Genomic DNA, 288,358 nt, shown 5'->3' with positions numbered 1-288,358 from the left:
ATTCCACGTCTCCCCTGGGAGGCTCAGGAGGCAGTTTCTCTTCGCCTTCCAGCTTCTCAGGAGCTTTGAGGCTTCCTTCCTCACCCCTCAAGATCCATCTGCAGACTATAAACCTGCTTAGCTGTCATCGGGAATCGGCTCCTCAGCTACAGGGCAGCTCACAACGCCTGTTGGAGTCCACCTTTGGTTTTGGCACCATCCTCTCTTGTGTGATGCATTCGGTCCACGAAGAGCTGGCACTTTGGCACAGAGATAACTGTTCATATTCTTCAAGTCTCATTGTCCATGGTGAGAAAAGTCATGGGGATCAGGGCCTCTGGTACAAGAGATGGCTTATAAATCAAATATTTGGAAACACATCTTTTTGTGACATGTTTACTTTTATAAAGTCCTTAAAAACCCTATGGAAAGATAAAAATGATATTCACAAATCAGTTCCATAATAATACAAAAGGGAATATCATCTTGTACAGAGTCTTTTTTTTTTCTTTTTCTGGATAAGGTAAGTACTGTCATCTTCATCTTTTACTAGTATGTTGGTGGCGAGCAACAACTTACATTGATACACTCCCTCTCTTGGTTCCGAAACACACGCCTGGATCTTTTCACTTCGTTTAGCTTTTGTGCTTTTATTCCTCAGTGCAAATTCCTATCAGGAATGTGACCACACTTAATCAGCTTATCTATGTTTCTCAGGGCTTCCTTTTGGTCCAGCTGGATTAGAGGAAACCTACAAGGTGTATGCACCCGTTGCTATGAAGGACTCCTTAGACATTCTCCTGAAATTGGCCGGGGCGGGGGTGTAGGATGGGGGTGTCACAGCGCAGGGCCACAGCCTTGGGAAGCACCTGCCGGGTCACCTTCCACGCTGAGCCAATGGCCTGTCTTCTGAGAAGTGACATTCTCCAACTTCTTTCTGCATGAACTCTTGACCACCAAGCAGATTGTCTGGGACCCCTATTGTTTTTAGTAAGAATGTTTCCTTCCCTTTATTGTTAGACAATATTCCTTAACCTCTGTTCAACGGCTGCTTTGTGTTCCTAAGAGCTTTTCTGACTTTTCAGCCAACACTCACCTAATTCTGCCACTCCAGTCTTTGGTGCTCTGGCAGTAGTGCCAATTGCCTCTAAGAGTTCCCTCAGGGGCTGCAATCAACGTTCACTCCCTGTCTCTCTTGCTGTCTCTCTGTCTCTCTCTTTCTCTCACACGCACACATGACCATCTCAGACCCCACTTTAGGAAACACTCTTAGAAATATTGTTAGTATCTGGTATAATTTAAGCAGAACAAGATAGGAAACCAGACAGTGTTCCTGGAAACAGAAGATCCTATTATTGCCAACAGTTTGAAATATTCAAGTGCTCACATTTTTCAAACCACTTTGCCAAACAGCTATAAATGATGCAAGTCTGCATTATTTCAAGTCATATTTTCAATGTTCTTTATGAGAGGGGTTACCTCTGGCTCATGTCCAAATGGATGGGAAAACACCAACAAAATGTGGTAGAAAATATCTGTAGAGCTTAGATATTGAAGGGGAGACCAGGTTAATTAATTTCAGGTATACATCATCCATACTAGCAATTTTATCTCTCCTTGCCTAGAACAACACTGCCTTAAACTTCTCTGGGATTAATTTAGAACGTGAGTTATCTACATTCTTCATTATTCAGTAGATTAGAGCTGTGATGAGAAGAGCTGCTGTTTTTCTATGAGGTGAGTTATGTTGGCGTTTGGTGCTGTGTTAATATGTATAATTACAGAATGGAGACTGAGGGGAAAGGCAGTTCTAAAATAAATACCTTTCTAAAAAAGAAAGCCTCAAAGGAACTTTTAGTTTGGATTCTTTGCTCTTGCTCCATCTTCTCAAGAAATATAATTGTTTATCTTTTAGTTTTCCACTCACTAATGATTCAAGCCTAAAGCAATGACTTCTGTTTCCATTTGGTTGACCTTGCTGGAAGTTATGCTCACAGGATCAGCCATGGGAGTAAGGAACAGGGCATTCCATGGGTCCTTTTGAGAGAAGACAGCTGGTTTGGAAATCTGACAGCGAGGGCCTGAGGAAGGGTGGATTTGAGTAGGAGAGGTTTGGTCCATTTACCCCTCCAATGCCTGACATGACCTACACCCCACCAAATTAGAGGAAGGAACATACACTGGGCTGACCTGAGAAATAAAGTGTCCCCAACCTCCCTCTAGTCATTCACCATCTCTGCACTCCTGGCATCAAAGACTCTAAGCAATTTTCCCATCTCCTTATTCAAAACAGATATTCTGTTCATTCATTCATACAACCACAGGGGCCTAGGTGTACAGGGGGATGTGCAATACTGCAGATAGCAAAGCCCTAAAATAAGGAGGGAAGCAGTGTAAAGATGACTCTTATACTCTCAACCTTCTGAATCTTAGTAACCAAGTCACTAAAAGAAATTTCCAAAGGCCCTTACTTTGATCCCATGATCTCACTTTGAGGCATGGGTTAACATAGGGAACTTGCCTAAGAACTATCTTAGATTGGTCTTGTGAAGAACAATAGTTCCTTGTTACAAAAGGAGGGAACTGGATCAGGTAATTGTTAACTTTTCTGACTCTGCCACGTTCTGATTCTCCATCTCAGTCAAGCCTTCAGATAATGGCAGCCCTGGTCAATATCTTGACTGCAACCTCATGAGAGATCCTGAGCCAAAACCACCAGCTAAGCTGCTTCTAATCCACAAAAACTGTGTGAAATAATAAATGTGTGCTATTATTTTAAGCTGCTAAATGTAGGGGACCATTCGATATGCAGCAATAGATAACTAATATACCAGACATATAACTAAATACAAAATCACTGGTGACCACAGCTCAGAAATGTGGAGAAAACTGTAGACACACAGACATGCCCTGAAAACCTGACTGTGTCATTGCCTCCCACCGAATCCAGGAGTTATTTTACCTTCTCAGGATTTAACTATGCTAAAGATTTGAGTGTTAGGGGAGAATAACAGCACCATCTACATTACAGAGTGCAGGCAGGTAGGGACAAATATTGGGTAAATAGAGGGTCTGGTTTAGCAGGTGAAGAAAGGGTGGTCCATTCAATCTTTTTTCCATTTACCGATGTCATGGGTAAATCTTCTCAACCAGTTTTCTAAATAACATCTTAGGAACTGGAAGAGGAGCTGAACTTTTCCAAAGTAAGTCATTTTGAGCCCCATCCCCATGGCACCCCTTGGCTGTATCAGGCAATCAGCCTAACAAAAAAAAAATTTACAAAAGTTATCTATCCAAAACTGTTATCACTCAGTGTGACCCCTAACATCTCCTGAAATGGTGTTGATAAAAGATTTTAAAATAATAACTTATTTCACCTCTTTAGCCCATGCTATTTTGAAAATTTTAAAGAGTATTTACAAATGTCCATGCTAGTATAATCAAAAGCATGTTGATTTTATCTGTACAGTATTGAGTTAATTTACTCACTGGGATCAATCTAATTTCCAAAGATTCCCTGGGCCTGTCCAGAGGCACTGAATGTAGCTGACACTTGTGCAAACAGCAGCAGAAAGGCTATGACTGTGTTTAGTTTGGTGTTGTCTGGATTTCAAAGTCACCCAGAGTTTTGGCATCAGCCCCAAAAGTAATTTTCCCAAACACAGATCAAGGAATTTCCCCCAAAAGAACTGAACTCCAAATGGAAAAATAAATATTGAATATAAGCGGGGGCGGGGGGGAATATAGTCCCCACCCCCAAAGAGGATTTTAAAAAATTAATGCCAAATATTTTATGAAAGCCCAGAAAACCAAAATGTTACGAAAAGGTATAGAAGAATGTTATAAGTCTTGTTGAAAGAATAAAGATTCTGAGAAGGTTTTTTTTGCACTACTTTGTAAAAGATTTTTGCAGATTTTATTAGTCTTCATTTAAAACTCATGAAAATTAGGAGTAACATGTAGGTCTAAATTGTTTTGCTCAAACTTCCAGTTCTTTGGCGCCTGGTGGTGATCTGACAGATGGCAATGGGCAGTGCTCAGAGCAAGCTGAAGTCCCCAAGAGATACCCGACAGCTGACAAGCCCCCACGGACATCTTGGTTGACCAGCAGTCCACAACACTCACTAACTGGATCATCTAACACTAACAGCACCTTGTGTTCCTAGAAAGTTGGGGCTCCCTTAGAAACATGGTGATAACGAACAATCAAAAAATGAGGTATGCTTTCTTGAAACTAGATAAAAATGAATGAAGCTGCAAAAAGAGGTTGTGCTAACAAAGTGAGGGGCTAACAACGAATTATTTGCAAGCACAGATGTATTATTTTTCTGATTATAGTTTAGCTGCCCATCAACTGGTGCTCCATCTTTGTGATCTGGATAAACAGGGATAATGTGGGTTCATGTTATTACAGGTGGATACCCTGTGGTGTGGGGAGGAGAATACAGAAATGACTCATAACTCTCTGAGGGTAAACTATTTTTGAGTTAAAACGGATCTAGTCCAAATTGGACCACTGATTCAACTGTTCTCTTTGATTTTTTTAGCTGTAGGAACCCAGCAGTTTGCCTCTGGGCAAAGCTCAAGTTAGAATCCTAATCACTTTTACATACTTAGAATTGTCTAGTCTTTTGAAAGTCAGTTTACTTGCTAGGCTGCCCTGACTATATTTCACTACTTCTCCTCTGTGGTACCTAGACTTCAAACAAACTTGACAGTGATCTGCAGTAGTGAATTACCCCTGTGTTCTTCTTCCTGAAGCACACCATGCAGTTGGACCTAACAACTGACAAAAGATCGTGGGGACACCAGCAACCCTGCAAAAATGTCCAGTGATATCTCCAGCAACTTTAGATATAAAATTTACTCACAGGGAAGAAATGATGTCAACCCCTTTTCTAAATACTGGTGCAGATGGAAGTATAAGAAATGGAGGGATGAATGAGTAGAAAGTTCTCTCTAGATGTCTAAAGGATAAAGAGGAGGGCCCCAGAGAGGCTCATAGCATATAGAAAGGCGTGAGTTAAGAGCAGGCCAGACAAATTTTATGTTGCTTCACAATTTTGCCAAGGGCAAAATTGAATCTGAAAGCAGCAGCCTCCAGAGGACATGGCGATGTGTAGCCTACGTTCAAGGCTCCTTTGCGCTGTCTCTTCTGGTTGGGGGAATGACATCATTGACAAGTCATCTTCAATTATGTCAGGAGTTTCAGGGACATGGAGAGATACCAACAGAATTCAGAAGAGACTAAAAGGTAATGCTCCTTGGGATCCATTCCCAGTTCTATCACTGACTCACAGGGTGACTTTATTATTCCCATTGTTATTAGGGCTATTTTATTGAAGATTGATACTTAGATTTAGAGGTCAATCCAGGACCTCTCCTTGCTTTAGTATCTAAATTAAAGGTAGAACTTTCTTTGGAATACAATTAAGGAGAAAGGCAGATGTGAAGGCTATAAAATCTAAGAGAAGTAGAGTTTGAAATGTTGATGAATAATGCTCTTTTAAAAAAAATTTAATTTATGGAGGTGAAATTCATGTAACAAAATTTACCATTTTAAAGTTAACAATACAGTGACGTTTAGAACATTTTCAATGCTGTACAGCCATAACCTCTATCTAGTTCCAAAACATTTCCAACCCTTCAAAGTAAATCCCCACACCCAGGAAACCGTCACTCTCCTATCTCCTCTCCCTCCAGTCTCTGGCAACCACCAAGCTTTATTCTGTCTCGATGGATGTATTTATTCTGGATTTTTCATGTAAGTGGCATAATAAAATATGTGACTTTTGTGTCTGGCTTCTTTCACTTAGCAAAGGTTTTTGAGTTCGTCCATGTGGAGGTATGTATCAGTACTTCATTCTTTTTAGGGCTGAGTAATAGTCCACTGTGTGTTTATGTATTCCAGTATTTGTTTATCCATCCATCTGGTGGTGGACATTTGGGTTATTTCCACTTTGGGGTTATTATGCTCCTTCCCTTCTTAAGTTCTATCCCCCACTCCCCATCCACCTCCCCACACACCCAAACTTTCTCCTTTCCTTACTGTATATCTCTCCTTTGGGAAGACACGCATTATTGTTAGCTTATCTCCAGGGGCTTTCTGGAGGGCTAAGAACAGAAGAGAGGGCTGTGGGTAAGAAAATAAGAAAGGAGAAGAGTTTGGGAAAGAAGAACAAAGATAGAAGGGATGGATAGAAGAACACTTAGCAGGCACTCCTTTGTGGAGCTGGAAGCACAGGAAACAGATTGAGAAGAGGGAGTTTTGGTAAGTGGTCCATCTTTGTCCAGAGGGCTCTACAGAAATTTCCTCAAAGAGATTTAGAAGGCTGGTTGAAAGGTCACTTATGCTTTTTCTTCTGCTGCCCTCAGGAGAACTTATCCAAAAGTCCAGTGTTTTAAGCAGATATCAGGATTTTCTTCCTTCCAGGTTTCTCTAAGTATTGTTAGTCTAGATATTTTCATAAAAGAATACCAGGCTAATTCCATTTGAATCCTAATATAGTCTTTTAGAAGGAGAGTTAAACATCAGAAAAAGATTTCAATAATAACTAATTGAAGAAAATATTGGTATCTCTTTTGTGTTTCCCCATTAAAGGAATTGTTCAGTGGCTATTCCTGCCACTGACATGATGACTCTAATTCACCGTTCTAAAAAAAGGAAAAGGAAAAAACTGACTTTAAAATAATGCAAACCTTAGAATAAGAACATCCATTTGATGGAGCAAAGTCCTAAATAAGTCAGAAATAAAACCAGACAAGAGAATCAGTTAATTACAATTTAATGCCCTGGACCCCTATTCCAGCCCTGAGCAGTGTTTTTCTTTTCCATTGTCAGTGTTTGTGTGTGTGTGTGTGTGTGTGTGTGTGTGTATGCATGCGTGTGCATAATAATTTCTATATTTAATTTAAAAATTACCTTTGGCACATGTCCAAAGGAGAAGCCCAAATTCTCTACTGCGGATCAGAAAACAGATAAAGTAGCAATCTTCTACACTAAAAAAGGTACAGTAGCAATCTTTGCTTCAAAAGATACAGTAGCAATCTTTGATGCTAAAAAGACACAGTGGCAATCTTTGATGCTAAAAAAGATACAGTGGCAATCTTTGAGGCTTTTGTTGGTAACTCTGTATCTCAACAACCTGACATCAAAATCCTATGAGCTCAACTCTCAAGGTCCAGGGAGAAGGAGGCAAGTGATGGATGGATTCCATATGGACAGTATTATATCTTTTCACAGGACAGAACATGGGTTGCAAACAGCAGGATCTACCAGTTCTTAACCCTAAAACCAGCATTTAAATTCCAAGGAGATGAAATAAAAGAGGTCATTTTTTAAAAGGACATCTAAACCACAAAGTGGCTGACAGCCAGCAAAATCTGAAACAGTGATTTTCAAAGTGTGGTCCCCAAACCAGCCACACCAGCAGAAGCAACACCTGGGAACTTGCTACAAATGCAAATTCCCTGCCCCCACCCCAAACGGACTGAATCAGAAACGCTGTGCGTGGGACCTAGTGGAGACTGGGTTTTGGCAAGGCCTCCAGGTGACATTGATGTCTGCTAAAGTTGAGAACTGCTGATGTAAAAATGAATAGATTGCTCTTGATGTGATGCCTAGGTTCTTAAAGTAATAATTTGTGTATTTACTCAACTGAAGGATGCTCTTTTCGTCAGGAGTATTTGAACATTAAAAGCAGGCCTATAGAATCTGCCAAAATGATCAGTTGTGTTGACCTTTTTTGTTATCCAGGACTGAGAGTGTTTTCATAAGGATTTTTGGAAGCACAAAAGTAATCTACACATTGTGAGAAGGAAAGGAGCCAAACAATTTAATGGGGCCAGAAAGGGCTTTTCTGCTGGGAAAGCTGCCACTGGAGGGGGGACCTGTGGCATTTGCATATTAAATATGGCCATTTTTTTCTCTGGCCCAGCAGTTGTGGGAAAAGAGAAGTTCAGAGGGAAATATACTGGGCCAGGGAAAGGGGCTTGTCCCTAGTGGGGAAGTTTTTATAGCAGTACTTGGTTTTATTGATTGTGTGTTTTTTTCTTTTAATGCGTTGACTCTTTTTTTTTTTTTTTTAATTTATTTATTTATTTTTGGCTGTGTTGGGTCTTCATTGCCGCGTTCGGGCTTTCTCTAGTTGCAGCGAGTGGAGGCTGCTCTTCGTTGCGGTGCACGGGCTTCTCATCGTGGTGGCTTCTCTTGTTGTGGAGCACTGGCTCTAGGTTCGTGGGCTTCAGTAGTTGTGGCACACAGGCTCAGTAGTTGTGGCTCGTGGGCTTTAGAGCACAGGCTCTGTAGTTGTGGCACACAGGCTTATTTGCTTAGTGGCATGTGGGATCTTCCCGGACCAGGGCTCGAACCTGTGTCCCCTGCATTGGCAGGCGGATCCTTAACCACTGTGCCATCAGGGAAGCCCTAATGTATTGATTCTTAAATATATTTTTATAAGTAACATTTTGGAGAAATTTAGGAGACCCTTAAGAGTAAAACAAAGCAAATAATTTTTCATAATCTCACTACCCATATATAATAACTGCTCAAATTTTTATGAGTTTTTTTACATTCTTCTTCCTTTGTACTTTACAAAAATTTAGAACACACTTTTTCCAGCTTTACTGAGATATTTTGACATATAACATTGTGTAGGTAAGGTGTACAATGTGATCATTTGATACACATATATATGACAAAGTTATTATCACAATAAGGTTAGTTAATATACTCATCACTCGCAGAGTGACCAGTGTGTGTGTGTGTGTGTGTGTGTGTGTGTGTGTTGAGGACTTTCAAGATCCACTCTTCCAGTAACTTTCAAGTATACAGTGCAATATCGTTAACTATAGACATCATACCATACATCAGATGTCCAGAACTTATTTATCTTATATCTGGAAGTTTGTACCCTTTGATCACCTTCATCCATTTCTCCCACCTGCTACCTCTGGCAACCAGAAATCTACTCTCTGTTTCTGTGAGTTTGTTTGTTTGTTTTAGATTCCACATATAAGTGAGATGCAGTATTTGTCTTTCTCTGTCTGACTTATTTCACATAGTATAATGTCCTCAAGTTTCATCTGTGTTGTTACAAATGGCAGGATTTCACTCCTTTTTGTGGCTGAGTAATTTTCCATTGTGTGTGTGTGTGTGTGTGCGTATATATATATATATATGTGCCACATTTCTTTATCCATTCATTAATAGACACTTAGCTTGTTTCCATGTCTTGGCTATTATTGTAAATAATATAGCAGTACTTTGGCTACAAGCAATCGCTTTCTAAAACAATACAGGCAGAATAAATAGCCCCTTCCAGCTATGGTAAACGGAAGAGTAGACACAACGAGAGAAAATAAAGTTAGAAAAGAATTGAGAAATATGTTCCTAAAGGTGAGCAGAAAAAACAAAAACAAAACAAACAAAAACCAGAGAGTAACTGTGATAAAGCTTCAGAATTTGTGATCGAGGGGACAAGGTCAAACCCCTTAGGAAACCATAAGGGACTTACCCTTAGAGAACAGAGGGATGAATTAAAGGGAAAGTCTTAAGAATAGTACAAAACAGAACCTCAGTTTAGCCCAGTACAGTGGAAAGTGAAATAAAGGGAAACTGAGGTACAGTGTGAGGTGAATTAAAAAAAAATCATTTCTCTAATTGGACAATGCACAGAGATGCTAGGGCAAAAACAAGTGAAAAAGAACAGCAGAAACAACGTCAGTTAAAGTAGTGGTTCGCAACAGGGGTGGGGAGGAAATTTTGTGCCCACGCTCCAGAGACATTTGGCAATGTTTGGAGACATTTTTGGTTGTTACAACACAAGAGGAAGGTGCTACTGGCATCTAGTGGGTAGAGGCCAGGGATGCTGCTAACCACTGTACGATGCATGGAACAGTCCCCCCTCAACAAAGAAGTATTGGACCCTCAATGGTAACAGTGCCACGGTTGAGAAACCCTAAGTGAAAGTATTGGGAATAGCTTTCCATATGCAAATATGGCAAAACAACAATAACAACAAAAAACGTGGACCCCCTTTTGCTCATTCTTCAAGAACCCATTCAGTTATTCCAAACTCTGGGGGACCTTCGGCAGCTCCCAGAGCACCTGGCTGTCATTGTTTTTCCAGCAGTCATTGTCTTGTACTGCAATGATTTGTGTGTTCTTTTCTTTCCCACTCACAGGACTATGAGTGCCCCAAATTAGGAACCTTGTTCAAGTCTTCTCTGTATTCTTTATCATGTTGTAAATATTTGGTAACTGTGGGTTGAATGGGTGAGTGAATGAACGGATGGGAATGAGTCACTGGATAGAGACCTGTATCCTGGAGAAATGCATCACCTTTAACATTCACTTGTGACCAGCATCTTAACCCAGACTGTGTTTAGCTTGTAAGGCACACCCAGCCAAAGCAGCAAAACCATAATCAGATGGTCCAGTTCAGTGCAGGAGTTCCCACAGTAACCACACCTAAATGAGATTCTAAGTCTTAACTCAAAGCTTCAGAATTAAAGGCATTTACTGAAAAAGACCAAAAGAACATTACAGGTAACGTTCTATATTTGCTCATAATGTTATACATGCAGACATTGTCTATAATTTCAACATGTTTTACATCCATGAATTCTTATTTAATTACAAAATATCTCTTCATGCTGAGTTGACAGAAATCTCTAACCACCAGGGTGGACAGCTGTCTTGAACCTCGTGGTGGTTCTGAATGTATTTATCTTGGGTCACTGTTTCCTTGAATTTTGTGTTGACAGGACCTCCCTCTTCTCCAGCGGGTGGCTGCTCTTTTCTGGCCATAATATTGATAAAATTGTGCCTCTGCAGGGGACCCATCTGCATTCATGGATCTCCAGGCTCATATCTTTACAAGTGATGTTACTGTGAACACTCTAGTCCTTGTGTCCCTGGGCCCAAATCTGAGAGTTCCTTAGAAGTGAATCATGAGCTGTAATCATCTTCCACTTTACTGGTTATTCCCAAATTACTCTCAAAGTAGTTGTAACAATTCACACTCCTACCAGTAATACACGAGCTTTCCTATCGCTTCACACTCTCACTATACGTGGCACTGTCAGACTTTTTAAATTTTTCCCTTTCTGATGTGAGTGAAATGATGTCACAGTGTTACTTTCATTTTCATTTTCCTGGTAGCAGATTGGGGAAAGCATCTTTTCATGTTTATCAGCCATTTTGATTTCCTTTTTTCTGTTGTTGTCAGTTTTTGTAGCATCTTTCTTTTCTTCATCTTCAGCAAGTTGGAAGTTAAAAATTATGCTTCAACTTTTTAATTTTTGAAAATGTATATATTTAACCATAAAATTTCCTAAGATAGCCAAAAGTTATTCAAAATTTCCACCATCCTCCCAATAACCACAATAACCTTAATATACCTCAACATTGAACACCCTCTTTCATCATGTAATTGCTTTCTAGTCTTACAGTTTTACCTGTTTTTAAAAAATGTTTTAAGTAGCTTTTAATCAACAGTTAAATTTTCAGACACATTTTAACAATTTCTGGATTCCCCATTATTTCATTCATCCCCTGCTTTCCCTGGGGTGTCTCTTTTGTTCTTGCTGAATACTTATTTTAATAGTTATTTTATTGAGGAATTAATGTCAGAAAATGTCTTTCTTTGACCTTCAATCTTGGACGATAATTTAGCTGGCATAAAATTCCAGGTCGAAGTATTTGTTCTAACACTTTGCTTCTGGGATCCATTGTAGTAGATGAGAAGTCGGCTGTCAGTCCTTTCCTCCTGGGTACTCTGTCTTTCCTCACTGAGCGCTTTTAATAGTTACCCTTACCCTTGATCCTTTGCAGTTTCATTAGGTGAGAGTTTATCATCATCCTTCTGGTTTTGTGCTTAGAGTACACTTTGAGTTGTCCTTATTTTCACTGAGTCCTAATAATTACTTGCTCCTTGTTCCCCTAGAAAAAAGGATTCTGCAAACTTTTTCTGTAAATAGCTAGATAGTTAATATTTCAGGCTTTTCATGCCACCTATGGTTTCTGTCACTTCTTCTTCTGTTTTTTAAAGAATTTTTCAAAAGTGTAAAACTCACTTTTAGCTCAGAAGTTACACAAAAAGTTTCCCAGCTCCCACCCTAAAATCCCAGTCAGAACTTCCCATGCCACCTGCACACACTGTTCCTACTCTTCATCTCCTTCCCCAATCACCACAGCTTCTTATGCAAGAGCTATACACACACAAACGCATACACACACACACCCTACACGTGTGCACACATGTTTCCACACTGCTATAAACCATGTCCTGCTTAACAGGAGTTGGTTCGAATCACCTGAAACCCAAGGTTTCTGCAGGTATGGAATCCTGACATCCAGAACTGTGATTCTGAACATGTCCTACAGGGAGACATTTTACTTGGTGGCAACAGGCTTGGCCTACTGCAGTGTTTCTCATACAATAAGAAATACATTTGCATTGTTACCCAGGATATACATAGACACACATATCTGAAACAGAAATTCCATGAAATAGTACCTCCCCTTACCTCATGCAATGCATTCTGGTACTTTTCTCATCCATTCTATTCTATTTCATTATTTTTATAAAGGCTGTCACCACTCACTAAATTGCTTTTATGACCCACTAGTTAGTTCTGGCTTTCAATTTGAAAAACAGTGGTCTAGAATACTCTTTTTGGAACATTGGGAGTTAAACAGAGTTTTGTGTGCTGACCTGGGACTCTAACCATCATTTATAACATTGTTTCACTGCAAAAATGTATTCTTATTTCCTAAAAACTGGATTAGAATCCAATTTGGGGAACTCAATTCATCTGTAAACTGGGAATTGCCAAGGTCTAAATCAGGAACATTTTTATATAAGGAGTTCATTTAGACCAAAACAAGGAAGAGCTGACAACCTTCCTAAAGTAATTCCAGTACACTTGTCTGCTTGGGAATAGAGCTTATCAGGAAGTAGTCAACCTTAGCATTTATGCAACTTTTTTTCCCTTCGAAAAAGGACTAAATTTGAATTTCCAAAGACGGCACAGAGGAGATTCATTTTCGCTAAAACATGTGGACTGGAAGTTACTTTAATGTGTTTGCTACAAAATGTAATTCTGCAGTTGCCTGCAGGGTTTTCTTTAATCCACTGGTTTGTGTTCCTACAGTTCCATCTGTGTCTTAGGTAAGATCTTTTCCATCCTAACTGGTCTTGACAGAAAAAAAAGTCAGACAGTTTTGGGAAATATTTCCCCATGCACCAAAACTTCATCAAAGCTACAATTACGACCTTTCAGAATATCATTAGGAATGATAGAACTTTGCCTTATTTTCCAAGTCTTTTGGCCTTGGGTTTCCAAGCCTTTTTACTTTATTTTATGTAAATTTGAACAATAGTCTAATCCAATGAACTCTGAACCAGGTGTGTATCAGTAGTTATCTTCCGGCTTCTTTTAGAGATCCATAAATTAAGCACTTTATGCAGTTGCTCTCTTAACAACTTCCATATAACATATGACAATGTTAATTATATTTATCATGTTGTACATTACATCCCTAGCACTTACTTATCTTTTAACTGGGAGTCTGTACCTTTTGAATGCCTTTGTTGGGGCTTCCAGGTCAAGCTGGAACACTTAGCACTAGTATTTGCTTTCTGTCATTCACGCTGCCCCTTTCTGCCACACCTTCTACTACACTTAAGATCCCAATCAAATGGCAATAAAAGGATAAATCCATAACAGCAGAGAGAATGGGAGCGGGACAACCACTGGACACTTTGGTGGAGAAAAGACCAGCTCTGACTGACCACAACATCACCAGACTCCAGGATCAGAAAGGGAAATAAGGGAAATCGGGCATAAAGAAAAGAGTTGGCTAGGAACAGTCTCCTCTGATTGGCAAAAGAGTCATGACTTTGGACCTGTGAAAAGGGACAATAAACCTAGCACACAGGGTAAAAACAGATGATTGGTTTTCAGACTAAGCATTCACTCATGGAAGATGTCAATGTAATTACAGCACAAAATGTAATATTATCAGTCTTGACTGGAGGTTGTAGAGTACATTAAGAGTGGGGGTTTTGGAGCCAGACTATCTGGATTTAAACCCCAGCTCTGTCTCACTGATGTGATGATTAAGTAAAGACTAGAGGAGATGGGACATGTGCATATATGGAGGAAATGAATTCCAGGCAGTGGGATCCACAAATGCAACAAATCCAGGCAGGAGGAAACCTGTGTGTTTGGGGAGCAGGATGAGTCAGAGAGTGTGCAAATGCAGCCATTAGAAAAAATAAAATAATATCAAAATTCAAGAAGGATAAATGAATAAACAATTTTTGAGAAGTCAGGAAGTACCTACCAGATTTTTAAAAGACGTCCAGGGATTTTCCTGGTGGCGCAGTGGATAAGAATCCGCCTGCCAGTACGGGGACATGGGTTCAATCCCTGGTCCAGGAAGATCCCACATGCCGCGGAGCAACTAAGCCTGTGCACCACAACTACTGAGCCTGCGCTCTACAGCCCGTGCTCTGCAACAAGAGAAGCCACCGCAATGAGAAGCCCATGTACCGCAACGAAGAGTAGTCTCCACTCGCCACAGCTAGAGAAAGCCCCCAAGCAGCAACAAAGACCCAACACAGCCCCCAAAATAGTTAATTAATTAATTAAAAAATTAAAAAAAAAATAGATGTCCCCGTAGCCACCAGAAGAACTAGAAATGAAAACTGTTCAAAGTGGTTGACTCTAGGAAATCATATTGGGGGTGGGAGAGGAGGTAATAACGCACATTTTAATTAAATCTTCTGCACAACAACAAAAAAAACCATGTGCATATAATCTTACTTTGATAAAAGGGAAATGGAATTTAAAACTCTCCAAGTGGAAAAAAATGTATTTGTCTGCACTGAAAGTGATCGTAACAGCATTTGCATGATCTATATGCCCCTGAAGTAATTCTACAGCAAATATGTCCCAAGTGGACGCTTTACCTTTGAGATTTTGTGTATCCCTGGAAAAGCCTTTCCACACTTCTGCTATTTTCCTGGGAAACATTATGCAAATCACTTTACACGCTTCTGCTAGTACAGCTCTATAGTTGCCACATTTTCTGGCCTGAAACACTTAGTCTGTCTACCCTTCCAGAAGCCCCAGATTCAAGTTTGAGTATAGATGACCCAGACACCCAAGGGGAAGCAGATAAAATGATGCAACTTAAGAGCAGAAGAATGAGAAGAAAGGGTTTTGAAAGTTCCCTGAGCTCGCAATGCCTGTATAAGACCAGAAGAAGGAAACAACTACATCTGGTTACCCGTGAAGCATGATCACAAAGTCAGCAGCTCTCAGGAAATGGCTATTGCTTCCAGAGGCTGCTCATCATACCGGTGTCATTGTCACTCCTTTACAGAATATACAAAAAGCAGGGAGTTCCTATGTTAACAATTAACCAGAAAATTGCTTTGGAGTTAACTAGGAGCCCCACTAGATTTCCCCCTTTTAATTCAAATATGAAGATCTAGTTACCTAATAAGCAAGGGGGTGATAAATACAAAATTCAGAATTGTGATTAAAGAAGATCAGATAGAGATCTTCTAGATGGAAAGGGGAAGAAGATAGATGCAATGATAGTGTCAATCTTCCAGCTCTTAAGTTAGGTGGTGGATTCATAGGAGGTTGTACTCTTATTATTAGGTTTCATTATTTACATATAGAACATATATATTCTTTTGCATGTGTCAAGATATTCATAATACGTTTTTAAGGGAAAAAATACAAGTTGCCTGAAAAAGAGACATCTTTTGCATTACCCTACAATATCATTCGATTTCTTAATAGCATTAAGTTATATCTTCCTTTTTTACCCATCTTTTAAGTTCTTCTACAACATTTCAGTGCTTCGAAAAAATACTGTGCAGGTTGTAGTGGATGAACAGGGATTTAGAATCAAAGCAACTCAAGTTCAATACCTGTGGCCTCTAAAACTCTCACGCTAAGTTTCAGCTGTTGATTTTTATTATTGTAGCTACTTCTTCCCTCATTTCACTCGTTCCTGTGCATTGCCTTGTGTCAACATTTACTGTCTTTCACCGAAAGACACCATCGTCCTTAAACTCTAGTTGGGAAAGTGGTATGTCCTATGGTCAGAACTGATCTCACAGAAGCAATCATTTCTGCCACAGAAATGCCACGACATCTTTCCCATGGGCAACTGCACTTACTCCCATGCTGAATCTGAGATCCTGGAACCTCACCTCAGGCTGCCTCCAACCTCTGCTCGCCTGGCTGGGAGAGCCCCACATGGGGGCTGAGGCTGGCTGACGTTCAAGGACACGGCTTGTAAATTCAGATGATCACCAGAGAAAGAAGCCTTGTTGAACCTATGTAACGACTTGCATGAAGACGTCTACAGTGTAATAAAACACCCATTCACATTCAGGTAGCCACGGTCCTTGATGTAGACTGACTCTAATATTGACACCAACAATCCCTCCCAACCCTGTGTGCCAATCACTCCTCCATCAGCAGGTGGAGTCTATTTCCTTCCCCCTGAATCTGAGCTGGCCCTGGAATTGGCCTTAATCAATAGAATATGGCAGAAGTAAACTAACGATAGCTCTGGCCTAACCTATAAGGTGTCTGGCAGCTTTCACTTTCATTCTCTTAGAACCTTGAGCTTCCACATAAAGAGGCCCAGATCCTCTGGCAGAGAGACCCCCATGGAGGGTGAGAGGCAGAGATGGGGGACCTGGTCAGGCTCCAGCTGTCCCAGCCGTCCTAGTTAGGGCAACAGACAGGAGAGTGAATCTCTCCTAGTTTCCTTCAGCTTTTGTAGGTAACAAAGTACAACAAATTGGATGGGTTAAGGCAATAGAAAATTTGTTTTTTCATAGTTCCAGAGGCTGTAAGTCCAAAATCAACGTGTATCATCAGGGTTGACTCCTTCTGAAGGTTCTGAACGGGAATCTATTCCTTGCCTCTTCCAGCTTCTGCTAGTTGCCAGCAATCCTTGGTGGTTGTTGGCTTCAGCTACATCACTCTAGTCTTGGTCTCCACTGTCACATGGCCTTCCCCCTGTGTCTGTCTACGTGTCCTCTTCTCTTCTTATAACTGGATGTGAGCCCACCCTCATTCAGCATGACCTCATCTTAACAAATTACACCTGCAAAGATCCTTTTTCTAAAAAAGTCATATTCTGAGGTTCTGGGTAAATGGGAATTTGGGGAAGACACTATTCAACTTAATACAGAAACAATCTTGAGCATTCCTATCCCAGTCAAACCTCCGGACCACTACAGCTACCTGAGAAACTCCAGAAGAGATGAGTAGAACTACCCAAATTACATTTTCTTTTGCCTGACCAAATTGCAACATCGTAAGCAAATGAATAGTTGTTGTTTTAAACCACTACATTTGGAGATGGTTTGTTACACAGCAGAGATAACCAAAACAGTCCTTTTGAAGCATCTGAGAGGTGATTTGACCAATTGTCGCCTTGAATTACTGATAATGTGCTGTTACCATGTCAATAAAATTACTAGTAAAAGGATGAGAACAGTGAGATTTTTGCAAAACGCTATTGTAACTTTCATGAAATATCCTACATACGATTTCATAATTGCTTTTCTTTACCCAAGGGTTTCTGAGAGGTGATTTCCTGTTTAAAATGAGAAGAAAAAAAAAGATGTGGGGGAAGGGGGGTCTATGTCTCAAAATGACTGTTAAATGCTGAGTCATATGGAAGGAATGTGCAATGCTCTGAACCAGGGAAGGGAGGTTTGTTTTTTGTGAAGGACAGGAGATTTTATTATATTTGATAGCCCTGGGAAAGAAGAAGTAAGGGAATTGATTGTGTTACAGCTGAGGTCCTCGTCTGTAAAGATTATAAGGTGAATAGACTTAAGGTGTGAAAAACATTGAGCTCTGACCTTGACCAGGTGTTCAATAATTCAACCCTCATCTCGTCCAGGCAGATGAGACATTCAAGTCTCTCTCTTCTGAAAGCCTTGTGTCAAACTGTATGAAGGAAATGATAGGCTGCCAATTTTCCATAACAACCTCCAAAAACGATGCAGGATGAGAAATGGCAAATGTTCGTCTCTTGTGACCCTAGAAGCAACAGAGCCTGCTATAAAACTGTTAAGTAAGAAAATATAACATGGGGTGGGAGGAAGTCTTCCAAAAGGGAATGGATCGTGACTATCATAGTCTACTGGGAAAATAATCACGAATTTTCATAGAGGGACAAGGACATAGTAGACTCAAATTGAAGTCAAAAGGTAGGGGTTCTTTCCACTTACCAAGCATGAGCATTAGGAAAGTTCCCTGTGCCATTTGGCATTTCATACTCCTCGTTTGGAAAAGGGGGATAATAATGCCCTACTTTCCTCAAAAGGTCATTGTGAAAAACATGAAATTATAAATATGAAAGCACTGTGAACACTTGCATGACCAAGATCAGGTTTTATTATTCAACATATATTTAAGCACATTCACAGGACAAATATTTTCTGCAGTGCTGATTTCAGATATGGCTGATTAAAAGGAATCACTAGGGACTTCCCTGGCAGTCCAGTGGTTAAGACTCCGTACTTCCACTGCAGGGGGCGTGAGTTCAAGCCCTGGTAGGGGAACTAAGATCCCACATGCCACACGGTGCGGCCAAAATATTTTTTAAAAAAATAAAAAATTAAAAATAAAAGGAATCAGTAAAGAAACCTGTAGACACTACTACATATAAAATAGATAATCAACAAGGACCTACTGTATAGCACAGGGAACTCTAATCAATATTCCGTAGTAACCTATATAGGAAAAGAAACTGAAAAAGAATGGATATATGTATAACCGAGTCACTTTGCTGTACATCTGAAAGTAACACAACATTGTAAATCAACTATACTCCAATATAAAATAAAATTTAAAGAAAGAAAGAAAAAAAGAAACCTGTGGAACAGTGGTGGTGATCGCAACCACAATCTCATTAACAGAATGTTGAACTTCTGGACTTCTGACTCCCCATTTTCCACCCTGTCCAGGAATTCTAGGACTTTCTTCTGCAAGATGCTTCCTCCAACCTCTACTCTCATGTATTTACAACAATTATAATTATTTGCAAAATGTGAGCTTCCCGTTAAAGTCCTCCAGGAAAACCATCCTCCTGGAATCCCCACACCAGATTCAGCCATCACTTCCTATTTAGTCAAGTCAAAGACATACCACTGCCAAGGCAAAGCTGGTGTCTGGAGCATATGTTTTCTCCTTAGGGTCTTGATTACCAGCCAGTTTGGCATCTTATGTGATAATGAGAAGAGAGAAGACTGAATTTATTGTTCTATACCACCACAAATCTCTTGACTTTTGGATTTCCAAGCCAATCTAAAAGAAACTAGTATTAATTCCTGTTAATTATGCACCAGACAACTTAGAAAAAATCTGTCATCCTTACAAATATCTTCTAATGTTTATAATATTATTTTCGCCATTGATAAATAAGAAAATCAAAGGTCAAAGATCTTTAGTAACATGCATAAGGCCACAGAACTAAAATGTAGTAGAGCCAGAACATGAATCTAGGTCTGACTCAGGAATTCAAGCTCTTGCTATTACTTAATACCTTGCTTGGAACCCTCATGTAAGAAACGCAGAATGAATGATGAAGCTTACACATTCCTTCCAAACTTGGCTTGTTGGCAGCTACTCCACTGTAGATGAGCATACAAGCTGTGGCATGTCTGTGTTCTTCTGGTGGAAATTTAGTCACCCAGGTTTTGCTTCTTTTGCCTATGATATATATGAGTTCTTCTTTTTTTCGTTTTTGGTAACCTAATTCTACTATTAGTCCTTCTATATTAAATCTTATGATTTCTTCAGTGATGGTTCAATGAAAGTCTAAATTCCTAAGTATGACATTCAAGACTCTCCGTGAGCTGGTCCTCTCATAATTCCTGTCTTGTCTCCCCTCATATTTCCTCATTTGCCCAAAGCACTAGGCAAACCATATTAAGGGTCACAACCTGTAGGGCCCATGTCTCATATTTTCTTATGATGTATTTTCATGTAGAATGATGCTCCCATCTAGGATTAATTCTTGCCAATATTTCAAAAATCTTAACAGAAATTAAAGAGTTACCTGAAATAATAACTTCATAGGCTAACTAAATTAATAAGTGTTTTGGCTTTTGGTCAAAAAAAAATGCTCACTCAGTATGGGAATACTGATTATCTTCTCTGATTAGAAACTTTGATTACCAATAATGCATGGCTTTTGCTATCAAATCCAGAAGTAAAGTACCTCTTGATAAATGCAAATTTTATAATGACAAAATCTTTTTGAAAACAACATGGGTTGGGGGGGATGGGTGATAAAAGTATGCCTTGGTGATAAAAAACTTAGGAACCAATTGACCCACAGTGGTCTCACTTAGTCTTACTAAAATCCTACATATTTTTGGCATCTTAATATAAATGCTTCTTTCTCCATGAAATCTTCCCCTATATTGTCAGAGAGAAGTAATCCCCTTGCTTTTTGATCCTATGACATGGTGTATATGCTGCTCTTACTTCTGTATTTTCTTGGCTCTAAGCTGCTATCACTTATAATCTGCATCATTATTCTATATACCACAAAGAAAGAAAAACACTAACAACTAAACTATGGAACACCATCTTGACTTCAACATGTGAAAAAGCACAAAAAAATTTGTGTTACAGAACTGATGAGATACAGTATCATGAGTAGTTTGCATTTCTTTTCCCTTACCAGATCATTAAGAGAGAGCTACTATGTCTTGTTCATTTCTATTTTCTCAGGACATTATACTATGCCTTACATGTGGTATGTATTCAATATGTATGTGCTATATTCAATTCTTAACTTAGAATTGTCCAAGGCTCTTAGTGAAATTTCATAGGCTGTTTCTGTCTTTTGCATATACTTATAGATATGAAAAATCTAGTCTATAAATTAAGCAATAATGAATGCATGTGATCCTAATAGATTCCTCACCTTCATAGCAGCTGGAACTAAACATTTTCACTAAAACATTATTTGTTAGATTTCTATTGAGCCTTTTATTCAGATAACTTGGGGTGCTGTACAGAAAATTTCATATTTACTTTTGAAAATTGGGTCAAGGGAGGACAAGCATAAAGGAGCATAGGGAGAGAAGGAAATGTCCATTCAGAACTGAAACCTCTTGTCTTTGTACTGGAAGATACCATAGTCTTAGTGAACCAATGGATGCTTAATTAGCTGGATAGGTGTATGGTTGATGAATGATATATCAGTCATCCATTACTACAATAATTCTGCATAACAAACTACAGCAAAACCTCTGTGCCACCTAACAATACACATTTATTTACTTCACATGGTTTGTCTGGGTGCTCTGCTGACCTGGGCTGAACTTACCCACGTATCTGTAAGTCAGCTGGGGGTCAGCTGGTCTAGGCTGGGCTCAGCTAAGGCAGCTGGACTGGAGTGGCTCTGCTCTGCGTGTCCCCCATCCTCTGTCTGGGACCAGAGACGTGTTCTTCTCATAGCAATTGGCAGAGCACACAAGAGCAAGCAGAAACATACCAGCTTCTTAAGACCTAAGTTCAGAACTGCCGGCTGTCACTCTTGCCTCATTCTATTGGCCAAAGCAAGTAATATATTTGCACAATAGTCAAGAGGCAAGGAAATACACCCTCCCTCTTTAGGACTTGCTAAGTCACATGGCAAAGGGAATAGTTACAGGAAGGGGTGAGGAATTGGGGTCAATGATGCAATTCTACCACGTATAATAATGGCATCCTACATATAAATATTGATCTAGAGTTTACAAAGTGTACTTACAAATATTTTCTCAGTTAATTTCACAACGAAACCACAGTGGCAGAGCAGATATAATTATTCCTACTCTACTGAAGCAAAAAGGGAAACTTGAAGAACTTAAGTAACTTGTCCGAGATATATACCAAGTGATTGGGATGGAATTCAATCAGAATTATCAAGTATATTAAACAGATGTATAGGGTTAAGTGATTCAGATAGAATCCAAACCCCTACTACAAAAGCTCTTTGTGGATTATCCCATGTAGTTCCATGGTAGGCACAGGGCTAGTCCTAGTAAAGGACTAGGTCAATTCAGAAGAAAAACAATACTGAGTCTTATCTTCAGGAACAACCAACCACACCCAGAGTTTCTGAAAAGTACTTTCTGGCTGGTTTCTAGGCTACATACATAAACAGGAATTGCTGCTTGTTTTCACACAAACACATTAATTTGTGAAGAGGTTGGGCTAAGAGTCCAAAGAACGATGAAATTCCAAATTGGTGACAGCACTGAAATGCAAACAGCATCACACACTGATAAACTGCTTATGGATTTTCTATCTTCAACTGATTGGAAAAAAAAATAGTTTGAGGTGATGAACTGTGACATGTTAGAAGTAATTGGTTTAGTAAGACAAAAGATGTAATTTAGAAATATCAATACTACTACCCTCCTGGTGGATTATGTAGAGACAGAACAAAATCAGAGCTGCCCAGTGATCTGATAGTTTATTGTTTCATGTACTACCATGTATGTCTCACAGACATGGTGCTCAGAATAAGTGGGCTTTTGTGTTTCTGCCAGAAACACTGGTGCCCAGCTACCCACTCACTGAAACTTATATTCAGAGGGAGAAAGTATGAAAGTCAAGGTCACCTAATGAAAGAGGGATTGGGGGTAGAAAATAAAAGATTAATTGAAAGTCCCAGTAGCTTTCCAATAAGTCTACCACTAAATACAATCGGCCCTCCATATTCACGGGTTCCACATTCTCAGATTCAACCAACCACAGATCAGAAATATTCAGAAAAAAATTCCAGAAAGTTCCAAAAAGCAAACTTGAAGTTACCACACACCAGCAACAATTTACATAGCATTTACATTGTATTAGGTATTATAAGTGATCTAGAGATGATTTAAAGTATGTGGGAGGATGTGCATAGTATATGCAGATACTAAGCCTGATGGATTTTGGTGTCTCTGGGGAGTCCTGGAACCAATCCCCAGAGGATACCAACAGATGGACATCTGTATTTAGAGGAAACGTTCCCTGAGGTTCCCCTACCACTTCCACCCAAGACTAGGACCCCTGCTATTTGATCTCAAAGCATCTTATGCTATTCTTTTGTTGCATTATGTCAGCTTCAATTTACTATTTATTCACACGACTGTCTTTGTAATGCATGTTGCATCCTAGACTTTAAGCCTTTTGAAGAGAGATCAGTACGTTTCTGGTTCATCTTTTGTATCCTAGAACCTAAAACAGTGCTTGCCACACAGTGTCACTCATAACATTTGTCAAATGAAGGATTGATCCAGCATAACCAGCTTTTATCACTTCTACTTCCTACAGCACATTCTCTGTAAGCCAGTACCGCAGAGAGCACTGGGGACATGCTCTTGATTAACTGCCCTGACCCCCTTTCCAATGGCTTCTCCTTAAGAGTAAGACCAAAATCCTTAACGTAATCTATAAGGCACAGGGTGGTCATGCCCCTTCCTACCTCTTTTTCCTGTCTCTTGACTTCTCACCATTAAGCTCCAGATGCATTGCTTCTTCATAGCACTTTTGGTTCCTTGAATGCACTGCAACCCTGCTGGCTCAGGGCCCACTGCACAGATTGCCCCTTCTGCCCTGAACACCGTCTGTGCGCCACATTTTCCTCTCTTTTAAAAGACTCATCTCCCAGCTGCAAATCAATCATCACCTTGGGGAAGCCTTTCCTGACCCCCCAGACTAGGTCAGGCGTCCCATCACTGTCTCTCACAGAATCTATGCTATTGCTCTCCTTGAGAGCACAAACTACAGTTGTTACTTTCCATTTGTCTGTGTGACCATTTGATTACTAGCTATATTTCCCCTGGACTGTAAAGTTCCATGAAGGCAGGAACTGTGATGATTTCTGCTTACCATCTAATACTCGGGATTATTGGTCACAAGTATCCAGGGCTTGAGCACTGTGCATGGCTTTGGTCAGAACTCAATAAATATGTATTAAATGAATCAATCAATAAAAGGAACACACATACACACACACACACACACACACACACACACACACACACACCCCTCTTCCGTCTCTTTCCTCTCTTCCTTTAGGATGAGCATCTAGAAGCAATAGATCTGGTTCTAAAAATAACTTTTGTTGGTACACCAATAAGTTTGAATTCAGGTGACCTAGGTTTTAGCCAAGAAACAAGTTCCAACCAGTTGTCCTTAGTCGCCGGTAAGAATTGTTTTACTCATCACATACTACCCCTTAGCAATCTTTTGATTAAAAAAAAATAGACATAGAATTATCTTGTCTCTGTAGAGAGAAACTCCATTCAAGGTAACCCTTCTTACTAACAAACCAATCATTAGTGAGCTTTCTCTTTATAACTCAGACTTTATCACAGTTTATCACTTCTGTGTTAAAAACTCCTTCTAGGCCCACCCTACCACATATGGCCACAGCTTGTTTGCAAAGAATGCTGATCGTGCTTTCAAATAAAACCATTCCCATAGGCTTCTGATTCATTTCCCCCTTCCTGCCTGTGCTTCATTTGTTTTAGAACTGGAGTTTAATTTTGAAACGGTTGCTATGACAGGAAGTGGCTGCCGGGGGAAGAATTAGGAGAGAGAGATACGGAGCTGGGGGGATGAGTGAGATGGACACTGCTTATTCAACACACAGCCAGGATCAAAGACTGTTGGATGGGAAAAGCCCTGTAAAGCATACCAAGTTCCCACTTGATCCCTTCCTTCGGTTTAATGTTGGGGAATGGGGAAAACACAGAAATGGAGAGGCAGCTTCCTTTCCTGCAATGCATGATAGTCCCATTATTTACATTACAACTGAACCCAAGATGTGGCTCAGTTGCTGACCAGAGTGACATTTGGAAAAGTGGAAGCATACTCTCTCCAGAGAATATTAATGAAACCAAGGAAGGAGTGGGGTGACTGCTGCTTACAACTCAATGCATGACCTTTTAATGGAGTAAAATGGTTGTAATATAAAACTAACTTGGCACTCCTGGACAATTTATCCCTTCAACAAATATTATTCAGCATTCTTTATGTGTCATAGCCCTTGCTAGGCACTGGGCATACAACAGTGGAAAAAAACCCCAGATATCCCTGCCTTCACAGAGCTTACATTTTAATGAGGGAGGGTAGACAATTAAACAACTAAGCTAGAATATGTATGTCAGAATTTACTTGGTACTGTTGAGAAAGTAAGAAGGGAAAATGATTGCAACACACAAGTGAGTGACGTTGTAGGGCTGGTATTTTGAAAAGAGTAGTCAGAGAAGGTCTCATCTCTCAGGTAAAGAAGTAAGCCAGGGCTTCCCTGGTGGTGCAGTGGTTGAGAGTCCGCCTGCCGATGCAGGGGACACGGGTTTGTGCCCCGGTCCGGGAAGATCCCACGTGCCGCGGAGCGGCTAGGCCCGTGAGCCATGGCCACTGAGCCTGCGTGTCCGGAGCCTGTGCTCCGCAATGGGAGAGGCCACAACAGTGAGAGGCCCGTGTACTGCAAAAAAAACCAGAAGTAAGCCATGTGGCTATGGTGGGGGTGGGTGGGGGTGGGGGTGGGGGGGGTGGGGGAGGTCAATCCAAGCAGATGGAAGGGCAAGTGCAAAGGTCCTGAGGCAGAGACATATGTGGTGTGCCTGAGGAACACCAAGGAAGCTAATGTAATGAAAGTGGAGTGTAGGAGACAAAGTCAGGCAGGTAAAAACGGGCCAAATTAAACAGAGCTCTGTTGTCTAGTATGAGAATTGTGTATTTTACTCCACAGGAGATGGGACTCAACTGAAGGGTTTTGTAAAAGGAGTGACAGGACCTGACTTATTTTTGAAGGCTCACTCTGGCTGCTGTGCTGAGAGTGGGGCAAGGACAGAAGTAGGGAGATCAACTAGACAGGAAGCTACTGTAATAATCCAGGCAAGAGATGGCGGTGCTGGGAAACAGGGTTGTCCTAGAGGAAACTGCCAAAAGTTGTATTGGTTTCCGGTGGCTACTATAATGAATTACCACAAACTTCGTGCTTAAGACAACAGGAATGTATTGCCTCTCAGTTCTGGAGGCCAGAAGTCCAAAATCAGTCCCACTGGGCTAAAATCTAGGTGTCAGCAAGGCTGTGCATCCTCCAGACTCCATTTTCACCTCTTACAGCTTCTGGTGGCTGCCCTACTTTTTGACATGTGGCCACATCATTACAATCTTTAAGGCCAGCATCTTCCAATCTCTCTCTGCTCCATCTTCATGTCGTCTTCTCTGTGGGTGATCCCAAATCTCCTCTGCCTCCCCATTATAAGGATACACGTGTATTTCAGTCTCACCTGGATAGTCCAGATAACCTTCCCATCCCAAGGTCCTTAACTTAATCACATATACAAAGACTCCTCTTTCCTCTTTTTAATCATATCAGGTAATATTCATAGAGCCTAGGGATTAAGATATGAATCTTTTGAGGGAGCAATTTTTCAGCCTACTACAAAAGTAGCAGATCAGGGATATTTTTCGAAGCCATGGCCAGTGGATTTTCTGATAGATTAGTTGTTGGTTGGGAGAGAGAAGAACAAAGAATAATCCTAAGATTTTTGGCAGGAGCACCTAGACTCTTCTGCAGAGAAAGATTCTGGAAAGAACAGGTTCGGGGAGAAGACAAGTAGCTCAGTTTTGGGATATAAGTTTGAAAAGCCTATTAATTATCCAAATGGTGATTTAAATAGCAAGTTAGACATAAATCTGATTTCAAAAAGGCCAGACAGAGGTTATAAATTTTTGAGTCATCAAAACACAGGTGGAAGTTAAAGCCACGAGACAAAGTGAGATTACCTAGCAGGTGGTTTTGAATTGCGTTCACTTGGCTAAAATGAAATTATGTACTCCAGAATCTCTTCCCTTATATGGTTCCAGATGAGTGTTGACCAAAAAGGAAATATGAATGAAACTGGAAGGTGGAGGGGTGTTTGGTTAGATGCTGAAAGAGGCAGACACTGAGATGCTGGTGGATTCCAGCTGGACCCTCTCTCCCCACTCTGCATCCAGCTCCTCTTCCCAGCCGTTGGCCCTGTTGGCAAGAGCAGCCCCAGGTCCACCACCAGACTCAGTGGCAACAGCTTCCATAGGCTCTCCGTCTCTCTGTGGCTGTCCCACTGGAGCAGCAGGATGTGCCTTTGGAAGCTGCAACTCTGTGCTTCAGGAGGGCTGGTTAGAAACTCTACTCTGATCTCTTCAATCCCTCTTTCAGAACCTTCCTTCCCCAGCTTCTTCCACAATCATAGAAGGTCTTATTCCAACAATAAATCTCATTCTGTAATACTCATTGTGGTCCTGTTTCCCTAGTTAAACTCTGACTACCTGTACCCAGGGAGTGAATTCAGACAAGGAAGAGTCTAAGAACTGAGCTCTGGGGCACTCCAAAGTTTGGAAATCAGAGAGGAAAAGAGGAATCAGTGAAGGAAACTAAGCATGGCTGGCCACTGTTGCAGCTGAAGCTTAGACAATTGGTGGGAGGGGGGTGATTTTAAAAAAAAGAATATGAAATTACAGTTCAAAAATAAATATAAAAATGAATATACATTTAGAATGTGAAAAGGGATCATCTCAAGTTACAATTATTAAAAGCTGGCAAATACCATGAAAAACATAGTATCTTGAATTATTTAACTGCCTGATACATCCCTATAATACTTTCATCCCTACATTTTTTGGCTGCATACTTTTTCATCAACTCTTCATATTACAGTTATCTTCTATTATTATTTTCTTCAGAGAAAATGGAAAAATAAACAGTCTTCCTTCTAGCATGATTGATCCCAGTTTTTAAATTATTTTTCACTTATATGCAAAAAATGCATAAAATCGGTGTCTTCACACACAGACTCCCTTGCTGTTTATAGTCCTGGTAGAAATTTGAACTCCACAAACAAAAGAATCTGCTAAATCTGATTTCAAACAATTCTTTTTTTTAAAATTTAAAATATACAGTACATGTATTATTGCATCTCTTATATTCTTGATAAGAGAGAACTTCTATATTGATAAGGTATCAAAGAATCGAATTTCACAAAAAGAGCATATTATTTTATACATTTGATGATAAGAAGAATTTTCCACAGACTGCTTTTCAAATTTTGTTTTTCTTTCACTCTCACACACTTCTGATGCTGTATACCAGAGGACAGATTCATTGATACCGTGATTCAATTTCTAAGCAGCACCTTTTGTCTTGATGCCAGTTACATTAGCACACTAGGCAGTAGAAGTATTCCTCAAAGCCATTCCTACTCCAGAGAAATAGAAATAACTCAACTGTCCACAGAATAAACTACAACAAAACACATAAATATATCCCACAAAACCCAAACTAAAGGTATCTCCAACTCAACCCATTCTTGCCTCCATCTGTAAAACACTTATAGTCATCAAAATGCTTATAGCCATTCTAACATTCCAATGTCATCTGACAAAAGGGGAAAATTTTAAACTTTGTAATATGGAAAAATTCAAACATGTACAAAAGTAGACAAACTAGTATAATAAATTCCCATGAACCCATCCTCCAGTTTCAATAATTATTGATTCATGGTCAACCTTGTTTCAGCAATATTTTTCCTGCTTTCCTCCTTCCTGGACTGAGTTGAAGAAATTCTATATAGCACAATACATCATCTATAAAATTTCAAATTGTATTTCTAAAATATAAGGATTATTTAAAAATATCATACTTCAAAAAATTAATAATTATTCCCTTGTATCAGATATTCAGTTCAAATGTCTATCTCATGAGATGCTGTATATTTATTTTTATTTTTAAATAAGTTGTGATTAATTGATATGTTTCTTAAAGTTTTTTTAGCATATAGATTTCCTATCTCTTTTTTCTTGCAAATTATTTATTTAGGGAATCAGGTTATTTGCCCTGTAGCATTTCCCTCAGTCTGCATTTTTCCAACCACATCCCTATGGTGTCATGTGTTTATCATGTCTTCCTGTCTTCTGTGTTTCCTCTTCATTGATATTTGGATCTAGAAGCTGGATAAGATTCTTGTTTGACATTTTTTGGCAAGAATACTTCAACTGGTGGTGTTAGAGGCACTTACCATCTAGTTGTTTCTTGTTTTTTGATTTTTGCAGCTGTTGATGATCAATGTAGCCTTAGGATGGAGTTCCCAAAATAGACCCGAAGATAGGGATTACTGTAAAAAGTACCTTGGGAAACCAGCACAGCACCTTGGGAAAGCACTGCATTTAGTGCCTTGGGAGACAGTAAGGTTGTGCAGGGGGCAGAATAGGAAGGGGAGGAAAGCAAACAATAGTGTGATCTCAGGCAAAATCCCACAGAGGGCAGTTTCTCCCTGATCCCATAGGGAAACTGGGCAGTATAGGTAACACTTCAGAAGCGCTCTGACTCACGGCAAGGGATTCAGGTTTTCCTACACCTCTACCTTTCAGTGATTGGTCAAGAGCTGCTTGACCATGAGAGTGAGTGGCTGAAGGAGGATCTCTGGAGAAGAGAAGAAACTGAAAGGCTATGCACGGTATTGGATAATCTCTGTGGCTATTGCAAACCTAAAGTCTTCGACATCCTGTGGCCTATTACTGAGGAAGGTCAATCCTATAGTATCCTTCTCTCTCCCAACTGGACAACCATAATAAGGGCCATTGTTTCAAAGAAGACCTTCTAGGATGTCCTGTGAACAAGTTCCCTCCATCAACTGAAATAGCATAATATGGCAGGATGCTGGAGGTCCAACACCAGTCAGCTTTTGTTCTTTACATTACCCATTTTAGAAATGAACGCCTGACTCTGAAAGTGGGAAAACACTCTGATGCTTTAAATCAAGCCATATAAATATGAGTTTTGTTATTTACTCCTAAAATATTACCACCTGTAATATTGAGAAATTTCACTTTGTGTGTGCGTGTATAAGAAATTCATCCATCTGTATGAAAAGTTCAGCAGAGGACTTTTCAGAAGGCCAAACCCCCTGTCATCTCCCAGCATTTGGCCCATGGACCATATTTCCTCCCTGTAACTATGAATGAACCCTGTGTGCTCCTAAGGTCAAAACACAGTAAGAAGCAAAACCACTGATGACAATATGGAGCTACCAAGGGTCCCAGCTATTCATCTCCTAATAGGAAAACCTCCAGATCATTTTAACTCATCTGACTCTCACCAGGTCCTGGCTTTTGCCAAATTCTGACAGTTTTCCCTTCACATTTCTCAACTCGGCCGTATCCCTCTCACTGTCTTTTTTCAAAGTCAGAGTTGTTCCAAGGAAATGTAAAATGTGATTAAAACTAATAGCTAGACAGACTTAGAGAAGAATAAGCAAAGTCTCAGAACAATCAGAGCCTAGAGAGGGAGGAGAGGGGGAGGAAAGGAAGACAGTGTGAGCCTTGCCTTGGACTGTGGTAGCAGCAGGTGTTAAGGATGGGAGAATTGAGCTTGTGGATTAATGGACGTAATATTTGTTTGTTTGTTTGACCAGGATCATCTCATGGCCAACATCGCACTGGCAGGGGAAGGGAAAGTTTCAGGGACTCAAGATTCCCTGTTCGGCCTATAACCACAGTTCACCTCATGACCCACTGCAGCTTTCTTCCTTCTGGTGTCCTCAACTCCAAACCAGTTGCAACCGAGTCCATTTAAAATGCTGCAGCTGTGACCCTCCTGATGGTCCAGTGGCTAAGACTCGGCACTCCCAATGCAGGGGGCCTGGGTTCGATCCCTGGTCAGGGAACTAGATCCCACATGCCAGCAGCTAAGAACTCGCATGCCACACCCAGCCTGCCACAACTAAAAAGATCCCACACATGGCAACGAAGACCCCACGTGCCGCAACTAAGACCCTGCGCAACCAAATAAATAAATAATTAAAATAAAATAAAATGCTGCAGCCAAGAGTCTCTTTACCACTTCCCTGCCAGACTCTGCCTTCGTGGGGGTTTCTTTGGTACAGGACCAGGAGCCTTACCACTTCTAGGTCCTTGGTGGAGCATGCTGGATGACCTCACTGCCCTTGAGTCCATCCAGAAACCTAGTACCCCAGCATCATTCCCCCACCTCAGGACATTTCTCCAAAGCTTACTTCTTGACAAGAGCTGAGCCCCAATGCCACCCTGATTCCCCACATGTCTCCTGGCATCAGTCATTAATCCCAAATCCACACAGATAGTCTTTTGCTCCTTGACCTAACAATGACATTGACTCCCTAGTGCCTGTGTCTCTGACATTCTCACGAGCTGCCCAAGGAAAGTGCTTTCCCCCACCCTTGTGTGACCTTCTTCACATTGGCCTTTGATGCCCCCAAAGGGCAACACAGAGAAGTGGTTTTGCTGTTTCACACCCCAGAAGATGGAGGATCAGATCTAAGAAGTCTTTCCCCACTAGGAGGCTAAATGCAGAGATGACCCTGACAACCAGAAACAGAATTTTCACCCCAAAACTCGGCTTTGCAGGACAGCTGAGCCACTGAATGGGTCACAAGGACTCAGCAGGACTGAAGACAGCTGTCATTTGTACAGTTTTCAATCAGCATTTGGAGATTGTGTCAGTATACAATTTTTCTCTAATATTTTTTTCTTATAACAGGAACAATACTGTAATTAAATTATTATGGAAAAATTGAAAAATATGAAAATGTTATAAAAGAAAATCAAACCATCTCTAATCCCACTAAATGGAAATAACTGCTATTATTATTGGTATTTTGGGGTATTGCTTGCCTGTGTTTTTCTACTTACAGGCAATACATTATTGTAGTTAATTTATATACATAGAGTATGAATTGCTTATTAATATAAACAATTTCAATTATTTTTTGTGAATGAACTCTGCATCCCTGAGAATCCTAAAGAACAGTGTTACATTTCACAACATAAATTCTTTTTTTTTTTTTGGTGAGTTAATTGAGATCTGACTACTCCTATAGAAAGATTATGGCAGATTTTGAGATCAACAGAGTTAAGTACTGGTCTACTTTGTACCACTTAACAGCTCTATGACCTGAGCAAGTTTCTTAAATCTTCTGTGCCTCAGTTTCCTCTCATTTAAAATGGGGATTAATATCAACTTTAAAGATTTGATGTGATGATGAAAGGAGAAGAAGGTGCTTAGACCAGAGTCTGGCATGCAGTAAGTATTAAATAAAGATTAGTTATCATTATTATATCCACCATCTTTGTTTTACTCCATATGTATTAATGTCATACACATAGAATTGTAGTTTCCTTAAGTGCTAATAAAGAAATTTTATTTTGCAGTAACTAGAATTTCACTTTGACGTGCCAGAAGCCACCTTTATCTCAAATGATTTTCTTTATAAATTAACATTGTGTTTTTCTGCCAAATTCAACTCATCACCTTCTGCAGGAATCCCCTTAGACATCCCTGAGTAATGACTTTCCGGCCTTTGCTTAAATACCACCTATTATGCTGGAGAGTTTATCACTTCTCCAATGGACAGAAACAAATATTTATTTCAGTTTCACACTTAAGGTAGTATCACTTAGGTTTGTACTATATTGAAAATAACAGGAAAACCAACTAAACAGTGGCTTAAATAAAGCAGGGCTTTGCATATATTGAGTCCACCCTACTTCCAGCTGCCTGCTCTTTCGTTCTAGGACTGTGTCTGGCCTGCAACCCCGTGTTTGTAAGAAGTCTCCTACACCTCCAGGCAGCGCATCTGCATTTCAGGAAAGGAGAACGGAAAATGCAAATCATGACCTACTGAGTCAGCCCCTTTATAAAGAATGTTCCCCAAAGCCTCACCAGAAAATGTGCTCTTACATTTCATAGGCCAGACTATTTCACCTGCCCACATCTGACCGCAGAGGTTGAAGTCAAGGTTTTAGAGGGCTTTCCAGAACAAAACTGAGGTTTAGTTAGTAAAAAGTCTAATTGTTGTTGGGTCAGCCAACAGCAGTATCTGCCCCAAGAATTTAGCCTATTTCCCCATTTTATTCCTTCCCACTTTGAAAGATGAGTAGTCAGAGCCTCTGGGAATAGCTCAAAGCTCAAGGGACCGACTCTGACCCATCTGGGAAGTAAAGGACTTAGGGGATGAAGTCAAGAACAGAGGAACCACTGAGAGCAAACAGAGAAAGCAGAGCCAACTCCTGCTTCCCTTGGGAAAGGATGCTTCATAAAGGCACCCGGAGGACCTCCAGCTGGTCTGGTAGAGTGGGGGGGCTGGAAGTGGGAGAGATCAAGTTGAAGACTGAAATAGAAACAGCTGGTGGCTGTGTTTGCTGGCCGGTAGGGGATCGTTTGTGCACATTCAGTGGAAAAGTTCAATTTGATCCATGCACATGCAGAAATCATTGCCTCCTTCACTTTTTAAGCACTTGGAATTATTCTTTTCCCATTTAAGATTTACATTCACTAGGGCTACACATGGCTGTCAGCCTGAACTTGTAGAACTACCACACTCGGTCCACAAGCATACGGTGCTTACTTACCACCCATCACTCTAGGAGTTTCATTTTTTGTGGGTTATCACAGACTTCTTCCTGGTAACCATGGGCTGAGCACATTGCTGGTTATATTATTGTCTTCATAACGACCTTCACATGCATCCCCTGGCTTCAACTATCACCTGTAAGCTTATCCAATGTGGCCTAGGACCTGACTATGTGCCAGACCCTGGCTGAGCACTGGAAATGTCACAATGAATAAGACACAGTCTCCATTCTGAAAGATGATACGGGAAACCTCACCCACCCTAGTGGGTACAGGTGGGAGAAACCTTCCCTGAGGAAGAAACATTGATCTGAGTCTAGGATGGCTGAGTAGAAAAAAGATTGAGAATGGGTGCTAATAAAATTGCACAAGATTTCTATGCAAAACTAGTATCTCTCTATCGAAGGGCATAAAAATGGCATGAATAAATGGAGGGACACATCATGTCCATGGGTGAGAAGATTCAACATTATAAAGTTGTCAGTTCTTCTACTTATATATGTATTTACTACATATGTATGGTACATGATACATAAAAATGGTATCATACTGCACATATACAGTTTAACTTGGTTATTTTCGGTCAATATTAGGTTTTTGTGATGTATTCATGTTGATAAATGTAGATCTAGTCCATTAGTTTTAACTATTGAATTGGGTTCCACTATATAAGTAAGCCAGTATATTGATTATTTCCCTACTGAGAGACAGTTATTTTGTTTCCTTTTGTTTGTTTTGTTTTGCTTTGCTTCTTTCCATTTCCAGAAAAACAGTGTTTCAGGCACAGTGAAGGGTATATGTAAAGACCAGAGCAAGAAAGGGGTCAGCTGCATGTAGTTGAGTAGGCCTGGAAAAACATAGTGAGAGATGAGTAACAAGAGGTAAAACTGGAAACATAGTTGGGGACTAGTTCACAAAAGGTCTTATGTGTCCTGAACTCCCATATGTACCTGTATTTGGCCCAGGACTTGTCTCTAAGACTTGATTAGGCAAGCTTCCAAGGGACAGTCCCCCAGGATTGCATTTGGGTATCTCACGTTGAACAGATCTGGAAGAAAATTCATCATCTTGCCCTTAAATGCCCTCCTCCTCCAGTTTTTCTTTTTCTTTTTTTTTTTAACTAAGCCAAGGTACCCACATCCACTGAACATCCAAGCAGAAATATCTACCATCTGTGTGTGACCACTCCATCCCACAGTCCCTACACCCAGTCAATTGAACAAGCCTGAAAAAGGTTTCAAATATAATTCCTGCCACTGTCCTTGTTGAATTCAAGTTGTTAGTCTTTTACCTAGATTACTGCTATCCATGCATCTTAAACCCTTCCAAGTTAATGATAATTGTCCCAACAAGGCCTACTTCAAAATTATATCTGTGGGACTTCCCTGATGGCACAGTGGTTAAGAATCCTCCTGCCAATGCAGAGGACACGGGTTCAAGCCCTGGTCGGGGAAGATCCCACATGCCACAGAGCAACTAAGCCCCTGCATCACAACTACTGAGGCTGCGCTCTAGAGCCCACAAGCCACAACTACTGAGCCTGCGTGCCACAACTACTGAAGCCCGCGTGCCTAGAGCCTGTGCACTGCAACAAGAGAAGCCACCGCAATGAGAAGCCCACGCACCACAACGAAGAGTAGCCCCCGCTGACTGCAACTAGAGAAAGTCCATGAGTAGCAACGAAGACCCAATGCAGCCAAAAATAAATTACATTAAATTAAATTAAAAAAAAAAAAAAAGAATTACACAGAGGGGCAAGGGTTCAATCCCTGGCCGGGCAGCTAAGATCCCACATGCCATGTGGCACAGCCATGAAAACAAAACAAAACAAAACAAGAATTACACAGAATACTTAGAAATAAGGAAGAGTATTCTAGGTTTCAGAAATGTGAATATTGAGAAATAAATCACAAGAGAAGGTTAATGCTATTATATCCTTTTTCAATAGATAATTTAAAAGTAGGCAGAAAAAAAAGTCTGAGTAGATATTTGAACAAGACTCAGGATTATTAAATCTAAAGAATGGTACACACCTAAACAATCTTAGCCCTTTCTGAATTTCAAAAGCAAGTGAAAAGTTTCATTCTGTGTCTGATTACTACCAACTCTATGGCCCCAAGAACTAACCAAGGACCAATTATACCAATAGGGGCGCAAAGGCAAAGATAAATAGCAGCCTACAGGCCCCTCTTAAAAAGCCAGACCTTTCAAGTTGGAGAATAATCTACTTTAAAAATGTCTTGAGTTAACAGTTATATCAAATTTGATGTCTGTTGTTACTTCAAAGTGTACCCAGTATGCTTTCCTCATACAGAGAATCCCAAGGGCCTTCATGGCTCTGGGTCTGCTACTGTGACTCTTGTCAGAAGACGTACGAGCCACAGTGAATATGCTTTGGAGACTAGACAGACACATCAGAAGTTGCCAGAGAAGTAGGAAGGAGGTGACACTGCTGTCCTCACAGAACCATGTGGAACCATAACTACTGCGAGTGTGCAAATCAGTATGCCCTGAGAAATGGTCCCCTGAGGCACAAGCTTTAAAAAAACAATAAGATGATAAATACTTACTGCTATTTAAATGTACCTTTTTTCCAATGGCATCTGTTATATTCCAATACTGTCACTGAAACTGTGCTCTCCGGCAGCCTGGCTGTTGCTGCTACTGTAACAGGGGTGGGGCGGGCAGGCAGCCGTTAGCGTGGGGCCGTTAGCTCGGGGTCGTCAGCGCAGGGTCGTCAGCGCGGGGTCGTTAGCGTGGGGACGTTAGCGTGTGACCGTCAGCGTGTGACCGTCAGCGCCGGGCCGGGAGCGCGGGGCCGTTAGCGTGAGGCCGTTAGCGCGGGGTCGTTAGCGTGAGGCCGTTAGCGCGGGGCCGTTAGCGTGGGGTCGTCAGCGCGGGGTCGTTAGCGTGGGGCCGTTAGCGTGTGACCGTCAGCGCCGGGCCGGGAGCGCAGGGCCGTGAGGGCGGGGCTGTTGGAGGTCCTGCTCTGCCAGTGGTCAGCGTCGCGGCAGTCCGGCAGCGGCAGACACCCTGGGTTGCAGTCCGCAGGACCCGGCCCCATTTGGGTGGCCTGAGGAGCCTGAGGGCCGGCCGGATCCCGGGCACCTGGCTCCCTCAATGATGATGGCTGAGCGGGGTCTGGGGGCCTGGCCCGGAGGGCACCGCGCGCTGAGAGCTGCCTCCTCAGCAGAGACCGGGCGCTGGCGGGAGGACCCAGACCCGGGGCTGGACGAGCCCTCCCGGGCAGGTGACCGGCCCCGCAGAGACCCCGTCCTCTTAGACGGGGTCTGGACCTCGGAGGGCGGAAGTCAATCTTTGAGACCTTGAACAAGTAAAATGAGGGGTAATGAAGTTGCTTTGCTTACGGGATTTGTTAGTGAAAAGCTGCAAGGAGGCTTGGAGACAGAATTTAATGCCTCCCCTTCCCTCTCTTGTCAGAACAGAGAATAACATTTGTTTTGATGGAGGTTTATAGGGACATTGTGACCTGACCTACGTGGACAGTTGCAAGAACAAAGGATCCGACACTAGTTTGTAACAACCACTCCTCTCCGTCACCTTTCCTGTGAAAGGACTTTGCTGAAAGCCTTCGAGGAGCTCAGGGTTTTTGAAGTATGAGCCGCCCGTCTCCTTGCTTAGCCCAGCAACAAACCTTTCTCTGCTGCAAACTCCGATGTTTCGGTATTGTTTGGTCTCACTGTGCATTGGGCACACGGACTTGCATTCGGTAACAGTACCACATTCTACAATTCACAGAGAGATCCCACGGAATGGCTGTCAGATTCACTTCCAGCTCCTTCCCCTCGCTCTCAATAATGACAACCATGGCTACGATAAGCATGCCCGACAGTGCTAAGGTGCTGCACGCCCTTATACACCTGGTTCTCCTGGGGAGTCTCTCTTTGCCAGTGGTGACAGCAGAGACTCAAAGCATCATCAATATAGCAGAGGGATTCCACTGACTTTGTTCTCCTGAGCTGTTTATCCTTCTAAGTTGTCAGCAACTCTGAAAGAATACATCAAACCATGTTGGGACAGGCTTAGGCCATTTAGACCATCTGCTGTAAAAAAAAAAAAAAAAAGAAATTAAAAAGCTTTACAGATATTTTAGTTGAAGGAAATGACATTATTTCGATAGTAGCAGGCAAAATAGTCTTCTTGGGAAAACTTCATAAATTTTCTTCTTAAAATTTTTAGAAGCAAGTTTCTACTCTTTCTTTTCCGTATTGTGATTCTAATTATTCAAACTGAAAAGCATTGTGTAATAAAGGATAACAATTCTGAACAAAATGCCACTTTGATCAACATTTTTATGAAGATTAACGTTGCTGGAATTTCCCAGGTAAGAGAGGTCCCTTTTATAGCAACTGCCTGATTCTGTTTTCTTAGCTCCTTAAAACGTGGAACTAACAAGGCCAAGGTTTTGGGTTCGCTTCCCAAGCAAGTAAGTTACCATCAGAGGAAGAAAGGGAGAGTCTTCATTGGTGGCAACACTGTCCTGATTCCCAAAAAGCAGTTCGACATGCTTGTCTCTGGATCAGTAGACGAGTGCCATCATCTCTCCACGTGGAAAGTGACACAGACCACAGAGGTCCCGGCACCTCACAGACAGGGACAAGCTGCTGATGGGTCAACACAGAGGCTGCGGCAGCTTTGAGAGTCATTTTCAGGGGCATTAATGTCTTTGTCCTCCAAGAACACAATTTGTGACCGAGACAGGCAGGGAACAGCAAGAAGCACTGCAGGGAGCAGAAAATCTACTCCATTCTTCTGACAGCTTTATGCCACTTTTCATTTTTTCTGCCCCTTTTGAGTAAACTGATCCAGAGAACCCTTTGGATCTCAGCTACTTTCTTCTTTTTTTCCTCCTACTCCCACTAATTTTTCTGTCCACCTACAAAGCCTGAGGAGAACGTGATTGCAAGTCAGTATAGGGTCTCTAGCCATTTCAGGTCCCCTAAACCAACCTCCTAGTCGGCGCACAAGAGCCCAGGTAAAGCCTTTTAAAGGGAGAGACAGAGAGAGCGGGATGGGAGGACGATGGGGTAGATGGATGAATGCAGGAAAGAGAAATTCCGTTTCTATCTTGAAGGAAAACGCATTTGCTCTGTTTGCAGCCAGTAGAACTGGCTCAGTCAGCAAAGTTAAATTTGATGAGGGAGGGAATGGGGTGTTTAGTACTGGTGACAACTGCACCCCAGGATATATTCAAGAGCAGGGTTGTAACTTCAAATTGCCAGTCAGAAAAGCAACAGTAAAAACTGGGGGACTTCCCTGGTGGCGCAGTGGTTAAGAGTCTGCCTGCCAATGCAGAGGACAGATGTTCGAGCCCTAGTCCGGGAAGATCCCACATGCTGTGGAGCAACTAAGCCCATGCACCACAGCTACTGAAGCCTGCGCACCTAGAGCCCGTGCTCCGCAACAAGAGAAGCCACCGCAGTGAGAAGCCCGCGCACCGCAATGAAGAGTAGCCCCCGCTTGCCACAACTAGAGAAAGCCCAAGTGCAGCAACGAAGACCCAATGCAGCCAAAAAAACAAACACAAAAACAAAAAAACAAAAAACCTGGGGAGTGGGGAAGGTGACTAGGAATGGACGAGAGAGCAGAACAGAGTCCTTTGCAGGAGAAGGTACTGACCGGCCTATTATTAAAGGCCACCTATGCACTGACGGGAGTCACGTGCGTCTGCAGCTCACATCAAAGCGTTCACTGTACTGGGTCAAACTCATCAAGCTGGATCCAGGCCCCGCCAGCTTTGTCCGATGTCAGCAGCCTCCTGGAGGAGCAGGTCCACCAGACAAAATAAGGGAACCTGTGAACCTCGTGCCACACACGCTCTCAAGTGCAGAGACCCAGGGTATGGCTCACAGGCCCTTACCTCATTATTCATCCCTCTCAGGCTTCCAACACCCCAGAAGCAGTAAAAACAGCAGCCATCAGACTGACACGAGGTAAGATCTTATAAACCAGAATGTCAGTTAACATTACAGAGGACTCATGGCTTAACAAAGGAAATGCCACTGGAAGGCTTCCCTCTCAGGTTCAGGGAATGTTTCTGCGATGGTGCCCTGTCACGGGGCCTGTGGTGGCAGGCCCTGATGTATGCCAAATCTGGATCAAGGCTGAGAGGACTTGTGTGCAGGGCTCCTGTGGGAAAATTCCCTCTCACATTCTGGATTAGGTCATGGATGCCACAGAGTTAGGGAGGGTGAGGCCATTCCCAAGAATGCTCCTGAGGCCACGCTTTAAAGGACAACCAGACTTAGGACAAGCTTTCAACTTTCTGCTTTTAACAGAATCCAGACACATAAATACCAAAACTATTGAAGGGAAAATGAAAGTCTCAGGATCTCTTCACTAGTTCCAGAAAAATATGGCAGGAATGTTCCAGAAAAGCCAAGTCATCCGCAATCTTGACATTAAAGGGTAATTAACTCCACCTTCAGGTTTGTGCTGATATTTTAATATTCACATTTTGTGGTACTCAAACTTGTGACCCAGTAAACTGTATGACTTTCAGATAGAGCAGAGCAGTTCACTTTATTTAGATGGGCAGAAAACAAGAAAATAATCAGCTCCTGAATCACCCATAGGTTTAGCAAACTCCTCAGCTTTGGGTGGAGCAGAGAAGTGTGTTTTGTGAAATGGTTGGGAGGCTTTTCTCCGAAGGTGTTTGCAACTCTACCAGTATTCTAAGTATTTCCTATAGTTTCTCATGTCCTATGCCATTTTCTTTCTGGTTCTACTTGAGTCATTTGCTGGTTTTGATATAGATCAGGAAGTAATGAAATAGATTCCATCACTGAGAGATCATCTCTAACAATCACTTTTGATTGTACATAATATTTAAACTAACTTGAGAGTATCCTTTTGGTTTGGGGGTAAGTGGTCATTGGATTTCATCTAAGAATGATTTCACTGATAGCTGGATTCCTGTTAGTAATAGAACATAGCACTTTAAACTCCTTGCTCTATGTGTCCATTTTAATGAGCCACTCCCTTGAGGCTGTCCCAGAATATGGTTACTGAATAGGAAAGGTTATTGGTTACTGAAAAGGAAAGGTACGGAAGGCAATATTGCACCAATGTAGAAATTGACTCAGCAATGTCAAGTCTTCCTAACCTGTGGCTAGACTGCTGATCTCCCCCGCCAAAATTATACATAGGACTTGGGCTCTGTGTATGTTAGAATATATATGTTTGAGGTGGTCACTTGGCCTATTGTGTCTCTAAGATCTTTTCATATTACTATTTAAGAGGTCCAAATAGCTTACCGTTTGTGCCTATCACCATAGATCTCTGATGTAGTTGCTTCTCTACTGGAAAGCAGCCTTTATCACGTTCTCTGCTGTATGCCCTAAACTATGTGTGCCTTTTAATCAAGCATTTAAAAAAAATTTTTGCTAGTTATGAAAACAAAGAAACAGGGACTTCCCTGGTGGCCTAGTGGTTAGGAGTCCGCCTGCCAATGCAGGGGACACAGGTTCAAGCCCTGCTCGGGGAAAATCCCACAAGCCACAGAGCAACTAAGCCCGTGCACCACAACTACTGAGCCTGTGCCCTAAAGTGCATGAGCCACAACTACTGACCACGTGTGCCACAACTACTGAAGGCCGCACAGTAGAGCCAGCGCACCACCAAGAAGAGTAGCCCCTGCTCACCGCAACTAGAGAAAGCCTGTGCTCAGCAATGAAGACCCAACACAGCAAAAAATAACTAACTAAATAAATTTATTAAAAGATATATGAAAAAAAAACAAAACAACTATGACTTAGCCATGCAAGTGCTGTGGTTCCATCAAAAAGGTGGCTGATGGCACTTCCCTGGTGGTGCAGTGGTTTAGAATCTGCCTGCTAATGCAGGGGACACGGGTTCAAGCCCTGGTCTGGGAGGATCCCACATGCCGCGGAGCAACTAGGCCCGTGAGCCACAACTACTGAGCCTGCGCGTCTGGAGACTGTGCTCCACAACAAGAGAGGCCACGATAGTGAGAGGCCCGCGCACTGTGATGAAGAGTGGCCCCCGCTTGCCACAAGTAGAGAAAGCCCTCACACAGAAACGAAGACCCAACACAGCAAAAATCAATAAATAAATTAACAAACTCCTACCCCCAACATCTTCTTAAAAAAAAAAAAAGGGGCTGATGAGTCTATAAAATTCACCTCTCCAAATGTGTTAGCTTTCTAGGGCTGCCATAACAAATTAGCATAAACTGGGTGATTTAAAACAATGGAAATTTATTCTCTCATAGTTCTGGAGGCCAGAAGGCCCAAATCAATGTTTTCGCTCCTTCCTTGCCTCTTCCAGCTTGCAGTGACCCCAGACATTCCTTGGCTTGTGGCAGCATCACTTCAGTCTCTGCCTCCATCTTTACAAGGCCTTCTTCTCCTTCTTTCTCCTTTCCTGTCTCTTATAAGGACTCTTGCCATTGGATTTATGGTGCACCTCGATAATCCAGAATGATCTCTTCTCAAGATCCTTGACTTAATTATATCCGCAAAGACCCTTTTTAAGGTCCCATTCACAGGTCCCTGGGGTTAGGATGTGGCCATATCTTTTGGAAGATCCACAATTCAACCCATTACACTAAGTGTCCTCTGGACTTCCAGGTCTTGACAAAACTTCAAGTGCTTGAAAATAGCCAATATTGCCTTCCTTCCTTTAATGCTGATAAAAAGAAGAGGGAGGAAACTCTTCCTCCTTTTGCTTCATATACCATTTGGAAGACAGCTGACATACGCCTCAAAGGTGAACATTAAGAATCTGGTGCAAGTGTGCCCTACACCACCATTTGCACAGATGTAGGCAACTTCAAAAGCATGTATACCTATTTATGGTGTTTATACTTGATTAGACATGCACAACCAAAAAAGTCTAGTTTTTACATCACTTGCTTAGGTACAGTGACTGTGTTTTCAGAAGCAAAAATCTACAAATGCTCTTATGCAGATTTCAGGATAGAATGTTTTTGGGGAAAACTATCCTTTTAAAATGTTAAAAAAAAAAACAGGTATCATACTAGTTGTGGGATCTTGCGTTAGTTATTTATAATCATCCTGTGTTTCAGTTTTCCCATCTGTAAAATAGTATAATAATAATAGTACCCCCTTCATAGGGTTGTTATGAGTATCAAATAGGTTAGTATTTGTAAAGCCTTTTTTTTTTATTTTTGCGCTATGCGGGCCTCTCACTGTTGTGGCCTCTCCCGTTGCGGAGCACAGGCTCCGGACGCGCAGGCTCAGCGGCCATGGCTCACGGGCGCAGCCGCTCCGCGGCATGTGGGATCTTCCCGGACCGGGGCAAGAACCCGTGTCCACTGCATTGGCAGGGGGACTCTCAACCACTGCGCCACCAGGGAAGCGCTTGTAAAGCATTTAAAACAATGCTTGGCACACTGTAAGGGCTATATGTTTTTTTGTTTGTTTTTTTAAAAAATAAATTTATTTATTTAATTTATTTGGCTGCGTTGGGTCTTCATTGCTGTGCGCAGGCTTTCTCTAGTTGCGGTGTGCAGGCTTCTCATTGAGGTGGCTTCTCTTGTTGTGGAGCATGGGCTCTAGGCATGCAGGCTCAGTAGTTGTGGCTCACGGGCTTAGTTGCTCCACAGCATGTGGGATCTTCGCAGACCAGGGCTCGAACCTGCAATGGCAGGCAGATTCTTAATCACTGCGCCACCAGGGAAGCCCGGCTATATAAGTTTCGTCACAATTTTGTAAAAAACAGTAATTAGAAACCACACTAAACATTGACGAGATACAGTTACAAACACCTTCAAAGCATGCGTATCAAAGTTCTTGGTTGCAAGTAACAGATGCAGACAAAAATTTTAAGAAAATGAATGGCTTGTAGAATAACTAGGAAGGGTTAAAAAAAATGGTTGGAACCAAGGGAAGCTGGGCAGCAGAGGACGCAGCCAAAGGGACCTGCAAGGACATCGTTGAACCATTCTGTCCCATCAATCCCAATTTACAAAGCATAAATATACAAGATATACATTTTAAGTGGAACTTTGGACTTGTCATTATTTAGTGTGTTCTTAGGAATACAGTAAAATTAATCCCTCTTTTTATTGGTTAAGTATGTTGTGGAAGGTTACTTATTGGAAGGTTACTGGAGGATCTCACTTAATTTTCTTTTCACTTAATTAAACTTAGCCATCAATGTGACTCCTGAATTTTACATCTTAGAAATTTTCTCTCTGTTCTAGCTTGCAAATCTTGCAAAGAACTCAGATTGGCCTGGCTTGGGCCAAATGTGCACCCCTAAAGTAGTCAGCTGGGTGAGGGAGGAGTCATAAAAGCCACGTGACTCGTGCCAGAGACACACGGTAAGCGATGGAGGCAGTTACTGCCGAAAAGAGAGCACCACGCAGATGGCCCAGCTGAGCGCCACACACTCACAGCGCATACTGAATGTAAGAACTCATGGAGACTAACTCATGAAGAAAAACACACTCATATACACACTGGGTTCTAACATAGCTAAGAGAGAGGAGTGACGTGAGAAGAGACAAATAAGTAAAATAGAAAAACCAGGGAATGCACAAAAATGTAACTAGTAATCACCTTCACTAGTGGCAAATCACAGGAAAACAAGCCAGTATTTGTCGTGAATTTATTTTTCTGGTAAAGGATGTGGTATATGGACTTAGCTAAATTCTGACTGACTGGATGCCCATGCCCTAGTACTGAAGATTCCTGTCAAAGATTACTTGACTTATGCAGAGGCAGGTAGAATGGCTAGTACATTTTAAAGTTTTCCCACTATAAAAGTTAAAATGAAAATGGTTTTCAAGCTCTCAGAAAAACAAAACATTCAGTTATGTATAAGACACCCTTTTTTTTGTTGTTACACTGAACTATGCCCTATGATTTTATTGCATTCTTTTTTTTATTTAACATCTTTATTGGAGTGTAATTGCTTTACAATGGTGTGTTAGTTTCTGCTTTATAACAAAGTGAATCAGCTATACATATACATATATCCCCATATCCTCTCCCTCTTGTGTCTCCCTCCCACCCTCCGTATCTCACCCCTCTAGGTGGTCACAAAGCACTGAGCTGATTTCCCTGTGCGGCTGCTTCCCACTAGCTATCGATTTTACGTTTGGTAGTGTATATATGTCCATGCCACTCTCTCACTTCGTCCCAGCTTACCCTTCCTACTCCCTGTGTTCTCAAGTCCATTCTCTACGTCTGCGTCTTTATTCCTGTCCTGCTCCTAGGTTCTTCAGAACCTTTTTTTTTTTTTTGTAGACTCCATACATATGTGTTAGTATACGGTATTTTTTTTCTCTTTCTGACTTACTTCACTCTTTATGCAGTCTCTAGGTCCATCCACCTCACTACAAATAACTCAGTATCTTTTTTTTCTATGGCTTATATTCCATTGCATATATGTGCCACATCTTCTTTATCCATTCATCTGTTGATGGACACTTAGGTTGCTTCCATGTCCTGGCTATTGTAAATAGAGCTGCAGTGAACATTGTGGTGGTACATGACTCTTTTTGAATTATGGTTTTCTCAGGGTATATGCCCAGTAGTGGCATTGCTGGGTTGAATGGTAGTTCTATTTTTAGTTTTTTAAGGAAGCTCCATACTGTTCTCCATAGTGGCTATACCAGTTTACATTCCCACCAATAGTGCAAGAGGGTGCCCTTTTCTCCACACCCTCTCCAGCACTTATTGTTTCTAGATTTTTTGATGATGGCCATTCTGAACGGTGTGAGATGATATCTCATTGTAGTTTTGATTTGCATTTCTCTAATGATTAATGATGTTGAGCATTCTTTCATGTGTTTGTTGGCAATCTGTATATCTTCTTTGCAGAAATGTCTGTTTAGATCTTCTGCCCATTTTTGGATTGGGTTGTTTGTTTTTTTGATATTGAGCTGCATGAGCTGTTTGTAAATTTTGGAGATTAATCCTTTGTCAGTTGCTTCATTTGCAAATATTTTCTCCCATTCTGAGGGTTGTCTTTTCGTCTTGTTTATGGTTTCCTTTTCTGTGCAAAAGCTTTGAAGTTTCATTAGGTCCCATTTGTTTATTTTTGTTTTTATTTACATTTCTCTAGGAGCTGGGTCAGAAAGGATCTTTCTGTGATTTATGTCATAGAGTGTCCTGCCTATGTTTTCCTCTAAGAGTTTTATCATGTCTGGACTTACATTTAAGTCTCTAATCGATTTTGAGTTTATTTTTGTGTATGGTATTAGGGAGTGTTCTAATTTCATTCTTAAACATGTACCTGTCCAGTTTTCCCAGCACCACTTATTGAAGATGCTGTCTATTCTCCACTGTATATTCTTGCCTCCTTTATCAAAAATAAGGTGACCATATGTGCGTGGGCTTATCTCTGGGCTTTCTATCCTGCTCCATTGATCTATATTTCTGTTTTTGTGCCAGTACCATACTGTCTTGATTACTGTAGCTTTGTGGTATAGTCTGAAGTCCAGGAGCCTGATTCCTCCAGCTCAATTTTTCTTTCTCAAGATTGTTTTGGCTATTCAGGGTCTTTTGTGTTTCCATACATACTGTGAAATTTTTCTTTATAGTTCTGTGAAAAATGTCACTGGTAGTTTGATAGGGATTGCATTGAATCTGTAGATTGCTTTGGGTAGTATAGTCATTTTCACAGTATTGATTCTTCCAATCCAAGAAGATGGTATATCTCTCCATCTTTTTGTATCATCTTTACTTTCTTTCATCTGTGTCATAGTTTTCTGCATACAGGTCTTTTGTCTTCTTATGTAGGTTTATTCCTAGGTATTTTATTCTTTTTGCTGCAGTGGTAAATGGGAGTGTTTCCTTAATTTCTCTTTCAGATATTTTGTCATTAGTGTATAGGAATGCAAGAGATTTCTGTGCATTAATTTTGTACCCTGCTACTTTACCAAATTCATTGATTAGCTCTAGTAGTTGTCTGGTAGCATCTTTAGGATTCTCTATGTATAGTATCATGTCATCTGCAAACAGTGACAGTTTTACTTCTTCTTTTCCAATTTGGATTCCTTTTATTTCTTTTTCTTCTCTGACTGCTGTGGCTAAAACTTCCAAAACTATGCTGAATAACAGTGGTGAGAGTGGGCAACCTTGTCTTGTCCCTGACCTTAGAGGAAATGGTTTCTGTTTTTCACCATTGAGAATGATGTTGGCTGTAGGGTTTTCATATATGGCCTTTATTATGTTGAGGTAAGTTCCCTCTATGCCTACTTTCTGGAGGGTTTTTATCACAAATGGGTGTTGAATTTTGTCAAAAGCTTTCTCTGCATCTATTGAGATGATCATATGGTTTTTCTCCTTCAATTTGTAATATGGTGTATTACATTGATTGATTTGAGTATATTGAAGAATTCTTGCATTCCTGGGATTAAATCCTGCTTGATCATGGTGTATGATCCTTTTTTGTGCTATTGAATTGTGTTTGTTAATATTTTGTTGAGAATTTTCGCATCTACGTTCATCAGTGATATTGGCCTGTAGTTTTCTTTCTTTCGGACATTTTTGTCTGGTTTTGGTATCAGGGTGCTGGTGGCCTCATAGAATGAGTTTGCAAGTGTTCCTCCCTCTGCTATATTTTGGAAGAATTTGAGAAGGATAAGTGTTAGTTCTTCTCTAAATGTTTGATACAATTCACCTGTGAAGCCATCTGGTCCTGGGTTTTTGTTTGTTGGAAGATTTTTAATCACAGTTTCAATTTCAGTGCTTGTGATTGGTCTGTTCATATTTTCTATTTCTTCCTGGTTCAGTCTCAGCAGATTGTGCATTTCTAAGAATTTGTCCTTTTCTTCCAGGTTGTCCATTTTATTGGCATATAGTTGCCTGTAGTAATCTCTCATGTTCCTTTGTATTTCTGCAGTGTCAGTTGTTACTTCTGCTTTTTCATTTCTAATTCTATTGATTTGATTCTTCTCCCTTTTTGAGTCTGGTTAATAGTTTATCAATTTTGTGTATCTTCTCAAAAAACCTGCTTTTAGTTTTATTGATCTTTGCTACTGTTTCCTTCATTTCTTTTTCATTTATTTCTGATCTGATCTTTATGATTTCTTTCCTTCTGCTAACTTTGGGGGTTTTTTGTTCTTCTTTCTCTAATTGCTTTAGATATAAGGTTAGGTGTTTATTTGAGATGTTTCTTGTTGCTTGAGGTAGGATTGTGTTGCAATAAAATTCCCTCTTAGAACTGCTGTTGCTGCATCCCATAGGTTTTGGGTCATCGTGTTTTCATTGTCATCTGTTTCCAGGTATTTTTTGATTTCCTCTTTGATTTCTTCAGTGATCTCTTGGTTACTTAGTAGTGTATTGTCTAGCCTCCATATGTTTGTAATTTTTACAGATTTTTTCATGTAATTTATATCTAGTCTCATAGCCTTGTGCTCAGAAAAGTTACATGATATGATTTCAATTTTCTTAAATTTACCAAGGCTTGATTTGTGAGCCAAGATATGATCTATCCTGGAGAATGAGCACTTGAAAAGAGAGAGTATTCTGTTGTTTTTGGAGGGAATGTCCTATAAATATCAATTAAGTCCATCTTGATTAATGTATCATTTAAAGCTTGTGTTTCCTTATTTATTTTCATTTTGGATGATCTGTCCATTGGGGAAGGTGGGGTGTTAAAGTCCCCTACTATGATTGTGTTACTGTCGATTTATGGCTGTTAGCATTTGCCTTATGTATTGAGGTGCTCCTATGTTGGGTGCATAAATATTTACAGTTGTTATATCTTCTTCTTGGATTGATCCTTTGATCATTATGTAGCGTCCTTCTTTGTCTCTTGTGATAGTCTTTAAAGTCTATTTTGTCTGATATGAGAATTGCTACTCCAGCTTTCTTTTGATTTCCATTAGCATGCAATATCTTTTTCCATCCCCTCACTTTCAGTCTGTATGTGTCCCTAGATCTGAAGTGGGTCTCTTGTAGACAGCATATATATGGGTCTTGTTTTTTTATCCATTCAGCCAGTCTATGTCTTTTCATTGGAGCAGTTAATCCATTTACATTTAAGGTAGTTATCGATATGTGTGTTCCTAATACCATTTTCTTAATTGTTTTGGGTTTGTTATTGTAGGTCTTTTCCTTTGCTTGTGTTTCTTTCCTAGAGAAGTTCCTTTAGCATTTGTTGTAAAGCTGGTTTGGTGGTGCTGAATTCTCTTAGCTTTTGCTTGTCTTTAAAGGTTTTAATTTCTCCATCAAATCTGAATGAGATCCCTGCTGGGTAGAGTAATCTTGGTTGTAGGTTTTTCCCTTTCATCACTATAAATATGTCCTGCCACTCCCTTCTGCTTGCAGAGTTTCTGCTGAAACATCAGCTGTTAACCATATGGGGATTCCCTTGTATGTTATTTGTTGTTTTCCCCTTGCTGCTTTTAATATTTTTTCTTTGTGTTTAGTTTTTGATAGTTTGATTAATATGTGTCTTTGTGTGTTTCTCCTTGGGTTTATTTTGTATGGGACTCTCTGTACTTCCTGGATTTGATCGACTATTTCCTTTCCCATATTAGGGAAGTGTTCCACTATAATCTCTTCAAATATTTTCTCAGTCCCTTTCTTTTTCTCTTCTTCTTCTGGGACCCCTATAATTCGAATGTTGGTGCATTTAATATTGTCCCAGAGATCTCTGAGACTGTCCTCCATTCTTTTCATTCTTTTTCCTTTATTCTGCTCTGTGGTAGTTATTTCCACTATTTTATCTTCCAGGTCACTTACCTGTTCTTCTGCCTCAGTTATTCTGCTATTGATTCCTTCTGGAGAATTTTTAATTTCATTTATTTTGTTGTTTATCACTGTTTGTTTGCTCTTTAGTTCTTCTAGGTCCTTGTTAAAAGTTTCTTGTATTTTCTGCATTCTATTTCCAAGATTTTGGATCATCTTTACTATCATTACTCTGAATTCTTTTTCAGGTAGACTGCCTATTTCCTCTTCACTTGTTAGGTCTGGTGGGTTTTTACCTTGCTCCTTCATCTGCTGTGTATTTCTCTGTCTTCTCATTTTGCTTCACTTACTGTGTTTGGGGTCTCCTTTTCGCAGGCTGTAGTTTCATAGTTCCCATTGTTTTTGGTGCCTGCCCCCAGTGGCTAAGGTTGGTTCAGTGGGTTGTGTAGGCTTCCTGGTGGAGGGGACTGGTGCCTGTGTTCTGGTGGATGAGGCTGGATCTTGTCTTTCCAGTAGGCAGGACCATGTCTGGTGGTATGTTTTGGGGTTTCTGTGACCTTATTATGATATTAGGCAGCCTCTCTGCTAATGGGTGATGTTGTGTTCCTGTCTTGCTAGTTGTTTGGCAGAGGGTGTCCTGCACTGTAGCTTGCTGGTCGTTGAGTGGAGCTGGGTCTTAGCATTGAGATGGAGATTTCTGGGAGAGCTTTTGCCGTTTTATATTACATGGAGCCAGGAGGTCTCTGGTGGGCCAATGTCCTGAAGTCTGCTCTTCCACCTCAGAGGCACAGGCCTGACACCCGGCCAGAGCACAAAGACTGTCAGCCACATGGCTCAGAAGAAAAGGGAGAAAAAGGAAAGAAAGAAAGAAAGAGAGAGAGAGAGAGAGAGAGAGAGAGAGAGAGGGAGGGAGGGAGGGAGGAAGAGAAAGTTATTTTAAAAAATTATTTTAAAAAATTTAAGAGTAATAAGAAAAGAAAGAAAGAAGAGAGCAACCAAACCGACTAAGAAATCCACCAATGATAACAAGCACTAAAAACTGTACAAAACAAAACAAAACTGGACAGACAGAACCCTAGGACAAATGGTAAAAGCAAAGCTATACCGACAAAAATCACACAAAGAAGCATACACATACACACTCACAAAAAGAGAAAAAAATATATATCTATATATATTAAAAAAAGGAAGAGAGCAACCAAATCAATAAACAAATCTACCAATGATAATAAACTCTAAATACTAAAGTAATATAAACATAAAACTAGAAACAAATTAGATGCAGGAAGCAAACCCCAAGTCTACAGTTGCTCCCAAAGTCCACCGCTTCAATTTTGGGATGATTTGTTGTCTATTCAGGTATTCCACAGACGCAGGGTACATCAAGTTGACTGTGGAGATTTAATCCACTGTTCCTGAGGCTGCTGAGAGAGAGTTCCCTTTCTCTTCTTTTTTTTTTTTTTGCGGTAAGTGGGCCTCTCACTCTTGTGGCCTCTCCCGCTGCGGAGCACAGGCTCCGGACGCGCAGGCTCAGCGGCCATGGCTCACGGGCCCAGCCACTCCGCGGCATGTGGGATCCTCCCAGACTGGGGCACGAACCCGCGTCCCCTGCATCGGCAGGTGGACTCTCAACCACTGCGCCACCAGAGAAGCCCCCCCTTTCTCTTCTTTGTTTGCACAGCTCCTGGGGTTCAACTTTGGATTTGGCCCTGCCTCTGCATGTAGGTCGCCTGAGGGCGTCTGTTCCCCACCCAGACAGGACAGGGTTAAACTAGCCGCTGATTCGCGGGCTCTGGCTCACTCAGGCTGGGGGGAAGGGCGGGGCATGACGCGCCTGTGGCAGCGCCTGTGGCAGCAGAGGGCGGTGTGACGTTGCACCAGCCTGAGGCACACCGTGCGTTCTCCAGGGGAAGTTGTCCCTGGATCACGGGACCCTGGCAGTGGCGGGCTTCACAGGCTCCTGGGAGGGAGGTGTGGATAGTGACCTGTGCTTGCACACAGGCTTCTTGGTGGCGGCAGCAGCAGCCTTAGCGTCTCATGCCCGTCTCAGGGGTCCGTGCTGATAGCTGCGGCCCGCCCCCATATCTAGAGCTCATTCACGTGGCTCTCCTAATCCCTTCTCCTCGCCCACCACGAAACAGGGAGGCAAGAAAAAGTCTCTTGCCTCTTTGGCAGCTCCAGACCTTTTCCCGGACTCCCTCCCGGCTAGCTGTGGCTCACTAGCCCGCTTCAGGCTGTGTTCAACCCCAGTCCTCTCCCTGGGATCCGACCTCCGAAGCCGGAACCTCAGCTCCTAGCCTTACTGGTCCCGGCGGGTGAGCAGACAAGCCTCTCGGGCTGGTAAGTGCTGATCAGCACCGATCCTCTGTGCGGGAATCTCTCCGCTTTGCCCTCCGCACCCCTGTTGCTGTGCTCTCCTCCATGGCTCCAAAGCTTCCCCCCTCTGCCACCCTCGTCTCCAGCCACGAAGGGGCTTCCTAGTGTGTGGAAACCTTTCCTCCTTCACAGCTCCCTCCCAGTGGTGCAGGTCCCGACCCTATTCTTTTGTTTCTGCTTCTTTTTTCTTTTGCCCAACCCACGTACGTGGGGAGTTTCTTGCCTTTTGGGAGGTCTGAGGTCTTCTGCCAGCGTTCAGTAGGTGTTCTGTAGGCGTTGTTCCACATGTAGATGTATTTCTGATGTATTTGTGGGGAGGAAGGTGATCTCCATATCTTACTCCTTCATCATCCTGAAGGTCTCCCCCCGACACCCTTTTTTGAAACAGTATGATAAGCTGAGGTTTTTAAGTGCAAAAGTATGTGGGGACACTTCTGAAGTATGTGTGCCAGGTGGAAGGGAGACTTGAAGGTCGGGTCTGTGGCCAAGCAAGTGGAAATTTGGGGCATATTGCTATCTTCTCCCTTCACAATGCACATGCCAAATTAAATTCCCAGTACTACAAGAAATACACCTATTTAGCTTTGACTAGGTGTTTTTCAAATATATTTGATCAGGGAACCTTTTTTATTATGACATCTATTTGTATCCTAAGAAACCCATGTTCCAAGGGACATACTTTGAGAAATGCTGCTATGTGGCAAATACTGCAGTACTCAGGGTGGTGAGTTAACAACTGTGATCTGTGTTAGTGTCTCTAAGGAAATCAATAAGTGATACATTACTTCTAAAATGTTATTATTATTATTTTTTTTTGCAGTGCGCGGGCCTCTCACTGTTGTGGCCTCTCCCGCTGCGGAGCTGCGGAGCACAGGCTCTGGACGCGCAGGCCCAGCGGCCACGGCTCACGGGCCCAGCCACTCCGCGGCACGCAGGATCCTCCCGGACCAGGGCACAAACCCGTGTCCCCTGCATCAGCAGGTGGACTCCCAACCACTACGCCACCAGGGAAGCCCTAAAATGTTCTTTTTGTAGAATGAGTATTAAGAGCAGAAATCCCACCCAACTCTTTTACAAACCACACTGATGCAGAAATGGGAAAATGCTACAAGATATTACTACAGTGCTGAAAGCACATACCCTAACAATCCCACTCTCAAGCATTTTACAGATAGAATGTCAGTATAAAAAGAACAACTCTGAAAAGGTGAGACATTACCAAGTTATCTCAGATCTCTTAAAGTAGTCCTCAGAACTGCTTGAAGGGGATCCTCCCTAAATGATTTGAGTTGGTTTAGCTCATTCTCTGCGGGTGTGGGGGGGCTCCCCTGGCTCCCCTCCGCGACCAGAGGGCATCTAGAGACAATCTAGAGACAATCCCCATGCAATGCCCCGACCCCATGCCCTCTGGGCCTGCTCCATCAGAAATTACATATTTGATGGCACAGTTACGTATCAAAAGGTGAAGGCCAAAGGAGTCCCCAGTCCACTACAAGTGTGTAAGGGTGGGGCTGGAGGTGGGGGACATATATGCTCCTAATATCTGAGTTGACTAAAATTCGGAATGAGTTTTTCATGAGAAACAGTATCATAAGTGAGGAGTAAGTAGTTTTCTAGGTAAGTAGTTCAGCTCTATCATTGTTAAATCGTTTGAGGGGATTATTGTGAGAATATACTACCGCTTATAACATTATTTCCCGAAAAAATAAAAACGCATTTTGTGTTCTAAATACAGCACATTAAAAAAAATAGTAGAGAGAATTAAAGCATTCATAAATTACAGACAGGCTGCAGATACTATCCTAAATCCTTAGGGTTTCCTCCAAGATTTATTCATGGTCCATGTGACATAGCATGGTTTTTTTGTTGTTCAATATTTTCTCAACCTGATATGCCCACTTTAATTCTTACAGCAATTCTTAATTTAAACAAATGTTAATCAGCAAATGTCTTAAGTCTTGACTTGAAAACCTGGTATTTATAGTTACAATGAAAAAGTAAATGCCTTAAACAGAAATATATTTTACTTAAATCTTATTTATATTTTCTGTTTTTCAATATAAAAATATGCATTTCAAAACACTTCAAGATATTCTGATAAGCTGTGCAATAGAAAAGGCCCATCCAGTGCACTGTTCCCAGGTGAGTCTGAGGGGTCCTGTCACAGTAGAGCAAGGCTGGCCTGTGGCTGTAGGGGCAATTCATGTTTTGTAAATTCACACTGGCTTGAAACAATATTAAAAAGATGTGCTTCGAAAAGCAAAATAAAGATAAAGCACAGAGCACCTTTTACCATGTTGTAATAAAATATTCATTAATTCCTCTGTGTGAAAATCTGGAGAAAGAAGAAAGGCAAAACTAGATATAAAAGGAAAAATAATAAGTGTTTATAAAGTCAGTTTTCTCTGACTTGTGAAAAGACTGATCAAAAATCCTTTGAGGCAATGTGAAAGTTCATGGGTTCTCCACCTGCCAATACCGTTTCAGCAGCTTCTTAGCTGTCCACCTAGATTTCATATTACAGACTGCATGAGGTCTTACATTGACATCAATACGTCTCTTGTTTTTTTGTACTATAATGCTTTCGCTGGTATACCATGAAGTACTATCACAAGTCAATTATAACTATACTTCATCATAAATAGGAATTAAGAAAGTACATTTTGCCAAACTGATTTTCGAATCTCCTAAATTGTATCTGTTCACTCACCTGCCAATTTGAAAAATCTGCTAATTTGTAGAGGGCTTCCTCATCATTAATAATGAACTAGTGATGCTATAACTTAATTCAAAATCAATTACTTTTTAAAAATGGGACTCAGACCAAGAAAGCTTAGCATCAGCCAAACTCTCCCGGCTCACCATGGGCAAAAGGCCAACTCCACAGTGACATCTAAAGGTCACTTTATGAAGAATCCAAATAAAAATTACTCTCAAAATATTTTGTCCATTAAAATTAGTTTATGAATAGAAATTAAACTTTAACGAGAGAACTTTGGGCCTTTGAGCTAGAATCTCACAACCAGAAAGAAAAGCAATTTTAACACTGACTTATGATATTTTCAGAAAGTTTAACCATTGATTTAAAGAATTCTGTTGGAATAATACATGATAAAAGCTTTGGAAGTAACAGTTATTGAATCTACAATTAAAAACTAATCATTTAGGGGCTTCCCTGGTGGTGCAGCGGTTAAGAATCCGCCTGCCAATGCAGAGGACATGGGTTTGAGCCCTGGTCTGGGAAGATCCCACATGCTGCGGAGCAACTAAGCCCATGCACCACAACTACTGAGCCTGCGCTCTAGAGCCTGTGAGCCACAATTACTGAGCCTGTGAGCCACAACTACTGAGCCTGTGTGCCACAACTACTGAGCCTGCGCTCTAGAGCCCGTGCTCTGCAACAAGAGAAAGCCTGCGCACAGCAACGAAGACCCAATGCAGCCAAAAATAAATAAATAAAATAAAATTTTTAAAACCCCCAAAAAACTAATCATTTAAATCTTTTTCCCCATGGACAAGACACAAATAACAAGCTTTTTCTGCTTTTCTATCTCCAGAAATTCCATGAGAATCCAGAAATGGAAAAAAAAAAAAAAGTGAAGGTAAAACCTGCATCTAGCTGATTGACTATGAAAACTAAAAAAGCACTAAAAAGCATAAAATAGTATTGCTGAATACAGAAGAAAAATGAAAAACACCTGCAAACATTTTCCTACACATCCTGACTGTCTTTCTAATGTTGTTTAGTAGTTAGAACTACTTGCAAAACAAGTGCTGAGAGTTGATAAATATTTATGGTGCCACCTGGTGATTTACTTCATGTTCAGCCAGTGCATTGATTTTGGACGTGATCAGTACTGCCCCCTCAGGAGCACATTCTCCTCTGCATATAATACAGGAAGCTGTACAGCTGGGGACCAGAGACTGTTACAGGTGCTCTGAAACATCGGTGAGAGGAGTTGCCAACTAAAGGAAAAAATGAAAATGCAGAATGCTTTACTCTGCTTTTCCACAGATGTAACCATGACTTCATGCAAAACCTAAAGAAAATGGAAGCTCCTTTATTCCAGATAACCCATAAATTCAGAATTCCACATATAATTTCCTTTAGATGAGCAGAGTATGTTATACATTAATATCCATCTCATTTATGAATCCTTGAAAAGATTTTAGTTGACAAGGAGAATGAGAACCAGGATCTGGATGCTGAATGATGGCTTTGGCAACATCATGTGAGGTGGCTTTTGGGTCTGCCACACAGTTTGAGTTTCTTTGTTGTGAGCATCTGTGCCAGGCCATTGAGAAACACCAGAAAGATGGTCATGGACATGACAATCACGTAGTGGCTGATGCTACAGAAGGAGAAAAAGAAACACGTTACAGGCAGAGAGAACATATAAGAGGAAAAGCATAAGATTCCTCTAACTAATGTTTCTAAATGTACAGTTGATCCTTGAACAACTCAGGGATTAGGGGTGATGACCCTCTGAGAAGTCGAAAATCAGCTTATAACTTTATAGTTGGCCCTCAGCATCCAAGGTTCCTAAGTATCTATGGTTTGGCATCCTCGCATTCAACCAACCACGGATCTTGTAGTACTACAGCATTTACTATTGAAAAGAATCCACATATAAGTGGATCCATGCAGTTCAAACCCATGTTGTTCAAGGGTCAACTGTGTATATAAAATACACAGAATTACAGAGGATACCAATGATTTTGAAATAGATATCAATATGTTAAAAAGAACAAATTTGTTGTAGAAGTAGTGATGAACATAATATTTTGAGATAGCTCCAACAACTATAATGATATGAAAATGTCTGATTGATATTAGTAGTGCCTGTGTCTTTGTCACCGTTAGAAACTGAATTTTAAAATTTAGCTTTTAGAAAAATAAAGATAATTTCCCCCCCTCTAATTCTTATATACTCTGAATAATATCCACAGACTCCCCATGATGTCCCCAAGTTAAGTATTCTGATGTTTTAGACCGTGCCATCCCATGTTTTGACATAAGTTAGAAGTACTTTGACAAAAGTACCAGCCACAAAGAAAGAAAAATGTTACCCAAACTCAAATTCAGCGAAGTGAAAGTTTTAGTCAAAGAATCTAAACAAAAGAAAAGGGACACATCTCTCTATTAATCTCAGAGTCAAAGCTACTATCCCCAAGACTTCTGGAAGAAGATAGAATACGCTTAAAATTACTCAATCCCAGTTCCCATCTATCAGCAATATTAAATGTTCAGTTTTTCTTTTTAAACACAGTACATAGTACATGGCTTGATGATAAATTTGGAAATATGGAAAGAAATTTAGGACACAGATCTGACAAATGTGCAACAAAGCAGAGGCTTCCTATAATGATACTAGTACAGTATTGCCCAAGCTAAGCTTCAGTGCAGATTGGCAAGTTTATTCACAATGCCTATCAGAGTTGTGTTTAACTGTCTAACTTCATAATAGATTCACACATTTTACATCCTTCAACAAAGGTGAAGGGAAGGTTCCGCAGGCCTGTAACCAAGCTGGCTTGATGAAGGGAGGTCATATTTTCTCCCCTTTCCTCTCCTCTACCCCCAGCAAACAGAAGTCCTGGTGTGGGTTAAAGAAGCCCCTTCCCAAGAATGGCCCCCAGGGCAAGCCCCAGGGAACTTGTCTTAGGGCATCTGGGAAGGTGCCTTTTGGGTGCATGTAAAACAGGCCGATCACAGAGAGGGACATGGAGACTAAGGGGAAAGGGAACAGCGGCCTGCAGGCCTCCCTCCCACCTTCTCAATAACTCCAGTCCAGTAGGTGGGCAGCCCCCCAAAATGTCAAACTGCTGGCCCTAGGCCAACCTAGGCAAAGCTTCACTGTGCTGTCAGGTAACTGCCCCATAGGCAAGGCCCCTCAAGGCCAGGAAAGAAGGGCCTCTACTCTATGCAGCTTTTATTTATTTATTTATTTTTGGTATTGTTATAAGCTTTTAAGCAAGAACCTCCAATTGTAAAGCTTTATGGTTTGATAGGATTTCCTTTGGAAAGGCACTGATTCCTATTTAGAATCTTTCTCTAGGTTCACTGGTTCATCTTGTAAAGTAAATTTGATATAGAAGAGTTGGCTAATTAAAAAATAAGAATGAGAACTAGTTATGTTAGAAATCTGGTTCTGGACTAGGGTAGGCTCCTGACCTAAAAAGAAAACAATAAAATTAGATCTTTAACTGCTAGCCAAATATTAACATTAAGTTAAGAGTTTTGAAATGTTTGTTTATTTTCACTGTAAAAATAATGTAATAGAATATTGGACCTGGAATTTTCTTCTACTTAAATTTATGTGTGTATGTGTTTGTGTGTATGTGTGTTTGTATATATTTTTTTAACCCTGAATGAATATGATATAGCTCTTATCTACCACTTAATTATGTAGATTTTACAAAGCTACTTCCCAACTTCAGTAGCTACAGAGGAAATAAATCACTGATAATTATTTATTTAAAAATGAAAACAATGATAAGACATTTTTATCATTCTACAAAGCCCTTCTGGGAATAAAACTATCTAGATATTTATTTTAACAGAGTGCTCTTGAACAACTCATGCCAAAATAGACAAGATTATGTTACCAAAATTATGTGAGTTATGCTGAAATTTTATCACACTTAAGTTGGTAACTGGTTGACTGATCTTACTTTAAACATCTTCCAAAGTGGGGCAATTCAAGTTTATCACAGCACAGAGGTGTTAGAAAACTAGAAGCTTTAAAAAAAAAAATCAGAAAATCTTCCTTTTCCTGGAGATGGAGTAGGTGTACTTTCCCCTATTCTTCCTGCCAAGTACAACAAAAACCCTGGGAATTGTATATAAAAGAAACATAAGAAGACTGAACAGTGGATAGAATACACACAGGTTAAGGATCTTGGGACCCAAGGAATGACACAGTGGGTAGTTCCCTGGATTTTCTTTTTGCTGGAACAAATTGGAACAAACCAGAAATGCCAATGGACATAACCCAACCCCCCCCCCCCAAAACAACCCAACATGATAACAAAAGCCTACTCTCTAGCCAAAGGACAGACAAGGAATGGGGCAGGCCCAAAAGATGGAAAACTTTTAGACAGTAACTGTTCCACTTCAGCCAGAAACCACAGAAAAAAGGGTCGTTCGGCTCCTACCTGCTCCAGCAAAGGCCGAGTGGGGAGCCTACACTTCCACCCTCACCAGGCTTTGATGAGGTACTCCAACCCCCATCCATCCCTGACCCTGAACCCCCATGGCATGAGAGAACACTGAGTAGGAAAGCTGGTACTTTCACCCAAACCTGGCAGTGACAAGCAATTCCCACTGCCCGACAGTGTCAGTGGAGACCACGTGAGAAGCCTCGACTTGCACCCCCGTCCAGCAGTAATGAGGGCCCCCTTCACTGGGGTAGTATCAGACGAGGCCCAGTGGAGAGTCATTCACCTCCACCCAGAGTTAACAAGGCCATTCCCCTCCCCACTGTGATGTTAGTGGAGGTCATGTAGGGGAGCAATAAGGACTTCCAGCCCTTCCTAGCCACGGAAATACCAGGGGAGGCCCAGTGGGGAACTGTAATTCCTTCCCCTGCTCTGTAATAACGAGGAGACCCCTTTGGGCGTCAATGGAGGCTGAATGGGGAACCTGGATTTCTACTCCAGTCAGTCAAAAAACAGTTTGGTAGTTTCTTATAAAACTAAACATGCAACTACTATATGACCCAGCAAGTGTACTTCTGGACATATATCCCAAAGAAATAAAAACTGATGTTCACAAGAATGTTTAGAGGCTTAATTCATAATAGCCCCAAACTGGAAATAACCTCAAAGTTCTTCAATGGGTGAATGACTAAACAAACTGTGGTACATCGGTACTACAGAATACTACTCCAAAATAAGAAGGAATGAACTACTGAAACACACAACAACCTGAATGAATCACCGGAGAATTATGCTGAGCAAAGAAAGCTAGTCCCATAATGTTACATACTGTATAATTCCACATATGTCACATTCATGAAATAACAAAACTACAGAAATGAAAAAAAGATTAATGGTTGCTAGGGGTTAAGGAGGAATGGAAGCAGGAAGGAAGTGGTTTTGCCAATAAAAGGGCAACACGAAGGATCCTGTGTTGATAGAAGCTTGACAATATGAACGTCAATATCCTGGTTGTTCTATAGCTTTGTTGCATGAAGTTACCCTTCGGGGTAACTGGGTAAAGGGAGTACAGGATTTCTGTATTATTTCTTACAATCTCATGTGAACCCATAATTATGTCAAAATGTTTAATTGAAAACAACTGGCAGCTTGCAGACAACATAAAAACAGCAGGTGGGCTGGCTTCTGCTAAAGGGTCATAGATTGCTGACCTCTGCCCTAGGCTGTCAGGTCCCTGGAGGCAGGGACCATGGTCCCTGTTTCTCTCCCCATTTCATCTTTAAGGTCCAATTCAAGGCCCTGTGGGCCCTTCAATATTTGTTAAATTATTAAAAATGGTAATTTGTAATTAAAAGAAATCAGAAAATCTTCTTTTGTTTTATATACCCTGGCAGATTTAGCCTGGACTGAAATCAGACTCCCCTAAAATAAAAGTCATAGACATATAATCAAAATTAAATGATAAAAGACAAAATCCCAAAATATTTAAAGAAACAAAGAGTCTCTCCCAAAATGAAGTAAAACTAGCCCTAGGAGATATTAAAACATAAAGATAAGTGTAATTCTGGCATTAGAATCAATAATCAGAACCAGGGAAGGGAACAGAAAGCACCGTACACTAAAGATAAAGGAACCATCACAAAAAACTCATGACTGTCCTGGCTAGGCTCACTTTAATTTTATGGGCACAGATGAGATTTGGTTCTCATGAATGCCTCAATTCTGACTGCACACTTGTGAATTATTTTTCTGTCTCCAAGTCAAACCATTTAATGTCCTTTCTTCTCTCCTCAAAGTTCTATCACCTTCCTCCCCTCTCAGGAGATGACTTTGCTTATTTGAGAAAATTTTACTGAGAGCTAAGAGAGAACTTCTCTTCTTGCCCCCAACCTACTAAAACACCCATATCTGTCCATATTTCCTCCTGCACCTGATCCTGTCTAAAACAAACCCCTCCACTTCCATTTTGGATCCTGTTTCAACTCTCCTACAAAAGGACTTTACTTTTGCAATGATTCCCCCTCTCTCTCATAGCGGCATTTTCCCCTTCTCTAAAGCGAGCAAAGCTGTCACCACGCAGATGTGTAATTTCTCTCATCCTAAAAATAAAAGAAAAACTCTTCCAAGATCCCATGGCTTCCTCTGGCACCATCCTAATCTAAGGCATTTTAAATTTGATATGTAAAACCCAGCTCTTAATTTCCCAAATCTTCCTTCATCAACCTCACTTTTCTGAGGGGCTTCTCCATCTCGGGAAATGGCTTTACTGTTCATTCACATAGTTACTCAAGATAAAAAACCTAGGAGTCACCCTTGATTCTCACCTTTTCTTCTCCTAGCACATCCAGTCCATTAACAACTTCCACTCACCTCTCTTTCAGAATACTTTGTAAATCTAGCCTCTTGTTACCATTTTGAATCACTGCCCTAGTCGAAGCTGTCATCATCTCTAGTTTAGAATACTGCAAGAGCCTATTAACCAATCTTCCTCTTCCCTCTCTCGATCCCTGAGTATGTTCTCCATATTGGCCAAAGTGTTGTTTCCAAATATAAAGCGTATCAAATACTTCCCTGCTCAAGAGTCTAATGCTTTGCCTTATACTTGGAATAAATTCCTAATTCCTTACAATGACCTTCAAAGCCATAAGTGACATCAACTGTCTTTCTGAACTCTCTCCCTACCATGTTTCTCCACACACCTTTCTCGTCACAATAACCTTCATGTTTTTAAAAGTAATGACATTGGGAAATGGTTATCATAGAAAGCCAACTTAAAAAAATAAAAAACCTGTATATGTTTGCATATAAATAAAGTCTAAAAGGAGATACATCAACCTGTTGGACAGAGGTTAACTCTGAGACATTGAATTATGTGTGACTTCTTACTTTTTCTACATGCTTTCTGTATTTTCTACAGTGAGCTTGTGATACGTTTCTATTTATGTGATGTTTACAAATTATGACATAGAACTCTTGGCCAAGCTCATAATTATCACAGAAATCTTCAACTCTCTCCCATTTCTGTTCCTCACAGGACTTCAAAATCTGCAATGGTTCCTGAGATAAAAGTCCTCAACCCAATAAGCTGGATATAATGGTCACAATTCTTCATGTTATAAGAAGGTTCACTCCCCAACCCAGGGACTGGAGTTTGGAGTCAGAGGTGAGATGAGGGACGGAATGCAAACTGCCCAGTCTACAGCCTCGAGGATCAAATCCAGGACAGCCCAATCTGACCCTGGTTCCATGGGAAGACCAGGCAAGGAGGTTAGGAGGCAGGTAGATGAAGAAAAGCCATGAGGACTGTAGAAGGTTACACTATAAAATGAATACACAGAATGTGGCCTATCCATACAATGCAACACTATTCAGCAACGAAAGGGAACAAAGTACTGATCCATGCTACAACATAAAGGAATGCCAAAAACATCACACTAACTGGAGGAAGACAGATGTGAAAGACTACATATCGTATGATTCCATTTATTGAAATGTCCAGAATAGGCAAATCTGTAGAGACAGAAAGCAGAGTAGTGGTTTCCTGGGGCCAGGCATGGGAATTGCATAGAACTGAATTAGGCACGGGAGAATTTTTTGAGTGATGGAAATATTCAAAAACTAGATTGTGGTGATGGTTGCACAACTCCATAAATCTGCTGAAAAATCACTGAAGTGATTTAAATCATTTAAAACCTTAAAATGGATGAATTTTATGATATATAAATTATACCTCAATAAAGCTGTAAAAAAAAAGAAGAGATTATATTCTAGCAGATGTTTTTTCCATTAAATTTTACTATCAGTTTTAGGTGTTTTTTAAAACTTTAAAATATTAAATATGACTTGATCTCTTAACAAAGTAGTTTTGTAAAACCAGAAAGTAGGTGACCCATCCTCAAATTTAGTGACAGTCTATTTATAAAAGGTATTCCACAGATCACCTATCTCCTTGGCCTGGAGTGGCCTGAAATCATGGACTCTTGGCTCATTTAAGCTAACATCGTTGGCAGGGAACAGTTGTGAAGCTCATCTTCTTTGTGCCACTGAGCCTAAGGCATTCAGTTTGTTATATTTTCCATCAATCAAGTCTTGGTGTCATCAGAGCATAGCAGAGTTAAAGGAGCATCAAATTTCTACTTGCAGCGAGTTCCGCTGTTCCCACTCTCTTCCCTTGACTATTCTGACAGCATTTAAATCAGTAATTCTAAAGGGACACATATGAGATGGTAGACGGACAGGGTCTGTGTGTGGAGGGGCATACAGAATCACCAGGCAGGCCTGTTCAGTGTGTACAGTGGGTGATAAAAGGTTGATTATACTTCTCAATTAGGATAGTGGGCAATAGAAGCAGGTCCTATCTGTCAGATGTACTGGGGAAGAAACAGGTTGAGAATCATTGATTTTAATAAAGCTTAGTATTCATTGTCAAGTGTAAAGATATTTTATGGCACTTATTAATTACATTTAGGAGGATATTAAAATATTACTGGACTTAATTTTAAGTTTTCACTATATCTAAACATAGAAGTGATACTTTAGTTGCCATTTATATTTTAATAATGTATAACAATAGTGCATGTGGGAAACAGAGTCCAAATGAAGACCACTATCAAACTGAAGTGCAAACTGATGATCACTATTCACCTCGTATCAAATACATTCAGAACATACATTTAAATCTATGTTTTTACAGTTATGAAAATTCCCTCAAAGGAATTTTTTCTCTAGTTTAAAAAATGCACTTCTCTCAGTATGGAATATAAAAGGCAATACTCTGTAAAGTTTACGGCCTGCTATAAATGAAGAAACTGTGTAAAAGATCAAAAGAAGAAAATGCTAAATTATAGCTCTGTCGGCCCAACCCAGTTTCATGGCCTGGGTAGGATATTTTTCACATGGCTGTTGAAAAAAACACCTGATGCCACAAGGTTCTCCAGAAAACCACTGAAATGACACCCACGGTTTCAGGTGATCATACTGACTGGAGTGTATTCCTTTAACAGTTTCCATTAAAGTCTGGTAAAATCTGCTCCAAAGATGCATTTTGAACATATTGGACTACACTTACAAACAGATATCCTGTCTTATGCCCTAGCAATGCAATCTTTATTTTTAAAGACACTCTTATTTATTAACCTGAAACTCATAGGTGAGGAATCTCTCCAACCTATTTTGAAAACCCACTGCAGTCCCCACGACGGCACTACAGACATTACAGATACATGTCAGACTGCATTCATGGGGGTCATTAGCCCCTAGTCCTCTCTCAAATTCTAGGACAGGTTCTCACCATTTATGTATTTATAAAGCAATAAAATTTATAAAGCAATAAAAAGGACAAAAGGACAACATTCCATTCCTGTGAATAATAGGCATGGAATGGCTGAAGTTATTAACTGTGTTACTAATACAAAGGAGTTTGGAAATAAAATTTGTCACAAAGGGAAACCACTGCAGGAGCACAATTCAAATAACCCTGGTTCCCATTAAGGAAATTATGACAGTAAGTTTAATAATATCTGCAACATGACAAGGAACTGCTCAGCTTTTCAAATGTATATCCACATAGGAATAATTAGAAAGCCAAAACTTAAAAGCAATATTCTCACAAATAAAATGCAGGAAAAAGTGGAATAATGAAGTTTCGATAGGTGAACCTTATTATACGGTGCTTTAGTTTTGGATCTTGAAGTGTATTTCCCCCACTATCCAAGCCTTTTCCTGGCAATCAGTCAGATGCTTATGAAGATGCATGAACCACTTCTGCGCACTAGACCTGTATCACATGGTTCACTGCGGTGCTATATGCCATTACTGCTATACAGGATGCAAAGGAAAGATTTTAGAATTCTAACTCACCAACAAGAGCAGCAGCAGCAACGAAAACCTCACCTTGCAGCATCAATTGGGGGCAATTCCACTTAGAAAGCTTAATTCCACTAACTCAGATTTCATTTTGTCTCTGCACCCCAACCTCTTCCACCTCCCCACTCCCCATCATCTTCCTTTCTTAAGTAGGCATCTTTTGTACAATACAATAAAAGACAAAGAAGACAAACAGAGCAGAGCAAAGAGATATTTCAGCAGGAATGACCGGGATAGGATGTGGGTAATTTATGTAGGATAGTTCAATGTTCTCAGCCTGATGAATAGGACTGAGCTCTGAAATCTGAAGTCTCTCAGAGCAAGCATCCCATTTTACCTATGGGAGTTAGACTCGTGATGATGAAGCATTAAGACTGAGATAAACTGAGGTTTAACATAACTTATTAACTGGCTACGCCTTTATTCTCTTCCCATCCACTTTGGATTTTTAATGTTGTATAGATGAGGATGTGAAGATTACACCGGGACAAAAGGCATAAACCAGGACTGCTCCAGGTAAACCTGGACATATGATCCCTGTATGTGTAGGGCAGCTCCCTTTATAAAAAAATACTATTACCACAAAATATTTCTACAGCACAGTTTTTACCCTGTATAGCATTAATTATATACTATTTTAATATGTAGTATAAATGAAGTACAGTACTGAACCACGGGGTTAAGGTCCTTTTCTCATGGCTAGTGCTGCTGAGGGAGGGGTCATTAATGCATTCACAGCCTACAAGTGCTAATGCACCATTCTGTTTCCCTTGGTTTGAACGATGCTCATTGTTTGTTTTATGCCTCTGCAGTCTCTTTTTTGCTATTATTTTGTGCTCTGATGAACACTTTATTTCCCATGATGGTTGTGTAAAGGAATGCAAGGAAGAGGCCTGGAGGTACCACACGCGTGCCAAGAAGAACATCACACTAGATACTAAATTCAAGTTTTGCAATGGGTCAAAGTCTCTTTTAGTAACAAAAATAAAGATAGATAAACTGGACTATATCAAAATTTAAAACTTCTGTGCAAAGGACATAATCAACAGAGTGAAAAAGCAAATCACAGAATGGGAGAGAATATTTGCAAATCATATATCTCATAAGGGGTTAATGTCCAAAATACATAAAGAACTCCTACCACTCAACAATAAAAAACCAAATAACTCAAATGAAAAATGGGCAAAGGACTTGACCAGATATTTTGCCAAAGAAGACATACAAATAGCCAACAAGCACATGAAAAATGCTCAACATCACAACGCATTAGGGAAATGCAAGTCAAAACTACAATGAGATATACTTCACACACATCAGGGTGGCTACTATCAAAAAAAGAAAAGAAAACAAGGATTGGTGAGAATGTGGAGAAATTCGTCTTCTGCACTACTGGTAGGAATAAAATGGCACAACTGCTATGAAACACATTATGGCAATTCCTCAAAAGATTAAAAACAGAACTACCATATGATCCAGCAATCTCATTTCTGGGTGTGTATCTCAAAGAACTGACAGCAGGGACTTGAATGGATAATGAACACCCATGTTATAGTAGCATTATTCACAATAGCCAAAGGTGGGAGCAACCTATGTGCCCACTGATGGATGAATGGATAGACAAAACATGATATATACATACAATGGAATATTATTCAGCCTTCAAAAGGAAGGAAACTCTGATACATGCTATAACATGGATGAACCTTCAGGACATTACCCTAAGTGAAATTAGCCAGATATGAAAGGACAAATATTGTGTGATTCCACCTATACGAGGTACCTAGAGTAGCCAAACTCATAGAGACAGGAAGTAGAAAAGTGGATTCCAGGGGCTGAGGGGAAGGGAAAATGGGGAGCTGCTGTTTAATGGGTATAGAGATTCAGTTATGCAAGATGAAAAAGTTCTGGAGATTAGTTGTACAGCAATGTGAATATATTTAATAAAACTGAGCTGTACACTTTAAAATGGTTAAGGTGATTTTTTTGTTATGTATATATTACGATAATTTTTTTAAAGAAAAGAAAAACCTTATCAAGGAAAAAGACTGTCAAAGTTGGCAATTTGGATTTAGTGCAAAGTACTATGACATGGTAACGGGCCCTGTAATATCACTGAAGCCTGGGAGGACAGACCTTGAAGGAAGCAGGAAAAAATTATGCCTGGAAGCACAGAATAACTTCAGGGATCAAAAGAGAACTGAAGCCTGACTGTTAAGGTTATGCCAGGAGCACTTAAGGATAATGCTTAATCACCCTGATGGTGCTGGTTTAGTTAGTTCCTCCATTTCCAGACACATTATACCCCACCCGTCACTCCACAGAATGAACTTGTATAAAAAAGGCAGTCAAGATTCCTAACTCCTAGGCAATAATTCACTTGTGGAAGTAACATCGAAAATATTAAAGCTCCAGTGGAACCAAAGTACATGGCTGCTCACTTATATGCCAACAGAATGTACACTGTAGTTTTGTATCCAAGGTTCTCCAAGTTAAGGTTCCCAAAGGCTATTATCTGGAAATTTGTTTATCCAAAACCTAAGGTTTCTGAAATTCAACTTATTTATCACACTCCAGATGAGTAGGCATTGGGCTTTTTCACCTCTACGCTTTGCTCATATCCATTCTGTCCGCCGAAAATACTCTAAGTCTCCTAACTGAAATTATACCCTTCATTCAAGGCCCAGCTCAAATGCTGACCTTGAGCAATGTTTTCTCAGTCATTGAAGTTGGAATTGAAGCGGCCTCCATTCGGTATTCACATAACGCTTAAGCACATGCTGCCTTGTATTACAGTTATTCTGTCTTACAACCCTGCATGCAGGGGCAACGTGTCAGAGTCATATCCTTCCAGGTCTGGAATATTCCTTATAAGTTATACAGTAGAACTTCCCCCCCCAGTGCTCGAATTCCCTACGAAAAACTCTGATGCAGGAGTTATCTATCTCTAGCAGTGGGGCATCACCAAGTCTTGAGAAGGCAATCCCATTCATCTTTGGGCCCTTGGTAACACCTGGGGATGCTTCATGGATGGTGAATGCTCACTATATACTTTTTCCTGAAGAAATGATCTATATATTAAATGTACATACAATTCCAAAAACTGAAACCTACGTATTCCATGTTATTGTTAAAGTCTTTCAGAGCCAGTTTCCTCTGCTGTAAAGTAGAAATAATTATATTTTCTTCACATCATTGTCATTAAAACTAATGAAATAACCTATGTAAAACTCCTAATACACTGTGTGCAATAAATGACATTTTAATACTAATTATTATATCAATTTAATACCTTTCTCAATAATCCTTAACTTTACTCATTTGCTGCTTAATTTAATCTGGCTTTTCCCCAGATTTGGGTATAAGTTTTTTTCTGTGGCAAAACAATCCAATCCTCCAAAAGGTTTCTGGAAACTTCTAGTGATCCCAGAAAGGAGGAGAGATAAACATGATTGCATTAAATTCCTTAAAACAGTTTAACTTAACATTTCTAAAGAAAGACATTGCAGAATTTTCCAGAGAAAAACGGTGACTATCTTTAAACAAGCAACATGAAAGACTGGGAAAGAGAGAAAATAATTTTTGGACAAAGAAGGATACAGGACTTCCGGAGTGGATCAAGGGCTGATGTTGATGCCAGAAGGTGGAAAATGAAATGCTAAAAAGGGTATTCTTTCTCTCTCTTTCCCTCCCTCTCTTCTCCCCTGCCTCCTCCCCACCGCTCCCTTTCTCTTTTTCTTCCTTCTTTCTTTTTCTTCTTTTTGATGAAACAGTATATTACTAGAGAGGAAGCAAAGAAAAGGTAATTTGAGGGGTTGGTGTTGAGGGGAACGTTCTGCTAATTAAGTTTTCGATGAAAGACTGAAGATGACAGAAAGGGAACAGGGCCAACAGTGCTGAATGGAATGGGATCCGTGAAGAACTGACAAGAGATGGATGTGAACAAGAGGGCACAATGTAATGAGAAAGACAGGCTTAGAGTTGTTGCTCAATAGGTACTTGTTGAGTGAAAGCATGAAAGACTAAATAAGTCAGTAAGTGGGGGAAAAGGTCCTGAATTCTGGGATCCAATGCTGAAAAGAAATCTCCTCTACTGGAGTCCTGAGTATAAGGTAACCAAGGTCAGCAAAGGTGACGCAGCTAACGAAAATTTCTGATCAGGGCCTTGCTCATGGGTATCTTGATTCATCACTATGTCCTTGAATTTGCCCTTGACTCTCTGTAGCCCTAGCAAAAGTCCTTCTAGGGCACACACAAAGCCTCAGAATTTCATAAGCATCACAGTACTGCAGCGTTTCTTTAACCGTATCTTTTAACTCTCCTAGGAAGAGAGTCTTCTTTATGTCACAAGGTTTTTCTCTCAACCACCAGTATGAGACTATCTGTTGCCATCTTCTGACATAAATAAGACGCCACTTTGCCAGCCGTGCAGTTTGGCAGTGTGTGCTTGGGTCTGTGGTGCCTGTTGGCAGCCTGCACACCCCGTGACGGCCTTCCCCTAGCAGAAAGCTGCCACCGGCCTCATTCCCTGCTTCTCAGTATTTTCTCTTTGAGGACACAACTCCGCTCTGTACACTCAACAAAGGCCTCTGGCACAAAACAGGACTTTTCTGACCTAAGATGCCCTTACTCTTGGCTCATTCCCTCCTAATCAATATTTCTTTCTCCTGTAAATCCTAGATTTATATTATTCAAAACTTTGCAGTGAATATTTCCTTTGCAACAATCACAAACATGGGATTAGACACAGAGCCACTTTTCAAAAAGAGGTTATTAGAATTACAAAACAAAGACTCTGGGGAATTCTAAGTAGAGGCACTTAGGGTCAATGGGAATACACAGCCCTGGTGCCCAAGTGCTGCCTCCCTGACCTGCTCAGCCATTTACAGGCTCTGTGGCATGAGCAAGTCGCACTCTCCTTAGGGCCACGGGGTCCTCAACTGTAAAATGAGGCAGTAAATATATCTGTGGTGGAAAATAATGTGTACTTCACAGTGCTATGATAAAGATCACATGAAATAATGTGCTGGAAGATACTGTAAACATGGTGGCACAATACCAGTGTTGGTTATTAGTGCTACAGCTGTGACCGGGGCAAGCCTTTGGCATCCTGAGCTCAAACTCAAGTTTGAACTTCTGTCTTGTTTTGCCTTTTGCCAAATATAAACAGATTCCCTGGTCTCTGAACTGCCTGTATCACGCCTCTCAGGGCCCATGTCTCAAATAAACAACTGCTGGGTACGAGATTCTGTGTTGCAACGCCTTGCTCTGACCTTGCAGGGATGGGTCACTACTCTACTCTGTGAACGGGCTTACTACATTTGAGCCCCGATGCTGGACCCCAGTTTTGACACAGGGTAACCAGATCTAGGGACATTCATGCCTTCCAACTATAATATCATTCCTTACATCACTCATGGCTGAAACAAAATGATAACAAAATCTCAAAAGGAGGTGTGAGAGTATTCCCATGTGATAACTGCCCTATTTCTCCTTCCCTTTCCAATTAAGCTTGAAAGAGTGGTCTGGACTTAAAACTCTACTTCCTGACCTCCCATTTCATTTATGACTTTCCCTTTAATTTTTTTTTTTTAATTGGAACCTTTTTTTTGTTGGTCTTATTTCAGTATATTAACAATATACTTATTCCCTGTTTCTCTTCCTCTTCCTCATTTTTATTTTTTTAATAGTCATCAGTTTTATACACATCAGTGTATACATGTCAATCCCAATCTCCCAGTTCATCACACCACCACCGCCACTCCCCCGCCACTTTCCCCCCTTGGTGTCCATAAGTTTGTTCTCTACATCTGTGTCTCAATTTCTGCCCTGCAAACAGGTTCATCTGTCCTATTTTTCTAGGTTCCACAAATATGCATTAATATATGATATTTGTTTTTCTCTTTCTGACTTACTTCACTCTGTATGACAGTCTCTAGATCCATCCACATCTCAACAAATGACCCAATTTCATTCCTTTTTATGGCTGAGTAATATTCCATTGTATATATGTACCACATCTTCTTTATCTATTTGTCTGTCGATGGGCATTTAGGTTGCTTCCATGACCTGGCTATTGTAAACAGTGCTGCAATGAACATTGGGGTGCATGTGTCTTTTTGAATTATGGTTATCTCTGGGTATATGCCCAGTAGTGGGATTGCTGGATCATATGGTAATTCTATTTTTAGTTTTTAAGGAACCTCCATACTGTTCTCCATAGTGGCTGTATCAATTTACATTCCCAATAACAGTGCAAGAGGGTTCCCTTTTCTCCACACCCTCTCCAGCATTTGTTGTTTGTAGATTTTCTGATGACACCATTTCTAACTGGTGTGAGGAGATACCTCATTGTAGTTTTGATTTGCATTTCTCTAATAATTAGTGATGTTGAGCAGCTCTTCACGTGCTTCTTGGCCATCTGTATGCCTTCTTTGGAGAAGTGTCTATTTAGGTCTTCTGCCCACTTTTTGATTGGGTTGTTTGTTTTTTTAATATTGAGCTGCATGAGCTGTTTATGTATTTTGGAGATTAATCCTTTATCTGTTGATTCGTTTGCGAATATTTTCTCCCATTCTGACGGTTGTCTTTTCGTCTTATTTATGATTTCCTTTGCTGTGCAAAAGCTTTGACGTTTCATTAGGTCCCATTTGTTTATTTTTGTTTTTATTTCCATTACTCTAGGAGGTGGATCAAAAAAGATCTTGCTGTGATTTATGTCAAAGAGTGTTCTTCCTATGTTTTCCTCTAAGAGTTTTATAGTGTCCGGTCTTACATTTAGGTCTCTAATCCATTTTGAGTTTATTTTTGTGTATGGTGTTAGGGAGCGTTCTAATTTCATTCTTAAACATGTAGCTCTCCAGTTTTCCCAGCACCACTTATTGAAGAGGCTGTCTATTCTCCATTGTATAGTCTTGCCTCCTTTGTCATAGATTAGTTGACCATAGGTGCGTGGGTTTATCTCTGGGCTTTCTATCTTGTCCCATTGATCTATGTTTCTGTTTTTGTGACAGTACCATATTGTCTTGATTACTGTAGCTTTGTAGTATAGTCTGAAGTCAGGGAGTCTGATTCCTCCAGCTCCTTTTTTTCCCTCAAGACTGCTCTGGCTATTCGGGGTCTTTTGTATCTCCATATAAATTTTAAGATTTTTTGTTCTAGTTCCATAAAAACTGCCTTTGGTAATTTGATAGGGATTGCATTGAATCTGTAGATTGCTTTGGGTAGTAGAGTCATTTTCACAATATTGATTCTTCCAATCCAAGAACATGGTATATCTCTCCATCTGTTGGTATCATCTTTAATTTCTTTCATCAGTGTCTTATAGTTTTCTGCATACAGGCCTTTTGTCTCCCTAGGTAGATTTATTCCTAGGTATTTTATTCTTTTCATTGCAATGTAAATAGGAGTGTTTCCTTAATTTCTCTTTCACATTTTTCATCATTAGTGTATAGGAATGCAAGAGATTTCTGTGCATTAATTTTGTATCCTGCAACTTTACCAAATTCATTGATTAGCTCTAGTAGTTTTCTGGTGGCATCTTTAGGATTCTCCATGTATAGTATCATGTCATCTGCAAACAGTGACACTTTTACTTCTTCTTTTCCAATTTGTATTCCTTTTATTTCTTCTTCTTCTCTGATTGCCATGGCTAGGACTTCCAAAACTATGTTGAATAATAGTGGTGAGAGTAGACATCCTTGTCTTGTTCCTGACCTTAGAGGAAATGCTTTCAGTTTTTCAGCAATGAGAGTGATGTTTGCTGTGGGTTTGTCGTATATGGCCTTTATTATGTTGAGGTAGGTTCCCTCTATGCCCACTTTCTGGAGAGTTTTTATCATAAATGGGTGTTGAATTTTGCCAAAAGCTTTTTCTGCATCTATTGAGATGATCATATGGTTTTTCTTCTTCAATTTGTTAATATGGTGTATCACATTGATTGATTTGTGTATATTGAAGAATCCTTGCATCCCTGGGATTAATCCCACTTGATCATGGTTTATGATCCTTTTAATGTGTTGTTGGATTCTGTTTGCTAGTGTTTTGTTGAGGATTTTTGCATCTATATTCATCAATGATATTGGTCTGTAATTTTCTTTTTTTGTAGTACCTTTGTCTGGTTTTGGTATCAGGGTGATGGTGGCCTCATAGAGTGAGTTTGGGAGTGTTCCTTCCTCTGCAATTTTTTGGAAGAGTTTGAGAAGGATGGGTGTTAGCTCTTCTCTAAATGTTTGATAGAATTCACCTGTGAAGCCATCTGGTCTTGGACTTTTGTTTTTGAAAGATTTTTAATCACAGTTTCAATTTCATTACTTGTGATTGGTCTGTTAATATTTTCTATTTCTTCCTGGTTCAGTCTTGGAAGGTATACCTTTCTAAAAATTTGTCCATTTCTTCCAGGTTGTCCATTTTATTGTCATAGAGTTGCCTGTAGTAGTCTCTTAGGATGCTTTGTATTTCTGTGATGTCTGTTGTAACTACTCCTTTTTCATTTCTAATTTTATTGATTTGAGTCCTCTCCCTCTTTTTCTTGATGAGTCTGGCTAATGGTTTATCAATTTTATCTTCTCAAAGAACCAGCTTTTAGTTTTATTGATCTTTGCTACTGTTTTCTTTGTTTCTATTTATTTCTGCTCTGATCTTTATGATTTCTTTCCTTCTGCTAACTTTGGGTTTTCTTTGTTCTTCTTTCTCTAATTGCTTTAGGTGTAAGGTTAGATTGTTTATTTGAGATTTTTCTTGATTCTTGAGGTAGGCTTGTATAGCTATAAACTTCCCTCTTAGAACTGCTTTTGCTGCATCCCATTGGTTTTGGATCGTCATGTTTTCATTGTCATTTGTCTCTAGGTGTTTTTTGATTTCCTCTTTGATTTCTTCAGTGATCTCTTGGTTATTTAGTAACATGTTGTTTAGCCTCCATGTGTTTGTATTTTTTACGTATTTTTCCCTGTAATTCATTTCTAATCTCATAGAATTGTGGTCAGAAAAGATGCTTGATATGATTTCAATTTTCTTAAATTTACCAAGGCTTGATTTGTGACCCAAGATGTGATCTATCCTGGAAAATGTTCCGTGCACACTTGAGAAGAAAGTGTAATCTGCTGTTTTCGGATGGAATGTCCTATAAATATCAATTAAATCTATATGGTTTATTGTGTCATTTAAAGCTTGTGTTTCCTTATTTATTTTCATTTTGGATGATCTGTCCATTGGTGTAAGTGAGGTGTTAAAGTCCCCCACTATTATTGTGTTACTATTTCCTCTTTTACAGCTGTTAGCAGTTGCTTTATGTATTGAGGTGCTCCTATGTTGGATGCATATATATTTATAATTGTTATATCTTCTTCTTGGATTGATCCCTTGATCATTATGTAGTGTCCCTCCTTGTCTCCTGTAATATTCTTTATTTTAAAGTCTATTTTATCTGATATGAGTATTGCTACTCCAGCTTTCTTTTGATTTCCATTTGCATGGAATATCTTTTTCCATCCCCTCACTTTCAGTCTGTACGTGTCTCTAGGTCTGAAGTGGGTCTCTTGTAGACAGCATATGTATGGGTCTTGTTTTTGTATCCATTCAGCAAGCCTGTGTCTTTTGGTTGGAGCATTTAATCCATTCACGTTTAAGGTAATTATTGATCTGTATGTTCCTATGACCACTTTCTTAATTGTTCTGGGTTTGTTTTTGTAGGTTCTTTTCTTCTCTTGTGTCTCCCACTTAGAGAAGTTCCTTTAGCATTTGTTGTAGAGCTGGTTTGGTGGTGCTGAATTCTCTTAGCTTCTGCTTGTCTGTAAAGGTTTTAATTTCTCCATCAAATCTGAATGAGATCCTTGCCGGGTAGAGTAATCTTGGTTGTAGGTTCTTCTCTTTCATCACTTTAAGTATATCATGCCACTCCCTTCTGGCTTGTAGAGTTTCTGCTGAGAAATCAGCTGTTAACCTTATGGGAGTTCCCTTGTATGTTATTTGTCGTTCTTCCCTTGCTGCTTGCAATAATTTTTCTTTGTCTTTAATTTTTGCCAATTTGATTACTATGTGTCTTGGCGTGTTTCTCCTTGGGTTTATCCTGTATGGGACTCACTGTGCTTCCTGGACTTGGGTGGCTATTTCCTTTCTCATGATAGGGAAGTTTTTGACTATAATCTCTTCAAATATTTCCTCTGGTCCTTTCTCTCTCTCTTCTCCTTCTGGGACCCCTATAATGCGAATGCTGTTGGGTTTAATGTTGTCCCAGAGGTCTCTTAGGCTGTCATCTCTTTTCATTCCTTTTTCTTTATTCTGTTCTGCAGCAGTGAATTCCACCATTCTGTCTTCCAGGTCACTTATCCATTCTTCTGCCTCAGTTATTGTGCTATTGATTCCTTCTAGTGTAGTTTTCATTTCAGTTACTGTATTGTTCATCTCTGTTTGTCTTTAATTCTTCTAGGTCTTTGTTAAACATTTCTTGCGTCTTCTCAATCTTTGCCTCCATTCTTTTTCCGAGGTCCTGGATCATCTTCATTATCATTATTCTGAATTCTTTTTCTGGAAGGCTGCCTATCTCCACTTCATTTAGTTGTTTTTCTGGGGTTTTATCTTGTTCCTTCATCTGGTACATAGCCCTCTGCCTTTTCATGTTGTCTATCTTTCTGTGAATGTGGTTTTTGTTCCACAGGCTGCAGGAATGTAGTTCTTCTTGCTTCTTCTGTCTGCCCTCTGGTGTATAAGGCTATTTAAGAGGGTTGTGCAAGTTTCCTGATGGGAGGGACTGGTGGTGGGTAGAGCTGACTTTTGCTCTGGTGGGCAGAGCTCAGTAAAACTTTAATCCACTTGACTGCTCATGGCTGGGGCTGGGTTCCCTCCCTGTTGGTTGTTTGGCCTGAGGCAGCCCAACACTGGAGCCTACTTGGGCTCTTTGGTGGGGCTAATGACAGACTCTGGGAGGGCTCATGCCAGGGAGCACTTCCCAGAACTTCTGCTGCCAGTGTCCTTGTCCCCACAGTGAGCCACAGCCACCCCCCACCTCTGCAGGAGACCCTCAAACACTAGCAGGTAGGTCTGGTTCAGTCTCCCCTGGGTTCACTGCTCCTTCCCCTGGGTCCCGATGTGCACACTATTTTGTGTGTGCCCTCCAAGAGTGGAGTCTCTGTTTCCCCCAGTCCTGTCAAAGTCCCACAATCAAATCCCGCTAGCCTTCAAAGTCTGATTCTCTAGGAATTCCTCCTCCCATTGCTGGACCCCCAGGTTAGGAAGCCTGATGTGGGGCTCAGAACCTTCACTCCAGTGGGTTGACTTCTGTGGTATAAGTGTTCTCCAGTCTGTGAGTCACCCGCCCAGCAGTTATGGGATTTGATTTTACTGTGATTGCGTCCCTCCTACCATCTCATTGTTGCTTCTCCTTTGTCTTTAGATGTGGAGTATCTTTTTTTGGTGAGTTCCAGTGTCTTCCTGTCGATGATTGTCCAGAAGCTAGTTGTGATTCCGGTGCTCTCACAGAGAGAGTGAGAGCATGTCCTTCTACTCTGCCATCTTGGTTCAGGGCTTCCCTTTAACTTTTATCTGAGTCATACACACAGCATTAAAAAAGCAAAATAAGGGAGAAAGGCTTACAATGAAAAGTAATACCCCTCATTCTTTCTTACCCACTTCTCAAGCAACCACTCTAACTGCTTCCCTTTTTAGACCTTCTGGTGGTTACCTCCTTGACATGAATTAGTATCTTTACATTGCTGTTTATTGATGCTATTTATTGATTTACATTGCATCAATTTAAAACATCATTTATTAAGTCTCTGCTAGGCAAGAGGAGGATTTGGCTGACTTATACTATACCCTACTCATGTCAATTTTAGATAGTTATTTTAGTTCTTCTATTTTTCCTTATGAATCAACTTTGAAGTATAATTTATATATAAGAAAATGAAACCATTTTAAGTATCTGGTTAAATGAGTATTGTCAAATGATTCACCCATGTAACCATCATCACAGTCAAGACGTAGAACACTTCCATCATTCCAAAAGTTTCCACATGCCCATTTATAGGCATGCTTACCCTAATTCCCAGGCCCAGACAACAATTGATCAGCTTTCTGTGACTATAGATTAATTCTGTCTGTTCTAGAATTTTACATAAATGATATAATACAATATGTACTCTTAATGCACCTGGTTTCTTTTACTCATTAAAAAAATTTTAAGATTCCTCCATGTAGTTGGGTTCATCAGTTGTTCATTTTTTTATTAATAAGTAGTTTTCCATTTTATGGATATAGCATAATTTGTTTATCCATTCAAGTGCTGATAAACATCTGGGTTGTTTCCAGATTTTGGTTATTATTAATAAAGCTACTATGAAAATTTCTGTACAAGTCTTCTGTGTACATATTTTTTCCTTCTCTTGGGTAGGTATCTAGGAATAGAATTGCTATTCTATTCAGAATAGCAATCAGAGGGTAGTGTTAAGTTTTTAAGAAAGTCTTGGTTTCCTCTAGGTCTAACTCACATATAGGATAGTTGCCAGTAAGTTGTGGGTATGTAATAAAAATTGCTATGTCATGTTTCAGGATTAGCAGGAGGGGTGCCTGCCTCTGCCCTTTGGGCTGGGGTGGAAGGAAGCTATGAATGCTAGAGTGGAGGACAGTTTTTCTATGAGGTAGAAGCACATGTGTCACAGCAGTGAAATTCTTCACATCTCCTCAGCCTCTTTCCAGGTGTCCTCTGGTTTTTCCCTGGGAGTAAAATGCAGAAAGTAGTACTTCCTGCGTGGGGATGAAGGAAGGAGGAAAGAGGCCATGGAGAGCCCACTGGTACCATCACTGGATTGAGAGACATGCAGTTAATCCCCTTCCTCACTCCTGAGCTCCATATTACTGTGCGACTGAGTCTGGAGCCTGTGGGCTTTTCTCTTCCTTTGGCAGCACTCGCTGATAGATTCTGGGCTGCTTCTTCCTCTCTTGGATTATCCATCTTCTAGGAATTTGTTGAACTTGCGTTTGCTGATGGTCATTTTTCTATTCTCTTCACTTTTGCTGGGTTTGTTATTTTATTGAAGACTTGGTAGAGAGGAGAAAAATGATTATCTTTGGTCTGTGGTCCTCACCCAGAAATCAATGGATTTGATTCAGTGCAGACGTCTAATATTAAATCTTACCCCTGAACCGTCCCTGGCCAAGCTCATCAATCACCCACTGTTTAATCCAATGCATGTCTTTATGTCTTCTCCTACTTACTCTCTCTGTAACATCTCAATAACCTCCCTCCTTCCTGAATGTTCTTTTGATTTCCACCACACTACTCTCACCTGGTTTCCTCCTGCCTTTCTGGCCACTTCTTTCAGCCTCATTGCCACACCTCCTGTTCTCTACCCATAAATATCAGTGGTTCCTTAAGGTGCCATTAGATCTTTGCCTTTATTTATGCTATACATTCTCCCTAGATCTTGTGACCCAATGCGCTCTTCTAAATGCTACTCTTGCAGTGTCTAAACAGTCCCTCTCCTGACAAGCCTTCCCTTACCCTGCAAGGCTGAGGTAGGTACTCTGACTAATGTCCCCACAGCACCCAAGAGACTATTCTAGAAATTCTCACACTGCACCATATTGTCTGCTCATGAGTCTGTTTCCTCCTCCAACCTTAAGCTCCCTGAGAGCCTGAGAATGTGCTTTTCATCCCCAGAAATTCATCTGGTGCATAGCGGGTGATCAATAAATATTTGCCCTGTTGAATTGAGATCATGGATATTTAAAAATGGTTTGTGTTTTATGCATGATATTACTGGTAATAACAGTGAAATTCGTACTTTGAAGAAAAAAATCTGCCAAGTAAAGATAAACCTCAAGCGAATCAGAGAAAATCAAATCCTTAATTTGTGTAATATAAATTAATGATGCTGTGCAGAAATTAATGATGCACATTTTCATGTGAGAATTATATCCTATTCATTCCTTCATATCTCTTTAGAGCCAAAACCAATATAAATTTCTCCCATCAAAAAGTATCAAACCCATGTTATAGCGGCATTATTCACAATAGCCAAAAGGGGGAAACAACTCAAGTGTCCACTGATGAATGGGTAAACAAAATGTGGTCTGTACACAATGGAACATTATACAGCCTTCAAAAGGAAGGAAATTCTGACACATGCTATAACATGGATAAACCTTGAATATATTATGCTAAGTGAAATAATTCAGTCACAAAAGGGCAAATACTGTACAATTTAATTTATGTGAGCTATCCTAGAGTAGTCAAATACATAGAAACAGAAATTATAATGTTGGTTGCCAAGGCTGGTGGAGATGGGGAATGAGGAGTTTTTTGCAAGATGAAAACCATTATGGAGATGGAATGATAATGATAGTTGTACAACAATGTGAATGTCCTTAATGCCACTGAATTCTACACTTGAAAAGGGTTAAGATGGTAAATTTTATATTATGTATATTTTGCTATAATTAAGAATAAAATAAAAAGTCTCATATGTAATAATGCTATATTTTGTCAGGATATTTTCCAAACAAAATTCTGACCTATGTTTAAAATGAAAATAAATTAATCAAATTATGGAGATAATAAGGAGAGGTATCTCAAATACAAGAAACATTATGAAGGATAAAAACATAATAATAGTTCCCATTTATTGGAGCTTATTTGATGCCAGGCACTGTGCTAAACGCTTTAGATGGATTAATTCATTCAAAACGACAAGAGACAGAGAGAGATTAGAGACGTTAAGTCACTTGCTGTCAGTCTTACAGCTAAAAAGTGGCAGAAATAGATCAATCCCAGGAGCTCTGGCTTAAAGCCCATACGATGACCTACTACCTGCCTGGACACTTTGGGATCAGAGGGCTGGTGAGAAGGACACATTAAAACTTTCCCTAAGCTTCAAACTTAAGAGACTAATGAAAACAAAATTAACGACCTATGGAGTACCCTCTTTGTGCCTAGCACACAAGGAATGAAAGAGAGTCAAATCAGCTGACTATCAAGGGAGACAGACCTCTATATAAATAACAAGGCGGTACAAGCCTGAGCTGCCTAAGAGGTAGGAACAGAGGAGAGGACTTGTAATCGAGTACCTCACGCAAACCTACACAATTCCTGGCTGAACAAATACTGACTAAAGGAAATAAAATTAGTCTATAAAAATGTATTCTATCTCTGAATGCATTTGAAAACAAAAAGGCAAAAGGATCAACCTTGCTTTCTTCCCCTCAAAGAGAAGAAATTTAATAGATTATGGCAATCATTGATGTTCAAATCACAATAAACAGGAAACTGACATTTTGTTCAGATTATACTTTAAATAACAATGTTATAGGCATCACATGTTAACATGTTCCCATATCGAAGATTCTAGGAGGCATATGACGATTACATGAAATGTAAACTGCCACAGAAAATTCACACTGCAACTTGAATAGCTTCATTGTTCTTGAGTGAGATTGAGAGATTATGAGAACACAGACACTGGAGTGATCTACCCCAGATTCAAGCAGTTTTCCTTGTACCTTCCTGCTGTCCTGCATTTCTTTCAGACTTAACATCTGTCCCCACATCATCCCAAGGAAACACCTGATAATGTGTTAATGCCAAGAACTGGAGGGACGTGTCTCACCTCCAGAGGTTTAAAATAATTGCTACTTGCTATGCTTACTTCAAAAATCAAATTGAAGTCTTCTATACTAAGATACCAAGTTACTATTTTTCACTGCACTCTGAAGAATTCTATGTGAATATATACTATACCTTGTTCCAATATCAAGCCAGCTGCCATAATCTTTGATCAAGAAGAAAAAATGCTGTAAAATAAAACAAAATATGGCTTCATTAAAAACAAAGGCTATGTAGATTCAGCCTAAAAGCAACTTTGTTTTAGGATTATGTCCTTCAGATTTCTGACCCCTCAGAACCACTATCTGACTGGAATCAATAAGAATCCGCCCTTTATTGAAATTTTTGCTTGGACTAAAATGAGCAATAGCTTAAAAGCCACAAACAGCATTGCCATTCAATCATATAAGCACAAAAGTGACATCTTGAATAACTAGAAGAAAACCCAGCCAACTTTCACAAAAGACACTAAGTATCGATAATACCAAAGACTGCAGTGAAAGGAAGCCATATCATCTATTCATCAGCAAACATTTACTGATCGCCTACTATGTGCTAATCATTGTGTTAGGTCCTGGAGATAAACTCTCTTTCAGGAGATTCATAATCTAGTGACTGATTCAGTCAATTTATCAGGCATGTGTGTGTGTGTGTGTGTGTGTGTGTGTGTGTGTGTGTGTGTGTGATGAGTGTTATGATTGGAAATACAGGCAAGTACAGGAGCACAAAGAAAGGGGCACACACCCCAGCTGGGGTAATAAGGGAAGGTTGTCCCAATAAAAAGTCTAAAAATCTAAGCGACAAGTAAGAATCAGAGGAAAGAGGAGGTTGGAGAGATCTGGGGAGAAGTTTGTTTCTGACAGAGGGAGCAACACTTATAAACATCAAGAGTCCAGGTAGAGCTTGGCAGGTCCAAGGTGAGGCTGGGGTAGAGGAAACAAGGAGGGAGAGGAGAGATACAATGCCAGTCAGGTAAGCAGAACTTAGACCATACATGGCTCTCTAAGTTAAACTCAGCAGTCTGATTCTTCATATAAAATTAATCAGAGAATTTAAATTCTCTTCTGTTAACATGTCTTTGTCTATTTGCCACTTTGTGAGCAAAACTGAAAGCTAATTTGTTCTAACATTATGTGTGGTCAATTTCAGAAATATATCCAGTTCAATACAACATAAAAATGTTCTCATCTGAATCAAGTGACTAGGAATCTGATTTGGGAAGTTACCCTAACAGTCGTGTCTCAGCACTTCCAGCACAAGATGTGTAGTGAAGAATTAACCCTATCTAAAGAGAGGTCTGGCCTTTACCTTCAGCTACTAGGAGGCGATTACTAGGTCCTGCCTGATAGGAGTGTTTTGCCTGTGGGACCTCAGCCACTGGACAGTCTAATAATGTGATTTATGTTCAGGGCTTTGGGCCGTGTGTTATCAGTTCTACCTCTAGAAGGACTGGAGATTAAAGGTTAGCCATGGGAACAATATACGATTGGGCTCCAATAAAAAGCCTGGACATCGAGGTTCTGGTGAGCCTGGCTGGCAGTACTCCATGTGCACTGTCACGCATCGCTGCCGGTAGAGCACGGCTGTCCCAGCTTCACGGGGAGAGTATGGCCAAACCTCCACATCTGGACCCCTTCTGGACTCTGCCCTCTGCATTTCTTCCCTTGGCTGATTTTAATCTGTCTCCTTTCCCTATAATAAGCCACACTTGTGGATATAACAGTCTTCAGTGAATTCTGTGAGTCCATCTAGTGAATTATCAAACCTTAGGGTAGTTTGGGGAACCCTCCTGAACTTGCACGTGTAAAATGGGTTCTTTTTGTTAATACATTACATACTAGAGGCCCACCTACCTGTTCCGCACTAGAACTCATTATTAGAGCTAGCATCTTGATAACATCATCCCACTCTGTTCCCTCTTTCGTTCCTTCCCTTCCTCCTCCCCTCTTTTTTCCTTTCTTTTTCAATCTGACAAAATGGTTAAAAATCAGCATTTCAAGTAGGAAAATGGTATATTACCTAAACCTAAAGTTAGCTTTTTCTGTTAACTTCCTATGGAAGTTTCATTTCAAATACAATGTACCATTGAAGGCTATGTATAAAGTGACAGATTCTAATAAATCAAGTTAGAAGATTTCTGACACTCTAAGAAGAGCACTCTTACCACATTATAGGTCATATAAAAAGAAAGTAATTTATGTGTAAATTATGCCAGCACTTATAACTCAGTATGTAAAGAGTTCACGTACAGAAATGCATTCATATTTCACTTGATTAAATCAACTCATTGGGGGACTTCCCTGGTGGCACGGTGGTTGAGAATCTGCCTGCCAATGCAGGGGACACGGGTTCGAGCCCTGGTCCAGGAAGATCCCACGTGCCACAGAGCAACTAGGCCTGTGCGCCACAACTACTGAGCCTGAGCTCTAGAGCCCGCAAGTCACAACTACTGAGCCTGCGTGCCACAACGACTGAAGCTCGCACACCTAGAGCCCGTGCTCCACAACAAAAGAAGCCACCGCAATGAGAAGCCCGCGCACCGCAACAAAGAGTAGCCCCCGCTCACTGCAACTAGAGAAAGCCTGCGCACAGCAACGAAGACCCAATGCAGCCAAACGTACATAAATAAATAAATTAATATATATATATATATATATATATATAAATCAACTCATTGTTTAGCTTGTCAATCTTATTTATATTGAATATCCAGTAATGCCTTACCAAAGCCATGATGTCTGATATGTTGATAACTATGAGAAAAAGACTGGAAAAAAATAAAGAAAAAACACATGTAATACTGCAGACACATTTTAAAAGCACATTAAAATCAAAATGAAAATAATCAAATAATCTAACATTCTGTTATTAGTATTCCTGCTTCTGAAAATACTACATTTGACAAAGGCTCTTTTCACATTATCATGGACTACTGTCCCACAGTGATGGGCTAGACTTCAAAAATGTTATTTAACACTTTGAATATTTATTTCAATGGTATGAAAGGGACATGATAGAGAACAAACGTATGGACACCAAGGGGCGACAGTGGCGGGGTGGTGGGGGTGGTGTGATGAACTGGGAGATTGGGATTGACATGTATACACTGATGTGTATAAAACTGATGACTAATAAGAACCTGCTGTGTAAAAAAATAAATAAATAAAATTTAAAAAAGAAAGGGACATGAATTATGATTTTTTAAATTAAAGTTTTTATTTTAGATAATTATGGATTCACATGCAACTGCAAGAAATGATATAGAGGGAACCCATGTACCCTCTGCCCAGTTTCCCCCACTGGTAACATCTTACAAAACTATAGCACAATATCACAACCAGGATACTGACATTGATTCTATCAAGATACAGAATGTTTCCATCATCACAAGGATCCTTCATGATACTCTTTTATAGCTACATCTATCCTCCTCTTGCTTACTCTCTGTCTAATCCCCAGTCCCTGGAAACCACTAATCTGTTCTCTGTTTGTATAATTTTGTTATTTCAGGAGTGTTGTACAAGTGGAATCATTTGAATCACTTATAACATTTTGGGATTGCCTTTTTCACTCAGCACAATTCTCTTGAGATTCATCTAAGGTTCTGTGTGTATCAATAGTTTGCTCCTTTTTATTGCCATTATACCACAGTTTGTTTAACCATTCAAGCACCAAAGGACATCAGGGTGGTTTCCACTTTATGGCTATTACAAATAAGCTGCTATAAACATTTGTGTACAGTTTTTGTGCAAACACAAGTTTTCATTTCTCTAGGAAAAATAGCCGAGTGCAGTTACTGGATTATGTTGTTTGCGCAGTTTCATGTGAAACTGGATAACTCTTTTCAGAGTAGTTGTACTATTTTACATTCCCACCAGCAACGTCTGAGAGCAATTTCTTTGCATCTTCCGCAGCATTTGGTGATGTCACTATTTTTAATTTTTTGCTTCTTCATCATTATTTTGTCAGTTATAGATTTTACTCTGGGTGGTTTTACCTTTTTACAGTGTTATTTGTTGTTGTTTCTACCAAGTCTAATTTTTCCTGGGTCAAATTTTAGTGCTCTATGGAACCAAAAGGGGGACGTTCTTAAGTCAGTCTTGTGTATAAAAGAAATGTCACAATGTGTAGTAGTAGCTATTTCCAGTTTTATTTTGTGCTGATAACTTCTACCACTAATTTAGCACATAGGTTTTCAGTTTCTATTGTATGACAGCCACTGTTCTTGTTGCTGGTAAAACATTGGTGAACAGAGCCTACCATCTACTCAGGGAGACAAATAATAAATAGAATGTTTGTAATAACAATAAAATGTCAGGTGGTGTTAAATGTCAGGAAGAAAAGTCAATTGATCGGGGGAGACCTCTATGAGGACAAGACATTTAAGTAGAGACCTGTGTGAACAGAGTGAACCATGAAACTATATGAGTAAAGAGCACTGCAGGTAGAGAGAGTGTGGAACGTACAAAGGGCATGAGGTGAAAACGTGCATGGTGTATTTGAAGAACAGCAAGAGGGTCAGCTTTAAGCAGAGTGTGCTAGCACAAGAGTTGTGGGAAATAAGGTTGGAGAGATAGATATACAGGGGCCAGATCACATGGGGCCATTTACGCCATAATTAGGACTTTAGAATTTTTCCTAGTTGTGACAAGAAGCCATTGGAAGGTTTTAAAGGCTCCTCTGTCCGTTGTATGGATAATAACTGTAGGAGGACAGGAGTAAAAGCAGGGAGATCAGCTAAGAGGCCCCTGAAGATGACTGATGATAGTGGGTTCGTGGAGGTGACTGAAAATGTGAATAGAAAGAAGAGACGATAACAGTGACATGTAGCGAGTGGATTTGGCAATGAGGGATGGATGGATTTGGGCTTGTGCGACTGATTAGAAAAAGAAAACAGGATGAGCAGCTACAGTTCAACAGGAAGAAAGGGAATTGCTGGGTTCAATGTACGACATGTTAAGTTTGAGGGGTCAGTGTTATATTAGGGGGGAATGTCAGTGACTTGTAAAGGTTTAAAGGTCAAAAGAGAAGACATTTATAAAGCCACAACTTTGTCATCTTTGCCTCAGTTCTCTCCCTTTGTATTTAGTTTTTCGTTGTAGAAAAACTAAATACTAAACAAACTAAATACTAAACGAACAAAACTAAAACTCTCCCTTTGTATTTAGTTTTTCATCGTACTAGTCTCAGGTTAAAATTACTACACACACACACACACACACACACACAAATACACGCACACATATACACACACATTTTGATGAGCCTTCTACTTCTCACCCCACATATCCCCAGCTCTTCTTAAACTTTAATTAAAAGCCCTTCTAAAAACTTGCATCTGTTAACAGAGATGTGAGAAAGTACACGTCACTTACTAGTTTTTTTTTTAATTGCATCTAAGTATCTTCTATGTGGTATTGACAAGGTATAAATGCTTTTAATGTTAAATTCATGTAAATATCCTGCAAAAATATACTAAATTAGTCTAGAAATGAGATTTCTACTATTTTTAAATAGTGCAAGAAAACCTTCTTCTTATTATTATTATGGCAAATACATAATAATATGCTACACTTGGTTCTAGCTTAAATTCATCAAGAAGAACATGCAAATTTATGCTAATATTAGTTATTTCTTTCAGCATTGAATATTCCAGTTTGATTCAAGAATAACAAAACTGCTAAGAAGCTACACATTTATCTCGTGTCTTTCAGAGAGGCTGATCAGTCCTGTGCTGATGACACAATTTCATTGCGTCCAAAAAGCAAATAGTTGAGTTGACAGCTTCTCGATTGCTTAACACTGACTGCTCCAGAAATTCCTAGAAACTCAGAAAGGATACTTCCCATTCCATTTGCCAAAAGTGTAGAAATCAAGACTAAGAAACTATGTAAATTACTGACATCTAGAAGTTAATTTCAAGCCATGTAAAATGATATAATGTTAACACATTTGTCTAATACACATTTAAGAAATAATCCAAAAGAAAGCAGAATGATATCCCTTGGAGTTTGTAGGCACAGTTATATCTACAATACAAGTTATTAACTACAAGAATTTAACGTTTATATTTTATAGTTTTCTAGGGGGGCTCCTCTCTAGCTTGAATAATATTCTAATAACATTTTATTGTTGAGAAAGCATATTATTCTGCTAGAGGCTCTAATCAACTAATTTCCTCTCATGACAACTGAATTCTGACTAAAAGGGTGAAACATTTTTTTCTCATTTTTATAATAAATCTATGTTACTGTGTCTTAATAGCAATCACACAAAATACCCTCAAGTGTTAACTCTCATTTCCTAAAAACTAACAAATTCAATGTTTCTTAAACATTCATCTTACCTTTTTGATGATAACTGGGTAGTTAACTGAACAGCTTCAAAAGCACACATCACAAGAGCAAAGGGGATTAAAATCTGTTTAAAAGAACAACAAATGATGCCATGGGTAGCTGTAGCATTTGAAGAAATATTTCAATTTCTCAAAGTTTGTCTGTATTGGTGAAAAGCCAATGCTGAAATAAAACTGTGATACCAATGACATACAGAATGGTGACGAAAACGGATTTAAAAATCCATATCAACAGCATTTGTAGTATAAAAGATAACAACAAATATTTCAAATAAAGCCTATTCCAAATTTTTGTTCTATTTAACTCAGTATAATAATTAATGACCCAAATCAAATCAACTATGGAGCCTGATGATTTGATTCACAGATCCCTGAACTCATCTGGTTATTTGATACTACAACTCTATTAACATGATTTAGCTGCTCTACCATTGCTTGCTGTTGTTTTATTTTTATACTAATTTATTTCTGATTATAAAATTCATACTCTGTAAAAAAAAAATGGAGAAAGGTATAATAAAATTTACACTGGTTGAAAAATCTATAATCCAGACATAACACTGTTAATATTTTGAGATACTGCTTTCCAATGACCAATTAAAAAAAATACACATTAGATATTAGTTCCTTTATTTAAACAAATATAAACGAAGTACATAAAATGTGCCAGGCACTATGGTAGAGGGAATAAGACAAGCTTAATGATCCTAGAGAAAAAGGGAAAGAGCATGAATTACATTCTATTGGAGAGTCTGAACCCTTGGAAAGCTGATAATTTGTCATTGTCTTAGAACCCTCAGTACCCAGCTGGTGCTCATAAGCCTTCAATGACATATTTATTGAATGAATAAATCAGTTCTAAGTACAGGGGTTATGAGAAAAAATGATAACATGTTGGCAGTCTTGGGGGTGGGGAACATCAGTTCGGGGAGCCTTTGATCTTGAGGAGCTAGGCAGTTTTGATCCACCCTTCACTCCCCACAGGCTTTAATCACCTTTGATAGGACTTCCTGGGACTAACAGCCTCTCTACTTTTTTGAAGTTAAATGGGCTTAGGAGTAAAGTAAAAAGATTAACTATATTTTGAAGTAAAAGCTAAAGTGTCTGACTTCCCATTCAACAGTGTCTGAGAAGGTATCTTCTTTCCATGCGACTTAACTCTGTCACTTTATAATCTTAATGTCACATGTTACATAATCTTAATTGTCACAATGAGTTCATAATCTTATAAATCAATATCTTAAGAAAATAAGAAAACCAACCTTCCACATCATCAGGGCTCCCATCATGTAAGGGCTAAACACAGTCAGAAAGCAATAGACAGAGGCAAGATCAAAGCTAAGGAATCAACAAAAAGAAAACGGAGTTTAGAATTCACATTGTAACTTTAAAAGAACGTTCTTCTAAAAAGCATGTTTAAACTAATTTTCTGAAACCTACTCTTACTAAAGCACAAGTATACATTGTCTCAAGAACTATTATAAAATCAGTAAAACAAATGAGATAGACTTGTATGTGCCCATACATACCAATTTTCAAAATACATCCTTCAGTGTAAAAAGCAAGGTACAGAACAAAATCCCTATTTGTATTATTTTCTGGTTATACATATGCTGTTTTTATTTTAAATTACCTGTTAATAGAAGCTATATTCCCAGTTCCAAAAAAGGCTGTCATTAAGAAGAAAACCTAAATAGAGTTAAGGAAATGCCAAAACAAGTCAGAATTCATAAAAGTTCTTTTTCATTGAGAAAAGATATACCTATTCTACCATGAGGGTAATTTGCTTTTCTACTTGTACATTTGATCATAAATTGTTGTAAATGAGTGTTCCATTGTATCTCCTTGTGAATGCATTTGGAAAGAAGCAGACTGAACAAGCAATGTACTAAGAACAACGAGGCATGGGAGGTCATCCTTGTCACTAGTAACCTTGGGAAGGTTACTATTTTCCTTGCCTCTAACATAAACAGTTGGATTACTGTTATTTGTAGTTGGCTGCTAATGATTAAAAAAAAAAGCGATAGACATTTTCAGCTGAAATACGACGATTTCATTTCATACATGCTCGCTGTGTGCCCACTACGTGTGAAACGTGCCAGGTTCTTTGAAAGGCCTAGGAAGAAATAAGATATCATGTTTTAAAATAATTCAATAGAGAATGAGAAAGAGTAAACATCTTTTTGACATTTCTTAAACTTACATTTGTAATAGTGCAGTAATAAAAAGTAGGTATTAATTATATTGGGGTCTAAGAACTTACTGCTAGTAAAGTATTTAAAATAGTGCCTGGCCCACTGAAAGGGCTCGATAAATGTTAGTTACTTTATTATCATAAACACATACACAAAAATGGTACAGACACACTAAAAAGGAAGTATGAATCAAGGCAAATTTCAGTGCAAAAGCGGCATTTGCGTTGGTAACTTGAGCCTTAAATATATTAATTGTTCCATGCATTCAACCAGTCAACTAACCAAGCAAGATTTATCATCTAGTACATGTCAGAGGCAGAGCTAGGCACTAAGAATATAAATATAAATAAAATAGTTTAAAGTGCTCATATGGTGACTAAGATTATGATGATATGTAGAAGTATATAAGATGAATTTAAGGGTAAACAGTGGGAAATAAATGATGTAGTCAAGGACTTCCCTAGCGATCCAGTGGTTAAGACTCCATGCTTCCAACGCAGGGGGTGCAGGGTTCAATCCCTGGTCAGGGAACTAAGATCCCACATGCCACCCAGTGCAGACAAAAGAAAAAAATAAATAAAATGATGTAGTCAAGAAACAGTCAACAGGTGTGATAGAAGCTGAGCGTTTATTGAAGGGTACAGTGAAAGATGAAGCAAGAAATGCAGATGGGTGGCATATTAATAAAAAACCTTGAACTTTATTGTGGAGACAATGAAGAGCTGGCAAGAATTTTAGGTGAGTAATACAAATAAGAAATACCAATAACAGTGAGATATTTGGATCAGGGATACAAATAATTAGAGGCAGGAAATTCAGTTAGGAAGCTCTCAGTAGTCTATGTTGGGGACAAGGAAAGTCTGAACCAGTGTGGTTAGAGTGGAAATGGAGAAGGAGGGGAGACCATGGAACTTTAAAACTGGACAGGGAGTTGTTAAATATGACAAGTTTGATGCCCTGGGTAGCTGGGAGCATGGCGATGCCATTAAATGAGATGAGACCTGGCAGAGAGTGATTTTGGAGAGGGGTGGGCAGTCATTAGTCAGTGTGGACATATATCTGGTGATGCCCAGCAGGACGTTGGACATATGACTCTTAAGCTCAGAGAGGTCAGGGCTGGAGAAGAAGATCTTAGAGTTGTTTGTACAGAGGCGTCAGTCAAAGCTATAGGAGAGGATGACATTACCCAGGCACAATTAGAGGAGAAGGTTAATGATAGAGCTTGGAGAAAAACATACATGGTTCAAGAGCAAAGGAAGAGTAAGTTTCCATGAAGGAGAACAGAGATGGTGTAAAAACCTGAGAAGAGAACCTGGATCATGTTCTGGATGTCAAGGGAAAAGAAAGAGAAAAATCAATTGAGTTGAATGTTGTAAGAGTGGTCAAGTAAAACTGAACAGATTAGACTGTGCACTCAGGAAGGCCCTGCAGACCACGAGAGGACAACTTCAGCAGAGACATTTGACAAATATTGAAGAGGTACTGTGTGACAGGCACTGGTCAAGGCTTGAGGATATAGTACATAAATGGGGAGGAAATGGTAGCAGCAAGGAGGTTGGTAGTAGACACAGAGGACAAGATGAAATTATAATTTAGGGACATGCAGGGTTCAAAGGAAGAAGTGTTTTATTAGTATAGGCTGAGTGGAAGGAATCTGCAAAGACAGAAAGCAAAATTGAGAGTGAAGGCAAGAGGTAGAGGAGAGAATAAGAACATTTATTTTCTGGACCTATAAGGTCCAGACTCCACCATGGTAAGTTCAAAGGAAATATCTCCCTATGAGTTTTTTCAACCCAGTCAGCCAGCCTTCCCAAAGTGAGACTTTATTCTGTCACATTGTCTTACAAAACTCTAATACAAATAACTTTCACACAATATTGCCTCTGATGTGATCCAAAAACCTTGTGGGACAGATGTTATATAACATGGGTATAGTATAAAATACACATAAAAAGATACAAACCTAACTCATAATAGTGGTTTCTTCTGGATGAGGGAAATTAGTTTGGAGTTGGAAGTTGAAAGGAGACTGTCTTTAGCTGTAATATTTTAATTTTTTAAAATGTGTGACATATGTGACAAAATATTAGTTGTTGACATCTTGGATGGCAGGAATACACATATATACATTTGTTTGTTATATCATTCTTTATGCTTTTCTATAGTTTCAGAATTTTTTTGAAGTGTAAACTATATGAGAAAATTATGGTTGGGAGGGCGGTTAAATGGCCTCCAAGGTAATACCACTACCAAATGACAGGCAGAAACCCCTCCCACTTCTTACTCCATTAAATGGGAGGTTGCAGTGCCTTAAAACAGAAGTCCATAAAAAGGATACAAGGAAAAAGGCCCTACGGATGTCATCCAGACAGAGGTCTCGAAACTGGGTTATATCAGTATTATAGGTGAATTGGATATTGGAGACCTGTGAAATAAGAAGAAATTTATAAATGCACAATAACAGTTTGCTTACTTCTACCCTCAAAAGCAAACTTACCGTCAAAGTTACAATAGCTAGAAAGATAACTTGTACTGACAAGAAAACAAACAAAAACAAATAAATATTTTCCTGTAGCTTAATTTCACCTTAATAACATCTGCCAAAAGGTAAAATATACTGTTAATAATATACTGAACAGAGTTGTAGTATTGCCATATGTGTAATAAAAGTGAGAACTGGGCTTTTTATTATCCTGTATAAATGCTTCACTTTTAAATCCCTATATAATGTTTCCCTTTTCTGACATCTGATTTCTCAGTGTCCCGATCTTCTCAAACTCAAGTATGGTATGATATTAAAAAGCATGGTAAATTAAATATTTTTCTGTTTTTTTGTTCTTCTGTTAACTCATTTCCAGAGAAATTATTTTCTCTCTATAAAAAAGCAATATATTTCTGTCCTGGTAAAATAAAAAGCCTCTCAATTCCAATATGATGGATGCACTCTTGCTTAATCCCCCTTTTTCCACAAAAGAAAAACTCATGGATAAGTTTAAAGGGAGACTTTCCCTATCTCCCACTTCCCATGTAATTTTCTGTTAAGTTCTTGGGATGCTTTAATCCTCTTTTCTAGAAAAAGACATATCTCCTTTCAGTTAAAATATAGAATTTAGGGCTTCCCTGTTGGCGCAGTGGTTGAGAGTCCGCCTGCCGATGCAGGGGACATGGGTTCGTGCCCCGGTCTGGGAAGCTCCCACATGCCGCGGAGTGGCTGGGCCTGTGAGCCATGGCCGCTGAGCCTGCGCATTCGGAGCCTGTGCTCCGCAACGGGAGAGGCCACACCAGTGAGAGGCCCACGGGAGAGGCCACAACAGTGAGAGGCCCGTGTACCACAAAAAAAAAAAAAAAAAAAAAAAGAATTTAAAAAATAACACAATAAACCTCATTTTAATTTAATAATATTTAATTATTAAAATTTTGAATATTTAATACTAAGGACAGTCTGACCATTTACTTGAATCTGATCAAAACTTCTTTTCATGTATTGTTTTAATATTCCAGGACTGAAAGTTAAAAACAGTAATTACTCAATATACTTCAATAAAGTTTCTTCTTTATTGAAATTGTTTATTCTAAAACATCAAGTACTCTTTGTGAACTCAACTAGAACCAGTTAAGGATGAATCAAATGGATCAACTATGAAGGTATTTTCCTGCAATACTTCTTTTATCTGACCTCAGTAAAATTGTAAATATTTTATCACCAATTTCTTATAATTATCTTCAGTTCTGAAATAAAGGCAAGAGACATCAATTAGCTCTCTAGCTCAGCATGATAAAGGTGTCCTTAATATCTGGTTGGCTTTTAGCCAATTCAAAGTATATTATGTTGAATAAACAGTCTAAGATTTGGACTGAGGCCATGATCACTAAGGTGACAGAATAAGCATTTTGGATTAGAATGACTAGAAAGAGAAAAATAACACTGGAACACAAATGTCACTTTATGATCAAATTCATAAACTGAAGTGTGACAACATAAATATTATTCCAATGAAAATAAACTGAAGGAAAGAAAAATTAGATGTGAAAACAAAGGCAAACAAGATAAAGAACATTCTTTCTCCAGTATTCTTTCACCTATATTAATGCTTTTTTGCATCAGAGATTCTCAAATAATCTCTAAGAAAAGCCCAACCCATATAATGCCTATGAAACAATAAAATCATGCTTTTCTGTTGTAAGTGAAAATTTCCTTACAAACTGTTTGACTTAATTATTAACTTAATTATTAATGCCTTAAGTACTGTAAATTTTTAAGCAGAATTTTTGATGAAATAACACTGCAACCTCCTTATAGGATAGAGAATATTCTAATATTCTTAAATAAATGCAAGAATGATTTTGACAAGCTACCTTCTGTTTACAGAAAACAACAGATTGTGGCAGGGTTTCTTGTTCCATGTGTATCCAGACAAACATCAAACATGACAACACTAATGGGAAGAGAGCTTCATACCTAAGGGGTGGGGGGTGTGAGGTGGAAGTGGGAGGGTAGAAAAGAAAAAAACATTAAACAAATAAAAATGCAAATTTATAATACTAATAGGTCTTTCTCAAAATTAAAACAATCTTGATAATACTTCTAAGTTACAACATCACAAAATTTAAATTTTTTAGGCTTTCCAGAAGAAGAAAATAGGAAAGGAAAGTAACATTTAAATATCAACTCTAACACCATCTTTTGAAATTTATCAGATCTTGAGATCATTACATGCTTAAAATCGTAGAGATATTTAAAATTCATTCATGAGGTAAATGACAGAAATACACAAAAAAGAAAGAAAGCATAAGACAAAGGTAAAAAGACAATTCCTGAGTTAAAATGATTAATATACAGAGAAGAAGAGCAAGACAAACATCCCAAATTTTTAAAAAATTGGGTGCAATACGGGAATATAAACCTCTCAAAAAGAAAAAAAAAGAGCCAATAAATCCATAAAAATGTCTGACCATATTGATAACTGATATAGAAATTATAAAATAGATGCCATAGTCACATAATATTTACCCATATTAAAAAAAATGTCAACAAGAGTATACTGAAAAAGGAACTCTCATACTCTCTACTTAGGAATAAACACTTCCTGGAAGGCAATCTAATACTATGCATCAAGAATCTAAAAAATATTCATATAGTATAATCTAATAATGTCACTTCTAGGAATTCACCCTGAGAAAATAATCAGACATATACACTATGATTCCCATCTGAAGATGTTTGTTACAATATTGTTTACAGAAGAGAAAAACAAGAAAACAGCTTAATATCCACAGGGGAGTTTAGTTAAATAATGTATGGTACATCTTTAGGCTGGCATACAATGTGGACATTAAAATGTGGACAAAGGAGAAACGTTCATGAGATAATGCAGTGACAGATGCTTTTCCTAACACTTTTCTGCTCTAGTTTAAGATAAGTGTTTCGGGGCTTCCCTGGTGGCGCAGTGGTTGAGAGTCTGCCTGCCGATGCAGGGGACACGGGTTCGTGCCCCGGTCCGGGAAGATCCCACATGCCGCGGAGCAGCTGGGCCCGTGAGCCATGGCCGCTGAGCCTGAGCGTCCGGAGCCTGTGCTCCGCTATGGGAGAGGCCACAACAGTGAAAGGCCCGCGTACCGCAAAAAAAAAAAAAAAAAAAAAAAGATAAGTGTTTCACCTTTGTAATCCCCAAAACACTCTACATATGATAGTAGTTATCACACTATTTTAATCACATGTTTACTAATATGCATTCCCCACTAGTTTGGAAAATCTTTGACTGGGTCAGTCTTTTCACCACTACAGGCCCCCTCATAATAAGTATTTGTTGATTGGAAGTTACAAAACAAAATCAAGCAAACCAAATTAAAACAAAAAAACCTGTATTTCTCTTTCAACTTTTTCAACTACTGAACTCTATTCCATATTGCGCTATTTCCTAAACATGAGAAAGCAAAAGAAACAAAATGCTTTAAACGCTAACACTGATCATAAAACTAAAACACTGAAGATCAGGCAGAAGAAAACGTTCAGGTTTGAGAAAGCATACACAAATCACTTGGTATATAAGACTTAGGACGCCCCAGGATATGAACAGACAACACATATGTGAGAAAATATTATTAGTAAAACAAGTGCAGAAAAATGTATCAACACAAAGCTGCACTATTTTTGGCCTACTAAAATAGCATTTGATATTCTTATTTAGAAATGAAAATACCAAATACTGTGAAGGATATGATGAAGTAGGCCCCCTCATAGGTTGTTGGTAATATTATAAGCTGGCACTGTTCTTAAGACAAAAGTAAAAAAAAATTCATATTTTACGGCCCACCTATACTACAACTGAGAAGTGAAAAAAGGAAATAATCTAACTATATAAAAGGCTTATGCATAAAAACAAAACTCAAAACGTTATATATGATAATAAAAACTGTAAATAAAGTGACCAAAAAATACAGGAAAGATCAAGGTGCAGCCATGTCATAGAATATTAAAAATCTATTAAAATGATGGTTAGGGGCTTCCCTGGTGGCGTAGTGGTTGAGAGTCCGCCTGCCAATGCAGGGGACACGGGTTTGTGGCCCGGTCCGGGAGGATCCCACATGCCACGGAGCAGCTAGGCCCGTGAGCCATGGCCGCTGAGCCTGTGCGTCCGGAGCCTGTGCTCGGCAATGGGAGAGGCCACAACAGTGGGAGGCCCATGTACCGCAAAAAAAAAAAAAAAAAAAATGATGGTTAGGAAGCCTATAAGCCAACTAGGAAAATGCTTCTAAAATAAAGTAGAGGGACTTCCCTGGTGACGCATTGGTTAAGAATCTGCCTGCCAATGCAGGGGACACGGGTTCGATCCCTGGTCCGGGAAGATCCCACATGCCAGGGAGCAGCTAAGCCTGCGTGCCACAACTACTGAAGCCCATGCCCCTAGAGCCCGTCTGCAACAAGAAAAGCCACTGCAATGAGAAGCCCGAGCACCGCAATGAAGAGTAGTCCCCGCTCAATACAACTAGAGAAAGTCCGCATGCTGCAGCAAAGACCCAACACAACCATAAATAAATAAAAATAAAATAAAAATTTAAAAACAGTAAAAATAAAATACAGCAAAGTAGAAAATAAAGATATAAAATAGTACATGGACTATGATTAATACTGTGTTAAAAAGATAAATACAGAGCTAAGACTGGAAGGAAATATGTCAGAACATCAATAGGAGGGATAGGGTTAATAGATGATTTTTCTTCCTTATTCCTACTCTTCAAAATGTGATTATACTATGTTTACAATGATTTTTAAAAATTGAAAAAGAAAGAATTAGAATGCCTGTATCCTAGCCATTCTTGAAAATTTAGTTCAATTTCCACATGAGTCCTTGATGGCACCAGTTCAGCTCCCTTACCCAAACCCTGTCTCTAGTCATTCTTTATATCACATAATTCACAACTTAAATTACGATAACTTAATTGTTGCATTTTGTAATTGCCTAACATTGTAAAATAGAGTACATATTTTATAGCAGCTTACAACTCTATTATACACCTGGGGTACACTAATTGTTCTAACTGTATGTCTGTCTAGTGTTCAGGACACTAGAAATGTGAAAAAAAACTTGGCTAATTGAATCAAGAAAGCGTACTCTCTGAGCAAAAAACAAAGAAAAAACCCCCATGATTTTTAAAATATTTGCACTTATATATGAAATTATTCTTTCCTAATATGTAAAAACATAAATTCCATAGTTCTACAAATAGTGCTACAGATTTACTTCTTTTCAAAAACTATAAAATAAAATTTTTGTAAAATGTAGATGAATAAATCTGATAAAGACAATCTTCTTATGGGACTTTATTTCTTTAGGAACCAATATCTCATATAAAGTCTGTATATCTGAATTAATAAACTGAAATACCAATAAAATGTCATCATGGGCTCAGAGTGTACATAATAAAACCTTTCTAAATTAGGATCTGCTAGTTTGGTCTCTGTGCAAATTGAACAGGGCTGAAAAGACATTTAGGTTGTATTATACTTTGTTAAGCAAAGGGATAATATAATCAAAATTTTGGAGGAAAATGTTTATAACCAACTAAAGAGAACTATTTTCAAGTATTATAATAGCTTCCATCTGCATAAAAATAATTAACTGCTGACTAAAAACAAATCTTCTTTATTCATTTAATCAAGGGTGCATTGTTAGAAGTAGGATTGCTATTATTGTACTTTTGTAAAGTAATGAAACGGCATTTCTTTTAAATATCCTATAATTCTGACTATTCACTTATTTACATGGAGAACCCTCCAGGTCATCCAAAAACAGTGACGTGGAATGATAACAGGTGGACTACGTTTTGCAAAACTGATTTGACACTGGAAAATGTACTAACTGAAATTATTAGACTGCTTTTTCAGGCTACCTCTGTCTAATTTTTTTTTGCAAAGGTAAATATACTTTCTGATGTTGGGTAATATATTTCTTAATACATTCGTTAATAAGGTCATACTTATTATTCTGATTTTAGGCGTGATTTTTCACTTTTTAGATTTCTTAAATTAAATGTGCTTAAATGTGCACAATGTAAATCCCTAGGTTTATTCTAACTGGGATAAAGATCCTATATTTGGGCCAAATTTTGAAACTGTCTGAGTGGTGGTTATTCGATTTGTCTGCTCTATTCAGTGTTTATTATAAAGTGCATATTTCTCACCCTCATGAAGATTTAAGTAAAGATGAAATAAATTTCAAAAGCAAGTGAAGAACCCTTTTCTTCAAAGTAGATGGGAGAGTATGTCATCGTTCTCACTGATTTCTAGAGAATGCTTCAGAATCCAGCCCAAATCAAGCTGTTCTTTTTTGGTTTTGTTTTACAAGAAAATTCTAATCTTCAATGAAAATGTTTAACTTTTTAACAGTTTACCTTTTGGGAAAATATTCTAAAAGGTTTCTGAATCAAAAGGAATATCTGGACTATGACATATGTAGGAGTAAAAATTAAATATTATACTCAAAGAAGAATGAACAAATCAAAACATAATTTAAAGTGCATGAAAGGAATGCAACAAAGACTAAAATTCTTATAAGTCATTGTTTGAGACTTAAAATTCCTCCACAATCTATCAGAACTCTCTAACACTGCAGGTAAGCAATATTTAAGCAACTTCAGGAAATAAACAGAAACACAAAGACTACAGGCAATACTGTGAAAATGATAAGAAAAAGAAAACTGAAGATTACAGATCAAGTCACATACAGTTTTTACAGAGGAAAAATACTTATAATTTATTCCTCAAGATTCACGTATTTTTCATTTCCAGAGGTTAAATACTCAGAGAAATGTCAATATGTCATTTAAAACTTGCTACTAAAAATTAAAATTTAAAAACAGTTTATACCCTGTGCTTAGAAGTAGGTAGGTCGACATTGAGGAAACAAGAATGCTAAACAGCCGATCAAAGAGAATCAGAGGACTCAGTAGAGGCATGATGAAGGAAGAGGCTGCAATAAAACACATGTGGGTAGTGTTAGTACAAGCGACACAGGGTATGTTGAGTTTAAAGCACTGAATACTCTATTATCATTTATAGCATTTATTATTTGTGTGATATTTAAAATGAAGCCACATTTGCCCTACCCATTTTTGTAAGAAATTTGAAACTTCACATTTTTAATTAAAATTACATTTCACCATTTTAACCACAATTTTTTTCAGATTTTCCCAATTTATATTCAGCCTTGCTCACTGTAATAACTCTTAAATAATTTGTCATTTTCTAATGTAAATAATAAAAAAAATTACTCAAGATTCAGCAACTTTTCTCCTAATTAAACATTAGGTCAAAGACAACTTATTCCCCAGAAATTGATTTTTCCTAAACACTCCCTCCTCCAAGTTTTCCCACTGCAAAGTATGCATTGAGAGTTGTAGTGTGCCAGTTAGAAAATTAGAGACAGGAGACAAGGACTTCACCACACATGACAGTTGTAGTAAGAGTAATCCAAATAAGTGAAGTAATCTTTCTTCTCAATATTAGAAAGCAACTACTTCAGTGGTAGAAGAGCAAATAAATTGGGCGGGGGGGGGGGGTAGCAAAACATAAACTCCCCAATCTTTATTTTGGAAAGCAAATGTGCATAATTTCCTAATCCTCCTGGCTAGGATGGCAATATGCGTGGAATGAAATGCTCTAAAGTATGAAGACAGATAATTTGGGAGGGCATCCTCGCTGAATTACTTATAACTCTTTAACCATGAGGCAAGTTTGTTAATCTATCTAAGCAGTATTTCCATCTGTTAAGTAGAAATGAATAAAGTTGTTGTGAGGTTTAAATACAATTTCACCTACAAAATGCTCCTTGAGCATAGTGCCTGAGATACAGTAAGTGCTTAATAATGGCTAGGTGCTATTATTACTACTAGTCAACATCTACTAATAAGTTAACTGTAAAGACAATCTCATTCAAAGTTGAGTCACTGCAAGATTTAAGATTATGTAAGTTATATTTACAGTAATCTTAAAGGAATCGCTTCTGATTTTTTTTCAGATGTGTAGTTCCAGTAACGGTATCATCATCTGGTATATATTTTAACAGAAAGAAATAGTATTTTAATATTTATTTAAAAAGCCAGTTCAAATGAGACCTGTTTTACCAACCTGTATTTTCTGTATTTGTTTGACTTTTGTGTAAAGGATTGATAAGATGCTAAAAGGGAAATAAGAGTCCCCATCCTGAGTGACATAAGTTAGAACCAGTTGCATAACATATAACCCATTTAGGGATCCCAGCACATTAGCAAAAAATGTTCACTGGAGCTAGACTACAGTGAATTAGTGCCTGGAAGATGCCTCTGGAGATACTGCTGACCTACCTATGAGTCAACTATTTCATGCCTTGCACCATATGGTAGGCATCCTCTAGTGCCGATGCTTTCCTAATCCCAAGGAGGAAAAGTCTTGTTTAAAATATATGTCCAGCCTATAAGAGACTCACTTCAGATTTAAGGACACACATAGGCTCAAAGTGAAGGAATGGAAAAGATATTCTATACAAGTAGAAACCAAAAGAAAGTGAAGGGTAGCTATAGCTATATCAAACAAAATAGACTTTAAGCCAAAAAATGGTAAAAACAGACAAATAAGGTCATTACATAATGATAAAGGGGTCAACTGATCAGGTAGATATAACAACTGTAAATATATATGCACCCAACATCAGAGCCCCTAAATAAGCAAATTAAGCAAATACTAATAGATCTGAAGGGAGAAATAGACAAGAATACAATAATAATAGGAGACTTCAATATTCCACTTTCAGAAAGGGATAGATCATCCAGAGAGAAAATCAACAAGGAAACATTAGACTTGAACCATACATTAGACCAAATGGATCTAACAAAAATTTATATAACATTCCAACTAGTAGCAGCAGAACACATTCTGTGCATGGAACATTCTCCAGGATAGATCATATAATAGATCACAAAACAAGTCTTAGCAAATTTAATAAGACTGAAATCATTTCAAGTATCTTTACTGACTATAATGGTATAAAACTAGAAATCACAACAAGAGAAAGCTGAAAAATCTACAAATATGTGGAAATTAAACAACATACTCCTGAACAACTAATGGATCAAAAAAGAAATTAAAAGGGAAATAAAAAGATATTTCAACAAATGAAAATGGAAACACAACATACTAAAACCTATGGGATGCTAATGTTAATCATATACACTAGTGCACAAGGAAAATATCAGTAGGTCCTATAAGGTAAAAATAATACAAAAAATACTCTCAGACACAATGTAATAAAACTAGAAATTAAAGATAAAGCAAAAATTAATGAGGTAGTGAACAGAAAAACAGTAGATCAAATTAGTAAATCAAAATCCATGTTCTTTGAGAAAATAAACAAAAAGGACAAACCACTAGCTAAGTTAATCAAAGAAAAGGAAGAAAGTGCAAATATACAAAATAAATTATGAGGGAAATGACTAATGATACAGAAGGAATTTTTAAAAATCATAAGAGATTACTTTGTATCCCTCTATATGAATAAGTTTGAAAATCTAGAAGAAACAGAAAATTCCTTAAGCAAATATAGCTTTCCAAACTAACTGCAGTAGAGATAAAAAGCTTAAACAGACCAATTTCATAGAGAAATACAAAGTTATCAGGGGACTACCCAACAAAAAAGGACTAAATTCAGATAGTTTCACAGGGGAATTCTTTCAGGACTTTACAGAACAGATAGTCCCAGTGCTACATAAATTGTTTCAGAGTATAGAAATTAAAGAGAAACAATTCTTTTTATGTAGCAAATATAACATTGATAACTAAGCCTGATAAATTTAGAACACCAAAGAAAATTAAAGAACAATATCATTTACGAATACTGATGGAAAAATAGTAGCAAATGAACTCCAACGCTACATTGAGAAAATAATACATTATAATCAAATGTGTCTTAGGAGTTTATATCAGAAATGCAAGAATGGCTCAATACTGGAAATCTATTAGTATTATTCACCATATTAACAGGTCTAGGGAAAAAAAAAACATATTATTATCTCCATAGATGTTGAAAATGTCTTTGACAAAATTCAACATCCATTCTTAATAAAAACCCGAAATAAAACAGGAGAGCATGTACTTTCTTTAACATGATAAATATATATACTTCAGTCCTAAAGCCAGCATTTGTCTTAAATGGGGGGACTCCAGAGACACTCCCACTAAGATCAGGAAAAAAATCAAGGAGGTTCACTATCTCTACTATTTAACATTGTTCTGTAGGTATTAGCCAATGCGAGTAAATGAAAGAAAAGAGAGGAATAAGAACAGGAAGGGGGAAATACATATCTGTATTTGTAAATTACATGATGGTATACTTGGAAAATTCTACCTAGAGAGTCAATGATAAACCTAACTCAAGAAAGGAAAATTCAGTAAAGAAGTAGGATATAAAATTAACATGCAAAAATCAATAGCATCTTATACTCAAAAAAAAAAAAAATTAGAAGATACAATGAATGAGAAAAGCTCATTTATAATAGCAACAAAAAAGATAAAATACTTAGGAATATATTTAACAAGAAATATTCCCAGCCTATATGAAGAAAACTATGAAGACTGCTTTTAAAGGCACAGAGGTAGACTTGAACAAGTGAAAGAACATCCCTTGTTCTTGGTTAGAATGTCTCAGCGTAACTCATGGGTAAAATATAAGTTTTCCCAGAGTTAATTGGCTATATTCTTCAAAAATGTCAATGTCATAAAAGACAAACAAAGAGAAAATACCATAAAGGATATTATTAAGTCAACTGAAAAATTAATATAAGGATGGTAGAATAGATAAAAATATTGAATATGATGTTTAAAAAATTTTATATATACATACACTCATAATCACAGATGGACAAGAACATGAAGTAGAGGATGACTTTCTGTAATTCTGGGAAATTTCTCTTTTTTTAACCTTTTTAGACGTTTTAGATGTTTAAAAATGAGATACAATAATATGAACACAAATTCTGTTTTCTTTGCTTCTCTTTGTCATATGGTTTAGCCCTAGGTGATATATTGTTTATATGCTGGTGTGTGTTATATACACTGCATATTTTTGAAGTTATGCAGGAAAATAAAAAGACTTTCCTTTAATGTCATCGTTGCCATTCATAATTTTTGATTTTTCTGTGGATTTGAAAACTAACATGTCATATGAGAGACAATTACATATAGATACCCCGCTAGATTACTAGCCCCACCACCCAGCCCTGCAGAATATAAGCTCCAGGAGGGCAGGGACTTGTTCCATATTTATTATTCTCAGAGAACAGAATAGTGCCAGAACATAGTACAAACTAAACACATTTATTTTTTAAATGAAAGAGCAGTCTCTGCTATTGTCATGCAGAATGAATGTAAATAGTAACTTTAGTAATCAAGATAATTTAAAAGGGAAGGCCTACATAATGCCCATAATGAAATGAAGTTTACACAGTGAAAATAAAGTTATATATACAAGAACACTTATTGTCCAAGAGTAACTTCCACTTATACAATGACCAAGGTGTTTAGAAAATGAGCAAATGAAAACTTTAGGAGATACATGTCTGTTTCCTGTTGTATTTTTAAGCCTCTGCTTGGATTTTAAGAGCAATCCAAGGACAAATACTCCTATCCCTTGATCGTCTTTTTAAGATCAAGTTCCATCCAAAGATCTTTTTTTTTTTTAATAATGAGCAAAAATCATTTATAAATAAATAAATGTTAAATTGCACATCATATCATTCATAGGCATTACAAACTTTTTTTAAGTGAATTTTACTTGGTTTGCTTTACTTCTTTTTTCTTTTAAATTAATTAATTTACCTATTTAATTTTGGCTGTGTTGGGTCTTCGTTTCTGTGCGTGGGCTTTCTCTAGTTGTGGCAAGCGGGGGCCACTCTTCATCGCGGTGCGCGGGCCTCACTGTCGTGGCCTCTCGTGTTGTGGAGCACAAGCTCCAGACGCACAGGCTCAGTAGTTGTGGCTCACAGGCCTAGTTGCTCCGTGGCATGTGGGATCTTCCCAGACCAGGGCTCGAACCCGTGTCCCCTGCATTGGCAGGCAGATTCTCAACCACTGCGCCACCAGGGAAGCCCACTTTTTCCTTTTTTTAATGAAAAACCTGGACTTAAAGTTTGCTCCTGTTTTCCAGTTGGAAGGAAAAGGCTAAGTCCTTAAATGACATGTTTGCTCCACACGCACATTCTTAAAAGAACTATAGAGGAATACGTTTTAAAATGTATAATCAGGGGCTTCCCTGGTGGCGCAGTGGTTGAGAGTCTGCCTGCTGATGCAGGGGACACGGGTTCGTGCCCCGGTCCGGGAAGATCCCACATGCTGCGGAGCGGCTGGGCCCGTGAGCCATGGCCGCTGAGCCTGTGCGTCCGGAGCCTGTGCTCCGCAACGGGAGAGGTCACAACAGTGAGAGGCCCGCATACCAAAAAAAAAAAAAAAAAAAGTATGATCAGCTTTATAAAATGTGTAATGTGTTGGGAGGTGACTAATCAATGTTATTTTCAGCAAGGGAAATACAGATAAAATTGAACTGCTTCCTAGTCCCTGTGTAAGAACTGAGAATTTATGAATTGACATGAAATTTCAGCAAAGGAATCTCTTCACAAAACCCTCTTCTCTTCTGGAAGCACTTTTTATCAGGTGTGAATAAATATACAGCTTCATTATCAAGTCATAAATATTCTATCAAGTAATTCTTAATAACACATGAATGCTCACAAAAGTTCTAATTTTCTTTGTCAACTTCCAGCAAGAGACAGAAACAATAGCTTGTTATTATTATTTTCCCATAACAAAATTATTTGTTTCAACAGCAATGATACAGATGTAAGTGGATAATTTTAAGATGTAACTTGATGGAAAGTTATCTCATTTGATTTGATTGACCTCTTACCTAATATTATCCAGCTAATGACCTGATTAATAAGAGGCAGTCCTTGTTTCTTGAGTAGACTATTATGAGTGCCATACACAACACACATGGAAAGCACCGTGCTTAGCATCTGAAAACAACAAACACAGAAGACGTAAATAAAAGAGAAGGTGGTGAGTGACTAATTTATATATTAGAAAGAATACTTAGAAAAGTGCTTGAACTGGAATCCGGCCAAAATGTTATTGAAATTGGACCAGCTCACCTTCTTGTGGCTAAGACCAACAGTCAGAATTCTTGTACTAAGCAAAAGCCCTCCTTCACAAGCATGAATGAGGTGTTTTACACTTTCAGGAGTATTTTGGCATACATTATCACACTGTTTTTACTTAGAAATATTTGTTATTAATCTTGAAGTTTTCTTAAATCATGGAAGTGCAGAGAGTGAAATGTATATAGCTTGGCATATATGGCTGAGTGTCTTCCACCTCTGGCCCTCACTAACAGTCATATCTATTTATTCATTCAATACATATCCGTGGCCTGAGTTTTCACTGGTACTGGGAATACAAGGAGTACAATATTCTTTAGGGAATATAGACAAACTAGTGTAGAGTTGGTAAACTATTGCTTTTAGAAATATTATTTTATTGGAACATGGTCACTCTCATTCATTCACATGTTGTCTACAGCTCCCTTTGCCCTACAATGGTAAGCTGAAAAGTGACAACAGACTCCATATGCCCCACAAGCCTAAAATATGTACAATCTAGCATGTCAGAAAAATGTCTGCCGACCCCTGAATTAGCGGATTAATAGCCAGTTTAAGAAATGAGCTAAGTTATGGCTATGAACAAAGTAAACTCTCTTAAAGATCAGATTAGCAACCTGATCACCAAATCCTAGAGATACATTTAATTTACTCATATTTTCAGTGAATGAAGAAGGAAAAATTGCTGTCAATAAATCTGTGACACAATTCTCGGATCCTTTCAAATGTAAGGCACATTCTCATTTTAGATACATTAAAATGTGAGAAGACACAAATCTTAGAATCATAAAAATATATATATGGTACACAATAGAGGAATGAATGCAAATTAATAGGTTAATGTAAGAAGGAATTACTTTATACTTAGGGGTATTTCTCACAAAGTCCATAAGAATTTTAACATGGTATTCTTTGCTCCTACAGAGTAAGGTTCAGAAACACTCACTTCTGTCAAAGTATTCAGTATTACAGGTGAATTTTTTCAAAGCTACTATGGTTTAGTGTAAAATCAGTCGGTATACCATTTAAAATGAAAAGATACACTTCAATAGGGCTTCTCTGGTGGCGCAGTGGTTGAGAGTCTGCCTGCCAGTGCAGGGGACACGGGTTCGTGCCCCGGTCCGGGAAGATCCCAGATGCCGCGGAGCGGCTGGGCCCGTGAGCCATGGCCGCTGAGCCTGCGCATCCGGAGCCTGTGCTCCGCAACGGGAGAGACCACAACAGTGAGAGGCCCGCGTACCGCAAAAAAAAGATACGCTTCAATAGCTTGATAGGATCTTTGACAAAAATACTTCTCTTTTTATATGTTCTCTGTTGTTCTCCAAGAACGCGTTAACATCTTTTAAGTGTTGTATATTTTAATTTTTGAGTGTTCTTGGAAATACTATTATCCCAGCTTTGTTCTGAGTAAATTTTTTGAGGAGACTTAAATAAGTTTTTTTCTCAGTGTTCTAGATATGGTTTATTGTTTATTGTTGAAAAGGAAAAAAAAAGTGGTTTCCACTCTTATCTACAAAAAGCTATCATTTTACAGAATATGACATCATATAATCTCTTACAACCCTACTGGATATTATCTTTACAGATTAAAAACAAACAGACAAGTTCTATTACTGAAGAGCACACATCTAGTACAAAGCATAACTGGGAATTGACTCAATCTTGAAATGTCAAGTTCAAAGTTCTTTTCACCACTCCAAAACCACCAACCAAGGTGATGTTTATTTTCTCCTAGTGTGTCATCTGAAGTCTTAAACTGACTAATTTTCTTGTAAACATACTAAGCAGCTGCTTTCACTTCAAAGAGCTTACTTTCTTCCTGACCCAAACTAGGACACCACAGGATCTCAGACCAGAGGAAGTCTTTTTCAGTTCAACTCTTTGGACAATACCTCTTATATCTCCTTAATCTCTGCTATCTAGGCGTTTTGAGGGGGCCTCCTGTTGACCTTTTTGCTATTTCATACCTTTTAGAGAACATATTTCCATGTAATATCTTAAACAGAAAACTCTTCTCAGCTGGTATTGAGGTTAAAAAAAAACAGGATGGCATCTTAAGAACAATATAATTAAATACAACTGTAAGATACGTTTTAGTGTATCATTTGTATAACATAGTGTTGAAAATCTGTAACTGACCTGTAATAGATGTAACACCAGCTCTTCACTTACAAAACTATCTTTTCTTTTTAAGACAGATGTTACAACAAACAGGGATAGCAGAAGAACCAGCAAGCCTGCACCCACTCTGTTTTAAAACACAATTCACAATTTCAAATTTTCTTAAGACATTTATAGAATATATATCACATGAAAATATTAGATATTTTACTCTAATATAGAACCTCTCAATCATTTGCTTAATCAAGATGAAGTAACAAAATGAATACACAGGTGTAAGAAGAATAAAAATCTTAGAATAAAGATCCTGTGGGGATGGTGTTATTTGTAACTTTTCACACAATTTTTTAGTATCTTCATCTTATTTCTATAATTTGATTTTTTTAACATTTACGCATACCATAATTCTCAGCTTGACTTGGACAAATTTACAGAAAACAATATAAAAGATAGCTCTACAAATATATCAGTATCTACACCACACATTTTCTGACTATGAGCACCTACTCATACAAAAAGGAAAATCTACATTTATAATCCACAAATTGTTCCTCTCTATCACTGATGTTGGTGCTTTTCACAGCTGTTTCTGGCTAAGGGAAGGATGGAAGAGGGGCCACAAAAGTAGCATGTGGGTGAGGCATTGGTACAGTAATGAAACAACAAATTACACTTTTTCAAGAACACCAGATACAGTATGGTTCCTGAAATCGAAGGAGACTAACATCAAGGAAATACTGTACTATTACTATTGAGTTCTATTTCTCACCTCCTAAAAATCCAAGTAACACAGGACGACTGAAATTATGTTGAGGATAGAATCTGGAACCCAGTAATATAATAGAACTATGTGAAAAGGAGTTGGTTTAAGAGAAATAAGAAAGAGCAAAAGGCAGGGTTATAGAGAACGTGAAGCAGGAACTCCCAGGAAAATGCTTGTTTTTGCTTTTGTTTTGATTCTTCTAATATTCTCTTTAAGAATCATGAGGGAAAAGTTAATTAATCTTATGAAAAACAACCGTGTATGATTAAGATTCTTTGTTTTTCTCCCCCATACCCTCTTAAAAAAATAATTTGGTATTTCAATTAATTGGCAAATATGTTTTTACCTCAGAAAACTGGAGTAACAGGAATATTATTGCTATGTTATATAAATTTTTGCTCTTTCTTTTAATTTATCCTTAAATATTTCACATATCTATCTTTGTAATTTTCTAAAGAAGAGAGATGAGGTGAGAGATCAAATGGAGAGTAGCAATTTCTCCATAAACCAGGAGGCAAAATGAAGAAGTTGCAAATATAGCTACTGGAAAACTTGAAGCACTGAGGAATTTAAATTAAGAGGGGAAACAACATAATTTTTAAAAATACAAATTAGATTTCTCATGGTTTAACAAGTTTGCTTCCTGAATTAATCTTTACTGGAATAGGTAAAGTGAAAAATTTCTATGAAGACCATTTATATAATTTCTTTTCCTTTTAGCATAAGTCCTGTTCAAATATGTCAATAGTGCTTGAGCAGGACAGATGGGTAGAGGCCAATGAAAGGAGGGAAAGCGGCTTTATAGAGACAAGAGAAGAGCTCACAGAGTAGTGGGAAGCAAAAAATAAAATGTTTGAATTCATCTTTGCACATGCTGTTTACAGTTTATGACAGCGGCAAAATGTTTTCACTTAGAACTAATAAAGTATGGCTTAGATAAAATAGTCTTAGAATTCAATACAATTTTTTGAGCTCTGCTAATAAATTGACTTCCTGGAATAATTTCTGATCTAGTCCATATTGTTATTCTCACAGAAATGAGATAAAATGTATATAATTTATAGGTACTTTAAAATGAACACATACTTTAAAAAAATATTGAGTTAATTTTCCTTCAAAAGATATACCCTCATCTATTAAAGATGGGGTTAGAACGCTAAAAAGTTGGTTACACAAAGTTCAAAAGAAAGTAACAAAGATGATTACATGATTAGAAAATAAGAAAGGAAATGTTAAATGAAATAGTGATCATTTAATTTGCCAAGCGCCTGCACACACACACATACACACACACACACAGCCATTAGATTACATGATAATAACTTTAAAGTTAAAAACAATTGTAACCAATTATTTTAAAGATTTGCTTGGGATATATTGAGGAGAAATAAATATAACAGCAGCATGGAGAATTCAGGTAAGGTATATAGAATTTTCTAACAGTTTAAGTGATTAAACATGAGAAAGCTGTCAAGGTACAGAGAGTTTCCTCCCATGGAGATCTTTACATTCAGATTAGAAGAGAATTTCATTTTTCTCAGACATTTAAAATGTGGACATGATCAGAGGAAAAGATAGAGATTGCATCAATCATCAGTGGCTTTTAGACCTTTTAATTTTGGCAACAGAACATTTTTTCATGTGAAACCGTTTACTGATCTCCCAATATATAAAACATACAAAGGCTTCTAGACCTTTAAAAAATTCTTGGCATTTTAAGTTATCACTGGCACAATTTCATTTTTTACAAAGGTCCAGAATCATCTTCAGGGAGTTTTAATGCCTCTCAGAGCCTGAGCCAAAATTATGACTAATGGTTTGATATTAGTATTTTAACTTCTAGTTTGTTCACATGATTTTAAACTCATGGCCAAGACTTGGTTCATATTTCATAGTGTTGATTGAGAAAAACAATTGCATTAAAAAGAAAATAAGTTAAAATATGGTGCATACACTAGAAAGATATTTGGCTTTCGTCCTACAACAGGCATAAGCGGGAACACTGCCAGGAGCAAACAGAAGAAAATCCAACTCAGTGAGGTGCTCTAAAATAAAGAAAAAAGTTATCTTTAGACAATTATGGTACAAAAACTGTCTTCAGTGTTTCACAGACTACATGGCTGTGAAACTAAAAGGAAAATTCAAAGCTTTACATCTGTTTACTTTAAAAAGTAATATAGTTACTATTTGTGAAGGATCTGTTATACAGTAGGCACTATATTAGGTATGATATAGGCATTATCTCATTTAATTCTCACAATAACCTCAATAGGTAGACTGTATTATTCACAGTATTTCAGATGAGGAAACTGAGCTCAGAGATGTCAAAGTGTAAGTAGCACCAGATCTATTACTAGTAAATGAAGCAGCCAGGATTTAGACTCAGGTCTGCTGTTTCAAAGCAAGCACTTCATTCAATTTATGTTCTACCATATATAGATGACATCTTTAAGAAAGCTGGCCTGCAATCATAATCAAACGATTGTGCCCAGGAGGGAAATAAGTAAAAATACTTCTGTAATTAGATTAAGACAAAAAATTGTCAATAGTCCCATTAATTGGAAAATTTTGTAGGTTCTCATAGAGTAGAAAGAAGATATTTCTATCTTCCTGCTACCTCCACCAAAAAGTATCAAAATGAAAACATGAGAGTATTCTTTGTAGAAGCACACTGTAATTACCTACCTAGTTAAAGGCAGAAAATCAGGAGTAATTATACTTTAAAATAATCTATCATGAATAAATACTTCTCCAGAGAAAAACTGAGGTGGCTCCAGACCAGGAGGGAGGTGACTCCTCTGACTTGAGTCCAGAGTGTGGCCTCTCATGCCACTGCACTGCTCTGGGCAGTTCCTCTGTGGCATTTAGATATTTGAGCCTAAAGGAATCTAGGAAGTGCTTCAGAGAAGGACAAATCAGCTCTGCTTCTTGAGTATTTCAATCACCACAAGACCAGTTCACTTTGATATGAAAGTCTGCATGAATCACTGAAACCTTAAAGTCAACATCAGTCCTCCTGTCAAAAGGGTCAGGATCTTTATGTAAGGTCACATTCTACCCTGTTCTAAAAAAACTGAATAATTCCCTGAGTTAAACGCATTATCAAAACAAAGCCGCTATGAATCTGTCTAATTTCAAAGTGAGTACTTATACCTTTGCTCGAGTCCACAGTGGAGTGATAAATGGCCAACCTGCAAATGCAATGAGTCCAGCTGTAAGCATATAGCGGTAGAAAAAACTGAGAACCTAGTAATGCAATCCAAAGAAGAAAGGGAAAATGAGGTCATTTCAAAGGAGTTACATGTGTATGAAAGAGACCTGAAAATGTGGTAATGTGGTAAATTACTTACTAATACTTCAACTCCCAGGATAAAGAGTAACAGGTATCCAACAAAATGACTTGGAGGGAAGGTCAACAGTAATGTGACCAAGCCTTGAATAACTGGAAATCTGTTTAACAAGATTATTTATAAAAAGATTATTTATAACCTATATTGAATATAAAAAAATTAGTTCTCATATAGTTAAAAATAAAAATTTTGTGCATAGAAATCAGGGAATTTTCAATTCATAGATTTTTCAAAAACTAAGATAACCTCCAACATTTGTTTCAATGGCTTTACTTACCTAAATCTTTTTTTGATACCTAGTATTCTAGGAAAAATGTAACTTCTGAATTAAGTTGATAATGATCACATTAATTTGCTTGGCTTTTTTATAAACATTAATGACAATAAATGAGTCTTATTGGATGTTTAAACATGGGCACATACAATTACAGATACAACATCGGAAATAAAATACAATAAACCCAAATGAATAAACATAAAGAACATTTTTAAAATTCACTAAAGTTAATTTTATATTGAAATCTCAACTGTCTTAATAAAATAAAGGTCGTTTCCCTAGTCTAGGTAGAGAAAATCTTAATTGCACTTTTTCACTAGGTGAAATAACCTTTTCCAAACTCAATTTAAGATGTCACTAATTGTACACTAATTGTAATTAAATGTGAATTCATAACCATTAAAAATGTATTACATACTTGAGTCCTTTTTACATTTCATCACTGGAAAAATTTTTTTAGCATTGGTAGTGCATTATTAAGTAGGCAATTATAAAAAGTCAGTATCACTTGGTTTATAACCTTTTTCTGATTGAAAACAATGGTTACATAATGTCATCAAAACGATTAAGGTGCCATGTTAGGAAAGAAAAGCTAACACCAGTCTAAAGGAGAATGTTTCTTTTGTTCCCAACAGTGATGATTTTGTAAAATCATTTAGATTATTTCTAGAAGAAAAGTGAATTTTTATGTTTTATTTTCTTTATAATCTATCAAAAAGATAAAGATAGAACACAACATATTTTCAAAATCACTCTGTCCTTAAAATTTTAATGTATATGTGTTCTTCATAAATAGAACATTTAATAATTCAGGAGGGAATTTTGGATAACACCTTTCATTCTAAAAATTTTTAAGCCAGAGCAAATGACATTAGGAATAAATCCAATTTAAATATGTACATCCAGCAACCCTATTCCTTTCAAATGGAGAAGTAACAGTCTGTTCTTTTGTCAGTGTCTTTTTACCTTGTTTTTAAAAATGTTAACATTTAAAATATTTTAATATTAATTTTTATTTTTCATATTAAGAAGAGGTGGTCAAAGCTGGAGGTAACAAAAATTAGAAAAGAAAACACATTGTGTCATTGCAACATGCTCGCCAGCCCTGACAACACCCTTATTCTGGGCTGTCATTCCCTGGTCTGCTTTTGGCATCTGGTTTGCTCAAAGGATGCCCAAGACTAAGTCTAAATTTAGATTACTGGTGCAAATATAGAAATCAACACGATCTGTAACATGACCCTCGCTGCCTGTGAACATGAACCAGCCCAACATTTTAGTGATTTTCTTTTAAAGTGTTTATAACTTCCATGAGAGCTCTACCTCTGATGTTTCCTACAATGATAAGAATCCATTGCAAGTCCAACTTGTGAGCAAGCACTTAAAGGTAGAACCACAGCATACAAGAATAATCTCCCCTAACCCCTGTAGGTATACATTACTAGGTTGGATTTAATTGCGAACTTTCATTCATCTAGGTTTACATGATAGCTGGGAAAGGAGGGGCAAAAATGTATGGAACAAAAGCATGCAAATTGCTTTGTGAAACATGAAGATACACTGGAAACTGGGATGATGAGACAAATTCAAAACATAAGTCACTCCTGACATAGTACAATCCATATTAATTACTTAATTTTTACTCCAGATTTTTCTTATAAAAGATAACACAAAGACGGGAATGAGGCCAGTGCTACCTCAGGGCAATCAAGATGAAGTCAAAAGGGAAAAGTAAAAAGGATGTTTAGGGAATTCCCTGGAGGTACAGTGGTTAGGACTCTGCACTTTCACTGCCGAGGGCCCGGGTTCAATCCTGGGTTGGAGAACTAAGATTCTGCAGGCCTCAAGGTACGGCTAAGAAAAAAAAAAAGCCTGTTTATATGCAACGTTTATGCTGTTATGAATGAAATGAAAGGGCTTGGAGATTTGAGGGTATTATAATTATCTTTCATGACTTATGCTACAGAAAACTAATGCATTTAAATACAGATTTAACTGTCAGTGAAGTGAAAAACAAGACCACAAGATGTGTTACTTACTCTCTCAGAACCGCATACCATACTGGCAGTGGCAACAAGCAATATATGTAGTAAGTCCAGGGACAGGCTTGAATCAGCAGGAAAAGTGCTAGTAAAACGCCAACAGCTATAAAACTACATGACAGGAGATGGCTTGGTTTCTGAAAGTTAAACAAAACATTGAAAACACTCCAAATCCATGCTACTTGATAGGTTTTTAAAAGAGATTTTATAAAGTGAAGAAAATACATTACTTTCTCTCAGTGATTCTACAACTAGATGATTAATCTAAGAGCTGCATTTAAAAAAAATCTGTCATTGGAGAAGCACATTATAGAAGAAAAAGCTGGATAGCCTGGAATTGTTGCAATTAGGTAATTCTCAATTTAAAATGACTATGCTCCTAAAGTTTGTTTGCAAGTAACTTCTTCGGAACTCTGAACATATTTCTCCTTAGTAACAATTTTATAAATGTTGATTAAGTTCACTGACAAGCCCACAAAAGCCCATTTAATCTACAATAAACTGTGGGACCTAATCTTCATTTGGAACAATGATTCTATCTATTCAAACTTCAACTTGACATGCTGCCCACGCTTCTCTCTCTATCACCCAACCACAGTAGGTTCATTCAGTCATATCTTCTCTCCCAAACACCTGCCGAACAAGAAAGGAGCTCCTCCATGTAAATCACCAGTGACGGCCTCCACAGGCCATGGGTGCTCTGGGCCAAGAGTAATGATGTGAGGGTCAGGGACAGAAATGACAATGATTGGAACAAGAACACACTTATGGAAAGCTGTGATGCTAAGAGCACACTGGAGAAAAAAACAGGACTGGAGGGGTCACATGGTACTCTCTTGCCTCCGTGCCTTGTTTTCTCTCTCTCTGTCTCCCCCTTGTTTTGCTACCCAAACGAAATAACGTGAGAATTAAGAATTACCTTCTGGAGTAGGGGAGGTTAGGGAGGAAAAGCAAGAGTTTTTTTCCCCCTTATAATTCCTCCCTCTGGCCTAAAATGTCACCAGAAAGGAAGTAGAGAAGCAAGAATAAACTAGGGCAGAGTTGTAAAAAGGAAGGTGAGACACAGCATTGTGATTAAGAGTTTGGCGCTACACAGATCAGAATTCAAATCCTGCCTCTGTCACTTGCTCACTGTATGACCATGAGCAAAGTACAAAACAGATTCTGAGACTTAATTTTACCCCATCTATAAAATGCAAAGAATAATTCCATATCTATTTATCAAGACTAGTAATGCTTAAATGAGATTATGAAAAGAGCTTAACAAAATGCCCAGAATATTACTACTGCTTAATAAATAATGGCTACCATTATCACCTTTATTTTTCTTCGCTCCTCCTCTACCTCTCTGCATTAGTCCCAAAAGTCACTACAGAAACCTCTCAGTGACTAGCACCGGAAATGGAGGTCCCATAGCAAGGGGGTGGAAGAAGAAGGAGCAAGTCTCAACCAGATATGGACAGGTAGAGTCTCTAAAGCTCAAGGTGCCTGAGGCATTGCCTTAGGAATTGGGACTGGTTTCACATCACTCTGAGGATAGTAAAATAAGAAGAAAATAAGTTTAAAGAGTACCTAAAAAAGACACTCGAGGGATTTTCTAGAGTCAGTACAATATCATATAATTATCCAATCCTTTGACACATAAAGTAATCGACATTACAAATAAACATCTACTTGTAGGAAACCAAATCAAAAAGAATTCAGTTCAGCTAAAGTAAAAATTGAAAGGATTTTAAATAACAGGAATGGGGAACATTTTCCACCTCATCATCATTAACTCCCTTCCTCCCCAGACCCTCCAAAAAATACCTGATGATAATGAACCATGCTGTGTGCATTGTCATGACTCCTCCATCCAACTAACAATGATTAAGTCGCACAGTCTACGCCATGCTCTGTACTAGGTGCTGCCCTATGAGGAGTTTAAACCATACAGGTGGAGACTGAATGCTGGGACTTGGTTTAAGGGGTTAACATTTTGTGATTTCCCTAAGTAGTGAGAGAATAAGGGAAGCATGTGGCAAAACAAAAGACATCTGAACTAGCAAAAGCAAAGGAGAAGAGTAGATAGAAGTTAAATGCAGAGTTCAATTAGGAGGAGCTATGGCAAATTACCTTTAAAGAGAATATTCACTGCAGAGTTGTCTGTAAGAGTGATAAACCTGTAAAATCTGGCAGACACTATCATGGAGAAGTGACAGAAACTTTGGAGTCAGACCTAAATTTAATTCCAGCACTGCTGTTTTATTTGCTGTCATTTGACTAAACCATTTAGCTTGTCTCCAGCTCTGTTTCCTCATCTGGCCGTGGAGGGTAGAATTTGCTGCGAGCTCACCTCTCACTCCCCCTGGGCCCTCTATAGTCTAGCCGTATCAGTGACTTGCAGCCCTTCCAAGAAGCCATGCTACCTCACTCCTCATCTGGCACATGCTGCTCTCCCTGCACCTTTTTCCTTTTTTCTATTGTGCTATCCGACTCACCCTTTAAGATTTGACTTTGGCAACAACTACCTCAGTGAAGGCTCCCTACACCCCAACTGCAAGCATCATGTTCTAATGAGTGCAGAGCTGCAATCATCTCACCCCCCAATTGCTCTCCAAGCCTCCCTTTGGTTAATGCTGTAGACTTCTGGCAACTTATTCTTCCTCCAGATGCTGTCACTTCACTAGATTATAAACTCTCACTGAAGAAGAATCAGAATGTTTTTGCAAACAGAACTAAAGGGTTCAAAATACTTTTAATAACCTCAACTGTAAAGGTCAGTTTTGTGTGTCAACTTGGCTAGGCTACAGACCCTAGTTAGTTATTCAATCACACATTAATCTAGGTGTTGGCTGTGCAAATATCTTGTAGATGTGATTAAAGTCCATAATCAGTTGACTTTAAGGGAGATTATCCTGAACAATCATGGTGAGCCTCATTCACAAAAGGCTCTAAGAGCAGAACAGAGGGTTCCCCGAAGAAGAAACTGTACCTGTGGAGTGAAGCTTCCGCTCCTGCCTGCAAGTTCCAGTCTGCCCTTCCTGATGGCCTGACCTCTGAACTTAGGACCTGCCTAACTAGCCCCACAGTCACATGAGCCAATTTCTTACACTAAATTTCTTAATACAGAGATCTTACTGGTCTATTTCTCTGGTTTAACTCTAAGTGATAGACCAGCTCTTCACTAAATAAAGTCTAAACTCTATAGTCTAGCATTTGAGGCCTTTGATTACTTCCACCTAATCTATATTATCAGTATTATCTCTTATTAGGCCCTTGAACAAACCTCCCAAATTCCCCCCAAACTGAACTATTTATTTTGAAGGCAGCATGGTATAGAAAGAGCATGAATTTAAGTATTAGAGTTCAAGGACACCAGTGTGTCCTGGAGGAAAACATTTATCTCTCTGAGCCTAAATTCCCCCATCCATATTATGAGAATCATACCATTAAATTTAGGGTAGTATTAAGCTTAACTGAATAACACACGTACAACACCCAGGACAGTCCTGGAATAGTGCAGTTTAATAAATATTACTTCAGTTTCCTCTTTTATACAGAAAAATTATAATGCCTACTTCCAGCACTGTTACGTTTAAAGTAGCAAAATAAATTTCAAATACCCAGCTGAATGCCTAGTTATATCCTCCACTAAAACACATTTGTTTTTGTCTCTTTTCCTACCACGTAAGAAATGATTTCTACTCTAGCCAATTTCACATACATTCAAATAATGAAAATTAGTTGGGGTAAATTATTTAAGATGCATTACAGCATTATACAAAAATGGAATAAATACTACTGCTCTTCCTTCCATTACAGAAAAATAAAGTATAAAATTGAAAAGAGTTATCACTGGAAATGTCTGCAGACTATTATTATTAATAATACACCATTCAGGTATATTACTTTTTAGATGATTTGGACATGGTAATAATCATTAGAGAATGAAGTAAAGGAGATGGAAGAGGCATATTATCCCTGGTAAATGACAGTAATATATTTTAAAAGAGTAAAGTGTTTTAATATAGTTAAACCATATATGTACTGTTATATTTTCTCAGTTGTATAAAGTATTATTAAAGAGTGGGGTTTTTTTGGCATTGAAAGTACGGGGTTTTTTTGGCATTGAAAGTACAGTAAACTAGGGACTAATTCTTAAAATGAGGATATATAGAAAGTTCTGGAAATCTGTATTTAAGAATTTTAGAAAGATGAAAAAGGTAAGAAAAATGTATATTCCAGAAAGGAATATGTTCCTTTTAAAAGGAACATTTTGAATAAGTGATTTTATTTCTTTCCAGCTCCTAAACTTAATATCAGATAAAGTTAAATATATTGCTTTGAAACTGTTTTCTGATCACCTGTACTGTAGAAAGATACAGAATACTTATAACATGCTAAATAATTATAAAAATAAACAGAAAAACAACACAATTAATGCCATAGGCAAATGTAAATCACACAGCTATCTTTATAGCCTCTTAAGTTACAGGACCATTATTACTGATACACCCTTTTCCCAACTAGAGAAACAGAGATTACTGAGAAAAAAAGACCCAGTACAACAAAAGCAAATGAGTTAGCTTAGTACAGCATGTACATTATATGAACTCACTGCAGTTAATTTGATATAATTTCTTTCCTTAGTCTTATGATTTTACACCATCATCTGAATCTTCATTATACTTTCTGAACGTACCTTGACTTCTTTACTAACACCTCTGGTAAGGTTGCAGTGAGACTTGATGATCAGCAAAGAAGCATAAGATGTCCATCCCACAAAACCAAGAACGATATTGAAAGCCAAAAAGAATCTGTCATAAGTGTGATAATAGGACAATCCTTTCAATGCAAGATTAATCAGCTCCTTGCAAAGGGAAACCTATGGAGAAAGAAAAATATAACTCGCCACATGCAAAGATAAAGAAAATCTAAGTTTCAAAGGAAGAAAAATTATTAAAGTAACTGTAGATGATTGATCAAAAACAGATTTTGATTGTTCAAGGATCTTCTTGCAAAGTATAAGAAAAATTCCTGAATAAAATAAATTTCTAAATCTTGATAAGAAAGGACATTTAAAATGCAAACTATCTATGAGATGTACAATGATTTTAAATGATTCTGAATGATTCATTTTGTGGAAATTATCTTCAAATGACACATGAAAGAAATGGTTCTCTAATATAGGTCCCTGATAGGAGATGCCCACATTTACATGTTTTGACTTTCTCATGTCAGATTACCCAAATCAGTTATAAAACATTATTAAAATAGCTTAATATTTTAGTGGAGAAGAATAGCTTGCCACTGTAAAACTATAACAAAAATAAGCATTAGAAATGCCATCATACTACTCAGGCAGTTTTAGAAACCAAAAATAGAATTCTTTCTTACTTTAAAATTATATGACCATTTAAAACAGAGAAAATTAATGAAAAACATAGTAGGGCAGGAGTTGGGAAAAGTCAGAGCTTCAGTATGAGCCATTAGATTTCAAATAGTGTGAAGCTAATTCTAAATGTACAGATATGTCATGTTCTAAAATATTATGCATAAATAAGTTGGATGACAGAAGCCTGGAATATACTTTCTCATTATAGAGAACAGCAATTGTTCATTTCCAATGTTAACCTAAAAAAATTTACCTATAACATTACCTGAAATAAGAGAAGTATGTCCATGTGGCTAAAGCAGCTACTTAGGAAATTCAACCCTTCCTTAAAGGTTCAGGAAAGCTCCCTGGCCTGCCCACTTTGCTCTCCGTCACCATACTTGCCCCTCCCCATACCTGAATGATCAGCTATTTATATATACAAGGCCTGCATACTTACTGCTTCATCATACTTTTTCTGTTTTATATAAGATCTTGCTTTTCTTAAATTGTTGATCTGTTTAGAATCAGAAAGCGAGCTACAAAAGAAAAAAAATGCTTTAGGTTTAAAATGTTTCTTCATTTTAATCACATTTTTTTCTTGGTTCCTTGCTTAATTGAAAATAAAAAGATGGTGAAAATTGAGTAAAGAAAGACAGAAAGAAACAAACAAATTCTGAGCCAAATTGTATCACTGCTGGTTATCTGAACTCTTCCAAGAAATAACTTATAAATTAAATTTGGTTTTCTTGACTCAAAGTTTCAACTGCCCAACTCCACTTATGACAGTCATACAATACGTCATTGGAAGAAATGTAATGCTCTGGCTAACACAGAAATTCTGATTAAATCAATGTAATTAATGGAACAACAAATGAGTGGTCTGAGTTACAACACTCAGCTCTCTCATGCTCATGGTAGACACAACAGACAGGGCAGATTCATTACGGTGCTTTGTACCCTTGAGCCAGACAGGGCCTGACAATTTTCATTATCAAAGAGATATGAGCAGAGCTTAACCAACAATTAAAATTAGTGAATAATTTGAATCTATTTGCTATTTTTGTATTACACCATATACTCTTTTGGTTTTCCTATCTTTCATTTCTCTTTCCACCATTTCCCTGTCCTTGTTTTACCACAGTAAAAACCTTAAATACAAAGGAGAAATACTCCTAATACTGTATAAGTAATTTTTAAATAAGTATATTTAAACACAAAATTGAATATATACTGCTTAACTAGCATCTACATTCCTAAAGTGAATACCTTTACATTTTAAAAGTGTAAAAAAGTTATTTAAGGATATATTAGGTTGGATCATTTGAAATTGATGTTTTTATATGTCAAAAACTACTAAATTAAATTTTGACAATTTCATATGGCTCAATAATCACTTCTCTTCTTTCTACTTGGTTTCAGCAGCTTCTAAAGAGATAAGATGGAGACTTTGTAGAAAGTTCATCTTTTAAGCAATGTTATTAGTTTGGGTGGGTCACAGACATCTTTCAGAATCTGAAACTCGCTCTAGAAAAATAAATAATCCAAAATCTTACATATAATTTCAGAAAATTCAAGAACCCCAGAACTCAACTATGAACTCTCTACAGTTCTATAGAGGCTTGATTAAGAATCTGTGCCTACTCCAAGGGATCCCAGATCTTGCAACTCGGGGGAACCCAATCACTTTGTCAGATTGTAGGAAAATCCCCCACCCCTGGATTCAATGGGATGTGGAGGAAAAAGGTACCAGGAAGCAAGAATACATGAAAGAAAAACAAATTACTTCAAACTGTTGCCATGATCCAATTCTCTGTCCTTCAGACACCACACATTTTGGAATATCTTCCTAGAAGTCTTAGAAATGGAATTACTGGGCCAAAGGGCACAGGAATTCTTTGAAGGCTACATCTAAGATAAATTTTCTGAAGTTCTATAAAACCCTTCTAAGTTGATCTTCCTTCTCCTTGCTCTAATCCACTCCACTTCCTAAAATACTGATTACATCTTCTGATATACTTGACATTGATATGGGTATATTATTGTCTACTTCATCAATTCTAAACTTCCTGGACTACTGATGACCATCTCCTTCTATTCTACTTAATTTCCCATTATCCCAAATATATACTCTCAGTTATAAAATGGTTAAGCTCTTCATTCTTCACCTATCTTGCATTCACGTCTGAGTTATTGTTCATAAAGATCCTCCAGTCTCTGCTTTCCAAAATCAAATCTTATCATCCTTTATGGTCTACTCCAAATCTCACCTCACACCATTAGCACTTTAGTATGGTCTCATCATCAATTTATTTCTCTTCAATTAAATTTTAACCTTCATGAGGGCCACTAATTATTTACATTAATATCAATAATACTCAGCAAAGTGCAGAACACATAAAATGAATCAATAAATCTTAATTGATTAAAATGCTATAAGGAGAGGAGCTTCAAGATGGTGGAAGAGTAAGACGCGGCAATCAACTTCCTCCCCACAAATACATCAGAAATACATCTACATGTGGAACAACTCCTACAGAACACCTACTAAACACTGGCAGAAGACCTCAGACCTCCCAAAAGGCAAGAAACTCCCCACGTACCTGGGTAGGGCAAAAGAAAAAAGAAAAAACGGAGACAAAAGAACAGGGACGAGACCTGCACCAGTGAGAGGGAGTTGTGAAGGAGGAAAGGTTTCCACACACTAGGAGCCCCTTCACGGGCGGGAACTGCGGGTGGCGGAGTGGGGAGCTTCGGGGCCACAGAGGAGAGCACAGCAACAGGGGTGCGGAGGGCAAATCGGAGAGACTCCCGCACAGAGGATCGGTGCCGACCGGCACTCACCAGCCCGAGAGGCTTGTCTGCTCACCTGCCGAGGCGGGCGGGGCTGGGAGCTGAGGCTCGGGCTTCAGTTGGTGCACAGGGAGAGGACTGGGGTTGGCGGCGTGAACACAGCCTGAAGGGGGCTAGTGCGCCACAGCTAGCCGGGAGGAAGTCCGGGAAAAAGTCTGGACCTGCCGAAGAGACAAGAGACTTTTTCTTGCCTCTTTGTTTCCTGGTGCGTGAGGAGAGGGGATTAAGAGCGCTGCTTAAAGACGGGTGTGAGCCGCAGCTATCAGCGCGGACCCCAGAGACGGGCATGAGATGCTAAGGCAGCTGCTACCACCACCAAGAAGCCTGTGTGCGAGCACAAGTCATGATCCACACCTCCCCTCCCGGGAGCCTGTGCAGCCCGCCACTGCCAGGGTCCTGAGATCCAGGGACAACTTCCCCGGGAGAACGCACGGCGCGCCTCAGGCTGGTGCAACGTCACGCCGCCCTCTGCCACAGCAGGCTTGCCCCACACTCCGTACCCCTCCTTCCCCCAGGCCAGCGTGAGCCAGAGCCCCTGAATCAGCTGCTCCTTTAACCCCGTCCTGTCTGAGCAAAGAACAGACGCCCTCAGGCGACCTACACACAGAGGCGGGGCCAATGCCAAAGCTGAACCCTGGGAGCTGTGCGAACAAAGAAGAGAAAAGGAAATTTTTCCCAGCAGCCTCAGGAGCAGTGAATTAAATCTCCACAAACAACTTGATGTATCCTGCATCTGTGGAATACCTGAATAGAGAACGAATCATCCCAAAATGAAGAGGTGGACTTTGGAAGCAACGATATATATATATATTTTTTCCCTTTTCTCTTTTTGTGAGTGTGTATATGTATGCTTCTGTGTGTGATTTTGTCTGTATAATTTTGGTTTTACCATTTGTCCTAGGGTTCCGTCTGTCCGTTTTTTTTTTTGTTAGCACTTCTTATCATTGGTGGATTTGTGTTTTTGGTTTGGTTGCTCTACTCTTTTTTTTTTTTTTATTACTTAAAAAAACCTGTTTTTTAATGATTATTTTTTTATTTTAATAACTATTTAATTTTATTTTATTTACTTATTTATTTTCTCCCTTTTATCTTGAGCCTTGTGGATGACAGGCTCTTGGTACTCCACCCAGGTGTCAGGGCTGTGCCTCTGAGGTGGAAGAGCCAAGTTCACAACATTGGTCCACAAGAGACCTCCCAGCTTCACGTAATATCAAATGGTGAAAATCTCCCAGAGACCTACATCTCAATGCCAAGACCCAGCTCCACTCAACGATCAGCAAGCTACAGCATGGGACACCCTAAGCCAAACAACTAGCAAGACAAGAACACAACCCCATCCATTAGCAGAGAAGTTGCCTAAAACCATAATAAGGCCAAGACACCCCAAAACACACCACCAGACGTGGACCTGCCCACCAAAAAGACAAGATCCAGCCTCATCCACCAGAACACAGGCACTACTCCCCTGCACCAGGAAGCCTACACAACCCACTGAACCAACCTTAGCCACTGGGGACAGACACCAAAAACAAGGGGAACTACGAACCTCCAGCCTGCGAAAAGGAGACCCCAAACACAGTAAGTGAAGCAAAATGAGAAGACAGAGAACCACACAGCAGATGAAGGAGCAAGGTAAAAACCCACCAGACCTAACAAATGAAAAGGAAATAGGCAGCCTACCTGAAAGAGAATTCAGAATAATGAAAGAAAAGATGATCCAAAATCTTGGAAATAGAATGGAGAAAATACAAGACACGTTTAACAAGGATCTAGAAGAAACAAAGAGCAAACAAACGGTGATGAACAACACAATAAATGAAACTAAAAATTCTCTAGAAGGCATCAATAGTAGAATAACTGAGGCAGAAGAACGGATAAGTGACCTGGAAGATAAAATAGTGGAAATAAATACTGCAGAGCAGAATAAAGAGAAAGAATGAAAAGAATTGAGAACAGTGTCAGAGTCCTCTGGGACAACATTAAATGCACCAACATTCGAATTATAGGGGTCCCAGAAGAAGAAGAGAGAAAGAAAGGGACTGAGAAAATATTTGAAGAGATTATAGTGGAAAACTTCCCTAATAAGGGAAAGGAAATAGTTAATCAAGTCCAAGAAGCACAGAGAGTCCCATACAGGATAATTCAAGGAGAAAACAGTAAAGACACATATTAATCAAACTATCAAAAATTAAATACAAAGAAAACATATTAAAAGCAACAAGGGAAAAACAACAAATAACATACAAGGGAATCCCCATAAGGTTAACAGCTGATCTTTCAGCAGAAACTCTGCAAGCCAGAAGGGAGTGGCAGGATATATTTAAAGTGATGAAGGGGAAAAACCTACAACCAAGATTACTCTACCCAGCAAGGATCTCATTCAGATTTGACGGAGAAATTAAAAGCTCTACAGATAAGCAAAGGCTAAGAGAATTCAGTACCACCAAACCAGCAATTTATAACAAATGCTAAAGGAACTTCTCTAGGCAGGAAACACAAGAGAAGGAAAAGACCTACAGTAACAAACCCAAAACAATTAAGAAAATGGTAATAGTAACATACATATCAATAATTACCTTAAATGTAAATGGATTAACTGCTCCAATGAAAAGACACAGACTGGCTGAATGGATACAAAAACAAGACCCGTATATATGCTGTCTACAACAGACCCACTTCAGACCTAGAGACATATGCAGACTGAAAGTGAGGGGATGGGAAAAGATATTGCATGCAAATGGAAATCAAAAGAAAGCTGGAGAAGCAATTCTCATATCAGACAAAATAGACTTTAAAACAAAGACTATTACCAGAGACACAGAAGGATGCTACATAATGATTAAGGGATCAATCCAAGAAGACATAATAATTGTAAATATTTATGCATCTGACACAGGAGCACCTCAATACATAAGGCAAATACTAACAGCCATAAAAGGGGAAATCGACAGTAACACAATCATAGTAAGGGACTTTAACACCCCACTTTCACCAATGGACAGATCATCCAAAATGAAAATAAATAAGGAAACACAGGCTTCAAATGATATATTAAATAAGATGGACTTATTGATATTTATAGGACATTCCATCCCCAAACACCAGAATACTCTTTCTTCTCAAGTGCTCATGGAACATTCTCCAGTATAGATCATATGTTGGGTCACAAATCAAGACTTGGTAAATTTAAGAAAATTGAAATCGTATCAAGCATCTTTTCCAACCACAATGCTATGAGACTAGATATCAATTACAGGAAAAAATCTGTAAAAAATACAAACATATGGAAGCTAAGCAATACACTACTTAATAACCAAGAGATCACTGAAGAAATCAAAGAGGAAATCAAAAAATACCTAGAAACAAACGACAATGAAAACACGATGACGCAAAACCTATGGGATGCAGCAAAAGCAGTTCTAAGAGGGCAGTTTATAGCAATACAATCCTACCTTAAGAAACAAGAAACATCTTAAATAAACAACCTAACCTTACACCGAAAGCAATTAGAAAAAGAAGAACAAAAAACCCCCAAAGTTAGCAGAAGGAAAGAAATCATAAAGATCAGATCAGAAATAAATGAAAAAGAAATGAAGGAAACAATAGCAAAGATCAATAAAACTAAAAGCTGGTTCTTTGAGAAGATAAACAAAATTCATAAACCATTAGTCAGACTCATCAAGAAAAAAAGGGAGAAGACTCAAATCAATAGATTTAGAAATGAAAAAGGAGAAGTAACAACTGACACTGCAGAAATACAAAGGATCACAAGAGATTACTACAAGCAACTATATGCCAATAAAATGGACAACCTGGAAGAAATGGACAAATTCTTAGAAATGCATAACCTGTTGAGACGGAACCAGGAAGAAATAGAAAATATGAACAGACCAATCAGAAGCACTGAAATTGAAACCGTGATTAAAAATCTTCCAACAAAAAAAAGGCCAGGACCAGATGGCTTCACAGGTGAATTCTATCAAACATTTAGAGAAGAGGTAACACCTATCCTTCTCAAACTCTTCCAAAATATAGCAGATGGAGGAACACTCCCAAACTCATTCTATGACTACCATCACCCTGATACCAAAACCAGACAAAGATGTCACAAAGAAAGAAAACTACAGGCCAATATCACTGATGAACATAGATAAAAAATCCTCAACGAAATACTAGCAAACAGAATCCAACAGCACACTAAAAGGATCATACACCATGATCAAGTGGGGTTTATCCAGGAATGCAAGGATTCTTCAATATACACAAATCAATCAATGTGATACACCATGTTAACAAATTGAAGGAGAAAACCCATATGATCATCTCAATAGATGCTGAGAAAGCTTTCGACAAAATTCAACACCCATTTATGATAAAAACCCTCCAGAAAGTAGGCATAGAGAGAACTTACCTCAACATAATAAAGGCCATATATGACAAACCCACAGCCAACATCGTCCTCAATGGTGAAAAACTGAAACCATTTTGTCTAAGATCAGGAACAAGACCAGGTTGCCAACTCTCACCACTATTATTCAACATAGTTTTGGAAGTCCTAGCCACATCAATCAGAGAAGAAAAAGAAATTAAAGGAATACAAATTGGAAAAGAAGAAGTAAAACTGTCACTGTTTGAAGATGACATGATACTATACATAGAGAATCCTAAAAATGCCACTGGAAAACTACTAGAGCTAATCAATGAATTTGGTAAAGTAGCAGGATACAAAATTAATGCACAGAAATCTCTGGCATTCCTATGCACTAATGACAAAATATCTGAAAGAGAAATTAAGGAAACACTCCCAGTTACCACTGCAGCAAAAAGAATAAAATATCTAGGAATAAACCTACTTAAGGAGACAAAAGACCTGTATGCAGAAAACTATAAGACACTGATGAAAGAAATTAAAGATGATACAAATAGATGGAGAGATATACCATGTTCTTGGATGGGAAGAATCAACATTGTGAAAATGACTGTAATACCCCAAGCAATCTACAGATTCAATGCAATCCCTATCAAACTACCACTGGCGTTTTTCACAGAACTAGAACAAAAAATTTCACAATCTGTATGGAAACACAAAAGACCCCGAATAGCCAAAGCAACTTTGAGAAAGAAAAATGGAGCTGGAGGAATCAGGCTCCCTGACTTCAGGCTATACTACAAAGCTACAGTAATCAAGACAGTATGGTACTGGCACAAAAACAGAAATATAGATTAATGGAACAGGATAGAAAGCCCAGAGATAAACCCATGCACATATGGTCACCTTATCTTTGATAAAGGAGGCAAGAATATACAGTGGAGAAAAGACAGCCTCTTCAATAAGTGGTGCTGGGAAAACTGTACAGTTACATGTAAAAGAATGAAGTTAGAACACTCCCTAACACCATAGACAAAAATAAACTCAAAATAGATTAAAGACCTAAGTGTAAGTCCAGACACTATTAAACTCTTAGAGGAAAACATAGGCAGAACACTCCATGACATAAATCACAGCAAGATCCTTTTTGACCCACCTCCTAGAGAAATGAAAACAAAAATAAACAAATGGGACCTAATGAAACTCCAATGCTTTTGCACAGCAAAGGAAACCATAAACGAGACAAAAAGACAACCTTCAGAATGGGAGAAAATATTTGCAAATGAAGCAACTGACAAAGGATTAAACTCCAAAATTTATAAGCAGCTCATGCAGCTCAATATTAAAAAAACAAACAACCTAATCCAAAATTGGGCAGACGACCTAAGTGACATTTCTCCAAAGAAGATATACAGATTGCCAACAAACACATGAAAGAATGCTCAACATCATTAATCGTTAGACAAATGCAAATCAAAACTACAATGAGATATCATCTCACACCAGTCAGAATGGCCATCATCAAAAAATCTACAAACAATAAATGCTGGAGAGAGTGTGGAGAAAAGGGCACCCTCTTGCACTGTTGGTGGGAATGTAAACTGATACAGCCACTATGGAGAAGAGTATGGCAGTTCTTTAAAAAACTAAATATAGAACTACCATACGACCCAGCAATCCCACTACTGGGCATATACCCTGAGAAAACCATAATTCAAAAAGAGTCATGTACCACGATGTTCATTGCAGCTCTATTTACAATAGCCAGGACATGGAAGCAACCTACGTGTCCATGGACAGATGAATGGATAAAGAAGATGTGGCACATATATACAATGGAATATTACTCAGCCATAAAAAGAAACGAAATTGAGTTATTTGTAGTGAGGTGGATGGACCTAGAGGCTGTCTTACAGAATGAAGTAAGTCAGAAAGAGAAAAACAAATACCGTATGCTAAGACATATATATGGAATCCCCCCCCCCAAAAAAAGGTCATGAAGAACATAGGGGAAAGATGGGAACAAAGACACAGACCTAATAGAGAATGGACTTGAGGACACGGGGAGGGGGAAGGGTAAGCTGGGACAAAGTGAGAGAGTGGTAATGTATATATGGTATACACTACCAAATGTAAAATAGATAGCTAGTGGAAAGCAGTTGCATAGCACAGGGAGATCAGCTCGCTGCTTTGTGACCAGGTAGAATGGTGGGATAGGGAGGGTGGGAAAGAGGGAGATGCAAGAGGGAAGAGATATGGGGATATATGTGTATGTATAATTCATTCACTTTGTTATAAAGCAGAAACTAACACACCATTGTAAAGCAATTATCCTCCAATAGAGATGTTTAAAAAAATGCTATCAAAATATTGCAGACCTAAAAAAAAGAAAAATAAAAGAATGTACCTTGCTACTCTTAAAGCACCTAACAATTTGCTAAACTAAATAAAAAAAGGGAAAAAAAGCTTGTCCGGAAATAAATTACTTAAGCTAATTTATGTTCTCAAGTGAAGTCTTAAAAAAAAATAAGAAACATTTAAAAAGAGAAATACTTGTTACATTACATTAAATACATATTTTATATGAAATATTACATTATATATGAAGTATTAGAAACCATGGTCAGTCTAATTTATATTTTTCTAAATGGACTCTATAAATTTAGGGACATACCAAAGGTTCAGGATGTGTCTGGAATTCATCAAAATGTTCTATACAAACCTCACTGTTGCATTATGACATTGAAGACTCTTATAAACGTGTTCCCCATGTAATTTTTTTAGTTTTCCATAAGTTGAGAACGAGTGCAAAATAAGTCTTAGTATCACATATTTTAAACATAAAGAAGTTTTGTGAGAAATAAAAAGTCCAGAATATAAGGTATAATATTTTAACATCCATGTAAAAAAGACAAAACAAAGAACAACCAAAGAAGGGGGGTTGGCAAGGGAGCAATCAAAGGAGTAATGTATACAAATTAAAATGAATAACGGGGAGCTACACGTGCCAATGCTGGTAAATCTTGAAAATCATACTGAAGGGAAAAAAAGAGAATTGTAGGAAAAAAAAATTGGTAGATTTTAAAAATAGGGATTCAATTATATTACACCACTTTACTTCTTAAGAAAAAAAGAGGATCTAAAGAAATATGGTAAAATGTTAACATTTTTAAAACCTGGATTGTAGGTACAAGGATTTTTGTTATAGTCTTCATTCTTTTCAGTGTGTTTGAATAATTTCATAATTAAAATAAAAAATATGTTAGCCAAAGGGATATATACTTACACATACATAGGTACACATGATATATATATATAGACAGATACATAAGAAACTGCAGCTACACCTCCAGGAACAAAGACTGTAAAGACTGGAACACACCAGGCATGGGAACTTTTTATTATCATCTGTGTGACTTTTATTGTGAAGATGTATTACTTTTTTTTTCTTAATTCATTTATTTTGTTTTATTTATTTTTGGCTGTGTTGGGTCTTTGTCGCTGCGCACTGTCTTTCTCTAGTTGTGGCGAGCGGGGGCTACTCTTCGTTGTGGTGTGCAGGCTTTTCATTGCAGTGGCGTCTCTTGGTGCGGAGCACAGGCTCTCGGCGTGCAGGCTTCGGTAGTTGTAGCACACGGACTCAGTAGTTGTGGCACACAGGCTTAGGTGCTCCGTGGCACGTGGGATCTTCCTGGACCAGGGATTGAACCCGTGTCCCCTGCATTGGCAGGCGGATTCTTAACCACTACACCACCAGGGAAGCCCCAAGATGTATTACTTTTTCATTCACATTTTACTAACCAGATTTTTAAAATAATTAAAACATTAAAATTTAACCATAGCTTCTGGCTATGATGGAGAAGCTTTGGCATACCAGTGCTCCCACCAGGAACAACCAGAAAGCCTGATAAAACAAAATTAAAAATAAATTTGAAGGTACTGGAGAGCTAGCAGACCCTTGATGGTCTTGAGACCATCAAGAATTGAAGGGTTTGGACCCTAGAAAGAAATCACACAGAAAATTGTAACTCTTAGGGCATCCGTACACAAGGAAAAAGGCTGAGAATTTGGGCAGATGGCTGCTGCCAGGATGTAGAGAATCCAGCAAAGCCTTTGGCAATCTTATCAGACTGTAGAGATAAAAATTAAGGTTTGCAGCATCCCATGAAGCCAGGACTTGAGGACCCAAAAGAGAATAAAAATAAGAGAACAATATACAATTTTATTCTGGATTTTTAAAAAAAAGACATGAAAAGAAGGTTATCTGGAATTACTTAAACTAATTTAATACAGATTCTGAAGTGAAGTCTTAAGAAAAATGAGAGAAGGAATTTTTATAAGCAAGAATTTATATATGGAGAACTCAGATAAAGAAACAGAGGCCAAGTGCTGGTAAGAGGGAAGGTGAACTTTACACTCAGCTGAATTCTTCAGCTGTTTAGGACAAGAGGACAAGAAGTTGGGGAGACGGCACCTGAAAAGTAGGACAGTAATCTCAAGATATATGAGAGAGAAAATCTGGTGTTTAGGAGGCACCTAAGAGGAAGGGCTCTAGCTAACACAACAAGCTTCAGCTGAGATCCCTGGGTGGCTCCACTCTAAGAGCAGACACAAACCAGTGGGAAGAAGAGACAAAGAAACAAACTGCAACACAGCTTTGAGTCAGCTACTGCTCTGCGCCTGTCAGAGGTTAAGGTAAGACCTCTCCAGAGAATGAGACAATCCAGAGCTTCTAAAACTTTTAATGTACAACGATAAGGGTTCATTTAAAAACTACCAGACTCAACAACAGGACCAACTGACAAAGGACAACAGTAACAAACTCACAAACAATACGGTTATTGGTGTTATCAAGTACAGACTTTAAAATAATTGTGGTTAATATATTCAATAATGGAGAATAAGACAGAAAATTGCACCACGTATCTGGAATCTACTTTTTACATAAATTGAAATAAAAATCCTAGAACTGAAAAACAAGTGATAACTGATAGCCATAAACTAGACAAAGCAGAAGAGAGATTTGGTATATCAGAAGATAGGTCAATAGAAAATATCTTGCCTCAACCTTGAAGAGCAGAAAGAAAATACAGAAAAGACCATTTAAAAAATCAACCATACACATCATTGTGAACAGGAACATATATATATATTTCTCCTGTATATATACACACACACACATATATATATACACACATAATTGGAATCACAAAGAGGGAGAAGAGAGAGAATTTGGCAGAAGTAATATTTATGATAATAGCAACACAACATTTCTACATAGTAATTTGTATGAAAATTTTTCCTCTATTGACAAAATCTTTTATATTGAAAACATCAAGGTTTAATAGAATCTATTATCAACATGTTAAGCTTAACTAAAAAGCAGAAGAGAAATAAATATTAATTGTGCACATTTCTTTGCTGTGATTGCTATTGTTTCATCTTTTTTCCATAGTTATATAAACACTGTAGAAGAAACTAAACCGTGTTTTAGAATTATCAAGACTTTCAGCATTTTTTCAGGGTGAACTAGTGTTTGGAGGGTGAAATCTCCTTAAAATGCTACCCTTAGAAGTATTATATATTCTTTACTCAGATTTTTATTACAAAGATATTTCATTTGCATTTACAAATGATATTTTAGAGATACCTAATGATACCTACTCCATTCCTTTTTAGAATATTTAAAGGAAAAACTATATCAAGAAAACAGACAGAAAAAGCAGAAAAAAAAAGTATTTATAGAATAATTTGTACTCCTTTAGACTGACCAATGACATAGAATCTTATCTTTCATGTCATAATAAAGTAAATGAATATTTTCCAATATAGGTATGTGATGTATGTATAAAAGTTACTTTTTAAAAAATTATTTATTTATTTATTTTTGGCTGTGTCAGGTCTTTGTTGATGCACGCAGGCTTTCTCTAGTTGTGGCAAGCAGGGGCTACTCTTCGTTACGGTGCGCGGGCTTCTCATTGTGGTGGTTTCTCTTGATGCAGAGCATGGGCTCTAGGTGCGCGGGCTTCCACAGTTGTGGCTCGCAGGCTCTGGAGTGCAGGCTCAGTAGTTGTGGCTCATGGGCTTAGTTGCTACGCGGCATGTAGGATCTTCCAGAACCAGGGCTCAAACCTGTGTCCCCTGCATTGGCAGGAGGATTCTTAACTACTGTGCTACCAGGGAAGTCCCCAAAGTTACTTTTTTAAAAGAAGAATTTCGGGTTTGAGGCAGAAAATTACACTTTTAGTAAATAATTAGTAAATCAGATGGATGAAGTGGTAGAAAGATTCACATTAAAACAAATATTTAAAATTTGGTCCAAGGGAGGAATTTTAATCCATATCAGACTAAAAGAACTAAATATATTAAAAAGAATCAAAGTATCTTTTGTCATTTTAGTAGAAAATATTAATATTAAAATATTCTGTTAAAATTTATTTCAGTTCCCTGAATTTAAATAGTGATTTTAAAATAAAATATAACAGATGTTTTGGCTTCTATTGGCAAGGTACAACATCTCCTTCCCATTTTCATTTTTTTCTAAAATATCTCTTAAGAGTCTTCTCTTGTTCTTTTCTCATTTCATGGAATTTTTTTCTTTTAATGTTTTTATCTTACTTTAGCCTCTATACACACTTTTCAAATAGAAAGTGCTTTTTCCTCCTTTTTAAGGTACTTTCAATGTAGCCAAACTATACTTTTTCTAGTCATGTAGCTCCACCTGCTGGTCACTCCTTGGCATAGACTCAGGGTCCATTAGACCCAATTTTAGTTTTGAGGGTTTTTTGAGCAGTTCTATTTGTCATAATGAATATTTCATGATTTTTATTCTTTCTTAGAGGTCTTTAAAATATCAAAGGTAAAATTTACTTATTTTTTAAATAATAGGATAAAATAGGATATGCAATTACCATATGGATCCATTGGACCCTTTTACAAGTCTAAGATATGTTACAGGATCTTAGCAATCTTGTTCTTCCTCTATCTTGACACATTTGCTATTTCATCACCCTAGGAACTATTACATTATTCACCAATTATTCATGCTAGGAAAGACTAAATAAGACAATGGAAGAATGGTAGAGAGATATTATTAAACCTAAATCTAGTGATGCTGGTGAAATTAATCACATAAGTAAAATCTCAAGACTGAATTTTCAGCTGTCAATATCCTAGATAAGTTTTCTTACATTTAAGAACTGATGAGTGAACAATATATTTCTAACAAGAAAAGGGAAATATGGTACTTATTCAAGAAGGAAGGACTTCATTGAACAATTATTTGTAACAAGAACCTGAGCTGTTTTACAAAAAGGATGTGTGACCACAGCATTCTTTCATCTTTTATGATGTTTATGTTCCAATAATTACTTGATATAGTTTCTAAGTGGACAATGCTAATATTAGGTGTATATATAAAGGTGACTGGAAGGAAAGAGATGGTGTAGAAATGAAAATAACTCATTGGATTAGAGAAAAATAAAGAGCCCATTGTACTCAGATGATAAATGATGATAACTGTTTTTCCTGGTATACTGAACATATGTAACAGGGAAAACAGGATACTACTCATAATAGAAATAAAATATCCAGGAATAAAATAATGAGAAATGTATATTGGATGGGAAAAGATAAAATTTTACTTAGGGACATAACAGAAGATATAAATAAATAAATAAAGTTCAATAGTGTAAAAACATCAATTCTCTCCAAATTGCTTCCTAAATACAGTGTAATAACCAAAGAATTTTTCATATAATTCAAGTTGATGATTCTAAAATTTATATGGAAGAATACATTTCTTTTTTATCTGTGCCCATAACTTTTATGATTTTGATTCATGCCAATGATTAGAATACCGTTTTGTTTTGTTTTTTGGGTTTTTTTTGCCGCACTGTGTGGCTTACAGGATCTTAGATTGAGCCCAGGCCCACGTCAGTGAAAGTGCCAAGTCCTAACCACTGGACCACCAGGGAACTACCTATTTTTTGTTTCTTTTTAAATTATGTTTTATCAAAGCAATATATACATATAATTTTTTTAAATCAAAAACAGTACAGAGGGGCAAAATGACAACCAATGTGTCCCCGCCCCACCCTTCTCAGCTCTCAGTTCCCCAACCCAGAAATAAAAACTTTTACATGTGTCTGATTTTAGTTATTCTGGTAGTTATCCTCATTTTTCTTAATAATATGCTTTTATTACTATATATTTTTTTAAAAATTTATTTACTTATTTGTTTTTATTTTGGGCTGTATTGGGTCTTCATTGCTGTGCACAGACTTTGTCTAGTTGTGGTGAGTGGGAGCAACTCTTCGTTGCAGTGCGTGGGCTTCTCATTGCAGTGGCTTCTCTTGTTGCAGAGCACGGGCTCTAGGCACGAGGGCTTCAGTAGATGTGGCTCACGGGCTCTAGAGTGCTGGCTCAGTAGTTGTGGCACACAGGCTTAGTTGCTCTGCGGCATGTGGGATCTTCCTGGGTCAGGGCTCGAACCCGTGTCCCCGGCATTGGCGGGCGGATTCTTAACCAGTGCACCACTAGGGAAGCCCCTATTACTATTTCTTGACTTGATAACCTGAGACCCTTGCTGTTGACTCCCTGCTGACTCTGTTCCTGCTGTCTCCTCCCACCTCAATATGGTTATATTACTATTTTTACCTCCTGGTGGCTACGTTGGTCACTTTAATAATCTAATACCCAAACCTCTACCTTATTCTCTCAACTATAGCTGGAATCATCTCCACATTCTTTTTTATGAGGACAATAGCACCACTATTATTCCATTTATATTTCTGCCTTCCAACCTGTAGCCTTGTACATTGCCGAAGTTGGTAACATTTGTATTCTATTCTGTAATCATTATTAAGTCTTCCTTGCTTTGTCTAAGGTTTGACTCTAAAAGCTGAAAATCAATATTTACATTATTTATGATTACTTAAATGCTGTTCACTCAGTAGCAAAGTTTTATACTATAATTAAATTTTCTCATCTATTTCTTTGGAGCCTTGATCCACATGCCAATCTTCAAATCTTTCTTACAGTCCCAACAATTGCTCAAAATCATGTCACATCTTAGGTTGCTTCAGATTTGAAGCCTGCTTTTATTGTACAATTTAAAATGTTTCCTTTCCCCCTAAGTTTCCAGTGTATGGGGGGTGAAGAAATGATACCTTCCAGTGTTTCCTCCAGCTTCTCATTCAGTACATACATTACTTAAAATTCATTTCACTTCTTTTGAGTTCTACTTGCTGTTCTAATTTGGAGGATTTGCCTCCCATTTGGACCATTCTTGTACAATTTATCATTCTGTAGGTTTTTAGTTGCATTTTGCATTTTTTAAAAAATGCATCCTATACTTTTTCTCATTTTGTAAAGTTTGTGCTGCTTTTTTATTTATGGATACAACAGTTTCTCAGATATTTCTGAGGATTTTAATATTTTTAAGCTCTTTTCTATTCCTTCAGTTATCTATTTCCTCACGAGTCAATTCTTTGTTTTATCCAAGGCTTTTCTCGTCATACTGCAGGCTTTCAACGAATGATGATTTTCAGCCAGACAAGTTTGCAGGCAGGGTGGGTGTGCCAGTGGGTGAGAATCAACCATTCTGTTGGGGCCCCTGGTGACACAAAGCTAGCAGTGGCTCCGCAGGCAGGTGTTGAGCATGAAAGCAGGGGAAGTTCATGGTCAGCTCCCGGGGCCAAGTGGAGGAAGGTGGGCAATGTGCACTTGAACCCCTTCCAGAAGAGCATTTCCCTGATCAGTCTTTCTCAAGTAGCTGATCTAAAGTAACTCTCAGTTACTTTCAATGTCCTGTGTATTTTCTTCATATCAAAAATTGATAATATATTTCTTGTTCATTTATTTGTTTATTTTGTTACTGTCTGACTATACCACTACATTACAAATAAACAGATGCATATGATATCTAAATGATATAATATAGGGCAAATTCTAATTGATAAAGACTTGGCTTATAGTCTTTATAAGTATATGTGATAATCCTACAATTAGGGACACTCCTCAAAAATAATTCTACCTTTGACATATGTAATATAATTAATTTCATAACTTGCAAATTCATAACTAACTTGTTAATGTCATAATTAATTAACATAACTTGTTAATGTCATAACTTGCAAAATCTTAATTTTGCTTTGTTTTTGCTCTCCTATACACACACACACACACACACACACACACACACACATATACACACAAAGGCAGGCTGCCATAGAGAATGATGTGATTACATGATTCAGAGGGCAATAGTTTCTAGTTTATGAATACTATACTAGTGCTATATAAGTTATAAAAAATAACTCCAACGAAGTCATTCAATCAGATCCTTACCACCCATATTTCAAACAGTTTTTATTTATTTTGGTCAAGAACAAAATCCTCCCTAATTAAATGTGAATCCCTACTAACTGCAAACGAAGTCCAAGGAGGCTGAGAAAACCCGCCCGAGTCGGTGGTGCAGAGCCACATTTATGACTCAAATCTCCCCATTCTCAATTCAAGAAAAGTACGTCTTTCTGGATGTGGGACAAAATCTGCTGCCCACCAAAATCAACTCTCCTCTTTTCCCAAGTAGTTGTCAGTGTTTCCCAGAATTGTCTCATTGGCCTTTTCTTGTCACTTTTTATATTCTCCCCAGAGCCTCCTACATGTTTAACACTTTCCACCACCATCTTTATGCTGTTGGCTCCAAAATCTTAATAACCAATTCTCATCTCTATCTTGAGATCCAAGTCCTTATTTTTAACTAATTAACTGGTATCTTCAAATGTAAGTTGAACTCGGTAAATTCATCCTTACCTTTCATACTAGCTCTTCTTTCTTTCTATAAGCCATAACGGCACAAGCATCTTCCCAATCAACCAAACCAAGAGCCCCACACCTTCCCAGTCAAGCCCTGTTGAATTTATCTCCTTAATGTTTCCTATATCTCTCTGCACCCCTATATCTCCTCTACCAGCCATTCAAAGGTATATAGCATCTGGTTCATTATTTATAAAACAAGAGAAGAGGCTTTCATTTAGAAGACTGCACTAACGTACCCAAAAAAGACAATGTTTCTAAGTACCTAATCTATCCTGTCAAGCTTTCAAACTCAGTGAAAAATTATTTCCTACAAGTTAATATAAAAATATAAGAGACTTACTTAAATGGTGTGAACAAAAATGGTAAAGTAGCTTCTTTTTTCTGAGCCATTTTCACCTGGGAACCAAGTATGAAAATACTTTATATTATAAATGAGAAAAAAAATTAATTTCATTTTGAAATATAAACATCCATTGAAATGGTTCTTCAGGGACAGAAATAAATGGAATTTTGTGTTGCTATATTATTTCATAAATATCTAAAGAAAATGTTGATATTATTGTACCATTACAATAAGCTGAGAATTAAGCATATCAAGCCTGCAAAATAACATATTGTAATGTAATTAAACTATACTTCTTTAATTCTTAGGAAACAAAATAAGCCAAGTTGCATTAACATATTCTGTTATTAAGAATAACAGAAAGGGACTTCCCTGGTGGCGCAGTAGTTGAGAGTCTACCTGCCAGTACAGGGGACGCGGGTTCGACCCCTGGTCCGGGAGGATCCCACATGCTGCGGAGCAACTAAGCTCGTGCACCACAACTACTGAGCCTGCGCTCCGGAGCCCGCGAGCCACAACTACTGAAGCCCGTGTACCCTAGAGCCCACGCGCCGCAACTGCTGAGCCCACGCACCGCAACTACTGAAGCCCGCGTGTTCTAGGGCCAGCATGCCACAACTACTGAGCCCACGTGCTGCAACTACTAAAGCCCCTGCTCGCCGCAACTGGAGAAAGCCAGCGCACAGCAATGGAGACCCAACTCAGCCAAAAACAAAAAAGAATAACAGAAAGTTTCAGTTAGATGGTCACCTCTTTAAGCTCTTAATGCATATAATAATATACATGGAACGACAAGAAATGTTGCAATCTCTAATCCTACTTCTACAAGGCAAATTTCACTGATAAAGACTTGGTTTGTAGTCTTTATGAGCATATGTGGTACTCTAACAATTAGGGACACTCCTCAAAGGTAATTCTACACCCTTAAACTGATTCATGGAACCTGCACCTCAGATATGTGAAACTTTAGGACATTAGTTAAACACACAAAATTTAAAGATAATAAATTATAGAAAATCATTTCTTGAAATGCAAAATCAAATATTTTCACTTAATATATGCAATTTTAAAATTGTAGTAGCGTCCATTTTTGTGTGTGGTCTTGTTTTACCTTGAACTGTTCAAGAATCTGTACTGCATTTGTAAACATGCTCTCTGCTTTGAAGAGATCAGTGCTGTTAAGTATATCCACAGGAAGGGTTCCCTGTAAATAATAGACACTGATTTAATATTAGTACTAACAAAGCTCAAAATATTCTTATAAAACAAAACAGACTTACAAAGGAAGCAACAGAGATGACATATGGACAAATTCTTGGAATAATTAAAACAAAAAATCTTTTTAAAAACCATAACTAAAAAATGTTCTATTAGTTTTTCTTACAAAGTAGATATAATAAAGTAAATAAAGCAAAAGAGATGAATTAAGTTCAATAAAACCTAACATTTATTTAAAGATTACTATGTGGCAGGCAGTGAACTAAAGGTGCTCTGCACACACACAAAATTACTATGGTGGGCCACAGCCAGCTCACTTAAAAAGAAAAAAAAGAAATAATAAGAAAAATAGGACTATATTACTATGTATAGTAACGGTAAGGATTGTTTTGTGAAACGCTGGTTTCAGTGACAGACATACACACATACTTATGACTATAGGGGTCATATCAGAGTTCTGAGGTAGATGACATTATGTTTTTTAAGTTTGATTTGAAGGGCTAGAAAGAATGGCTGATGGGAATGGATTTTGTTTGTTTTTTAGCTTTTCAGCATCCAGTTCCCATTTTTAACAGCATTACCATTCTATGTTGAGATATCAAGTAGAGCATAGTAGGTCTCTAATGAGGCCCCCCCCAGCCTTCCCTCACTGAAGGGTAGACAAATAACTGAGGCCAGACCACTCAAATGGTAAGCACTGGAATTTGACACTTGAGAGTCAAGGAACAGAGAGTACAACAGGTGTAATGCTACTCTCCCCTAGTGTCAGTGACCCTGCGGACTGGCCCTACCATGGGACCACGGTGAGCTTCTTTCTCCTGAGTCTCTGGAGCACTCTTGGTTCCTGTTCATTTCCCAGTCTGGCCTTTGAGGACCCCTTTGATTTAGCAAACCAGCAATATCTTTTTAATAAATTTCCTTTAAATGGATTCAGTTTCTGCTTCTTACAATAAAAAATTACTTATATATTTTCATCATGTAACTAAAATACAAAGATATAAATCTATTTACATTTTAGAAAATAAAAAATTTTTAAGAAAAGCTATTAGGCTTGTGCTCCATGTTGTATTTCATACATAATTATGAGGTGTTACATCTTTAGAAAGAAATATAAAGGAAAAAAGTTTTAAATGTAATCAAAGATAATTCAGAAACACATAAAAAGTGAATTTTACTGTACAATAATTTTTTTTAATTCTGAGAGTTGATAAGAAAATTGTATTCTTTACCACTGAATTAAGAGGGAAGGGAACTCCAATAAGAGCAGCCATCAGTGGTGCAACATCAGCCTACAAACAGAAGAAGTTCAAATCTAAGAAGCTGACAGAGATCAACAAGGAAAGTAAATAATCTAATTAATATCACTGTAGTCTAAAAAATAACCATGATATTCATTATAATCCATGACCTTCAAACATTTATTTAATACATAGTAGGTACTGATCTCTAAAAAATGTCATTTGCTAGAGGTATGTGAACTTATGAAAACTTAAATTTGACAAGAAACCACTAGGAGCCCCAAATGTAAAACACATAAAAAGTTACTTATTCTAGATGCCAAAAACTTGACCACTTTATGCAACAGTGTTTGAGTATATGAGAAGGATGCTTTAACTAGAAAATAAATAGCAAAAATAGACTTTAACTAAAGAAATATAAATATATATATATAAATTAAAGACAGTATGTATCAGAAGGAGGTTTGTTTGCCAGCCAGTGAAGTCCAGAAAAGACACAAACCAGATAAGAGGCTCTTTGGACAAAAGACCTCAAATATCATTTTGGAGAGCTCCCTTCAAGTCCAGTTTCCCAGAAGAGTTGTTCATGCTTTCTGTCTCCATGGCCTCACCTCCCCATCACTCCCCAGGCCACTCTAACTTGTTTTGACTCTTTACCATTCTGTAGACTGCTCTTCCTAAAGAGCTAATAACCTCCATTTTTCTACAACTAATTGATTGCTTTTATATTAGTCCATACAATTTTTCAGGGAGTAAAATACTTGGCTGTCAGAATGCTCAGTTTCAGACACTTGCTTGTGATCTCTGAGACCTTGGGCAGGTTATTTAACCTCTCCAATGCTTCAGTTTCCTTATCAGTTAAAAAAGAAATAAAACTTTCTCCCTTACAGAGTTATGGCAGGATCAAATGAGACTAAATTTATAAAGTACCTGGCGCATAATAGTCCTGCACTAACCGGTGACTACAAATGCTGTTGTGATGATTATAATTACGTGACCTCTTGGCAGTGCTGTGCGGACCACCCCCTCCTGGGCCTTAACATCCCTCCACTGAGTGCCTCCAATCTCACTGTGGCTTCTTTCCAGATACCTTCTCTAGCCCCCATTTAAAACTGGAGTTTGGTCCCAGGCTCTCAGTCTTACTTTTTACCATCTAGACTCTCTTTACCATCTCATAGAACACTGAAAACCCCATTGGCCGCCTAATCGCTTCCTCTCCTTCCCCCAGAATCCACCGTTGGCCTCCTCTGATCTAGTCTCCATGCTGCAGCCAGAGGAATCCTTTCACAGAAAATCAGATCATGTCACTCCCCAGGCTTTGAACACTTCAAAGGCTTCCTCAAGCTTTAGGATTAACTCCATAGGGCCCATGAGGCCCTGTGTGGTCCAGTGTCTACCTTATTCTGCCTCACATCAAAGCACGGTCTGTTGCTCTGTACACCCATTTCTTCAAGATCCTTTAAAATGCCACGTACCCTCTACCAGAGCTCTGGGCACATGCTGCTCCTTTGCCTGAAAAGCTCCCTTCCTCCTGCCTTGGCCTGGCAACTGCTACTCATTCTTCAATCGCAGCCCAAGTCTCAATTTCTGGGGAAGACTTTGCTGACCACACAGCCTATGAGATATATCTGCTTTATACTCTGATGGCTTCACAGGCCTCTTTTGTTGTACTTTTGTTGTATATCACGGCTATAATTTTACGTTTGTTTGTATGATAAATACAAATAAAAGTAAAATTTATCTTATTCCTAAACTATAAGCTTCCTAGGGTAGGGAGTGTGTCAGCTTTTATTCACCATTATATCCCTTATACAAAGTTTAATGTTAATGTGTTAATGTTTCAATATTTTAATGTTAATGTTAATGTTTGCACGATGTTTAAACATACTGCAGACACAAAACAGTGTTGGCAGAAGGAATGAATAAAGAATTCTCATCTAATGTAGATCTGAAGCAGTATTCAGAGAGCAATAGCTGAATCTATATTTAGTTTTTGATTATGATCCAGTCTATATAAAAAACATGTTCTTGTTTTATGGACTTCAACTTATTCCTATCCCTTATACAGTGATTTGTATTGCAAAGTAATAGACTGCTATCTGATTCTATACATTGTCACTTACTTGGATAATAAGCATCCATCCTGAGCGAAGAGACCATTCTTAATATGCTGAGAAAGAACAGGCTTCTATAACCGTAAGCCTGAAAATGAGACCCTAGACCTTGGTTTATCCACCACAGTAAGGAATGTCAGCTTGTGAGGTGACCTGGAGAAGTAAGGTATTCCCGCCATTTTGGAGGCCACATACCAACGATGCCATGCCTTCCACAAATAGTAAAGATGGCTGTCTACACAGCATATCTTCAACAAGAAAAATCTGTGCTTCATATTTACAGATAATGTTACTGGTCTAACTTGATTAAGTTGGCCACACATTTTCCTATAATGTAAGGTTTCTAGCTGAGTAATCTATATACTCTTGTCACTTTTTCTCCATTGCATTTGTAAAAACTCTGGGTAGAATTAAAGATAAAATGGGTGTTAATAAAAAAGAACTGGTAACTGACACACTAACAGGAGAGAAACCCATAATGGGGTTTTATTAGATCTGTGCTTAAAGCAACTAAGCAAGGCAACCATGACAAGAAATCACAGAAATGTAACAGGCATGCAAATTTTAATTTGCATAATAATTCTTTAATTAGTCAGTGTTACTTGGAGGGAGGGCATCTTCTCTTTTCACTTTTATTTGCAGCTGCTTTTTTTATTTTGCCAAAAGGAAGATTACTTGGGGTTAAGATATTCTCATTTAATAGGATTTCCCTTGGTAACTGAAATGTTTTAGAAAAATCTTTTAACATTATTAATATACTTTTTTTCCAGACTTTTTTGGTCTAAACTTCCTATAGACGAAATTAAATCTGAACATGATTAAATTTAATGAATACCTGATTGACATCTTGTCTCTTCCAGTTCTCCAATTTCCATTCTGAAATATACAAATAAACACCAGAGCTGCTGTTAAGAATTTTTTAAAAAGATAAATCATTTTATTATTATAAGTGGTCAGTGGAAACGAAAGTATTGGTAAAGTTCATTTTAAGCCAAGTATGAACAAAAAGCGTGCTTAAGAAGGAAGAGCTATAAATTTTTTAAACTAGAATTTTAAAAGAATAACTGAAAAGTAAATAATTGATATTTTCTGTGATAGTATATTAATTTGGAAATAATTTGGAGATAATTGTTTCAAAACATCCAAAGGCTAAGGAAGGAAAGATGGTAGTAAAAGACACAATGATAACAACTGTCAGCATGACTACAACTAATGACAGTCGTGTTCCAGGGAATTATTAAGGCAACCAATAGCCCGTTAGTCAATCTAAGCTTTTCTTTTTTCTGTAATGAGAGTTGCTTGCAAAATATTTGAAATTTTTTAGCTCTGATGCTCCTACCGTCACTAATCCCAAATGTGAAAGTAGTATAGTGAGTTACTATTAAAACTGCCTCATTCCCCTATCTTTCTACATATAAATTCAGAAATTTCAATAAACAGTAATCAAAACAAATGATTATGAGGCCATGTCTTGATTTTAAGACTTTGTTTTTGACTTTAAGATATATTACCCAAAGGGTTCTAAGGCATTTTTATGATGAAGTTTCCTTTAATAAGCTAAAAAAGTTTAAAAATATGATCCTAATTCTACCAGTCAGCTACTAAAAATTCAGACTAATCACCTGATGAGGAAAAACATGTACATTCCCTTTCGCTGTAACTTATGATACCAAATATCCATATAAGAAAAAATACATTCTTTCAGTAATGATTCTTGAAGTCATATGATTCTAAAACGTTAAGTCACTGAGAAATCAACTGCCAAAAGAAAGTTCTGTCTCCTAAGTATTCAATACAAACATACTATTTAACCTAGCTTCTATTTAGATTCAATCTAATCCATTTAACACAGAGCATAAGAATATAAAATGGTGCAGCTGCTTTGAAAAACAGTTTGGCAGTTTGCAAAAAATAAAACATAGAGGAACACATGACCCATTAATTCCACTCCTAGGTACCTGCTCAAGAGAAATAAAGACACATATGCACTCAAAACCTTTTACACAAATGTTCATTGAGTCATTATCATAACAGTTCAAATGTGGAAACGACATAAATGTCCATAAGATGACAATGAAATATGGCATAGACATACAATGGAGAGAGAAGTAAGGAGTGACTGCTAATGGGAAGGGATTTGGGGGGTGGTGGTGGCAAGGAAATGTTTTGTAATTAGATAGTAGAGGCAATTGCATAATCTTGTGAATATACTAAAAAAATTTAATCATACACTTTCAAAACATGAATTTGATGGTATGAGAATTACATCTCAATAAAAAATAAACAAAAAAAAAAAAAGAAAGGAAGTGTGTAGGAAAATTTTATTATACAAACCAAAAAGTCTTCTATGGTAGACATACCTAATACAGCTGGGAGTCCACATCCCTGGAGAAGGTTTTAAAAGGAACATTTCTAGGGCTTACCCAGACTCATGGAATCAAAATACCTACAGACAAGGTCTGGAAATCTGTAACTTTTTTTTTTTTTTTGCGGTACGCAGGTTTCCCACTGCTGTGGCCTCTCCCATTGCGGAGCACAGGCTCCGGACGCACAGGCCCAGTGGCCATGGCTCACGGGCCCAGCTGCCCCGCGGCATGTGGGATCCTCTCGGACCGGGGCACGAACCCATGTCCCCTGCATCGGCAGGCAGGCTCCCAACCACTGCGCCACCAGAGAAGCCCTGTAACTTTTTTTTTTTAATCTGTATTCTTAACAAGTGCTTTGAATGAGTCTGACACAACTAATCCAGAGAAAGGCATTTGAGAGGAATTTATTTTGTCCAATTAGTAAAAGCTTTGAAACGCTAAAATATCCTTACCTTACAAAATAACCAGAGCTCCAAGAAAAAGGAATTCCTTTTCGTCATGGATTGAGAAGGAAGGGAGGCTTGGGCAACAGAGAGAGCCTTCAAAAGTACTAGAGACAGGGCAAAATCTGTCCGGTTTTGAAATATCAATTGTGACATATGTGTGATTTATCTAATTGATAGTCTTTGCAGGTAAGATCTAAGCCAAGGGTTTAATCTAAGTCCTGGAATAATAAGGTTTGTGAAAAAAAATATTAAAACTTATACTTGAACTTTCACAAGGCAAATAACTAACAATTATATTTCAAGCTGAATATTATAAACCAAATAATATGAACTATACAAAAGTAATACATAGAAATAGTAATGACACAAATATCAAAATGAAAGCTATAACTTGAAAAGTAATTTTTTTAAGTTAAACTTTGGTTTTATTTTAAAATGTCACATTTATAAAAACAATAAAGATAAATGTTCATACCTTGCAAATATGTATCATCAAATTTCTGAGCTAACACTTTTTGAGGATACTTGATTCCAGCTCCCCAAGTGACAAAAGGAGTACAAGTCTCTAAAGGATGACCAGCTCCATGGGAACCTACAAATAAGACACAAAGAGTAATAAGACAAGTATCAATATATAAGAATTAACTTATACCTAAATATTTTTTAATACTTAGTTTTAAAGAGTTGATCTCTATATAGCTAATTCTAGCCACCATACTCCCAAATGTTTCCATCTCTATTTAACAATTAGTTTTTAAATATTCCCAAAGAAAGTCAGAGCATCAACAACAAACAGGCAAAAACAAAAAGCAGAACATCCGTTGAGTGACTGGTTGAAAGAAGAATAAGAATAATAACAATAAGACTTGGAGGAGATGCCACCAGAGTAGTACCAAAGGCAGAAAGAACAGGTAAAGCTCCTTTGGGGAGTAACCACCCAAGTTTGAGGCCAGGTCTGCTCTGAAGAGGATAGCAAAGTCTCTATATGCTTTTCTTCCAGGCCACTCTGGCTGGTATAGCCAAAAGCCCTTTATAAAGTGGAACCGGCTCACAAGAATTCTACATTGTGATTTGGTGACCCAAACCTCAGCTTTGCCTTATTTTGTTCTCTGTGCACACACTGTGTTTGCCTTGGGAATCTCACAGGGGGGATAGGCTCATCTAGTAGTACCCTCAGTAATACCACCTTAAACTCACCCCCTCTGCCATCACATACAGTTAATTCTAGGTGGATCATCAGTATTTTTTGTTTTCTTCACCACACTTTTCTCTAATTTCTCAAGTTAAATGAGAGTATATTCCCTTCATAGTTAGAAGAAAGATTATATAAGATCAGTCTTTTATACACTAACATTTTATGCATGCTATTATGTGCTAGACAGTTTGCATATACTAAGATATCTAATCCTCTTCAACATTACAAGATATTTGCAAGCTACATTTACCACTGCTTTAATCGTAAAGTATATATCATTTAGAAACAGACTAACCCCAGTCTGTCATTCCATGGTCAGCAGTAAAGATAAATGCTGTTTTCCCATCATTTCCGTAAAAATCTTTAAGAGTAGACACAATTTCTTTCAATCCCTCATCAACTATTTTAATATTGTTCAAATATTCCCTGTTTAAAAAGAAAGAGAAGAGAAAATTAAATTATATTAATTACATTAATTTGGAAAAATCAAATTTATTCAACATGAACTTGTAAAGTCAATAACTTGAAGTACTTTTAGATCTCATCTTTAATATTTTTTTAAATCAGAGCTCTTTAGAGTGTTAAAAGTAATTTTCTTCTCTTAAAGAAGTAAAAAAGTCTGGAATCATTTTCAAAAATGATTTTTAAAAAGATATTGATTAGCAAATAGATTTTAAGGAATGCTTTTTAAGTCTCAAATGCAACAATGATGACTTTTAAGTTCATGCCTCTCATAATGTAAACTATATTGCTCTTTCCACATTAGTAATAGGTAAGCATCACTGTTTTAACTATAGAATATTTCCATCCCTTAGAGTGTTTGTGATATAAACCACTATAATATATTTTGAACAAACTATATTTAAGCTTTCCATACAGTTGAACAAGGATGGTTTGGTATAAGTTTTATCACTTAAGACAATGCATTGTGTTAAAGAAGGGAAGCATGAGGTATTCATTACTGGCAGCTAGCCAATAGGCTTTACAGTTAGTTAGACTAATCTAAACCAAATTCAAAATGAAGAATAAAAGTATAACGTGAATTCTTCCTTTCTTACGGTCTTCAAAAGTGAGAAAAATAGTTGCCGTTTTATATAAGGAGTACTACTGAAACATCACATACAAAACTTTATACTGTTATCTGCTAGATACAGCACTGATTAAATGGAACATAAGGACCAGCTAATTACATCTTTTTGTGATATAAATATTAACACCATAAAAATGCTTTTTATTTCAAAATTTACTAAAATGCTTCTAAAATATAAGTTTTTTCTCTCTGACCTGATAAATGAAGAATATGGAATACACATACAGGATATATTTTACTTATATTAATGTGCAGTGTGGTCACAGCACATGTGACTTTAGCCACTATATCATACTACATCTCATATAAATGAGAACTTTTTCTACTTTAGAGTTATTTAAAATATAAGTTCTGTTGTGATCATTACAAAGAAAACATTATAATAATATTTTAAAAGTTCAAACAGGAGTTTCCCTCAAAACCATGGAATTAAACACAGCATTAAAATTACCTTGACGATGGTCGGTGAGCATGTCCATTTGTATCTATTCCTAATAAATGTAAGAAAAAAACTATTTTGTCTTCATTTAGTTTAGAAAACAAAGATTGGTTGTTTCTGGCAGCATGAAAGAATTCCTATATGTAACAAATCAGTTAAAAAATTTTAGTTCATTTATTTTATTTAAAAAGTAATTCCAATGAAAACATTTAATTAAATTTATACATAACTATAAAATTAAATTATCCTATTTTGTTTAAATTTGTCCTCAGGACCTACCAACACAAAGTACTTGTCAGTTCAGACATCTATGTTCAAATAACGAGTGAGCTATTTTCTGTGTTATAATTAGGCTGAAAAAAGGTTATAGAACGGGGATCTCGTTTTCATGAAGTTCTCATAACATTGAATAAAATATAGCAGACTGAAGAACTATTTTTGACAAGAGTCAAAAGTAAAACGGTACTAGTGGCAACAGTTTAGGAACGCTTTATGAGTTTAAAATGTTTTCATACTTCTGTTGTCCTATGTTACCACCCTAGTCCAACCATAGTCTCTCATTTGCAACATTGCAAATAGCCTCCTATTTCCTTTGTCCCAAGACTAGAATCTGTTCTTCACATTGTATGATAGAAAAATGTCCACTTAATGAAAGGAAATACGGTTCAAAAATGATTAATTTCATAATGATAAACTGGATTCATAAAGCCCTCTAAGAAAAGGATTCATCCTGTGCTTACATACACATGAACATGTAAGCAAGTACCTATGGAGAGTATTTTTAAATTATTTTAAATACGTCAACAGGCTGCCAAGATATATAATTATTGTTCACATAAATGAACTATAGAAGATGTTAATTTTAAGAGGTATTTAACTTTCCAACAAAAGTCTGAAATATTTTTTCAGATAATTCTTCATTATTACAAACATTAAAAATATAAATGGTGCCATTAGAGAAACCATCTAGTCAAGAATAGAAATAATTTTTTTAAAAAACATAAACATAATGCTACCAATCCTCCTTAAAAAACATAAAATGGCCCCCTAACTTTCATATATGTATGAAATGTATATTCTACCTAGCCCCTTTCAAATACATTCTAATTAGCCCCTAAGAAATTTTAAATCTAGATGGAAATGGTAAGTTTTTCAAGAGAAAGGAATTACATTCTGAAGATATAATTGAAAGCTGACAAGGAACAAAAAAACTTAGCAATTGAACTTGAGTCAAATTTACAATTTGTTTCATGACTGATAATATTCAGCTTTGTAAAAAGTGCTATTCATTCATATGTGGACACAAGATCTGGGAAGCCATGAAACACTAATCTTACAGAGCTCAGCCTATTAGATTCCCACTGCCTTTTAAAAAGTTGGTCTTTTGTACCTAAGAGACAGAGCACACTCCTAGCTTCTTTCCCCCCAATATTTAGTATAATTATGCCCACCAATCCCACTTTTCTTAGCTCAAAGACACTCATTCATTTTTGCACTTAACAAATATTTATTATACCTCATGGGAGACTGCTAGATGACTACCCCAGCATGCAGTCTCCCTTTCTCTCCAAGTAAAACCTCTGATTTTATGGGACATGTCAGTGCTCCAAACTTAAAAGCTACATATTTCCTATTCTCTCTCACAGCTACATGTGCCTTTTTGGTTATGGCCAATGAGATATAAGTCAAACATTTCGGTCAAAGGACTATGTGGACCTAAGGCTTTTTGAAATAAATTTAATTTAGTAGGACAGAAGGTCCTTTTCGATTCCTCGTACTGTTGGCCTAAAACATTTAAAATAATGGCTGGAACTCCAGCATCTCTTGGGTCGTAAGACAACTCTGAAGCTAAAACCATGCTCTGAGGATAGAAGAGAAACTTAGGAGACTGGGTCTTAATGACATTGTGGAACCACTATGGCAATATTGGACTGCATCAATCTTGGGCTGCATACTTCTGGCATTATCTCTTATTGAGATAGAACTTCTAAGCAATATTTTTTTTCTATTACAGCGTTGAATTTAATCTAAATTAATCATGTATCTATGTACCAGACAATTCCATGATAGGAATTTAGATTTAACAATGTGAAAAAAACAGTATCTCTGCCATAAGATGTATATAGGATTGAAATTGTTTGGGTTTTTTTGTTTGTTTTGTTTTGTTTTTAAATCCCCTCCTTTTTGCATAAACAGTACAGAAATGCTTGTTAGATCCAATGGCTTATAATATAGGCAGTTGTAAGCTTAAATAAAAGCAGAGTTCCTTTTAATCCTCTGGGATGTATTGGAACAGTTAGTCCTCACACATCTTTTTTTTGTTCCATTCTTTTTTAGATTCTTTTCCCATAGGATTGAAATTGTTGCCAATGTATCAAAAATTACAGCGTAGCATAATAAGGTACTAAGATAGAGGTATTAAGGGAATATAGAAGAGGGTTCTCTAAGTCAAACTGGAAGTGGGGTAAAGCAAAGGGAAGTCATGGAAGACCTAATAGAGGAGATGGCTATGGATATTTTACCACAATTTTAAAAAAAGTGAGTAGAAATTGGCATATATTTGTAAACCGTTTGACTAGAATTAAGCATGAGTCTCTGGCCAGGGCACAAAGTCCAGGTTGGAGCCCTGACTCCCTCTCTAGCCTGATCTCAGACTGTGCTCTAGTAAGTGTTCCTGCCATGCTAACCTCCCCTTTTTTCAGTTCCCCAAATCCATTATGCTGGCTCTCCTTTCAGGGCCCAAGTTCACATAACGCTGTTGGCCTGAAATACTCTTCTCTATATGCAATCCAGATCCATCCATTTCTTTGTCTCGTATACTTCTCCAGAGACTATCTCAAAACTCTCAGGAAAGTCTTCCTCTAACTGTTTAGTTTAGATCAGAATTTTCTAAAGATATATTCTTAGTCCCTGCATTTTTCCTTCACACCACTGATCATTGTTGATGATTTCATATTTTTGTTATTGATTAATGTACATGTCTCTATCATACCTTATGAAGTTGTAGGCAAATTTTTTTTCTAGTCACTATCATATCACCAACTAGCAGTGTTGAAATAAAGTAAAAAAGTCATAAAATCAGGCCAGTCATTAGCAATATCTGCCTATCCACAAGGAATCAAATCCATGATTTTGGAACATTTTTGGCATGTTTATGAAATTAGAAGCCAAAGGCCCTTAAGCAGATACTAATATAAGTCAATTATATTAAGAAGTGATAGCAAAATAAATTGCTAATTATTTTTTTGAAGAGATTTTATTTAACTTGAAGGTCTTCCGTTTTGACAAAAGCATATGTTAAATGAAAAAAGAAAGCTTCAAGGAAAAATATTCTGATAAAAGAAATAGGGTTTATCAAAGAACACATTGAACACTTAATTCCTGATAAGTAAATACAAAGAAAAATGCAGACACATACTGACTGTTTACAAACAAACAATAAAAACGACTACATTATGGAGAAGTCCTCAATGTCAGTCCAAAGACACTACTGGTAAAAGGAAGAATCATTAAGGGTCAATCAATGAATGCTTCTTATAACAGATGAATTATGAGTTATAATTTGGAGATGAGAAAGAATAGATTGACAGAAAGGAGTGACCCAATATCCACAGCTGAGATTTTTACAGTTTGTGAAAATATAAATTCTATTGGATTCCTGGTTAAGCTGTGATGATTGTCACTAACAAATAGTCCAAAAAACTCGGTATCTTAACAAAATTCAAATATTTTATTATGATTAACTTGTGAATGTGTTTTTGCTTATCTAATTTTTCTTTAAAGTACAATTTTTTTTAAACATCTACTTTATGTTATAATAAATGTATTAGATTTGAACAGCATTTTTCAGAAGACTTTCAAACAAATCACATGGTCTCACTACTTGTAAGAGACTGGTTCTGTGGTCAAAGAAAGATCAAGAAGGTTTACCTAGGATGATTCAGCAAACTAGGAAAGAAATGCAGGTTTCCCAAATCCAACCAAGGGCTCATTTTACTGTCAGAAACACGGAATTTAAGAGTTAACTTTTTAAAAAAATAAATCTATTTATTTAATTTATTTATTTTTGACTGCATTGGGTCTTTGTTGCTGCACACAGGCTTCCTCCAGTTGTGGGAGCTACTCTTCGTTGCGGTGTGCAGGCTTCCCATTGCAGTGGCCTCTCTCATTGCAGAGCACGGGCTCTAGGTGCGTGGGCTTCAGTAGTTGTGGCGTGCGGGCTCAGCAGTTGTGGCTCGCAAGCTCCAGAGCACACGCTCAGTAGTTGTGGCACACGGGCCTAGCTGCTCCGCAGCAGGTGGGATCCTCCCAGACCAGGGATTGAACCCGTGTCCCCTGCATTGGCAGGCAGATTCTCAACCACTGCGCCACCAGGGAAGCCCAGAGTTAACTTTTTTAAATTATTTTTTTTAAACTTCTATTAATTGGTTATTGTAGAATGTGTAATTTCCTAGAATCCAGTCTTTTTAAAGTAGTATGCTACAATAAAGAACTTTCAAGTTCATACAAGTAAAAAAAAACTAAGATGCATTTACTAACAAGTCAGTTTCTAGTACATTAGGTACAAATACGTGTGCTGTAGATTAGCTACTCAATAGCACGTACCTTCACATTATCAAAAACCCAGGTATCCAGTTTTGTTACATCCTGGGCACCAAAATCCTCACTGTAAGCATCATAATTATGTGCAAAAACATGGTTTCCACTCGCACCTGAAAAGGAAATTCGGAGAAAAAATTTTTAATGATCTGCCATGGACCATAGTTTATACTATAACCTATGCTGTTGTTTTAGTTCTCACAGTAACATATTCCAATTTTACAGATACACTACAAATGAGTTAATTAACTTGCCAAAGTCACAGTGCTAATGAAACACGACAGCACAAAAGTAAACACCAAAGTTTGTCTCCCTGTAAGGATTAAACTATTCAAAGAATTTGTGCATCTAAGGATGGTACAAACTAAAATAGATGAAATCATTTGTTTTACAAAATTCCCTAACCAAGAAGAAAATTCAAATATTTCAATTCTTTTATTCATAAAATATGTGCATTTTTCTCAGTATAAGGGAATAAATATTGCTTATTGCCAAATAGTTTGAAAGGGTCAACAAATATATTAATCTTACATATTTGTAGGATTTTATTAAGAATCTAATCAACTTAGTGAATTTCTGAGTTAGGCTCTTACAGCTCATAAGTAAGAGATATAACAAAATAATGACAAATCTCTTATAATATCAGCTTAGCTCTAATGATACTATTCTACTGTTCAGCCATTCTACTTCCCACATTCTAAGTAAAGATCTGAGTGGGTCTGTGGGTTGCCATAAGAAATGGAATATTCTTATTCGATTATCTCCAGGCGTCCTGTCCTATCAACTGTAGTCAGAAGTAGGGAGGTAAATTTGGTAGCCATAGCAACTTAATCCATCCTCACTACCACCAGTCCCCCAAAAAGCTTAACTGCTTTCCAAAGAAGGGAGTATATAAATGGCAAGCAGTATGAGTTTTTTGACCTGCTCTACATAATAATGTTCTGTGACTATCATACAGAAAATTCTGAATATCTGTTTTGCTTTTGAGACATATAATAATCTTTAGTAATTACAATTATTATATTATATTCTTGACTAAGTGTAAACCTTTTCATTAGGTGAAATGATCATAATGCTCTCACTAAAAAGCATTTAATGACATAAAATTCAAATGGAATCCAACTGATTTTAGAAAATAATGTAAATGAATTTTCTCATCAAGAGATGTTCGGATACTTGCAGATTCATGCAGAAATACAACACATACAACAAATCCAAATGGCATGATCCTGAATATATGCAAATAGAAGTTATAAATATTAACATTTAAATCTTTATGTGACTATCTACTAACTTCTTAGTAATAATCTATCAAAGTAAAATGAACCAGACATCTACATCATCATTATAATGAGGAGTTATCATCGTCATAATAAGCATTTTGCTAAATGTTTCACATGAATTATCTTATTTAATCCCCAAAACAAACCTAGAAGATAGAAATTATTATCACATTTTACAGAAAAGAAAACTGAACTTCAAAGAAGTTATCTAACTTGCCCAAGATTAAAAAGCTATTAGATGTTAAGAGTCATACATATACCATTTCATCGAATCCAAGGTATTAAAAACTGTATAATTCAACATTTCAAGTACAACTAAGAAGGAAAAAAATCAAACTCACATGTCTATCTATTGCAATATACACCCTTATTTCAGAGATGTTAAACATGTAAAACCATGTATTTCAAAATCAATAAAATATAGTATATATTTTAAATTACCATATTGATTTATTGCCTATTTAGTAGCTGAGGAAATATAATCAATGACTTTTACCTTTGGCAAACATAGCCAAGATGTCCGGGCTCCCCCAGCACCATGTGTGCCTGGTTTCATTAATAAGAGAATCAAATTCCACAGGATTTTCCTTCCATCCTTCAGGTAATTGAGAAAAAAAGCAAACAATGACAAAAGTAATATATACATGATGAAATATTAGTATATCCCCTAAAGAAGTATTTTTCAAATAATAACAATGAGGATTAATTGTAGAACAAATGCAAAACTAATAACAGATTTTGTTACATGTATTATATTACAATTTTTTTAAGAAAGCTTACAATAGATAATTTACTTCTTACTAAAATATAGAATCACTTTTGACCTTTCGAGTGTTAAGATCTAGGAAATCCATGAATCCATCCAATCATATTCCATCAATAGCACAGGATGATAAAAAGCTAAAGCTTAGCTCTTGAGTCAATCCCAGTTTGTGTTTATGTGAGTTAGGCATGCTAAAATACTTGTCAAAAGATCTCGAAACAGGGACTTCCCTGGTGGTCCAGTGGTTAAGACTCCATGCTTTCACTGCAGGGGGCATCAGTTCGGTCCCTGGTCAGGGAACTAAGATCCCACATGCCACACAGCATGGCCAAAAAAAAGTATCTCAAAACATACTTCACTTTGTGTCATGATTCAGTGTTAAAGAAGTAATATTTTTGCAATAAATTTTTCATGTGATAAAATCATCTAAATAGACAATACCTTTGGCAACGGCACTGACGTCTTCATAAAACCCTGCTATCAGGGCTACATGGCCTGGCCGAGATTCAGTTGGCACACGTGTGTGAGATATCCCCCAGCTGCCTTCATGCATTATGATATTCCTAAAAGATGTTACAGATGAATAGTTAACACAGACTATGATCAAATGCTCTGTTAAGGCTTTAGAAAAATAAGATTATTACTGAAGGAATCCAGTCAAAAGAGTGAGTCAAAATTTAAGAAGGAAAGGAATCTTTCTGATCCCACTTGAGCCCAGTCCTATCCCTCCCACCAGCTGGATTCAGTAGCACAAGAAAGCCCAGGTGAGACAAAGAACCACTCAACCACTGTACAGGATCACAAGACAAAATACACCATTATTGTTTAAAGCCACAAAGTATTGAAATGGTATGTTACATAAGAAATCACTGATATACACAATATTATTCTGTCAATGTTAAATTTTATTAGGTGTGATGGTGGTTAAATTATCTACCTAAATTTGAGATTAAAACAGGCCAAAATTTCTTTTGCTAAAATGTATCAACATTCTTTAAGTTGTCTAACAGTGATTTGCAGAATTTGGGGGAAAATGCAAAACTATCAGTAATGCTGTTGCAGGTAAAAGGCCAGCAGAGCAACAAGTTATAAAACACTAATTCATTGGTAACAACTTTCAACTCTCAAAATGTTCTGTAGGAAAGTATCTAAAAGTGCTGGTTTAGATACTTTTAATATTGACATCTCATAATAAAACCAACTTTAGTCAAATATATACATAAAAATAAAAGGCTTAAAAAACCATTGAACCACCTGCTGAGGGAGAAATATTTTTTAACTTCTTCAGTTATGTAATGGAAACTGAACTCAAACAGAGAGAGGAAGATATAAAGAAATGTGGATACTTCTGTTGAAAACATTTTGATCAGATCATATTTTTTAAAAAACAGTGAGGAACAAGTAAAACCTTTCAAAAAAAAAAGGTTTAGGAGAAGCTAGAATGGCATACAACACAAGGAACATCAACTGTGAGCCCTTTGCCCTCTATGTAACACCCCAAGGAGAAGCAAGTGGCACCAGAAAGCCTTGCCTTTGCCTTAACAACCAGTATATTTTATATCTTATTAATTTTGCAATGAACTATATTTCTCTCCTTTCTTCGACAACTAAGAAATTCAACCAAATATATCACCCCAATTTTTAAACTATTCATAGAAATTTATGTTACACATTTTTGTGTACTGAACTTAACCCAGGCTTGATCTTATTTTCCTACTCATATTTTCCTATTGCCCTGAGTTGCTCATTTATTTGCATACTTTAGTATATTATGCATTTCTTTGAGGCACCATAAATTTATTCCTGGAAATTCAACATAGAATTCAGGTTCATTCATTCTTCTAGCAGTCAACAAATATTTATTAATTGCCTATATGTTCTAGGAACTAGAGATAAAGTGGTATATAAAACAAAGTCCCAGCCTTAGTGGAAGTTGCACATGCTAAGTAGTACTATAAGGAAAATTGAAATAGGGTAAAGAGATAGAAAGAAATCATGATGGGGCAGGAGAAAGATAGACGATTTTAGATAAATTTCCACTTGAATTTGAGTTTTAATCTCTCTACAACAGCATTAGGAAGGGCTTTTGAGGGGCTTGCCATAGAATCAGAAAAAGAACAGTTGATTGCAGGAGTCCCCTAAGCCCCCAAAATTAAACATTTCTTTTCAAAGCCACTTAATAGAATCCAAAAATTACATTATGTAGTGATATAGACTTGGAAGGGCTTTATATATTTTATAGAAGATGTATTTTGAGTTGAAGTCTATATTTTCTAGTTAAATACCTTTGTAGTTGGCAATTCACTAATATTTATGCTTGTCATTAATAAGAAAAGGACAATATAGTGAGTTGTAAGCCAGGTTTCAGAAATTAGGACAAGTTAGGCCAAGCAGCTAAGGTCATTCATTTCGATTCACCTGATATCAACTTCCACAATAAGAGAAATAACTCCTAGAAGGAAATAAACTTGCTAATCTCTATGGCAAAGGCCAATGTATATGTGCCCTATTCTCTTTCTCATCATCACTCCTCTACCCAACATGAGATAAACAGTATTAGCATAACATTTTCCAGAGATGTCTTTGTACCAGTTGACACACTTACCTAATAAATGGTGCCCTAGGATTTCCATTTTCATCTAATTCATAAAGTTTATCTGCTCGCAGGCCATCAGCAACAAACAGCACTAATCTTTTCGCTGGAGGAGGCAATGGCGTAAACTGAGGAGTCATTCCATGAACCAAAGGAGATGTAAAATAAATGTCAAAGATAGAGGCGAAGAACACCAAATGTATAAGCAATCCCAAAATAATGTACAGCAGCATATCCCGTGTAACTAATCTTCAAGAAAAACTGAAAAGAGGGAACAAAATTAAATTTGGGTAAGCCTTAGTGCAATCATATATATTTTCACTTATTTTGATGACTACATATAGATTGTATATTTTAAAATATTACATAACACAGCTTCACCTTTATTTATGATGGTAACAAGCATTATTTAATAATGAGATAATACAGAAATAAAATATGATAAAGTACACTCAAGCAAAAAGTTCAAGTATCATAATTAGCACCAATAAACTATTTATAATAAACTTAAATGCATACTAAGCTCATAAAAACTAACATAGGATCAAAAAACAAAGAAAGAATTAAATGAGTCCTAAAATGAGTTAGGGTTCAGTCAAGTCAAATCCTGTATAAGATAGAAAATATAACTCATGGTGGTCTTGGTTACCCATGTGACAACCATTGATATTCTCAGAATTTAACATTTTTTTTTTTTAACATTATTTAACTATTTGTGCTTCTTTTTTTTTTTTTTTGACTTTTGGTTATCAGCTCAGGACAGTTTTAGCTTCTCTTGACTATCACCAAGTTGAGCAGACAACATGCATTTTGTCCATTTATTCGGGGAAGGAAAAAGTAGTTAAATTTCATCTTTGCTTCAGAAGATTTACACTCATTAAGGGAACACTTTATTTTAGTTCCCTGAAGCAATACAAAAAAGCAGAGGGTTACATTCATTCATTCAGTAAAAATGTTCTGTGCACGTATTACACGCATAATTGTGTGCTGGGGAACTACAGAGACCACCAAAGTGACACAGTCACAAATCTGATGAGCTTACAAATACTTAGGGAAGGAAAACTAAGCAATGTGAAACATTTAAATAACACATTTAAAGTATACCATTAACTGCCTAAATCAATGGGAGTCCAGGGGAGTGCTTTTCAAGCCAGTCTGCAATTTGCTTTTGTTGATGAATCTCTATCCAGATTATAAATAACAGCAAAGTACTCTAACTTGTCCTTGTAATGTAACTGCATTAGTTATACATAGTGACGCTTGGCTGAAAAACACTAAACATGAGTTAATTTAATTACAGATACATCTTATTCTTCCTGGCCTGAAGAAGTACATTATGAAAGGAAAGGGTGGCAAAATATCCTGCAAAAAAACTGAAACATTGGGGAAAAAACCTTATCAAAGTCAAGCATATAATAAAATAATAAAATAAAATAGAGAAAATGGTCAAATTATGGGCCACTTTTTTCTTGGGAGAATCAAGAGTCAACTAAATATCAAAGATATTCCACAAATTATGAAAGTCCCTTACTGAGTAGATGCTATTCTGCAATCTAAGGCAACACTCTCAGAATAAATATGTATTTTCCTTATGAGCTTTGACCACATAGCAACTCCCATCTTAATAATAGCAATCTGATTATAAAAATAAAATCACTGTGGTAAGTTTGGAAATATAGAAAAATTACCTACAATTCTACTACCTAAAGAAAAATCTGTTCACAGTTTCTTACAATTTTTATCCTATCTACATTTTTATAGAGGCTCACAATTTTATATAGATCTTTTCCTTTATTATACATTAACATTTCTGTTATTTAAAAAAAAAACCACCTTTTCCTACACATCATTTACCATTACCATAACTCTATTCTATGGGTGCATTTTAATTTTCCTGATCACCCCCATATTGTTAAGCAGGTTTTTACTATTAAAAGTATCGATGTGATTAATCTAAATTTATATATAATTTTTATGTTAATTTTTCAGACATTTCACATTATGTGCTTAAGATACTACCTATAAGTACAGTCACTGAATCAAAGGCTATGAACATCTTTAAGGACTTTGATATGCTATATATGGAAATAATTGTTTCAGCTGAATACTGATTCTCCTAATGATAAATTAATTAAACACTTGCAATATATATTTCTCTTGCTTATCTCACAAGCCCTCCTTCAAATACACACAGTACAACAAACTAAATTTGATGAATTAAAAATGAGACATTAAGCAGAATATTCTAAAGGACAAGATTTCAAACACGGAAATTATTATTAATATCAGTGTTTCAAGAGAGGAGGGTGTGGTCAACATTATCAGATACACTTAAAGACTGGAGTAAGAGCAGGGAAGCAAACTGAAGTCCTTGTTAACCTTACTGAGGAATTTCAACAGAGTAGTGAGAGGTAAGCCCCATGAACGTGCTTGCTCGAAAGTAAATGGGAGGTCAGGGAGGGAAAGACAGTGGGATGAGTACAGCTCTTTGGGAGAATGCTAAGTCTCAAGAAAAGTTCTTTGCTTAAATGAAAATTGATGTATGGCCAATAGAGGGTTTTCCTCAGCTAGGATACACTAGATCTGTGTGCTGAGGAATGATTTCAAATGTAGGAAGAAATTAATGCTGCAACAGAAAGGTGGAGTAACTGCAGGAGTTAAAAATCCTTGTGAAAGCAAGAAGAGCTGGAGCCTACAGCACAGTGGAGCAGCTGGACCACCCTGTTGTGCCTGGGACACACCGCCCCCCCCACCCCCCGCTTTGGGCACTGGAAGTCTTGCATCCAGGGAAACAGCTCAGTTCCAAGTGAACTATCTCTGGGCTCTTCAGTTGGCTCTTCCCATGGCGGGCTCCTTCTTATTTTTCACACCATCTTCTCAAATGTCGCCTCCTCAAGGTTTCTACACCACCCTAAAGTAGACCCTTTCCTCATTTTACCTGATTTAAACAATGACACACTCTGTATTTATTGTTGAAATTTACTTAGCGATTCTCTTCTGCTAGAATATAAGCCCCATAAGGCTTGATATCTTGTTCACCACTGTTATGTCCTACCTACTGAGAAAGTAGGCGCTCAATGTTTTTTAAGGAACTTATTAAAGTGAATGGCAAAGTAATTTTGGCTAAAATGAATCCTACTTCAACAACATTTATTCAAAACCTACTATTTTGCAAGTATTATGCTCAGCAACAGAATTTGAAAAGTGAATAGACATGGACCACATGTCCGTGTTGAATACGCATGACCACATGTTTTAGTAGGACCACAAAGAACGAGGCAAAGAACCTAGCCAAAGCAAGGAAAGTCTTTGAAGATATATGGGATATTAGGCAATCAAAAGATGTATGCAAAAATACAATATCTAGTAGCCCACTTTTCAATGCTAACAAGGAGCCCTGTGATAATTCTCTCAGATCCAAAAAATTACCTACTAATGTATGTTTTTAACCATTTTTTAAATATATGCATATTAAATAAAAATTACCACTAGTTCATACAATTGTTTTTCTTTTGAGTATAAGGGTTCTTGTTATAATACATTCCACTTATTTAGAGTTAATTATTCTAAGGTCAATAGCCTTACTAAATTTTTTCTGACGCACTCTAATGAATGGCATCTATTTTTTAATTCTTCAATCAACTTTATTAAAGTATAATTTATATACAAAAATGGACATTTTACATTTTATAAGTTTTGACCAATATATACATTCATATAACCAACCACCAGAATCAAGATATAGAATATTTTTATCATTCCAAGAAGTTCCCCCATGTTCCTCTGCAGTCAAACCCTGTCCCCACAGCTCTGACCATAAGCAATCACTGCCTTCTGTGATGCAAGATTAATTTTTAGCATTCTGAAGTGTCACTGAGATGGAATCATGCAGTATGTACTTTACTGTATCTGCTTTCATTCAGTATTACATTTTTGAGATTCATGCACGGCTGTGATTCAGCTGTTTGTTCCTTTTTAATACCGAGAAGGATCCATTGTATGGATATACTACAAATTGTTTATCTATTCACCTCTTGATGGATATGTGAATTGTTTTCAGTTTTGGGCTATTATAAATAAAGCTTCTATGAACAGTAAATGACTTTGTGAATATATGCTTTCATTTCTCTTGAATAAATATGCAGAATTAGAATTGCTGGGTTAAATGGTAAGCAGATGTTTAAACGTATAAAAAGAACTACCAAACTTTTTCCAAACTGTTTAACACATCTACAAGCAATGTCTTTAAGTGTTTTAAAACTTTATTTTATTGACAATCTATAATTTGGCTATCAATGTCATTTTAGAATTTACTTTTATAGTAAGTATAATGTGCTTTATAATTTCTTATATATTGTTATAATGTTCCCCCCACTCTTGAGTATATTCAATTACAGTTAGTTAGTGGGAGTGTAGTGCTAACCTATTGTGGTTTTAATTTACCTTTCCCTGATGACCAATAACGTTGAGCAACTTCTCATGCATTTAATGAACTTTTTTTAATCCTCTTTTTTTTGCCCTTTTCACTTTTTAGACAGCGTTTTTCAAATAGCAGTACTTTTAAATTCTGATTAAGTTCAATTAATTTTCTTTTGGTGATTGTATTTTGTGTCCCACCTAAGGAATTTTTGTAAATGACAACACTTTAGTATAGATTTTTAACATTTTTATTTTCAAACAATTCCAAATTCAGAGAAAAATTGCGATAGTGGTATGAACATCCATACACCCCTTAGCCATATATATCTAACGTTAACATTTTTCCCACTTGCTTTATCATTTTCTCCCTCTTGCCTCTCTGGTCCCTGCCTCACCTCTTTAACTTACCCCTCCCATGTGTGCGGGTGGGAGGTTTGGGGTTGTGTGTGTGTCACATAATATTGTTTCTGAACCATGTGAAGATAAGTTACATACACTATGGCCCTTTACCCCTAAATACTTCAGTGTTTATTTCCTGAGAATAATGATACTCCCATATATACCTACAGTAGAGTTATCAACTTCAGTACACTCAACGTCAGTATTTTTATCTAATCTACCATCTATACTCCAAATTTTTGAAGTGTCCCAATAATATTCTTTATAGCATTTTTATAGCTTTATTGAGGCATATTTGGCCTATAATAAGCTGTATATATTTAAAGTGTGTAATATCACAGTCAAGATAGTGAACATACCCATAGCCCTCAAAAGTTTCCTCATGCCTCTGTGATTCATCCCTACATATTTCATTTTTTGATATTATTGTAAATGATATTTTTTATTTCAATTTCCCCTTGTTAGTTCTTAAATTACCACTGATTTTTATACATTCACTTTGTATCCTGGAACACTGAAAAATTATTAGTTATAGTAACTTTTATGTAGGTACCTTTTGATTTTCTAAAGAGATAACTATGTCACCTGTGAAAAAAGGACTTCTTAGCAATCTATACTTTTTTATTTATGTCTCACGCTTGTTGTACTGTCTAGGACCTCTAGTATAATGTTGAATAGGTGTAATAACAACAGAAATCCTTGCCTTGTTTCCAGTCTTAGGGTGAAAGTTGTCAGTTTTTCAGGTTTTGTAGATTCCCTTTCTTAAGTTAAAGAAGTTCCCTTTTACTCTCAATATGCAAAGAGTTTTAAACTGTGAATGAATGCTGGATTTTGTCAAATGCTTTTGTTGCATCTATTGAGATGATCATGATCATTCGGTTTTTCTCTTTTAGTCTCCCAATGTGGTGAATTACGCTGATTGAATTTCAAACGTTAAACCAAGTTTGCACTCCCAGAATAAACCCCATTTGATCATTAAGTATTATCCTTTCTATATACTATTGGATTTTATTTCCTGAAATACTATTTAGCATTTTAAAGTAATATTTATTAGAGATATTAGACTATAATTTTCTTTTTTCTCTGGTTTTGGTATCAGACAATGCATTGGGAAGTGCTGTTACCTCTTTTATTTTTTGGAAGAGTCTGTGTAGAATTTATATTATTTCTTCCTTTCTTGTGTAACAGAATTCACCAATGAAACCAATGGCAGAGTTTTCTTTGTTGGAAGGTTTTTAACTATAAATTCTTCATATACAGAGAGATGTTATGATTATTTACTACTTGTTGAGTGAGTTTTGGTAGTTGTATCTTTTAATTTGTCCATTTCATCCAAACTGTCAAATTTATTATTCCAAAATTATCCATAATATTCTATTCACTTATCCTTTTTTCTGTCATCTAGCTCAGGACCCCATCTATCAGGTATCATATTTAGTTATGCAAAGTAAGTCATTTTTCAAGTACTCAAATCATTTCAGTTAGATCTTAAACTCTATTTACAACTAAAGTACATACTGTATATATCTAGATGTACAGAAGCTCACACTGATTTAAATACTCCTCTTTACCATGGAAACCTGAGTACTCTCCTTTTCATGCTTATATATAAGGAAATATGTATATCACTTCTCACTTTCACTTGTATTTACAAATAACTCCCTGGACTTATGTTCTTTCTTTTCTCCATTGTTATTACACAACTCTTCTATATAAAGTATCAAAGTTTATGTGTCAAAGGATAATACAAATTTTCCACTACCCAAAACCTTACTGAAGTAGTGAAACAAAAATTGTATTTGAGAACTTTGACCCTGAAGCTGTAACAGCCAACATAAAAATCTAGCTCTGTTATATAGTGACAGTGGGATCCTAGTCAAGTCCCTACCTTGCACTCTCAAGCATCACTTCCTCAGGGACTATGCAGTCCAAATCAGAAGCCAAAATCTTTACTTCAGTTTACAATTATATGGCTATGACTCTGACTATTTGTAGTAATGTCTGCCTCTATCACTTAAAGCTGATTCCAGGACAGCAAGACAGGCTTTCTCCAGCACTCATCACAGTCCTGGGCACTTACTAAGGACTAATAAATGACTTACAATTATCATTTCAAAGGTAAATGTAATATGCAGGATAGCCACTAGAGGCTGCCTTGCTTCTCTATTTATTCCTCCTCCAGAACATACGCATGAACTGTGAAGATTCAGGATACTTAAAAACAACCACAACAACTTTTATGTTTAAGTCATTTACTATACATAAAATTTCGGTGATTCCAAAATATTATTCTTCACACACTACTTATTTTATTATTGCTAAGCACATGTAATTAAACAATATTATTATTTAATATTTCTGTTTTTAAAAAATCACTTTTTATTCAGATTTAGTGAAAAAGAAAACTTTGTCATGGATGAATCATTTGGAAACCACCAAAATAAATGAATAATTACTAAAAATTTTAAAATACACATAACCATATATCAATAAAAGTTATTTAGCTTATATCTGTGGGATGTTTACCACATGCTAAAAAACAATGTTAAAAAATTAGAATGTATAAAAATGTATAAAAAATTAGATACTTATAAAACTTTAAGTCAATGAAAAACTTGCATTTGAAATATTACTTGTGGTTATTTTAAGACTACTAAAGCAAAAAATAATTTTTTAAACATGAAAATGATTTAAGTGCTTGGAAAAAAGTGATCTTATATTTTCATCACTAAGATACAAACTTCAATGACTATCCATATTATTCAGTGAAACATTAGCTGTAAAGACCAAATTAATGCAGATCTTGCTAAGTAGAAAGAAAATTTCTCAACAATATTAATATCAAATTATTAAAAGTAGAGATCAGCAATTATTAATATTCTAGTATGTGCTATTTCTTAAACATTTTAAATTGGTAAGTAAACCTCTATGTATTGCGGAAGAGAAAAGTACTTACTGAGGAGACTGGCCAGTTGATTTGTTACGGGCTTGGAAGGTCACATAAACAAGTCCATGATTATAGGATACGAAGTAGAATCAGGAAACTACAGACGTGTTATAGGAAGCCAATCATGGAAGGACTTCTACATCCAACTCCTTACAACTCTCTGAGGAAACATATTTTAAATCTATTGATATTTTCAACTTTCATTTTAGAAATCAGACCTTAAATTAAAGATATTCCCTTTGGGGCCTACTACCTTAATTGCTTTTTCTGGCTGTAGCTACTAAACAATTGACAAGGGGTTTGTTTTGCTTTATTTTTAAAAGTCTGTCAAATGTTCTCCATATACTAGTATTACATTAATTGAGAACTGACTATAACATTTATTGTGTACTAGGTACCAGGTACAGTAACAAGCACATTCCTAATTCTATATACTTTCAGCATCCCCTCAACAGATGAGGGCTGAGAGAAGTCAAGTAACTATTTAAAAGCCTCACAGTAAATAATTGGCAGAACTGGGATATGAACTTTAGGCTCTTCAACCTAATAAGCACAATCCTCTAAGGGAAGACCCTAAGTGCAGGGACCCTAAATACAAAAGATTTCTAAAATTCCCCATTACAGAGATGGAAATATTGTACTATACAAACAACCCATTTCTAATCATGCCCTTTCCATGCCAGTCCCTAATCCCTTCCATTCCTCCATTCCAGAAATTGGTTCCATTTTCAGTCTCTCTGGCAAACTCAATAAGGAGCAGCAATCCTTTTAGCTAAGAAATATGTAACAGCATTGACTAGTTTGATACTATTTTTCTAAGATCCACGATTTTTTTTTCCATGCTTTTCTTCAATATATTATGGCTCACACACAAAAAAATTTAGAATTCAAACATTAGGAGCTAATGTTCTATAAAAAATACTTTGAATTCTTAGTATTAATAACATCAAAAACAACTTCTACCAAAAATAAAACGAAAACCCCAAAGCCTCATTCAAATGAAAAGTTTAGTTTACTGAGCCTGGGTAAACTGAAATTAAAGCCGACATTTAACTGTTGGTATACACTTACATGTAAACCAATAACCTGACCTAAGGCTATATAAGAACGCAATATTTTTATTTTTCCACAGACCTAAAGGATATACTTCACTGCTTCAATGTAACATAACTTACCTGATAATAATAATTATTGCCACCTCTATTTTGGTGCTTAAAGGAAGAACCTATGCAGAATGACAGGGAAATCTAAAAGTGCATAAGTGGCAAACTTTGTATACTGTGCTAACGTATTTGTATACTGTCCAATATATATATACTGTCCAAAGTATACTTTGTATAGTGTCCAAACTTAGTATACTGTGCTAACATTTGATAAAGGATATCAAAACTGTCAAAAGCAGCCAAGTTTCCAAATTTCTCAGTTCCACAGTCAGTACCTTGACTCCAGCCTAAATGTACAAGTCAGAAATGTTGCAAGGCATAGCGGAGAAAGAATGGCTATGGACATAAGAGAACTGACTTTAGTTCCTTTGAATACTTATTGATGGAGTTGACTTATCCGGGTCATTGAACGTCTCTAGGATTAAGTTTACTTTTCCCTCCACTGAGGGACTGCATTTGATATTTTGAAGCATCCCTGTGTATTAAATCCTGAGATTCTAACAGTTTGCTACTGAAGTCGAGGCTATCAGGGTATTCTCTGATCCACGCAAATCCAAACCTCTGAGTTCCATTTTCCATTTACTCTCTCCACCTCCCACACCCCACCCTATGGCATCCTGCCCTATCACTACTAACTCGGTGGCGAGAAGGCGCTCTCCTAGGCCTCCAGGGCAAACGGATACACGGCTGGGAAGGCAAGGAAGAGAAAGGAAGCCACATTCTGACTACAGCCCCTGCCCTGGGCACTTGCTACACGTGCGGAGAAAATGTCATCAACTGGTGGCACACAGCAGAAAAAGTGAAACGTGCTAAGGAAAAGTGAAGCATTTCGGCGGCGGGCGTGAGGCCACTTTCGGGGCCACCGCACCTCTCCCCCACTAGTCCCGGACTTTACCTGGGCTTATACAGGTCAGGCCTGATCTCAGAAATGGGGCCTCCTCACCGCGAAGGCGGGACCCAGCTCGAGGTCAGAGTTCCCCTCTATTCCCGAAAGGACATCCAAGAGAATGAATGTTCCTAAGCCACCGTCATAACCGCTCCTCAACCACGGAACGCCCCTGACACTTACCTGTTCAGAAGCTGCTCTCGCGATAATTCTTGGGTCAGCCCCCCGTAACTCCAGTCCCCGCCCCTTACCCACTTGGCCAATCAAAAAGGAGTGGGGGCGGGACTTTGTCTTTGAGCGTGGAGCGGGGCCCTCTATCTTTGCTCACTAGTGGGGAGAACGGGCGGGGCGGGGGCGGGGCTGGGGCGGGGAGAGGGGGCACGGCACGCGCCATTTCTCGCGAGACTGGGGACCAGGAAGACGCCTGCAGAGCCGGGCTGCTGCTGCAGCTGCGGCTGAGGCAGAGGGTGGTGCTGCTTCCAGACCGTTTGCCTCCGAGCCTGGGCCTGGTCTCCAAGTGAGGAGGCGGGACGTGGCCAATCCGGGGCCTTGGAGGTGCCCAGTGCCCGCTGAGGCTTAGTGGGGATTCAGGCTGCGGCCTGTCAGAGCCAGACAGGGAGGCGCCCACGCTCCTGACAGTATAAGATGGCGGCGATGGCGCCTGGAGGTGGTGGCGGCGGCGTGAATCCATTCCTCAGCGATTCGGACGAGGACGACGACGAGGTTTCAGGGACCGACGAGCGGCGGGCAGGACTTCGGCTGAGTTCCGGAGTCGGCCTAGATCCTGGCTCTGCGGACTCACTATCGCCTCAGGATCCTGTGGCCTTAGGGAGCAGTGCACGACCAGGGCTCCCTGGGGAGGCGTCGGCGGCTGCGGTGGCCCTGGGGGGCACCGGCGAGACCCCGGCCCGATTGTCAATTGATGCGATCGCGGCTCAGTTGTTGCGCGATCAATACTTGCTGACCGCCCTGGAGCTGCACACCGAGCTGTTAGAGAGTGGCCGCGAGCTCCCTCGGCTGCGCGACTACTTCTCCAATCCCGGCAACTTCGAGAGGCAGAGCGGGACCCCGCCGGGGTTAGGGGCGCCGGGGATCCCTGGAGCAGCCGGCGTTGGAGGCGCAGGAGGTCGGGAGCCGAGTACTACGTCGGGTGGGGGACAGCTCAGTAAGTGAACAACAGCCCTGTCACTCCGGCTGGACTGTTGGGATTGCAAGGGGTAGTTGTGGGGAGGGGTACTTCCGGGCGGATACTGAGTATGAGGAACATTAGAGAGTTGGGACGGGGGGTGATCTTCTGCGGTGGAAGCAAAAGGATCTGGCAGTGATCCAGCTCTTGGCTGGACTTGCACCTGCTCCTGGCTCCACTCTTGGTGTCGGGATCTACTAAATAGCCAGCGTTTCTAGTTCACTGGCTATTACGTGACCCCAGAAGACTCCCTTGCAACCTTGGTTTATCGCTTTAATCCTTTTTCCGTTTTCTCCAATCCCCTGAATCACCACTGCCTGGAAACAGTGTTCCTTAAATTGTTCGCAGTAATTATTTGACTCAAAGTCAAGAGAGAAAAGAATAGGAAATTTCTCTCCACGAAATCAGATCCACTTGAAGACCCTTTGTCTTTGGGATGACTTGCTCACTCAAAAATTAGGTTTTCTGTTGCATAAAATTTGTTCTGTTTAAATTCAGTTTAATTCCATTTCTGTTCCTTAATTTCAGTAGGTTTCCAAAATTACAGGAAGTCTAAGGAGCTGGCTAGGCAAGTTCTGCCTGCAGTGTATCTGCTGGTCTCACCACCTCACAGGCTTTTTTCTCTGCCTAAGTTAGGAATTAACTTTTTTACCTTGTTATAATCATTGTTAGCAGTATAGAGTAGTCGTTCACTTCATTCATCATATATTTATAAGCATTTCTTATGGCTTTATAACGTGCTGTCAAGGATGTATACTGTATTCCTAGGACCCACCCCTTTTGAGAGGCATCTTAGATTTTTTTCCCTTATTAATGGTATGGGGTGTTTTTGTGCGTTATGTGAGGCCAACTGGAATTTACTAACAAATGTTAAATATACAGTTTTAAAAGTGTAACCCAATTGATTATTTTTTGTCTATACTTTTTTTTTTTTTTTTGCGTTACGCGGGCTTCTCACTGCTGTGGCCTCTCGCGTTGCGGAGCACAGGCTCCGGACGCGCAGGCTCAGCGGCCATGGCTCACGGGCCCAGCCGCTCCGCGGCACGTGGGATCTTCCCGGACCGGGGCACGAAACCGTGTCCCCTGCATCGGCAGGCGGACTCTCAACCACTGCGCCACCACGGAAGCCCTGTCTATACTTTTAAATGGTGCCAGAGACTTATATTTCCTAACTTAGATGTAGTGAAAGTGCAAAGAGTGCACTTTCCATCAGGGTAAATACTGAGCATATTTCTCTCTTGAATATGGAACTTTCTCAGCAGGTGTAACTTCGTTGCTCAATATTATAGGATAATATTCCGTTTCTGGAAACGATTTTCTCATTGCTGACCTTTAAGACCATAAAATGTAACAAAGAGCAGTGTAACAAAATTGTTAGGTAGTTGGCTTTCTTTGTTTGGTTTCAGATTTTTGAACTATCTAATAATGATTTTCACCTGATAAGCTCTTACTACTTCCTCAAGACCCAGCTCAAATGTCATCTTTGTAAATGTTTCCCACACTCTCCAGGCTTGGTTGTTTGGTTCTTTCATTGTACTATTTTCAAACCTCAACCGTTGCTTTTAACTTTTTGTATTTGATTTGTTAACAGTATCATTTTTCTCCATTAGATAGTCAATTCTTAAGGGTCATCTTTATATTCCTCACAGTTTGTGCAGTTCGTGGCCTGTTGTTGAACATAATTAAATTGCATCTGCTGTGTTTTTCTACTATATAAATATAATGAAATGGGTTATTACTTACTTCATAACTTTATTCTATTTAATTTAAAAGAATTTATTATCCTGTTCACCCTACCTTATTATGGCGTGATATCACTGTTTATAGTGAAAATGTCTCTTAAAAACCTTTCGTATACAAATATATTTATAATTTAGACTAAATATTATAGAGGTGTCTTAGAGTAAAAATTGACTTCTAAATGCCTTTGCATTATACATTTTTATAGTTTCTTGAAATAACTTAAGTCCTGTGATCAAAAATCAAAATTTAACTACAATCAAATATTCATCTGCAGTTGTGCTTTTCTATTATCCTCATTTAATTGGACCTGTTTTGGGTATAACTCAAAAATATATAATTAAATAATATATTTTAGATAATGTATTTTCAAGTTAGTACAAAACAAATGAGCAGCAGGGAAAAAAATATCAAAATTATCCATAATCCAACCAGTGGTACTTGCCTTTTCTGTCTTTTCTATCCATATAATTTAGAAAGCAAAAATGGTTTTAAACTGTTTTATATAGCTTTATATTAGTTGACAGACACTAATTTTTACCATCAACTTTGAGGTAAAATTCCATACAATAAAATGTGCCCATTTCAAGTGTACAGTGTGATGAGTTTTGGAAAAAAAATTACTACTAGAAATAAAATACAAAACATTTTTATTGTCGCCAGAACTCCTTCATTTTCCTTTGCATTCAATATCCGAAGACCATCACTGACCACTGTAGAACACAATTTTCCAGTCTTGGCCTAGGCACTATCGAAACTTTGGGCCTGATAATTCTTTGTTGTTAGTGTCCTCTGCATTCTAGAATGTTTAACAGCATTGCTGGCCTCTCTGTCTGCTAGATACCAGTAGCAACCACCCCGACCCCATTCCCTAAGTTGTGACAATCAAAAAATGTCACCAGCACTGTCCAAGAAAGGGGAGGGCAAAATTTCCCCAATTGAGAACCACTTCCTTAGTTAAGTTTTGTCTATTTTAAAATTTCATATAAATGCAGTTCTGGAGCATATAGTCTTTTCTGTCTGGCTTCCTTTGCTCAGTAAAATGTTTTTGAAATTTATCCAAATAATGTTTTTATGTGTATTAATAGTTCATTCCTGTTTTGGTTTATCCATTCATCTGTTAGCCATTTGTGTTTTTTCCATTTTTGGCCTGTATGAATAAAGCTGCTATGAACAGTCTTGTATAAGTTTTGCCTGGACATATGTTTTCATTTCTTTTGGGTAATACCTAGGAATAGAATTCCTGGGTCATATACTTAGTATATATTTAAATTTGTAAGAAACGGTCAAACTGTTTTTACAAAATGGTTGTATCATTTAATATTTCCATCACCAGTGTATGAGAGTTTCAATTTCTATACATCCCCCAAACACTTGGTATTTTCAGGCTTTTTATTTAACTCATTCTAGTGAGAGTGCTGTGGTATTTCATTGAGGGCTAGTGATGCTGAGCTATTTCTTCTGAGCTTTTTGCCATTGGGTGTGTGTGTGTGTGTGTGTGTGTGTGTTGCCATTAATGTATCTTTTGTGAAATGTCTCTTCCCAGCTTGTTATTGAGTTATAGTTCTTTATATATTCTGGACCCACGTCCTTTATCAAGTATGTGTTTTGCAAATGTTTTCTCCCAGTATGGTTTGCCTTTTCATTTTTTAATAATGGGTCTTATGAACAAAGGTTTTTAATTTTATCAAGTCCATTTAATTGGGTTTATTCCTTAATGATTTGTGCTCTTTGTGTCCTAAATAAGAAATATTTGCCTATCCTAAGGTTGCAACAATTTTCTTGTGTATTTTCTTCTAGAAGTTTTATAGTTTTAGCTTTTAAATTTAGGCCTATGATGGCATCAGAAAAAGAAGAAATATTTCTTAAATATTCCTCCTATAAACGTGCAGATATTTATAGCACAAACTTTAGTATAGCTTAACTGCAAGTGCATTGTGTATGTCAAAATATCAGTGCATTTAAATGTCTTGATACAGTCAGAAAATAGATAAATGCTAAAAGAAGTCTGTAAAACTGTGGTTAGTACCATGTTTTGAAGATTTTGACTAAGCTCCTAATCACACAAATTCTGTTTTAGAGATTCTAAGGATGAATCCTTCTTTAGGACCAGACTACTGTCTGTTTTAAGGCCCTCTATGTTCAGTTCTAGCATGTCAGCTGTTGCTAGTTCGGTTATGACTTTATAATACTCAATAAGTACTTTTTGGTTAATTATAAAGAGTATAAAGATTGATAGTATGATTATCTAAAACATTAAATTATTTTTATTTGTTTTTATGTATTTTTTGATGTGTGTCTGATCTGAAAATTCATAAAACTTCAGAATAATACATGTATAGTCAAAAGTAGTTTTCTTTAAAGATGTCTAAAAGCAATTTAATTTTGTAAGATTTACTAAATTGTTTACCCAAAAGTCTGTTGACCTCGGTTAATACTAGTATAGTGGTGGTTTTAAAATACTGTAAGAAGTCTTCATACTATATTTAATCTTTTTTCTTGATTAGAAGAGTAGTCTATATTTATAAAACATTCAAAAATTAAAAGAATTATAGCTTTATAATTTTGATGTTTTCAGTAGAAGAATTTAAAATGAGCTCTAATGAAGTCTCAGTGTTTGATAAATTGTTGCAGCATCACTGTGATGTTCCTACTAGATCCATTTGTTAAACTAATTAGATCTTTTGTATTTCGTTTTACTTGGTTGAATATATACACACATTAATTATATATTTTTCCCTGTATTTTTGCCAATTGAGCCAATTTGGTAATTGTTTTGCTTTCCAATTAGATTGCAAGATAAAACTTGTGCCAATGCCATTGATTAGCAGTGAACAGATTGTAGTATCTTATCCGGAGGACTGCTGGTTCCACCCTAAGCCTTAGAGTTCTAATCAAAATTGGACTGTAATTGCTTAGGATGAGCCAGTTCTTTGTAGAGACAGTAGGTGGTCAAATAACTTATGCCTTTCAATGATGGATTTCTTTTATTCTGTATTTATCATCCTTTCAAATTTTTGTAAGGCTGCTTATCAGGAGGTATTTATGATTGAATTTAATAATTTAACTTGTGAGCCTACAGACTTCTTGAGTCATCTTTCTCCTTTTTAAAATTTTCTGTTTCATTACCTTGCCTATCTTTTCTCAAAACTCTGAAAGAGTACATATCTCACTGTGCTCTGTTCCTTTCTTAGTATCACCTGTGCTGTATGATTACCGTCTTCCAGAGTTCCCATCTCTTCTGCTTTACAAAGTACAGTAGTTCCTCCCTGTTAGGTTGGAATTGGGTTTAGTGCTTCCTCTGGCTTCTAACAGGAGAGTATCAAGAGAATATTTCTAAAATTTATTAGGTTCACTGCTTTTAGCTGAATGAGACTTCCTACTATTGTCTGGACCATATAGATTCCTAAATTTATCGCTTACATGACTGTCATTTTTTTGCCTATGCATTTCAGTAGCTTCAAACTTATTAATTCTTGTGGAAAATTAGTCAGATATTTTCGTTGCCTAGAACAGTGACGAGTATAGTTGGTATTCAATATTTTACATTGATCAATACATTTATTAAACTGTGATCAACTAAGGATTGTAGGAATCCAAGAGAAGTTTAGTGTATGTCGTTGAGTTTATGTTCTTGATGGAGAGGCAAGAAAGTGAGGGTAAAGAGAAGATAATGTTTATTTTATGTTTTGCCTTGTTTAAAACATCATCTGGGAACATGCTTACCATTATCTGGCTCACCAATTAATAAAGAGATTTTAAAATGCAGTATGATGTTTCAAGCCATTGTGGTACATAGTTTAAAAGGAAGCAAGATAGGGGCATTAATCAGGGGAAACAGGCCTTATTTCTGTCAAAAATTAAACTTACACTTTCTACTTTAGGGGTGATCTTCAGAATGTATGGTTATCTGTTTCTTTGCTTGTTTTTTTAAAAACATTTGTTGGAAAAAACGTTCCAGGATTAGTGTAATTTTCATTTTGTTTAGTATATTTAGGTCAAAAACTAAATTCGGTTTATTTGTTTTTATATGATGGCTTTTAATTGTGCCCACCCCCTTAACTCCCATGGTTTTAGGATGATTAACTGAAAAAGAACACTTACCTTGATCTAAAAATACAGTCTACTTATATCTAAATTACAAATATCGATTGAGATGGGTCTTAAATATTAATAGCCTATTTTTTTTCTTTCAGGTAGTTGTTTTTATTGGCTTCTACCTATAAGTACTGTGAGAGTTGATGATAAAATGTGGTTTCTAAATTATTTATACTAAAAACATACTTGTTGATGCTTAAGTGAATTATGTTTTGCTGTTTGGCTATAATTTGAACACAGCTCCTCTTTGGTTGATTTTTGGGGGTTTTGCATTAGTTTAGGATTGATCTACTTCAACTCCCTTATCATATGAGTGTTTGTTTCAATATTACAATTAACTTTTTTTTGAGATCTAATTGTCATATGACATTTTATTAGTTTTAGGTGTCCAACATAATGATTTGATATATGTCTATATTGTGAAATGATTACCACAGTAAGTTTAGTTAGCAACCATCACCACACAAAGTTACAATTTTTTTTCCTGTATGAGAACTTCTAAGATCTACTCTCTGAGCAACTTTCAAATACACAAAACAGTCTTGTTAAGTATGGTCACTATGCTGTACATTCCATCCCCAAGACTTGTTTATCTTAAAATTGGAAATTTGTACCTGCAATTAATTTCTTTTAACATCTTTATTGGAGTGTAATTGTTTTACAGTGTTGTGTTAGTTTCTGCTCTATAACAAAGTGAATCAGCTATATGTATACATATATCCCCATATCCCCTCTCTCTTGTGCCTCCCTTCCACCCTCCCTATCCCACCCCTCTAGGTGGTCACAAAGCACCGAGCTAATCTCCCTGTGCTATGCAGCTGCTTCCCACTAGCTATCTGTTTTACATTTGGTAGTGTATATATGTCAATGCTACTCTTTCACTTCGTCCCAGCTTACCCATCCCTCTCCCTGTGTCCTCAAGTCCATTCTCTACGTCTGCATCTTTATTCCTGTCCTGCCCCTAGGTTCATTAGAACCATTTTTTTTTTTTTTTAGATTCCATATCTTTGTGTTAGCATAGGGTATTTGTTTTTCTCTTTCTGACTTACTTCACTCTGTATGACAGACTCTAGGTCTATCTACCTCACTACAAATAACTCAATTTCATTTCTTTTTATGGCCGAGTAGTATTCCATTGTATATATGTGCCACATCTTCTTTATCAATTCATCTGTTGATGGACACTTAGGTTGCTTCCATGTCCTGGCTATTATAAATAGTGCTGCAGTGAACATTGTGTATACCTGCAATTAATTTTTTTTAACATCTTTATTGGAGTATAATTGTTTTACAATGGTGTGTTAGTTTCTGCTTTATAAGAAAGTGAATCAGTTATACATATATCCCCATATCTCTTCCCTCTTGCGTCTCCCTCCCTCCAATTAATTTTTAAAGTGGTTGCTGGCCTCCATTTCGCTGGAGCATGATAACTCTCTAATTCCGCATATGCATATGGTTTCTACAAACTAAGGACATCTGCCCAGGAAATCTGAACAAGTTGAATGTAAATTGTCTAATTCACTTTAAAAATAGATTCTTCAGATTTCTGAGAAATGAATACCTGATATAATTGAATACAGCAATGGTATTTACTAAGATTCAGCAAAAGATAACACTTAACTATAACAGGATCAAGAAGACTGTCCTAGAGCTGATATATTTGGATTATAGCAAGCTACATGACAGATCTCTCACACTGGTATGAATAAAATAGAGAAATATGGGCTTGGTAAAAGAGTAGCCGTGGAAAGATGTGTAACTGATAAAAACAACAGTAGGTCTGTGCCAGTCTATACCATCTATACTTTTGAACTTGGCCCATTTTTTTTAAAAAAAATTATTTATTTATTTATGGCTGTGTTGGGTCTTCGTTTCTGTGTGAGGGCTTTCTCTAGTTGTGGCAAGCGGGGGCCACTCTTCATCGCGGTGCGTGGGCCTCTCACTATCGCAGCCTCTTTTGTTGCGGAGCACAGGCTCCAGACGCGCAGGCTCAGTAATTGTGGCTCACAGGCCCAGTTGCTCCGCAGCATGTGGGACCTTCCCAGACCAGGGCTCGAACCCGTGTCCCCTGCATTGGCAGGCGGACTCTCAACCACTGCGCCACCAGGGAAGCCCTTGGCCTATTTTTTGAAGACCACTCAACTTGTAGTACTGATATCTGATCCTCAGTATAGCTCTGTTACCTTGGGTAAATTACTTAGCCTTTTTTGCGGTACGCGGGCCTCTCACTGCTGTGGCCTCTCCCGCTGCAGAGCACAGGCTCCGGACGCGCAGGCTCAGCGGCCATGGCTCACGGGCCCAGCTGCTCCGCGGCATGTGGGATCCTCCCAGACCGGGGCATGAACCCGTGTCCCCTGCATCGGCAGGCGGACTCTCAACTACTGCGCCACCAGGGAAGCCCTAGAGCCTTCTTATTCTGTGTAAAGCATAGTAATCATTTCTGTCCACTGCTAGTTATAGGGTTTTAATGAAGTTTACATGAGGGTATATATGTGAGAGGACTTCAAAAACTCATTTTATAGTTACTTCTTTCTTTTATAAGAAAAAATATATGAAGCAATGAGGGAAAACTAGATCAGATTTGCTGATGATAAAAGACTGAGAAAGATAGGTGATGTCTGCTAGTACTAATTTGTAGGATTAAATGGGACTAATGGGTATATGGCATCCTAATTAAAATAATCGTTTAAAAAACGTACTGGGAACATTTGTACTTGAAATTCACAGGAAAGTTTGATAGCATTTCTTTTTGAGTAGCCACCATAAATTAGATCAAAGAAGTCTGCTCATTTTAAGGGAAAAAGCTGTATAGCATAGTGAGTTAAGAGCACAGTTTGGAGTCAGACTACCTGGCTTGGATCCTGTTTCTGCTACTTTTTTATCCTTGTGACTTTGAATAAGTAACTTAATCTCTCAATGCCTCAGTCTCTTCATCTAAAAATGAGGATAACGGTACCTACCTCATAGAGCTGTTGTGAGAGTCAGCTGAATTAGTATTTATTATCATTTGCAGTAAGTCTGTATAAGTGTAAAATAAATTATGAAAAGGCAAACATTGGATTTAGGATTTTGTAATGGTTCATTAAAACCTACTACCGTACAGTTAATGCATTGTATTTTCCTAAGGCATTGTACCTACATTTTTATAGATGTGTTTAATCACATTCATGTAAGTTATTTTTAAATATAATTTCTTTTTGTGTTCTTCTTAGACAATGGTTACTTACTCAATTTTATAACTAATGGATGGCCAGAAAAGGTTTTTTTTCCCTTTATTTATTTTTGTTTTGGAACTTAATAATAGTTTTAAAAAATCAATATATGTTGCCATCTACAGAACAAATACTTTAAAAGCAAAGAAGAGCAGAGGTAGACAGAGTGAAGTAAGAAAGAGATTACAGACCAGAAACAAGCTCAAGGAGTCTTTTGTATAGGAAAAAGAGTCAAATCAGTGTGGGAAGGGTAGGCTATTCAATAAATTTTTCTCCTTCTAGAGGGAAATTATTTCTTTACCTCCTACCATACACATACACACACAGACACACAAAAACAAAGTCTCCAAATGAATTAAAATACTAAATGTGGGAAATAGAACTTGAAAACTTTTGGAAGAAAATATCAAAACATATTTATGACCATGAGGTGAGGATTTCTTAGACATAAAAATTGTACATTTTAAAGTAAGAGATTGATATATTTGTATCAAAATTAAAATTCCTGTATGTAAAAAGCTAACATAAAGTAAAAGACAAGCCACAGACTAGGAGTACATATTTGCCATATACATATAACAGTCAAAAAGTATTTCAAATTTAGAATCTGTATAGAATGCCTATAAATTAAGAGAAGGAAAAATAACCTAATGAAAAATAGGCAAAGGATAAAAATAGGTAATTCAAAAAGAAGCAAACCAATAAAAAGTTGCTCAAATTCACTAGTAATCAGGGAAATGCATTTCACAATACCCAGCCTTTTGGCAAAAATGAAGATGTCTGACAACTCTTAGTATTCCTGATATGGAGGAAGCAGGCACTCTTGTGCTACCAGTAGAAGTGTCGATACAACTACTTTGAAGAATATTTTGATAAAATCTAGAAAAGTTGAAGATGTGCACACCCTTCAACCCAGCTTTTCCACGTGTAAGTATTTGAAACTTATGAGGGTGTGTAACGAGGTGTGTACAAGGTTGGAAACAGTCCTCTTGGCCATACATAATGGAAACATTAGTTATGGTATATTCATGAAATGGAAATCTTAGCAGCCTTTAATCAGATCTCGGGTCTGTTGTGGAGCATTACAGTTCTATACCATTATTTAAATTTTCAAACACATAAAACAATACTGTATATTATTTGTGGGTACTTGTATATGTATTATAGATATAAAAGCATCAGCTAGAGTCACACCAAATCCATTACTGTGATTGCCCTTGAGGAGGGAAACATTAGGGACATGAACTTTAAGGTATTATTTCTTTTTAAATTGCAAACTGTTAGCAGTTGTTCATATCAGGTGGTGGTTATATGGTGTTGTACTTTTCTTTAAAGCAATTTAAAGTAAAGCATTTTAAAGTATTTTTGTCAAAATTTGCATGTAGTAAATTCCGGTAAAACAAGAAAAATTTGTAGTGGGAGTTATAACTCCACTATTCCACCCTTAATTGGCACCTAATCCTATAACTGTGCAGTGTAAATTGAGTTTGGTGTTTTTAGTGACATGAAATACCATCTTCTTTCTGGTATATGAACCCAGAGAATGAATTTTGCATAGTAAGTTATTTCTGTATATGTGTTTGGTATATGTCTACCTTTTTTGTTACCTTATATTGAATATCTGTCTTGTGTCATCTATTAATTAAATTTGCACAAAATAACAGCAAAAAAATGTCATTCTTTGCTCACAAACTATTGGTACATATGTACCAATTTCTCTATTCTCAGTCTCCTGTTGCCATTTGTAACCTTGAGGATCAGTTTTATCTGGAAGGGAAATCTTCAGAATCAGTTAATAATTCTTAGTATAATGTTGACACAAATCTCTTTTAAGATACATTTGACATGTTTCAAGTGAACAAAACTGTACCAATAGCTTTTTATTGCATCGTATGAGGAGTTTTGTAACTATTCTGTTGATGTATATCTGTACGGAAATAGAATTACTGTTAGAAAAGTACCTAGCAACAGCCTTAAAATTTCTAATTTTTCTAGGCAAGAGTAGTTCCTGATTGTAGGCATTCTTTACAATCATGGGAAGCTTCTTTTTTTCTTCAGGGATAGATATGTGAGTAAGGAGCGTTGACCAAAGAATATAAGGTGGGATGATGAGAGTTATGAATGTATCAGCAAAATCTCTAGTCTGATTTTATTATTGTTCTTAATGTTTAATATTTGCATTTTGTACCCTTTAATAAGTTACAGCAGTAAGAATTTTTGTCTCCTAAACCTTCTAATAAGATGTCCATATCAAATAGGTAGCCTGTATTGATGGGAGATTTTTGAATCTACAGTCTTACTGAACTCTTCCTAACAGATTTTTTTTCTATAAACAGTATTGTCTTCTGAATGCAGTTTTGATCAAATGTGCGTGACACAAAGGTCGGAAAGTAAAATGTATACTTATGTACTGTTGGTAGGATACTCTTTTGAGAATAATTTGGTGATATCAATCATATTTTTAAAATACATATTCCTAAAAAATATAATAAAATAAAATACATATTCCTTAATATCCAATTCCATTTCTATAATTTATTATAGACAAGCTTGTTTGCATTACTACTGAACCTAGGTTTTTTTCATATATTCTACAAGTAAAGGTATCAAAGATTGAAAACAACCTGACTGTCCAACAGTAGGGGATTGGCTAATTAAAAAAAATGATCTATATGTGCTGATGTGGAATGATCACCAAGATATATGATAAATTGAATAAATTAGGATGCAGGCTAATTTATTCAGGTATTTGTGTTTTTCCATTTACATACAAAAAGGGAGAAATTGGCCTATACCTAGGATATTTCTAAAAGGATATATACAGAAGAGTCTAAACAATGATTGTCGTCACAGAGGGTGATTGGTGTTTGGGAGATGGGCTTACCTTTTCTTTGTATGCCCTTTTATATTTTACCACATATCATGTCTTAAGTGGCAAGGCTGGGATTCCAAACCAGATCACTAACTTCCAAGTCTGCATTCTTTCCATTACACCACAACTACTGTTTTGTCAATTTTAAAGCACAGTTAAGCAAATATTCTTAAATCATTTTAGTGTATGGTCAGGCAAAGTATCTTAATAACTCATTCAGAGTATATCTTATTAACTCAGAGTAGCCAGTCATTTTAATGCAGAAGGCAAGTCAGGTAGTATAATATTGATCATTTAAAAAATAAAGTGATAAACTATAGCACCACATCAAGACAGAGGTGAATAATCTGCTGAATGAAATTCTAAGGAAATTTGCCAAGGTTGGATTAGCATGTACTCTCTTTTTCAGTCTTGAAGCTTTGCTGCATGGTTACATCTAAGTTTCTGGTCTAGACATGGAACATGGCTAAGCCTCAAGGAGGAGACCCCAGTTGCCATCATAGATGTAACCTTCTTCCAGATATTCCCACCTATTATTTCAAAACTCCCCAGCAGTAAGAAATGTTGTTCATTTGTTTTTGAAACCAGCTGGTCCTGGTTAGGTGGCTTAGATTGCTCAAGGTAGTGTCATCGTATTGTCTATGTTCTTTCTAACCATCCATCAGCCCTGTGCTTGTGTGCTGCCTTAGTTCAGGCCTTTAGCTTACATCTGGACCCTCAGTTTTAGCCTTATAACTGGTTCCTGTGCCTTTAAACTTTTCCTCCATCCTTATTCTTAATTGATTTTAAAAGCTATTCATTCCTGTCACTGCAGCTAAAACCTTTTAACATTGCTTTCTGCTGTCCAAGGCAACTTTTTTGAACTCTTTTTTTATTAGCAAAATTATATATTGCAGAAACAAGAATTTAATTCTTTTTAAGAATTTTATTTTTTCCCATTTTTGCATAGTATATGATAAAAATGACTTTGAAATATGTTATTATAAGTGTGCATCATAAAGTTCTCCCTGTAATTTTGCTTCTTCCTACCTTTTCAACCCTGTTGTCATATACCAACCATTGGTGTACTCACATTGTTTACTCAATGTCCCTTGAACATGTTTTATATATTCCTATCTCAGTGCCTTTGGCCATATTATTTTTCCTTCTCTTGGAATTCTTTTCCTCCATCCTCCTTTTGTTTTTTCCAGATTCTGTATATCCTTAACGGAAGGTCCAGTTTATGTTCCTTCCTCTCTCCCTGAAGCTTCTCCAGCACATAGTGATCTCTAAATCCCCTGAACTTGTGGTATTTTTTGTCTGTCTCACCTATGGAGATTAATTATATGGAAACTTGTGACTGTGTTAGTGTTATTGAAATTTTTGTATATGTTAATGTTTTAGCTGACTGGATTTTTTTTTAAGATGTTTGTTGGAGTTCCTGTCTCATATATCTTTGACTTCTTTCACACCTGGCACAAATGCCTAAAGTAGGCAATATATAAATGTTTATTTAGCATGCGTATAGAAAAGAGACCATATTTTATTTATCTTTCTGTCACCAGTGCGTAATATTGTGCCTGGCAAATAAGGCTTTGAAAAAATGTTGATGTTATGTTAAAGAAATGATCTTTAGGTAATGGGATCCTATAAATATGTAAGTTTGGAATATTCCGTGTGAAATTAGCTTTTCCCTGTATAGCCTGAGGAAAGTTGAGTCCAGGCTGATCTTTCTGAGGCCTTTCACGGTATCAAGCCTAACTTAGCTGGAATCTAGGAGATCTGAACCTGCATGCTTTTACATATTGTTCAAGGGAACTAATGGTTTAGAGCTCAGGCTTTGGCATCAGAGAGCTTGAGTTCATATTTTTACTCTGCTACTTCCTAGCTGCGTATCTCTGGGACAGTCTCTGTTTCCTTTACTGTAAAATATGGAAGGTAATGACTCCTCTTGCAGGGGGCTGTCACGAAGGTTAAATAAGGTTATCTATGAAAAATATCTGGCACAGAATAAGTGGTCAGAAAATCTTCAATATAATGACTAATGCTGTTATTAATAATAATCTTCCTTTTAACCTGATAGCTGTTCATATGGTAAAATCATCCAGCATTATAGAAATTTTAATTTCAGTGAATAGTTTGTCAATAAAATTTCAGTGTTCAAGTCTCTTCCTAAGTTTAAGCCTTTTGATTTGACATTTAACTCAGTGTAATCTTGTGACAGAAAAGACAGTGGACTGCAAACTGGGAGACTTACGTTGTACCCCTAGCTTGCTCACAGATTAATTTGCTTATTAACCTTTAACATAGTCTAACTTTACTATCGTTACCTGTTTACAGCACGAAACTACAGTGGTTTATAAATTTATTAAGGCAAGAACCAAGTCTTACTGAATTTTATCTTTCTACTCCCTACCATGTATTAGTAAATATGCATTGAATGAATACACGGTTCAGTTTTCTCATCAAACTGGGGTTGATGGAGGGGTTGGACTATCTAACTGTGAACTGGGTACTTTTGTGACTTTTTAATATAAAATGCCCATATCATAAAAGGTATTAACTGTGTTTGGGGAAAAAATACCAAAGCACAAATAAAAAAATTCAAGCAGTATAGAGAGGAGTATGTATTGAAAAATTTTAACTCTACTTCTTGGAGTCAGTTATATCTATAACCTTTAAAAATTATTATTCAATATTTTATTGTAGCTTCCTGTCAGTAACCTGGTACATTATAGTTGTCCACTAAATGTTCACTGAATTAACCAATGCTCTTTACCAGTCAGGAGCTGATCAATTTTCCTGGTACACTTAGCTTTTAAAGTGCTATATAATTTCCATGACAGATACCTTTTCAAGGGTCTGAAACTCATTTTTTTAACTATCGTAAAAGTTACCTTCTGTCATTAGTACTAAAAGATTAAATGTATATATAAATAAGACTACTCTCATATGTGATTTATAAAATCAGTCTGCATGCCTTATAGTCACACTGTGTATAATGGTTTTAGTTTTCAGACCTAGTAAAACTTACATACAGGTTTTACTTGTTTGCCAACTATGATGAAAGTCCCTGATCATTCGGTTTCTGAGTTGTAAAGTGAATTACTAAGAAGTTACACAATCTTGGAATTTGAAGAAAGGCTTTGTGGTATACTTTATATTAGAAAGTGGTAGTAGCTTCTTTCTTAATAAAAGAGGCTAATTTTTCCAAACTCTTCCTCTTTTATATTAGAGTATTTGGAAAGGCATGTGCTTGCCCTGGAAAAGAATTGTGCATATTTGTCTAGGAGCTGTAATATTACCTATTAGTCTTAAATTCCAAAGTACATTTTATGTACAAAATCTGTTATACGTTAGCCCCATCAAAGTTAAAATTACTTCCTTCTATAATTTTTTTCTGACATGGAATAAATTTTAATAAATTAGGAGATTTTTTTTTTTACTTTTATGATACTATAGTTATTGTTAGTTAAAAAGACATTAGAATTTTTTTCTTGGAGAATATAAAATTGTTGGCTTGGAACTAAAAAAAATAATTAGAATATATTTTTCAATGGCCATAATAATACCAAGTCAAAAATTAAGCAGTGTTTGCTTTCCCCCCCAAGAACTCTTCCTATTGCATAGGTGATTTCTTTGAAACTTTTAGAGAAATAGTAACAGTATAATGGAGGAATAATATATGGTGATCAAATAGGCTCTAACCTAGGCCTGTATGTGTGATTGAAAATACTCTAACCTAGGCTTGTATGTGTGATTGAAAATACTAGAAAACACTTAGAAAACTAACATTAGATAGATACTTAACATAATAGAAAAATATTTATCCAGAATCAACAACCAACATCATACTTAACAGTTCATGATACCCAAACTCCTGTCAATTTATAGAACATTACTGTCACCCCAGAAAGTTCCCTCATGCTCCTTCCCGGTCAGTCAGTCCCCACCCCTTTCAGCCCCCCACTCCAAGAACCACTATAATGATTTTTTTCTACCATAAATTACTACTGCCTATTCTAAGAGTTCATGTAAATGAAATTATACATTATATACTCTGCGTAAGGCTTCTATCATTCAGCATAAAGCATTGAGATTCAGTCATGTTGTGGCATATATCTCAATAGTTTTTTTTTAATTGCTGAGTAATGTTCCTGAGTTCAGCCTATATTTAATATGAACTTTCTAGATTTCTGTGGTTACTATTGTTATTTGGTGTTTCTTGGTTTATGCTTAAAATAAATTATGCTCTAATGAATGGTACTGTAATACTTGATTTTCTGTTATTTGTTTATGCTGTCTTAAAACTTAAGTTAATAGCAAGTTGTTATTTATCAGATATAATTAAATTGCAGGGGAATTAAATGCTTCTGTGAATAGAAACACAGTGTTCTCAGAAGAGTACTATATATAGAATTTCACTTAATAGGAATTTAAAGATAAGTGGTACATTGATAATGACATAGCTGTATTTGAAGAGTCAACCATTTCAATTATTGGCATGTACTAATTGTTTTAAAAGGAGGTGAGGGAGCCCTACGTGGAGTTCAAATCTTTATTTCTGTAACTTGCATTCATTTGTCCAGACTGTGCTTTCTAAACACAGATAATCTATTCCTTAGAGCAATATATAAACAGTAGACACTATGTAAGTAGCACGATTTAATAGAATGAGTTGACCTAGCCTCTCATTTGTCCCTTCTTTGCATTAGCTAGCTAGATCTCCTTTAGTGAGTATCAGCATTGATTTCTTCCTTTAAGTGAGAATGTTTACATCGTGTTTTTCTGTTTAGGGACACTTAAAAATCTGGCAAAAGCTAGGGACACTCCCCACTACCACCATGCACTTAAAACACAGAACTCTTGAAACCCCTTCATTTGCCTTTTGCATCCCATATTACAAATTCAATAAATGAAGTCTTTAGGAATTATCTTGTTTACTTTCTTTTACTTAAACCCACATCCATTTCACTACCAGGACATGTTGGTTCTACATCAAAAAATAACCCTGACCACTTCTCACATTTCTACTGCCTCTATTCTAGGCCAAATGTGATCATCTCTCACCTACATGACTCTAATAGCCTCTTTTTTTTAATTGTTATTTTATATTAAAGTGTAATTGATTTACATAGTAGCCTCTTAACTGGTCGCTCTACAAATCACTTTCCTTACAGCAGCCAAAATGATTTTCCAAAAATGTATGTGTTTTTGTTGTTTTCCATTGTACTTGGAATAAAATTCAAACTGTTTACAGTTTTGTTGTCCTTAGCTGGGCTTGCATTATATCCTGTGTGTCCATTATTCAGGAGTTAGTTAGAGATCTGGGCAGGGAAACATGAGTTACTTCAAAGTAGCTTAATTGGTATGAGCATTTTTACCTTATTGTTTTAATAGAATTCCTATATCTTAGAGTCACAGTTTATTCACTGGAAAAAAAAATCTTAGCTAATTGATTTCCAATCCCTTATTTTGGCAGTTAAATAAAAATCTGTTTAATTCTATTTTTTTTTTTGGTTTATTACAGATCGAGCTGGGAGCATCAGTACCCTTGATTCTTTAGACTTTGCAAGATATTCAGATGATGGTAACAGGGAAACGGATGAGAGAGTGGCAGGTGAGTAAGATTGTAAAGACAGATTTGGATTTTTTGACATTCTAGAAATAATAAAATGACTTGAAGAATTCTCTTCTTTCTATAATTTGATATGTGAATATATTGATATAGTTATTATACAAAGTTATGTTACTAATTTATTGGCTGAAGGGAACATCCCAGCCCCCAACTGCTCTTTCCAGTGGTGCTCTGAATTTTTGGTTATGCACACCTACAGTTTGCTGAGTTCTGCTTGTAGCCAGTAGTTTACAACCATGTAGTTATACAACTGGTGTAAAAGAGGTTTAAGTTAGCCATGGTTTAGTACAAAGTTAGTTGGTCATTGGCCTCCTCATTCCTTTTATCCTCCAAACCAGGACTGAGTAATATTCATGTGTTATATACCAATACAGCTCTACTGATTGTTAAAATTGGTTTAAATACTTCTATGCTGGTTGGTGAATAAAACTTTGCTTGGTTCCCTGGATGCTCCCTGGCCATCACTGCATCTCTCCAGAAACTTCTCTTGACTTGCCTATGATCCAGAAAATAAAGGGTTAATGCTTGGTCCATCAGGGGCCTCCAGGACCTTGCCCATTCCAAAAAGAAGGCCAACATCCTTATTAGTTGCTTGGTTTCTCATTCCAATCTCCTTCCCCTCTCCATCCTCCCACCATTTCTGCCTTTTAGGCATCACCACTGGATCTGTAGGGACTTCAGAAAACCAATTTGTACCCTCTGTGTTCTGCCCACATCAAATGAGGCCAGTTGGATTCTTCTGGGGGTCCACCCTGGGATTTACCAGTGTAGCAGCTCTGGCTCCTCAGGTGTCAAGTGACTGGTACTTTTCTGGTGCTTCAAGGCTGTGGCTGTCTGTTATTGAAGTAATTTTTGAATGTCTTATTGGAATTGTAGTTTTCATAGGACGTTGACTCTGAGATAGATGGGAAGCAGACAGACATCAGTTAGGTATTTTAATCCACCAGAATGGTGGGCACACCTGGCACAGGAAGGATGCCACGTGGGACAGATGGGAGCCTGTGAGGGAAATATTTTTCTTCCATTTACTGGGACAAGTTTGTTAAAACCTACCAAATGTTTGCCTGTCATAGTCATTATGAATAAAAGTGAGTGCTAATTTTTATATAGCACTTGCTCCATTCTGGACACTGTTGTAAATGTATATTAACTCTTTGAGTTATAGAATTATCATCATCCTCCCCTCCCCAAGAAACTGAGGCACTCAGAGATTATTAAGACTTTAGTGGCAGAGCTAAGACTTGAACGCAGACAACCCAGCAGCAGAGCCCACAACTGACTGCACTGTATGCTACCTCTTAGCATGAAGGATGAGGTTTGACCTGGTTAAAATGACATTCCAATATGTGGTTTTCATTTATTACTCAAGAATAGAGCTATTGAATGTTTAAAAAATCTCTCTTTCCCTAATCTCTTCCCTGAGTTAGGGGAAAAAAATGATGTAATTGTTTTTAGTTCAACAGAGGCTAAGAGAGGATTCAGCAGTGAGAACAATAGCATTATCAATTGAATGGAGAAGTCATTGGAAGAGTTTAATGCAGCTCCATATATCAAGTCATGATTTAGTCATAAGCATTATTAATTGAAAGCTGTATCAAAAAAGAAATCACATCAGTACTGTCTGAAAATTAGCAAATCAAATGGGAATTATTTGAATAATTTTAGGACAAACTTATCCTACTAATTATATCATTTGTTAAGTGGCATTGTTATATTTAATTATATAGTAAATGTTAGCTATTCTGTGTTTTCTGTTATATGTTAAGTATTAAATGCATGGTATTTTGGTTTATTAGAGACTAACCAAATACATTTAGTTTTGTATATTGTATTGTTGTTCAGATGGTTATGTATCAGAAAATAACTTCTACCCAGAAATAGACCACATAATTATTTTCTTCCCTTTAATTTTTGTTTGAAAACCTAAATTTTAGACTTAGTAAAATTTAAGAGGTTCATCATTACTCTCAGTATTTAGGTATTTTAGTATTTCTAATTAGGGGGAACAATAATATAGAAGCAAGATGTTATAATTAAGCAATATGTTATAACTAAGCATAACTAAGAGTGAATATTTTAAATATTTGGTAGTTTTGACCTTATATTTTTAATCTAAAGATTATACTCTTATCTCTAAGTTTGGGGAGATAAAGTAATTTTTGCTTACTATATAATGCTAATGTATAAATATATGCTGTCTTGAGAAAGAAATACTATGTGATGTCACTTATATGTGGAGTCTAAAAAATAATACCAATGAATCTATATATCAATGTAAAACAGAAACAGAGTTATAGACTAGAAAACAATCTTATGGTTCCCCAAAGGGGAGAGGGAGGAGAGGATGGGACAAATTAGGAGTATGGGATTAACAGATACAAACTACTCTACATAAAACAGATAAACAACAATAGATACACAAACAATAGATAAACAATGCCCTCTGTAGCACAGGGCATTATACCTAATACCTTGTAATAACCTGTAACGAAATATAATATACAAAAAAATCGAATGGCTATGCTGTATGCCTAAAGCTCAAGACAATATTGTAAATCAACTATACTTCAGTGTAAATGAGTGACTGAATGCTGTCTTCCATCTTCACTGGAAAAGGGAAGGAAATGTATGTTATTCCAAGAGAATGGCATTTAGACTTTTAATGCTCTTGTGCCATCGCCTATTATTGAGCCAAATGTGTGATACGTGGATGAAAATTTCAATTAATCACAATTCCCATTTACAAAAAGATTTTTGGCTCTTTGCTAACCATTGCCAGTAACTTAGAACCTAATCGAAAAATGAACGATCCAGAAAAGATAATTATCCTGCCATCTATCATTGGATCACATGTAAACCTTACTGAGAAAGAATAAAAATCTCTTTTATTTTCGTATACCAGTCTTGGGCAGAAGGAGATTATAGATAATACAGGTATTGAGTCCGCTGCCCCACGATGCAAATGTAGGGTCTGCTCCAGCCTTTAATAAACTGTTGCTGTTTATGAGACATATATATACTACTACATGTGGGTTCAGCATCATTCTTATCATCTTTTCCCTAAATTTAAATATCTGGTTATTTTTTCAAGTCTGTACAGGTGTTCCTTTAAAGAGGAAAAGATCTCTAAATGGGCAAATGTTTATTGAGCACCTGCTCTGTGCCAGGCACTGTTCCGGTTGCTTTATATAAAATACTTTATATACTTTATATACTTTATATATATATATATAAAGTATATAAAGTATATATATATATATAAAGTATATACTTTATATACTTTATATACTTTATATACTTTATATAAAATACTTATTTAACCTTGTTAACAATCCTTCAAAATAGGTCATGATATCCTTATTTTATAGATCAGAAAACTTTCAGTTTTCAAGCTTACCAAGATTGAAAAAATTTCCCAGTAGCCTCCATATGGCTAAAGGGCAAAATCAGGATATGAACATATAGGTTTTTATTCCAGGGCTCACAATGTATCTTTAAGTACCAGGCTGGAGCTTTGACTCATCGGTACATTCATGTGGATAGCAGAATCTTATCTTTCCCATACAAGACTGTTTCAACATAGTCATTTTCTTTCCAAAAAAGTAAATTTTCAAAAGCATTTCATTTCAAATATTTTCCACTTCTGAATTTAGTAGACACCAAACCAAAATGAGCTTAATTTAACTGACTTTTTAGTAAAAGCCTTTCTATATGTTATTAAACAAAGCTGTACAGTGTACATACAGTGTAGCTGTTAAATTTTCAAGTTTTCTTCAAGATAGCAAGGGACATCTATGTTCTAAATATTGGGATTGCCATTCTTTAATTAGACATTTTGAGCATCTGCTACGTATTAGGTATTATGTTAGGCGCTAGATACAGACGCATGAAATAGACAGTTTCTGCCCTCAAGGAATTTGTACTAAAACCTGTCTATATCTGTAATACAAATAAATGTTCAGTACTTTGGAACTAGTGATAAGGAACTTGTTGATTTTAGAACCATCTGTATCCCTGTCTCAGGTTCACCTGATCCATCTTTTAGCATCAGAGTCTCTGATTTTATTTGTTCTCATACCTCTACCTGTTACTGTATTACTTCTCTAGTTCATACCTTAATTTTTGTATTGGGATCTAGAGAACTGCAGAAACTATTCTTTCCAATTTGCAGGGAAAGACACTACTGAATGCTGGTAAGATCACTGATGTTTAGATTTATTAGATATGGCATCAAGTACTGGAATGCCCATTCATACAACTAACATTTGCTGAGTCCTCTATATTCAAAGTATTATACTGTTCTGGGAACAATAAACAACAAAGTAGACATATGAAGCCTTTTTAAGCCTACGTAATCTAGTAAACATTCTAAAATGAAATTAAAATTTTTGCCTGTGGGTTAACCTGGCCTTACCCCCTGAGTAAGAAGCATCATCAGTAGCCCTCTCATTCCTTAGCTGTTGGGCTGCAGCATACATATCCAGCTTTATCAGGATTAAATAAGCCTATCTGTCTTATTATAATATATTTTTCCTTAGTACAAATATCTTTACCTCCTGTTTGCAGTACTTTTTGTTTTTCTTATTTTCAACTTTACTTAAATCTTATTTATGGTTTTGTATGATTTAAAATAGGATAGATGCTCCAACAAGGCTTTTAAGGGCAACAAGCCTTTGATGTGAGTTGTAAATTGTTAAAATTTATATAAGTCATAAAGGTCTGAACTAGGACAATTGCAGAGACAATTGAGATGAATGGTTATTTAGGATTCAAGGGCTGGAATCATTATGGCTTGACATTGAATTAATGTGGGAGTAAGGGCAAGAGGTAAGTGAAGAGTAATCTCCAGGTTTCTTATTTGGGCATCTGGGTAGATAGTGGTGCCCTTAATGAAGAGATACTGCAGGAGGAGGGAAGACAGATTTGAGAGGAAGATGATGAAGTTCATTTAGATAGGATCAAATTCAAAGTTTATGAGACATTCAAGTGGGCATGTCCAGTTGATAAACAGGTAGCCCTGTTTATCTTGGGGAAAAAGTTTAAAGATTTCTGAATCTTAAGAGTACTGGTGAGAGTAAAACTGTAAGAGTGAAATGTTTATCATCCCAGTATATAGAGTAAGAAAAGGACCAGGGAGGACACTCTGGGAAACACCAACTTTGAGATGAATGATAGAGGAGTCTGTAAGAGAACCTGAGCAGGAGGAACAATAATGGGAAGAATTTTCTTCTTTTAAAGTTTAAGGAGGAGGAATTTTTTCCCCCTCAGAAGAATATAGAAAACTAAATGTCTACAAACCACGGAGATTGCATCTTGCTTCCTTTCATTTATTTCTCACTATTTGCTAGGTCATGTGTAACAGTCCTCTACCTTTCTTAGGTCTGTAATAGGCAGGGAGCATTTTCTAAACCCAGAAGGAGTGGTGATGGTACTGCCTGGGGATTTTTGTATTATTTTAGGAATATATTTTTATTCTAATTCATATTCTTATGAGAATTTTCCTCTTTTCCTAGAACCTTTCCTGGGATAATAAAATAAGTATTAAGGATAGGGAAGTGGTATTTTATTACCACTATTATTTTATTACCACTATACTGATTCTGATCAGTATTATAGGAAAGATCTAAAATATGTATTATTTTGAGTTTTGTGCCAAAAGAACTAAGACTAACAAATATTTCAAGATAATATTAGTAATATATTTAGTTGGGACAACAAAGAATCAATATTTCTTTCTGCTTTGAAATTTAACACTGCACCTTTGGTGTCTCGACATGGTCAATTGTATATATCCCAAGTCACGAGCACCTGATCTTGAAGCTCTCAAGTACCCCTGATATAATGCCAGTATTATCCAACCCTATTTAGGAAATAACTATCTCAACTAATCTAGAATTGCTTATACTGACTTAGTCATTAAATATTTTGGTAAGATTGTAATATGCAGTATTAGAATATACCTATGTCTGCGATTACTTTAGTTCCAATAAAATTGCATTCAGCAGGGTTGGGCTAGTGGAGGGTTGGAATAGTGGAGTGAGCAGGCTGGTAGTTGGTTCCTACAGTGTTTTTTAAAAACATGTACTTCTTCAAACATTTTTATGAAGAATTATAATATTTGAAAAATACTTGGAGGTTGCTTGGTACAATGTATCTCTTTACAGGATAATAAATTTTGAGATTTAATTCAATATTTTTTTAATGAAGAAGTGACAAATTTATATATGTGTAAATATAGCTGTTCAGACCTTTCTTGTGAAACTTTCTCACATAACTGCAAATACTTGATCATACTGTGCCTTTATAGAGATGTGCTATGGCTTCAAAGATATGCCTTTGTCTTTTAAAGTCTATATTGTATATTAAGAAACATGCAGCAGAGTGAATTCGTTTTGATAAGCACTATCTTTCCAGAGCATTGGTACCTTTTAATGACATTTGGCAATGTATGTGTAGATGTGCATAAACACATAAATTCTTGCCGTCTGACATGGGTTTTTCTGGCTTTCTGTGCCTTGATCATTTAGTGTTTTGCTCTTGGTCACCTAAACTTTCACCAGTTGAATCTGAGTTTTTTTCACAGTTTGTGTTTTAACCAGTTTTTTTTTAATTTATTTTTTTCATATTTCTTTCATTCTGGTGCAGGGCATTTCTGATCTGCAATTGTTCTGTAATATGTTAGTAAATTGTAAGTGATTCTGGAAGCATAATATGTATACTCATTTTGCTTGTGGTATAGTTAAGTGCTTTTAAATCAAAATAAATTACCTAAAGTTTTGAAATAAAAAGAAAAGTAAACCTATTCTGTACTTACCTAACACATTGAATGTGTGCAGTCTGACTTTAAACACAAACTCTAAGAGTTTCCAGAAGTGTTAAGTTTTAGGAAATGTTTTAACTTTGTTGCACAGAAATATTTGCAGATCAGCATTGCTGACTAACAAAACAGAAATAGTCACATACATGTCATCTGATTTTTAGTTGTGCTTCCGTGTTGCTGCAGGGAAATTCTGTGCATCAAAATAATTGGCTTTAATGTACCAGATGTGATTCAGTTACATCTTAAGTTTTTAATGAAAATATGCAAACTGAGTGAATTCTATTTTTTCCATATATTTTTATAGCCTTGTTGTCTCTGATAGCATTTCATTTGCCATCTTCTTTATTCTGTTTATTAGTCAATGAGGAAAAAATGCATCTTTAAAGTGTTAAATTTGCTAATTTTTATGCAGAACTATTTAAATTATAATTTTTTTAAATATCCAGTTGTGACAAAAATCACTTAATTTTCTCAGAGCTTTACTTCACACAAATGGCTTTTTTCCCCACATCTAAGCTTGCTTTTTCTTCAGAGCAGTATTTATATATTTTAAAGAAAATTCCCAGCAAAGACACATATAGTTAAATCTTGCTCATGATGAAACATTTTAAAGAGCTCATTAAAATGTCTCCTCAGTATTCATGTTTATCTTATAATCAGACTCTGTGGTAATAGGAGAAATCTTTAAGTTTCATTAGTACCTCTTACTATGAACAAATATCTATTTGAAGAGTTGTCAGAAACTTTGAAATTCTACTTAAATTTACTAGGTATCCTTAGATTACCACACTTGTAGAATTGTACTCAATCATTTGCTTTAGAATGATCTTAATTGTAAATTAAAAGACAAACTATTTCTATCCTTTGGCTTTAAATGAAACCTAAAATAACCCCCTCAGAACTTTTTTTTAGATATGTGTTTAACATATCTGTGCTTGTTTATAGAAGACATACTTGTTTGTAGAAAAATTGATAGGCATCCCACATTTGTTAAATATTTAAACCCTGTTCTTTCAACATCTTAATGAAGGACTATATTCACTAATGTTTCTGTATGTTGATTTATAACATTATTCTAGATAATACATTTTAAAATACATTTTTTTTAATCCTAAGATTTTCTTTAAGTGTATTTGCTAGGACTTCATCTAATTTTTGTCTTTTCCCCTAAAATTATGTCACCTGAAAACATTCCATTACATTTCTTACCTAGACTGAGTGAAACACAACCACCTAAATTACTAAGATTTTTATTTACCTAAAGGAGAGTATGCCATAGATTTTACTTTTAAATAGAGCTATTCCTTGTCAGACAGCTGGAACATTTGATCAGTAGTCCCCTGTATTCTAAAACTATGGAAAATATTCACCAGTTTGCTTGCAAATCAACTCTGCTGCATGCGTTCACAAGTTTCATAAAGATTGCATGCTTTCTGTTTTCAATACAAATTGTATTTTTTTTTCATACCCATCCTTGCTTTTTATTTTTTTATTTTTGTTTCCCTTTTCTTGGTTGGATGCCTGTGTGTGTTTATTCCAAATCCCTGTCCAGTCCTGGAGTTTGAACTACGGAAAGCCAAGGAGACCATTCAGGCCCTCCGAGCCAACCTGACAAAGGCTGCAGGTGGTGTACATAAACTTTTTTGAGACTTTTTCTACTTTGACAATGTAGAAGTAGCTGAGATATTTTCTAATGTAAAATAGTAAAATATTATTCATATTTTCTTCCACCAGAACACGAAGTTCCTTTACAGGAACGAAAAAATTACAAATCAAGTCCTGAAATTCAGGTGGGTGAATGACAGATCTAAAAGTATCTTCCATATGAAATGGTAGCACAAGTATTGAAGGAAGAAGACTTACAGTATTGTATCTGTCTGTTATTTATCTCTAGGAGCCAATCAAACCTCTTGAAAAGAGAGCTCTAAACTTCTTAGTCAATGAATTTTTATTGAAGAATAACTACAAGCTGACATCAATAACCTTTTCAGATGAAAATGATGATCAGGTACAATTTCTTTTCGGTTTTCTTTTTTTTTAATAAGCGACGATTTGTTTCCTTTTTAATTTATAATATACTTATTTTCTCTTTTATCTAGTTTCTTTAGTTTTTCGAAAAGTTATACATATTGTAAAATTCCATAAGGCTTCCCAGTCTAGTATTCTGTTGGCTTATAGATTTCCTCTTTCTACATAAAGACTTCTCATTCTTTCCAGGGAGCTTTTTACAACTCCCCTTATAACTATGTAATCTACTCATATTTCCATGTATTTATAAAATGTGCTTTTTTTTTTTAACTTTAAAACATTTACTTAGTAGTACAGATTAATGTGTACTTATAAATTCAGTTTAACTAAAACCTCTTCAGTAACACTATAATAATTAAGATGATAGATAACAGCATTTAAGAGAGAATATTTTGAATAAGAGAATATAAGTTGTGTCTCTGAATAGGAGCCAATCTTAGAACCTCATTATTTTACTGATAAAATCTTATAGGAAAAGAAATGATGCTTTGTTTAGTGTTATCTCGTAACCCTGGAATATTTTGACTTCTTAGTGCGAATAGGTCAGTTTGAATCTTGTACCTTAGTAAAGTAAATACCAAGGAGTGTATTGTATAGAAATCAGGAGGCTATCATTTTAAATCAGGTATATCCCATTGGTCCATAAACTATCCCATGGATCATTTAGCAAAAATAAAAGTAGCAAAAATAGAAGTTCTCTAAGGAAGATAGCAGTACAGTTACTCCCTCAGTTATTGTAATGTATTTGGCAAAAACTAAATTTAATAAAATATATAGTTATTCTTTATTAAATGGTAGTTTTACTCAACTATATAAAAGACATTAAACTAATATCTACCTAATATAAATAATGTTATAATATACTGTGATTATATTTCAGTTTAATCATGTTTTATCACAAACTTAGGTTAATGATCAACTAAACAATGAATAAGAAATATGTTGAATATATGAGAAACATTGAGAGGCCAAAAAGAAGGCAGAAAAAGAAGAAAAAGGGAACAAAGAGTAGATGGCACACACAGAAAACAATAGCAAGATGGCAGATTTAAAACCCAGCCATATCAATACTCACTTTAAATATAAATGATCTATCCTTCCAATTAAAAGGCAGAAATTACTGGAGATTTCAAGCTGGCTCTCTCAATAATTGATAGAATAAGGTAATAGAAAATCATTTAGGATATAGAACACTTGTGCTATGCTGTCAACTAACTTTACATAAGTAGAATTTATAAAACTTCATCTTTCAATAGCTGAATACATGGTTTCAAATACGTATGGGTCACTTATCAAAATAGATCATATTATATCTATTAAATAGATGTAGGTGATAAAGCAAGTCAGTATTTAAGAGGATTTTAAATATTTCCAAATAACACATAAGTTAAAGAAGAAATCAAAAGGGAAATTATGAAGTATTTTGAGCTGAATGAAGATGAAAACAAAACCATCAAAATTTGCAGGATGTAGCTAAAGCTACAGGAAAGTTTATGACACCAAAATGTTTATAATATAAAAGAAGGAAGATTTCAAATTGATGAAAATCAGCTTCTACTTTAAGAAACTAGAAAAAGAAAACTAAGCAAAGCCCAAAGTAAGCAGAAGAAAGGAAATATTAAAAATGAGAGTGTAAATCAATGATATAGGCAACAGAAAACAATAGAGAAAAGCTAACAAAATAAAAAACTGAGTTTTTGAGGTTAATGAAATTGGAACACCTCTAGCCTGACTGATTAGGAAAAAGAGAGAAGAAGCAAATTATCAAAATCTGGAATGAGCAAGGTTATATCACTATAAATTTTACTTATTATATATTAATAACATATAACATATAACATAGTATAGCCAAAACAACTTTAATAAAGAAGAACAAAATTGGGGGACTTCAGCTACCTGACTTGAAGATATTGTAGTTTAGACAGTATCTTATTGGCATAAAGGTAGACAAATAGATCAATAGAACATAATAGAGAGTCAAGAGATTAATTTATGCATAGATGATCTTTTGATGTCTGACAGAATGCAAAGTAAATTTCATTCAGAAAGGACAGTCATTTTTATAATTGGTACTGGAACATTTTGATATCTGTAGACCTCCAAAAATGAATTTCAAACCATACCTCACACCATCTATAAAAATTAATTCAAATGGATCATAGCTTTAACTTCTAAAACCATAAGGCTCCTAGAAGAAAACATGGAAAAAATGCATTGCAACCTTGGACGGTGGGCCAAGATTTCTTATATATGACACCAAAAGTATGGTGTTCTTCAGCAAAATTGTTCTCATCAAAATCAATAACTTCTGCTCTTTGAGAGCCACTCTAAGCAAATGAAAAGGTAAGCCATAGATTGGGTGAAATATTTGCAAGTAACATATATGATAAAGGACTTTATCCAGAATATTTAAAGAACTCTCTAAACTGAATAATAAGAAAACAGCCCAATTTTTAAAAGCATGGACAAAAAATTTAAACAGATACTGCAACAGAGAACATATATGGATCGCAAATAAGCACATGAAAAAGGTGCTCAGCATCTTTAGTCATTAGGGAAATGCAAATTAAGTCACAATGAGAATACCATAACACTTAATACAATGTCTGAGACTGTACCAAGTCTTGGCAAAGATGTGGAGTAACTAGAAATCTCATCTTTGCTAGTGAGAATGCAAACTGGTACAGTCACTTTGGAACACTTTTTGGCAGTTTCTTTAAAAAGTTAAAACCTTCACCAACTATATGACCTGGTCATTCCATTCATGGATATTAAAATCCAAGAGAAATGAAAGCATATGTTCATACAAAGACTCCTTTACAATGTTCACAGCAGCTTTATTTATGGTAGCTAAAATCAGGGTAACAACCCAAATATACAAGAGCAGGTGGTTGAATAAAACATTTTAATATATCCTTATAGTAGAATACTACACAGCCACAAAAAGGAACGAACTGCTGACAGATACAACAACACAGATCAGTCTGAAAATCCTTAATCATTAATTTGGGTGAAAAAAACCAGACAAATATAGTACTTGCTGTATGAATTTATAAAAAATTCTAAGAAATGTAAACTATTATACAGTGACAGAAAACAGGTCAGTATTTGCCTAGGAACAGGGCACATGTGAGGAATAAGAGGGAAGGATTACAAAGGGGCCAAGAAAACTTTTGGGAGTGAACAAGTTCATCTTGTTGATTGTGGTGATCTATTCAGGGTACACACAGATGTCAAAACTTATCAAATTGTACGTTTTAAATTAGCTCGTGGATTTAAATCATGCAGTTTATTGTGTATTAATTATATACCTCAGTAAAGCTGTTTTTTATGAAAGGCAGTGGAAGTGCTCATCAATAACCTGTTCTTTAACCATTAAACAACATTTAGTGCTAATTTCAAATGACCTAAAGCAGAGCTATATAGAGCCCTCACTCCCCTCATGTTTAGTCTCTAGACAAAGTGTAAAACTTTTTCCCTGTTTTATTTTTGATCATATACCCCGATTTTACCCTCTTAGTGGCACTTATCATTACCTGCAATTATCTCTTGTCTCCCTGACTAGACTATAAGTTTCTTGAGGCTAAAAGAATCTCTTGTTCATCTCTGTATCTGCAAGTATAGTAAAACTCCGTAAATATTTATTGATAGTTTTCTCATATTTTTATCTGCATGCAATCATTGTCTTACTGTTCTTTGCTTCCCTCCTACCAGTTCTTTCTTTTATGATTTTTTACTTTCTATCCTTTCTTTCTGTTGTGCTATGTGAAATTTTTTTTTTTTTTTGTAAATAAGCGTTCTGTGTATTTTCAACTTCTCTCAGAATATCCTTTTTGCTTTAAATAACACTTGTCTCTTAACTGAGGATGCTGTTTCCCCTATTTTCCAAGTACGAGATGGTGGTGCCTCTCACACTCTAGAACCAGGATGTTTTCTCCCAGGATATTTCTCCCAGGATGTTTTCTCAATTGGAACATACACTTTGACATTACAACAAAATTATGATTATGTTGAATTTTCAAGATATTAGCAATAAGGGGACTTCCCCAGTGGTCCAGTGGTAAACAATCCTCCTTCCAGTGCAGGGGACGTGGGTTTGATCCCTGCTCAGGGAACTAAGATCCCACATGCCGTGGGGCAACTAAGCCCATGTACCACAACTACTGAGCCCACATGCCACAAACTACAGAGCCCATGCACTCTGGAGCCCGCACGCCACAACTAGAGAGAGAAAAAAACTGCACACCACAACTAGAGAGAAGCCCAAGCACCAAAATGAAGAGCCCGTGTGCCACAATGGAAGATCCCACATGCCGCACTAAGGCCTGACGCAGCCAAAAAAGAAAAGAAGGATATTAGCAATAACGAAAAGATAAATTTCAGGGGAGGAGCTTCAAGATGGCGGAAGAGTAAGACACAGAGACCACCTTCCTCCCCACAAATACATCAGAAATACATCTACATGTGGAACAACCCCTACAGAACACCTACTGAATGCTGGCACAAGACCTCAGACTTCCCAAAAGGCAAGAAACTCCCCACGTACCAGGGTAGGGCAAAAGAAAAAAGAGACAAAAGAATAGGAAGGGACCTGCACCAGTGGGAGGGAGCTGTGAAGGAGGAAATGTTTCCACACACTAGGAAGGCCCTTCACAGGCAGAGACTGTGGGTGGCGGAGGGGGGGGAAGCTTCAGGAGCCACGGAGGAGAGCACAGAAACTGGGGTGCAGAGGGCAAAGCAGAGAGATTCCCGCACAGAGGATCGGTGCCAACCAGCACTCACCAGCCCGAGAGGCTTGTCTGCTCACCTGCCGGGGCGGGCGGGGTCTGGGAGCTGAGGCTCGGGCTTCAGTCAGATCCCAGGGAGAGGACTGGGGTTGGCTGCGTGAACACAGCCTGAGGGGGATTGTGTGCCACAGCTAGCCAGGAGGGAGTCCGGGAAAAAGTCTGGACCTGCCGAAGAGGCAAGAGACTTTTTCTTGCCTCTTGTTTCCTGGTGCACGAGGAGAGGGAATTAAGAGCACCACTTAAAGGAGCTCCAGGGACGGCCGTGAGACGCAGCTATCAGCGCGGACCCCAGAGACAGGCATGGGATGCTAAGGCTGCTGGTGCCACCACCAAGGAGCCTGTGTGCAACCACACGTCACTATCCACACCTCCCCTCCCGGGAGCCTGTGCAGCCCACCACTGCCAGGGTCCCGTGATCCAGGGACAACTTCCCCGGGAGAACGCATGGCGCGCCTCAGACTGCTGCAATATCACATCGTCCGCTGCCACTGCAGGCTCGCCCCACATTCGTACCCCTCCCTCCCCCCGGCCTGAGTGAGCCAGAGCCCCCGAATCAGCTGCTCCTTTAACGCCATCCTGTCTGAGCGAAGAACAGATGCCCTCAGGCAACCTACACACAGAGGCGGGTCCAAATCCAAATCTGAACCCCAGGAGCTGTGTGAAAAAAGAAGAGAAAGGAAAATTTCTCCCAGCAGCCTCAGGAGCAGCAGATTAAATCTCCACAATCAACTTGATGTACCCTGCACCTGTGGAATGCCTGAATAGACAACGAATCATCCCAAATTAAGGAGGTGGACTTTGGGGGCAATGATACATTTTTTTTCCCCCTTTTTCTCTTTTTGTGAATGTGTATGTGGATGCTTCTGTGTGATTTTGTCTGTATAGCTTTGCTTTTACCATTTGTCCTAGGGTTCTGTTTGTCCGTTTTTTTGTTGTTTTATTACTTTTCAAAAATTTTTCCTTAATAATTATTTTTTATTTTTTATTATAATAACTTTATTTTATTTCACTTTATTTTATTTTATCTTCTTTCTTCCTTTCTTTTTTTTCCTCCCGTTTATTCTGAGCTGTGTGGATGACAGGCTCTTGGTGCTCCAGCCAGGCATCAGGGCTGTGCGTCGGAGGTGGGACAGCCAAAGTCAGGACACTGGTCTACAAGAGACCTCCCAGCTCAGAGATCTCACAGCGATCTCCATCTTAACGCCAAGACCCAGCTTCACTCAACGACCAGCAAGCTACAGTGCTGTACACCCTGTGCCAAACAACTAGCAACACAGGAACACAAATCCATCCATTAGCAGAGAGGCTGCCTAAAATTATAATAAGGCCACAGACAGCCCAAAACACACCACCAGACATTGACCTGCCCACCAGAAAGACAAGATCCAGGCTGACCCACCAGAACACAGGCACTAGTCCCCTCCACCAGGAAGCCTACACAACCCACTGAACCAACCTTAGCCACTGGGGACAGACACCAGAAACAACGGGAACTACAAACCTGCAGCCTGTGAAAAGGAGACCCCAAACACAGTAAGTGAAGCCAAATGAGAAGACAGAGGAACAAACAGCAGATGAAGGAGCAAGGCAAAACCCACCAGACCTAACAAATGAAGAGGAAATAGGCAGTCTACCTGAAAAAGAATTCAGAATAATGATAGTAAAGATGATCCAAAGTCTCGGAAATAGAATGGAGAAAATACAAGAAACGTTTAACAAGGACCTAGAAGAACTAAAGAGCAAACAAACAGTGATGAACAACACAATAAATGAAACTAAAAGTTCTCTAGAAGGGATCAATAGCAAAATAAATGAAGCAGAAGAACAGATAAGTGACCTGGAAGATGAAATAGTGGAAATAAGTACTGCAGAGCAGAATAAAGAAAAAAGAATGAAAAAAATTGAGGACAGTGTCAGAGACCTCTGGGACAACATTAAACACACCAACATTCAAATTTTAGGGGTCCCAGAAGAAGAAGAGAGAAAGAAAGGGACTGAGAAAATATTTGAAGAGATTATAGTGGAAAACTTCCCTAATATGGGAAAGGAAATAGTCAAGTCCAGGAAGCACAGAGAGTCCCATACAGGATAAACCCAAGGAGAACCATGCCAAGACACATATTAATCAAACTATCAGGGCTTCTCTGGTGGCGCAGTGGTTGAGAGTCCGCCTGCCGATGCAGGGGACATGGGTTCGTGCCCCGGTCTGGGAGGATCCCTCATGCCGCGGAGGGGCTGGGCCCATGAGCCATGGCCGCTGAGCCTGTGCGTCTGGAGCCTGTGCTCTGCAATGGGAGAGGTCACAGCAGTGAGAGGCCCACATGCTGCAAAAAAAAAAAAAAAAAAAAAATTAAAATTAAAAACAAAGGTAAAATATTAAAAGCAGCAAGGCAAAAATAACACACAAGGGAATCCCCATAAGGTTAACAGCTGATCTTTCAGCAGAAACTCTGCAAGCCAGAAGGGAGTGGCAGGATATATTTAAAGTGATGAAGGAGAAAAACCTACAACCAACATTACTCTACCCAGCAAGGATCTCATTCAGATTTGACGGAGAAATTAAAAGCTTTACAGACAAGCATACGCTAAGAGAATTCAGCACCACCAAACCAGATTTACAACAAATACTAAAGGAACTTCTCTAGGCAGGAAACACAAGAAAAGGAAAAGACCTACAATAACAAACCCAAAACAATTACGAAAATGGTAATAGGAACATACATACCAATGAATACCTTAAATATGAATGGTTTAAATGCTCCAGCCAAAAGACATGGACTGGCTGAATGCATAAAAAACAAGATCCATATATATGCTGTCTACAAGAGACCCACTTCAGACCTAGGGACACATACAGACTGAAAGTGAGGGGATGGGAAAAGATATTTCATGCTAATGGAAATCGAAAGAAAGCTGGAGAAGCAATTCTCATACCAGACAAAATAAACTTTAAAACAAAGACTGTTACAAGAGACAAAGAAGGACAGTACATAATGATCAAGGGATCAATCCAAGAAGAAGATATAACAACTGTAAATATTTATGCACCCAGCACAGGAGCAGCGCAATTCATAAGGCAAATACTAACAGCCGTAAAAGGGGAAATCGACTGTAACACAATCATAGTAGGGGACTTTAACACCCCACTTTCACCAATGGACAGATCATCCAAAATGAAAATAAATAAGGAAATACAAGCTTTAAATGATACATTAAACAAGATGGACTTAATTGATATTTATAGGACATTCCATCCAAAAGCAACAGAATACACTTTCTTTTTATGTGCTCATGGAACATTCTCCAGGATAGATCATATCTTGGGTCACAAATCAAGCCTTGGTAAATTTAAGGAAATTGAAATCGTATCAAGTATCTTTTCCGACCACAACGCTATGAGACTAGGTATCAATTACAGGAAAAAATCTGTAAAAATGCAAACACATGGAGGCTAAACAATACACTACTTAATAACCAAGAGATCACTGAAGAAATTAAAGAGGAAATCAAAAAATACCTAGAAACAAATGACAATGAAAACACAGTGACCCAAAACCTTTGGGATGCAGCAAAAGCAGTTTTAAGAGGGATGTTTATAGCAATACAATCGTACCTCAAGAAACAAGAAACAACCCAAGTAAACAACCTTACCTTACACCGAAAGCAATTAGAAAAAGAAGAACAAAAAACCCCCAAAGTTAGCAGAAGGAAAGAAATCATAAAGATCAGATCAGAAATAAATGAAAAAGAAATGAAGGAAACCATAGGAAAGATCGATAAAACTAAAAGCTGGTTCTTTGAGAAGATAAACAAAATTCATAAGCCATTAGCCAGACTCATCAAGAAAAAAAGGGAGAAGGCTCAAATCAATAGAATTAGAAATAAAAAAGGAGAAGGAACAACTGACTGCAGAAACACAAAGGATCATGAGAGATTACTACAAGCAACTATATGTCAATCAAATGGACAACCTGGAAGAAAAGGACAAATTTTTAGAAATGCACAATGTGCTGAGACTGAACCAGGAGAAATAGAAAATATGAACAGACCAATCAGAAGCACTGAAATTGAAACTGTGATTAAAAATCTTCCAACAAACAAAAGCCCGGAACCAGATGGCTTCAAAGGCGAATTCTATCAAACATTTAGAGAAGAGCTAACACCTATTCTTCTCAAACTCTTCCAAAATAGAGCAGAGGGAGGTACACTCCCAAACTCATTCTACGAGGTCACCATCACCGTGATACCAAAACCACACGAAGATGTCTCAAAGAAAGAAAACTACAGACCAATATCACTGATGAACATAGATGCAAAAATCCTCAACAAAATACTAGCAAACAGAATCCAGCAGCACATTAAAAGGATCATACACCATGATCAAGTGGGGTTTATCCCAGGAATGCAAGGATTGTTCAGTATACGCAAATTAATCAGTGTGATACGCCATATTAACAAATTGAAGGAGAAAAACCATATGATCATCTCAATAGATGCAGAGAAAGCTTTCGATAAAATTCAACACCCATGTATGATAAAAACCCTCCAGAAAGTAGGCATAGAGAGAACTTACTTCAACATAATAAAGGCCATATATGACAAATACACAACCAACATCATCCTCAATGGTGCAAAATTGAAACCCTTTCCATTAAGATCAGGAACAAGACAAGGTTGCCCACTCTCACCACTATTATTCAACATAGTTTTGGAACTTTTAGCCACAGCAATCAGAGAAGAAAAAGAAATAAATGGAATCCAAATTGGAAAAGAAGAAGTAAAGCTGTCACTGTTTGCAGATGACATGATACTATACATAGAGAATCCTAAAGATGCTACCAGAAAACTACTAGAGCTAATCAATGAATTTGGTAAAGTAGCAGGATACAAAATTAATGCACAGAAATCTCTTGCATTCCTATACACTAATGATGAAAAATGTGAAAGTGAAATTAAGAAAACACTCCCATTTTACCATTGCAACAAAAAGAATAAAATATCTAGGAATAAACCTACCTAAGGAGACAGAAGATCTGTATGCAGAAAATTATAAGACACTGATGAAAGAAATGAAAGGTGATACACCCAGATGGAGAGATATACCATCTTCTTGGATTGGAAGAATCAATATTGTGAAAACGACTCTACTACCCAAAGCAATCTACAAATTCAATGGAATCCCTATCAAATTACCAATGGCATTTTTTACGGAACTAGAACAAAAAATCTTAAAATTTGTTTGGCGACACAAAAGACCCCGAATAGCCAAAGCGGTCTTTAGGGAAGAATACGGAGCGGGAGGAATCAGGCTCTCTGACTTCACACTATACTACAAAGCTACAGTAATCAAGACAATATGGTACTGCCACAGAAACAGAAATATAGATCAATGGAACAGGATAGAAAGCCCAGAGATAAACTCACACATCTATGGTCAACTAATCTATGACAAAGGAGGCAAGGGTATACAATGGAGAAAAGATAGTCTCTTCAATTAGTGGTGCTGGGAAACCTGGACAGCTACATGTAAAAGAATGAAATTAGAACATTCCCAAACACCATACACAAAAATAAATTCAAAATGGATTAGAGACCTTAACGTAAGACCGGACACTACAAAACTCTTAGAGGAAAACATAGGAAGAACAGTCTTTGATATAAATCACAGCAAGATCTTTTTTGATCCACCTCCTAGAGTAATGGAAATAAAAACAAAAATAAACAAATGGGACCTAATGAAACTTCAAAGCTTTTGCACAGCAAAGGAAACTACAAACAAGACGAAAAGACAACCCTTAGAAAGGGAGAAAATATTTGCAAACGGATCAATGGACAAAGGATTAATTTCCAAATAATATAAACAGCTCATGGAGCTCAATATTAAAAAAACAACCCAATCCAAAAATGGGCAGAAGACCTAAATAGACATTTCTCCAAAGGAGATATACAGATTGCCAACAAACACATGAAAGAATGCTCAACATTATTAGTCATTAGAGAAATGCAAATCAAAACTACAATGAGATATCATCTCACACCAGTCAGAATGGCCATCATCAAAAAATCTAGAAACAATAAATGCTGGAGAGGGTGTGGAGAAAAGGGCACCCTCTTGCACTGTTGGTGGGAATGTAAATTACTACAGCCACTATGGAGAACAGTATGGAGGTTCCTTAAGAAACTAAAAATAGAACTACCATACAACCCAGCAATCCCACTACTGGGCATATACCCTGAGAAAACCATAATTCAAAAAGAGTCATGTACCACAGTGTTCATTGCAGCTCTATTTACAATAGCCAGGACATGGAGGCAACCTAAGTGTCCATCAACAGATGAATTGATAAAGAAAATATGGCACATATATACAGTGGAATATTATTCAGCCATAAGAAGAAACAAAATTGAGTTAGTTGTAGTGAGGTGGATGGACCTAGAGCCTGTCATACAGAGTGAGGTAAGTCAGAAAGAGAAAAACAAATACCGTATGCTAACACATATATATGGAATCTTAAAAAAAAAAAAAATTGTCATGAAGAATCCGAGGACAAGGCAGGAATAAAGACGCACACCTACTAGAGCATGGACTTGAGGATCCGCGGAGGGGGTCGGGTAAGCTGGGACAAAGAGAGTGGCATGGACATATATACACTACCAAATGTAAAATAGATAGCTAGTGTGAAGCAGCTGCATAGCACAGGGAGATCAGCTCGGTGCTTTGTGACCACCTAGAGGGGTGGGATAGGGAGGGTGGGAGGGAGGGAGACGCAAGAGGGAAGAGATATGGGGACATATCAGGTATAACTGATTCACTTTGTTATAAAGCAGAAACTGACACACCATTTTAAAGCGATTATACTCCAATAAAGATGTTAAAAAAAAGATAAATTTCAAAAATGCAAGATAAAACTGCCACATAGATTTTTTTATATTATTATTTTTTTATCTTTTAGGATTTTGAACTATGGGATGATGTAGGATTAAACATTCCAAAACCTCCAGACTTATTGCAACTCTACCGAGATTTTGGAAATCATCAAGTGACTGGGAAAGATCTTGTGGATGTGGCCAGTGGTGTAGAAGAAGATGAATTAGAGGCTCTGACACCAATTTTAGGCAGCCTTCCTCCAACCCTTGAAACTCCTGCTGCTGTAGAGGTGAGAGGTATTAACTAAGTAATCCAGTCCACAAAAAGTGTTTAAACTGCATAAAAGCATACTATGAGATCTTGAGTTTCTGTTTTTCTCCCATTTTGATTTTAGAACTCCTTGCTAGTAAAGAAATTAGAAGATAAAATTAGTTTATTAAATAGTGAGAAATGGTGTTTGATGGAACAAATCAGAAGACTTGAAAGGTTAGTACTTAATCATTATTTCTAAAAAACCTCTTAAAGTTTTTAAAGAAATTGACAGATTATATAAATATATAAAATAACATTTCAGTTGTAAGACATAATTTTTCATATCCTAATACTTCTGGAAAAAAGTCTTATAGTTGCTTATATACTTAAAGTGTCCTTTTTCCCCAAAAAAGTTGTCCCCATAATAATCATGTAATTGCATATGTCTTGGAACCAAGAAATAAGATATTTTTTATTTTCTCCAAGTTGTATCAGTAGTAATAAAATAGCTTTTCACATTAGTGTTGTACATATTTCCCATTCATTATTTCATTTAATTCTTAATTCTGTAGAATTTTCCCCATTTTGCAAATGAAGAATGTTAAGTGCTAATCCAAAGCATAGTTTATAAAACCATTTTTATGCTTTATAAGTGTTTGTAGCTGCACTTCTAGGTATGTGAAGCATCAGTGTATATGGTGCAGAAGAGATTAATCAGTTGCCAAACCACTTTCTATTAACATGTTATACTTTTAAACCATTAAACCCATTATGAGGTTTATGCTATTGCCAAAGTTTTAAAAAATACAGTTATTCTCTGATAATTTCTCTTCCTTTCTACAGTGAAATGGACTTCCTCAAAAATGAACACTTTGCCAGCCCTGTAGTTTGTGACTCTGTTCAGCCTTCTTTGGATCAGTCTCCCCACAAGGACTCTGAAGACAGTGGACAGAATTCAGTTATAAATAGTTCAGACATGGGAGAAAACAAGGATATCCATCTTTCAAAATCAGATGAAATTGATTCCACTATTCCTAAAGAGAATTTCCCACGTTCTTTCCCCAGGAGAGAAAGAGAAGGAATGCCATCTTCTTCTCCATCAAATAAAAGCACAGTCCATTTTGATAAACCCAATAGGTTAGTATGCATCCTGTGTTTTGAAATGCATCTTTCAGCTATTTAGAACATTGTCAAAATAGAAGAGTTTCAGTTCTTATTTTGCAGATCCGATGTATGAATTTTTATGTTTGGCATGAACTTAACACATAGCAAAGTCCATGTCACCAAAAAAAAAAAAAAAAAAAAAATCACAAGTAATTACTAAGTTAAATTGTATTAACAAGGAATAGACCATAAAGGAGATAGGTCCTATCTTAGCCAAGTACTTAAACCCATAAGTAATATGTATGTTTTATGTGTTGTATTTTACCCAGTGCTTTTTACCTTTTCTGTATTCTACAGTCATTATCAGACTCAGTAGAAGGTTTTGGTACTGAATAGTTGCCTGTACTAAAGAGGGGATTAGCTATTAATCTTAGGCCTTTTTCCTGTGTCTGCTTCCATTACTAATATTGTATCATTAATATTCTCTTAATTCATTTAGTTTTTATTGGATTGCAGTGATTGAACTCAGATGACAAAAGCATGGTCCCTTGCCCGTCATGATTATGTTTTCTAGTAGAGGAGACAAAATGTGTTTTAAATTATTTTACATTTTAATGTGAAAAATGTTAAGAAAGGAACATTTACTGAGTTCTTTTTTATATGTCAGGCACAGTTCTACACGCTTTACATATACTAACTTAGTTAATCCTCACAAATTACCCTATGGTGCATTCTGAGCCACAAAGCCGTGCTTCCTCCTCCTCCTATTAAATGGAGGAATATTATACCAAGTGTTGGGATGTAATAGGAAAGCATGACTAATTTGTTTTAGACTTAAAGGTACTCATTATTAGTGAGAAGTATTTGATTTTTCTTTTTCCCAAGCAAATCTTTCCACTCATGTGCCACAACTTTCTGTGTACCTGCTTAAGTGTGTGTGTGTGTATTTTTAGGTATTATGGGGGTTGAAATAGACACAGCCCAATCCTCAAAGTGCATTTAATTAAATATGGTTAAGATACAGTTATAAAAATGATATTCAATAACAGTGGCATTCGTAATAGTTCTTACTGTTTAGGAGTACTTCCATATATCTCCTTTGATACACCAAAGCCACTCTCTGGAGAAAGATGACTGTTAAATTTCTTCAATTAATTTTTTTAGCTCTTAACTATATGTCAGGCAGTCTTAACGAGGAGTATAATGGTAACCAAACATATGGTCATCCCTTCAGTTACAAACCTTACAGTATGAGAGAGGCCGACAGATAATTATTATAAGTACGAAGAGTAGTAATCTAAGAGAAGTTCACCTTGCTTTGGGAACACACAATCAGGGCACCTAACCTAGGCATCAGAGCAGGAAAGATTTCAGGGAAGAAGTATTATCTAACTTTAGACCTGATGACTAAGTAGTAGTTAACCAGGCAAAGAAATAAGATGAAGTCTTCCCACTAAGAGAGAACAGCATGTGCAGGGAGAACACTGTGCACTTTGCGAGCTAAGGAGAATTTATTAAGGTTGAAGCAAAGAATGCAAGTGAGAAGAATGACAGATGAAGTTGGAGAATTAAGCAAAGACTAAGTCATATAAGCCGTGTTAACTCATTTTAGACAGTTGGGACGTGATGGCATCTAAGTTTTAGAAAGAGTCCTCTAGGGTAGAGGTAATTGGAGGGTAGCAAGACTGGAAGAAAGGAGACTAGTAGGATATCTATTGGAAGAATCCAAGTAAGAAATGATTGAATTTCCTGTATTAGAAAGAAGTGGATAGATTTACAAGATAGTTAGAAAGTAAAAGATTGATTGGATTAGGAGATTAAAAGAAAGGGAAGGATAAAGGCTTTCTGGCATAGGCAATTGGATGCATTATAGCTCTCTCCACTGAAAGAATATGGGAGGGGAAACATAACGAGCAAATAGGCTTAAGCTTTGGCACAGTAACTCCACAATGAGATGTTACTGGGGGCCACTTTGTGGTGTATACTAAATAACCTCTATTATGTAATTTTGGTGTTAGCCCTTTTCTTTGTAGATAGAGCATATAAAGTACAACTCATAGTTACAATATTATGAATACTATTATGTAGAGACCAGTGTTGTTTTAAAAATATAAATGTTTTAACCTTTTTTATTAAACATAAATAGGCTAATATTTTCAATTACAAAAATACTTCCTTTGAGATATACCGTGAATGTTGAACAAGCCTCTCCTTCATTTATCTTTAATTTTTAATTCTTTTACGTGGGTTTCTAACATTAAGGATTATCATTATCATTATATAGGTCTGTAGAACTTCTCAGCAACATACCAGGTCAACCTTTGTCTCCACTGTTTACCTTTCTGGGATCATAGAGAATTAGGGAAGAAAAAAAAATCCTCATTTCAGGTTTTACAAACACTTTCTGTTGTCATTGACCTGCCATACCACTTCAGGTTTAATCCACTAACATTTATAAGTCATTCATTCGCATAACATCAAGCTCTTTTAAGATCAGCATCTATTGCTGATTTCTTTTCCCCAGTATAATTTTCCACTGAAGTGACCTTTAAGTCTTTTGTGGCTGAGATATTCAGTTAACATTTGTGGGTTAGGGTTCATGCAAGGATGGGAATTATAACCTGCAACTTATTTTCTCCTTAAATGCCAGTGGTAACTATTTGGTATTGTCCAATTTTCATTCAATATTTTCTTCTAGGAAGTTGTCTCCTGCTTTCCATCAAGCACTACTCTCTTTCTGTCGAATGTCAGCAGATAGTCGTTTAGGATCAGAGGTAAATTATACCAGATTCTTTCAAACTTTCTTAAAACATTCAGTTTTTCTTTTTAGCATCTTAACCAAAAATAATTGTGATAAGACTCTATTTCAAGTACAAATCTAGTATTTAAAATAATGCTCTAAGAAATAGTTCCTAAAATTTTAAACTTTTAAGGAAAGTAGTTGATTATTTTTGTCTTTAGGTTAAAGCTTTGTTTAGTATTAAAGTGGCCTTTTACAGTCTAGTTTTAATTTGTTAAGTCTACCGGCATATGGTTATATGCCTCTCTATGGTATAATTCAGAAAACCAAATCAAGTGTACATATTGTTTATAATTTCAGTTATTTTTAGATTACTCTACTTTTAATTTCATTTGGATTGTCTTTTTCCCCCCCACCTTCATGCTTTATGCTTTATAGTCTAATAAGTTTGAACAAATATTTGTGATTCCAGAAATAACTGATAAGGTCCTGCTTCAGGGTCAGGGTGAGGGTATTATTTCAGCAGTTAACATGAAATTACATTAAAAAATACCTAAAACACACTAAGCGTTATGTTACATGTCATCTCATTTAATCTGCATTTTAATTTGCAAACTTACAAAGTAGGTAATATTAGTCTAATTTTCCAGATAAGGAAATTTTAGACAAGTCCCATAACTTTCCCAGTGTTAGACAGCTACCCAGGTCTATATGATTGTAAAGCCTAATTGCTAAGTATTTGCATTGGTATCAGGAGCTGAACAACCTACCTCTGCAAAGTGAATCTAAACTTAGGTTATTTAGTTGAATAAATCAAAAGTATTATTTCCTTTTGATGCTGACCAAAAGCTGTAAACTCAAATGTCTACAAAGAAACCAGGCAGGTCTCATAATATGATGAAGCAAGAGGGTAATAATAAGGAGTGGTGGGTACTGTAGTAAATTCGAACTTACATCCTTTGCCTAAATCTTCCAGGTGATTGCTTCTGTGTGTGTGTGAGGGCCCAAGGATAGTGCCATTGCTAGACTATATATCACCTTTGTGCAAATTAAAATGATACTCCTTACTTTTGGTGGATAAATACCTGGCGTGGCAGATGAGTGCCTGTTGGATGTCAGCCCCACTTAACCATTTAGGCTGATTCTCTGTGCAAGGCATAGCTGATAACAGTCTTTTTCAAGAGAAGCTGGGCATCTGGATTTTTTTTTTTTTTTTTGGTGGTCTGTAATTTTCTTTTTTTTTTTAACATCTTTATTGGAGTATAATTGCTTTACAATGGTGTGTTAGTTTCTGCTTTATAACAAAGTGAATCAGCTATACATATATATCCCCATATCTCCTCCCTCTTGCGTCTCCCTCCCACCCTCCCTATCCCACCCCTCGAGGTGGTCACAAAGCACCGAGCTGATCTCCCTGTGCTATGCAGCTGCTTCCCACTAGCTATCTATTTTACATTTGATAGTGTATATATGTCCGTGCCACTCTCCCACTTCGTCCCAGCTTACCCTTCCCCCTCCCTGTGTCCTCAAGTCCATTCTCTACGTCTGTGTCTTTATTTCTGTCCTCCCCCTAGGTTCGGATTGATTGTCTTTGATTTCAGAGTTTATTAGCTCTCAGATTTGTTTTCCTCAAGTCCTTTGTAATTGTTGCAGGCTTATCTTCAGAGGGTTTTTTTCTTTTTTTCTCCTCTTTATACTCACTCCTCCCTTTCTAGCTGTTTTATGGTTGATTCCACTTCACCCATTTTGGGCTTCTGTCCCACAATGTCATTAAGAATATGAAAGAGCTAGAGGATGGTTTGGATGCAATCTGGCAATCCCCATTGTAAGACTGGGTCAGCCCCCTTGGACTTCCCTTGCATGCAGCTTCATTATACAAACTACTCTCACCTTAGGCAAAGCCTGTAGCTTTGTGGGCACCTTTTCCCCAAGAACAAAATTAAAAACCATTGAAGCTGCCCCAGTCCTGTGTTATCCCTGTTTGTTCCCAGAACTGAAGCCTTGTAAGCCTCCCTGTCTTCACCCTTGCTTCTTAACAGTGTTTTAAATCCATTTCTGGTCTATAAAAATGTTTATCCCGTTAGGGGTTACAGTTGTTCTTATTGTTGTTTTTATCATCATCATCATAAATTGTAATTTTGGATGTGTGTTTGGAACAGAGTTGACAGGGTCCAAAACATAAACTTTAAGTACAATACCATCATGCACAGAAGTTCTCCAGTGTCATCATTTATTAATTCTTTGGTTTTCTAGGTGTCTCGGATTGCAGACAGTGAGAAAAGTGTTATGTTAATGCTGGGGCGCTGCCTGCCACACATTGTTCCTAATGTGCTGTTGGCAAAGAGAGAGGTGAGACACATAAAAGTATTTTCATTCCCCAGATCTCATCATGTGTCCATTTTTTGTCATTTTGAAGTTTAGTGTTATATTTTTATTTTGTTAAAGTCTATTACTTGCAATCATATTCTTACTTTTGTGCATGCATCTCTGCTCCTAGAGAATGGTTTTACACCTCTGTCAGGTGAGTTCAGTAAAACTGCATGGTATTCATGTTTTCCAATTTTGCTTAAAGCATCATTAGCTTTTGCAGCACTAACTATTACTGTAGGTCCATTTATGTGCCATGAACACTGTCTGTTTTTTACATTACCACTTAACTAGTTTATTTTATCTCTGCTCTTGATATGATATGCGTGATTTGTCTTCAGAAATAGACATGCTTTGTATTGAACATTCACAGGGACTAATAATGTAACTTTTCTTAAACATAGTTACCTATTATTAATGTTAGTTTTATTGTATTTGTTTGGCAGTAATTACACTTGTCTTAGGATGATAGGATAGTTATAATATTGTCTACAATAACTTTTGAAAGTACCTTTTTTGTTTTTCTTGTAGCTCACCCGTTATTGACAGATGCTTTAAATGTCCAAAACAGAGTAGCAAATTTATTTTAGTACACATTGCCTATGTTATAAGCCATAAATACTGTAGAAAGTTATTTTTAGAGTTATATTTAGCCAATAAAAGATTAATAAAAAGTTATCTGTAATCTCATTTAAATGACAGTGAATTATTTATTTGCAAACAAGCTTAATTATTTGAATTATTCAATTTATGAAATCAATTTTCAGTTCAGAAATTTTCTTTTAATGGGTTAAGAATATTTTAGAATGTGTCATAAAAGTTTCTTTTGTTATCCTCTTAATATTTACCACCGGTTTTAATCATAATTCACGGGACCTACAGTATGATAGGTACACAATGCATTGGCAAAACCCATGTAGAGCTTATCCTTAATTATCTGTTTAGCACAAGAAATTTGTACTGATCCTCAAGAAAATGTATGTGTAGAGCTTAAAAAATTTTTATACCTATAGGTATTTTTAATTTAAAAAAGATAAACATGACTGTTTTCTTGCTGATGGTTTTATTTTACCTAATATTTAAAAATAGCTCTGAGACATTAATAAGGATGGAAATTTTTCTATGTCTTGAAGGATCAGTGTCCAATTTCAGATTGTTTTGCAGTTCTGCCTGGCAGAATGGTGTTTGAGCTTCTTTTCCTTTTTCAGCTTGTAACATAATCCATTGCAGTGCATTAATGTTTGCATCCCTTTTACTATGTTTCCTTAATATAATCTTTAAAATATCACAGAAACCTAATTGTTATGAGATGTAGTTTAAGCTTTTTTATTTGAATTTTCCCTTTTTTAATCATAAAAAACTACCACTAAAATCTGATTGTACTGCATGAAGTATTTATAAATTTGCATCATCAGTAATCAGTTATATATATATATAAATATATATGTAAACATATTTATATATACACATATATTTTATTTGTGGTATGATGTTTACTTTTTGGCTGATTTTAAGGTTTTTATATTTAAAAATATTTATATACTTATAATTTCATGAAGAATTGATCATTTATCTTTGTTTACTTAATTATTTGTACTTTATTCTGTTTTACCAGAAGATTTACCATTTATTATATACCAAAATTGTATTCCCTCAAAACTAAATTGGTAAATAATGAAGTATACCTTGCCTTTCTTTGAAACTAATCCCAGGGCATAAAAGGTCAAAACTTTTATTTCATTTTATCCTTTGATATTGGATTACATGTATTTAATGTTTTACCCTAGTTCCTTATATCTATATTTTTAAAAAGTTCTCGTGATTGAAGGATTAATATTTTTATTTTTTCTTCTTTCTCGTTTTATGTGTTCTCTTATCAGTATAAACCTTTTTATTGATATGTAAATACAATTAAAATGTCCCTTAGTAAACTGATTGATCATAGCAATATCCTAGGTAATTAAAAAAATAAAACATTAAAAACAGGTTTTAAGGTTTGAATAAATAATACATTCACATGGTTTAACATCTTTTAAATATAAAAAGATGTACAACAAAAACTTGTCTTCCCTTGTCCCTGAGCCACCATCCTACATGCAATAAATTTTATTAGCTTCTAGTGTATTCTTTCAAGTTCTTTGCCCATTTTTTAAGTGGATTGTTTGCCTTTAAATTGTAAGAGTTCTTACAATTCTGGATATTAAACCCTTACCTCATACATGATTTGCAAATATTTTCTCCCATCCTATAGGTTTTCTTTTCACATTGTTGATAATGTCCTTAGATGAACAAATGTTTTTCATTTTTATGAAATTGATCTATTTTTTTCTTTTGTTGCTTGAGTTTTTGGTATCAATCTAAGAATCCATTACCAAATCTGAAGTCAGAAAGATTTATTCCTGTGTTTTCTTCTAATAGTGTTATACCTTTAGCTCTTATATTTAGGTCATTGATCCATTTGGAGTTTTTTTTTTTTAATATATGGAGTGAGGCAGGAGTCCAAAACTTTATTCTTTTCATTTAGTTATCCAGATATCCCAGCACCATTTGTTGAACAGAAAGTTGTTTCCCTAATGAATGGTCATGGCACCTTTGCCACATATCAGTTCAATGTCGATGTTTGCATTCATTTCTATACTTTCAGTTCTGTACCATTGGTCTTTGTGTTTATCTTTATGCCCGTTCCACTCTATTTTGATTACTGTAGCTTTATAGTAAGTTTTGAAATTGGGAAGAATGAGTCCTCCAGCTTTGTTTTCTTTTTCAATATCGTTTAGCCATTTAGGGCCCCTTTCAGTTCCATACGAATTTGATGCTCAGTTTTGATTTCTGCCATAAAGGTCATTTGAATTTTGAAAGTGATTGCACTGAATCTGTAGATCACTTTGGGGAATATTGACATTCAAACAACATTAAGTCTTGCCATTTATGAACTTGAGATTCTTTACAGCTATTTATGTCTTTCAGCAATGTTTTGTAGTTTTTCACTTCCATGTTAAAATTTATTTCTCAGTATTTTATTCTCATGGATGCTGTTGTAAATGAAATTGTTTCCTTAATTTCTTTTCAGGTTGTTCATTGCTGGTATATAGAAACAGAACTGACATTTGTATGTTGATCTTGTAACTTGAAACTTTGCTGAATTTGTTTATTAGCTCTAGTAGTATTTTGTGGATTCTATGAGACTTATATAGAATCATGTTATCTGCAAACAGAGATATTTTGCTTCTTTCGTTCCAATTTGGATAGCTTTTATTTCTTCCTCTTACTTAATTACTTTGGTTAGGACTGCCAGTACAGTTTTTTTTTTTTTTTAACATCTTTATTGGAGTATAATTACTTTACAATGGTGTGTCAGTTTCTGCTTTATAACAAAGTGAACCAGTTATACCTATACATATGTCCCCATATCTCTTCCCTCTTGCTTCTCCCTCCCTCCCTCCCACCCTCCCTATCACACCCCTCTAGGTGGTCACAAAGTACCGAGCTGATCTCCCTGTGTTATGTGGCTGCTTCCCACTAGCTATCTATTTTACGTTTGGTAGTGTATGTATGTCCATGCCACTCTCTCACTTTGTCACAGCTTACCCTTCCCCCTCCCCATATCCTCAAGTCCATTCTCTAGTAGGTCTGTGTCTTTATTCCCGCCTTGCCCCTAGGTTCTTCATGAGCTTTTTTTTTTTTCCGTAGATTCCATATATATGTGTTAGCATACGGTATTTGCTTTTCTCTTTCTGACTTCACTCTGTACGACAGACTCTGGGCCCATCCACCTCACTACAAATAACTCAATTTCGTTTCTTTTTATGGCTGAGTAATATTCCATTGTATATATGTGCCACATCTTCTTTATCCATTCATCTGTTGATATACACTTAGGTTGCTTCCATATCCTGGCTATTGTAAATAGAGCTGCAATGAATATTTTGGTACATGACTCTTTATGAATTATGGTATTCTCAGGGTATATGCCCAGTAGTGGGATTGCTGGGTCGTATGGTAGTTCTATTTTTAGTTTCTTAAGGAACCTCCATACTGTTCTCCATAGTGGCTGTAGTAATTTACATTCCCACCAACAGTGCAAGAGGGTTCCCTTTTCTCCACACCCTCTCCAGCATTTATTGTTTCTAGATTTTTTGATGATGGCCATTCTGACTGGTGTGAGATGATATCTCATTGTAGTTTTGATTTGCATTTGTCTAATGATTAATGATGTTGAGCATTCTTTCATGTGTTTGTTGGCAATCTGTATATTTTCTTTGGAGAAATGTCTATTTAGGTCTTCTGCCCATTTTTGGATTGGGTTGTTTGTTTTTTTGATATTGAGCTGCATGAGCTGTTTGTAAATTTTGGAGATTAATCCTTTGTCAGTTGCTTCATTTGCAGATATTTTCTCCCATTCTGAGGGTTATCTTTTCATCTTGTTTATGGTTTCCTTTGCTGTGCAAAAGCTTTTAAGTTTCATTAGGTCCCATTTGTTTATTTTTGTTTTTATTTCCATTACTGTAGGAGGTGAGTCAAAAAGGATCTTTCTGTGATTGATGTCATTGAGTGTTCTGCCTATGTTTTCCTCTAAGAGTTTGACAGTGTCTGGCATTACATTTAGGTCTTTAATCCATTTTGAGTTTATTTTTGTGTATGGTGTTAGGGAGTGTTCTAATTTCATACTTTTACATGTACCTGTCCAGTTTTCCCAGCACCACTTATTGAAGAGGCTGTCTTTTCTCCACTGTATATTCTTGCCTCCTTTATCAAAGATAAGGTGCCCATAGGTACATGGGTTTATCTCTGGGCTTTCTATCCTGTTCCATTGATCTATATTTCTGTTTTTGTGCCAGTACCATACTTTCTTGATTACTGTAGCTTTGTAGTATAGTCTGAAGTCAGGGAGCCTGATTCCTCCAGCTCCGTTTTTCTTTCTCAAGGTTGCTTTGGCTAGTCGGGGTCTTTGTGTTTCCATACAAATTGTGAATTTTTTTGTTCTAGTTCTGTGAAAAATGCCAGTGGTAGTCTGATAGGGATTGCATTGAATCTGTAGATTGCTTTGGGTATTAGAGTCATTTTCACAATGTTGATTCTTCCAATCCAAGAACATGGTATATCTCTCCATCTATTTGTATCATCTTTAATTTCTTTCATCAGTGTCTTATAATTTTCTGCATACAGGTCTTTTGTCTCCTTAGGTAGGTTTATTCCTAGACACTTTATTCTTTTTACTGCAGTGGTAAATGAGAGTGTTTTCTTAATTTCACTTTCAGATTTTTCGTCATTAGTGTATGGGAATGCTAGAGATTTCTGTGCATTAATTTTGTATCCTACTACTTTACCAAACTCATTGATTAGTTCCAGTAGTTTTCTGGTAGCATCTTTAGGATTCTCTATGTATAGTATCATGTCATCTGCAAACAGTGACAGCTTTACTTCTTCTTTTCCAACTTGGATTCCTTTTATTTCCTTTTCTTCTCTGATTGCTGTGGCTAAAACTTCCAAAACTATGTTGAATAAGAGTGGTGAGAGTGGGCAACGTTGTCTTCTTCCTGATCTTATTGGAAAGGGTTTCAGTTTTTCACCATTGAGGATGATGTTGGCTATGGGTTTGTCATATATGGCCTTTATTATGTTCAGGTAAGTTCTCTCTGTGCCTACTTTCTGGAGAGTTTTTATCATAAATGGGTGTTGAATTTTGTCAAAAGATTTCTCTGCATCTATTGAGATGGTTTTTCTCCTTCAGTTTGTTAATATGGTGTATCACATTGATTGATTTGCATATATTGAAGAATCCTTGCATATCTGGGATAAACCCCACTTGATCATGGTGTATGATCCTTTTAATGTGCTGCTGGATTCTGTTTGCTAGTATTTTGTTGAGAATTTTTGCATCTGTATTCATCAGTGATATTGGCCTGTAGTTTTCTTTCTTTGGGACATCTTTGCCTGGTGTTGGTATCAGGGTGATGGTGGCCTAGTAGAATGAATTTGGGAGTGTTCCTCCATCTGCTATATTTTGGAAGAGTTTGAGAAGGATAGGTGTTAGCTCTTCTCTAAATGTTTGTTAGAATTCGCCTGTGAAGCCATCTGGTCCTGGGCTTTTGTTTGTTGGAAGATTTTTAATCACAGTTTCAATTTCAGTGCTTCTGATTGGTCTGTTCATATTTTCTATGTCTTCCTGGTTCAGTCTTGGAAGGTTGTACATTTCTAAGAATTTGTCCTTTTCTTCCAGGTTGTCCATTTTATTGGCATATAGTTGCTTGTAGTAATCGCTTATGATCCTTTGTGTTTCTGCAGTGTCAGTTGTTCCTTCTCCTTTTTCATTTCTAATTCTATTGATTTGAGTAGTTTCCCTTTTTTTCTTGATGAGTCTGACTAATGGTTTATGAATTTTGTTTATCTTCCCAAAGAACCCGCTTTTAGTTTTATTGATCTTTGCTATGGTTTCCTTCATTATTTTTAAATTTATTTCTGATCTGATCTTTATGATTTCTTTCCTTCTGCTAACTTTGAGGGTTTTTTGTTCTTCTTTTTCTAATTGCTTTCGGTGTAAGGTTAGGTTGTTTATTTAAGATGTTTCTTGTTTCTTAAGGTAGGATTGTATTGCTATAAACTTCCCTCTTAGAACTGCTTTTGCTGCATCCCATAGGTTTTGGGTTGCTGTGTTTTCATTGTCACTTGTTTCTAGGTATTTTTTGATTTCCTCTTTGATTTCTTCAGTGATCTGTTGATTATTAAGTAGTGTATTGTTTAGCCTCCATGTGTTTGTATTTTTTAACAGTTATTTTCCTGTAATTGATATCTAGTCTCATAGCGTTGTGGTCGCAAAAGATGCTTGATACAATTTCAATTTTCTTAAATTTACCAAGGATTGATTTGTGACCCAAGATATGATCTATCCTGGAGAATGTTCCATGAGCACTTGAGAAGAATGTGTATTCTTCTGTTTTTGGGTAGAATGTCTTATATATATCAATTAAGTCCATCTTGTTTAATGTATCATTTAAAGCTTATGTTTCCTTATTTATTTTCATTTTGGATGATCTGTCCATTGGTGAAAGTGGGGTGTTAAAGTCCCCTACTATGATTGTGTTACTGTCAGTTTCTCCTTTTATGGCTGTTAGTCTTTGCCTTATATATTGAGGTGCTCCTATGTTGGGTGCATAAATATTTACAATTGTTATGTCTTCTTGGGTCGATCCCTTGATCATTATGTACTGTCCTTCTTTGTCTCTTGTAATAGTCTTTATTTTAAAAGTCTGTTTTGTCTGATATAAGAATTGTTACTCCAGCTTCTTTTGATTTCCATTTGCATGGAATATCTTTTTCCATCCCCTCACTTTCAGTCTGAAGTGGGTCTCTTGTAGACAACATATATACGGGTCTTGTTTTTGTATCCTTTCAGCCAGTCTATGGATTTTGGTTGAAGCATTTAATCCATTTACATTTAAGGTAATTATTGATATGTATGTTCCTAATACCATTTTCTTAATTGTTTTGGGTTTGTTATTGTAGGTCTTTTCCTTCTCTCGTTTTTCCTGCCTAGAGAAGTTCCTTTAGCATTTGTTGTAAAGCTGGTTTGGTGGTGCTGAATTCTCTTAGCTTATGCTTGTCTGTAAAGGTTTTAATTTCTCTCTCAAATCTGAATGAGATCCTTGCTGGGTAGAGTAATGTTGGTTGTAGGTTTTTCTCCTTCATCACTTTAAATATGTCCTGTCATTCCCTTCTGGCTTGCAGAGTTTCTGCTTAAAGATCAGCAGTTAACCTTATGGGGATTCCCTTGTGTGTTATTTGTTGTTTTTCCCTTGCTGCTTTTAATATTTTTTCTTTGTATTTAATTTTTGAAAGTTTGATTAATATGTGTCTTGGTGTGTTTCTCCTTGGATTTATCCTGTATGGGACTCTCTGTGTTTCCTGGACTTGATTAACTATTTCCTTTCCCATATTAGGGAAGTTTTCCACTATAATCTCTTCAAATATTTTCTCAGTCTCTTTCTTTTTCTCTTCTTCTACTGGGACCCCTATTATTTGAATGTTGGTGTGTTTAATGTTGTCCCAGAGGTCTCTGACACTGTCCTCAATTCTTTTCATTCTTTTTTCTTTATTCTGCTCTTCAGTAGTTATTTCCACTACTTTATCTTCCATGTCACTTATCCATTCTTCTGCCTCAGTTATTCTGCTATTGATCCCTTCTAAAGAATTTTTAATTTCATTTATTGTGTTGTTCATCATTGTTTGTTTGCTCTTTAGTTCTTCTAGGTCCTTGTTAAATGTTCCTTGAATTTTTCCATTCTATTTCCAAGATTTTGGATCATCTTTACTATCATTATTCTGAATTCTCTTTCAGGTTGAGTGCCTGTTTCCTCTTCATTTGTTAGGTCTGGTGGGTTTTTGCCTTGCTCTTGCATCTGCTGTGTGTTTCTCTGTCTTCTCATTTTGCTTAACTTACTGTGTTTGGGGTCTCCTTTTCGCAGGCTGCAGGTTCGTAGTTCCCATTGTTTTTGATGTCTGCCCCCAGTGGCTAAGGTTGGTTCAGTGGGTTGTGTAGGCTTCCTGGTAGAGGGGACTAGTGCCTGTGTTCTAGTGGATGAGGCTGGATCTTGTCTTTCTGGTGGGAAGGTCCACGTCTGGTGGTGTGTTTTGGGGTGTCTGTGGACTTATTATGATTTTAGGCAGCCTCTCTGCTAATGGGTGTGGTTGTGTTCCTGTCTTGCTAGTTGTTTGGCATAGGATGTCCAGCACTGTTGCTTGCTGGTCGTTGAGTGAAGCTGGGTCTTGGCGTTGAGATGGAGATCTTTCGGAGATTTTCGCCGTTTGTTATTAGGTGGAGCTGGGACGTCTCTTGTGGACCAGTATCCTGAACTTGGCTGTCCCACCTCAGAGGCACAGCCCTGACGCCTGGCTGGAGCACCAAGAGCCTTTCATCCACACAGCTGCTAGTGTTGGAGGGTCTCCTGCAGAGGTGGGGGGTGGCTGTGGCTCACCGTGGGGACAAGGACCCTGGCAGCAGAAGTTCTGGGGAGTACTCCTTGGCGTGAGCCCACCCAGAGTCCTCTCGTGCCGCCCCAGTCTCGAAGCTCCCGCCCCTGCTCCTCAGGCCCAGTCCCCCTAATAATTCTTTAAATGTGTTTTAGAATTCATCAGTTCTGATCCTAGAACGTTTCTTTGGGGGAGGGTTTTTATTACTTGTTCAATCTATTAGCTTGTTATTGGTCTATTGCGATTTTCTATCTCTCTTGACTCAGTTTTGGTAATTTATGTGATTCTAGGAATTAGTTCATTTCTTGATTATCTAATTTGTTGGTGAAGCATCATTTATGGTATTCACTTATAATCCTTTTAATTTTTGTAAGGTTGCTACTAATGTCCTCTCCTTTATTTCTGATTCTAGTTATTTGCATCTTCTCTCTTTTTCTCTTAGTCAGTCTAGCTAAAGGATTGTCAATTGTGTTGATCTTTTCAAAGAACCAACTTCTGCTTTTGCTGATTCTCTTGTTTTCCTTGTGTATATTTCATTTATCTCTGCTCGAATCTTTATTATTTTCTTCTTTCAGCCGGCCCTTAGTTTAGTTTGCTCTTTGTTGCAAGGTTGTTGACTTGGGATCTTGCTTTTTTAATGTAGGCAATTACAACTATAAATTTCCCTCTGTGTCCTGCTTATGCTACATTTCCCACATTTTGGTATGTTCTGTTTCTCTTTTTCATTTGTCTCAAAGTATTTTAATTTCCTTAGTGATTTCTTTGACCCATTTGTTGTTTAAGAATGTGTTGTTTAACATCAGCATATTACTGAATATTCCAGTTTCCCTTCAGTTATTGATTTTTAATTTCCAGTGTGGCTGGAGAAGGTTCTTTGTGTGATTTTAATCTTTAAAAACTTACCGAGAATTGTCTGTAGCCTAACATATGTTCTCTCCTTGAGAATGTTCCATGTGCACCTGAAAATAATATATATTCTGCTGTTGTCATCTATAGTGGTCTATATATGTCTATTAGGTCTAATTGTTTTACATTGTTTGAAGTCCTCTATTTCCTTACTGATCTTTCGTCTAGATATTCTGTCCATTATCAAAACTGGGGTATGGAAGTCTCCAACTATTATTGGAGCTGTATTGTATTCTTTCAGAGGTATTTTCTGCATGTATAAGCAAACTCAAATATATGATCTCTCCATGAATTATGCAAATGCTACCATACTCTATGCACTATTTTGCGCTTTGCTTTTTTTCCATGTAACATATTTTTGTATCTTTCTATGTCAGTAGATAAAGAGCTTTCTCATTCTCAAGACTGCATAATATCTAGTCTTCTATAGTCTTTTAAATACGTTTTAAATTAGGTATTTCAAGCTTTATTGACTACACTGTCAGTAAGGAAGATATTTTACATCATGTGCCAGTATATAATTACACATGTAATTAAAAGAAAAGTGTTGCAAATCAAGTCTTGCCTTTATTACAAAAAGTTAGAAGATAGTATCAAGCAGGATTTTATAAATATTTTAAAGCACTAAAGAATATACCTAAGTAAACAATAAAAAAGAAAAAAAAGCTCTTTGTGACCCACTCAGTTGACTTTATAACCCACTATTTTAAATGGAGTGACATAAAGGTTAATTAAAACTGTCTAATAAATTAAACTTTATGTTGTATAAAAGTGGAAAGTATAGTGACTATTGATATTAGTGTTATTTGTTTTTGTTTTTTAAAAGAAAAATCGCAACCTCACTTAACCTTCAGGGCACAATTATAGCATTTTCCAAATTCAACATACCGTATTTTCAAATTTAAGATACCATTGAGTGTAACAATTATGTACCTTTAAGAAATAAGAATTCCAATTAATTTATGATAAGCTGTCCATTGTAAGGTGCATCCCAATTTCAGAGATGATAAAAAGTGAAAAAAGTTTTTTCTCCTATGTTCTGCGAAGTAGTGATAATCTCTCTTTTTTTTTTTTTTTTTTTTTTTTTGCGGTATGCGGGCCTCTCACTGTTGTGGCCTCTCCCGTTGCGGAGCACAGGCTCCGGACGTGCAGGCTCAGCGGCCATGGCTCATGGGCCCAGCCGCTCCGCGGCATGTGGGATCCTCCTGGACACGGGCCCGAACCCATGTCCCCTGCATCGGCAGGTGGACTCTCAACTACTGCGCCACCAGGAAAGCCCGTGATAATCTCTTTTTACAAGCTTGTATTTTAAAAGACTTTTTTGCCTGTTCATTTTGGGAGAAAAAAATAATGAACTGATTTTCTATATAGTAGTTCACATTAATGGATTGGTTGAGGAACTTGTATCTTTCAAACCAAATTACAAAGTAAATATATTTGTCATTTGATATATGTATATAGTAAAATAGGCTAAAGAAGTTGATTTTTCACAATTTCTGCTTTAAATGCATTTGAAAGGGAAATTCTGTACTTTAAAATAAGATTTCTTAAAGAATTACTTCTAAAAGCATTTTAAAATAATACATCTAAATTTAATGTTCATTTTTATTCTATGGCAAGGAAATATATGTCATCAGCTAGCTAAATTAGAAAAGCAAAGGAGAAGCCTGGGCCTGGAATGGGGGTGCAGCAAGGTGAAATGGAAAATGAGTCCAAGCTTTCTTTGTAGGATGTTCCAAAATTAGATTGGGGATGGTTGCACAACTCTGAATATACTGGAAAAAACCACTGAATGTACACTTGAAATGGATGAGTTTCATGATATATAAAATATATATCATTAAAGCTATAAAAAGAAAAAAGATAAAGGAGAACACCAATTCCCTAAAAGACTTGAAAGTAGCTAGTTCCTCTAAAGACTTGCTCATCTTCTGAGAAACTAAACTTTGCTCTTTTACATTGCCATTCGTGGTTACTCCATGGTAAATTTTTAACTTACATGTAATAATAGCCCCAGATAATTACAACTGTATGAGAGTAATATAGTAGTACAAGTAAAGTAGATAGTACAGTAAAGTACATAAGCTTGGTCCATCTTCTTTACCCATGTAGACTTTGTGTGTGTGTGTGTGTGTGTGTGTGTGTGTGTGTGTGTATCTTGTAATTTTTGGAGTAAATCACATGCTCTTTAGCAGTATCAGAGTTTGAAAGTCACTTAAGTATTTCAGTTAGGCTTCCTAAAGGCTGAGCCCCAGGAATTATAGATATTAATAATTCTACAAATAGATATTTTAGCAGCCCTTGAAGTGTAAAACTTTTCCAGAGGTGAGTAATCTTTTCTTTTCCTTATGTGAGTCTTTGCAATGTTTGTTCTTTATGTTTTTTCTTTACATGTTATTGTCAACATCCTGACAAATTTCAACTGAAAATCTAAATCAGAGGATGTACACTTGTCAGTACTTGAATCTAAATTGTAATTCATTATTGCTTAATCCCTAGGCAAAAGACTAGATGTAAAAAAATTTAATAACAGTTATCTAAAATTTTTAATTAATTTTTTGACTATGTTGGGTCTTTGTTGCTGCACGCGGGCTTTCTGTAGTTGCGGCAAGCAGGGGCTACTCTTTATTGCGGTGCACGGGCTTCGCATTGTGGTGGTTCCTGTTGTTATGGAGCATGGGCTCTAGGTGCATGGGCTTCAGTAGTTGTGGCACACAGGCTTCAGTAGTTGTGGTTCGCGGGCTCTAGAGCACAGGCTCAGTAGTTGTGGCGCACGGGCTTAGTTGCGCTGCGGCATGTGGGATCTTCCCGGACCAGGGCTCCAACCCGTGTCCCCTGAATTGGCAGGTGAATTTTTAACCACTGCACCACCAGGGACGTCCCCTATCTAAAATTTTTAACGAAGCTTGGGTTATAGGAAATAATTTTAGTGGAACAGTGAGGACAAGCAGTGAACTATAATTAATTGGACTAACGTCACCTTTCTAGAACTATAGAATTTTGCTTCTTGACCTGAAGTACTCAAACATTTCCTCCTTGGCATCTGATCTAAATGCAATACTTCTTTTTATGGTTTAGATTCCTTTCAGATTTTTGAGCCATTATCTTATCAACATATCCATGCTTTTTTTTTTTTTTTTTTACTTTTAAAATTTGCCTGATCTCATTTCCTACTTCATTTCTTTCCCCTTTAACATCTGATCACTCACATTGTTTTAGATTCTGTTTAGGTACTTCTTTTTCCTTCTGTTTTTATAGTCTGAGCACACACTAATCTTACTTGAAAGTGATTTCTTTATTATTATTAGAAGTTATTTTGTTTTACTTGTAAAACTGAAAAGAAGGGACTTCCCTGGTGGTCCAGTGGTAAAGAATCCGCCTTCCAATGCAGGGGACGCAGTTCGATCCCTGGTTGGGGAACTAAGATCCCACATGCCTAGGGGCAACTAAGCCCAAGCACCACAACTACCGAGCTCACGCGCCTCAACCAGAGAGCCCATGTGCTGCAAACTGCAGAGCCCACGCGCTCTGGAGCCCTTTCGCCACAACTAGAGAGAGAAGAACCTGCACACCACAACGAAGAGCCTGAACTGCAACGAAAGATCCTGCACGCTTCAACGAAGACCCCGCGTGCTCTAACTAAGACCCAACATAGCCAAAAGAAAATAAATAAATTAAATAAATAAATATTTAAAAAAAGAAAACTGAAAGGAAAATCCTGGAAGTCTTTCCTGTTTAATTCTGTACAAAATTTCATAGGAAGAGTGGAAGAGCTTTCATATAGAGAGAACTAGCATTGTTGTTAAAATTGCAAAAATCAAAATAGTTAAAGCAAAAGTCATTTACTTGAGTAAAGTGCAAATTACTAAGTCTTTAGGTTAATGAATTCTATAGGCCTTGGAAATATGTTTTCTAGTATTGTGGTAATAAGGTACTGGAATACCTTCTGCAATAGGATTACTACACTGATTTCCTCTCTAATGGTCAGTAGATCAGTTTTGTATTTCACTTCAATACACATTAATTGAGTACTATCAGGTGCTAAAGTATGTTTGAAAATATTTAAAATTTCTTTGCGGGGCAAGGGATTCTTTTTGGATATAATGTTACCAAAGCTATAAGTATTATTTTACCATGGTTATTATTCAAAGACATTTTCAAAACCACTATCACATTGTTTTCTGAAGAAAATTTAGCCACCATTTTTTAAATGTTTTATTTATAAGGAAAGTTTTTTAAACACTAGACTTCATCAGTTGGAGAGATGATACCAAAGGGAGAATATTGATTCAAATCTATAAATTTATAAATACAGTTGACCCTTCCTTGAACAATGCAGAGGTTATGGGTGCTGACCCACACACAGTTCAGTATCCCAGTATAACTTTTCATTCAGCCAACCACAGATTGTGTACTACTGTAATACATACTTAAGGGAAAAAATCTGCACATAAGTGGACCCACACAGTACAAAACCGTGTTGTTCAAGGGTCATTTGTAGTGTGAAAATGGTAAATAGGGTCTTAAATGGATGAATTAGTACTTCAGAGGCTTGAAAAAGGTGAATTCACAATAAATAAGTGATATACAGCACAGCAGATACACACTTAACACAGAATTCATTATTTCAGGAATGATACAAATAGAAGTTGTGAATAAATAAATGAATGATAGAGGAAGAGGAAATTAGGATATTTGGAGCTAGTCAGAACTTAGCAATTAAAATCCTTGATGGCTCTATCACAAACAGACTACACTTTCCACTTTTTTCTACCATCACTTTCTGGGCCTCTTCTCAGCTCAGTGTTGCTGTAAGAAGAGACCATCTGGCATACTTTATACACTGGGTTATAACTGCCATAGCCATTAATGTGCCAGGCTGTACCCAGTTCTCCTTACCATAAGCTATCAACCAAAACTTATTTGCAATGCCTTCCCATATTTGTTGATTTAGCCAGCAATAAATAAAAACAGATGGCAATATAAATTATTACTAACTGTGACTGAGCATAATTTTAGAGTTCAAGGAGACAAGGACTGACAAATCGTTTTGCTCCCATGTGTCAGTTTGGATTGGCTGGTAATGGCTGCTGTGTTGAGAAGGCTTTTTGAGGCCAACTTTGATCTCAGAAGGAAAAATTAACAATCCCATTAGCCATAGATAAGAAAAATACAGAAATATATGTAAAGATATATATAAAGAATTTTTGATTTCTGCACTAATCATAATTAATTCCTATATATTTCACTTGAGGAAACTAAAAATCAGAGAAATTCGTGGTTTTCATTAGGTTCTTTGGTACTAAGTATTGAGGCAGGAGCTCTTCTAGCTCCTCCATGTTCAGGGTTCTCGGTTTAGCACATCTATAGCCATATTCCAGTTAAAAGATTCTTTATATTAATGTATCACATAAACTTCCTCTTCGATTAAGAATTACTAAGCCTCATGATCTTAAAATAAAGAGAAAAGGAAAAGAAAATGTGAGGCACAAAAAGTAAACAACAACAGCTATTTTGGTATACTTGTTATGGAGATAAAGAAGCTATTTATTGTTCTATATTTTAAACAGAGTGTATATGCATGTATTTGCAATTATAGCAAATATCTCACCTACATTTCATAACTTTATTTTTTAAAAGAGTAATACAATAGGAAGAGAATGGAATAATATAATGTAAGAGCGTATATTTGGAGATGATTGGAAAGCAGGAAGAAGGGTTATGAGGAAGCAAGAAAACCCATGGGAGACAAAGGTCTGACATGAGGGGAAAGTACAAATAAAATATTTAGGGTCTTTTTGATTTTCAGGCATTAAAATATTTTCTCTTTTTGTTAGTGCCTTCTAGAATAACTACTTTTTCATCCTTAAAGTTCTACTCTCAGTGTGATATGCTGATGTGCATTCTTAGTCCTCTTATTAGTACCATTGGCTCCTAGCAGCCTCAATGGAATCCTTAAGGATCCTTGTTATTAATGGTCTTCTACCCTAATATTTTATAAAAGGTTGTTTATTTTCTCCTCCAAAGTCAAGACTTACCCATCAAGCAACATATTAAGCATCTGTGGAAACATTATATAACAATATAGGATCCATACGCATACTGTTCCATTCCCAGTGCAAAATTGTTTTCCCTAATTATTTTTTATTTCTTTTGCTTTTCAGTTATTCACTAATCTAAAATGTACAGAGGTGCCTAAATAGAAAGATGGCAGAATAAATGTTTTAAATTTCTTTTTGCTTCTCAGATTTATTCTTAGCTCTTCTTATCTACATCTTTGTACTTTCAATTTAGAATTATACCGAGTAATTATAATTTTAGCGTAATATATAAAGATGTTAGAAATAATGGAAAGGACTTCTAGTCATGCCTTTAAGTTTCAGTCTCAACTCCTCTAAAAAGCATATCATCTGTTTCTAAGGGAGCATCTTCAAAATAGGAAGATACTTCTCCTACAGTGTAGACTTTTCTTCAAGGTACCATGTATTAGTATGCAGTGATCAATTCCTATTTTAAATCTGCTAGTACTTTTTGGTGGGTAGGGAGGCAGATGGGAAAAAGAAATGGGAGTAATCATTCTACCCTTTTTATTACATCATAGTGATCTCTTTAAAATATCTGCAAAGTAAGTTAGAGGATTTCTCTCCAAAAATATTTTATCACTTTTGGACGTTTATTTCATTAGATTTGAAAATCTATTCCAAAAATGAAAAACATTAATATCCTTTGAATATATTTTAGAATTTAGTCTTAATTTAATTAAAATGGGAAACAACTTTAATTTTCAAATACTTCTTTGGAAGAGAGAAATAAACTTTTGTCTATTACTTTCCTTGAAAATATTGAATTTACCTCTGCATGTTGAAAGTGCAACAAACAAAATATTGTTAAAAATTTTCATTTCAGCATAAAGCATTTCTACTAACATTTTGTAGTTGTACTGAGAGCATTCAACACCTGTGGAAATGGTCTTTAAAATTAGCCACTAGGTTAGGTGCTAAGGTTACAAAATTATTAATTATATCTAATCTTAAGAAAGATTATATTGTGCTTATGGAAGTGGGACAAGTTGTCTTTATTTTCTGTTATCATTTTAAGTTTTAAAGTATAGTTAACTTCTGCAAGTGTTTGTTTAAAAACACTTTCAAAATTAAAACTACTGGACTTCCCTGGTGGTGCAGTGGTTGAGAGTCCGCCTGCCGATGCAGGGGACACGGATTCGTGCTCCGGTCCAGGAAGATCCCACATGCCGCAGAGCAGCTGGGCCCGTGAGCCATGGCCGCTGAGCCTGCGCGTCCGGAGCCTGTGCTCCACAACGGGGGAGGCCACAACAGTGAGAGGCCCGCGTACTGCAAAAAAACAAAAAAAAAAACCCCAAAACCCCACAAGATTAAAACTACTATATCAGCTTATAGTAAGATAGAATGTTATTTAGTTTAAAAACTAATAGACCCTTGGGAAGTATTGGATAAGAAAACAAGGTTATTTGAATTTTAAGTTACTTTATTACGTTGTGATCTGCATCTTCTGCACAACCAACATAAAAATATATGTTTCAGTGTTTTCTCTTGAATTATCAGCCTTACAAAGTTAAAATTTGCTCCTATATACGCTGAGGTTTATTTCATTTTAAATGTCCATTTAAGAATACATTGGGGAAAAAAAGAATATTCTGCAATGCATTTTTACTTTGACTTTTTCCACCTTCATATTTCTTTAGGAGTTGATCCCCCTCATATTGTGTACAGCCTGCCTACATCCTGAGCCTAAAGAGAGAGATCAGCTTCTCCACATACTTTTCAATTTGATCAAGAGACCAGATGATGAGCAAAGGTGGGTATGACCACTTCTTTGGTAAATAAATATAATGTTGACTTATTAATTTGGCATCATGATTAGCATTTTAATATAAATGCCATCTTTTCTTTCTAATATCTATTTTAATAAACAGAGGAAACACTGACCTTGTTCACAGTGCCCTGCAGTGTTTTCATTCTTGTCATTCCAACTACTCATGTTGAATTTGTACACTTTTGTGTTAGTTACCTTTGGATTTCTAATTCCGATATTTCTTTGCTTTTATCTTTCACATTTGATTTCCAGGAACTAAATATTTCCCCTTTTGCCCACAGATGAACTAGATACAGCATGGCCTCTTCATGGTTATGCTTCACAAGAAATAAAATATTTAATATATGAATGTCTGCATCACTGAGCTATCTGTAAAGCAGTTTCTGTGTGGCTAAAGGGATACAGTGTTTTGGTTAGTCCTGAGTCAAATACCCACAATCAAGGATGCCTGAATGGGGAAATGAGTTATACCTGATGGTGGGGGGGGGGATGGGCCACACATCGAGAGACTCTCTGGAAGAAAGGGGAATGGGTTTTGATCAAGCAACAGTGATAGAGGTCTGCCTCAGAAGGTAAGACCTTTAAATACTAGGTGAAGCTGTGCAAGTGTGACTGTGAACAAAACATCTCGGTGGATGGGTAGGTAGACTAAGCACCAGTTGGATAAGATTGAGCTATTGAAATGTTTTTGTACATAGTAATTTTCTATCTTAATAAAGAAATAATTTTTGCTTATACTTTTGCAAAAAATAGAATTATACATTATGATTAGGTAACTTTATATAATTTCAGTACTTGTTTTACTGACTGTTACAGTTTTTACCTCTTCTGAGAATGTTGGAAAATCATAAAAGTGAACCATAAGACAAATGAAGCTCAAAATTTTAAACACAAGGAATCTCTCCACTATGAGAATAAAAAGTCATGTAGACTTTAAAACTCTATAAGCATATATCTCTTTCCTACCCTTACCAAAATATACCTGAGCAAGCAGAGAAACATGTTTTTCCAGGATCCAGTCAAGATTAATCTACATGCTAGTCAAATGGAAATAAGGGAAATTCAATCAAGTTCCATTCATTGCGAACTGAAAATTTTCTAAGGACAATTCGATGGTGCTATATAGGAAAATTAATATTTTATTTTCTCCTTGAAAAATACTATTCCCTATCTTGGTAACTTAGTTAACAATTAAATACCACTTATTACATTGTCATTTTTAGATTTGCAAGGCAACCTCTAGTTCTACATAGCCTGTTTTCATAGACTCTGCATGTAAAGCTAACAGCTGCCGCCTGGTGGCCAAAAGTACCTATAGCCTTACTTCAGGTCAAGATATGTCAGGATTTAAACACTCATTTCCACACTTAAATCTTTCACCTTACAGAAACAAAGTTATTTATTAAAATAAACTAATCAATTTATTAACTATATATATGAATAACAAACTAACAAAGCAAAAATTTTAAGTTAGCATGATATGTTTGACATATAATCAGTTGTTACTTTACTTAATGAATCTCAAGCTTCCTTGCATCCTAAGAGAAACTTAATTTTATGAGCGATAGTAGTGCATTTTGGCAGTTCTGTGCTAACAGCCATAACTAACACCATATTTCTACCTGTGTCAAATAATTCCTATCCTATGATTTTCTACAAGTAGGAACAGTGTTTATTTTTCCTATCACAGGAGCCTGTTTCCAGTGTTCCAGTGCTGTTAATAATCTGTAGACCGTCTGATCTTTTCTGTTTTCAAATGTATTTCAAAACTGTCCTGTTTTTTAGAATTTTGAATCTTAACTCTGCTGACTAAGAATTTTGTTTTGAGGGGACTAACATTTTTTTAACAAGTTTGTACATCTTTAGTATAGTGATGGTGACTCATTATTTAAAGTCATTTTACATGAAGCTCTTATATAAGTATATACTTCTTATGTGTGTTTGAAATGCTTAAATTTCACCAAAGTTCATTTACTATAATTATCAGATTTTTCTAGAACCTACATATATGATTTCTCATTATTTTAATATACTATAGGGGTAAAAATGATCAGACATTTGGAAATTTTCAGTGGGAACAGGCAGCTAACGTGTTGTCTTAAAGCTTGGGAATTTCTTTTTCTATTTTTCTTTTATTCACTTTATTTGCCTTCCTAAAGTAGGAGAAAATAGAAAAACAAAAGAAAAGTTGAGAAACAGGCATAGAAGACAATGATATAAAGGGAAATCAGATAGATAAAAATTACAAGGTTATGGTGAAGAGCAGCTGCAATATACAATGAAGACTTATTGGCTCAACATTTCCCTTCTCATTGTCCAGATGCTTTTTGTCTGTTATTATTCTCCTCAGCCTGAGAGAACAGTTGTAGCTAACTTGGCTGAACTAAATAGAAATGTAAGGTCATTATTCAGTTTAAGTTAAATTGATGTATTTTGAGAAATAGCAATGAGTAATGCCTGGGCTTTTATAATTAGTATGAATTAAACATTCTATTTTGGTTTTCCTTAAAGTTGGCTACTTTGAAACATCTATGGAAAACATACTTTTTTTTTAAATCAGGTTTTACTGTTTTGAAGTCATAGTCAATCAAAAGAAAAAAAACTTGCAATTCTGCCTTTGAGAGTCATTTTAAATGGAACTTCATTCTGAAGAGTGAAAAATCTTATTTAAAATTTTAAATTATAAATCTATCAATTCAAATGAAATTATCACATTAGTTATTTATATATTATTTCATAACAAATTACCCCAAAAGAAAGTGGTTTAAAATAACACAGTTTATGTGGGTCAATTTATCTGGGTCTTCTTCTTCAGGGTCTCTTATAAAGCTGTAGTCAAGGTGTTGGCTGCGGCTACAGCCACCTCAAGGTCCATGGGGGAAGGATTTGCTTCTAAGCTTTGTCGTTGACAGGATTCAGTTTCTTATGGATCTTTGGACTGGGAAACTCGGTTCCTCACTGGCTTTTGGCCAGAAGTTGCCTTTAGTTTCTAGCCACATGAAACTGTCCAACATAGCAGTGTCTTCATCAGAGCCTGCCAGCTGAGAAGGCAGAAGAGAGTGTCTCACAAGATGGATATCACAGGCTTTTGTAATCTGATCTCTTAAGTGACATACCATCACTTTGGCCATTATTCTTTTCATTAGAAGCAAATCATTGGGTCCAGTCTACACTCAAGGAGATGGGATTACTCAAGGGCATGAATATCAGGAGATGGACCTCATTAGGAGCCATGTCAGAAGCTGCCTACCACAGTTATCTTGGGTGCAATACCAAAAATTCTCATTTAAGAAATATCATTTTGGGCTTCCCTGGTGGCTCAGTGGTTAAGAACCCACCTGCCAATGCAGGGGACACGGGTCGGAGCCCTGGTCCGGGAAGATCCCACATGCCACGGAGCAACTAAACCCGTGCACCGCAAGTACTGAGCCTGTGCGGGAGCCATGACTACTGAAGCCCTGCACCTAGAGCCCGTGCTCCGCAATAAGAGAAGCCACCGCAGTGAGAAGCCTGCGCGCCACAACGAAGAGCAGCCCCCACTCGCCGCAACTAGAGAAAGCCCACACGCAGCAACAAAGACCCAATGCAACTAAAAATAAATAAATAAATAAGTTTAAATCAGCTATACTTCAATAAAAATTTTAAATTTTTTTAAATAAAAAAAGAAATATCATTTTACTAATATGACATCGTAGTTTTTAATTATAGAAATACTGGGAAAATAATCACTGATTGTTTTAGTAGCTAGAAACTGAAATTCATTAGAAACTGAAGCTTTAAACATATTATAATCTCGGAATGTATATGTGGGAAGTTAACTTAGGAGGTTATGAGATTCAGCTTCACACCAGTAGAGAATCCCTTCACGACATCTCTCACAAATGGTTTTGCCACTGCTGGATGGTGGCAGCCCGTCCATTGTGAAAAGTTGAATTTGTACAAAAATATTGTACAAATTGTGCAAAAATATTGTACTTCATGTTAATTAGAGCTGACTCTTTTTAACCCTTTGTCCTAGTTGTGCTTTCTATGCAAATACGAATCTTTATTCATCTGTATTATCTTTCAGGCAAATGATACTGACGGGTTGTGTGGCATTTGCACGTCATGTTGGTCCAACACGTGTAGAAGCTGAACTTTTACCACAGTGTTGGGAACAGGTAAATTACTGGGTTTTCCCTAGCTATTGTATTCTAATTTATTATAAATGTTCATATTATCTTTTAAAAATGCTATTAGGAAATATGTGGGATATAAATTATGCTACTGTTTCTATAACCCAGCACAGTGATTTAATAGTCCTTAAGAAAGCTCTGGGATGCTTTGCTTTATTCGTTCTTCCAACAAATACTTAACACTATTTCCACTGCCAGGTACTGTTGTAGTCACTAGGGATACAGTGGTGAATAAAAGACAATGACATCCTAGTGGAGAGGTAAGAGTAAACAAATAAATGAAACGATGTCTTGTAATTTATAAACTATGAAGAAAAAAAAAGGTAGGCTAAGGGTTAGAGAGTGATAGAGAGTACTGTTTTAGAAAGGGTGGTCAGAGAAGGAATCTCTGAGAAAGGGATGTTTAGACAAGAATCTGAATCCAATGAGACAAAATACAAAAATTGCTGAGTTCAAGGATCTGAATCAAGTGAGATACAAAATATGAAAAATATACAAACTAATGAGTTCAAGGGAAAGCAAGAGGTTGTGTGTATGTGTAGGTAGGTAGGTAGATAATAGAAATCGTATCTGTATATATTGTATACTTGTATATATTACAAGTATATACAGAATATAAAGTGTAAACCTTTGATGTAGGAGGTTTATATATATTTATATTTCAACTCACTATTTACTAACAATACTTCTGGTTTTATTTTGAATTGTAATATTCCAGTCCTCGCTAGAACTCAGAATCTTTGACTTTCTAGATTCCATATTTAGGTCATTAAGTAACTTATTCTTCCATCTTAAAAAGATGGATTTCTTACTTATGAAGACAAATTGCATGGCCTTATTTATACTAGCTTTGTCACTTATTCTTAAGAAAAATTATTAGCCTCTGGAATATCGCTAAAGTTTATGGTCTTTTAGAATTCTGTTCCCATTTTCTTTGAGTATTCATTTTCTTCTTTAGAATTTAGTGGAGTCATATCTAGATTCATTATTTAAAAGGGAACATTATATATATCCATATTATCTCTGACAATCCATATGTCATCTAGAGATTATAGTGCATACTAATTTAGGGTTAGGCTGTAACCACTGAAAAGTCAAATTAACTTGGAAACAACATATACAACGTTGAATTTACAATTCTGTACAGTTATACATATGTATATGCAATTTTTAAATAGTTTTTTCCATTTTCTTCTTTTAACTTTTATTGAGATGTAATTCAGAGAGCATACAATTCATCTATTTAAACTGGACAATTCAGTGGTTTTTGTAGTCACAGAGCTACACAACCATCACCACAGTCAATTTTAGAAGAATTTTATCACCCCCCAAAGAAACCCCAACCCCTTGAATTGGTTCTTGTACTTAAAGATTGTTTTAGGTATTCTGGGTCCCTTGAATTTCTGTATGAATTTTAAGATCAGCCTGTCAGTTTCTGCAGAGAAGCCAGCTGAAATTTTATAGGGATTGTGTTGAATCTGTAGATCAATTTGGAGAATGTTGCCATCCTAATAGCCTTTCAATCCATGAATTTAGGATGTCGTTCCATTTATTTAGGTCTTTTAAAATTTCTTTCAGTAATGTTTTATAGTTTTCAGAATATCACTTATGTACTTTTAAAATTTATTCCTGAGTATTTTATTCTTTTTAATACTATTGTAAATAGAATTTTTTAAACTTTCTGTTTGTTTATCGCCAATATATAGGAATACAGTTGATTGTTGTGTGTACATTTAGTTTTGAGACTCATTTTGCTAGACTAAAGGAAAGTAAAATCGAAGTTTACATATTGCATACTATGACATTCAAACCATTTTGTTTTGAGGTTACTATTTCTGGATTAAATTTTATTCAGAGATGTCAGTTACCAACGTCTCTACCACCACCTCTTCTGTAACCTGAATAAACATGGATATTGGTGATCTATCTAGCCGCCTACCTCCAGTTTGTTGCCCAATAGATTGCTACATAATTTCTTTTCTTAATTTTAGGCATCCAATACATTAATGAATTATGTCACCTTTTCATATGGGAATATGAGAACAGATACACTTCTTTTCCAGTCAAAGAAAGATTTATATTCTATGAAGAAGACATATGGGAACAAAACCCAGTATGTGTCATTTTTTTTGTTTTTGTTATTTTTTGTTATGGTTCAGTGTAGTCATTACAATAGCAAACCCCCATCATCTTGCATATGCAAACGGGAATGAATTGACGTCTGCTTACTTTAAAAACAAAATCATAACACCAGTCAAGGGCTCTGGTTAAATCATCGATTAATTTACGTCCTAATCCCTGAGGTAAAAAAAGAGGAAGGAGGAATCATTCCTGGCACATATTGTAGACTGTATCAGTAAATATCTAGAAGCTGGGTTTTCCAAATTTAAAAATATACTAATGTTGCTAGGGAAGGAGAAGGTTGCTTCTGACATCCTAAGGAAAGCTTAGTCTTGGGCAAGCCCACAATCTCTAGACACCTTGCCATATTTTCATCTTTGCTTTATCTTCTTTCTCTTTAACAGGTAACCCCTGTGACCTCATTTTTTAGGCTCTCCCTGATTCCCTTAATCCTGATCCAGGTATAGGGATCCCCGAAGTGGAAAAGAAAGAAGCTTTATTGCATTCCTAACAGGATTTATGGTGAAAAATAATTCTCTATTGGAGGAAGGGAGGGTATGTTGTTTATGCTTGGTTTATTTATTTTTTACTCTAGATTAATCACAAATACCCAGAAAGAAGATTGCTTGTGGCGGAATCTTGTGGAGCACTGGCACCTTACCTTCCTGTAAGAATTGTAATTTTTTCTTAAAAACCTTTTTCTTCCTTTTGTAACAATAGAGAAACCTTTTTTCCAGGTGTGTAATTATACAGTTGAATCCAAATTCTGTCCTAACAAAGGAAAAAGATGAGCCAAAAAGAGAAGGCTCACATTGACACCATATGGCACTGCAGACAGATAGGTACATTAACCATTGATTTTGCATGAGTATAAATATATTAAACCTCATCAGCAATTCTCGAAGTGTGGTCTGAGGACCCTGGGGGTCCCATGAGATGAAAATTATTTTCATGAGAATATTGAAACATTTTTTGACTTTTTCTCTGTGTTGACATTTACACTGTTAGTGCAAAAGCTGTAATGGGCAACAATGCCAGTGCATTAGCACTGATCAAGGCAGTGACACCCAAATAGACAGATAATGATTGTATTCTTCACTGCCATGCACTCGCAGAAAAAGTCAGTTTCACTTAAAAATAAGCTTGGTGAATCAGTAAAATTATTAATTCTACTAAATTTTGACCCTAAGTATGCATCATTTTAATATTCTGTGTAATAAAATGGAAGATACTCATATCAAGCCCTTTTGCTGCATTCTGAACTATGATGGCTGTTTCAGGAAAAGCACTCGAGTTGTAAGCTAAACCAGTTTTAGTTGACAGATCACTAAAAAAAGCTGTGGTTATTCAAACTTGGGATTTTGACAGACATTTTCATGAAAGTGAATGAAATGGAACCTGTCATTTCAAGGAAAACAAGTAGACAGCATTCATTGCCAGTGATAAAACTGGAACTTCTAAGTGAGAACAAGAATTTTGGAAAACTTGTATTCACCACTGTGAGCTTGACAGCTTGTATTCTCATCAGAAGAGGCTATGAAAATACCTCTCCCTTTTTCAATTATATGTCTGTGTGAGGCCAGATTTTCTCAAATACTTCAACCAAAACAGTACAACACAGTTGAATGCTGAGCAGTTAAGAGGATCTATCTTCTTTTAAGTCAGACATCAATGAGATTTGCACAAAATATAAAACAACACCATTCTTCTCACTAATTTTTTGATTAGTTATTTTCATTAAAATTATAATTTCATTAGTCATGTTAACCTTTAATGAGTTTATTGTTTTTAATGATTAATCATTTTTAATTTCTCTTATTTTATTTCTGATATGATAAATGTCCATAGATATTACCCACCCAAACAAAAGCTGTTTGAGGTGCTCATTAATTTTTAAATGACTAAAGGAATCCTGCCACCAAAAGATTGAGAACCACTGCACTGTTGTGCCCCTTTTAGGTATCTTCCCATAGGTCAAGGGCTTAGAAGGGGTAGAGAAATGAGGTGACATCAAAAATTATTTTAATTTAAGCAACCATAGTTTAAAGCAGAGCTTGACAAAATACAGCCTGGAACCAAATCTAGTCCACAGCCTGTTTTTATAAATAAACTTTTATTGGTACACAAGCACACCCATTTGTTGTGTATTGTCTGTGTCCGCTATCACACTGCAACAGCAGAGCTGAATAGCTGCAACAGAGACTTTTTGGCCCCAAAGCCAAGAGTATATACCATCTGGCCCATTACAGAAAGTTTGCTGACCCCTGCCTTAAAGGGTCCTTTCTGTAAGATTGTTCTTTTAAAGGGGTACAAAAATTGGAATTGTATAATACAGGAGCTGTTTTATGTTGCATTTACTTTATCTCATAATCTTTGGTGAAGAGTGAGAAACCAATAGTCAATTGTCTTTTTAAAAAGTAAAATTTTGGGGCTTCCCTGGTGGCCCAGTGGTTGAGAATCCACCTGCCAATGCAGGGGACACGGGTTCGATCCCTGGTCCAGGAAGATCCCACATGCTGCGGAGCAACAAAGCCCATGCGCCACAACAAAGCCTATGCGCCACAACTACCGAGCCTGTGCTCTGGAGCCCGCGAGCCACAACTACTGAGCCCATGTGCTGCAACTACTGAAGCCCACACGTCTAGAGCCTGTGGCCCACAACAGGAGAAGCCACCACAATGAGAAGCCCGCACACCGCAACGAAGACCCAACACAGCCAAAAATAATAAATAAAATAAATTTTAAAAATAAATAAATAAAAATTTTGGTTTTTTATTCAGAAAAATATAAAGAATAATTCATAGTCTCACTCCCAGTAACATGTTTTTTATTTTGTTAAAAATAAATTTTCATGCAGTATAGAAAAGAATAAAATGAAAGTCAAAGACTTCCCTGACCCTAGTCATTATCCCCAAAGATTACATCTTTGGGTAATGATTTTTAATTAATACTTACAGAGAATAAAAATTTATTCATATTACCAGCTTGCATTTTTATATCCTTTAAATTTTTCTTACCCAGAATTAATTACTCTGTGTGTTAAAAGAAGCAAAATACAGAGATATTAACAGAATGTGAAATTTTAAAATGTACACAAGGGAATCTTCATTTTTAAATTTCACAAACCATTAATACCTGTGTATCTTGCTGCTTTTAACATTTGCATTTTTTATTTTGACAGTGTTAAATTGCCCCCAACCAAGATAGCGCAGATTGTACTCCTGTCAACAGTGCGTTGGAGTTCTTATCTTACCATACTTCAACTGGGCATAATCACTTTATTTTTAATGTTTGCCTGTCTTTTAAGAGAAAATTATCTTATTGTTGTGATACATGAGTGAGTTTGAGCATCCTATGATTTATTGTTCCAAGACAGAGATGAACATCACATGCTATCAAAGAAGAAGGAAACTGTTCCACACTGCTCCTAGTACTAGAATGCTAAGCTGTATTAATAATGGACTTAATGTTTCCTACATGGACCTCCACTTTCTTGTTCCCCACTGTAACTGGTAACAGTAAAACCTCAGTGTGGTCATGGCTTAAATGGAGTAAAGCATCCTGACTTGTCCTGTGGGTTCCCTTAGCATACTGAAACTAACTGCCACAGTTGACCTCAGGCTAGATCATTGCAAAGCAAATACCCAGCTGAAGTTTACTCACCTCTGTCCTTTTGCCTGTGCTGATATTAACCAAAAAGCCCTTTTAATACACTTTAAAAAAAATTGGGGGGAACAATTTTAGCCTAAAGGATAAATAAACATGGCTGTACCAAAAGGCATATTCACCAACCTAAATGTAACCAAAATTTGCTAAACTTACATATATTTTTGTCTCTAAAAGTCAAAACAAAAGCTAGGTCATTTAAAAATGTCTTTTAAGACTTTGCTTTGCATACCAGATCACACTGTAAATTTATGAAAATGATCATATCCTTTTATTTTAACTATTATATGTAAAAGTAACTTAAACAAGTTTAAAGAATTTTATAAATTTGTCAACTTACAATAATGGTACAAAAAAAGGGAAGGAAGGGCAAGAATTTGTATAACAGTAACACTTTATTCTAACCTCAGACATTAATTAGGCTAAAACCATGGGGAAAAAATTGTGTGAAATTAAGACACAACAGTGGTTGACATTATATTAAATAGCATCTGAAAATATCAACACAGTTTTTTAAGCACTTTTAAAGTTTACTCTCATGTTTCATCATCCTGTTTTAATATTTTTTCTCAGTTCTTCAGAAAACAGAACACCAGGATTTTATGTTTCCACACTCCTACCCCAGGCAAATGTTTTGCTTGCCAGAGTGATTTTTGTAATCCCTCCTATTGTTATGACTGTCAGTGCTCTTACCTGAGTTGTACAGGTAGTGGTAGAAGAGTCATTGTCTGTTAATAGCAGAGTGTTGACTGTTGATTGGCCAAAAGGGCACTGTAAAGGTTTGAGGGATTGACACATATTTAGTAAAAATACAAAAATATGCTGGGAGATGATTAATACCAAGTTCAGGGTAGATGTTATCTTTAGAGAGGGAGTTGGAAGAAGGGGGAGAGGGTGGAGAAGAGTGATATTTCAGCTGTATCTCTAATGTCTTATGTCTTTCAAAAATGAGGACTTGAAGCAAACATAGCAACATGTTAATATATATTTAATCTAGATTTTGAATACATGGATATCTCATTATTTTCTATCCTTTTCTGCTGCTAGTGTAAATAAATAGTAAAACATGTTCCTGTTTATTTTCAGAAAGAAATCCGTAGCTCCTTGGTTCTTTCAATGTTGCAACAGATGTTAATGGAAGATAAGGCAGATTTGGTAAGAGAAGCTGTGATCAAAAGCCTCGGTATCATTATGGGATACATTGATGATCCAGACAAATATCAACAGGTATGTTTTTCAGAACGAATCCCATTTATTTCATTATAAAATTCCAAATAGTATAATATTCCAAATCTCTGATTCAGATATCCTATAATCTATAGTAGGGATGGCAGACGTGTCAACTTTAACCAGTTGAAGTTGGCTGCCTGGTTTCAGTTCTGCTATTTCAAGGAGGAGATGCTTTGATTCATTTATAGTATCTGACACAGCTTTCTGGCGGTAAATTGGCAACAAGCATACCATGTTACCACCCTTTCTCTTTGGTTTTCCCATCAACGGATAAATGACATTTTTCTTTAAAGAAATTGGGAAGGATAGGATTATGAATGGTTTTCTTTCTTGCTTAAAATGTCTGCTAAATGTACTGCAGTGTATATTTATTACATATTATTATGTTTTTTAGGTATTTTTTTTTTAATCTACGTTTTGCCTATTTCCTTTTGGCAGGGTTTTGAATTGTTGCTGTCAGCCTTGGGTGACCCCTCAGAAAGAGTAGTTAGTGCAACACATCAAGTATTTTTACCAGCTTATGCTGCCTGGACTACAGAACTTGGAAATTTACAGTCTCATCTTATACCTACATTGCTGAACAAGATTGAAAAACTTCTCAGGGTAAATACTTCCTTTATTTATATAGTTAATAGAAATTTAAAAGGTGTGTTCTAAGGCATCTTGAGAGAATGTTGGGGGAACAAAGACAGAAAGTACCACTTAGTGAACATTCTAATTAACTACCTGTTAAAGATTCTATTGGTCTGGAGCCAAGGGAGATTTGAGGAAGTTTTGCTTGACTGAAGCTAGAGGAGAAAGAGCATGGTCTGCCTTTTTTTAGCTAAAATAGCACCTTTGTGGCACTAACTCGTATACTATTCACAGTGCTACCTCTTCCTAGCCTCTTCTGAAGACTTAAATATTTTAGATAAAGTGTCAGCATCAGTTCCCAGAATGCAGAGATAACTAAAATATGAGTCTCTAAAGTTTTCTTATTTATACAGTGTCAAAATGCGTTACCTTTTTTTCACTGCAGTAGTTCACGTCCTGACTTTTTAAAGGGAACTTTCCATTCTTCCCAAGTAAAAGAATTGAAGAAACAATAGAAACTTCTTGTTCTAATTTTTGTATTAAAAGTCTCTTTTAAAGTCTAGAAGAAAAACATTTCTTTAATGCGTATTGATTATGTACCATTAAGGTAGATACTTTATAAAGTATGTTATTTCATTCTTATAACCATTTTAATTATATTTTGTTTTTTGTGTGGAAACTGAGTGTTTAAGTAATTTGCTCAGGGTCCCAAAGCTGTCAAATGACAGAACCAGGATCTGATATCAGTCTCTAAAACCAAACTCTTGCCCTTTTTACCCCCAGATTTTAAAGGCTCTTAACATAATGTATTTTAACTACTCTGTAGATAGTCTTATATGTATACACATGTATTCATTTAATTTAAAAATTGGGCTATTTTTTCTATAAATTTCAAAATGGGTGTTAAAAAAACTATAAATAGACAACTATACTGAAGTACTCCTTTTTATGAAACCTAGGGAATTTTTTTAAGTATTTTTTTTTTAAATATTTGCATTCCTTCTATCTGAGAATTATCTGTACCTGGTATTTTTGTTTGTTTGTTTTTTGGGGTTTTATAAAAATTTATTTATTTATTTTTGGCTGCATTGGGTCTTCCTTGCTGCGCGTGAGCTTTTCTCTAGTTGCAGCGAGCCAGGGCTACTCTTCGTGCAGTGCGCAGGCTTCTCGTTGTGGTGGCTTCTCTCGTTGCGGAGCACAGGCTCTAGGCGTGCGGGCTTCAGTAGTTGCAGCACGCCGGCTCAGTAGTTGTGCCTTGCGGGCTTTAGAGCACAGGCTCTGTAGTTGTGGCACACAGGCTTAATTGCTCCGCAGCATGTGGGAATCTTCCCGGACCAGGGCTCGAACCCGTTTCTCCTGCACTGGCAGGCGGATTCTTAACCACTGCACCACCAGGGAAGCCCTGTACCTGTTTTTTTTTTTAGTTCGATTTCATAACACAGCTAATTCCACACTGTTGCTAAACATAGCTGCAGTATTCAGCACACAAGGTAATTCTTACATGAAGAAATTAACTAATTTAGAACTTGATAGTAAAAAACTAACATATCTGATATTTCTGACACAGTTGTTATTTATAATATAGTAATGACATCTCAAGTGGATTTGAACAGCAATAAATGCTTTCCTCTCTAATGATTCTATTTTTCACTTTAATATTTGGTTTCTGTGTACCATAGTGATCCTTTTACTCTTTTTTTTCTTCTGTTATCTCTTTCTTTTGTTTTCTTTTGACATTTCTTCTCCTACATTTTATCTATACATTGAATTATTTTAAAGTGCTTCCAATGCTGGCAAATACAGTTGTCACCAAATCTATAAACGAAGTTAGGAATAGCAAGTACTCCTGCTCGTTTAGCAGTTGAGCGTTTAAAATGATTCCTGTGGCTCACTTTAATTTCTTTAACCTGACTTATAAAATGTCAAAAGATAAGACCCTCTTAAAAGAAAAAAACCTGTAAAAGAAGTTCCATACAAATGAAATGACTGATGTTCACCCTAAAGTTTTCCATACAAAAGATTCTATTACTTCCACAATGCCTTAGTACTTCACATTTTCTCATACTCAGAGAAATTCAGAAAAGATTCATGGTCATCTCCATTAGGTGTGATGCTTTGAGTCTAACATACATGTCCTTAAATGTCTTATTGTTTGCCACAGAAAGGAAGAACATCATAAATACATAACCTCAGAAGTCTAAAGTTAGCTTTCACCTCCTTATATTTCAGGAAGGAGAGCATGGGCTGGATGAACATAAGCTCCACATGTATCTGTCTGCCTTGCAGTCCTTGATCCCATCTCTCTTTGCATTAGTGCTACAGAACGCACCTTTCTCCAGCAAAGCCAAGCTTCATGGTGAAGTGCCACAGATAGAAGGTACTGAACTTAAATTATGGAAGGAAGATGTAGAATATTAACAGCTTAGCTTTCCAAAGAATCGTTTCTGATTAAAAATGTAAAAGTCACTTTATATGACAGCATAATTACTAAAATGTATCATATGTGTGGAACTGCATGGTCGTAGATTGTATGATATCTGGGGTGAACTATATGGCTTCATCTTTTATGGATAAGCCTCGTGGTAGTATTTTATAATATTTGTACTTTCTTTCCATTCTTAATCTAGAGGCTTTTATTATAGCCTTTTTTTCAGTGTTATAAGTCAGAAATAAGCATTTTCTTTCATTAATAGAGCTGAATTAATAGTTACCAGGACCAGTTTATGAAGCTTTTCATTTCCACTTTCTTTATATTTTTTCTTCCCCAGCTATTTCATCTTATTTTCAGTAGGGGAAGGTAAATGTAATTACTCTTTCCTGCTATGTCCTTGATAGGAATATAAGCATATGCAGCACAGTTTCTTTTTTTTCCAAAAAAAGAATATGATTTATTTTCAGAAATACATGAAATTGATAGCAAGAGCCAGTATTTTCTTAGCTCAAAGTCTAGCTAACTAGTAAGTGACCTTTGATCCATGGTACATGGTAGCCCCACTGCACCTAACCCCCAGGATAAACGGCTATAGACAAGTTATTACTATGTATGAGATTCCTTTGCAGCTTTTTCAGATTTGTGAATTAGCCGTGTCTCTTACGGGCTTCTGATAGACAAAAGAATTATAACATTGAGAAAATCAACACACAGTGTTTTTAGAATTACAGTTTTCATGTAAAGTAAACTGGGCTACCTATAATCTTTGGGATATGAAGCAGTGTGTCCAAGAATACACAAAGCACAGCATAAAAATGGTGTATACTGTTAGAATGCCAGTTTTACTTCGAAAATTGAGAATGGATGGGGTAGAGTTAGTTTAATATTTTTTAATGATATTGAGGAGAATGAAAATTCAAACTTTTAAGATAAATCTTCATAAAGCGCTCACAGCTGGCTACTTTAGGTTCTACCCCTTCACTCATTAAGACACTTCATCTGCCTAGGGACTTTCCTGTCTTTCTAATTCCCTCTCTTTTCCTTCCTGTCTTGCTGTATTGTTCTGCTGGGGCCAGCATAACGAAGTACCATAAACTTAGTACTTTAACAGCAGATATTTATTGTTTCACAGTTCTGAAGTGAGCTCTCTAGAAGCCTGAGATCAAGTTGTCAGTAGGGTTGGTTCCTTCTGAAGGCTGTGAGGGAAAAGCTGTTTCATGCCTCTCTCCTCGCTTCTGGTGGTTTGCTGGCAATCTCTGGTGTTCTTTGGCTTGTAGATACATCACCCCAGTCTCTGCCTTCACCTTCACATTCTGTTCTCCGTGTGTGTGTGTGTGTGCACGCACATGCACTTGTCTCTGTCCAAATTTCCCTTTTATAAGATCAGTTATATTGCATTAGAAGTCCACGCTATTCCAGTATGACTTCATCTTATCTAATTATATCTGCAACAACAATATTTCCAAATAAGGTCACATTCTGAGGTTCTAGGGGTTCGGACTTCAACATATAAATTTTTAAGGGAGACCGACAGTTCAACCCACAGCACTTGCTATCATTCATTCATTTAGCAAATAATTCTTAAATGTCACCTATTGCCTGCCAAGCACATGTTAGAGATTAGATAGAAAATTTTCAAAACTACTTTACCATCCTGAACATATTCCTTCTGGTGTTTATGTGACCTTCCCTTGTGATTATGTCTTTATCATGCCAAAAATAATCTTTTAAGTTCTTATTGACTTAATTTGACCCTCTGACTTTTAATAATAACTGTAAATGTTAATGTTATTATTCTCACATGTAGGTTATAATACATTTATTATAAATGAGGAAATATTATATCCTTATATATCTATCTATATATATATAGATCTATCTATATATATAGTCTTATCTATATATCTATGTCTCTGTGTCTATCTGTATGTACATCTGTATAATTTGGGATACAGTTTATTACAAGTGAAGATTTAATAGTTTTCTCTTACATAATGAAAATTCCAGAGCACTAGCTAATATTTATGTCAGGCACTATTTTAAACACTTGGGATACACTCATAAACAAAACAGACAAATATCTCTGCCATGAAGAGCTTACATTCTAGTGAGAGGGAAATACATTGAAGAGTCATAACAGTTGTTATTTTGCTGGATTTGAATAATTGTGGTTATTTTTTGACAATAAAATACCTATTAAAATGGCGTTCTGGGGACTCTTCTGTATGGTTACAAGTTAGATGCTTAAATTTTTTAAAATCTTTTTAAATAGAGTAATGTTTTGAGATCCCTGAACCATTCTGATTGCTTATCTGTTAGAACTGAGTTATCCAAGTAATTGCTTATTTCTTGACATTGTTTTGCTTCTGTTGGACCTAGCTTTAAATCTTTGGACCTCACTTTGCCTGTAATAAATCTTGACATTATCTGATTTACTTTTAACTGTTCCACTATTTTTCAATAATTTGTCAGTATTTTTGAAGGAATAATATATTGATACATTCCATCATAGTATCACAGATTGTGACCAATATGATATAATCCTTTTTGAAATTATCAGATATGCTTCAACAATATAGAAATATGAAGTACAGATATCCCTCACCATCCAAATCTATTTGATTCCTAGGTTGAGATAATGACAACTCAAGCAGAAACCTCAGATAGTATGGGATACCATGTTACCTAAATTCATTTATTTGTTTGTTTGTGTGTGTACTATGATATCAAATAGGAGACTTCAGCTAGCAAGGGATAACCTTTATCTGTACTTAAGATATTGTTAAAAGCCTTGGGCAGCATAGGAGGACAATACCATCTTAATTTTGTCTTTGAGCACTTTTAAAGTTATTGCATGTTTTCTTAAGTTTAATAATTATCATTACACCATTAATATGTTTTGAGAAAATGCTGCATCCTTAATTGTGTCTTTTTAGGGTGTTAACCTCTATGCAGGAGTTGCTAGGCCATTAGGAATTTCTGTTCAACAGTTAATGAGCTGTTGGTAGCATTATTCACTTAACAGCCATCTAAGACCTGTTCTTTAATAACCTGGAATCTAATTATGATCTGTAGAATCATAGATTTTATTGATCTGTTCAAATTTTACAATATACTAGTGTATATTCATGTTTTATTTACATAATTTTAAAAGTAATTTTTTCAGTTTTTCCCCCAAAACTTTTAAAGTATATACATGAGACTCTGGTTATAATATTTATAATACATTTTTTAATAATAATTTTGCTTTATCTTACTGGTCACTGGTTTTAACACTTTATAGTAACTTAATGTTTATCAAACTATGGAACATTTTTTAAATAAATCATTTAATATTGGAGATTAAATACTTAAGAAGCCTGTTCAGCTCAAGTTTTAATGTATTTTAGGTCATTATTCTCTGGTATTAAACAGTTTTTCCCTGCTGTCAACCTATTAGTTTCTTGCTGCCTGAAGGAAATATTTTATCATAGTTATTAGTTTTTGACATAAACAGTCTGGTGGAATTACAAGTATTTCTATTTTTTTAAAACCAAATTCAAATCCATATTTTAGCTGAGATCTTATTTTGTGGCCAATTTTAATTTAAGTGAAATTTTACTCTTCACTGGCAAGCTCTTTCATTACAATATTCATTTACTAGTTATTTAGTCTCATAAAATCCTAATTTTTGAGATTTGCTAAATTTGTTCACATATGACAAAAATTTACAGTTGATCCTTAAACAACAGGAGTTTGAACTGTACACGTCCACTTATATGTGAATACTTTTCAATAGTTAATGCTATAGTACTACATGGTCTGTGGTTGGTTGAATTTGTGGATGTGGAAGAACCTCTGATACAGAGGGCCGACTGTAAGTTGTAGGCAGATTAACCCCTGATTGTACAGGGATCAACTGTATTTCATTTTTTTCTAAAAATGGTTTAATTAATATATTTTAGTTTTATATTTAAAGTCTATAATAAGCTAAATAAATATTAGGAGGCAGAACCTTACTTTTCTTTTGACAGAATAGCTAACTTTCCAAACTGTCATTTTCTATGTGATTTATTTTGCTTCTAATTTTTATAGTGACTAGGTTCCCTCGGGCTATGTCGCCTCTTCAAGATGTGTCTACTATTATTGGAAGTCGTGAGCAATTGGCAGTACTGCTACAACTTTATGATTACCAGCTGGAACACGAGGGTACAACAGGCTGGGAGAGTTTACTATGGGTTGTCAATCAGTTGTAAGTTACCATCTCCGTATTCATTTGGTACATCTCAATCAGTTGAATGAAAGGTAGCTCACTATATTTAGCCTGGGCACTGAGAGACAAAATATAACAAAATATTAAAAAACAAATAGCAAAACATAACTTGGCATCATCTATGGTAAATTTCTTTAGGAGAGGAGATTTATACTACTAGATACGTAGTTATTTATCTATGAAGATGGTGCTGCTGTATTATGTCAGAAGACCTATCTGCTGCCTTATTGTCTACAAGTGGTGATGGATTTTAAACTACATCCAGACTTTTCATTTTTGAGGCTGAAGTGGATGATGCCATGTTAGCCAAGCTCTTGTATGAAATATCAGCTCCATTGATTTGAGTCTCATTAACTCCATACTTAGAACCCTACCATTAAGATTCCATATATTTTATGGCAGTCAGTTAAAATTTATTTTAAGAAATTTATAGAATATAAACTGAAGACTTTGCAAAGGGTTCCAAACAACTCCTTTGCATTCCAATTTTACTAGCTATGAAAAGCAGAACAGAAGATATTGTTAGATTTGCATTGTTTCAGAAATTGGCAAGGAAACAATAATTTATTTGTACCCCTGCCTATTTTTCTTTCCTTTCACATTCAGGTTGCCACAGCTTATAGAAATAGTTGGCGAAATTAATGTTACTTCAACTACCTGTGTCCATGAATTCTCCAGATTTTTCTGGCGCCTTTGCCGGACATTTGGCAAAATTTTTACAAACACTAAGGTAAAAACTTGAATTCCATGTTTTCTTATATGCAAGAGATATAGAAATGTAATGTGTTAATTAATGCTATAGCAGAGTAAATAAAAGCGTGAACCCTTCCTTTATTCAAATTATCTTTTAATACCTTAGAAAACTGTGATAGTAAAAGAAAATTCTAGTCAGTAATATTCTTCTCTTTATTCATTTTCAGAAGATGATTTAGCCAAAACTTAGTTTGTATCCAGATTTGGTTATAAGATCTACTCACTGTGGATATCTCAAAGCTTTCTAGCATAGGAAGTATCAGCTAGGGGACTCAGCTGTGATTTTTTGAATGTGCTTCTGGTACTTTACCATCTACCACAGATTCAGGAAGCAGCCATTTGCTCAGCATGCTTTGGTCAAAACTTCAGGTGATTATAGAATCAAAGCAGCTTGTATAGAATACTTGCTACAAGATATAAGCTCTTGGAATAGAATGGACACTTGAGATAAATGCTACATATTTCAATCACTGTCACATTTGCCTACCTAGGCTATTCTGTAGTTTTAGATATTAAATTGGAATGTCCTTAGGTCCCACTTTCTTCTTCAATCCTGTTAATCCATTTGTCTTCATAGCATATTGTTAAGTCAGTTCTTTAGAGCTCTAATAAAAACATAAAAAGATGTCATTGCTATAATCAAATGTTAATCAAGACATTTAAAGGGTAGAAATTTTGTTTAGCTCTTTACTATTAAACCTGTAGTTACTGAAACATTTAGAGCATGACAGTTTGGTATAGTGGACTGGACGGAATTCAGAAAATGGGTTATGACCCTGTTATGTTTGTATCCTATGATAAATCATTTAATGTATCTGTGCTTAATCTTTCCATGTGTGAAATGAAGAAGTTGCTTCAGTGTCATTTAATTCTATAAGTCTGATTCTGTAGATTAATCTTTTCACAGTGGTCTACATCTCAGTTTAAATTGAATTTGTAAATTAATATGCCTGACCTGTCAATAGGAGGACAAAAACCAGAGCTTGATGTTATTGTAGAAGAAACAAAATCATTTTACATTTTTCACTAACATGTAATTATTAAACAAATATGATTTGATTTTACTGGTAATCACACTTGGCACAATTTGTTTGACATCTCCAAAAGAAGTAGCTGTTATTTATTTTACTTTTTTTACAAAAAGAATTAGGAGTTCATTTTAGCACTTAACAGTAAGTGGTTGACTTCAGTGGCCTGAAATCTGAAATCCAATAATGTTAAAAATAAAAAATTGAAACAAGCATTTGCTTTAACTTAAAATTTTAATGTTAAATTCTGTACTTGATGTTTAAAGTTAAATTTTAAAGAAGTTAAAGACTAACCTAAGCCAATGGATATCACATGATGAATATGTTACTTATTGAATACCCTAAATGAATGGAATTTCATTTTCATTCCTTTTATATACAGCAAATTTTTTCAATAATTCTAATCATATAATATCTGCCTAAATACCCTTTCTAACATCAAGGTCAGTTTTAGGAGGTAGTAATTTCAAGCACTTAAAATCACCTTGGAAATTATTTTAATTTAGTGAAGGAAACTAAAGACCCTTCAGAAAACTTGCTGACCTGAATTGATTCTTTTAAATATTTTATCTCTGAAAGGTGTTGTTTTCAGTAACTTAACTCTTCTTTTTTCCTATGGCTCTTAAGAATTGTTATGTTTTTGACTACTTGAATCAACAGTCTATAAAACAAAATAAATAAGTAGTGGTAGTAAACATTTTATTTATTTAACCATTGATTGGTCTGTTGAACTTGAGACTTTCTGGATCTTTTCTTTGGGTTGCTTAGGTAAAACCTCAGTTCCAGGAGATTTTAAGACTGTCTGAAGAAAATATTGGTAAGTTTGTTCATTATTACTTTTAAAAACAATTGAATCTCTTTACTCCAACAAAATACTTTATTCATTGTATGTAAAGTGTATAAATAAACTAGCAAGTACAATTGAAAAGGAAGATTTATACTACGGAATTCTTGGTTTTACAACTCTGCCACATCTAATATCCTTCCCATGGGGTGGCAGTAAGATTAATCTTTGTCAATTTGACTGTAAGTATCTACCTTCACCGTAATCAAATTGAACTAAGGCTGAGTTTCTCAAGCTGAGTACTTGTACCCTTGGAGAGTTGAAGCAGTATATTCGAGATACTGAAAAGGAAAAAATAAAGAGCATCTAATTCATAATTAGTTACTTAAAACTTTTCAAACTTAAAACAAATTGTAATTGAAGAGAATACAAGATACACATATATGTTTTTTAAATGAAACATGAGATTTTAAAGAAACTATAGGCTTTAATGGGCAGCTCCAGCCCCTCTGTTCATAGTTTTCACTTATCTGTCATAAGAAGTGTAGTTGTAGCACCACTGGCCTAAGAACTCCTTTATGTGTGGATCTTATGTCCATGTGTATTTTTCTAATTTCTTAGGAACGAATTGTGAAAAATGTTAGGAACAAAAATGTATAGCCCCCCTGTTTTGTTTTTAAACTTGGTTGATTTTGAATGTATAGGTAATTCTTATCTCAGTCCTACCTTAATGATTTGAATTGAGTCATCTGAAAAACTCCATTTGGGGCTGTCCTCAGAGATAGTTAGAGAATGAATAAATGATTCCCTTTAAGTTTGAAAATGTCAATGAGATTTTTTTTTTTGACAAATGCTTCCCAAAGTTTATATTTAATAGCTTTCTAAAGGGTTAATGCTTGGAATACCTAATAGTTAGTATTATCTCTTTAGTTAATTATTAATTCTGATGATAAATTGGTGAAGAATATTTATATATTTTTGGAAACTGATAGGTTTTAGAATTATTAGTTAGCTGTGAATATTTAACTGTTCATATAGGAAGTGATTATTGTATATAATCACTGTATATACAGTCTGTATCTGTGAATTCAACTTAAGCTTATGTTCCTAGCCTCAGATTTACCTCTCAGCTACCATAGTCACAGTCAACCAACATCAGTACTCCGCAAAAGAAAAAGTTACCCTTACCAAGAGAATAAACAAACCTCAAATACGAATTGATATGAAAATGGAACTTTCTTTTTTGCTGAAAATTCTTTCAGGACAGTTAAATACATTTTTTCAAATCAATTTCTTTATGTACTACTTTCTGAAAAGAATTTAAAACCATATTAAAAATAGATAAAAAGTAATTTAAAAAAGTTTGAGTACATAAAAGTAAATGTAAAGCACTTAAAACAGTGCCTAAAAATCAATAAGTGAGAGCTGTGGTACTATAAATAGCAACTGTCATATCACCTCTGGAACATTTTTATTTTTAAATCATCTATGTGTGCTGCATAAGAAAATCTCTTATGTTACAGTAGTCACAGGACACTCACCTGTGATTGGATGCTTTCCCCTCTCCCCATGCTTTACTTAGCCTCCCTACTCCATGAAAATAATCAGGGTTCTGTCTGGCTGAAAATCCCTATACAGGACGCAGGAGGAGCTCTGGAACTAGGCTAGCACTGGAAACTAAATAGTATCTCGTATCTGGAAGCAGGTAAAATGTATATCTGGCTGCCTCCTTTCAGCTGAGTGCCTTTACATTTTACTGAATACTGCAAATTGAAAACCTGACAATTTATGAAGACCTGCTTATACGGGCACTTGGGAGAGTGTTAAAGAAAGCTCTGATTTCTGACTGTGCAAATAACAGTAGAGCATCTCATTTTGGTTATTAAAGTTTTTCCCATCTATCAAAACTGTTTATGCTAATGGCTCTGAAAAGTATTAAGTTGTATAATATTTTCACAACCACCAGTGGATATGTGTTTTAATCAAAATATTTTTCAAAGTAATAATATTTATTTGTAAGCTTTGTAACCAGTTGTAATTTTAAATATAATTTGTCTTATGACTTTTTGCTTTACATTTAAAGCATACTCAGATTTTTAAAATTGTTTTTGTGATTTTAGATTCCTCAGCAGGAAATGGGGTCCTCACTAAAGCTACTGTCCCCATTTATGCAACAGGAGTCCTTACGTGTTATATTCAGGTAAGGGAAAAATTCTTTTGCTGGAAAATGTAAAGCACTTTCTATTTAGAAAGATAGCTAATATTATGTATTTTAATGTGTTTATAATTGAAAATGTTACCCATAAGTGAAAACAAAATTTATTTATTCATTTCATTCAATAAATAATTTACAGTGGTGAGCATATTTCAGTAATAGTCTCTGAGGAAAATCTCTGTTGGACAAATAAATTTAGAGATTCTGTGCTTCTTGATATTTTGTTAGAGGTGTTAGATTGCACTTATTTAGTAATTTCTTTGTGTTTCCTGATAATTTTTTCATTAATAAACAACAAAGCACATGTGTTAGGTGAAGCAAACTACAAAATGCTGTAGCATACTATATCATCATTTTTAGTAAGGTATGTTTTAGTATAACATTTTTAGTAAGGTATGTTTTATTTTTCTTAATTGTTACTGCATAATAAATTACCCCAAAACGTAAAGGCTTATTATAACTCTTTTATTTGCTCACGATCTTTGCTCAGCTAAGCGTCTCTTCTTGCTGGTAGTCACTTATGTTGCTGCATTCACTTGGTTGGTTGGTAGGGGGTTCAGCAAGGATGGCTGAGCTTCAGTCTCCATGTAGTCTTAGGGCCTCTCTCTGTCCTCAGGGCCTGTGGAACAGCAGAGCCAGACTCATTACATGGTGGCTCAGGGCTCCCAAAATTGCAAAATCAGAATCTGCTAGGCTAAAGCCTAGGCTTGGAATTAGCACATCACTACCGCTGCATTCTGTTGCTTAAAGCAAGTCACAGGCCCAGCCCAGATTCAAAAAGAGGGAAATAAATGAGAGCGTGAACCAGGAGATGTGGTTCATTGGTGGTCACCAATGTAACAGACCACCTCACTCTACTTAACGTTGTTTTAAGTAAACATATTATGTTTATTAAGGCACATCAGTCATTTTTAAGTGTGAGGCAGTCCCACCTGTGAGGCGAAGTTACGGACTCAAGATAAAGCATTTTTAGGAATTAGAATGTGAGAAGCAAACAGGAAGATCTTTTTTCCCAAATTTACCCGATTAATACCTAATTTCTTTTGCCTTTTGTATTCAGAGTAAAGCAGTTCATATTTATTGCACTCTTCTTCCAAAATAGATTTGAACCATCCTATAATATTAAAATATAGTTCTACAGTATCATATGATACCTTGAAACAGAAGCTCCAACTCTGTTAAAGTAGTACAGTATTCTTTTAAACTTTTCTACACTAGTTTCTAAGACTACTCCATAATATGTATACACAGAGAATCCCTGTGTTTAGAATATTTTAAGTCATGTAACCTTAACAGATTGTATCTATTGTTATTCTTAAATTCATGGAGATTAAGTCCTAGCACATATTATGAGGCACAATAGCGTGAATACCATTTTCCTCTTTAATTTTAGAAGCTCTTCCAGCATAATAACAAGTGTGATATCAATATTTTTCTCTCTCATTTTTAAGCTCTGGCAGTTGGTTAGTACGTTGGTTTTCACCATAAATGGTATTTTAAGGCATAATGAAGTACAAAGTTTGCCTCATGGTAGTCCCTCAGTATAGGTTTGTTGAATAAATGAATAAAGACATGCTTTTTGAGCCACTATATGAAATCCAAATATCTAAAGAGATAAGAACTTTCCTGCTGGTTACAAAATGTGAATTGAGGTGGCTGTCCTAGATTGCCCACACCAGCTGTTAATATTTTTCTTACTAAACCAAATTTTCTGTTAGAGTTAATCACGCCCTGATTGCTTTGGTAAACAAAACCTATTTTGAATCAAATACATGAGTAGTATTAAATTTCAAAGCTGAGAAATAGTATTATAGTAAATTTTCAAATCAAAGGAATCCATGCTCATTTAGAAGTATATTTCATAGGTCTCATTTCACACTTGTTTTTTCAGATTTACAGTTTATCTTCCAAATTTATGGATACTCTGTTTAATATAGTAAGCGACTATAAATGAGTGAGATCTATATTCCAGCATAGCTCTGATGCTGGTTTGTCAGTGTCTAAGTTCTTCCCTAAATAGACTGGTGTATTATAAAACTGCTGTGTCCATCCTTTATTCATGCTGATCATTACTTTTGTCAATCACTTATCTGTACCTCATTCTAAATTAACCTGACCATGTAGAAAAAAGGTAGGTGGTTATCTAGTCTTCCTCATGGATCTATTGATATATACAGAAGCCATTTATTGTTGAGCTAATAAAGACCTAAAGACAGAATACCTGACTCTATATATATTTACTTTCTGATAGAATGTCAGATTCCCTCCCTTACAGATTTAGGTTAATTTAACATACAGTTATTTTTTTAACTTTCCTATTTAGTAGACCTGCTTTTTCTAACATATTTCTTAATACAGTACTGCGTAAGAAAAAAGAAAGAAATATTTTTTCAGATTATTAAAATAATGGTTTGTAAAAGAAAGATTAAAAGTAAAGATTATTTTTTAGTCAAGGGTGTGACTGTTTTAAGAACACAGTGGTCTATATTTCAGCAAGTGTGAAGCTTCTCACCACTAATAATTTCTCAGATATCAATTTTCTACTATTAGGAGGATAACTATTTTAGTGGTTTGTATTTAAGTATTTAGAGCCAAAGTTAATGGGAAGTAAAATTGGTAAAATAGATTTTAATAAAAGAATATACCTTGTTATGTTTTAAACCAGAACTATCTAATCAATAGTGCAGTGATGTAAGTAATCTGTATCTGAGCGGTCCAGTAAGGTAACCACTAACCACACGTGGCTGTTAAACAACTTAAATTGTAACTAGTGCAACTCAGGAACTGAATCTTTTATTTTGCTTCATTTTTAGTTTAAATATAAGTAACCACATGTGGTGAGTGGCTACCATATTGGACAGCACGGGTCTAAATCTGTGAATCAAGATAGTCTTTGTCCTCACACCATTGTGATCATAGATATGCTTAATAAATATCTTTAATTAAAATGCTCCCAAATTAGGATATTTTCCCCTTATTTGGTAAAATTTTCTAATTATAGTTAGGAAATTATGGTTTTAGTTCTACTTGACTGGGTGGAAATTCATTATCAGTCTTTTTCCTCTGTAGGAAGAAGACCGAAAGCTGTTAATTGGATTCTTAGAAGATGTAATGACCTTGCTTTCATTATCTCATGCTCCTCTTGATAGCCTGAAAGCTTCTTTTGTGGAACTGGGGTAAAAATAATAGCTTATAGTTTTTTAAAAGCTATATAAAATTTTAAAATTGGATTTATAGAGTACATACTTTTAGTCTAAAAAGATTGGCATACACACCAAATCTCTTGGTTTTGAGACTTAAGATTTTTTTGTTTGTTTTTGGTTTTTCTTATTTGTACATTCTTAATATTTTGTAATCAATGCATTATAATAAAAGAATGAGGGAAAGGATACAGACATATCTTCTTTGAAGCAGCTGGAGAAATACAGTCAAGTACAGATTTGAAGAAAATTCAGTATCCCAAAACTGGAAAAGGAGCCCCAAGTGAAAGCCAGCTCATTAGGCTCCTTTTTCCATTCCATTTGATTTGCCTAGTCCCTCATAAGCACATCATCTAGCTGCTTAAGTAGTTTTATCTCATTCTTTACTTATGTGTTTATTAATAATACTGTCCCACATTTGGATAGTCTTCACAGCCAACTTACCCTTCCATATAGGTGATTTGAGTTATCCTTATTGATCCTACAAACAACCATATGATGTAAATAGGACAGTATTGTCCCAGATTTTTATAGATGCAGAAATTAAAACCCACAGAGGTTATAACTTACCCATCTGGCTCTTAGTCCAGTGTTTCTTTCTCATAAGTAAAAATTTTATTTTACTTTATTTTTTTATAATTTTAACTTTTATGCTATTAAAGAGTTGAAATATCTGTCATAATTGCAAGTACTTAGAGAAACTAAAAGTATAACTCCTGAATATGCTAAAAGTTTGTAGTTTTATAAGGTGACTTCCTTTTTTAAAGAATCTTAGATGTAACCTATTAAACCATACAAACTAATTCTATATGTTTTGCCAATATTTTTATCATTAATATTCCTCATAAATGTAGTATTTTTCAATACACCAGTAAGGCAAAATAGACTTTAATGAAAGAATATACCTTTTTATGTTTTAAACCAGAACTATGTGGCTCTCACTTTTAGCGTTGATTTTTTTTCTTTCAGTGCAAATCCAGCCTACCATGAGTTATTGTTAACTGTTTTGTGGTATGGTGTTGTCCATACTTCAGCACTTGTGAGATGTACTGCTGCTAGAATGTTTGAGGTATGTAAACAAACGCTTCTATTGGTTCAGATCATAATGATTTTCTTTGGAAGAGGGAGAGGGAATATTTCTTAAAAAGGCAGAGAGGCTTTTCATACTATGGTATGTTGATGTATATTTTATGGCATTGAAGAGTATCTAGTTGTGTACTGTGTGATGGGGCAGAAATTTAGCTTTGGTACATTTCAGATTATTTTCTAGCCTTATTGGTTCCTTGAATGTTATTGTATTATCATTTCCATTTCTCAGAATTTCTTTTAAATCTTATTTTAATTTCCATCCTATGTAAATCTTCCTGGCTATACTTGCTATTTACTGAGGCACACAGCCATTAAAATAAAACAATATAAGATATCTTTAAAGTTGTAAAATATAGTTGGATTCATACTTGCAATTATGGAAATATTTATTTTACTGATTATTCCTACTTCATTATTCCCTCACCTTTCATATCTGGAATAACAACATCTCTATACATTAACTGCCTGTAGACTTATAAGACAGAAGAGACTTCATATAATTTAACTAGATTTTCTTAAATTGCCACCTACCCAAGTTTAGTACGAAAATTGGAATACCTATCTTTTTATCCATCATAGAGGAAATTATGTTAGCCTAGTGTACATATATATATATATGTTTCTAGAACTTGAATTTGAGCACTAAAAGTGGTTTAGAGTGTTATTTACTGTTCTTGAGTCTTCTCTTAGAGCCATACTGGCTGGGTTCAGTGTCTGTCTCTGCCACTTAATGCCAGTTTCAAACTTCTCTGTGCCTTAGTTTTCTCATCTATAATGTAAGTGAAGATGATAATAATAAGTATCCATCTCAAAGGATTTTTATTAATATTAAATGAATTAATACTTCTAAGGTCTTAAAACAGTGTTTGGCACATAATAAGAGCCTAATAAATGTTAACTATCATTATGATTACTGTTTTTTTAATATGCTGTTACTTCACAAAATAATATAATAGTTTAGGAAAAGTATACTTATCCAAACTAAAATTGTCCTTAATACACACATGTGATTCTTAAAATATCTTAAAGCACTTATTTTCATAAGAATTAGACAATTCAATTTTTCCTGAATTTCAGAATTTTTACATGATTTAAGATAAATTGCAATCTAAAGGATAGAGCACTGACAGATTTGAAATATATACCTTCTAAAACTCTTAAATATATAAAATAGATTTGTGGAATCTAAAGAAAATTCCATCCTTATGAGGAGGTTGAAAATCCTCTGAACATGTTATTCCCACAATTATACATATTTGATAAAAAATAACTAATCACATGTTCTTTGTCAAGATAAATTCCAAATTAAAAATTCAGTTAGATGTCTAGCATAAGTGCCTTCTGGGTATAAATAATTTTTGATTATTCAATATGCTGAAAAATAATTATTACCATGAAAGAAAAAGGTTTTTCTTTAGCCTCCTCTACCCCCCAAAAGAAAAAAGTATCCTAACTCACTTAATAGGATTTTATTCTAAGACCATAACAGCTATTTCTTTCTCTTAAACCATTTATTTCTAAAATGTATGTATATACTGGTGAAGCATACAATATAAATGAAAATAAAGAAAATGAAGCGTCCTCCCTTTTTACTTGTTTCTGTGGGGGTTTTTCTGCCTTATTTCTTACATGTGGTTTTTGTCTGGTTTTGGTTTCTATGTCTGCTGTCAGTGCTGGTTGGAAACTATACCTATGCTTAAGCAGTTTTCAGTGTTCTCTCAGTTGATGATGAGTTTCTGAGTCTAATCTGAGAGACTTATTTTAATGATTTTTCAAGTTCATTTATGATAAAAAAATTTTTACTGAGCATGCCAATAAAAGTCATTAGTAGGAAAAATTAAAGTTAATTTTTTGTCAGTGAGGCTTATTTTGAATAATATTGTATTAAAAGAATAATTATTTCATAAGATTTCTTTTGATACTAATACTTTATAATTTACAGTTATGCCTGCTTCCCCCACCCCCAAAATGAGTTAATTCAAAATAAAAACATAAAAAACAGGTCACTTAAAATTTTTAATTTTTTTAGTGTGAGACCAGAAACTACTGAGAAGAAAGCAATAAATGGATATACCAGGAACATAATATGAGATACTTAGTGAAACTGAACACTAAATTTAGCTCTGACTTTTCAGACAGCAGGGCAAAAAGGGGAAATCCAATCAGTCATATTATTCTCATTGTTAAATAAGAGACAATATATTCTTGATGTAACAAATTATTATCGAAATTGATTTATAAAAGAGACTTTGTTATGTGACTTCCAGTGTGACATAATGGATTTCCCAAACGATGCAGAAAAGAACTTCATATAATGATTTCTTACATCAATCATAAGGAGATAAATCAGGTAACATTAAGACCACAACTCAAAGAAGGCATGGGCTTTTAAGACAAATGTGACTGAGTCCATTTTCTAGCTCTACCTCTTTTGGGCTCTAAAACCCTGGGCAAGTTATTTAACTTCTCTCAGGCTCAGTTTCTTCATCTGTTAAAACATTAATAATAATTGTACTTACCTCATCATGTTTAAAAATCAAATGATAAACTGTGTCTAAATGTGTAATAATTAATAGCTCTTAAATTTTGCTTTCTGATTTTCCAGCTTATTAAATTAAACCTAAAAACTCCAGTGCAATGAAAAATTAACTTGCCCCCGGATTATCCCTTTTTTTTTTTTTTTTTTTTAATGCTTTTTGGCTGGCACAAGTTAGACACTTCAAGATAACACTTTACTAATTCGAATCTAAGCTACCTTATTTATAAAATGATACAGAGAAGAAAGTTGTATATAATGTATTTGAACTTCTTCCCCCTATTTCTTTCTACCTGACATCTGTAATGTTTAAGGTAGTAACAGAAGTTCTTTTGTCATTTTATTCCTGCCTAAATTATCCATGGTTCTGTTGAAATAAAAATTATTTCAGAATACTGAAGTAGATTCTAAAGTGTATCAGTTGGGCTTCCCTGGTGGCGCAGTGGTTGAGAGTCTGCCTGCCGATGCAGGGGACCACGGGTTCGTGCCCCGGTCTGGGAAGATCCCACATGCCGCGGAGCGGCTAGGCCCGTGAGCCATAGCCACTGAGCCTGTGCGTCCGGAGCCTGTGCTCCGCAACGGGAGAGGCCACAACAGTGAGAGGCCCGCGTACAGCAAAAAAAAAATAAAATAAAGTGTATCAGTTGTTAAATGGTAACAGATTAGTGTAAAATTAAAAATCTCTGATAAAGGGAGCTCTGCTCTCTGATGTGCTGTGTAGGAGGAATAGTTAACCCAACACAGTGTTGCGTTTTTGTTACTAAAAATTCCACATTCCATCTTCCATCTTCCATGAGGACTAGTTCCATTACAAGGTGAAGAGATTGATTAGCATTTAGGATTAATTTGTGTTTACATTCTGAAATAGAGAACGTAGGATTAGGATGTTACCCTTTTCTGTTGAACTCATAAAATTCCGTGATTTTTATAAAAACAATGCGTACAGCTCAATATTGTCCTCTAGTTCTGCGATTTAGGGTTGGTTGCTAAATGAATTGTTTTTATGATTAGATTATAGAAATAGGTCTAATTGTGCTCATTGTATTTTTTTTATTTGAGCTTTTAGAGAAATGCAAAACAAAGGACTATTTGTAAACATTAACTACTTGGACGAGACAAAAACATTTTTTAGTTAATAATTTCTTTTTTCAAATATATCACAAATCTTACGTCCTTTGAGTAGTCACAATAATTCAGCTTGCATTTCTTGAATACCTAGTCTTTGTCAGACACAATATTTAAGTATATTATGTGTAGTTAGTAGCACAGTGATCCTTTAAGGTAGATGATAGTGTCACCATTTTCAGATGAGAAAACTGAGTTCCAAGGGATTATGTAATATATCTAAGGCCACATGACCAATAAGTGGAGAGCTAGAATCTGAACCCAGGTCTGATTCCCACATGAAATAAGTACTTTCCACTAGGCTACATTATATCTCTGTACCTCAAGGAATAAAGCTACATGATGTAAAAGGTTGGGAATTTTTGTATGTGATTTTTAAATTTACTTGCGTCAGAACAATCAGAAGCAATTTAGTGGTGGCTGCTAGCCATTTGAGTTTGGTTTAAAAACAGTCCGGTTTGTACCTTGTTGGTCATAACAAAATTATATCAGATTTATTTAAAGAATTTAACCATAGAACCCAGTATGTCTTCTTTTTAGTTTCTTTAAAAGAAAAAAAAACAGGTAAAGCTTTCTTTTAAATTGAACATGCATAGACTATTTGACCAAAAGTACAAACTGTCATTGAATTGGTAACAAACTGTTTTCAGGGACTGCTAGGCTGTGTAAGCTTTATTTTTCTCCTAAGCATTCTCTGCCTTTATAAAGCACTCTAGTAGCAATATTTGCTTAGCTTCTAATTTTGGTTTTGCTTTTGTGTTTTCTCTCTTTCTCTTGGTTGTTCCTTTCTTCTTCCTGTGGCATTGTGTTTGCTCTTTCCATGCATCACCTGTGAATACCCCCTGTGCTGACCAATCAGCTGTTGGTGAAGGGGGTGAATGAAACTCTGGTAGCTCAGAGGGTTGTTCCTGCTCTCATAACTCTCTCCAGTGACCCTGAAATGTAAGTGTCGTTCCTACCTTTTACATTCAGCATCCCTTTCAAAATGCGCCTGTCAAGAAATAACCATCAGCTTTTAAATTCACTGAAGACTAGATTTAGCTCTTTAAAATAATAATATTGGATTATGCTTACTTGATTTTAAACTTTATTATACTACTATTCATGTATTTTTTTTAAGTCAACCTTCACAGTAAGCCTAATGACAAGGCCATATATTGAAAAGAATATATTAGTAGCATTTATTAGTCCTCAATAAACGTTTCCAAAACTTAAAACATGCTGATGGACTATTTCTTCCAAGCCAAGAAGGGATGCTCTCTAATCTCACTAACATGTTGTTACCAGTAAGTATAGTGGCATGAACCAGAGGCTTAACATTTTAATGTCTCGTGTGGGTGACTAAACCAAGAAAGGCCAATGAGTCTGCCTGCCCATCCTCAGTCACAGCTAACCCAGTTCTCATTCCAGTTTACCAAACCATTTTTTATTGCATGTTGACTGGTTTACAGCTGACTCTTCGAGGCATGAGTGAAGCGTTAGTTGACAAGCGGGTTGCTCCGGCCCTTGTTACCTTGTCCAGTGATCCTGAATTGTGAGTTTCACAGACTGCGACCTTAAGTTATCCTGTCTGTCTTTTTGAGCATTCTTCTTGGTCTCCTTTTTTTTAAATTTAATTTGTCATTGCTAGAGACTAATACAGTATATTTACCTTGTACTTACTTTGATATATATTTTAATAATAATCAGTTTTTCATCTCAAAGAAAGTTTCAGTTTCTTTCTTTTTTAATTTTAACAGCTCTGTCAGGATTGCCACAATTCCAGCCTTTGGCACTATTATGGAAACAGTTATTCAAAGAGAGGTAGGAAATGACTGGAATTTATTTAATCTATGTACTGTTGAGGTAACGATAACACATTACTATACGTGTACCCGGTAGCATCATACCCTTCATGTTATTTCTTAGTTACTTATGGGCCAGAAGAGGATCTCAGTATTTGAAAATATGATAGCCTACCAAAAGTATATTTTCATATGCGAAAGCAATCTCTAGTCTTTCTTCTCAACTAGAAAATTAAGTATAAGCCAACTCTCAGATGTTCTATTTTAAGTCTATCTGGATATTGCAGTTTTGAATAATCCTTCAAAGCAGATTTAGCTCCAAAGGCTTCTATTATCCAGTAGACTTCTGGATAGTCTACATAAATTCCCAATTGCCAGTTTGTACAGATTTGAAGACAGGTTTTCTCAGTTTCACGAACGGAGGCTAGAGGGTACCTATGTTCCTGTAACTGTCATTGATAATCAAGCTGCAAGTCATGTCGTAGACTGGTATCACCTTTTTGTAGCACACATCACTGTGACAGCCCTCTGTCACGCCTACTTCAGGAGATTACCAAAGTCTTCCTCCCTAAATATGTATTTTGATTCAGAAACTTGTGATTTAATTTTCAGTTTGTTAGGTTCTATCTGCAACATTAAAACACTTCTCAAAATTAGTTATCAGAATTTTATTCTTTATTATCAAATTGGACATGTCCTCACACAATGAAAAACCCTATACATTAGAAAGTAAATTATTTGTGGGCATATCACTTAGCCACTTAAATGGAAAACAAGGTTTTCCATCTCATAGACATTTTACCAAAAAAAAAATTTTATATATATATATATATATATTAAACTGTTCTGTAAAATTTTTTTGTCATATAGATTTTTCTTATAACAAAAATTAAACAACCGTGTTAGTTGTGGGAAAAAACGTTTTCCATTTTTTCACTTACATATTTCACCGGTGGAGCAAAATAAAAAAACACATTGTTCTGCAAAGCTTGCAGTCTTGGCAGAATTTCAACATGTTCTTAAATCCCAAAATAAAAATGTCTTTTAGGGAAATATGAGTAAGATGTAAGTCATTAATGACTCATTGCTTTCAGAAGGTGAATAAGTGGGTAACTTATACTCTGATTTGTTTTAAGAATTATAGTTTAGATACAAAATCATCAAAACTCTATCTTTATCCCTAAATATTGTGGGGTCTTTTCTACAGTTTGTCAGGGAATATTTGTGTTTTTAAAAAACAAAAAATGAATTAACAAGCATAAACAAAAATTTAAGATCTTTTCTGAGCCAAAAGACTAAATAAGTACTTATTTAATTCCAAATTTCTACTATTATGTTGATATAAGTCATTTGAATCCAGTGATGCAAGCCATGTTTAGTGTGTATCCTTCTCTCAATTTGACTATACAATATTCAATTTTAAGTTGCTGGAAAGAGTGAAAATGCAGTTGGCTTCTTTCCTGGAAGATCCTCAATATCAAGACCAGTATTCTTTGCATACAGAAATCATAAAAACATTTGGTAGAGTTGGGCCTAATGCAGAACCAAGGTTCCGAGATGAGTGTAAGTTGCATTTTTTTTTACCATTTTTCCTGAATTGTAATGTAAGAGTGAGACCATAAGCCTCACTGAGGATTTGTCATGTGTTACATGACACCTTTCTACACCTTATCTTTCATATACTGAAAGCTGAAAGTGAAACAAGTTTGTTATTGTGGATTGATCGGTATTGCTATTAACTGCTATTAAATGGCTTCTTATACTATATAGTGATTGCTGTAGACGTATGAAAAGTAACTCATAAATAATTTCAAGTTATTTTTAAAATAATTCTTCCTAACTGTTAATTTCAAAATACTGTGCTCATTATATTTAGAGCTTATTATTTAATTCTTATTTCTAAGGAAATTTTTATGTGTTTCTAGACATGTTCTTATGAAAGATACATTTCTTCCACTTAGCATGCCATCCCACTATTTTGTTTTAAATCATGGCTTGTTGATCTGCTAAATAACCTGCATGATGATCTGCTAAAGCATTTTCTCCGGTTTCTATAGTATCACTTTTTACTTTATGACAACAATTTCTTTGGGTGTCATCAAAGCATCCAGTAATTATTACTCCAAAACCATGACAGTTATCACTGTTATACCTTAGTCCTTTTATTTTTAGCAATTTGACATGCTCTTGGAAAGTCCGCAAGTTTGGCTTCTTATATCAGTTTGGTTTCCATACAAAATTGGATTCTCCCATAGACTAGTTATTGCATATCTAACCTGGTATTTTTAAGATAAACAACAAAAATATTGTCAGGATTTGGACTGCAGTGTCCAAAAGGTCTGTTGAGGGCATGAACACATATTGAACTACAGAAACAACCACAAGGTTATTTTTCAATGGGTAATAGTGTTGGTAGCATGAGGAGAAAATAACAGTATTTCACAATCAGTTAACAGAAAAAGGTTTAGTATTTTAGTTAGCATTAGGGATAGTTCCTCATCATAGTAACGTCAGATTTACAGGTGACCATCTACAGGTGCTTTGACTAACTTTTTTGAGGCTGTCTGTAATTGCTCTGAAGCGAGGAGAATAAGTCTTGGCTGTTGGATCAAGGAATAGGCTGAATAGGCAATGGGTCTTTGGTGGGTGCCGTGTTGTTGAGTTAATAACTATCTAGAATATGATCTAACCTTTTTGTGTACACTCAAAAGAAAGATTTATGTATCACATAGAGAAGAGAAATATTCTTTTCATAATGGTCCCAAAATAGCAATTAAAGATTGGCTTGAGAAAAAATTGAAAATAGCAGTTTCCACTGCTTGAATAGGTGTAGTAAACCATTATTCCTGAAGACTTCTACAACTTACCGTATACCCACAAGTTTGTCTTATACAATCTTCCTTCACATTCTGACACAACGAGACTTTTTTTTTTTTAAGACAAAAAAATTTTTTTTCTTCTGTATTTACTACTCAGTCAGTTGGCTTCTCTTTTGCTTTAAAACTTTACCCTGTGGAATTTAGTGTCCTATATTAATAAGATTAATGGCAGATGAAGTAGAACCCACATTGACAAGGATGCTATATTGTTATCCATCTGTATTTATAGACAGTTCCTGTTAGGAGTTTAGAGAAAGAACAAAGAATTGCTGGGTGGTAATGTCTTCCTTGGAGTGGCATTTTTGGATATTTTCCCCTCGATTTCCTAGAGAATAGAAGACATTGGTTCTTCCAGTGGCCCTTTTTCTCTCCCAACTCTTAGTTATTATAGGACCTTTTGGTCCTGATTTTATCTCAGGGGCCATTTGTTTTATTCAGAACATGATACAGTTTTGTTTGTTTGTTTTCTACTTTTTTAACTTTATAAGTCTCTCTGAAAATGTTCAGTCATACCTTGGAGATTTTCTAACATGGCAGTTTTACATTTCAGATCAGTTTTTTTCAAAGTTCCTTATTTTAGATCTAAGCCCATTTACAAAAAGAGAGGACAAGATTCCCTTCACTTTTGCTATTGGATCTACCCCAGAATATTTTTTAAAAGTTTACAAAAATCTATTTTTATAAAGTTTCCTATTGATTTATCTTTATTTTGTTTGCACTTTTGAATCTTTGTCCAATCTGCCCTTAAGTGAAAGGCTTCAGAAGTGGCCTTATGTTGTGTATTTCCTGTTTTCCTTGCCCACGGAAGGTCAGTTGTAGAATTACTCACATCTAGGTTATTAAATCTTTTAACCATTTATCTCCATCTGAGGGGTTAACAATTAAATGAATTAATTGGTACAGATGTGGTAGCCCAGGACAATACATATATAATGAAATGTTGAATTCTTTAGTAAACTTCTATCTTCTGAGATTTAGGAATATCCTTAATTGTAGCCTTTAACTGTCTGTAGACTAGAGTTTAAAGTAACTTGTATAGGTTTGTTTTCTAGTTAAGCAGTTTTACAGGGATCTTGTATAGTGTGGTTGTTGAGTTTCTGAGAAAAACACTGAGGAAAGGATTGCTTGTGTAGGAAATCAGGGAATGAGCGCAATGAATAGAGGCCACGTGTTTATAGATAAAGTAGTGCAAGGAAGGTCAGTTTCAAAATGTTTGGGCAGAAATGAAATAGAAAATCTTTGAGAGACTGTCTCAGAGCCACCATTTTGTTGAGGCCTCAGCATGCCAGTTAATGAATCGGAGTTTCAGTGAATTCATTGGGAATTCAATGAATATTTGGAGTTTTTTGTCTTCTTATTTTTTCTAGAGCACCTCCGAATTATGTTGTTATTAATTTGGATAAGTCAAAAAGTCCCCTAAAAATGGCCATTGTTGTCCTAAGTTTGTGTGGGGTTTTTTACCGTTTACTAAGGTGCATAAAAGTTGTAATTATAGTAGTGGTTTATTGAGGAAGCAGGAGATTTTTCTAGAAGGAGATTGTGGCTTTAACATATAACAAGCTCAAGGTAGACATGAATGAAGTCACTACAGTTGGTCAGAAGTATGTGCTTATGAACCATGTTTTGGGTCCCCCAACCAAGCAGGGACTAGAATGGGACCATGTGATCAACAATTTGATAATCACTTACCCTGGAGCCATTTCTGCAAGGGACACTGGTTTTAGTGGGAAATGGTATTTAAAGAACACAATCTTAGGCAGTAGGAGTGCTCAGTGCTACTGAAATGGTTACTGTTTCTTGGACCACCACTTTAATTTTAGCAATGTGTTGTCTGTATTTTTGACATTTTACACTATTCATTGAGATATAAGATATTGAGCCCATTAGGTGACTTGAAAACTCAACCACCAGTGCTATTTGACACTGGTCTTTGCTAAGAACTTGAGGAACTAAAGCTAATAATAGTTTCATGAAGTAGTGAAATAATTTGATATTGAAAATGAATCAGTATACTGTATTTATCTTTTTAATAGCAACAGTAATACAAGATTTATATAAACTTATTTATAAAGCTGATAATAACACAAGAGATAGGTTGTTTACATTTGTTTATTTGGCTTTCATTTTTCGAATTGGGAAACTGAATTGCAGTGAAGCCAAATGACCTGTATACATCCTCATAATTAGGTTATAATGGCATGCTATAATCTATTTCTCCCAAATTCTAGATCACTATTTATTCTGAAAAACATGCTTTCTTCCCTAGTACGAAAAAGCAAGTATGGGATGTGGGTAATCTTTTGAAATCATCCAGAATTAAAATAAAATTTTATAAAATAAAATGAAAAATTATTTTTTTAATGTATAAGCATGTTTTAGATTAAAATTAATAATTTCTTTTTCTTTTTTCAGTTGTTATACCACATTTGCATAAGTTAGCCTTGGTGAACAACTTACAAATCGTGGATTCTAAAAGACTGGATATTGCTACCCATCTTTTTGAAGCCTACAGTGCACTTTCCTGTTGTTGTATCCTTGCTTTATTAATGTATATCTATATTTAATAATCAGTCTTACAGTGAACCTCAGTTGTTAACGATTGAGAAGTAGAATTTTTTTCTTCAACTTAACTAAGAAGTAGTTAAGTAGAAGATTAAAAATTTGAGTTGACTTGCCCCATAAGATGGCTCCTTATTCTAGCCATCTCATAATTTTAAAAGATAACTTTAAGTCTTCTGTGTTTATATGTTCCATAGTTTTGAAAACATTGACTAAAATTGTATGTATGTTAATCAGCTATATAACTAAGCAAGCAATGAGTTATAACTGAGGCTTCTGTTAATCAAAAGGAATCCTTGTATGTGTCCTGGCATTCATTTTTAATGAATGTTTAACCGTCTTTATGATCCTGTGAATATCTCTTGGAGAGATATCACTCATTAAAAAAAATACAGGGACACCATGGTTAATCATTTGCAGTGATGGTAGAACTGGAGGAAAGCTCAGAGATCTCTAACCCATGTCAACCACTACATTTTATAAATGACTAAACTAAAACTTAAAGGCATTAGTGACTTCTGTTTTTTATAATTAAAAGCAAAACTGTGACTAGAACGGTGAACTTTAGCTATCCTGTTAAATGTTCTCTTTAATATCCTTGGCCTAGTAAAATAAAAGTAAGAAGGAAGTAAAGATAAATATGGGCAGAATAAACTCTAGCTTTTAGGCTCTCCCATTAAAAGCCAGAATATTTCAAGAAAGGAGGAAATAAGAGATTGAAAACTGAGTGAACGGCTGAACACTTGAATATAACCGTAAAAATATGTGCTAGACAACATAATCAGAGAATTATGATTTTGACAGAAAAAAAAATGATGGTAGAGAAAGAAATGCAGAGCTGTCTGTTAAGGAGCTACTTGTCCTTTTAGAAATGTTAAAACTTGAAGTTCGATGTGTGGTTGAGAGCATTTCATTTTGGGACTCTGCTACAAATTGCCTATTCATGTGGCTGATATAAGCCACTTTCTTATACTATAGATCATAAAGTGGGCAGAGATACCATATTTTGATAATTTTGCCTCAACTAACCATATACCTTCTATAAGCTTAATTCCACTAAAAGCAGAACTTACTATCATTCCTGATTTATCTTGTTGGCATTTTCAACTTAGAGAAGATAGAGGAAGCAAAAAGAGGAAGTGATAATTCTGAATTAGCAAGAAAGGACTCTTTAGTAATGGAGAAGTGACAGGCCCTTACAAGAAAGTAATAATGGCATGTCAGAGTTTGGCATGTCAAAGAAAGAAAACATTGATACGCTTATACCTATTCCCTAAACTTTGCGAAAGTAAATGTTTACAAACTTAAGTGAAGAGTTGTGTGGAATCTTATATAGCAGAGTTTCTAAAGAAATATGCCTCAAGGAAAATGAGAAAGTCAAAAGATTAAAAATTTTAGCTCTGTTAACCTAATTTTCAAATGGACTAAGCAGTGGTTTCTGAAGAGCATAGAAGTCTGTGTAGAAGGAATATTATTGTGTATTTAGGTATGTACAGAATATTACTAGAGAAAATACAGCAAAAAGTCTTTATAACAGCACAGTAAGGGGAAGAACCATCTTAACAATAGACCCTGTTCAAGTACTAAAAGTGTTAGTTCTCCGTGAGTCAGAACTTGTACTTGTGTCAACAGGGTGGTTATGGCCACTAATAAAATCACATTGTCCATATCTGTTCTGCTGTTCTATTGAATTACGAGCTGATAGAACACAAGAGTATTCCTTTCAGCACGACATTGTATTTCAATAGGGACATAGGAAATCTATATAATTTAACATTTGGCATGGTATTAAGTCAAGAAATCATGTTTAAGAAAAATTTGAAGGAATTTAGAAATGTTTAACCTGGAAAAGAAATGGTTTAGGGATGAAAAGATAATTTGAGAATTATTTTAAAGGTTGTTGTATAGAAAAAAGGTTAGGCACGCTTGTGTAACTAAAGTGCAGAGCAAACACTAACAAGCAGAGGTCATGGAGAGGCCTATTGTGTTTATAAGAAAAACTTTCAAATTGAGCTCTCTAAAAATGCAGTGATCTGTCCTACAAAACTGAATGTCCTGTCATTGTTAGCAGTCAGAGGCTTTATGACCACCATTCACAGATGAGGTAGAGGTGATTCCTAACATCAGATAGGACTAAATGATCTCTAAGTTTCCATCCCCTAAGAAAGATTGTGGGGTTCCATGGGGGAAAAGGACCAAACAGTGGGTAGAGAGAGAGGAGAAGGAAAGTGTCTTCCCTCTTACCACCAAGTAAGGCCATTTTCAGTTTCTCAATCCATGCCCAGATTTCTCTAGATCAGAGACCTTTCTCTAATCCAAAGGTCACTCACAGATATATCTAGGTGATACTTTTCCTATACCCAGAAAATAAAACTACATAGCCATTAGGTTGTAGAACTTTGTATATCTATAGGGATTTGGTTCAACCAAATGATGTCTATATTTTTATAACTGCCTATTTATAAGTCATTCAATTATAGGAGTTTTATTTACAACTAGTGTTTATTTATAACTATATTTTTAAGGCAGTAGTTATATGGATTTTTTTTTACTTAATATAATTTATTATTTTTTTCAGAAAGACTAACTCATCTTTATAAAGGAACTCATTTACTGGCATTTTTCACTTTAATATGGTATAATATTAAATAAGAAATATTTTTAGACGGCTCACAACTGTAATAGGTGAGAATGTGTCAGAAGCGATGTGAATAAACAAGGTGAATTCTTTGAGAAATGCATCTGCTTTCCTGACTCCTTTCAATGTCATATAATCAACTACAACTCATATGGCTAGGAAATATAAGTAGTACTAAAACTTATTACAGCAAAAGCTCTCTTGCCCAATTCAGTGAGGACCAGTGTGGGTCAGTTTAATAGAATGGTTAGAGTAACAAATCAGGAAAATGGTATATACCTAAGAGAACTTCTTTTAACTTAAACACATAAATGTCATTTCTTTTACCAAGCTTTTGATGTAGGACTGAGGCATTTCTTTTGTGTGTCTGCTGATTAGAATTAAACATCAGCTTTCTTAGGTGAACCACATTCATAATATAATTGTCTATGAATTTTAGCTTAAGTTTCTTTAAAGAGAATCCAGAAACATTTCTGATACTGGGTACTGAATTTTTCTAGATTTTTATATTTTTCTTTATATTTAAATATGTATATATTTATAGTTGTCATATATATAATTAAGCAGCAATTTTTTTAACATCTTTATTGGAGTATAATTGCTTTACAGTGTTGTGTTAGTTTCTGCTGTTCAACAAAGTGAATCAGCTATATGTATCCAAGCAACAGTGTTTTAAGCAACTGGCCTTTATCAATTTTTTCTGAAACTTTCAACTTAGTTGTCATGGAAACATTAATTTTTTTACTTTTCATACTCATTTAAACATCCAATTAAATTTCATGATTTAATTTTCACCCTTATTATTTCATACGTTTACATACCATGTAATTAAATTATGTGCTGTTACAATAATCAATGCCACTGACATAAGGAGATTTGTGGGAATAAACACAGTTGCCTCTTGACAAGTAACTAACTCAACAAATACAGATCGTGCTTGACAGAAGCCTGTTTGCTCTAAGTGATCAGCATGCCATAGGCAGCATTTAAGAGATCTGCTTCTTCTATATTCTTCTGTTGTTCTGTTGGACATACCAGTTTGTTTTTTTTTAATCTCCTTAACTACCTCATCTCAAGTCATTTCAGAGGATTTAATGGTTAATCACTTCTTACCTGGTCTCAGATGTTTACGAATTGACATGGAACATCTTTCTCCAGAGCATGAGGTAAGCCACTATCATGATTAAGCCACTGTGATTATCAGTGCCATGTTCATGTGTTTTAATATCTCCTATATAGACTTTGATTCCTCTCCATATGAGGTGTGATTATGATATGCTGTGCCTAATTTTTTAAAGTCTAGTTCAGCATCATTTTATGGATTTATTTACTAGCTATGAGATCTTAAGACACTCCTTCAACATCTTTGAGCTTCTGTTTAATTCTCTAAAGTAGGAATAACGTACTGTCCTTCACTGAATATAGTTAGAATTTAGTAAGAGAGTGTATGTGAAATGCTTTTTATCTATAAAATGCTGTACAGTATTATCTCTGACCATTAACTTTCTTAGAAGCAAAGTTTCTATTTTCTCTCTCCATTTCCTCATAACTCTTTTCATTCTATTTGTCTTCCTGTATTCTCCAAAACCCTGTTTGTCATTTATTTCCTATTCTATATCTTCAGCCTGTTTTTCTAGCAGCTTTTCTTTAACCTATTATTGTGTTTGACTCTTCTCTCCTAAACAAATCAAAACAAAAACAAAATCTTCTCTTCATCCCTCCCTCATATCTCTTTTTCCTCCCAGCAGTTTACACCCCCTCTCTCAACTTTCACACTGTCTGTTGGTACGTCGTATTCATTACCATCACAGTAATCCAACAAAACTTCTGTCTCTACGATCACTACTGATCAAAGTGCTGCACCGAAAGGACACTTTTCAGACCTGATAGGAGCATGCAGGAGTATGTAGCTTTTTCATCCATATCTTTGTCAACACTTGGTATTCTTAGACTTTTTAAATTCAGTAGATATAAAGTGGTATATCATTATGGTTTTCATTTGCATTTCCCTGATTATTGTCAAACTTGAGAATTATTTGTATGTTCACTAACGTCAAAGCCTTTTTAGGCTTTTTGCCCATTTTTCCCACTTTGGGTTGTCTTTTTTCCTATTATTTCCTTGAAGTTTGTTATATAATTGGAATATTAGTATTCAGTCAGTTTTGTGTTTTATGAATATCTTTTTCCAATTTTTGATGTTTTTTCACATTTCTGGCCCATTTGAACACTGATTTTTAATTTTTTAATAGATTGATTGATCAGTTCCATGACATGATCTCCTATACTTCTTAAAATGTTTAAAGTTGTATTTTCACAGTAAAATTCTTAATCCATCTAAAATTAGTTTTTACATATGATGTGAGGTAGTGCTTAAGTTACATTTTTTTCTATATGGATAACCAGTTGTCCCATTATTGTTTATTGAACAGTGCATCATGTCTATACTGATTGGCAGTGCCACCTCTATCATAGATGATGTTTCCTTGTATGCATGTGTCTGTTATTAGGGAACATTCTTTTCCACTGGTCTCTTTCTCAATTATTGTAACATTGATACCCTGTCTTCATTACAGTTGCCTTGTTAAAAAGTCCTAAAATCTAATAGGGCAAGTCCAGCACCCTGTCCTTTTTTAGAACTGTTCATGACCCTTAGCGTTTTTATGTAAATTTTAGGATTATTTTATGAGACTCCAAGAAAGATCTCATTGAGATTCTGATTGAAATTGAGTTGATTCTATAAATTAATTGGGGGAGACATCAACTTCATGATTTTGAGTCTTCCTATCCAGAATATACTATATCTTATGTTTATTTAGATCTCCTTTAATGTCTTTTAATAAAGTTTTATAACTTTGTTTGAAAAAACTGTCACTTTATATCTATAATGTTATAATGCTACCTTTTTTAGGATTATATGGTTTTTAACCCTTTCTTGCTGATGTTTAGAAATAATATAACTTTTGTATGTTGAACTTATGTCTGGCCAACCTGAGAAACTTTATTATTAATTCTAATAACAAAATGTCACTGGAATTTTTATAAGTTTCAAGTGTAGAAAAGTCACCTGTAAATAATAGATTCTTGTGTAATACTTTTATTTTTTTCCCTTTTCCTTACTGTAGGATCTATTATATTGCTACCCCTCTTTTACTTCTGATATCAATTTGTTTCTTGCTTTCTTTTTAAAATACTTTTGATAGGGGTTTATCAATTTTATTAACCTTTTCAAATATTGAACTTTTGGCTGTGTTGACTTTTCTCTATGTGTTAGTGTCATTGATTTCTATTTTCATCTTTATTTCCTTCTGCTTTCTTTAGATTTGATTTTTTTTTCTGTTTTTCTAACTCCTTAAGGAGGAGACTTAGATTATTTACTTGTTAACTTTTCTTCTTTTCTGATACATAAATTTAAGGCTCTAAGCGCTCCTTTAGCCACATCCCTTTTACTGCATTGTAGCTTTGTTATCATTTAGTTCAAATTAGATTCTCATTTCCATTATATTTTTATTGATCCATGGATTTTTTTCATAAGGTAAAGGTAGTTAATTTTATGAGTCAGTTCTCTTATATTTGTATTAGTTTTTTGTAATCTGCTTGTTCTATCAGCTATTGAAAGACATGTTAAAATTATGATTGTGAGTTACGTCTTTCTCCTTTCAGTTTTCTCAATTTTTGCTTTGTATATTTTATAGATTCCCTTTATCAGCCTGAGGAAGTTCACTTTTTTTGCTAGTTGCTTGAGTATTTTTATCATGAAAGGGTGTTGAATATTGTCAAATGTTTTTTTCTGCATCAGTTGAGATGATTACATGGTTGTGTTTTTTATTCTCTTACAATGTTTTATATTAATGGATTTTTACATGTTAAAGCAACCTTTGCACTACTGCAATAAATCCCACTTGGTTATGGTATATAATTCCTTTTATATGAAGGTAGATTCAGTTTACTAGTATTCTGTTCAGGATTTTTGCATCGAAAATGAAGACTACTTGTAGAATAGAACAAATAAGAAGCCTTATTTTCACTACCTTCCATTAGTGTAGGGTGGGACTGAAAATAGGGGGAGTGGTTAAAAGTTTTTGAAAGGATCAGACTCCCAGATTCCCTTTTGAACCTTGGTGGAAGACTGGAGCTTTCCTTTCTAGACTTGAGATATCAGGCCTAGCTGAGAGCAGGAATAAGGTGCTATAATGAAAGAAGGGAAATTAAGTCAAAGGTATAGTTAGTCATTAGAAACCTCATTACCTTTCTCCTTCTTAGCTCCAGGAATGGGGTGGCAGCCAGAATTATATTTGCAGGGAAAAAAAGATTGGCAGAAAGTTTGTGCCAGAGTCACCTTAAAGTGAATTTACTCATGCATGAAGAGATTCTAATCAATGTTTTAGTACCTCAGTCTTTAGTGGATATCCCAAGATCACCAACCATTTGAAAAAAGCCTCTGACATCAAAGACAGAGATGAAAATATACACACAAGAAAAAGGATACTGGAGGGAACGGCCAATACAGGGAGCGGAAGAGAAAGTACAAAAACTCTCCCAAAAAAACACTGATGCAAAAGAAAAGAGCCAAACAAACTAAATCTGTAATGTGTCAGATGAGAGAGCAGGAAAACATTACAAAATCAAAAGTCTTTACCATAATCTGCAAGGCACTAGAGGACCCAGCTCCTTCCTCCTTACCTCCCGGGCCTCACCTTCTGCATTCCCCCTTGCTCACTCTGCACCCACCACTCTGGCTTCCAGGCTTAGAATACAATAGACATACTCCCACCTGGAGTCTTTGCTCAGCCTCTAACCAGGGTCTCACACACTTACTCCTCATGTCCCTCAGGTTCTTGCTTAAATATCATCCTCTCCATGAAACCTGCTTAGAACACCTCCATGTAAATTGTAATATTCTTCACTTTGGCCTTCTATACCCCTTATCTCACTCAGTGTTCTTTCCAAAGGCCTTATCACTTTGTAATATACTATATGATTTACTTATTTTTTGTGTTTGTTGTCTATAACAAAGGAACATAAGCTCTCCACAAGGAGGGAATGTTGTCTATTTGCTGCATCCTCTGTGTCTAAAAACATGCCTAGCACGTAGAGGGTGACAATAAGTTTGTTGTCTAGTGACCTCCGTGCACAAATATGGGCCAAGAAAATTCAAGAGGGCCATTTGGTTTCTGGTGTGGGTGCCAGCACTTGGGGCAGTAGCTTCCATCCCTCCACCCTTTCCATTACTCACTCAGTCTCCCCACAAGAGTGATAGCAACTCTTAGACACCCATTGTCTCCCCAGTTTTAGTGACCACAGACCTATATCTGGTCTCTGCCCTAGACTTTAAAATAGAGCATCTTGCTTTTAGCAACCTGGAAAAAGCAAGGGACAAGGGACAGAACAGCTTTTACTGGGAAAATATGTCTGACCATGGTATGTGTATTTTTTAAATGTATATAAATTTTACTTTTAACATTAGATAGTGGGGAAAGCTAAGGGAGAATGGAATCAGACTCAGAAGGAAGGTTAGTGAAAATCAAAGTGAATTATTGAGTTATACGATTGAGATCTTTTAAAGCTATTTCGGTACCTAGTCTAGCAATCCAGTGTGAATTCCTTTAACTAAGTAACTGCCAAAATTTTCAATTTTTAGTTAACATATTAGCTTATGGGAATATTAAAAATTCAATTAAAAACTTTAAACCATAGCATTTTACTATGTTAACAGTATTTCTCTAAAGTCATTTTTTTTAAATCAGGTTATTTTAACTTCCATGATAAAAGAATGTGAACAAAAAGTAGAGAACAAGACCGTCCAAGAGCCTCAAGGGTAAGACGTTAATTCTTTTTTTAAGGCTTTAGTTAACCTTAATTTCTCTATATAAATTTCTTCAGGTGGGTGTAGTGTTTTATATTGTGTTATTTTGTAGTCATTAATTTGGAAGACAAGAAAATCCTTTAAAACAGCAGCTTCTCTAATGCTAATCCATAAACCATCTGGGAAATATAAAATTCAGATCTCTATCTCATTCTCTGTGACCTCAACATTCTGAGTCAGCCTAGGGATCTGTATATTTAAAAGCTTCCAACAAAAACACTAATTTGAAAAGATATATGCACCCCAATGTTCATAGCAGCCAGCATTATTTATAATTGCCAAGGTATGGAAGCAACCTAAGTGTCCATCAGCAGATGAATGGATAAAGAAGACGTGGTGTGTGTGTGTGTGTGTGTGTGTGTGTGTGTGTGTGTGTGTGTGTGCGCGCGTATATGTATATATATATATATACATGCACATACACACACACACACATACATACATACATACAGTAGAATACTACTCAGCCATAAAAAAGAATGAAATTTTGCGATATACAACATGGATGGACTTGGAGGGTATTATGCTAAACAAAATAAGTCAGAGAAAGACAAATGCTGTATGATATCACTTATATGAAGAATCTAAAAAATACAACAAACTAGTGAATATAACAAAAAAGAAATAGACTCATAGACATAGAGAAAAAACTAGTGGTTACCAGTGGGGAGAGGGAAGGAGAGAGGGGCAATATAGGAGTAGAGAATTAAGAGGTACAAAGTATTATGTATAAAATAAACTACAAGGATATATTGTACAACACAGGGAATATAGCCAATATTTTATAATAACTATAAATGGAGTACAACCTTTAAAAATTATGAATCATTATATTATAAACCTGTAACTTATATAAGATCGTATATCAATTATACTTCAGTAAAATATAAAAATAAAATAAAATAAATACAAGCTTCCAAACAGATTCTGATAGGTAGCTGGATTTGGGAATCACTGGTGAATGTAGTTTGTAGAAATTTATGAGAGGAGTTGTAAGATTTAACTTGATTCACTGCATAAAGGATTGTCAACTTGTGAATGTTCTAGTCCCATGCTTTTAACCAAACTAATTAGAATTCAAAGATTCAGTGAAATTAAAATATGAACATAGATGTGAAAGAATAAAGTTGGGCATTTCAGGACAGGAAATAATTTACAAGTAGTCTCTAACTCTTTCTGAAGTACCCTTGACCAGTTGATCTTAAATGGACTCTGTTAGGCATGAAAAGCTCAATGGTGTTTCCTTTATAAAACTGACTACCAGGAATAAGTGTTTCATCTTGTCAGGCTAGATACACAGAAACACACTCCTCCACACCCACAACCCCCCCCCCCCCACAAACACAGAGTCTTTTGCCTTTTACTATGAGTCAGAACTCTTGCTTTAGTCTCCTAGAATGGTGGGAGCTCTTCTATCATTTTAGCCATGGAAAGTTATAAAACAATAGACATACTTTGATAGGTTTCTATTCTGAACACAAAATCCATAAAGTTAACATTAAAGCAAATAATTCTGTTCATTTGTTGTATATTAAATATTAAAATTATTTGGTGCCTTATTAGTTTAAGGTGTAAAAGGTTTTAGACCAAAACTGAGAAAAATTATATGTGAAATACATTCTAAATGAAATTTCATGAATTATCATGCAGGAATTTTACAAGAAAGAAATCTCTTTGTAACTTTCTAAGATTGCTTTGGTTATATGACCTTCCTTTTTAATAAAAAAAAAAAGTTCACATTTATAATCATATTTTCCCATGTTATTCAAATCCTCTATATTATCATTTATTTTTTAACTCTTTTTTTAAAATTTATTTTTTTATACAGCAGGTCCTTATTAGTCATCCATTTTATACATATCAGTGTATACATGTCAATCCCAATCTCCCAATTCATCACACCACCACCCACACGTGCCTCTGCTTTCCCCCCTTGGTGTCCATACATTTGTTCTCTACTCTGTGTCTCAATTTCTGCCCTGCAAACCGGTTCATCTGTACCATTTTTCTAGATTCCACATATATGCATTAATATACGGTATTTGGTTTTTTCTTTCTGACTTATTTCACTCTGTAGAACAGTCTCTAGATCCATCCACATCTCTACAAATGACCCAATTTCGTTCCTTTTTATGGCTGAATAATACTCCATTGTATATATGTACCACATCTTCTTTATCCATTCATCTGTCGATGGACGCTTAGGTTGCTTCCATGTCCTGGCTATTGTAAATGTTATTCAAATCCTCTATATTATCATTTATTTTTTTTAACTCTTACTGTAGAGAATTTCAAATTAACACAAAAATAAACATGGTATAATGATTTCCCATGTACTCATCACTCAGCTTCAACAATTATCAACTCATAGTCAATTTTATTTCATCTATACCCAACTCTTCTCCCCTCCCATATTCTGATGTACATCTCTAAAAGATAAGTGCTATTTTTTTAAACATAAACACAGTATCATCACACCATAACAACTCCTTAATATCATTTATTATCTGGCCTTTGTTCAAATTTCTAATTGTTTCATAAATGTCATTATTGATTTGTTGTTCGTTTTTTCCCTACAGTTTGTTTCCTTGAGTCAGGATCCAACATTCCATATATTATAAGTGGTTAATATGTTTCTTGAATCTCTTTTAATTCAGAGGTTCCCCCTTGTATCTCTTTTTTTCTCCATACAACTTACTTGTTGAAGGAACTGAGTCATTTGTCCTATAGAGGTTCCCACAGTCCAAATCTTGCTAACTGCATTTCCCTTGTGTGGTTCAAAATGTTCCTCTGTATTTCCCATAAATTTACTAGTTGGATCTAGATCTAGAGATGTAATCAGGTTTGGGGCATGTTTTTTATTTGCCAAGACTTCTACATAGGAGGAGGTGTGTTTTCATCGTGAGGCAGGTAATGTCTGCTTCTCTCTTTTTTTGGTGATGTTAACGTCTATTAATGATGAATGCCAGATCCGTTAATTCATTAGCAATTACAAAATGTATTACTCTATCATTCCTTCTTCATTTGTGAGCTAGAATTCTTCAGAAAGAAAACCGTCCCCCATATGTACTATTTTTACCAAGTTATACCGTTTATATAGTAAAGACAAGATAAATGTTCAATTCTTTCTCTGTATGTACCAGTTTCCAAAGTAATGAACTGATCCACCCTCCAACCGGAGGCAAAAGAAAAGAGAAAAGGGATTACATGCAGAAATATCAGCACTGTGCAAAAGGACAAAAGTTCAGAAAAGCATGTTTGGGAACTGTAATTAAAGCTACAGCACAGAGTATGTACGGGAGAACAATAGAGATAAGTCTATAAAGGTAGACGGGCACCATTAATAAAGAACTTTGTATGCTACGTGAGAGGTTTGGACTTATCCTGTGGCCAGGAGTCAACAAACTTTCTCTGTAAAGACAGTAAATATTTTAAGCTTTGCGATTCATATGGTCTCTGTTACAAGTACACAATTGAACTCTGCTATTGTAGCAGTAAGCAGCCATTGACAATATGGAAATGTATGGCTATGGCTGCATTCCAATAAAACTTTATTTACAAAAACAGGCAGCAGACTGGATTTGGCCTGTGACCCTTAGTTTACCAACCCTTAGTAACTTTGCTTCTCAGGCCTTAGGGTCCATCAGAATCACCTGGAAATTTTTGGGTGCCATCTCCAGAGTTTTTGATTCAGAAGATCTGGGATGGAGCCTGAGAATTTGAATTGCAACAAATTCCCAGGTGATGTTAATACTCTGGGTCCAGGAGCCACACTTTGAGAACCACTGCTTTGGAAGCCATGCTCTAGTGAATACAAGCAACAGAGAAGCAGGTGGAACAGAAAGCTACTGTAGTAACCCATGATGAAGGCAGGTATGGGCATGGATGGGCAGGTAATAATAAGATACATTCATGAACCAGACACCATTCTCAGCATTTTTCATATATTTGCTAATAATTTATCATAATAGCCCTTTGAAGTAGATACTATTACTATTCCCATTTTACAGATGACACAGAGGTTAGGTAACTTGCTCAAAGGCCACCTAGCTACTAAGTGGAGGAACCAGAATTCAAACCCAGGCATTGTGGTTCTTGAGACCATGGTCTTAACCACCATGTTTTACTGCCTATATGTAACAGTGAGTATGAGAATAAGATGGACTCAAGATATATTCAAATGTGAACTCAGTTTAACATGGCAACAGATTAGAGTAAGAGAGAACTAGAATCTAATAAGAATTCCCAGATTGAATGATGGCACCGTACAACCAAATGGAACTGTTCTGAAGAGGAATATTTAAAATTTGAGGTACAGGAAGAAAAACACTATAAGCAGTTATTGAGATTTAGGAACCATTAGGATATAGGTGGTAATTAAAGGCTTAGGTAAGGACTAGAGGTGGATAGATGATATCACTTGGAAAGGGAGCTCAGACCTGGAATTAGACCAACATTTAAAATGCGGCGTTTAAGGGACTTCCCTGGTGGTGCAGTGGTTAAGAATCCACCTGCCGATACAGGGGACACGGGTTCGAGCCCTGGTCCGGGAAGATCCCACATGCCGGGAGCAACTAAGCCCGTGCGCCACAACTACTGAGCCTGTGCTCTAGATCCCAAGAGCCACAACTACTGAAGCCCGCACACCTAGAGCCCATGAGCCCATGCTCCACAACAACAGAAGCCACTGCAAGGAGAAGCCCGTGCACCGCAATGAAGAGTAGCCCCTGCTTGCCACAACTAGAGAAAGCCCACACGCAGCAACGAAGACCCAATGCAGCCAAAAATAAATAAATAAAATAAATAATTTTTTTTTGAAAGTGCAGCATTTACGAGAAGCTTAACTGAGAAATAGGAGGCAAATCAGAGTGGTGTCAAAAAATCAAATAGGGGTTTCAAAGAGAAGGAATAGTGATCTTTGATTTGCAAGATATAGTGATGTGGAGAGAGAGAGAACTATTCTAGGACATAAATAATTTTAAAGATAGGCCAGAAGTAAGAGATTCTACAGATTCAGAATCAATAAGAAATGACAGCTGGTTGGCTATGAGTTGCAAAGGAAAGATCTGAGAATCCCTTGAAAGCCTGCAGTAAGAAGACATTACAAGGCAGCCCATTTCATTTTTAACAACTCTGTTTTTAAAATATTCCTTTCTCATCCTGAGTTAAAGTCTCCCTTCCTATAACATCTACTCTCTATACCAGGTTTTCATCATTTGGCGGAGGGGTCAGAGTCAGACCCTTTTGTCTAACTGATAAAAATGTAAACTCTTTCTTCAGAAAAAAAAAAAAAAAAGCCATAATGTAATGGTTCTTCACTAGAAAGCTTTGTAAAATACATACGTGGGTCCTCTACCCCAGATGGAAAAAATCAGAATCACTGGGGTTACATCTAGGTGTCCACATTTCAAAAAGTTCCCCCAGGTAATTGTGATGTGCATCAATAGAGCTCTATGGATATATACAGCTGTGCAGATATATATTATATATCTCATTTTTCATGAGTAACACAGAGAGTTATCTTAAGTCTCCTAAATCTTCTCTTCTCCAAACCAAACATTCTTCATTCCTTTCACTTTTATCTCTTATGGTTTCCAGACTCCTTAGCATCATTGTTGCACTCTTCTTAGAATATCATTAACACTTGATGGGGGACTTCCCTGGTGGCGCACACTCCCAGGGAAGCATTCTCCCAATGCAGGGGGCCCGGGTTCGATTCCTGGTCAGGGAACTGGATCCCACACGCATGCCACAACTAGGAGTTTGCATGCCACAGCTAAAGAGCTGGCGAGCCTCAACTAAGGAGCCCACCTGCCGCAGCTGAGACCCAGTGCAACCAAATAAATAAATATTTTTTTAAAAAAGACTTCATGGTATCTCAAGTATTATCTGAGCCATGTATCCTGTTTTTGTAGATACAAACTAAAATCATACTTATCTTTTACTTAACACTGTTTCCTACAAAAAAAAAACAGTACTATAAACCTAGAATGTTAAGGAAAGTCATCATGGAAAAGATAGGGCTTGAGCTGGGAATTAAAAGATGGCTAGACACGAGATAAAAGAAGAAATATTTAAGTTGAGAATGGTTTGAACAATTAGACTAGGCAAACCTGACTCAAGGGGGTCTAGAAGTTAAGTAGTGATGGTTGGTTAAACACACACACACACACACACACACATAAGAATTAGATTGCTATGTTTCTTGAATGCCATGCATATTTTATCTTGTAGGTAGTAAGTGACCACTGAAGATTTTGAGAAGGGGTGTGATATAAAGAAGTGATTATTTAAGAGGTGAATCTGACTAATGCAAGGAGGCCAGATCTAAAACTTTTGGAATAATTCAGTTGTAAAGTATTGGCATTAGAAATAAAAGTAAACAATAGAGAAGATGTTGTAGAATAAAGTCACAAGATTTGATGATAGTTTGAAATGGAGAGCCATTATATTCACTGTTGGGAAGAGAGGAAAAGGATAGAACCACTGGCAAGTAAAGAAATAAAAGTGAGTGATAAAAACTCTCCAGAAAACGTGCATAGAGGGAACCTACCTCAACATAATAAGGGCCATATGTGACAAACCCACAGCAAGCCTCATACTCAACGGTGAAAAACTGAAAGCATTTCCACTAAGATCAGGAACAAGACAAGGATGTTCACTCTAGCCACGGCAATCAGGGAAGAAAAAGAAATAAAAGGAATACAGATTGGAAAAGAAGTAAAACTGTCATTGTTTGCAGATGACATGATACTATACATAGAAAATCCTAAAGATGCCACCAGAAAACTACTAGAACTAATCAATGAATTTGGTAAATTTGCAGGATACAAAATTAATGCACAGAAATCTCTGGCATTCCTATACACCAACAATGAAAAATCAGAAAGAAATTAAGGAAACATTCCCATTTACCATCACAACAAAAAGCATGACATACCTAGGAATAAAGCTGCCTAAGGAGGTGAAAGACTTGTACTCAGAAATAAAAGTGGGGAGTTATTTCTAAAGTTAGGGTATGAAAAAAAACTTGAGACATTGGCTTTATGTAGCAAACAGTGGTAATGTGGGACTGGCCCTCAGGAAAAATGTGATTCAATAAATATTTTTGAGTCATCCTCTGGAGATGTTACTTAAAACTTATAGAATGAGTAAGTTTTTTAATTGAAGAACTAGAGCCAAATGCTGAGCCTTATGGAGGATTACTTTGTGGGAAGAGGAAAAGCAGCAAGAGAGGGGTATTCAGAGCACGTAGGGTCAGACCAGGTTGATGTACTGGCAGGAGAGCCATGGGAAGAAGAGACTTTCAGGATGGGCATCGTGGTCGGGTATTTAACTGAGTAACTCAGCACACACCTTTAAAGACCACATAGAACCAGAGGTCTTAGGTAGCAGCACATACTTCACGTGTAGATTTAACAGACATCTGTTGAGCTCCTGTACCTCGCTCGCCATTCATTGTCTTTGACATGTTCAAACATATTCTCTTACTTAGTCCTCAAGATATTTTGCAGTAACAGTTACAAAATTTTACAGAGGAGGAAACTGAATCACAGTGATTTAAAGCATCTTGGCCAAAGCCACAAGGCCAATAAGCTGGATTCCTGAATCCATTACAGCACAATTGTTGGATCACTGAAAAATTGTCCTTTATCAATACTCTGTTCAGTAATATGATAAACCAGCTGTGTTTAGTAGTCATTTAAATTGTGCTTACTTCCTACACAGAAGGTTGGTCAAAAAGAAAGGAAAAGATTTAACACTGTCCATCAAAACTAGTGCAATTGGCAACTGAGGACATGTTTTTTCTCCCCAACCCTGCCCCCCCAAAAAAGTAATATGTCCTAGGATTGTTAAAGACCTCACTGAGATTTCCTTTACTCATCTGTGAAAATAGGGATAATATCTATCTCCCAGGGTTGCTGTAAGAATTAAATGAAGTAATGCTGATAATAAGAAGAATAACTAACAGTTAGAGCATGGTATTACGTGCCTGGCACTGCTAATAAGCACTTTACACTCGTATAATCCTAAATAGCCCTGTGAGGTAGGTACTAGAATTATCTCCATTTTATAGATGAGGAAACAGAGACTAAATAACTTGCCCAAAGTCATACAGCTAGTAAATGACAGAACCGAGATTCAGTCTCATTCCACACTTTCTCCTAATCACTATACCACACTGCTTCCTTTAAAAAAACAATGAACATGAAAGCTGCTAACCTATTATGGTACCAAAAAACTCTACTCCATAAATACTAGTTTCCCTTTTGTGATACCAGTTCAAAATGCATTTATTAATGTTATACTACTAAAGAAATGAAAAAATAGATATTTTAGTTTTTTAATTGCTTTACACGAATTTCAAAATTTCTTTCCTAGCTCAATGTCAATTGCTGCAAGCTTAGTGAGTGAAGATACAAAGACCAAGTTTTTGAACAAAATGGGCCAGTTGACAACATCAGGTGCCATGTTGGCCAATGTGTTTCAGAGAAAGAAGTAAAAGCAGGAAGGAAGCCCCCAGTAAACACTAAATGGACCTCAAGCAGACTGGTTCCTTGTACTTGAAGTACTTGCCTTTTTTAATTTCTTTTTTATGTTCTTGCATTATAATTTTATCTTAACCTCCAAAGATATTTGCACTGCTTTTGATTATTGCTGTATATCTGTTAATTTTGGAGTTACAACTGTGGTGATAAAAAATTGAGTTGATAGTCTGTACCAAGTCCCTCCTCTATGTTCTTGTCTTTCAGAATAATTTTATATATATATATATATATATATATATATATATATATATATGGTTTTTTTTAAATTTTTGGATGGGATATTAGCAAATATCTGTATGATACACTAAGCTATTACAGTGGTACTTAAAATAATGTAAATTTGCAGTCATTGTTATAAAGTAATAAAAGTGGAGATTACTTAAGTATTTAAATTATGAAAGAATAATGCAGACTTTTTATTGTTTCTTAACTGACTAGAAAGAGCCACCAGCATTACTCTGTGCCTTTTGGACTTCAGTTTGTGTGTCTGTAGGAATTGTGTGCATTCCATTCACACAGTGTTTATAATACTGCAATGAATTTGAATTGCAAATCCTACAGTAAGTAGATAATAATGAAACTTTCAATATTTCAGCACTCTCATGAATATTCTTTAAGTGCTATTTAAACCTCCCCATCACTTACATGCATATAATGGACTTACCTGAGGAAACCCAACACAGAAGCATGGGGAGTGGTTAACCAAGGTGAATTTTACATACTGGTGTGTAGTAGATTTAAATTCTCAAAACTAAATTTAAGTAAGAAGACCTAATAATTGTGACATTTTTTCCCAAACCGAAATACAGAAGAAAATAATGGTTTGAATCTAATATTTAATACCTATTTACATAAAACATTTTATTAAGATGTTTTCTAATGATTTTAATTTCAGAGATTATCTTTTCATTCTGTGTGTTACAGAGAAGTACAGAAAAGTTCAGGACATTTGGGGGCTGCTTTTTTCCCTCTAAACTAAAAATGACATTGGCTAAATTATTACTGGTTAGTCATCACCTTGTCCCTTAAAGTCAGTGACTATTCTTGTGTTTGATATATATTACATAGAGTCTTAAGTCAGTGTACCGTTCCACTGGAATTTGACAGTTGTCTTTAAAGTAACGCAACTTGAAGTAGAAAAGAGTGGTCCTGGACATAGAAGGGAGGTGGTTGGTTTAAGGGGTTAATGTGAGGCCTTTTTGAAAAATGCATATTTTGGTAAAGAGAATTCTCTTTTGAGCACAGCTGATACAAATGGGTGATTGTCATGTTTGTTGTATAAACTGGTTTAATACACTTGGAACATAGGTGGATTATATTCACTTCCTGGGAAAGCTAGCTTACCACATATTAAAGCTTATAAAATAAGTTGCCATAGGCAAAGCCATTTAAAAAGTCTATTCTGAAATTATTTCTTTTACCTACAGTGAAATAATTGTTAAGTAACTAGTCTTTACGGAAACTGTTGGATTCTAGGCATTCCTGAGAAATTGAAAGTGGCTACCTTTCATGTCAAAAATGTTGATCTATTATAAATAAAATGTTTTTGCATACTTGTTTTGGTTTTGGTTTTTACTATGTGTGTTTATTTTCATTTTGAAACACTATATCCTACATCCAAGCAAAATGAAATGAGAAAGTGTATGTTCATTAAAATATATTTTATTTTAAGAATATAAGCTATATAAATTACCTATTTTAGTTTACTTTTACTAAAAAAAGATTATGTTGTATAAAATTAATACATTTCCGAGGTGATTTAAAGAAAAAATGTTTAAATTCTTATTTGCTTTGAACTGTAGTAGAATTAGTATGTTTATTACCTGGTGAATAAATATAATATATTTTTAATGTGATAATTTTTATTAATTTGTGACTCCATTTATCTAAATGCTAATGGTTTTTTTGGAAAGGCACCAGCTAGCAAGATACACAGTATATCTCAAGTGAGTCCCCCTTATTATGCTGTTAAATATATTAATGTCAGTAAGACTTCCCACTTATTTTCACATTGATTTTTATGGTAAAATATGGATTCTTTAAACACAAGACAGTCACTAATCACTGAAACTGCGTGTGTTCTTCCAAAACAAGCTGTAAAACTCCCATCCTCACTCTTTTTAAACAGAAGTAAAAATGATACAAATTAAAGTTAAGTTTGCAAAGTAATGAAAAGTTAATTTGAAATTATGCTCCAAAGCAAGCCAGAGACTAAAATTTTTCAGAAATCCAGAAGTGCCGTAGTTAACAATTTTGCTAAATTATTCCAAGAGCGATGCTTGAGTAGTAGCACTGTCTACCTCTCTATACATAGTATCCTTGACCTTCATTTGTTTCCATCAGTGCACCTTTTGAAAGATTACTTTGCTAAACATCAGATTGACTTACAACCTGAATGAAATTGTGAGTAATTTAAGTAATTTTAATGGGATATCAATTCAAGGTGCTATCAAACTTCCTTTTCTTACAGAAAAAAAGAAAAATTGGTTCAAATAGTCCCTGAACTAAAATTTAGGGAGGTGAAATCAGTGTGGGCTGAATTGTCTTTTCATGACCCTGATTTTTAACATAAACTATTTTAGACCATTATTTGACCTTTAAGGACATAACTTTGTCTAGACCTACCTTGTTGATCTTTGAACAGTGATAGCCAACTGCCGCTAACATTTTGTGCTGATTACCGATTTCGTAACTACTTTTTGTGTAAATAATGTATATTTAAAGAGCTTTGTAATTGGCTACTCTAATTCCTAAAATTCTCCAGATTGTCCAGGTAACAATATTCCAACTTTATTTTGGTTGTTAACTCTCTTACAAGCAAACTGTGAAATAAATTTAGCCTTTCATATGAATAGACTTGTTTGAAAGTTGTAATGTAACGTTGCAGTGTTCTTGGTTTGTTACTATTTTATTTCTGTACGTTTAAAAATAATATGTTAAAGCTATATGCTACTAATCAAAAATAGTAAATGTATCTGCATATTGGTAAAATAATTGGATTTTAGACTATTTTTATACTACATAAGGATGCTCTGCATGCATTTCATCTGTGGAGTCTGTGTTCTAATCACAATCTGAGAGTGCCACATCTCATCATTCCTATTTTTCCTTCAGGACTAACTACAGGAAACTTTGTGTTGATTGCCTTCTTTATGTTTTACTTTGTGTATTTTAAAAAATCTTAAAATAAAAATTTCCATTCACTGTAAGAGCATACCAATCATAAAGTACACAATAGTTAATATAAACTTACCACAGTATTTTAAAAGTTAATTATGTGTTTTTGATAGCATATAAATAATTCCTTCAGTTCAGTGTGGTGAGGAATGTAAATTATTTGCTTTTCTCCAAAGAGTCTTCAGTAATATCTGGAAAGTTCTGTTCAAAGCATGTCTATATTAGAGGACTGTTTGCGCACGGGCTTTTTCTAGTTGCGGCGAGTGGGGGCTACTCTTCGTTGAGGTGCGCTGGCTTCTCATTGCAGTGGCTTCTCTTGTTGCAGAGCACGGGCTCTAGGCGCGCAGGCTTCAGTAGTTGTGGCTCGCAGGCTCTAGAGCGTACGGACATCAGTAGTTGTGGCACACGGGCTTAGTTGCTCTGCGGCACGTGGGATCTTCCTGGACCACGGGTTCGAACCCGTGTCCCCTGAATTGGCAGGTGGATTCTAAACCACTGCACCACCGGGGAAGT

The 288,358-nt window shown here is 36.5% G+C and overlaps 2 protein-coding genes across 11 annotated transcripts; one reads left to right on the top strand and one right to left on the bottom strand.

Annotated features, from left to right (window-relative positions):
* Positions 1 to 54,913: 54,913 nt before the first annotated feature.
* Positions 54,914 to 165,907, bottom strand: PIGN (phosphatidylinositol glycan anchor biosynthesis class N). Of its 2 annotated transcripts, XM_029232629.1 has the most exons (30): positions 165,813 to 165,907; positions 163,764 to 163,914; positions 156,002 to 156,250; positions 153,838 to 153,959; positions 153,130 to 153,228; positions 151,357 to 151,463; positions 146,764 to 146,888; positions 145,518 to 145,648; positions 144,503 to 144,619; positions 142,051 to 142,091; positions 139,093 to 139,152; positions 137,757 to 137,849; positions 136,643 to 136,698; positions 118,717 to 118,795; positions 117,585 to 117,767; positions 112,898 to 113,037; positions 110,582 to 110,681; positions 110,385 to 110,477; positions 109,185 to 109,276; positions 106,487 to 106,595; positions 104,098 to 104,206; positions 98,034 to 98,136; positions 93,023 to 93,125; positions 91,005 to 91,091; positions 88,105 to 88,160; positions 87,734 to 87,809; positions 86,463 to 86,536; positions 82,841 to 82,883; positions 80,252 to 80,304; positions 55,262 to 55,850 (listed from the first exon to the last, which is right to left on the bottom strand). In XM_029232629.1, the coding sequence occupies exons 3-30, from the start codon at positions 156,220 to 156,222 to the stop codon at positions 55,727 to 55,729; spliced, it is 2,796 nt and encodes a 931-aa protein (XP_029088462.1). In that variant the 5' UTR covers positions 156,223 to 156,250; positions 163,764 to 163,914; positions 165,813 to 165,907; the 3' UTR covers positions 55,262 to 55,726. The 2 variants fall into 2 exon arrangements, with proteins under 2 accessions (XP_029088468.1, XP_029088462.1); XM_029232635.1 differs by lacking the exons at positions 98,034 to 98,136; positions 104,098 to 104,206; positions 106,487 to 106,595 and having other exon boundaries at positions 54,914 to 55,850.
* Positions 165,908 to 166,222: 315 nt separating this feature from the next.
* On the top strand, positions 166,223 to 286,224 carry RELCH (RAB11 binding and LisH domain, coiled-coil and HEAT repeat containing). Of its 9 annotated transcripts, XR_003793580.1 has the most exons (30): positions 166,232 to 166,968; positions 184,421 to 184,510; positions 192,901 to 192,972; positions 193,083 to 193,138; positions 193,243 to 193,356; positions 205,117 to 205,320; positions 205,426 to 205,517; positions 206,127 to 206,420; positions 209,086 to 209,161; positions 211,381 to 211,476; positions 229,088 to 229,200; positions 233,288 to 233,378; positions 236,110 to 236,181; positions 240,267 to 240,407; positions 240,849 to 241,013; positions 243,213 to 243,360; positions 247,489 to 247,645; positions 248,273 to 248,396; positions 250,216 to 250,264; positions 252,352 to 252,431; positions 255,516 to 255,622; positions 256,616 to 256,715; positions 261,256 to 261,338; positions 261,848 to 261,930; positions 262,136 to 262,199; positions 263,605 to 263,743; positions 267,472 to 267,588; positions 271,334 to 271,422; positions 276,001 to 276,071; positions 284,502 to 286,221. XR_003793580.1 is itself a non-coding variant. In XM_029223014.1 (29 exons), the coding sequence occupies exons 1-29, from the start codon at positions 166,449 to 166,451 to the stop codon at positions 284,620 to 284,622; spliced, it is 3,606 nt and encodes a 1,201-aa protein (XP_029078847.1). In that variant the 5' UTR covers positions 166,223 to 166,448; the 3' UTR covers positions 284,623 to 286,221. The 9 variants fall into 9 exon arrangements, 7 of the variants coding, with proteins under 7 accessions (XP_029078847.1, XP_029078831.1, XP_029078842.1 ...); XM_029223014.1 differs by lacking the exon at positions 261,848 to 261,930 and having other exon boundaries at positions 166,223 to 166,929; XM_029222998.1 differs by lacking the exon at positions 261,848 to 261,930 and having other exon boundaries at positions 284,502 to 286,224.
* The last annotated feature ends 2,134 nt before the right edge of the window (positions 286,225 to 288,358 follow it).

Source organism: Monodon monoceros, unplaced genomic scaffold, assembly GCF_005190385.1.
Source record: "Monodon monoceros isolate NGI ecotype Baffin Bay Population unplaced genomic scaffold, NGI_Narwhal_1 Super_Scaffold_1, whole genome shotgun sequence".
NCBI lineage: Eukaryota > Metazoa > Chordata > Mammalia > Artiodactyla > Monodontidae > Monodon > Monodon monoceros.
This window is presented reverse-complemented; position numbering and strand designations above follow the sequence as displayed.

Bases quoted from the DNA above. Each gene is read 5' to 3' on its own strand.
- RELCH (XM_029222998.1), top strand. From the start codon at position 166,449: ATGGCGGCGATGGCGCCTGGAGGTGGTGGCGGCGGCGTGAATCCATTC. The intron at 192,973-193,082 runs GTGGTGTACATA...TTCTTCCACCAG, and splicing joins CAACCTGACAAAGGCTGCAG to AACACGAAGTTCCTTTACAG. The intron at 205,518-206,126 runs GTTAGTACTTAA...TCCTTTCTACAG, and splicing joins CAAATCAGAAGACTTGAAAG to TGAAATGGACTTCCTCAAAA.
- PIGN (XM_029232629.1), bottom strand. From the start codon at position 156,222: ATGCTGCTGTACATTATTTTGGGATTGCTTATACATTTGGTGTTCTTC. The intron at 144,620-145,517 runs GTTAGTCTGTTT...TCTTATTTGTAG, and splicing joins CCATGGAATGACAGACTGGG to GTTCCCATGGAGCTGGTCAT. The intron at 139,153-142,050 runs GTATTCATTAAA...TTCTGTTTGTAG, and splicing joins AGAGACAAGATGTCAATCAG to GCTGATGTTGCACCACTGAT.